The 277,606-nt window shown below is 49.8% G+C and overlaps 13 protein-coding genes, 5 long non-coding RNA genes, 2 other non-coding genes and 2 pseudogenes across 49 annotated transcripts; 10 read left to right on the plus strand and 12 right to left on the minus strand.

The window, feature by feature from the left end:
* Window positions 1–1,117: 1,117 nt before the first annotated feature.
* BAZ1B (bromodomain adjacent to zinc finger domain 1B) lies at window positions 1,118–57,422 on the minus strand. Of its 2 annotated transcripts, XM_086374524.1 has the most exons (19): window positions 56,970–57,422; window positions 46,306–46,422; window positions 43,806–43,950; window positions 40,124–40,325; window positions 36,804–36,925; window positions 34,619–34,816; window positions 24,855–26,556; window positions 22,831–22,969; window positions 22,207–22,340; window positions 20,479–20,584; window positions 19,662–19,760; window positions 18,524–18,701; window positions 16,479–16,661; window positions 10,202–10,349; window positions 9,021–9,168; window positions 7,111–7,223; window positions 4,737–4,882; window positions 3,498–3,601; window positions 1,118–3,243 (listed from the first exon to the last, which is right to left on the minus strand). In XM_086374524.1, exons 1-19 carry the CDS (start codon window positions 57,074–57,076, stop codon window positions 2,886–2,888), a joined length of 4,449 nt encoding a protein of 1,482 aa, XP_086230650.1. In that variant the 5' UTR covers window positions 57,077–57,422; the 3' UTR covers window positions 1,118–2,885. The 2 variants fall into 2 exon arrangements, with proteins under 2 accessions (XP_086230650.1, XP_086230651.1); XM_086374525.1 differs by lacking the exons at window positions 46,306–46,422; window positions 56,970–57,422 and adding an exon at window positions 45,198–45,327.
* On the plus strand, window positions 30,377–31,066 carry LOC147344973 (large ribosomal subunit protein eL42-like; annotated as a pseudogene). The gene has a single exon (XR_015154423.1). The product of XR_015154423.1 is annotated as a large ribosomal subunit protein eL42-like (transcript).
* On the minus strand, window positions 47,729–48,951 carry LOC147344974 (uncharacterized). 2 transcript variants are annotated; one of them, XR_015154424.1, is made up of 2 exons: window positions 48,816–48,951; window positions 47,729–47,761 (listed from the first exon to the last, which is right to left on the minus strand). It is a non-coding gene; the product is annotated as an uncharacterized LOC147344974 (long non-coding RNA). The 2 variants fall into 2 exon arrangements; XR_015154425.1 differs by lacking the exon at window positions 48,816–48,951 and adding an exon at window positions 48,190–48,327.
* A 3,894-nt stretch (window positions 57,423–61,316) lies between the features above and the next one.
* BCL7B (BAF chromatin remodeling complex subunit BCL7B) lies at window positions 61,317–79,169 on the minus strand. 3 transcript variants are annotated; one of them, XM_086374529.1, is made up of 7 exons: window positions 78,960–79,169; window positions 75,796–75,871; window positions 66,148–66,243; window positions 65,832–65,928; window positions 63,483–63,653; window positions 62,629–62,708; window positions 61,317–62,383 (listed from the first exon to the last, which is right to left on the minus strand). In XM_086374529.1, exons 1-7 carry the CDS (start codon window positions 79,049–79,051, stop codon window positions 62,291–62,293), a joined length of 705 nt encoding a protein of 234 aa, XP_086230655.1. In that variant the 5' UTR covers window positions 79,052–79,169; the 3' UTR covers window positions 61,317–62,290. The 3 variants fall into 3 exon arrangements, with proteins under 3 accessions (XP_086230655.1, XP_086230653.1, XP_086230654.1); XM_086374527.1 differs by lacking the exon at window positions 66,148–66,243; XM_086374528.1 differs by lacking the exons at window positions 66,148–66,243; window positions 78,960–79,169 and adding an exon at window positions 78,525–78,777.
* Window positions 79,170–85,814: 6,645 nt separating this feature from the next.
* On the minus strand, window positions 85,815–91,093 carry TBL2 (transducin beta like 2). 3 transcript variants are annotated; one of them, XM_086374535.1, is made up of 7 exons: window positions 90,934–91,093; window positions 89,288–89,418; window positions 88,845–89,029; window positions 88,070–88,221; window positions 87,624–87,750; window positions 87,125–87,277; window positions 85,815–86,888 (listed from the first exon to the last, which is right to left on the minus strand). In XM_086374535.1, the coding sequence occupies exons 1-7, from the start codon at window positions 91,061–91,063 to the stop codon at window positions 86,426–86,428; spliced, it is 1,341 nt and encodes a 446-aa protein (XP_086230661.1). In that variant the 5' UTR covers window positions 91,064–91,093; the 3' UTR covers window positions 85,815–86,425. The 3 variants fall into 3 exon arrangements, with proteins under 3 accessions (XP_086230661.1, XP_086230662.1, XP_086230663.1); XM_086374536.1 differs by lacking the exon at window positions 90,934–91,093 and having other exon boundaries at window positions 88,845–89,067; window positions 89,288–89,417; XM_086374537.1 differs by lacking the exons at window positions 89,288–89,418; window positions 90,934–91,093 and having other exon boundaries at window positions 88,868–89,004.
* Window positions 91,094–98,229: 7,136 nt separating this feature from the next.
* Window positions 98,230–116,725, minus strand: MLXIPL (MLX interacting protein like). Of its 5 annotated transcripts, none has more exons than XM_086374533.1 (17): window positions 116,402–116,725; window positions 112,567–112,673; window positions 108,190–108,272; window positions 107,934–108,023; window positions 107,581–107,625; window positions 106,820–107,021; window positions 106,619–106,699; window positions 103,614–103,783; window positions 101,601–102,141; window positions 101,331–101,398; window positions 101,105–101,252; window positions 100,826–100,938; window positions 100,603–100,722; window positions 100,320–100,447; window positions 100,113–100,236; window positions 99,291–99,420; window positions 98,230–99,005 (listed from the first exon to the last, which is right to left on the minus strand). In XM_086374533.1, exons 1-17 carry the CDS (start codon window positions 116,698–116,700, stop codon window positions 98,887–98,889), a joined length of 2,568 nt encoding a protein of 855 aa, XP_086230659.1. In that variant the 5' UTR covers window positions 116,701–116,725; the 3' UTR covers window positions 98,230–98,886. The 5 variants fall into 5 exon arrangements, 4 of the variants coding, with proteins under 4 accessions (XP_086230659.1, XP_086230658.1, XP_086230657.1 ...); XM_086374532.1 differs by having other exon boundaries at window positions 101,105–101,255; XR_015154426.1 differs by lacking the exon at window positions 101,105–101,252.
* Window positions 116,726–116,793: 68 nt separating this feature from the next.
* LOC147344978 (uncharacterized) lies at window positions 116,794–124,848 on the plus strand. Its single transcript, XR_015154437.1, has 3 exons — window positions 116,794–117,110; window positions 120,607–120,683; window positions 124,326–124,848. It is a non-coding gene; the product is annotated as an uncharacterized LOC147344978 (long non-coding RNA).
* Window positions 124,849–143,866: 19,018 nt separating this feature from the next.
* VPS37D (VPS37D subunit of ESCRT-I) lies at window positions 143,867–147,864 on the plus strand. Of its 2 annotated transcripts, none has more exons than XM_086374547.1 (4): window positions 143,867–144,115; window positions 145,436–145,607; window positions 146,078–146,160; window positions 146,247–147,864. In XM_086374547.1, exons 1-4 carry the CDS (start codon window positions 143,978–143,980, stop codon window positions 146,250–146,252), a joined length of 399 nt encoding a protein of 132 aa, XP_086230673.1. In that variant the 5' UTR covers window positions 143,867–143,977; the 3' UTR covers window positions 146,253–147,864. The 2 variants fall into 2 exon arrangements, with proteins under 2 accessions (XP_086230673.1, XP_086230672.1); XM_086374546.1 differs by having other exon boundaries at window positions 146,768–147,864.
* A 4,829-nt stretch (window positions 147,865–152,693) lies between these two features.
* DNAJC30 (DnaJ heat shock protein family (Hsp40) member C30) lies at window positions 152,694–155,851 on the minus strand. The gene is made up of 2 exons (XM_086374549.1): window positions 154,600–155,851; window positions 152,694–153,992 (listed from the first exon to the last, which is right to left on the minus strand). The coding sequence occupies exon 1, from the start codon at window positions 155,786–155,788 to the stop codon at window positions 155,108–155,110; it is 681 nt and encodes a 226-aa protein (XP_086230675.1). The 5' UTR covers window positions 155,789–155,851; the 3' UTR covers window positions 152,694–153,992; window positions 154,600–155,107.
* A 126-nt stretch (window positions 155,852–155,977) lies between these two features.
* On the plus strand, window positions 155,978–167,299 carry BUD23 (BUD23 rRNA methyltransferase and ribosome maturation factor). Its single transcript, XM_086374545.1, has 12 exons — window positions 155,978–156,049; window positions 156,150–156,187; window positions 157,100–157,195; window positions 157,281–157,363; window positions 157,464–157,560; window positions 160,064–160,160; window positions 161,386–161,436; window positions 162,147–162,232; window positions 162,440–162,485; window positions 162,656–162,714; window positions 166,762–166,851; window positions 167,000–167,299. The coding sequence occupies exons 1-12, from the start codon at window positions 156,002–156,004 to the stop codon at window positions 167,052–167,054; spliced, it is 846 nt and encodes a 281-aa protein (XP_086230671.1). The 5' UTR covers window positions 155,978–156,001; the 3' UTR covers window positions 167,055–167,299.
* On the plus strand, window positions 165,901–166,029 carry LOC147344982 (small Cajal body-specific RNA 20). Its single transcript, XR_015155098.1, has one exon.
* Window positions 167,300–168,360: 1,061 nt separating the features above from the next.
* STX1A (syntaxin 1A) lies at window positions 168,361–186,094 on the minus strand. Of its 14 annotated transcripts, none has more exons than XR_015154427.1 (10): window positions 186,050–186,094; window positions 177,737–177,814; window positions 177,269–177,368; window positions 174,484–174,556; window positions 173,668–173,845; window positions 173,461–173,569; window positions 173,298–173,371; window positions 172,103–172,240; window positions 170,222–170,417; window positions 168,361–169,758 (listed from the first exon to the last, which is right to left on the minus strand). XR_015154427.1 is itself a non-coding variant. In XM_086374538.1 (10 exons), the coding sequence occupies exons 1-10, from the start codon at window positions 186,077–186,079 to the stop codon at window positions 169,681–169,683; spliced, it is 969 nt and encodes a 322-aa protein (XP_086230664.1). In that variant the 5' UTR covers window positions 186,080–186,094; the 3' UTR covers window positions 168,361–169,680. The 14 variants fall into 14 exon arrangements, 4 of the variants coding, with proteins under 4 accessions (XP_086230664.1, XP_086230666.1, XP_086230665.1 ...); XR_015154432.1 differs by having other exon boundaries at window positions 173,298–173,389; XR_015154429.1 differs by having other exon boundaries at window positions 173,668–173,741; window positions 174,484–174,558.
* Window positions 182,794–183,606, plus strand: LOC147344984 (uncharacterized). The gene is made up of 2 exons (XR_015154438.1): window positions 182,794–182,943; window positions 183,474–183,606. It is a non-coding gene; the product is annotated as an uncharacterized LOC147344984 (long non-coding RNA).
* A 3,554-nt stretch (window positions 186,095–189,648) lies between the features above and the next one.
* Window positions 189,649–196,015, plus strand: LOC147344985 (BICD family-like cargo adapter 1). Its single transcript, XM_086375593.1, has 5 exons — window positions 189,649–189,729; window positions 194,852–194,962; window positions 195,269–195,363; window positions 195,604–195,724; window positions 195,810–196,015. Exons 1-5 carry the CDS (start codon window positions 189,649–189,651, stop codon window positions 195,954–195,956), a joined length of 555 nt encoding a protein of 184 aa, XP_086231719.1. The 3' UTR covers window positions 195,957–196,015.
* On the plus strand, window positions 193,050–193,129 carry TRNAQ-UUG (transfer RNA glutamine (anticodon UUG)). Its single transcript is given in 2 exon segments — window positions 193,050–193,086; window positions 193,095–193,129. It is a non-coding gene; the product is annotated as a tRNA-Gln (tRNA).
* On the minus strand, window positions 195,976–198,431 carry ABHD11 (abhydrolase domain containing 11). 2 transcript variants are annotated; one of them, XM_086374543.1, is made up of 6 exons: window positions 198,258–198,431; window positions 197,949–198,084; window positions 197,093–197,266; window positions 196,775–196,945; window positions 196,494–196,675; window positions 195,976–196,265 (listed from the first exon to the last, which is right to left on the minus strand). In XM_086374543.1, exons 1-6 carry the CDS (start codon window positions 198,371–198,373, stop codon window positions 196,133–196,135), a joined length of 912 nt encoding a protein of 303 aa, XP_086230669.1. In that variant the 5' UTR covers window positions 198,374–198,431; the 3' UTR covers window positions 195,976–196,132. The 2 variants fall into 2 exon arrangements, with proteins under 2 accessions (XP_086230669.1, XP_086230670.1); XM_086374544.1 differs by lacking the exon at window positions 197,093–197,266.
* A 4,698-nt stretch (window positions 198,432–203,129) lies between these two features.
* On the minus strand, window positions 203,130–204,001 carry LOC147344988 (uncharacterized). Its single transcript, XR_015154440.1, has 2 exons — window positions 203,884–204,001; window positions 203,130–203,474 (listed from the first exon to the last, which is right to left on the minus strand). It is a non-coding gene; the product is annotated as an uncharacterized LOC147344988 (long non-coding RNA).
* A 328-nt stretch (window positions 204,002–204,329) lies between these two features.
* Window positions 204,330–215,496, plus strand: LOC147344989 (uncharacterized). Its single transcript, XR_015154439.1, has 2 exons — window positions 204,330–205,740; window positions 209,010–215,496. It is a non-coding gene; the product is annotated as an uncharacterized LOC147344989 (long non-coding RNA).
* A 4,679-nt stretch (window positions 215,497–220,175) lies between these two features.
* Window positions 220,176–221,810, minus strand: CLDN3 (claudin 3). The gene has a single exon (XM_086374550.1). The coding sequence runs from the start codon at window positions 221,204–221,206 to the stop codon at window positions 220,547–220,549; it is 660 nt and encodes a 219-aa protein (XP_086230676.1). The 5' UTR covers window positions 221,207–221,810; the 3' UTR covers window positions 220,176–220,546.
* Window positions 221,811–250,775: 28,965 nt separating this feature from the next.
* On the plus strand, window positions 250,776–252,478 carry CLDN4 (claudin 4). The gene has a single exon (XM_086374555.1). It carries the CDS (start codon window positions 251,018–251,020, stop codon window positions 251,645–251,647), a length of 630 nt encoding a protein of 209 aa, XP_086230681.1. The 5' UTR covers window positions 250,776–251,017; the 3' UTR covers window positions 251,648–252,478.
* Window positions 252,479–253,365: 887 nt separating this feature from the next.
* Window positions 253,366–257,725, minus strand: METTL27 (methyltransferase like 27). Of its 4 annotated transcripts, XR_015154441.1 has the most exons (7): window positions 257,639–257,692; window positions 257,232–257,349; window positions 256,581–256,709; window positions 256,233–256,368; window positions 255,761–255,853; window positions 253,969–254,062; window positions 253,366–253,755 (listed from the first exon to the last, which is right to left on the minus strand). XR_015154441.1 is itself a non-coding variant. In XM_086374554.1 (6 exons), the coding sequence occupies exons 2-6, from the start codon at window positions 257,346–257,348 to the stop codon at window positions 253,493–253,495; spliced, it is 738 nt and encodes a 245-aa protein (XP_086230680.1). In that variant the 5' UTR covers window positions 257,349–257,352; window positions 257,639–257,725; the 3' UTR covers window positions 253,366–253,492. The 4 variants fall into 4 exon arrangements, 3 of the variants coding, with proteins under 3 accessions (XP_086230680.1, XP_086230677.1, XP_086230678.1); XM_086374554.1 differs by lacking the exon at window positions 253,969–254,062 and having other exon boundaries at window positions 257,232–257,352; window positions 257,639–257,725; XM_086374551.1 differs by lacking the exon at window positions 253,969–254,062 and having other exon boundaries at window positions 257,639–257,694.
* Window positions 257,726–265,014: 7,289 nt separating this feature from the next.
* LOC147344993 (cytochrome c oxidase subunit FA4 pseudogene) lies at window positions 265,015–266,236 on the minus strand (annotated as a pseudogene).
* Between the last annotated feature and the right edge of the window lie 11,370 nt (window positions 266,237–277,606).

Below are 277,606 nucleotides of genomic sequence, written 5' to 3' on the forward strand. Positions count from 1 at the left end.
CGCCAGTGTAACGGTCAGACCGGTCTTCAGGAACAAAGTTGTCTTGTCTCCATTTGCAGTCGTGAAGCCAAATCAGGCGTCTCCCCCAAGGTCATAGCCTGCTAGGGACGGATGGGCTGGGCTGGTGGACTAGGATCAGGACACAGACCCCAGATGAGGTGACGGGGCCCCAGAGGCGCTGTCCTCGTGTGGCCTAAGAAACCACCCCAGAAACAGGACTTCACAGATGCGGGTGAGCTGGGGCTGCAGGGACCACTCAGAGGTAGCACAGCTCCTCCAGAGCCTGAGGGCTGCTCAAATCCAGCCTGACCTGGGGGCAAACCACTTCCTCCCTGTGGAACTGAGACTCCCACAGCACTCAGGCCTGGCTCACTGCCCACGCTCACCATGGCCACAGAGGCAGGCAGTGGCAGAGCCCACACCCAGCGCTTAGGTCTCTCCTCAGATCTCGTCCTGTTTTTACCTTCTGCCATCCCTGGTGCAGCTGGTCAGGAACTGGTGGTCTCGCTGCTCTGTCACTGGGATCACGCAGTGGCCTTCAAACCCTGGGATTCCACGGGCAGGTTGCCAGCAGTGACCTACTCGAATCAATCAGTCTGACCAAAGACAGACTCCCAGCATAAAATATAAATGAAGGCATGAGTAAAACAAGACTGGCTACACAGTAAAACTGCTGAAGCTGAGTAGGTCGGAATTTGTCATAGTTCCGCTGTGCATGTTTCAAGTTTTCCTTGAAAACTACTGTAAAATACCCAAAGCTTCCCCAAAATTAAGTCCTGAAGGACTACAAATTCCCACAGTGAAGCCTTAAAAAATTAGTTTCTTCTAATTCCTAGAAGTTTCCAATAGAATTGGGTAGGGTGGGGTGTGAGTTTGAGATGGAGACAAAGCCAGGAGAGGCTTGAAGGCCATGGCTTCGATTACCCAGGGCACCAGAACGCTGTCCTGGAAGCAAAGAAATCCAGTAGATGGATCTGACCTGTGGTTAAAAGACCGTAAGCCAGAGGCCCTCTCCTGAAGAACAGCCTCCAAGAGCCCAAGGGAAAGCGCGCTCGGGACGTACTGCTGTCCACTAAGACCTCCAAGAGCACAAAGAAAAATTCACCAGAGTTGTCACTTCTTTATAAACACAAGTACATAATGTTTATTTGAAAGTCCAATTTATTACAAGTTTACCCTTTAATAGGGCCCTTCCTCCTTAAAGACAGTTTAAAAAACAACAAGTAACTGAGGTGTCACTGAAGTGGGAACACAGAATTCTCACTGTTAACAGAAACAGACTGGCTCTAGGGCAGGAGGCAGGGACGGTGTCGGCGCGGGGCTGTGATGCTGGAACGCCAGCGCTGGCTCCAAGCCCAGGGGAGCCCAGCCGGCAGCCCCCGGGCAAACCCCGAGGCGGCCGGGGCACGGGGCCCACACCCTGACATTTCACTTTAACAGGCTTTAGTTCTGCAAGCTGCAGTCCCCTTGGTGGACTTCTTTTCCCTTCATTTGAATCGGTCCGGAAGCGCTTAGATGCTCACGTTTTCCAAATTCAAAGTTGACAGAAAAGAAAATTAAACCCTGTTCTGCGTTTTTTATCAAAATCTGCCATAAAAGGGAAAGAAGACACAAAGGTTGGCCTACACGTGACGACTAGTGCTAGACGCGCTGCGGGAAGGGCCACAGAGCGCCCCCCCGACCCCGACACTGAGCGCTGCGACTTGGGTTCTTGGGGTCCGAGTCTGAGGCCAGAGGAGCGCGGCAGGGGCGCTGCACACGGAGGTGGCCGAAGCGGCCGCCAGGGCGGCAGAGGGACCGCCCACGAGCAGGTGGTCCCCACCGCCGGCCCCGCCAAGCCCCAGCCCACCTGCTCTAGAGAGAGGACGGGCTGAGGGAAGCGACCGGCAAAGGAAAGCAAACACGTTATCATAGAAATCGTACTGTACATGTGCCAAAGCGAGATGACAGAGATCTTTTTACAAGATGTTCTTTATACAATATCACTGCTGAAACAAGCAACCTTTAATAACTAGAAAAGTCAATTTAAAAAAAATTAAACATTTAAATTCTTCCTGCTTTTTCTTCTGCTCCCCTAAGAGCTTGTCTGGTGTGTGGGTGGGCTGGGCTCCAACACCCCTCTGCCAGACCCATCAAAGGAAAGGTTATACGCATGGTTACAAGCAGGGCTCCAGGCTCTGAGTGAAGTGCCTTAGGTTTTGTTTGAGGGGGCCAGGGGCGGGGAGAGAGCTGTCACAAAGAAGGGGAGGGGTACTCAGGAATGGCTGTAGGACATGTCCCTTTACTCTGCCAAGATCAACTCAACAGACCACAACTGTCTCCTGATGCTGGTGAACACAGAACTCTGTGGCACTCACTGATACTGCCACCTGAGAGGCAGGGCGGGCGGGCTTAAAGAAACAGGACTGTGTATAAATATAGATTTAAAAAACCGACACTACCTCCCCAGCTGGCCTGATTACCCTTCATCCTTCTACGTAATGTAGTAACCCCTCCCCTAGAGACCAGAGGGCTTGGCACTGCTGTGGTGGCCAAAGTGGGAGGGACCTTAGCAAAGAAGAAAGAAAAGGAATTGGGTTCACGAGAAAAGCCTTGGACTCCTCCTGGAAACCCTCACGAAGGGGGATTAAGGCCACCTCTCCCCACAGGATTTCTGGGCGAAGACCACCGACCCAGCAAGAGGCTCTCCAAAGTGCGCTGCTTGATTAAGGCCCATGGAGAGTTCTGGAGATGCGTGTGAGCTCGGGTGACAGGCATTCCCGGGCTCCCCCTGACCTCCTCCCGTCCACGTTTTCTCCAGCTTCCTCTCTCGCCTCCCTCCCCCCTCCCTCGCTCTCTCCCTCAAGTCCCCCCGACCTCAGCTCCCTTACCAGGGCCCTGCCTCTCTACTTCTTCTGTCTTCGTCCCCTGGACTGTCCAACGGGCTCTGGCTCACTGTCCCCCTCATCTTCAGCAAGCCGGTCGGGAAACTTCTTGCGTTTCCTACGAACATACGGGTGGCCAGGAAGGTGTTTATGCAACAGAGCCACCAGACACTGTTCCGTCTTCACCATGCAGCTCAGCACGTGGCTGCCCCGGCAGTTGTAAAGCTCAGCATTGGTAAACACTTGCTTCAAGTCAGCAAGAAACTCCTGCACAGAGCGGTAGCCCCCACAGGAACATTTGCTCTGCATTGTCTGGAAGTCCATGGGGTGGGTGATGATGTCATAGTAGTCCTCAGCCTCATCTCTGGTCACGGGCTCCCTGGGAGAAGAACCAAATGGAGAGGTCAGCGCAGCCTTGAACCAGACAGAAACCTGGTTATCAAACCACGGACATCATCAAACGTCTCACCAGAATGCCGAGCCCAGCCCACCAGCAGGCAGGCAGAGCGGGGGTGTTCACTTGTGCTCAGAGTGGACTCTGCAAGTCTGGAAGGTCACTTCCCCGCCTGCCACTAAGATATGTCCCAGGGGCTCAGCTGCAAGGCTGGCCCACTCCCCCGAGCCCAAGCGCACCTGAAGGGCCAGCTGAAGCGGTATTTCACTATCTTGTGGAGGATCTCTTCACACTTCTGCAGTTCCAGGCTTTGCCTCCGGGAGCTCCGTTTGGTCTGAAGTACCTGGAGCCAAAGAAAAAAGACACTTTATTGCAGGTCTGAGAGCAGAGTAGACAGGACAGAAGACACTTTAAAAAGTGTTTTTATATCTGCTTAAAAAAGCAAAGAGCAAAGTTTAGTTGTCTTCTTGGAACAGAGAAGATGGTCAAGATCATCTGACTCCATCCAGAGAGCGCTCTAAGCGGTGGGCATCAGCCCACCCGCCTCCTCCCTGGTGGACAGTGATCAAAACAGAGAACAGGCAGCAGTGGCCGGGTCCCAGCAGCCCTGGCGGGGCCAGCTAGAGAGGGTCACTGTCCCCAGGAAGCTAGCCGTCTGACAGCAGGTGGACCTGGGATTACAGTCATGCCGTGGATGAGTTTATACAAGCAACTGCAGAATGCCAGGTGGGTTATGGGGACCACCTGAAGTCAATTTTGTGGGGGTGGGGGTGTCTGAGGGAAGAAAAGTAAGAGTTCTCGTCCTGGCTCTCCTGAGAAGCCGCTAAGAGGCTACAAAGAAAGGGGTAGGCTGCCCCTCCACGTGGCAGGAATAGGTGTGTGCACTCAGCCAGAAGCACAGTTGAAGGGATCAGGGCCGGGCCTACAGGAAGGGCGCCCAGGGTGCCCGCTGAGCGTCCTGATGGCTTGCTTTAATGCCCCCAGCCCACCTCCGACTCCAATTTGATCTGTCAAGCTTTTTGTTCTTTAAAACTCAAGTGAAATCCAAAGCAAGACTGCTAAGATCACACTGGCTGGGGAGCAGAGGGGAGGGTGCGTCCCTCCCGTGACAACTGTCGGCAAAAGCCCCGAGTAAGCGAGGCTCCGACATTGCTGACATTCCCACCACAGAGACCCAGCCCCGCTGAGCCCCGGGAGACACATGGATACTATTTTAAAGTCCTTAACGAGTCGCAGGCTGCCCGTTAACTAGAGGAGATGTTTGCAGGCTGCAGTAGCGGAATGCCGGGCATAGCTGCTCCCGGGGGCCTGCTGCCCCGTCTGCCTACAAGCCCATCCATCTGCCTTATCAGTCTCCAAAGTGGGGGGCGGGGGAGGGAGCAAAGGGGCGGCTCCACCTGTTGCCTGGTGAATTCCTGATGCTGGAGTGGGGGTTACGAACCTGAGATGCTAGAGCGCGGAGGAAGAATGATTCTTACCAGCTCGTCCACCTCCATGTCATCTGCAGGTGGAGCTTTCGGCCGAGCCCTCCTGGCGGGATGCGGCTTCTTGCCTGGCCGTCGGCCGGGCCGTGCTGTAGGGGGGATGACACCCTGCTTGCCCCGGACAGTTTTGCGCGGTCTCACTGAAATTAAACACATGCATTCAGAGAAGAACTGAAGATGAAGGGAGCATGCCCAAGGAAAGGGTGATGTTCTGGATGAGCAGAGCGGTGACACCCTCACGTTGGCGGGGGGTGGGGCTCATGCCATCCGTTTCCTGTTCTCTGACCTCACAGGGCACATCAAGGGCAGCGGCAGCAGATGACGAATGGATGGATATCTTTCATTAACTGCCCAAGACCTTTGAAGAGTCTCTTTAGAAAGCCAGTTCCTTCGGTACATGCACCCTCTGTCCCCACCCCATCCACAGGGAATGAGGGCTGGAAGGAGTCAACTGTAAACTGACTCACTCGGGAGACAAGGCCATTTGCTGATGGGTCTGCCTGGAATTTCTTCAGCCCAAGCTCAGCCTGAGAACGCATGTATTTACATGAGAGATGGAATCTGAGTGTGGAACAGATCCTAATTCCCAGAGTTATCCTATACTCACCACCACAGTCTGCTCAGTGAAAAGCTGATACTTATGTGAAGTCTTCCTCAATGAATCCAACTTAAGGCTTTGGTTTCTAAAAAGCACAGACAGTAGTAGGCCAGGCCACTTCTACCAGAGCCCCGCCCAGGACCCCCCGAGAGAGAAGAGCAACTACAAAGGCACAGGACTGCCCGCTTCTCAGTTTACAACAGGCGCTCACCGTCAGAGTGGCCAGCGCCTCTCAACACGTCCCCGAGAAACAAAGCCCCGTCTGCGTTAGCTCGAGGCTGCTCATCTAAGCAAACACTTCCCTGGAAAATGGGGAGGGGCCCTGGACCAGAATTAAGGGCACACAGAGGCGGCGTTTGATGTTCTACTTCTAGACCAAGAGGACGCTTCACCAATCATCTTAGGTTTTCTAAGTTCTGAGACTAGGTGAGGGAGAGAGGAAGAAGCTAATGCCAAGGATGAAACACAGGATGCACGGAACAGCCAGCAGCCCAGGGCCTTGAACTGCACTAGGGAACCACATCTTTGTGCCCTAAAAGGCAGAGCAGACAAGAGGCTCTGAACCACCAAAAACTTCCTGGATCCTTTCAGTAGATGAGGTCCTAGAAACCTGGAGAGGGAACAAGTCCTTGGAAAAAGCAGTAACTTCAAAGTGGAAGGAAACCATTACTTGGAAAATAAACAAAATCAGTACATGGTTACATCCAGAATCCATTCACAGACAAGGAAGTATCCAGATCAGGACCTGGGCAGTCCTCGGCCATCTCTGTGTAACGCAGGCTCAGAGACCCCTAGTCTCCTTCCCTCAGATACCTGAAAAGTCATGCCTTGTGAACAAGAGGAGCCCTAGAGGAACGAGAGGAACACAGGTGTCCCAAACCAACCCTCTGCAGTGTTGGGGAGATGGAGATCAGGGGCACAAGCCCAGAGCCCTCGGGTTTCGGCAGCACCGATACAGTAAGGACCGGGCCTGGCACGCAAGCCTTCTCTCCCAGCGCCAAGTATGATCATGGAGGAGCTTTTTCCTCCTTCAAAAGCTCATCAGAATCTTGTAGCTGTAGTAACCTACAAAGAAAGGTATATTTTGCAGGAAAGGCTGCCTGTTAAAAGGCTAGACTGTAGGACTTAATGGTTTAACGAATAAAAATGACCAACTCTCAAAGCCTCATGAAAAATGAACGTGAGAGAATGAGTCAACAAGGTGAGGGTAAGTGACGAGACCTTTTCCCTGCTGACATCTAGTGAGAAACAGATCTGAACCTCCTAATAACTATGCCCAAACCATGGGGGGACGTCTCCTCTTTTCAGACTAGCAACTCTGCAGCCCTGCACACTACTGGGAGGAGAAAATCACTGTCACCAGAGGACAAATGCCTTCTCTCAAAGGAACACCGCACCAGAGGCCAGAGAAGGCAAGGGACAGCAGCGGCCTGGACTCCCATTGCCGCAGCCCCGCAGGAGGGGCTCGGAGCCAGCAGACCTGTCACAAACACACCTGGGCCCGGAATGCCAAGAAATCGTGGACCAAGTGGCTTGGCCACAGTCTGATGTTCTGAGACCAAGCCACCCAACCTCCTACTAGGCAGGCAGTTAACTGGCATCTTGAAAACCCATTTGAGCTACGGCAGCAGAGCCAGCCCACTGCCACAACACGGAAAATGGCACGCTGGTGGTGTTGGGCATCTCTCGCCAACCCAGGTCAGCTGAGAAGACAATGAGGTTAACTAAGAAAGGAAACCAGATACTCACGTCAGGAAACCAGATACTCACGTCGCAAACCAGCCACCTCATAATCCTCTTCCTCCTCCTCCTCCTCTTCTTCTTCCTCCTCATTGCTCTCGTCATCTTCGCTATCCTCAGAGGCAGACTCTTCAGTATAATTCCTGTGGGAGAAAATACTTGTAGAGACCATGGATCCAGGCCAAAGGGGTCCAAAGACAGGTAAAGTCCCACATAAATCATGGCAACCTTCCCCCTCTTCACAGACGAGACAGATTTCATAAGGGGAGGGAACCTGAATTGAGGCCAGGACACGAAGCAGAATGAAAACCTAAGCTTTAACCGCGTGTCTCCTCTGCCAGGCCCCAAACACGGTGGCTGAAACATGAATGGCAACAAAAAACCAAGACCCAAATGCAACCCCACCCCTGGACACACAAAACCGTTCCTTCTGTCTCACAAAAACAGCCAGATAATGTAACATTTCAGGTATAAAAGCTGTCCCCAGTGCTGGGGCGGACTGAAAGGATAAACAGCCCAGACAGGTGTTACTCCACCTGGATGCCCCCTTCCAGGAGCTGCAACAGCTTGCAGATGACCGAAACATCAAAGCACTGGTAATCCCAGCTCAGAACAGCTGGTCCAAAGCCCCACCGACTCCAAGCGGCGGCCTCCCCTCTCTAAGTGTAGCTGGAATGGAGTGAGAAATAACCGAGTAATGCTGTTAGGCAGGGCTGGGATCAAACAGCTCTGTCCTTTCAAAGAGACACCAAGCCAGAGTGCCTACATGCTGCTCTTTTACAACTTCAAATTTCAACGTGCAAAACAACGGTATTAACTTTGGCAAGTGTCAGGCGTCTCCTCTATGAGGCCCTGTGGCCGGCCTCACTTGGTGAGGGTGAAGGGCACAGCTCCACCTCTCCTCTCAGGGCAGGAACAATCCCAAGGAAGACAGCGAGCTGGGGAGAAACTGACAAAAAAGGCGAGATGCACCAGTATTCCACTTTATAGACATCAGAAGCCGAGCTGTTACACAGAGGAGAAATAATCCTAAGGATGTAATAAGCATGCTTCCAGAAAGCAGTGCAACTTTAGGTAGGCGGAAGGCAGTTGAGCCAGGCAGGAGTTCTGGGGCCAGGGAATAGGCCCTCTGGGAAGAAAACACCAGAGGCAAGGATGCCCAATAAACAGCCTGTAACAAGCACACAAGAAGGGAATAAGAGTTCATAAAATCGTAAGCTAGTGCTGTGTAAGAACAGTCTCAAAAGTTAGTCCAGGGACTTCATTCTAGAGGCAGTGGGAAGACCACGGTGTTTCAAGAGGATAGTGATATAAGCAAATCTCTGTCCTTTGTAAACCATTCTGGTATCACCACAAAGCTGGAAAGAGAAGAGGGAGGAAGATATGAGGTCGAGTTGAGAAGCCACTGGAGGAAGCCGGATGAGCGATGCAGGAGGGCCTTATGACAGCAGGAGGCTGACTTGCAGACATCTAGACACTGAATGGATAACATTTGGCAATACAGAGACAGGGGAGAGGAAGATGTCCAAGCTGACACCCAAATTCTAACCACGCCAAGGAAGGAAGAGAGTAGGTACAGGTAAGGAAAGTAATAAGTTTCATGACTTTTAGCAGCAGGTGGCTGCAGAAGTCATCAGAAATTAAGAAGTGGGCAAAGTGGAAATAAAAGACAGAGGGAGATATGTTATTTGAAAAGAAGGGATGACCAAGAAAATATAAAACATGGCTGGTAATGAAAACTAGAAATGTCCACAATGAGAAAATTAAATCAGAGCCCTTTGAGCACCACTCCCCGACCCACTGCAGTTCCTTAAATAAGGGGGTCGGCACACAAAAGATGAACTTAAAGCTCCCCAGCTCATTCGGTTTAAATAACTGAAGCTCAAGCACAACAGCTACTTATCAATTTATTTGTTTTTAAAAGAAGAAGAAATTCTCACCTGCCACGGGAGTTGCGCCTGGCAGTAGCAGGCTGGCAAGCTGGGCACTGCCACTCACCATCTGGTACTTCATAGAGGGCCGGCCTCAGACAGAACAGGTGGAAGGCTTTATTACACTCGTCACATAAGATCAGCTTGTCATCCTCACCTGCAAGGAGATAACATGTACAGCACATCGGGAGCACGGCCACAGTCAGCGACTTGTAAGAAGGAGCTGCCAGCCTCAGTCAACCCGACAGAAGACAAAACGTTCCAGTGCAGTGCGACCCCGTTTTAAAGAGCACAGTCATCTTCTGAAAGCAAATGCAGTATTAACTAGACCACAGGTGATTTAGGGTTTGGGGCTTCTAACTTACATCCCCAAATCGACTCAGGGCTAGAATAGATGGTTAACATTCACTAGGGGGCAGCAGAAACTCAAGCACCAGCAGGAGATTTCACTGCCCCCTCTTCCACTGAGAAATGAACCCCCAACAAAGTACACCTTTCTGCCCTCCTTCCTCTGCCCCGACCAGACAAATGCGTCCCGATTCATATCTATTATGGTTTGGTTCCCTTACATTTGAAAATACACCAAACCAATTTAAATGATCGTTTCCCCCTCCAACCTTCAGTTTTTAGAGCAACTAAATGATTTTAGAGAGGTCTTTTCATCCTTGGAAAGTATATCCTAACCTGTCACACCACAACTTTAGACACTGAGAAGTCAATCACTGAGGGGCTTTTAGAACATAACGGGGCTCCTAAAAGCTCCAGCATTAAACAGTCCCACATGCTTCGCTCTGCAGGATTCCAAAATATAAAGTCCAAACTTCCTTCTTCATAGCGTCCAAATACTGCCCTCTACTGGCAGCACCACAGAAGAGTAAAATTCAGATTTTAAATTTGGGTTAAACTAATTTTGCTCCTTAGAGAAAACTTAAAGCTTGGCAAGATCAACTGTTCTTATTTTATACTCAAAACTGAGGCACAAAAGGGCTGCTCTGATTTGTGGGCATTCGACTTTAAAGACCAGCATTTTATGGACTCTCAGAAGGTGAAATCTGTCTCCCCACATCTAAAAGCTGTGTGCACAGAACTCTCTAGGGAGAAAAGAACTTGGAAATGGAAGCCCAAGTGCCTAATACACTCAGATAAGCCACTCTGACTTAAATATACCTTTCTTTCTGATTTAAATATACCTTTCTTTCGACAAACTTTGCATCGAGCATTTTCAGCTGACATATCCCATTTGATACAGGCATCAAGCATCCCAAGTAGAACATGCATTCTGGAAAAAGTCTGAGCCTCGCGGATAGCTGTCTTCCATTTTTCCAGAGCAGATGCGACCTAAACAGAGACCAAAGCAGGCCGGCATTACTACAGTGACCGCAAAGGCACAGGATATGGGCCTTTCACAGCACACTGACAGAGCACACGCTGAGAGAGGGATCAGGTAAAGATACGGGAGAATCCCGAGTGTACTCACCTTCTAGGGCCCCTCCGGTCTAACCCATTTCTCTTACAGAAGAAACCAAGGCCTTAAAGGGTGCAAAAAAGTTCCAAAGGGCACACAAAGAATTTGGTGGCGGGGGGCGGGTGACTAGAGACGAGTCTCTTCTAGTGAAATCCACTTAAAAGACTCAGTGTCATTTAAAAGCAGAAACACTGTGTAAATAACGCTAGTACGCAGCAATGTCATGGAGCTAACAAAACTGTGGTCAACAAGAGTATCACTTTCTGCACCAGTATGTGCCCCGATCCCAGATACAGGGCCTAGAAATACCAGTGATATGAGTCGTTCTACAGTCCTTAAAAGTATGAAGCACAGATATGTGACATTTCTCTTGACTTGATCACCAACCTCTAACTGAAGTGACAACTGTAAAGCGCTGGAGGTTGGTCTGATTTCATTCTGGGCAGTTACTCAGCATAACCCACTGTCTCCTGACATCATCAAAAAATGGAAATTAATGTAGTATTAGCAAAAGAGTTGTGATGGAGAAAAATACAATTAAGAACTTTCAACCCTCTCAATAAAACACACATTCTGAGGCGGAACAAAAACACCATTTTAGAATAACTCATGTATTTGTACTGCTGTTTTATTAATTGAAAGGTGATTTTTTGCAGACACTTTCAAAGCACTTAGAAAGCCTAAATGATTAAATGGCATGATAGACGGCATCATTCTCAACAGTCAGACAACACAAGAACTGGACAAGGTGACGCTCAGGCAGTCCACCAGGAGCCGAGAGCCTTGTGGAGGTCATTCTGCTGTCAGTCATGACTGAACTGAAGTCAGACATGCTGGCTACTTTCACAGCCTGGCTAGCTCCAGCTGACTGACACCACCCCTGCTGGGTTTTACTGCCCTGTCCTAAGCAAAAAGGCCTATTTCAAGTAATAGTCTCCCTCCTGTAAGAAAGGCCGTATGGCCTTTACACGGAAGGCCACAGGCTTAAAACAAAGCTGCCGAGGGAAAACAACAGTTGAGCTCCACACTGCCCTGGTGTGCAGGAGGAGGGAGGGGAACAAAGGCTGTCTTCTTCTCACAGAAACCAGGAGCCTTGGGTGTAAGTTTATGAACAACCACGGTAAGTAACACAAACACACCACAAACATCTATTTAAGAGGCTGCTCAAGTTCTAGTGAAAACTGACTCATTCCTTACTCCAACTTGCAGTGCAGATATTTCAACATCTGCCTCTGAAATACAATTTCCTTCCTTCCCTTTTCAGAGTGCCTCAGCAGGATGTAAGATATACAATCACGGCTGACTCGCTGGTCTTCAACCCTAATGTAATGAGAGCTGACGTGTGGTACCAGAGAGTCTCCTACTGTAGTGAAACTGAAATCTTCTTCATTCGATGGAATATAAATTTAAGAATTTTAGGTTCAGTTCCTAAGAGTGTTATTGACAACAGCCAGGGAACAGCTAAAATGGGCTTTGGTGTCCTCTAGTGGTCAGATGGACACAAGTTATCAACATTTAAAAAACATTTCCTATAAATTATAAAATCTGAGCACCTAGCACATGTGGCCTCATTAAAACAAACACACCAAAACACTGGAAGAGACCTTGAGAATAAGCTTATTTAAACCTCATTTTAAAAACGGACTGCTACTGCTAAGTCACTTCAGTCGTGTCTGACTCTGTGCGACCCCACAGACAGCAGCCCATCAGGTTCCCCCATCCCTGGGATTCTCCAGGCAAGAACACTGGAGTGGGTTGCCATTTCCTTCTCCAATGCATGAAAGTGAAAAGTGAAAGTGAAGTCGCTCAGTCGTGTCCGACTCTTCGCAACCCCATGGACTGCAGCCTACCAGGCTCCTCCGCCCATGGGATTTTCCAGGCAAGAGTACTGGAGTGGGGTGCCACTGCCTTCTCCGAAAATAGACTAGAGATATATATTAATAAGTTCTCCCTATTAAACGTATAGTCAATGGCTCTTCACATATCTGCAGAGGTTTACAACTATCAACATAATCTTAATTTTAGAACATTTTTACCACCCAAGAAAGACTTGCCATTTCCTATCCCTACCCTAACCCACAATTCCCTATCCTATCCCACCACTTCCTCAGCCCGAGGCAACCACAATCTTCCTCTGCTTTATAGATTTAACTATTCTGACGTTTCACACAGCATGTGGCCTTTTGTGACTGGCTTCTTTAATTGAGCATGTTTTCTAGCTTCATCCATATCCCAGCATGTAACAGTACTTCATTCCACTTAAACTGCGGAGTAATACATCCATGTTGTTTATCCATTCATCAGCTGGCAAACACTTGGATTGCTTCCGCTTTTTGATTATTCTGAGTAAGACTGCTATGAATGTTTGTGCACATCTGTATGAATGTTCATTGTTTATTTTTCGTGAAAAGAAAGTTTGCCCAAGATCTCAGCAATCTGGGCCAGGTCTCCTGATCCCCCATCCGGCGCTGCTGGCATTTAAACATTAGGTCCTGTTTTATCCACTGTGTTATTCATCCAGACCAGCCTTGTCTTGAGTTTAGTTCAGTTCAGCCGCTCAGTCATATCTGACTCTTTGCGACCCCAGGGACTGCAGCATGCCAGGCTTCCATGTCCATCACCAACTCCTGGAGCTTGCTCAAACTCATGTCCAACGAGTCAGTGATGCCATCCAACCATCTCATCCTCTCTTGTCCCCTTTGCCTCCTGCCTTCAATCTTTCCTAGCATCAGGGTTTTTTCCAATGACTCAGTTCTTTGCTTCAGGAGGCCAAAGTATTGGAGTTTCAGCTTCAGCATCAGTCCTTCCAATGAACATTCAGGACTGATCTCCTTTAGGACTGACTGGTTGGATCTCCTTGCAGTCCAAGGGACTCTCAAGAGTCTTCTCCAACACCACAGTTTAAAAGCATCAATTCTTTGGCGCTCAGTTTTCTTTACAGTCCAACTCTCACATCCATTCATGACTACTGGAAAGTGCATAGCTTTGACCTAGACGGACCTTTGCTGGCATCAAAGGCCTTGTCTTCAACCAGCCTCTAATTTCAAAAACAAAAACAACTGGCACTCAACATTTTAAAGAACATCTTAGTCTCCTCCCACTGCACAAAATTCCAGTCTAGAACATTAAATAAAAACAAAAACCACATTATCCAAGACTTAAAAACAGATCAACAGCAGCTAGATAAAGGTTTTACAGTCAACACAGCGCCATCATGTCAATGCTCTGTCTTGCAGTATTGCTGGGAAGCCAGACACATTATTCTGATGAAAAAATCAAATTCTCCAACATATTTAAGCCAAGTTGGGCCCTAGTTAGAAACAGCAGAAGTGTATATAACAAAATTAAGAGGAAGCCAGCTTATGGGCAAGCCACTATTAATTCCCTTTACCTAACACTAAAAAGACAACATCATAGTTTGACAAGAATATAATGAGGCATCAGACCATATTCTTCCATAAAAGAATGTTTATAATGGAAAAACAGATAACCAGCTTGTCAAGACAAACGCATCCAAAGTAAACAGAGAGCCTAACAGAACCCAGGATTTCGCCCAACTATAAAACATCTTTCCCACTGAACGCCAGAAAATGAAATAAACATTAAATAACTGAAATAATTGACTACCACATGAAGGGATTTAAGAGATAATCTACTTTCACAAATAAGGAAACTGAAGCACAGATTAGAAACTGACATTAGCTCAATGCAACAGCCTAGTGCCAGCTGAAAAACCCTGGCCCGTGCTAAGTGGAAACCTTCAAAGCAAAGGACAGTGGAAAATTTCAGAGCTGTGGCAAGGCTGACCTTCGGTGGGGAACTGCAGGGCATAATGCCATTTTAATGGAGAACACTGTTGAACTACTTAGTCGGCACCCTAATTGATTTTCCAAGAAACTCCTCCATGTTTTCCATTTGTGTGCTGTGTGTCTGGGCCCCAAGGTTAAAAAAGTGCTCATATTTTCCTCCCCAACCAAGCTAAGAGTCGTCTCATATGACAAACTGAAAAGATGTTACTTCACTATGAGGTTGAATACTAAAAAGGAACTTAATGAGAACGCTATATAGCTACTAGTTCCCAATGAGAAGAAAATAAATAATATGAGTAAAGGAATGGCAAGGAAAGATCACATCAAGGAGGAGACTGTTCTGAATAGAACTGGGTTAAAAACGAAACCCATGAAGCATTCAGCAAGGCTGAAAGTATGCCTAATGAGAAGAGATTCAGCAAAGGAGAGTATGAGCTGTCTGATGTCTTATTTCACCTAGAGGTTACCTGGATGCTGCATTCCTGTAAGACAATGACATGTGTGTGAAAGCTGAGTCTGTGTCATGAATTAATAGTTTAAATGCTGTATTCCTGTAAGACAACGACATGTGTGTGAAAGCTGAGTCTGTGTCATGAATTAAGTTTAAAGTTTATCTAACTTAGTTCACTTTATCTAATCTTAGTTCTCTGCTCACCTCTCACCTAAAATGTTTCTTGTATCATATATCACTCTCGGTCTTAGGAAGAAACTTGGGGGCAACATGACAACTGTGTACAACTCCCAGAGGAGCTTCAGAGAGTAAACTCCTTCCATGTCAACTCAGAGGACGAAACAGGGACCAGTGGTCAGTGATGAGCAGCAACTCCAGCTCAGACTAACACTGCGCCCACCCCTCTCCACAGCCTGATTAATTTCTACTTGTTCTTTAAAATCCAGCTAACAGGTTCTCTCCTCTGGCAAGTGTTAAGTGGCCCTTGGATCCCTCACAGGCGAGCCATGGACTGGTCTTCCTCCATATTCGTCACACTACTCTAAGCATCTCTCATACAGGTCTTGAGGGCAAGGACTTCTGGCTTCTACTCATCACCAAAACCCCCAGACTATTCAAACTGACCAGCAGAGGCAAGCCAGTCCCAGCCATTATGCAGTGGAATACTTTCCCCTGTTTTCACTCTTCTCCCTCCCCTCCTCTCTCCTTGGTCAAAGAAGACAACCTTCCCTGACAGAGGAGGGTCTTTCTTTGCCCAGCGTGCACAAGTAGTTGTGTTCCCTGAACAGAACCTCCAGACAAGCTCTACAGGCCCACAGCAGCATTAATCACAATAGTCAAAAGGTGGCAGTGACTCAAGTGTTTGTTGATGGACCGATAAGCACAATGCGGTCTATACATACAATGAAATATTACTCAGTCTTACAAAAGAAGGAAATTCTGGCACATGCTACAACGCAGATTAACTTTGAAGAAGTTAAACCAGTCACAAAAGGACAAATGTTGTATGATTCCACTTACATGAGATACCTAGAGTACTCAAATCCAAAAAGAAAACGATAGCTGCCAGGGACTTGGGGAAGGATGAAGTGGGCAGCTTAGTGTGCAATGGGCAGTTTCAGTTTGGGAAGATAAAAAAAATTCTGGGGACAGATGGTGGTAATAGTTGCAGAACAATGTGAACGTACTTAATGACACAGATTACACGTAAAAATGGCAAAGTTGTTCATTATGTATATTTTACAATTAAAAAAACATTAAAAACCACCACCTTTCAAAAAAGGGCTTCCCAAATGGCTCGGTGGTAAAGAGTCCACTTGCCAATGCAGGAGACACAGAAGATATGAATTTGATCTCTGGGTCAGGAAGGTCCCCTGGAGGAGGAAACTGCTTGGGAAATCCCACGGACAGAGGAGCCTGGAAGGCTGCAGGCAATGAGGTCGCAAAGAGTCAGACATGACTGAACACACACCCAAACCCCTTTTAAAAATGGAATTTGCTTTGGTAAAGGTAAAAGGTGTGTGTGTTGGGGGTTTGGGGGTGTCTAACACAGTATCCAGCACTGTAGGCAGGGCTGTGCTCCACAGACCAGTTTGAAAACAACATTTGGAGAAAGGGATAAAGATCAGACACTGGCTCAGGGAACAGTGTTTATGCAGCTACAAGGCACAGGGTTAGATAATTTTAACAGCAGATTACATACTTCTACAGTCATAAAATGACATCTTCATTAGCTAAAATACCTTTGCTTCCTCTGCCATTTTTTTCTCTTCATCCACCTCTTCAGTCTTGGCTGAATCTTCGCTTTGGAGTTTTCTTCTCTTCTGCTTGGGAGCCATGAAGCCTTGGAGAAACTTCTTTATGACACTGGCTTGAAGGGCAATCACACATTCACCAAAATCCTTCAGTTTCTCTAGTGAAATCACCTACAGAAAACGATTTCAAGACTAGACTGAGTGAAAGGCCAAGAGAAAGATGAAAGCAGACTATCCTCAATTAAATTCAAATCAACCTAAACTGAAACTGGTCACGTAACATTAATTTAACTGGGTGCCTCAGTTAAATGGAAGGCTTATACATTTGAAAGTAGCCAGACTACTTGGATATCCCTGATGAAGGGACCCATGAGATGCTGAAACTTGCTCTACTTAAGGAAGTTACTGAGCTCATTCATTCACTCAGCAACCGAGTGCCTACTAAGTACAAATGAGTCTCAAGGCAAAGAAGAACAGAAGGAAAGTAAAAATTTACCAACCCACTAGCTTACAAACTCTAAGCCATTAATACGTTTTAGATGACGATCTCATCGAAGCCTCACATTGATTTTATGAATGGAGAAATATAAGCTAGATCACTTTGATCCAAATTATGCTCTACCTTCTCAGTCACACAACACATGCCGATTTAAAAGTACCCTTTTATAACTACGAAGAGAATCAAAAGTTGGTCCATTGGAGAAGGGACTGGCAAACCACTCCAGTCTTCTTGCCTTGAGAACCCCATGAACAGTATGAAAAGAGAAGAATGATGATAATCCAATGCTAGCAAGGTATGGGTCTGGGTTTGGCACAAAGTAGGCAACTGATAAATACTTGCTAAATAAAAAAGCAATTACAATATTTGAAACTGGCAGAATCCTTTTGGTTGAATAATTCCTATTAAAAACCAAAACAAATTTGAACAATAAATATGTTTCAATCCTATTCCCAGGGAATGTACCAAGAACTCATAACAGAGCTAATGAAAAAAAAAGTTACATATATAAGATGATATTATGATTTGCTGATTCAAATAGCAAAGAAAAAAACAGAAGCCTGACAATAAAAGATTTACCATATCAACTCCATGGCTTATTATGTACACCAAAGTGATACAAAGACTAGAAGAAATGGAAAGTTCCTATAAAGGAGGGAAAACTGGGGGGGCGGGGGGATCCCCAACTGCTCATAAAAATCATATAACTATTAACACATATAATGCATATTTAAAAATTTGAAAAGACTCACCAATATTGATGTTTGGAATTATGTGGATTTCATTATTTAAAATTAACACAAAATTAGCCTCTCAGGCTCCTCTGTCCACGAAATTCTCCAGGCAAGAATACTGGAGTGGGTAGCCATGCCCTTCTCCTTCTCCAGGAGATCTTCCCAATCCAGGGATGGAACCTGGGTCTCCTGCATTCCAGGCAGATTCTTTACCATCTGAGCCACCAGGGAAGCCCCATAGTAATAACTGATGGACAGTGTTTTCCAATCTTTTCTCCAGCTTTGATACCTAAACTTATCTAATGTGGGACACAGTGTCTCTTGAACTGGGTCACCTGTAACACTTTAGGGTCCTTCTGAGCAGTAAGTATACCTTCACTGAAATTACCTATTTAGCAGCATGAGTGTTGCCCAACACAAGATTTACTCCACTGAGGTGATGAGGTTAGAGAATGGACAAAAGCGGGATACACAAACGTTTCCTACCCTAAAGCACAGGCATCACGTGGGAATGGACAGGTTAAACAATGTTATGACTATGACTTCAGGACCAGTCTTCTTTCAACTTAACAGAAAAGCTCTTTTTTAACAAAGGTTCTGAGCCAACTATTAGATTTTTCTGGAAACCAGCAAATGATGAAAAGGGAAAAAATACTATATGTACACAGAGAACTTAGGATTCCACATGTGTCTTTCAAAATAAACATATGATCCCCAGGGTCATCTAGGGAAGCCAAGAAGAGTATCAGGGAACAATTCCAAATTAACAGACTTCAAGGGTATTTTCCTGATGGTCTTACCCGAGCTTCGAATTCTGAGGTTTCTTCCACATAACCAAGTCCTCCCTTCTGTAACCTTGTTGCAACTTCAATGAGATCACTCCGAAGAAAGTTTAAAAGCTCCTGGTTGCCATCACAGGATTTTAGACCTAAATTTGGCTTCCGGGCCAGATGAATAGAATGAATAATGTCCTGGTACCTAGAAAAGTTGAGAGAAAGGGGAGGAGGAATAAAGGAACTTAAAAAATGATCTACAGATTCCAATGACTTGAATGACATGTTTTATTTCTACAAGACTGATTTAGATCTTTTTAGCTCTGCTTTTTAACAATCTGTTTCTTACACAAATCTCAAATTTATTTTTCTTGACTCTTTAGAAACACACTGATTGTATTCTGCACATGGTAATTCCAGTATCTTGTGTGTTTCTTTACCTCTCATTCATGATACCTTATTTGTGTGGATTTTTTTAAACTTTTTTTTTTTTTACCATGAGTTTCTTAGAATTGTATCTGTGGAAATTCTTTGAGGCCTGGTTTGAAGCTGTGCTCCTCCAGAGAGAATGTTCATTTGTACACTCAATTCCCCCCACCCGTCATCCCCTGGCAACTACTAATCTATTTTCTGACTATAATTTGCCTACTGTGCATGTCTCACATAAGTGAAATCACACACTACATGCCCTTTTATGTCTGGCTTCTGTGACTAAGCATGATGTTCATCTATGTGGCAGCATATTTCAGCACTTTGCTCCTTTTAATGGTTGAATTTATGCATACACCACATTTTGTTTATTCATCCATCAGTTGATAAAATTGAGGTTGTTTTCATTTTATGGCTATTTTGGATACTGGCAGAATACTTCTGAATACCGACTGATGCGGAACAGTGTTTACAAGGCTACCTAACTCCAGTGAAGCTCTCGGCCTGGTATGTGGCACGTTAGTGAAAAACCTTGCTACCCTGTATCCACATGCTTTAATAGCCTAATTTTCCAAATAATTATGAGGTGTCAAGAAAATACCAAACAACATAAGAGGGTTACAGGCTTTTAAAATTTTACTTAAGCTTTTATGGCTAAACAACGACCCCCCCACCAAAGTATGTATAATATCTAATGCAGAAAAGAAGATGTGAAGAGCAAGATGAAAACCCTTACCTCTTCTCTAGTCTTTCTTTAAGCTGACTTTCTCTTATTCCCTGAGGGTGAAGGCAATTTAGCAACTCATCCAGTTCCTTCTGACTATCACATAAAAACCTGCAGGGGCAAAAAAAAAAGCTTGTTAACTCTGTGTGTGTGTGGGGGGGGGGGAGGGTGGAATCAAACACTATGGTGGTGGGAGTGGGAAAGCAGAATTCCAACCTTGCTCAGAAGTAGAAAAATTTACTGTTGCCATAAGACCTAATGTTAACTTTATCCCAGGACACTGGAGCCAATGTTTCTGCTAAAATGTAATGAGACAAGTGTACAAATTCACGAAGTTCACTCTTGTCCCTACCCCTTTAAAGAGTAAACTTATATCCAAAACCAAAGGTGAGCACAACCAAAGCAGCTGATGCGATCACAAAGTAGAAGGGACCCTCTCCAAAACCTAGTTCCCAGCTTAAAGCAGAACAGGCACACAGGAAGATTAATGGCTGTATTTATAATTATTTACTCTTTAATAGAGATGAAAATCCTGCTCTATTCCCAAGCAGACTAAAAGGCATTTTCAATGCTATATAAGATCTGTCCTATAATATAGTTACATTACAACAGAAAAATAAATTCTAAACCTTAAAGCAAACAAATATATTCTTATAAAAAAAAAAAATCAAGTCTGCTTTTAAAGCAATGAGCTTACATATCCAAGAAATCAGAGTCACACAAAACACTCTCAATAGTGAATAACTAACTCACTGGTGTCACTGTATCAAATATTTCCTTAACACTGAAAACGAAGAAGAAAGAGCAGCCAGATGAATGCTCACATTACCATAGATTCTGTCCTTGTTTGGGTACAGTGGTCTCGACGGCAATCTCTGCTGCTGGGCCATGGTGCATGTTCGTGCTTACATTTTTGCCTAGGTTTGCTTTCTTACCTAAAAAAAATGTACACGTTAGGCTGAACACAGCAAGTAACTCCACTCCTAGTTTTAAATCTAAGCAGTACACAGACACTGCCTATTGAATATATCCACATGTACAACAGATGTTAATTTCTCTTAAACATCTTACAGACAGCACAGTATCTGAGATAGTTGCTCTCTAGACAGCTGAACAGTTGTACAGGTCAAGGTTTAAGAGTATCACAAGTTAGAAGGGAGAGAGACGACTAAATATCTCAGAGCACATACATAATCTGCTCCTGGTACATGACACTGTTCGGCACAAAGGTATCTGTGGTGAAGTAGACACAATTGAAATATATCAACTACTACTAGTTTAGCCCTGGAAGTGGCTGCAAATGTCAAACAGGATGAACTTTTTTGTAATCCAGCTTCTGTACCCGAATATATGACATTACTAGACAGACCTAAAGCCAGTACTTGAGGCTTTACCTAATCCTACAATTGGTTCTCCTACAATTGGTTCTCCCCACTGCTCCCCTTCTCCCACTTTAACCTGCACATCTTCCCTGCAACATTAACACGTAACCTTGTTGTGTCTTTTCTATCAGGGAGTTCTGAAGAAACCCTGCCATGCTGGAACTAGACAACAGGAAGGAACAACATCCACCAGGATGCTCTAGAAGTGAAGAAATATGGATGACAACCTCCTCTCGGGAGAAACTGTAACTGTGGGACTGAATTTCTAAAAATAGCCATTAATTTTCTGAGACACATAATAAAACCACAGTCCTTCATCCCCCTGGAATCACTCTCAAGTCTGAAGATTCTCACTTCACAGTTGCTGCTCTCACCTGGATATTTACAAAGTCTGCCCAAACTAGATTTTTCTACTAAGAGCCACATTTGGACACACAACGTAATTCAACATGAAAAATGCCTTGAATTCGAAGTTTAGGGATATACATTAATTTCATTATTTAACAATTTTGTGAGTTTAAAATCTGGATTATGAGTTTCTCTAAAATGAAAGAAAACACTTTTTAAGGAGCAATTTTCATTAGGTTATTATAAAGTACAACTGGAAAGAAGCTTATGGATCATCTAATGCAATGGTTCTCAACAGAAAGCCAGGCTGCCTCTTAGGGGACATCTGGCAGTATCTTGTGGCATGTGGTTGTCACTAACAGCATCCCATGGGCAGAAGTCAGGGATGCGGCTAAACAACCTACAACGCATAAGACAACCTCCTGCTACCAAGAATTATCTGGCCCCAAACGTTAGCAACAGTGACGCTGAGAAAATCTGATCTAACCATCTGGTATTTTTAAATTTAAAAAATTTTTTCTTTTAATTTATTTCTTAGGTAAAAAAAAAGAATTACCTTAATTCCAGCCTTTGAAGTACCTACAAAGAGACTCCCAAGGAACACAGTTTGAAAACTACTTGTATAAATATAATACCCAAATATCCTAATACTCAAGTTTTACAAAGCTGGTAATCAAGTTTTCTTCCTTTTTCTAGGCATTTCACATCTTCCCACCTCACTCAAATAATTCTACCTAAGAAGATGATAAAAGAAATTTACCAAGTGAAAAAAAGTGACAAAGGAAAGACGGTCTTGAGCAGGATAAATAACTAATAGATATACATACTCCGGGGACAGTAGTCCTCATCAGGAGAGTCTGCGTGGTCTTTCCGGTGATGGCTGAATCGGTAGTCAATGCTGTCATGGACCCAGCCTTTCTCAATGAACAAACCTGGAACTTCATCTGAGAAGAGCCAGTATCTATAAATCACAACCAAATGTTAATATAATAATAAAACACCGTGAGCACAGGATAACTTCCTTGTTGAACAAGATGATTACAGAATGTCATTGAACACTGAGCAGATACAAACTCTAAAGCACAGCATACGAAAATTTGAGGAATTTGAGATTCACTTCCTATCTATAATTTTTATAACTACTAATATTTCTCTGCTTTAGGTTCCACACAATGTACGCAGTTAAAATATCTTACTATTTTTAAAGGATTATTAGGATTACATTTCTCCTACCACAATTTAAGCTTCCTATCTGTTGAGTCTTCAAGGATAAGGTCATGTCTTATCTAGATTCATAACCCTAGCAGTTGGCCCAGTAATATACAAATAAATGAGCGATGAGCAAATCTGTGTCCAACATCCACAAAAGGGGAAGCCTGTCTAATCTCAATACTAACTAGCAACACTATAACAGCCCTAAGAGATGATAAAAATTGAATCTAATAACTTACCTGTTATGGTTTCGATCTGTGCCAATTGGAGTCCTCCGCATGACTAGCTTTGCCTTGGCGATCCCTTCCTGGAACGCCTTCTCGGCAGCTGCTTTGTGCTTTCGTATTCGTTCTTCTTCAGCTTCGCGCTCTAGTTTCACTGTTGAAGGTAAAAAGAAGCAATGATTAAATTTTTTTTCTAGCGAATCTTACAAATTTAAACAAGGAGTGAAAAGTGCCTGGTATAAAGCAGATATTCATCAAACCTTCATTTCCTTCTCTTTATTCTGACCTGTTGTTAAGAAATAACATGTAAGGCAGCAATTTCTATCTGGTCCTTCTATGGTCTTTGAATTTTGGTGACGTCTCAGCCATCAACTCAGTGCAAAATCTGTTTTCTCCAAAACTTAATGTCTTATTAATTTTATAATAAATTCATTTTACTTTATTGACAACTTTAAATGTAACCTTAAAACAGTCCTCAAGTGGAATTAATTGAAACATTTTCTGACAAGACTAGCCACAGGATCCTCAAAATGATCAGGATGAATAAGACCAGAATAGTTATTTCAAAACACAAAACAGCACAGTGTATCAGTGCTGAGGAATTTAGAAAAAAAGAACTGAGAAAGCAAGAGCAGGGAAGCATTGGCAGATAATAGCAATTACTGCCTACTTATTACAATTTATCAAGTTATTCATCAAGTTAACACTGTCAAAGATGAAAAAAATTTTTAATCCATTTACTTGTGGTCATTCCTAAGTTTATTCTATCTAGATAGAAATCTCCCTCAACAAAGAAAGCAGCCCAGGAATTTTGCCTTTTAAGTTTTTCCACAACTGTCACAAACTTTGATACTATAAATAAGGTATTGCTATTTACAATGCCAGAAACCTTACTGCTCTACTGACTGTAACACCTACAATGTAGCAAGAAACTGGAAAATGCATCAGTCTAGAGATGTTACTTTAAAAAATTAAGACAAATTTCATCTATTTAAAACCAATACAGGGAAATTCCTAGGAGGTGCAGCAGTTAGGACTTGGCACTTTCACTGCTGTGGGCCCTAGGTATATACACCCATGAAAAATGAAAACATATGTTCCCACAAAAACTTGTACAGCAATGCCTATAGCCAGAAGAGTAAAACGAAACAAATGTCCATCAACTGATAAACGGAGAAACAAAATGTGGCATATCCGAATAGTGGAACAATATTTAACCATAAAAAGGAATTAAGCGTTGAAACACGCTACAACCTGAACCTTGAAACCACAGTTAAGTGAAAGAAGCCAGTCACAAGAGACCACATATCAACTCCACTGGTATGATGTAACAGAGCAGGCAAATACAGAGACACAGCCATGCGAGCGGACTGCTTAGGACTGGGCGGGATGGGATCACGGGAACTAAAGGGCATGAGGTATTTTTTTGAGGTGATGAAAGTCTTCTAAAATTGATTGTGATAAAGACTACACATATCTGTGAATATATTAAAACAATGAACTGTACAATAAACATGGATGAGATGTATAGTGTGTGAATTATTTTTTAATAAAGCTGTTTTTTTTTTAAGTTCAGACTTAACGGTGCTAGGAAGCCCCCGGGTTTTATTTCCTTACATCTTAATAAAGGAAAGATTAATATCTGAGGTGCCGACCAAACTGAGGGCTTCAAATACCTTGTCATTCAATTGTTAGAGCAATCTTGAGCATATGAGGATAAGCAACTTGCTCAAAGAACCATATAGCTAAGTCAGAGGTGGGGTGTAAACCCAGGATGGCCCATTCCCAAGTCGTACGTTGTTTCCAGCACGTCTCCTTGTGGATCTGGTCCTTCACTAGAGCCGGAAAAGATGCCACCATCACACCAATCCAAGTCAAGCTGTGCCTGTCAACCAGAATGCCTGGTTGAACACTCCAGCAAGACTCTTACTCACGGAGGAGGATCTGGGTTATCACACACAAAAATAACTGAACAGTTGTGACACATGAAGACACTACCATGACATCTTAGTGACTTCCGTCTTTCCACAAGATTTTACCTTTCATTTCTCTCTCCTGAATCTCCCGCTCCTTCTTAGCCTGAATGGCAAGCAGTCGTCTGCTCTTCACAGCACTGATCATGTCTTCAGCTTCCGTATCTACTTGGGGCTCAAACTTGACGACTTCTTTTTTCCTGTCAGCCTTGCCCAGCCCATTCTCCTCTTTTCCATTTTCTTTGTTCCGGGCTTCCATTTCTTTCCGCTTCTGCTTCTCTGCTCTCTTCTTATCATTCTCTTCCTTCAGCACAGCGAGCCTCTCCTTCCATAGCTCTGCAGACATCTGCTGCCTGGTCTCCATGTGGTCCTGCACGGAATACGTCATGAGAATCCGGTGGCAGAGGGCTGTCAAGATCTGCAGTTTCTCTTCTGATGTGAGTTCAAAAAATTCAGAGGTCTCCAGCTTTTCTAGGAACTCATCTTGGACCTCATTGTCCTCGAATGACGCAGAGTCTTTATTGTCGTCCGCATCTGAGCCCTCGCTCTCTTCCTGAACGTCAGATTTGCGCAAGCAGAGCCGAACCAGCTCTGACACAGAATGCAGGGTCAGAGGGATTTCCGACAGCTTCATTCCCAACTCACCATAGTCTTCTGCTATTTCGTCTTGTAACAAGGTCTGCAGGAGGATGACCAACACTCTATTCAAGTATAAAAAGCCACCCTTCTCTGCGCTCAAGGCTTCCATGAGGGACACGGCAGTGATGGGATACTGGGCATCTGGTAGGAGTAACCCGGAGTAACAGCTCAAGAACTCCACCACCATGGCCACGTCTCCAAAGAGTGTGTTGGGCAGCCCCTCGGGGGTATCTACCAATTTAAATGTTGGAAGGGTTTTGCCAGTTAACTCTTGGTCCTCGTACCGCTTCTGTTTCTCTAGTCTCTCGAGCATTTCTTTCTCCCTCCGCTCCTTGGCTTTCTCCTTCAACTTCTCTTTCAGCTCCTCTCGTTTCTTTTTCAGATATTCTTTGCGCTGCTCTTCAGACATAGAAGCCCACCTCTTTTTGTGCTCTAGAAGCTCGAAGCGTTTTTGAACAATACTCCGCAGTTCTTCCGGGAGACGCGCTCTGTCTTCGCTGGAGAGGAGACGAGCTGTCTTGGAGATCACGCACGACAGAGCACTCTTCTTGTCCTCCCTGTCTTTGTTTTCTTTGTAGTACGCAATGAGGTGCAGGGCGGCGGGAGGCAGGTGTTTATGAGGCTTGCTAGAGGACCTGGGGGTGCCCCCGGAATTCCGCGGGGCTCGAGTCACCTTCTGAGTGCCTTTGGCCATGTCCAACAAAGTCATCTGCTTCATTTTGGTTTTAGGGGTCTTCAGGCCCTTCTTGGGAGATTTCGAATTCCCTGTGGATTTCTGTCCGTTCAAGATGCCTTTGCCTCTGCCCTTGGCTTTCAAAGGTTTGTCACTATGCTTCCCAGACTTCTTGCCAGGTGGGCCTTTCTTAGGAATGTGAAAGTTAGCATGTAGCTTGTTGGGCGACATCATCTTCATCACTTCCTCCAGATGCTCCTCTGGAGATTTGGAATTCTTTGAGTTCTTCACTTTGAGTGGCGAGCCGTTCAAGGATTTCTTCAGGTGTACGTGACACCATAACTTAGGATTTAGTGGTGAACTGAGAGAAGAGTTGTCTGTCTTGGATTTCTTTGAGGGCTTCCTGTCTGGAGATCCAGTATTCTTCCTCTTAGTAGATGGGTTGAGAGTCATATACTAGAATTTAAGAACAGAAGCAAAATTAATTTTAAAACCTAATTTAAAGAAATACTATTTAAGCATCCTAAAGGCCCTCTTCCCATCCACTCAGGTAAAGCTACACATTCATTCTCTTAATGGACACTCCATCCCTGAGAAAACAAAGCCATCAATGTTAGCTAATATTTTATTTAGCCTTCTCCACACAAAATTCTCCACACCGAGACTTAAGAATCTATACTCCAGGATGTCCCTGGAGGTCCAGTGGTTAAGACTCCATGCTTCCACGGCAGGGACACAGGTTGGATCCCTGGTCAGGGAACTAAGATCCCACATGCCATGCCGCATGGCCAAAAAAAAAAACCTATAATATTAGGCATTTCTGGTATGAGACTACTTTCTTACATATAGATTTTGAGCCTTTCAATACTTTAAAGAAATCTGTGAACTCTTTCCCTGGAAACATAGAAAAATTATGTACACAATTTCAGAGTCCATGGGACCTAGATTAAGGACATCTGATCTGGATAATGGCAACATCTGAGAAATTTTAATATTTACTGCTCGAGACAGATTTGGATTTTTATCCTTTAAACTTCTGTTACAACTGGTGGTATTCTGTGCTTAGGATGAGAGAAAGTATACCATTTAAGTATTTTTGTTTAAATTCAGAAGCATATTTCCTTATTAAGAGTATCAGTAAGTATATTAACAACAAAACACTGTTCATAAATAGGAATCCCTCCCGATCCCTGGCTTTCGGGCTCCCCACACCTCAAGAACCCACTCCCATGAATACATTATTAACTACAAGTCTGATAAATTTTCAACCTCATACAATTCTCTCCTTGATTATCCTCTCACATCTTTCAAATTCACTCCCTTTAGCACCCAACGCCACAATCCTTCAATCCCAGCAGAACCATTAATTCATTAATCCATTAATTCTATAACATTTTTACCAATCTCACTTCTTCATCCTTTACCTAGATTAAATTCCAGTCAGCCATTCCAATCAACCCTGCATAAATCTACAGTTCCCTTGCTCTATCGTATCTAGTTGGTCCTAGCCTGCATATGTTGAGCTTAAACGTAACTAGAATAAAAGACACAAGGACAGTGTGTGGACCTACTTTAGATCTCCAACTTATTCCAATCGTACAGAATGACTTAACAGGTTAGAACCCAGTCAACCTGTCATGATACCACTGTTTCTACTTAAGTGTTTATTAAAACAAAAACACTGTTGATTTTGATGCTCTGAAAGGATATAATTACAAAGAGAAAAGCCTGGCAGTTAAAATAAACTACATGAAATAATAACCAAGCAATGAAAAAGTACCATCAATTCAAAAAAATTTTACTGTTTTAAGTGATTAGGAGAAAGACTAGATAACCCCTAGAATCCTTGATTTCTATTACCAAAAGCAGTTAAGCACACAGAAGGCACTGAGACACAGAAGAGTGTAACTTCAAGTTTCTGCCTTTAACAGACTAACTTGTAAAGAAGCAGGCTGGAGGCAGGGGAGCAGACAGACTCGGGGGAGATGAGACCACAGGCAAGGAACCACTGGAGACCATCAAGTATGAAATCAGGACCCTTGAAAAGCCAACAGCGAAACGGCTATGGTGAAGCAAGTCTCAGTGATCATACAGAACACTTATGCTCTTGTTAGAAGTAAACAAAACAGGTACAGTAAAATTTAATAAGCTGTACTATAATGCCAAATAAGATTTAAACATCAAGGATTTACGATCATCAGAGAAACAAACTCACAGACCCTAAGTCACAGAAGAGGTAGAGATACAGTCTGTAATGAACGAGTGGGCTATACTTAAGCAATCCTTCTGGCTAAATTCTCTAACTTTAAAGGCCAATCTGCCCTTTAAGAACTATAAGCAATTACAGGTTACCATCCCCCAGCAGGGTGTTTTCATTCCTTGACCAAAACTAGATGTTCTGTTCCCCAATTATCCTCAGTATGGGCTGATAAAAAGGTTTCATAGTTTATAGAATATATACACTATCTGTGACTCAGGGCACATTTTCCCCAGAGGCAAGAATTTCCCACTTCTAGTTCCCCATAACTCTTATTTCAAAATGTTAAAAACAATAAGCAAAGGTAACATGTAAGTTGTGGGCGGAATAGCAACAAAACTTCAAAAAAAACAATATTTCAGAGACCACCCTACAAATCACAGACTAAGGCCCAAAATTACCCTGGCAGGGATTAAAGATAAATACGTGCTTTCCAAAAGCACATATCCTACTTCAGCTAGACTTGGAAAATCTTTAGAGTATAGATATAACAAACTGATGCTTTTTCTAATGTGCAGGATAATAGATTATCTCTAAAGTCATTCCAAAAATTTATCACTAAAAAGGAGATGAGTATGAGACTTCATTTTTACTGTTTTTAATAGATATCTTTTAATAGGATCTATGATAATTGGACCACTTTTTAATTTACTGCTTACATGTTTATTCAAAAAGCCACTCAAGCATAAATTTCTTCTACTTAGAAGCGCTGTATTCCGCAGAAATGATTATGCAAGAAAGAGCTGGGAGGATGGCTTAGCCATGAGATGGTCCAGCAGCCCATTTTTATTTATAAGGTGTGTTTCTTTGCCAAGCCACACCGTGTGTGTGTGTGTGTGTGTGTGTGTGTATATATGTATATATATATATATTTTTTTATTTTTTTATTTTTTTCTTCTTAAAAACGAAAGAAATTAACTCACCCAACCCCCTCCCAAAAGGCCGGCTCCCCGCGTGAGCAGTCCTTCAGTAACTGGATCATCTCAGCATAGGGCATGCTGGGCAGCCACAGCCAGTGGGAGCCGGCATGGCTGGGCTCAGGGGGAATCTGAAAAAGTATAAAACCACGTATGTGCTAAGGGTCTACCCTGTCCCCCATTCAGCAAAAGTAATCTACTAGAACAGTGCAAAGAGAGGGAGAAAAGAATGGGCACCTGGATTGGCAGTATTATAGCTTTTCTGGCAAAGGCCCTTCTTAACTGATAAACAGGAAAAAATTATTTATGTCTCAGGAACATAAGAGGCTATACAATTCCATAATTGTGTCTATAATTCCACACTTGTTCCCTGTCACCTGGAACAAACCACCACCATAAATAAGGAAATCTAATAAGATAAAAATGAATAAACATATTTATAGCAGCTCATTCAGATTCTAAATTTAACTTAATAGTTAGCAGTAAGAACCCTGAATTAGAACACTTTGGCAATCTACATTCTGATTCTTATTTCACTCTTCTCATTTGCCCAAGGAACCTGTTCGGAGCTTCAAGATAACATTCACAGAGTGGGTTCCTCTTGATTTCCAGATGCTTTTACTGGCAAATGTGTGAAATGTGTTACTATAAAATAGTTTTAAGTGCTCTGAAAATCACTTTATTTTTTTAAAGTACTTCAGCTCTAGTCTCTAATTCATAACCAAACTTTATACACCAAAATTTATTCAAAGAAAAATTTTAGGACTATAAACACTTGAAATTTCAGTTATTAGAGATAAGAAATATCTTCTAAAACGTACAATAATTAAGTTTCACTAGTAATGAGACAAAATTACACCACATGCCTTCTGATATGATTCACTGAGAAGAATACAACAACAGTTCTGTGGTATTTCTAAGCATGAGGATATAAACTCAAACTGAGGAGCATTATGCAAAATAATTGACTTGAATTCTTTAAAATGTCAAGGTTTTTAAAAGACAAAGGAACTGAGATTAGGGAAGACTACAGAGACAGTTAGCAAAATCGGAGTTAAAGCTGTGGCTCACTTCTTCCCACACTGACAGCACTCTCGCAGACATGGTGACCATTCCTAAAACCAGTTGGACTTTCTGTGGTCAGTGCCAGAAGCACCAGCCCACAAAGAGACACAGTCCAAGAAGCGCAAGGAGTCTCTCTATTCTCCAGGGAAAGAAGAGTTACAACAGGAAGCAGAGTGGCTATGGTGGACAGACTAAGTCGGTTTTCCAGAGAAAGGCTAAAACCGTAAAGAAGATTTTGCAGAGGCTTGAATGCACTGAGCCCAACTGCAGATCTAAGAGAATGCTGGCTATTAAGATACATGCATGTTGAGCTGGGAGGACGTAAGAAGAGAAAGATCCAAAGTGATTCAGTTCTAAGCTTCTTATTTTGTTTTATTATGAAGATGATAAAATCTTGAGATTATGGCCATTTAAAAGAAAAAACTCTAGATCAGATAACAGTATTGCTTTGATGCTAATTTCTTGATTTTGGTAATTGTACTATAGTTATTAATAGAAAATATACTTGTCTTTAAGGAAACACATATCCAAGTATTTTGCAAAATGGCGTCCTATCTTATAACCTACTACAAACGGCTCAGAAAAAAATGTGTGTGAAGACAAAAAAAAAAATGTGGTAAATATTAACATTCAAGGAATCTACTTGAGGAATACACAGAAATTCTTTGTAGTATATGTCACTTTTTCCGCATGAAATTATTTCAAAATAAAATACTTTGTAAATGTATTAAGAATCATATTAAACCAGGCTTCCCTGTCCATCACCAACTCCCGGAATTCACTCATACACACGTCCATCGAATTGGTGATGCCATCCAGCCATCTCATCCTCTGTCTCCCTTCTCCTCCTGCCCCCAATCCCTCCCAGCATCAGAGTCTTTTCCAATGAGTCAACTCTTCGCATGAGGTGGCCAAAGTACTGGAGTTTCAGCTTCAGCATCATTCCTTCCAAAGAACACCCAGGGCTGATCTCCTTCAGAATGGACTGGTTGGATCTCCTTGCAGTCCAAGGGACTCTCAAGAGTCTTCTCCAACACCACAGTTCAAAAGCATCAATTCTTTAGCGCTCAGCTTTCTTCACAGTCCAACTCTCACATCCATACATGACCACTGGAAAAACCATAGCCTTGACTAGACGGACCTTTGTTGGCAAAGTAATGTCTCTGCTTTTCAATATGCTATCTAGGTTGGTCATAACTTTCCTTCCAAGGAGTAAGTGTCTTTTAATTTCATGGCTGCAGTCACCATTTGCAGTGATTTTGGAGCCCAAAAAAATAAAGTCTGACACTGTTTCCACTGTTTCCCCATCTATTTCCCATGAAGTGATGGGGCTGGATGCCATGATCTTCATTTTCTGAATGTTGAGCTTTAAGCCAACTTTTTCACTCTCCTCTTTCACTTTCATCAAGAGGCTTTTTAGTTCCTCTTCACTTTCTGCTATAAGGGTGGTGTCATCTGCATATCTGAGGTTATTGACATTTCTCCCGGCAATCTTGATTCCAGCTTGTGCTTCTTCCAGCCCAGCGTTTCTCATGATGTACTTTGCATAGAAGTTAAACAAGCAGGGTAACAATATACAGCCTTGACGTACTCCTTTTCCTATTTGAAACCAGTCTGTTGTTCCACGTCCAGTTCTAACTGTTGTTTCCTGACCTGCATACAAACTTCTCAAGAGGCAAGTCAGGTGGTCTGATATTCCCATCTCTTTCAGAATTTTCCACAGTTTATTGTGATCCACACAGTCAAAGGCTTTGGCATAGTCAACAAAGCAGAAATAGATGTTTTTCTGGAACTCTCTTGCTTTTTCCATGATCCAGCGGATGTTGGCAATTTGATCTCTGGTTCTTCTGCCTTTTCTAAAACCAGCTTGAACATCAGGAAGTTCACGGTTCACATATTGCTAAAGCCTGGCTTGGAGAATTTTGAGCATTACTTTACTAGCGTGCGAGATGAGTGCAATTGTGCGGTAGTTTGAGCATTCTTTGGCATTGCCTTTCTTTGGGATTGGAATGAAAACTGACCTTTTGCAGTCCTGTGGCCACTGCTGAGTGTTCCAAATTTGCTGGCATATTGAGTGCAGCACTTTCACAGCTTCATCTTTCAGGATTTGAAATAGCTCAACTGGAATTCCATCACCTCCACTAGCTTTGTTCGTAGTGATGCTTTCTAAGGCCCACTTGACTGCACATTCCAGGATGTCTGGCTCTAGGTGAGTGATCACACCATCGTGATTATCTTGGTCATGAAGACCTTTTTTGTACAGTTCTAAGGTTTACAAGACCACAAACACATGCCTATCACCATATCAGGCTCTGCTCAGATAACACTAAAAAATTCTACTTTTCTAAATAATTTTTCTCTCTCCCACTTAAGCTCTCCCCGCCAGTCCTTTCCTAACACTATTACTCACAACTTGCTTCCTCTCTCCAGACCTCATCTCTCTCTACAGTAGTTGTATTCAGCAGCCTCCCAAAACACTAAATTCTACTAAACCAAAGACAAAAAAATTTTTAACCTATTGCTTTTGGTTCTGATTTTAATGTGTTACTGAAGCAAGCACAAACCCATTGCCTTTGGGGACAGGCAGATCACAAGTGATCAACTTTAATTCTCCATGAATTATTTTAAATTTCCTTTGTATCAGGAAAGAATCCAAAGTACTCTTTCATGGTCTACTTATCTGTGCCTTAAGTATATTCTGTCTTGGCTGTGATGCCAAAAAGTTTTTTAAGACAGCTGATTTTATAAAAAGGAAAAAGAAACATACATAAACTCAAAAAAGAAGGATCAGTGAAATATCAAATAATATTGGGGAATAAGAAATTACTCTTTAGAGATGCAAAATACATAATAAGATAAGTATACGCTCTTAATTTGTAGACTGGTTATCTTACATGACTCCCCATTTCTCTAAGTAGAATCACTGTCTTCTTACGGCAGTTGTCTAAACAAGCTTGTACTCCCTAGTCTCCATCTGAATTACAGCCAAATTTCATTAAGTTAATATTTTAAGCCCTCATTAGAAAATTTCAGAATAGCCAGTTTCTTCAGAAATTGCTTTTCAACAGATAAATTCCTGGAATTCTAAGTCTCTGGCTCCTACAATAAGTGTGGATCAGTTTTTTTGTTCTAATAAAACCCAGAGACCTTTTATGTTATTCATATTATTTGAATCACTAAGCTAAAATACATAAAATACAACTGTAAAATTTTAAAAGGAAAATATTTAAGGACTTAAAAGATTCAAGAGTCTTAAAACTCATTTACAGATGATTTTATATAGAATTCTTTATCTTTGCTTGATCATGCTGGCCTAGAATAAGAAAACATGGTAATGCTAAACCATGGTTGGAGGTCTTTTCCAAGGTTTGAAAAAATATATATATTTCTCAATATACTTTTGCTAGCGATATCAACATAAGATGATTGACATAATTTAGTTCATGACTCACTTGTAAGATATCCTTAGTTTTTCATAATTGTAAGGAAGATATAAAAAGAGAAATCCTGAATTCTGACTTAGTTTTAATGCACCAGCAGCCCTCTCCTGATCACTTTCTGGCCCAGAGATCAAGATGAAATATCAGTATGTAAATAAGTAATTTTTATCAACAAAAGGAAATAAATACCCTCAAAACCCACATTTAAAAAATATTACTGAAGAAACCCTGAGATGGAAAAGGCAATAAGAAATCCAAGGCCAATGTCTTAGCTTCTGTCGTTTACTTTCTGCTGGTTCTAATTAGACTAGTCTCAGTTTTCCCATCTGGAAAGTAAGATTAATACAGATATACCATATAACTTCATCAGAATATTGTGAAAACCCAGTGAGATAAATAAAGGGAAAAAAAAAACAGAGGGGAATGTTAGATTTTCTACTAATTCTTTTCAAAGATGTTAGTATATTTGACCTTATCTGACAATACAAATATCAGCTTTCATTTTTAGCAATCAATTTTCAAAATATTTTCAACACCATACCTCATTCCAAGAAAGATCTGAGACAAAAAAGCACATGCATGTAATGTTTCTTTGTTTTAATTATGCAATCACAGTAAAAATAAGTCACATTAGAAGAGGAGATATTCAATGCAACCTCTCTCCTACCAACCCCATTATCACCACCTATATGAAACAGATACATGTGAAAAAATTTTGAATTCATTATTTAAAATTAGAGTTTAAAATCTACTGTAAATCTAATCCTATTGGAGCCATCAGAAAAAATAAATTCATTTAACAGTGTCCTATCCTTCTGTCCAAAATTAAGGTGCCTTACCTTGTATGGATCAAGCAGAAAGTCACTGAATTTGCTAGGCAGGGAGTATTTCTTCACTAATTCATCTTCTACCACCCAAGGCGCATTTTCACCAGTACCAGCCCGTAACGCATTGTGCCGTATAAAGTATCGAAGTATCTCCTTATTTGGTGGGCGTTCTGTACGAATCAAGCTGTCTGCTGGCACATTACTGATGATCTAGATTAACAAAGAAAAATAACTCATTACTGGGGTCAAAAGCAATTTACCAATGAGAACAAAGATCTATACTTTCTCCAGAGAACTCCTAATTCCACCTATACAATAGGGTTATCACCTTTTTCAGAGACAGAAGGTTAATATATCTCAATTTGTCAACATGTATCAAAGTCTGAAAAATGCGTCTATCCATTGCCCACAGTTCCTCTTATTAAGAACTTAGAAATAAATGGAGAGTCATCATCAACTGCTTACAAAAGGCAGGGGGTGGGGAGGAAGGGAAAATACATAAAGGTATATCCATAAAGGACTCATGTTTCAAATTAAAATATCCACATAGACACTATGCAGACAACGGGGCAAAGAGTTTCTCAACCAGGACAGTTATAGAATCATCCAGGGTGCTATTACAATGCAAATGCTTGGGCCTCATCCCAAAGCTACTGAATCAGAAGAATTTGTGGTGGTGAAGTCTGGAAATCTGCATTTTTAATAAACTCCCTTGGTGACTATCATACGTACTTAACAACCTGAGAATACTGTTTTGGAAGAAAATTTAATGATACTCATACAGTAAATGAAAAAAGCAAGTTACAAAATATTATATACAGAATAGTCCCATTTTTGAGAGTCATTTAAAGACTAACCACCCATTAACCACATCTATATTCACCAATGATCATCTCTAAGTATGGGATCAGAGATATCTTTTTTCTTATTTGTATTTTCTATTTTTCTATAAAACCATATTTCACAGTAAACCATACTTACTACATGTAAACCAAACTATTTACAATCATTAATCAGAAAACAAACGTTAATTAGGGAAGTGATTGAGACTTGCTAGCAATGTTTTAACAACCCACCTTGCTGAATGGGACATAAAACATTTAGTAAAATAAATTGTATTTAACACCCAATTTTAAAATATAAAGAAATCCTGATAATGCAATTAAGTCTTCAGATCACTATCTATAAAACAAACGATTCAAAATGAAATAAGACTTGTCAACTTTTTGACGTGGGGAAAAGAAACAACACTCTAAAAGAGGCTTTCTCAGGCCTCAGCTCCTTCTTCTATTAAAAAAACCAGTGTATAGCTGCCTTCCACACCTAGCTGCCCCAAAACTTTCTAATAAGATTTTATATGTACAGAAATACCAGTACCTGAAAGCCACATGCCATGTTTCATGAAATCTAAGATGTTATTAATGAAAGAAAGACACATTATGCACCACAAAGAAAAAAATTATTGCCAACTGATATTAAGATACATCCTGATTCCAAAAGATACAAACGGCTATATATAAAATAGGTAAAGTCCTAATGTATAGCACAGGAAATTGTATTAAGTATCTTTTAATAAACTACAATGAAAAAGAATATACATATATATATGTGTAACTGAATCACTCTGCTGTACACCAGAAACTAACACAACACTGTAAATCAACTATACTTCCATTAAAAAAAAAAGGATACATCCTGATTCTGGGCATGTAAAAATATGGAAATTGAACATCTCAGCATCAGTACTACATAGTACTAAGTTACTTAAACGGTATTTACCATTTTAGATGATTAGCTCCACAGATTCCTTGTAAAAGCACTGGTTAGAGTTAACTCAGTTTTTGAGCTTATTTTATTACAAATAGCTCTACTTTTAATTGGGAAGAGCTATTTCCTCAGAAGTCCAAAACCACTGGAAACAGATTATTATTTTTTTCAGACAACTGACTTTGAAGCTCAAACGCAAATTACTCTTACACTCTAATAATTCCTATTAGAAAGGAAAAAGCATGTGCTCTCCTAGGAAAGAAAATTCAATTTAACTTAAAGTCATAATTACGAAGACCAGAAAACCACTCAGAATTTGTTGTAGAAACAAATTCATTCACACAGCACATCTATGAGCAAACTAGCTCTTGGGCCCTTCCTCACACAGCATTCACTCTGTGTAAGAGGCTCAATACAAAGCGCCACTAACCTTGTCCTCATCCTGCAGCTTCACATCGTACTTGTGGGGCAGAAACTTTGGAGGAGCCCATTTCCTCTCTCCTTTTTTTAATGAAGTAGGAAGTTTTCGTGGAGATCTGCGTGCTCTGTCATCTAGTCAAATAAACAGAAAATTAGTGGAAAAAAAAAGTAATTCTTTTAATTCTGCCCATTCATTCATTAACAATAACTTTACCAAACACGTACTCTGCAACCAGGCACCGAGTGATGGGACCCAAACATAAACTGTAAAGCCTTTACCTCAACTAGCTAAAGTCTATGGGAGAAGTCAGTAATAATTACAAGGAGGAAAATACTATAATAGAGGTTGGTATAGGAAATTACTACAGGGAGAAAAATACTCAAAAAGAGAGAAGTATGAATTTAGCCTGGAAGATAGGCAGAGAAGACCTAGAAAGAACATGACCTGTTCAGAGACTACAAATAATGAGATACGAGTGAATATGATCTACATTATAATTTTTTTTAAACAAATCAGATTACAGGACTTCCCTGGTGGTCCAGTGGTTAAGATTCCAGGGGGCACAGGTTCAATCCCTGGTCAGGAAGCTAAGATCCCACATGCCACCTAGTATGGCCAAAAAAAAAGAAATTAGCCTAAAGAGGTAAGTAGAGGTTTATAAATTATAATGAACCTTGCACAACACTTAAATAGATTGGAATTTGTCTTACGGGCATAGGGAAACAAAGGATTTTTGATCTAACTAACCAGATGTACATTTTGGAAAGAGAACTAATGTGAAAAATTAAGAAGAGGAAAAAGACACTTTCAGCAGTCAGAAAATGAATAAAATGGGAAGGTGAGACTGAAGACAGGAAATCAGAAGATATAATCGTAAACATCTGAATTTATGTATCAGGAATGGTGAAGCAATCAGCTGAGACGACAGACCTGGAAACCAACTAGATGTGGGAGATGCTAAAGGCTTCCCAGTGTTCTGCCTTAGAAACCAAGCAGATGTGTTGAAAAATGAAAAGGAGACAGAACAAAATCATATGAAAACAAACAAAATCTAAAGGACAGCAGTGGGGAGAGGAAGCAAACAGAAAAATGGTGGGAGAAAGAGGAGACCCTGATATTAAATAAACTAAAAATGAGAGTGACCAGCAGTGTAAAATATGAAAGTAAATAAAGCACACTAAGAAGCAAGCAGTGGATCTGGCCGTCAGGGGTCACCTAAAACCCGACTAGGGACAGTTTCAGGAGTAAAGAAGCACGAGTTAATTAACACGTGAGGATAAACTCATGGTCCAAAAGCGGCGACAACACTCTCAAGAACTTTGGCTTGAGTGAGTCAGTCAGAAAGAGAACAGGGTCCAGGAAAAGGACGTTTTGCTTTTGGGAAATGGGACTTCATTTATAAGTTGAGAATAACCATTCAAGAGCACTGCAGTGCAGAATAATAAAGTTAACCCAATCCTGAGAAAGCAGGAAGGAATGGAATTCAGAGCAGGTATTGTGACCAAGAGGAAGGACAGTTCTTTTCTGATAGAGGAACACAGAAATTCGTAACAGTGAGGTTAAGAATACAAAGCTGAAAAGTTCCTGCCTAATACATTTCCCCCCATAAAGTAGAAGGAAGACTACCTTGTAAGAAAACATTTTGAATACTGGAATTTGTCTATCATATTTCTGTGGAAATGCAAAACATTCAGAGTACATTGTAACATTCTTTGGCCCGCCTACTTCGGCCACCTGATGTGAAGAACTGACTCATCTGAAAAGACCCTGATGCTGCGAAAGATTGAGGGCAGGAGGAGAAGGGGACGACAGGATGAGATGGCTGGATGGCATCACCGACTCAATGGACATGAGTTTGGGTAAACTCCGGGAGTTGGCGATGGACAGGGAGGCCTGGCATGCTGCAGTCCATGGGGTCGCAAAGAGTCAGACACGACCAAGCGACTGAACTGAACTGAGCCCGCCTACCATTCTTTCCAAAGACTAGCAATAACATTATATCCCAAAACTGAAACCTAAACTAAGGCATGTAACATCCTAAAAAAGAAGCCAAAGTCTAAAACTAGGAGTTCCTAAGTACACAATGCTTAAGGAATAAAGCTAACAGCTGTAACACATTAGTGGTATTCTGATGATCTGATTCTGTGATCTTTTATTTTTGGCCTAGCTTGGAGGGATCTCAGTTCCCCCGATCAGGGATCAAACCACTGCCTCCTGTGGTGGAAGCACAGAGTCCTAACCATTGGACCATCAGGGAAGTCCCTTTCAATGATCTGATTCTAGTAGTGTTAGAGGACGTATCATCAGTCAACACTTAACCAAAACACTTTTCAACCTCAAGTCTTGGGTATGTAAATAAAACTTCAGTATCAAAAAGAAGGAAAAGAGAAACTGAAAAACACTGATATCAGCATTAATAATACAGAGTGAAAAAATTGAAGCATCAACAACTGAGGTGGACTCATTACAACAGTCTCAGAAGTTTCCTTGGGACAAGAAAAGGACACCCCTTTAAAACCATCTGCACACGCCCAAAACATAAGGAGACACAAAACAGAATGGAAGCATACAGCATATGCTCTAATAAAATGCTCTAATTCAAACTTCATAAGTTACATAATGAGGTAAAATGTGATCCTCTGACAGTCAAGAGGAAGAAGCTCAACATACTCAAACCCTGTCAGTACTCATATATAGAAGAAATCTATTCCAGTTAAATTCCTAACTGACACAGATTTTTTTAAAAGGGGGGAGGAAAACCTCAGAGGATAAATAATTTTCCCAATGTGTAATGTCTCAATTCTTCAACTTTCAAAACATTATGTTAGGTCTCCAGGTCCCTACTTTTAGACACCATAGTGCTTCAGAATTCTGGCAGTTCCCATCTGAGAAGGAATGTGAGTTACAGATAACAGACAAAAGGAAGTACCTCAAAACCATTGCACTGGCTTGCAATGTGAAGAAGAAACAGGGATTAGAATTTATCCCTCCTACTCAGATCACCCCACTTCCAAGCCTATACAGATAATTCCAACTTAAAGAGAAAAAGAAGGCAAACCTTCTTTCCCATCTTGAGTAGCTTGATATGTGCACACAGATTTCTAAGCAACTAGAGGAAATGACTTCCAAATCCCTTAATTGTGAAAGGAGATTTAAATCCTGAGTGACAGTATAGGTATGTTTTCCAAAGCATAAACAAACAAAAGCACGTCTATCTAACAACAAAATTCAATTACAAACTGAGTTGCTAGAGAACTCAAAAAAGATTTGTGCATAATAAAATAAACAGAGTAGCATAGCTCAATGAGGAAAGACAGTATCATACATACTAATACTCTCTCTCCTTCCTTCTTCTTCTTTCCCAACTGCCTCCTTCTTCTGATGGTCCTGAGCAATTTGGCTAGAATTCTCTTTGTCGCTTGAGGGAGAGTCACAGGAGCCATCAGATTTCTTCTCAGTGGCTTCTTCATCTACTTTCTCCAAAGGATGAATCTTAACAATCCTCACTTTGAGCATTTTTTCCTTCCCAACCTATAAGAAAAGATAGGAGAGAGTCAAAGATAATAATTAAGAACTATAAACCTAAAGGTAACGGTGATACGCATTCCACATCACCTGACCAAAAAAGTACACAAAAACTCTAAAGGAGCCAAGTACAGTGATTTTTTTTCCAACCTTATTTCCCAGACCTCTAGTTTGAAATAGGACATCTTAAAAAAATAAAATGATCACCATCTAGTTCATAATTCATGTACCAACGTATTAAGGCCAAACCGTAACTACTATACAAACCTGATACGTGTAAATAAAGTTCAAGAATTTCCATTTTCTAAAAAAATAAATTACATACGGATATCCAATTATTCCAGAACCATTTATTGAAGACTATCTTTTCTTCACTTTAATTACCTTTCCACCTCTATCAAAACTCAGCAGACTGTATGTGTGTGTGCCCACGCACGCATGCGTGTGCATATGTGTCTATTTCTGGATGCTGTTCTGTCCCACTGATATATCTGCCTATAATTATACCAAATTATACCATCTTAATAAGGTTCAAAACCAGAGAGCATCAGGATTCTACTTTTGCTGTTCTTTTTCAAAGTTGTTCTGGCTAGATTCTTTGCATTACAATCACTCTGAAATTTTTTATCCAATCTGACAATCTCTATCTTTTAATTGAAGCTTTAAAATATTTATCTCTGGAGAAGGAAATGGCCACCCACTTCAGTATTCCTGCCTGGAAAATCCCACGGATGGAGGAGCCTGGTGGTCTACAGCCCACTGGGTTGCAAAGAGTTGGACACGACTCAGCAACTTTCACCTTAGAACATTTATGTTACATACAATTATAGATATGGTTGGAGAAGGCAATGGCAACCCACTCCAGTACTCTTGCCTGGAAAATCCCATGGACGGAGGAACCTGGTAGGCTGCAGTCCATGGGGTCGCGAAGAGTCGGACATGACTGAGCGACTTCACTTTCACTTTTCACTTTCATGCATTGGAGAAGGAAATGGCAACCCACTCCAGTGTTCTTGCCTGGAAAATCCCAGGGACAGCAGAGCCTGGTGGGCTGCTGTCTATAGGTTCGCACAGAGTCGGACACAACTGAAGCGATTTAGCAGCAGTAGCAGCAGCATAGATATGGTTACATATTTTCTATTTAGTTTCATCAAAACTAAAAATGTCTGCTCTTCTAAAGACACTGTTAAGTAAATCAAAATACAAGTCCTAGATTGGAACAAAAAAAGCATATATATAGCAAAGGATTTGTATCCAGAAAATACAAATAAGTCTCACAACTTAAAAACAAGAAAATAATCCAATTTAAATTAAATTTTAATTTTAAAATGGAGGAAGATTTGAACAGACATTTCACCAAAGGAAACACAAATAAAAGGTAACAACAAGCAGAAAAGGTGCTCAACATTATCAGTTACTAAAAGAGAAAATACTCAAGAATAAAAACCCTAGTCAAAGGGCATATTGTATTCAATAATGCCAAAGCAGTTACCGAAATAGTTAGCAATGGATGAGCAGCTCCACAGTCTTGTCAAAACTTGGCATTATTTTAACTTTTCTTTATTCACTAATCAGATGTGTATAAAATGATCTCACTGTGGTTTCCATTTGACTTTCTGGATTCCTGATGAATATAAACGTCTTCTCATACGTTCACAGACACACCTCTCTCCCTCTTCTGGAACTCCTCCTCCTCCACCTTGCAGTATTTTCCTTTCACCACTCCAAGTCCATCTCAGTCTTCTCGACCTTGCTCTGTGCTTAAACAGGCTGATCTTAATGAACTATATCAAAGGGCTCCTTTCTCCCTAGGTTTTGAGGAGTTCAACCCATGGGGAGCATAAGCAGAAAATCACAGGGTGAAAGAAAGCTGACACCAGGGTGACACTGGCATCTCCTGACTATCAGCCTCAGCAGGCTGACTGCTTCTCGCTATACCAAAGCACTTTTCTACAATTACATCATTCTCTCCTAGTTCCAGTAACCTTCCCTTCCCCTCATTTACTTGGAGTTTAGAAGCAGTAAAGCCTCTCCACTATTGACTGCCATGAGGTACTTAACCTTTCCTTGTTGGTTTTCCTTGACTTAGATCAGACTGTGATCTGAAGTTTCTTTTTCAAACTCAATTCAATTACACCATTTGAATAATACCATCTGTTTCCTGCCAGAACACTGAATGATATAAAGTGTGTGATTAAAACCCAATGATGATTCCACAGACATTACAAATATAAAAAGTAGCTGGGAGATACAGGGAGTCAAAGTAAACTGAGGAAAGAACAAGAACTTTGGAACCAGACAAGGACTTACTGGCTACTGCTGGGTTAACCTAAGCCATCACCCTCCTCCTTTTCTCCCTCCTTCTGAGGCTTCAAAAAAAGGCAGAAAAAAAAAAGGGAGTATTCACTTTCTTAGCCCCCTTGTGGCTGAAGATGGTTATGTAAGCCATGGTATAGTCAATAACATGTAAAGATAAAAGGGAATGGGGAAGAATATGCTTCTGATAAAGATTTTCTTACTATGCTTAGACAAGCATTTGCTTGCTCTGAGTAGTCACAATTTTACAATCAAGAGGCAACGAAAATAAGGACAAAACCAAACACACCAAGAACAGAACAGAAAGGCACAAGGACAGCCTCTACACCAAACTTGGAATTGCCCGCTTCTAAGACTTATTATGTGAGATAATCAACTGTCTTCACTGGTTAAGCTGATGCTGCCCAAAACGGCTGTCCCCCAGGTGTTCATATCATCACATCCTGGAGGTGTTAGAACTGCCAACTCTCAGGTCCTACCCTAGATCCTCCATGTAAAGTCTCAGGGGACAGGGCCCAAGAATGCATATTCATAAACCCTCAAAGTAATTTTATTTAGGCTAAACTTTGAGAAGTCCTGGCCACTGTCAGTCAGCTATTTCATTACATACTAGTACACTGTATCAACCTGAACAAGCTATTTAAACATCTAAGCCTGTTTACCGCCTCAGCCTTTCTGTGCAGATTCTATAAGATATTATATAAAGCAACCAGCCCAGTATCCAGTACATATAGAACTTCAACAAATGAATCTTATTTTAAACTTTCAAAGGACTATGTAGGGATTGCTTTAGTGTTATGTAAATAGTTTACCTATGACTTTAGTAAACCCTTTAGTAATAGTAATAGTCACCCTACCTATTTACTTCAGTGATAGTTATCCTCTAGTAATGGGCTGGAAAATTAAACAAACTTATACAGAAAGAAGTCAACTCAACCACTGTTGTAGGGAAATGGAAATCTTTTGCCTTAGATTCCATAGATTTGGACTAAAAATAGCTGAGTCTTTTACATAGTTCTAAAACTTAGTGATTAAAATACTTAAATGTTTAAAAATATATTTGATACTATTACGTAAAGGGGACTTCAATATTACTCACAAAGAAATAATGTTGTCATCTGGTTAGTGAATCAAATCACATTAAAAAAATAAGTAAAAACAGGCGCTCACCTCAAAGTCACACTCTTCTCCCACTGCGTATTTGGTCATGATCTCCAACCAAGCAGTATCCACTAGCTTCTCTAAGGAGGCTGTGTTATGGTGAACCATTTCCAGGACAAGTTTCTCATACCAGGCAGGGAACTCCTCCTTCAAACTAAACAAACAAGTCATCAGTTTCCAAGAAAATGCGGAAAAGACTATCCAGAGAGTTATTCGGGTCAACTGAAAAAGTCCTTTAGCACATACAGGCAAGGCACTGGAAAATACAAAGATTATTCATAGAAGTAAATATAAACACCTCACCCTGTCCTCTGCAGCCAGGCACAGACTATCCTTCAAGTGTCACCTTCTTCACTAAATCTCGTGGAGTTTTCCCCAGCAACTCTAAGTTAGTCTTGCTAACCTCTGAATTCCCACTGTACTTTATTTCTTTGTGTGAAGGAGAGCAATTTATTTTCATCAATTCTCTGATCTGTTCCTAACAGCTGTCCACCTGATTGTCTTTGGGTTATCCAGGTACATCATCATATTACAAGCAACAATAACTGATCTCCCCCTTACTACTCTTTATTTTCTTTATTTGCTATAGGTTAATGGTTATCATCTGTCATTCGAAGAGAACTTTTATACACCCAAAAACACATCCAGAAGGTAGCATTATCTTTATTTTGTAAACAGCAAATTGTACATGTTTTTACAGTACAAACGATTGTGCCTAGGCACTGTGATGAATTTTAGCATAAATCAAACATGACACCTGCCCTCTAGTTTACAGGCTACTATAGGTGTCAGCAACAGCCTATGAGCCAACTCCACCCTGCTACCAGTACTTTTTTTGGTAAATAAAATTTTATTGGCACCTAGTCACTCCCATTCATTTATGGTATTATCAATAGCTCTTTTCACTGTACAACATCAAAGTTGAATAGTTGAGACAGAGACCATATGGCCCACAAACCCTAAAATATATTAACTGGCACTTTACAGAAAAGGCAGGCCAACCCGGAGTCTAGTACACTAAAAAGGTATAAACATAAATAACGCTAATTCAAAACGGAACAACGTCAGTGACCCAAGCAAAGAAACAGGCACCAGGTTAACAGACTTGACTAATTATTAATCAGTGATGGAGCCATTACTAGAGCCCAGGTCTCAAGTGAAGATAGTGCTCTGTTACACAGGCAAAAGAGCAGAATGGTATTCATTACTAAACTGTATGCTCTCTGTTTATATACTATTAAGAGAAGTCAATGAGAAGTCCACAGAAAACGTTTTTACTCTGAATTTCCAAAAGGGTATTGTTTCTCTATAATAACTATAAATAGTTGTCTCACTGTATCTCACTGTTCGCTGAACCCGTGGTAGGCAAGGTGTGATGAGGGAAGCTGGAAGAAAACTTACGGAACCATAGGAACCACAGACATGTTTATTTTCTCCGGGTTGGCACAGCAGCCGTGAGGCAGCCGTTCTGACCTAGTGGACGTGGCCATAATGAAGCTGCAAGGGCTTTTCACGTGGAGCTTATATACGTTTACAGAACAAAGTGGCCTGTGCCCAAGCAGGGACCCATCGTGATGCGCATGCGCAGTGCTGTAAGTATTACTCTCAGCTGTTACAGAACCATGTATTTACAAACCGTGGGGTGAGAGCGAGAGAGCCTGACTACCACCACCTTGGCTACTTTGCGCTTTCTCTACACAGAGCATAATCTTTAAAAATTATGAATCAGGGACTTCCCTGGTGGTCCAGTGGCTAAGACTCTGAGCTCCCAGTGCAGGGGGCCCAGGTTCGATCCCTGGTCAGGGAGCTAGATCCCACATGCTACAACTAAGACCCAGAGCAGCCAAATAATAAAATTAAAAAAATAAAAAATTATGAATCCCCATACTGTACACCTGAAACATATAAAACTGCATATCAACTATATTTCATTTTCAAAAAAAAAGTAGTGTTTTATCATCCCTAGTTCCTACTTATTTTTGCAAGCATCTGTTGTCTAAATTCTGAGTATTTTCTTTGAAAGGATACCCAAATACACCCTTTGAACACACACAGAATTTTTTAAGATACCTCATTTAACCATCCCACTCAGGTAAACTATCTTCAAACTGTGTATTTATTTTCAATAGCTGCTATAAATACTGTCTTAAATTTCAAATGACCACAAAATACAGAAAATCCTTTGCTAATTCGCTGCCTCTGTATTACTTCTAGATTATATCAGCTTCCTTTGCTTAGAACCACATTCCCAGAGTATTTATAAGGGAAAAGTATACAGCAAGAATATTCAAAAGCCTGGTACATACCTAAGTTAAGTGTACGCACAACTGTATATCCCACATACTGTGTTACTCACAAAATGACAAGAGGCAAGACACCAGTACATCAATACAATGCATTCCAATTTACGCCCCATAAACTTAAATACAAATACGGTTTTGTGGTTAACAGTCCCCTTTTCCTCATCATGTGAAGACAGCGTTAGAAGGGCAGTGCTTCTCCTACTTACAGTTCAGCAACCTCCTGCTCCTCCTCCCAGGCCTCCTTGTGCGTGAGCTGACTGCTCCCGGTACTCTTACACGTCCAGATGCGCTCACTGTATCTTTCCAAGCGGGCTTCATACTCTCTGTGAGCAGTGGCTCAGGAAAACGATACTCAAGCAACAGACAGACTAATCCACAAACTACTTATCATACATGGAAAAAACCACAGTATCCTCTCTGTAATGCATAGCATAAACTGAAGTCAAGAGTTTTCAGCTGGCAAATCCAAGCAAGATGATTAACACTATTCACCCAAATTTCACTTCACAAGACTCCCACAGAACTAAGAATTATAAGAAAAGAATTAAGGCAAAATAAAACCCAAGAGATAAGGAATAAGAATCTAAGGTATGTGAAATTCACAACTCAAATGAAAGAATCAGTTCCACAGTAAGATAAAATGGCTACACCAGTTTCCCAGGCAGTTGGGAATAATAACCCTGTACACACGGTCATGATCCATTTACTAATAATCTTCCAGTCTACCTTGGAAACACTTCTTGATTCTCTTGGGTTTAAAAAATAAATACCATAAAATCCTAAAAATAATTCTGGCATAGTAGCACCCCACTCCAGTACTCTTGCCTGGAGAATCCCACGGATGGAGGAGCCTGGTGGGCTGCCGTCTATGGGGTCGCACAGAGTCGGACACGACTGAAGAGACTTAGCAGCAGCAGCAGTATGTATCCAGAGTTATGTTATCTCCAGTAACACCACGTTCACAAGTCATTTACCAGTACTTAGTCCATCTTTGTGAGGGAGAGGGAGGAAGAGATCATCCAACTAGTGCCTGTACATGGGAACTTTCCACACCACCCCAACTGGAGTTCATTATCAGCCAGCCACATTCCAATTCAAATGACAGGCAACTAATTTACTTTTATGCACAGGAGAAGATGCTATGCAGGAAAACTGACACCACAACTAGAGAATTAACTGCCAATCTCTGTACTTTCCAAGTGACAGTTTCTATATTGGTTGAAATAAAAAGTATTTAAACAGCTCCTCTTGTAATATTACTGAACAACTAAACAAATAATTCATTTTTAATATAAAGGAGATTCTTGGTCTTCTAGGGCTATTATGAGTTAAAAGAAAAATGACAGGGATAAATCCACAAATAATCCAAAACTGTAGTTTTAGTCAATAAATAAGTACCTTCTCTCACTGTATCATTCTCTGGATCTGCCAAAAACAAAACGTCTCTTTTTCCTCAGGGGGGTGATGATAATATTTAAATGATTAAACTATTAAAACAGAGTACCAGTGAAAACCAGGAGTCAGACTTCCATAGAGCCCTATGCAAATCCAATCACTGAAAATTTATAAAATCCTATGGTGAAAATGGACTAGCATGGCTTCCATAGGGACAGTAGTAAATCACCAACAAAATGGGTTTGTTTTCTGTTTCTCTATTTGCACCTGGGGAGGGGAGGTAAAATAAAAACAATCAGTAAGTGGATTTATTTAAACATTCAAAAAGCTTAATAACATTCTAATACATCATTCGTCTACACTGAAGAAATGTACTGCACCATCAGAGAGAATATGAGATTAACAAATATATCCTAAAGAGAAAGCATTACGTTTTTATTAGTTACTTTCAATAGTTGGAATAACGTGCCAAGTCCATTCTCCTCAGACTAAAACCCATATGGCCAATAGGACTGCTACCACCCAGATGCCTCAGTGATTCCTCAAATACAACTTTTTCTAAACTCTCACTACCCCTCCACTCCTGCTCAAACGTGCTCTTTAACAGATACTCCCAATCTCACTGAATGGTCCAAGTCAGAACTCAGGGACTCATCCTAACCTCTTGAGCCCCCTTACTGTAACCACTTACATACTTTTCAGTTCAGTTCTTTCTCTCCCATAACAGAGCCATTCTCCAAATCCAGCTTCTGATCCTCATTTCTCAAGCACTCATAATATTTTAAAACATTTAACTGGCCTCACTGGTAATCTTCTTCTCAGGTCCTTTGTGCTTCTCACGCTCACATCCTTTTTCTCCCCAGTCTCATTTGCTTTTAAACCCATTTCTTCTGATTTAAAAATCTCACTTGCCCTCAGGCCCCTTGAAATGCAAACATGTTACAACGGGAAAAATACTCTGACCCCCCCACAGAACTGAAAACCTCTTATCAAGATTTTATTGGGTTTTATTTTCTAAGATTTTTATTTTCAGAAGGAAAAAAAAAAGGAAACTAGTTTCAAACAATATATATTCAAATAGCAAATACTGATTGATTATGGTTTTTCAAATACAGTAATGACAGTCCCTTCTACCCTGATACAAGTCTTTCCCACCCGCCTTTGAAAATCTTTATCAGTACAGCATTCTCCTTCTGGGTGGCCTCATCCACTCCCATTAACTTCAATTACTATCTACAAATGCTAATAACTTCTATCAGCAGCTCAGTCCCCTCTCTCTGAACTCCAGGCCCATATATAGATATATACTAGCAACACATACATCTCCATTTGGAGAGCCTCAGCAATTCAACGTAAGAATGTCCAAACTAAACACTTCATGACTCCACAGTCAAAATAAACAACTGATCCTCTTCTAGGTGAAACCCCACATCTCAGACTGTGACTCAAACCCAATTACATTGCAGATGGGACTTGAACCCAGTTTCCCTGCTGAAGTCGCACACCTGGTCTCAAGACTTAATGAAGCTCAGGTTCTTTAGTATCAGCACAGAAGGAATTCAGCAAGAAGCAAAGCTATAGGCAAGAAGTAGATTTATTAACACAGAACACTTGTGAAGGATGCAAGCAGTCAGGCTCTGCCCTAAGACCTAAATGGGAAAGCAGGTTTATTTAGGGAGACACACACTCCACAGAGTGGGGCCATCTCAGAAGCTGAGAGGCCCTGAAATACGGGATGGTTAGTTTTTAATGGTTTGGGTAAATTCATAGGCAGTAGTAGGAAGATTATTCCAATTATTTTGGGGAGAGATCAGAGAGAGAGAGATCAGTCACTCAGTTGTGTCCGACTCTTTGCAACCCCACGAAACGCAGCACGCCAGGCCTCCCTGTCCATCACCAACTCCTGGAGTTCACTCAGACTCAAGTCCATCGAGTCAGTGATGCCATCCAGCCATCTCATCCTCTGTCATCCCCTTCTCCTCCTGCCCCCAATCCCTCCCAGCATCAGAGTCTTTTCCAATGAGTCAATTCTTCGCATGAGGTGGCCAAAGTACTGGAGTTTCAGCTTTAGCATCATTCCTTCCAAAGAAATCCCAAGGCTGATCTCCTTTAGAATGGACTGGTTGGATCTCCTTGCAGTCCAAGGGACTCTCAAGAGTCTTCTCCAACACCACAGTTCAAAAGCATCAATTCTTCGGCGCTCAGCCTTCTTCACAGTCCAACTCTCACATCCACACATGACCACAGGAAAAACCATAGCCTTGACTAGACGGACCTTTGTTGGCAAAGTAATGTCTCTGCTTTTGAATATGCTATCTAGGTTGGTCTTAACTTTCCTTCCAAGGAGTAAGTGTCTTTTAATTTCATGGCTGCAGTCACCATCTGCAGTGATTTTGGAGCCCAGAAAAATAAACTCTGACACTGGTTCCACTATTATATATTAATTATATATTCCACTATTATATATTAATATATTCCCCATCTATTTCGCATGAAGTGATGGGACCGGATGCCATGATCTTCGTTTTCTGAATATTGAGCTTTAAGCCAACTTTTTCACTCTCCACTTTCACCTTTATCAAGAGGCTTCTTAGTTCCTCTTTACTTTCTGCCATAAGGGTGGTGTCATCTGCATATCTGAGGTTATTGACATTTCTCCTGGCAATCTGGATTCCAGCTTGTGCTTCTTCCAGCCCAGCGTTTCTCATGATGTACTCTGCATTGAAGTTAAATAAACAGGGTGACAATATACAGCCTTGACGAACTCCTTTTCCTATTTGGAACCAGTCTGTTGTTCCACGTCCAGTTCTAACTGTTGCTTCCTGACCTGCATACAGATTTCTCAAGAGGCAGGTCAGGTGGTCTGATATTCCCATCTCTTTCAGAATTTTCCACAGTTTATTGTGATCCACACAGTCAAAGGCTTTGGCATAGTCAACAAAGCAGAAATAGATGTTTTTCTGGAACTCTCTTGCTTTTTCCATGATCCAGCGGATATTGGCAATTTGATCTCTGTTTCCTCTGCCTTTTCTAAAACCAGCTTGAACTTCAGGAAGTTCACGGTTCACATATTGCTGAAGCCTGGCTTGGAGAATTTTGAGCATTACTTTACTAGCGTGCGAGATGAGTGCAATTGTGCGGTAGTTTGAGCATTCTTTGGCATTGCCTTTCTTTGGGATTGGAATGAAAACTGACTTTTTCCAGTCCTGTGGCCACTGCTGAGTTTTCCAAATTTGCTGGCATACTGCGTACAGCACTTTCACAGTTAGTCCATTCTATTTTGGGGAAGGGGCAGGCATTTCCAAGAACTGGGCCACCACCCACTTTCTGGCCTTTTATGGCTCAGCCTCCAAAAGGTCTTGGTGCCTGTGGGAGTCATTTACCATATGCTAAAGTATTACAAAGAGTATATATAATGAGATTCAAGGTTACTGGAAGTCCAGGCTTCTGCCACCTTGGGCCTATTTGGTTCTAACCACTTTATGTCCTCAGGGGATATGTCTTTTAAGGGTTGGCCAGGGCCACCCTCTTCCAGTCTCATAGGGTCCTCTATGTCACAGTCAAAGCTAGGGTTATTCCAGTAGTCATGTATGGATGTGAGAGTTGGACTATAAAGAAAGCTGAGCGCCAAAGAATTGATGTTTTTGAACTGTGGTGTTGGAGAAGACTCTTCAGAGTCTTGGACTGCAAGGAGAGCAAACCAGTCCATTCTAAAGGAAATCAGTCCTGAATATTCATTGGAAGGACTGATGCTGAAGCAAAACTCCAATACTTTGGCCACCTGATGCGAAGAACTGACTCAATGGAAAAGACCCTGATGCTAGGAAAGACTGAAGGCAGGAGGAGAAGGGGACAAGGGAGGATGAGATGGTTGGATGACATCACCGACTCGATGGACATGAGTTTGAGCAACCTCCAGCAGTTGGTGATGGACAGGGAAGCCTGTGCTGCAGTCCACGGGGTCGCAAAGAGAGAGACACGACTGAGTGATTGAACTGAACTGATGTCACAGGACACCACTAACCAAATGATAACCAAAACATAACCTGACTCCTCCTCAATCAATCACCAAATCCTGACAAATCTACTTATTTCAGAAATTCACAAACTGTACTTCTCTCCACTTCAAGGGCTAGTGAATTTATTCAGACAGCTGTTGTCTATCTAGTGCTGAGATGACTTAATCACCGGTTTAGTTGCCACTGGTCTCGAGGCTACAGACCCATTCTTAACCATTCTCAACGCTGCACCCACAGTAATCTTCCTAATCTAAAATCCTGCTTCTTTGCTTTTCAAATTCTTTTAACAGCCTCCACTAAATTTAAGGCAAAGTCCAAATTCCTGTCTACCGCACAGCCCCATTTGTGTACCTCATCACTGCCTCTCGCTCCTACTTTCTCACTCCAGCCATATGAAGCTGATTTCTATTTCTCAAAAGCGGGAATTCCCTGGTGTCCAGCGGTCAGGACTCAGTGAGTTTCATGCAATTTGCCCAGGTTCCACAAGTGCAACGGCACAAAAAAATAAAAGGTTTTAACATTTTTTTAGTAATTATTTTTTTTTTCAAAATCAAGAACCATCAAACTCACAAGCTCTTCAAAAGATGTAGACCTCTTCTTCATCTAACTGTTTTTTTTTTTTTGCTGCGCCATCCGTCCTGTGTAGGATCTTAGTTCCCTGACCAGGGATTGAACCCATGTCCCCTTAAGTGGAAGCACAGAATCTCAACCACTGGATCTCCAGGGAAGTCCCCATCTAACTCCTAGCCATCCTTTAGATCTCAACTTAAAAATAACTTTCCCCAGGAAACATTTCCTTAACCCTAAAATGTGGCAGACAGTACTATTCTTTCCAAATATCCACTCCAATCCATAAGAGGATTTTATCAATACATCTCCACCCACTACCACGTGGCTTGAAACGCCTCCTGGGAAGAGGAAAGTACATCACCCCGCCATCACCACCTTGGGTCTGACCACATGACTTGCTTTGACAAATAGATGGAACAGAGGCCACCTCCAGGAAGAAGCTTAAAAACCCATCAGTTTCCTGTTGTTTTTTCTGCCACCAGAAAAAGATGCTGCAGATAAGGGACCGCTCCTTCAGCCTGAATCTTGGAAAATAAGAAAAACGTCTCTTTCCATTTTTTCACCCATTTTCCTTTTTTTCAAATGTGGCCACTAGAAAAAATTTAATTACATGTGGCTCACATCACATTGGGGCTTCCCTTGTAGGTCAGTTGGTAAAGAACGTGCCTATAATGCAGGAGACCCAGGTTCAATTCCCGGGTCAGGGATCCCCTGGAGAAGGAAATGGCAACCCACACCAGTATTCTTGCCTGGAGAATCCTGTGGACAGAGGAGTCTGGCCGGCTACAGTCCATGGGGTCAGAAGAGTCAGACACGACTTAGCGACCAAACACCACCACCACCACATCACACTGGACAGCTGCCAAGTCGCTTCAGTTGTGTCTGACTCTGTGTGATACCATAGACTGCAGCCCACCAGGCTCCCCCATCCCTGGATTCTCCAGGCAAGAACACTGGAGTCGGCTGCCATTGCCTTCTCCCCATAGGACAGCAGTACAATCCTAATGCTTATTATTTAGGAATGAAGTTCCTCTGACAACACAATTTTTAATTGACTAGTTATTCAAATTAGATTAATTTTAAAAGTTTAAAACTGAAATTTCTACAACAACCCCTATCATGAGGTACTTTTAAGTTTATATAATTCTTTTCTAGTTATTCATTTGACTTATGTTTTGTTTTTTTTTTTTAAAAAAAAGGAGGGGGAAAAAAAAAAGCCTATCAGAAGGATATTGAGTCAGCTGCCTCTGAATCCTATTTCAGATTTTAGGTTACCAAAATAAGTCACTCACTCTCAAATAACCCCTCAGGGCAAATGCCAATTGAAGTTTTTATGTTCCAGCCACTGCTGTACTTATAATTGCAGACAAAATGTCAAAGCAATTCTCCAAAGGTTGTGTATGCTATAAATGATAAGATATTTTCAAATCCTAGACTAACTCATTATGTATCTCTCTTTTCAAGAGTTTAAGAGGTACCTCCTTACCACCATATGCTGCTTCTTTGTTCTCTTTAGCCTTTTAAGTATGGTTTCTTTCAACAAAGTACTTGATAGCCTGAAAGGAAGCGGCCCAGAAAAGTATGGAGGTTAAATAAGTATAACTATAACCCTAGGAGTTCTAAGTGAGAAGACAAAGCAGCAACACAAGGTTCGCTTTTTAGCCTGTTTTCTCTCTTTGGACCAGCCTGTCATTAAGTTAAAAATAACTCTAATCTGGTAATAACTTGTTAAAGAAATTAAATTATGAAAATCAACATACGAGTTCAGTATTCCAACTGTCCAATAAAATCCTGTCTTGCAACTACTATTTAACCCCAGCCCTTAAAATGCTTGTCATGTTTTTCTTGGCAAATTAAGTTATTCTTACCTAGAGCCAGAATAACTGTATATTCTAACAGCTTCTCCTAATTATACCATCTAAAATTTCTCATACTGATGCTACTAAGGTTATGAATTAGTTTCTAGGCTTTAGAAACTAGAGTAGTCAAAGCAATACAAAAAAAAAATAATAATAATAATAATCTACAGCAGGCTGCCTCCAGGTTCAGTTCCTCCCTAAAATCCATCTTGACTTAAATATAGTCAATGCAGACTTCTACTGTCAAACAATCAGATCAAGAAGCGATTCTGATAAAGTTAACTTTTCCAGGTAAGATCTAGGCGCTTGCCTGTAGTAGTACTCTCCTGGGAAGCAATGTGCCATAGATTTAAAGGTACAGTACAATAATCGTCAATATACAACCCAGTCATTAAATGTGTGTGCATCATTCACAATTATCCCTGTAAGTTTAATGAAGACATACAACAATGCCTTCAAGAACACAATGCTCACAGCTTTAAGTCAATAAAATACCATACAAATTTGCTACAGAACATACATGCAATCCAAAGGGAGGAATTAGGAGAAAATTAAAGTATGAAATCCTATTAAAAACATAATTGTAACTATAAACTTAAAACTGAAAAAACCAACACTTCAAATGCAGCAGTTACCCAACCACATCCTCATTCTCCTCTATGAAATCACTAATAGCCTAATAAAAAAATATGCCAACCAGCCAACCACACAGTACAATAGTTTAAAAACCATCCTCAAAGTACTTCCACTCGTACATTCCCAAGGGAGCAAGTTCTCCCCAATAGGTTAACACAATTTATGAACTCCTTTGTTAAAAGAGTTCTAAAAACTGGTAGGGGAGATTTTAAAGATGAAGAATTTTTATTAAATACACAACATTTTAAAAGTTACACGTATCAACGTATCAGTGTTCAACTGTCATCATTAAAAGAAACACTTCATATATACCATTATATTTCAACAATGTCAGTAAATGATACGAAGAAACCTAGGCTGCCAGTTCTAAGTTAGCTATCTACAGCCATTTTTTTTCTTAAACAGAGCTCAGGTCCTATTAGACTCAGAATGTGTCTCCTCCCTATTGCAGTTTCTTATACTTCACTAGAACCAGACGTGAAAATCAACATCCAGTAATATTCGTGTGAATAACCATCAACTGCTCAAAAGACATGTGAAAAGGATATAGTATATTTCCACAAGTAGTTTTTTACTTCACTGATGTTTTGGGATGTTATTTAAAAAAAAAAAAAATTCCGGCACTTTTAGAATAATGCTGTGTTTGGGAGAGCTGGAGCACTTCTCCAAAACAATCCTCCCAAAGCCCTAATAGGACAAGAAAAACCAGATTACCACTTCAACCTCTCCCTTAAACACACTGTAACTTATACCACAGGCTTCCCCGGTGGCTCAGTGGTAAAGAGCACACTCACCAATGCAGAAGACACCAAGAGACGGGAGTTCGAACCCTGGGTGGGGAAGATCCCCTAACGAAGGAAATGGCAAACCATGCCAGTATTCTGGCTCGGGAAATCCCATGGACAGAGGAGTCAGGCGGGCTACAGTCCCTGGGGTCGCAAAGAGTCGGACACGACTGAGCCACTGAGGGCACACACACACACACACACACACACATCTTGTGCTACCAGCTGGAACAAACAGTGGATTAACATTATTAAAAGCGAAGGAATAGCATTCCATGTTCCTTTTGTGATCTACTTTCAGGCATGAGGTACCAAGAGCACTGGATTCTCCTCCTGACTCTTACCATTTACAAGCGTGTGATCTCAACTGTCTGGGCCTACCAGGCATACCCAGGCAGGGGAACCCCACCATCTCCAGGATCTAGTTCCGCTCTGAGGTACTCTGGCTGCATTTCTTCGAGAGTCTTCCTACAGCACGGACTCATTTTCCAAGTCCCTTCCTGCACCTAATATCCTCAAACTGCACTGAAAACAATCCCATAAAGCACTACATTAAAGGGAGGATCAAAGACAAATATAATCAAATGATATGGCTCACACTCGCACTTCCTTCTACACGGAAGCAAACAGACACTGCTGAGAAATCAAGTCCTTTCAAAGGGAAAGCGGTGATAAAGCTAACAGAAGCCTTCACTCTTTAAGCTTTCTGTACACTAAAGGATGCTAGATTCAAAAACCTTTTTTACGGTTAAGATTCAAAAAGGATGCATCTGGCATCCATAAAAAAAAGAGTGGTACAAGTTTAGCTAAGAGAGTTGACAATAAGCTTGACAGCAAGAAACCTTAAGCAATGATTAGGATGCCTCTCATTTAAAACATGAGCCTCGTGTTCCTACAATACAACATTAAAACTGCAAGCGTGTCTTTGAAAAACGCTGTTTAAAGATAAATACCGATATTGTACACCGTCAGAATTCCAAATCTGTGCAAGTCCGGGGATAGAAGGCATCGGCTCCTCCAAGATAACTTTTTTACTGTCTTTCCTCTAAGTCTGGAAATTCATTCTTGATTTTGATCCCGTCAGTTCATCAGCCTCCAGTCCACTCGGAAGGAGCAAAACACAAATGTCCCCGCAGAGATTGGGGCAGGGGGAGAACCCAATCGCTCCTTCTACAACCCGGATCACGAGGCCGCCCAAGTACGATTTCCAAAACTTAAGTGGAAGGTTTAATTTTAAAAGAAAAAAGCAGCAGCAAAGGAAACCCATTCATCCCCGGTACTTAGGGCCTAACGCCAACCCCCGCTGGGAGTGGGATGGAGGGTCGCTCCTCCATAACGAGGCCCGGGGACAAAGTGCGGAGCCGGGGGAAGGATGGAGGGCGCAAGGCTCGGAGGCGGCCCGAGCCCGGCCGGCCGGCCGGCCCGCCCGCGCACCCCCCCACCCCCACCCCCCACTCCAGGATCGGCGGGCCCGGGGCTCCGGCTCCGGGTGCAGGCCCGCCGGCGCCGCGCTGGCTGACAGCTGCCACCAGCGCGGGGCTACGCGGCCCACCTCGCCCCACCCCATCCCGCGGGCGGCCTGGCCGGCGCTGCTGGAAAAGGATACTCCCGGGTGCGGAAGGCCTCCTGAGTGTGCGCGATCGTGAAGAGCGGCTCTTCGCCGGGAAGCGGCTTCACCAGGGGGAAGGGCTTGCGGCCCAGGAGCGGCGCCATCGCGGCGAAGGCAGCGGGGAAGGCGGCGGCTCCTCAGTGGACCCGCGGCGCAACACTAGGCCGAGCGGCCCGGAGCGAGCGCCTGGCTCCCGGGGGTGGGGTGGGGGAGGGGAGGGGTGAGAGGGCGGCGCGAACTCGGTTCCCTCACTGCTGGCGCCGCCGCGCTAGAGCCATGGAACGGGACCCACGGGCACAGAACTCCCTCACACACTTCCGCGCCGTCCCGAAGCCTCCGGCCAACCTTCTCTACGGGTCCCCGCGTTCGGCAGTCACGACTCGTCCTCAGCTGCACCGGAGGAAATTATTGAAAAATGGCGGGAGATTCCCCTCCACCCCCCGCCCGGCCAGCGCGCACACTAACTTGCTCCCCTGTGGCGCCGGTGGCGAATGCTCCAATAGGCGGAGAACTGGTCAGCACCCAAAATCTATTGGCTCAGAGGAGCTGCCGCTCTGCGGTTGGGTCCCGCCCCCTTCCCGGGCCGCCTAGTTGGGTTGCAGCTCACTAGAGGGCAGTATGAAGAGGTGAAAGGTCACGTTATGTAAGCGCCAGTGACAGACGCGCGGGCCTCCGGCGGCGGAGTTGAAAGTGGGGAAAAACGGGGAACCGAAAGGCCGGGAATTCAGAGAGGTCAGGCCAGAAAAGCCCTCTAACATGTACTGACTCTGCGCCATCTGTCACCGAAGGCGACACCGACATCCGGGCACCACTGTCCGTGTGGTGCGCCGGAGGGGGGAGGGGGAGCGCGCGGCCAGGGGCTTTGTCTTTCCACTCGGGCTCCGCCCCCTTCTTAAAGGCACCGCGTTCGGCCACGCCCGGAGATGCGCGGGTGGGGCTCACGGAAGAACGGGTTGGCGGGAAGTAACCCGGAGACTTTATCGGCATCGGTTCTGTTGAGATTACTTGCGGTTCAGGTTGGGTCCCCGTAAAGTTAACTTCTAGACGAGAGTGGGGTATTTAGTATAATGCTTGCTTCTAGGAGTTTGCTGGAAAGGATAATATAGAAGCTTCGTTGGAAAAATATATTAAAGGACATGTCTATTAAAGATAAATTCATTCACTCATATAGTCTTTTGGGGCAACAGGGGAAGAAAATAAGACAGATACTACTGCTCTGAAAAAAATAAGAGATAATCACCGTTCTATGTGATGAATGCTTTCATAGGGTGCAGTAGGAAAACAAATAACCGTGCCTGGAGAGTGAGAACGTTTGAGCTACTCTAAGTAGACCACAGTCACTCAAAATTTGTTTGCCCATCAAGTACAGTCAGAAACACACTTTTTAATCATTCATGCCTATTAAATTGTTTGTTGTTCAATCGCTAAGTTGTATCAGACTCTTTGTGACCCCCTGGACTGCAGCACACCAGGCTCCCCTGTCCTTCACTATCTTCCAGAGTTTGCTCAGATTCATGTCTATTGAGTCGGTGATGCTACCTAATCATCTCATCCTCTGTCACCCCCTTCTCCTCCTGCCCTTAATCTTTCCCAGCATTAGGGTCTTCTCCAGTGAGTTAGCTCTTCCCATCAGAGGGCCAAAGTATTGGAGCTTCAGCATCAGTCCTTCCAATGAATATTCAAATCTGGTTTGATCTTGAAGTCCAAGGGACTCTCAAGAATCTTCTTGTTTACTACCTTGGTTCAAAAATCTGTAGTGGCCCAAGAACATGTCTTTCCAGCCTAGAGAGGAATAAACTGCTAGGTGTCCCTGAATGGCAACATGCCAGTGCCAGACCTTTTTCTCTTTTCTTCTCACCTTAAAGTGAGAAGGATCATTGCCAGTAAAAGGTAAATTCTCATTTTTCTACTGAAAAATGCACAACCTAAAAGTTGTGAATTATGTTTTATTTGGCAGACAAAACCAAGGACTTAAGCCCGGGCAACAGTATCTCAGACAGTCTGAGAGACTGCTCGCAAGAGGTAAGGGAGGAGCCAGGATACACAGGAGTTTTTGCAACCAAAGCCAGGTAGTCAGAACACGGAAAGATTACTGGGATTTTTGTTTGTTTTTTTAAAATATTTATTTGGCTGTGCTAGGTCTTAGATGCCACATGCAGGCTCTTTAGTTGTGGCCTGCAAATTCTTAGTTGAAACATGTGGAACCTAGTTCCCTGATCAGGGATCAAACCCAGGCCCCCTGCTTTGGGAGCGAAGAGTCTTAGCCACTGGACCACCAGGGAAGTCAAGAAAGATTACTGTTAATTAAAAGAAAACCAAGTATCTCAAGTTGAGGAATTTAGTGCTTTCCTATGGATGGGAAGATGCAAAAGTTCCAGCTCATTGAAATCTTTCCTTTGATATGCACCTCCACTATCTGGGGCCAGTATCCTGTGCTTTTTCATCCTGAATTTCTGGGGAGGGGTGTTGAGAGTGGACCTAGATGGCAGGCATCCTGTTTCTATCCTAAGTTCCCTTCCTTCAGCCGCTGTAAGGTGATGGCTTGATGCCTGCAACATCTTTGTTTACTGATGTGGCAGGCAACATTTTCCCCCCCATTGATCTAAGTCAGATGTCAGCTCTTTGAAGCCCCTTCAGGCCATCTAGCAGTGAAGAGAGCTTATCTCCCTTCAGTAGCCATTTCTTCTAAGAGGATTAGGAGAAACCTCAGAGGCCATGGCATTTGAGCTGATTGTGAAGAGAAGTTGCAGCTCACTAGGCAGAAAAGAGGGATGGACATCCTAGGCAGGAGCAGCAGAGCAGACGTGGTAAATTCAGGGCCTAAACACAGGGATCTCCAGCCAGATAGTATCAAGAGAGAATGGCAAAGGCAAGTTCTCGTTCTGCCACAGCATGTGAGGGTTGAATGGGAGTGACCACGTGGAAGGGAATGGCAGGAGCGGTGATGGGGCAAATGGTCAGCAAGGTCGGTGAAGACAAGTGGCCGGACTTCAGAGGCACAGACAAGGTGACTAACGGGATGGATGCTTGCAGGACTAGACACCTAATGGCAGACTACACGCAGAGTGAAAACTCCAAAAACATTGGGGGGAGAAAAACGGGGGGCCATTTTTGGTATTTCCAAAACGCACCCAGTTGCACATCAGAATGGGCACCAAAGTCATTCCAGTGCTTGTGGCCGCTGTGGACCGAACCCAGCCCTGGTGTTGGTAAAGCAGAGATGTAGTGGGAGGCTCAGGGATGGGCTCGGGCTCAGCCCCAAGAACTGGAGGTACCCTGGACAGCCATCAAGAACAGCTGGAAATCCTGCCAGAAGTGGAAACTAGAGGTGGGGCTTTAAGAATAGAGAATGTCAGCTGTAGCTACACGAAAAGGAGAGCTAAGAAGTGGCTCTCCAAATAAAGAACAGTGCTTACCTTGCAGAGATGGGAGTTATGGGTGGTGGTTTTTTTTTTCTTTCATTATGTTTTCATGTATTTTTGCAGTATGTTTTTCTATAGTGATATTTTCATTTTAAAACAGAAAATAATAAGCTTTAATGTGACTGTTGCTTGGCAGTTGTCCTCCATTTCTGACTCCAGTTTAACACTCGTCTTTCACTGATACAGACCTAAACCCTTATTAGACAGTTTCAGCTTCTGTCACTTTTTTTCATTGTGTGATGCAACTTAAGAGGATATAGTTCCCTGACCTGGGATCAAACCTAAGTCCCCTGTAGCGGAAGTCTGGAATCCTAACAACTGGATGGCAAGGGAAGTCCCTACAGTTTCAGCTTCTGGCTGGTCTTTTCCGGCCTGTCCTGTTGGTTCCTAAACCTCGGAACTTCCCAAATCCACTGTCTTTTATTATTTCCCTTCCCTCCATCACCTTGGGGGAGGGGCAAGTGGGAAGTGAGGGCTTAATGGGTACGGGTTTCTGCTTGAGGCAATGAAAACATTTGGAGCTGTATAGTGGTAATGATTGTGCATTGCTGTGAATGCACTTGGTGCCACTGAATTGTTCTTTAAAATGGTTAAAATGGTAAATTTTATGGTTGTGTATTTTACCATAATAAAAAATTAAAAGAAAAACTTAAAGAGTCAGCCACCTAAGGACCTGGAGCTGTGGGAAACACATCCCATGTACACAGGGTTGTATTCTGTGTACACCGGGGCAGAAGTATAACTCCAAGGACGTGACAACCTCAAACAGAGTCTCCAAATCATTTTCACTGAAGTCACTCTGTGGGAGTCAAGACAACTGGCAGGGCCCAGCCCACAGTGACTTCACAAGCACTCAGCCACCATCACCACCAGCCCCTGCCCCCACAACCCTCAAGAATGACACACTCAGCTGCCAACAAGACATATTTCAAATAGTTTAATTTTAAAAATATTCTATTCAGTGCTAAAATATGTCTTCACTCACCGTTGTCCATTTCCATTTTCTTAAACTTTTTTGAAACAAAAAATAAAATCACAAGGTTCGATGAAACATGCAGATTTCGAAGAAAAGGGAACTTTCTAGGAAGTCTGGGCTGAAGGAGTACTGTGGGGATGAGTACTGTCAGAACCTCAAATTCTCGCTGGGGCAGAGTCTGCGGCAGGAGAGCTGGGGACCATGGCAGGAGGCAGGGGGATACTGGAATGAAATGTCCAGGTGGAAACAGCTGCGAGTATGTGCGTGTTTGTGTGTGTTGGGGGAAGAGGGTGGCTACAGTGGGGGGACAAAGGACTGTCAGCAGCCAGAGAGCCCACGAGAGGCAGGACGGCCTCAGGAATGGGTCCAAGTGCCAGGATAGCATGAAGTCTAGGTGGGACTTTTCTGCCGTCGTGTGGAGTTAAGCCCTTCCCTTCCCTCCAGAGTCCACTCAGGCATTCTCCAACAGCAGCCTACAGGGTCCCTAGCCCTATGGGCAAGTCCATGAATCTACAGTCTCCGTTCAAGTTCAAGTAAGCCCTCGGCACGCTCTTCTCTGGAGGGTGCCTTCCCCCTCTCTTTCCTCTTGCAGAAGCACCAGCAGCTCAGTCCAGAGGCTGTGGAGCAGAGACTGCTACTGGAGGTGACAGATGATCCTGAAGCGGCTGAGGCGCCAGCCTCCTTGGGGTGCAAAGAGGACAGGAGTGCTCCTCTTCTCAGGACCAGGCAGACAAAGGTGCCAGGGACAGGAAGATGATGCTACGACCCCAGGTCCCGCGTCCGCCTTCCAGCCCAGAAGGCTGTGAGGTGCAGGCTCTGGACCCCGGTGCTCGCCCTTACCCCAGCAACACAGCACAGCCAGAACCAGAATGCAATAAATAGAGGCATGGGGCCTGGAGGTGAAGGGCGCCAGGGTGGTGCTAGCTTTCCGACGCTGTCTGCGGCACTGCAGGCTGGTCCATACAGAAGCGTTTCAGGGGAGGGGCACTTGAGTCTTCCTCTTCCTCAGCAATCTAGACGCAGCCAGAGCATGGAATGACAAGGCATCCCTCTGAAGCAGACCTCCCCTTCCACCCTAATCACAACCCCGACTGTCTCACAGATCACAGGACCTCTTCTCTACCTCCTAACCTTCTAACCAGCATCCCTTGCTGCCTCCCAACCCCCACTACATCCCTCCCATGCTAGAGAGCCAGTGAACATCAACAGAGCCCTGATATTTTCCTTAGAAACTATGAAAACCAAAGCACCTCCTTACCTGTGTCTCTAAAGGAACTGGTTCTTCCTTCGTGAGGGTCGGAGGTTCATCAGCAACTTCTGAGGCAGGCAGGGAGGGCTCTGAAAAAGCAAGTTCAGTGTAACGCAGGGCCTGCTGGGACAGGAGACCCCCCCAGGTTGGGGGAGTGTTCCTGAGAGGCGCCTTGGTGAAGGGGTATCCACTGGTTATAGAATCAACATACGTTCTAAGAAGAAATTTGCAGAATCCAGTACAGAGGGCACTAACTCCGAAGTTAGAAGGAATGAAACAAATCAGGCAGTTCCACCAGCTGTGGGATCGTGGCCAAGCAACTGAACTTTTTAAGACAACTTCCTCATGGATAAACGAAGACAACAGTTGCTATTCCATGAGGTTTTTGAAAGGAGAATCATGTTTGCTGTTTTAGTCACTAAGTTGTGTCCAAATCTTTTGTGACCCCATGGACTGTAGCCTACCAGGCTCCTCTATGGGATTTCCCAGCAAGAATACTGGAGTGGGTTGCCATTTCCTTCTCTAGGGGATCTTCCCAACCTAGGGATCGAACCCGGATCTCTTGCACTGCAGGCAGATTCTTTATTGCTGAGCCACCAGGGAAACCCAAGACTCATACCAGGCCTCAAATATGAAAAGTGCCTTCCTTGAGGAGAGCCTGGCACTCAATCGTGTTGCTGTTTCTTTCCATCATTCTGTGAAAGGGGAAAATACAACCATTTCCCAAAAGAGCCTCAAACAACGGACAAACAGCTTGAAGCTGCCAGCTCTGAGGCACCGTCTCTAACCAGTGACTCCTAAGAAAATCAAAAGCAAGAGCATGGCCCCTCCAAGACACACATCCTGGGCCAGGGAAGACTCACCTTCAAGGATCTCTTGGCCCAGCGTGGGGGGCTGGGAGTCGTCTGTGCGGAAGTCAGAGGTGTGCGCAGGGCTCAGGGACTCGCTCTGCTGGGGGCTGGGGCTCGAGTTGGTGCTGCTGTCCACCTTGAGCTGATAGACATCAGACACAGAACTCTGGTTGCTGTTTTCATCTGAAAATCAAACATGACAAAGGCAATGGCTGAGGCCGGTCACGCTCGAGGGGGACTCAGTACAGAGCCAAGGGCCTGGGGTCTCTGCAGACAGCGTGGACACAGCTGGGCACATACCGATCACAGCTGCAAACAGCCCCTGAACCAAGGGCAGACATTCCCAGGGCTTCTGCACATCGCAAATTACCAACAGAATCTAAATTGACCAATTTAAGTACATGTTATTTTATGACATATATTCTAAGCACCACCGGATGAAGCCAGAATCTTTAAGTTTATGCAACATTTATATGTCAAGGAGGTTAATATACGCATATGAGTCCCTTCTTTAGTATCCACTAATTATAGCTGGGACCTGGTATTTTCTCACAATCCAGTCAATGGAGGGACGTGGCTCTGCCTCTGAACCTTTCTCACAAGAGGTGTAGAAAATGACAGTCTGTCTGCCATTCTCAACTATCTGAAGGAGGGTGACAGGGTCTGGAGGTGGTCAGCTCAGGCCTTGCACCTGCCCAGGCTCTGCCTCACTGCCTCATGGACCACTGGATCCCACCTGGGAAGCGCTGTTGAAGGCTTAAAGTCACCACCTAACTTAAAAACTGACTCAACAATTCCTTCCTCTCCCCAACCTCCAGCAGCCAGTCACCAAATCGGACCTGTCCTACTGCTCTGATGCCACGTGTGTCCACTCCTTCCTCCCCACTGCCTCAGCTCAGGCCTGGCCTCTGGCAACAGCCATCCAGCTGCCCTCCCTTGGGTCTCAGCCTCCCCGCCGCAGACCTCACACCACTGCCAGGGTGAACTTTCTAAACCCTTCTGTGGTTCCTGCTGCCCACTAGAGGGCCCTATCACATCCTAAACACTGCTCTCGAATCTCCAGGTTCATTGCCTGCCGTTCTCCATACGTATCCTTGGCTCCAGCCAGGTCGGACCCAAACCTAAGAGCAGCTACCAGCACCGTGTCTGGTATGACGTGCTCCTTCCCATCTTCCTGAAAAGCCCCGATGCCTGCCAACCGGCAGCTCAGGCATCCTCTCCTCTGCAGAGCCCTGGGTCCCAGGCTCCCTTGGGTGGGCACGACCACCCCCTCTCAGGCTCCCGCCACTTGCTGTGCACACCTGCATTTACTATGTTACACAGTGGTCTCCCTCCGTTACACCCGGTGCAGGCAGGCTCTGTGGCTCACGGGTCCTTGAGTCTCCAGCACAGTACACAGGACCTGGCACCCAGCAGGAGCGCACTAAAGGTTCAGGGCATGAAAAGGGTGAGACGGTGGCCAAGCTGAAGAAGTGGAGCCTCCCATGTCTCCCGGAGCTTTATGCTGTGGAGACAGCTCACGCAGCTGGAGGACTGTCCCCCTGTAGTCTCTTCTGTACCATGCCAACCGTGGGGTAGGGGCGGTTAGGGCAGAGGGAAGGAGGGGATACCTGGCTGTTCCCAGTCTAGCTCCAAAGAGAAAACTGTAAGCCTTTTCTAGTCTTCATCCTGCAATGACCACTATCTTCTACACTAAAATGGAAGTAGCATTTTATTACACAAAATAATAGAGTTCTGTCACTTCTCAGCTTAGGTAGATACTTTTCTCCTCCAAGTATCAGTTGCCTTAAATCGGGACGATGGTAACTGCCTGGTTTATAACCCAGGCTGATGCAAATGTAAAAAGGAGACACTGCAGTGATAGTGTTCCTAAGCAGGAACTGCCACACAGGTAGAAAAGGTCGCGCTCTCAGTGCAGTGCTGACTCAGGCCGGACGTCTACCGAAGACTGGCTTAGGAGGCGGAGCTTGGCCTAACTGTAGACAGACAGACAGACGCCCCAGCCTGGGGGTGGAAGGGGGAGGCGCCCCTCTGAAGCGCTCTCATCAAATGCACAGTCTAAAGAACAGAGCTTCTGATCCAGAAAACCAGGACCTACCACCGGTCCTCACTTACGAGTGACTAACTTTAGACGTGGCGCCTCGCCTCCCTGAGCCTCAGGTTCCTTAACTGGAAAGTGAGGAGACTCGTCTGTCCTGCAGGGTTACTGTGAAGTCGAAATGCAAAGACTTCTGTCAGGTGCCCAGCAAGACACCAGCAAAACCGTGGGCACTGAAATGACACAGAGGCTAGTCTTCGGATTACTGATGGGTCATCTAAATATTCATTTTCCTGCAAGAAAGACATGAGGATGCAACTCACCCTGGAATTCAAGAAGGAGAGAGGAATTGGCTGAGGCATCAGAGGGAAAGCCATTAGGTTCCCGGGCTGTGGAACTGTTCGATTTTGACTTTTCTTTCTAGAAAAGGAAAAAAAGAGGAATATGACAGAGCCAAGCAGAAGACTCACAGAAAGAGAGAAAGAAGGTGCTGAGACACCACAGAGGTCTGGATTAGGAACATGAGGAACAACGGGGGTTTTAAGACCCAAGGAATAACAGGATCTGGACAAGGTGTCCCCGGGCCTCAGTGGCTCTATCAGTAAAATGGACCCTTCCAGCGCTAATCTCATGACTCACAAGAAAAAGGCAGCTATATATATCTGCTTCCACTGGAGTTCTCTGTGGGACCCTCCTGCTTTCTGCCCTGATCAGAATGCTCTGCTCGATCCTTCCCTACATGGGTGAGAATTACAAAATACTCATTTGAGCAAAGATCCGTTTCAGGAGCACAGCTAGGGGTAAAAAGTGAAAGAAGAAAGGCCCTTTGACTGGACAAAGGAAGGAGTCACTTTATATGTGATGTGAGCAGGGACAGGACAAGGGGCCCCTCCAAGCTCTACTCCTGACCAACCCACCCCATCCACTTGGAGTGACCTCCCATGTCCACCTCTGCCTTCAGGCGGGATGCAAGTCACATGGGTGGGGGAACCACAGTGGAAGGTAAGCACTAGCTTGCAACACACCAGCCCACAGGAAAGGCAATCACCAACCCAAGCATTTGCAAATGAGAGCATCCTCACAGCTGGAATTTCAAATCTGGACAATCCCAAACTTACTAACCCATACTTCACATACTTGTCACTTTATCGTACACGCATTGTACTAGTAACACAGCTTAGTTTTTGTGAATACTCTCAATCGTAACTCGGCAATAAGTCAACTGTACATATATATGTATGTAGTCCTTCCCTTCTGTTTTATATGCAGACATAATTTTAGCGCAATTACACTTTACCATTTAACTACAGAGGCTACCTAAACATGATTTTTACTGGCTGCATAATATTCCCGGTATCATACTCACTCAATCACTACTCAACTAGTGGACATTTAGCTTTACCTTATTTAGGACTGTGTTTGTTTAGTACTAGTAGAAATAAATCTACAATGCTTAACTTTTATTTTTCCTGGATTATTGGCGAAATTCACACCAAAAAAAAAAAATTCTTCTAGATCAGAAAGTATAAACATATTTCTCTTAAAATACCCTGTGCCTCCCTACTCTCTACTAGAAGGCTGGCAATACATTTGGAGTATGAGCGTCACAGCACCCATGCCAACTTTTGGTCTTACTGTTATTTTTCCCTGATCTCTCCTTAGTTCAACGACTCTGTGCTCAGATTCTGTGCTCACGTAAAATATGCATTCACTGTAAGAAATTCTGAAAATACAGGAAAAGAGATGAAAATCACCTGCACAACCAGAGATGCCCGAACATAATTGTATCGAAATGGACCATGATTCAATCTTATAACTTGCTCCCCACCCCAACTCATCATATTAAAAACATTTTTCTATGCCACTGAGTAGTCTTTCAGACCATCTTTTAAAAGGGTAACAAAGCTGTACAATATACAGGTGCACAATAACTTAATTCTTTACAGCTAAGATCTTCATTTTGCTTGCAATTTTTAAATACCACGAACAATACTGGAATACTCAACACTGCAGATGTACCTTGTACACATCACGATTACGTCCTGAGGATAAATGTCTAGAGGTAAAACTTCTAGATCAAAGGCGTAAATATTCTGAAGGCTCCCACACACACACACTCTCAGCTTTACTGAGGTATAACTGACAAATAAAACTGTACAATGTTTAAAGTATATCCTGGGGTAATTTGATATGTGTATATATTGTGAAAGGATTCCCAACATCTGGTTAATTAAGCTTTTTAAGTATACATATACGATCAACCTGTAGAAAGTTTGTCCCAGTTAATTCTCCCATCAGCAGTGTCCCACTCCCTTACATCCTTCACGTATTCTTCTCTACCAATTTGATCATTTTCGATTTTTCCTAACCTAACAGGTCTATGCTAGTACCTTTGAAGCTGGCACACTACCACAAACCAGTGGAAGGTAGATAAACCAATGGACCTCAGGGTCCAGCTCAGAAACCAATACAAACACTGTGAGAAGTCCTTCGGAGAGACAAAGGGAGCTAGGTCCTGGACAAGCAGAACCTGAAATAGCAAAGGGGGATGTCCCCCAGGTCCAGTGGTTAAGATTCTGCACTTCCTATGCAGGAGGGGCAAATCTGATCCCTGGTTGAAGAAGTGAGATCCCACATGGCACAAGTGGAAAAAAAAAGAAATAGGAAAGGGCCAGGGGCTTCCGTTTGAGCAATGGGGAAGGGGGCGTCGGCACAAGAGATCGAGCAGCCTGACCTGTGGCCTGTATGGTACTGGCATCACCAGAGCCAAGGGTAGATGAAAAACAAAGGGTGGCCCCAGAGCCCCTCTAACTTTCACCCACCGGCTTCCATGGACTTGGCAAGGATGGCTGCTCGCAGATAAAGGCAGCATGTGGAGACTGGTACTAGAGAGCTCCCTGGGAGACAGCGGAAGATGAGAGAGGGGCAAAGGGAAAGGCTGAACCCTGAGGCTAATCCCATCCCCTCAGCTATTTAGAGGAGAAAGCATGGAGCTTAGGCTCACGTTCTCCCCTCGGTTACATGCTTCTAGCCAACACAGCTCAAAGTCGAAAGGAAAAGATGAGTGCACAGAGAAAACTAACCAGACACTGGAGGAAAACAGACCCATGAAAGAATTAACAGAGCAAGCTATGCCAGGGAAAGTGCACTAACAGGACAGAAGAACTTAAATAGAATATGGCAACTCTCCTCAGAAAGACAAGGATGACACGGGAAAGTCGTTCTGAACCACTGCCAAGGATATTTGGTATGAGCAATGAAATTGTTCAAAGTAAAAATTAGGTGAATGAGTTTATAAGCAGAAATAGATAAGAGCTGAAGAAAAGATTAGTGAGCAAAAACTAGATGAAGAAGTCAGAATATACAAAGAAAGGATAAAGAGATGAAACAAACTAAAAGTTAAGAAATAAAGCTAGATGTCAACATTACAGGATATTCCATTTAGGGAGTCCCCCGGTGGCCCAGTGGTTAGTCTTTCAGGGGCCCAGTGCTTTGACCAGGGTTCAGTCCCTGGCCAGGGAACTGAGATCCCACAAGCCACACGGTGTGGCCAAAAAAAGATGAAATTCCATTCAAAACAAAGGACAGGGTAGGGACGAAAGGGTGGGGGGCAGGGGGCGATGGAGACCAGAGGTTCAGAGGAAAAATACAGAATTTTATAAGCTTTATACATTGATATGGAAAATTAGTGTAAGTCTTATTAGGTTGGAAGTTGCCAATAAAAAGATTAAAAATAGAACGCAGAACTTCCAGATCAGCAGAAGAAAATCTGTCTAGTCATCATGAGGTGAAGAGAAAAAAAGAAAAGCAAAGTGTATTATGACTGAAATCCTTGTCCATAAAAATAGAATTTTTAGGTGGTCACACTTTCCCAGCCTTTCTGGTGCCTAGACATGCCACAGTTATTATGAACACTTAGTATATACATCTTGAGGAGACTTCTGGAAAACTCCTTAAATTCATGAAAACACTATATGCCAACCCTTCCACTCTCTTACTGCCCTGAACTTGAATATGCTGAATGATGACTAGAGCTCGAACTTGGAATATAAGGTCAAACACGAACAGAGGAATGGGGAATTATTTAATGGGTACAGAGTTTTTTACCTCTGCAAGACGAAGAGTTTCAGAGATGGGTTATACAAGGTGAATGCACTCAACACTGCTGAACTGTCCACGCTGCAGAGGTTAAGACGGTAAACTTCACGACATGTAATCTTACCCCAGCAGAAACAACGTAAAATGAGTAAGGCCACTACTCCCTTAGAAGTAAACTAAAAAGAAACGGAGAGAGGGTGCCGGAAACCTGGGTCCCTGGGGACTCTTAGAACAAAATTACCACACCAGTCCGGGACTGCATACTTCTGTTTCTCTAAGAACAAAATAACGGCTTTAAACCACTGCTATTTTGAGTTTTCCCTCACGCACAGCTAAACCTAATCCTAATATGCCCAATAAGCAGAAAAATGTAAAACGGGGAAAAACAGTATTACAAGACATACCAGGCAAATACAAATCAAAAGAAGATGGGATATAAAGTGTAGTATCAGATAAAACAGAATGTGAGGTGAGAAAGAGACAAAGAAGGATATTACATACTGGTAAAAAGAGGAACAGGTCAAGATGACGTAAGAATCATAGACATACATGGATCAAAAATAGCGCTTCAAAGTACAAAGGATAACTGACTCATAGACCATGAAAGATACGAAGAGCTGACTCATTTGAAAAGACCCTGATGCTGGGAGAAATTGAGGGCAGCAAAAGGGGACGACAGATGAGATGGTTGGACGGCATCACCGACTCAATGGACATGGGTTTGGGTGGACTCTGCGAGTTGGTGATGGACAGGGAGGCCTGGCGTGCTGTGGTTCACAGGGTCGCAGAGTCGGACATGACTGAGCGACTGAACTGCACTGAGACCATGAAGAAGCAAACAAACCAACAATTTCACACACTCTTTTCAGAAACATACAGAGCAAACCATACAAAGATGGGCAAAGATACAGAAGATTTGGATAACATAACAAATCCTTCAATTGTTTAATTTCATATCGAGAGTATATATCTGTTTTAATTATAAGTGAACTGTCCACAATTCAATTACAGATCAGATCACAAAAAAAGTCCCAGTAATGCCAAAGAACAAATACCCTACCAATTCCATACAATCAGAGCACCAATTTTAAAAGGACAGCTTTCAAAAACCTCACACATCTGAAAACTAAATATCATTCTATTAAATAACCTTTGAGTTAAAGAGGAAACCAAAGAGAAACCTATGAAAATCTTACAGCTAAATGACACCATCATGATATCCTGACACTCATGTATGTCCAAATCTGTGGGAGATAACTACAGAAGTGAAATGGACTGCAAAAAAAAAAGCAAAGAAAAACAGGAAAAAGAGTGCTAAGTGTTCAACCCAAGAAGTGGAAAAAACAGAATAAAACAAAAAAAGGAAAATAACAAGGGCAAAAATTAATCAAATAGAAAAAAAAGCAAAATGAAAGAAAGATGAACAAAAATTACACGATGATTCTTTTAATAAAGGTTTTAGGACCATGTTACATGGGAAAAACAAACAACAAATGTGAAAAAGACAAAATAACTACCAAGAGGCTTTAAAGTACAAAAGGACATTATAAATGACTACACAGCAGCACAACTGAAAACCGATCAGTGCTCGGCAGCAGGGCACTGCTGGCCTTCTGGACAGGCTGACTAATTCTTCACTGCATAGGACTGACTCGTGTGTTGCCAAAAGCTTAGCATGGCTGGCCAACCAAACAGTGCCTTGCCTCATTTCTAAACACTCCTGGGGAAGTGGGTAAGGGTGAAGACTCAGCACTGTCCCCCATTAAAGAAACAATCCCCTACTTGAAATGGAAACATTTTTTGCAAAGACACAAAACAGCAAAATAAGTACAGAAAAAAGGAAAACCTAAATACATCAATCACCACGAGAGCCACTGTAATGATAATCAACACCTCTCCCGCCACCAAAGACCCAGAAAGTACTAAGGTAGGGCCTTCATTTTATGCAAGTTGTTCTAGAAATCAAAAGAGGGGAAACTAACCTAATTTGTTTCAGGATGCTGGTGTAAACAAGGTAAAGATAGCATAAGAAAAGAAAATTACAGACCAATTTACAAACCAGATGCAAATACCTCAATTATTTGTGAACTGAATGTAATATTATGAGAAAAAAAAGAAGAAAGGCATGTCCAAGTAGAATTTGTCTTAAGAATGCAATGGTTCAAACATCAGAAATTCATCATTTTAATAGATTAAAGGACGAAAGTCCCATGAACACTTAAGTAAACACAGGAAAAGCAGCTGGATTAAGTCCAAATTATCTATTCATAATTTTTAATAAGCCTCAGAAAACTAAAAAGAGGAGGGAATTTTTCATTCTGGTAAAGACTATCTTTCCAAAAACCTACAAGAGAGAAAACTCACCCTACATGAAGGCCACACTAAACGCATAGTAAATAAATCTAGCATACAAACATAACAACAAAAAAATGGAAAGCTCAAAAACAAAAGCATGTGAATACAGCACACAGGGATGACGTCACATACCAGTGGAGAAGGACAGATTATGGAGTGACCAGTATTAGGGGCAGTGGCTCATCACATGAAGGAAAATTAAAATTAGATTCTTATCTTCACCATTTTAAAAAAAAAAAAAAAACCTACACGGATTAAAGGTCTAAAAATGAAAGTTAAAATTAAAAAGCTAGCAGAAGATGCAGAAGTCCTCTATAACCAGGAAATGGAGAATAATTTTGAAACATCACCCTGGAAGTAAAAATCAGAAGGAAAAAGTTAACTTGACAGAAAAAAATTAAAGGCTATTACTGACAAAGTTATCATATGCGACATGTTAGACAAAGACAACTGCCATGTACAAAACTAATACGAGTTTCCTGTATCTATAACATAAAAGAATCAATGCAAATCAGAAAAGTAAAGACAGGAAGTCCAATATAAGAATAAGGAAAATTTAAGAAATCAGAGGGGAATTCCCTGGTGGTCCAGTGGTTAGTAGGACTCCAGGCTTTCACTGCTGAGGGCCTGAGTTTAATCCCTGGTTGGGGAACTAAGATCCCACAAAGCCACACAGCCATAAAAAAAAGAAAGAAAGAAGAAATCAGAGAAGAGGAAATCTAAATGTATAAAAAGGAAATCTGAAGAGATAAAATTATCAATCTCCCTAGTGTTCAGAGAAATATAGAGTAAACAAAGAGATACTACTTTACATCCACCAGACTAACAGGATTTAGGAATTAGGTGCTCAGTTCAGTTCAGTCGCTCAGTTGTGTCCGACTCTTTGCGACCACATGAATCGCAGCACGCCACGCTTCCCCGTCCATCACCAACTCCCAGAGTTCACTCAAACTCCCGTCCATCGAGTCGGTGATGCCATCCAGCCATCTCATCCTCTGTCGTCCCCTTCTCCTCTTGTCCCCAATCCCTCCCAGCATCAGAGTCTTTTCCAATGAGTCAACTCTTCGAATGAGGTGGCCAAAGTACTGGAGTTTCAGCTTCAGCATCATTCCTTCCAAAGAACACCCAGGACTGATCTCCTTTAGAATGGACTGGTTGGATCTCCTTGTAGTCCAAGGGACTCTCAAGAGTCTTCTCCAACACCACAGTTCAAAAGCATCAGTTCTTTGGCGCTCAGCTTTCTTCACAGTCCAACTCTCACATCCATACATGACCACTGGAAAAATCATAGCCTTGACTAGATGGACTTTTGTTGGTAAAGTAATGTCTCCGCTTTTGGATATGCTATCTAGGTTGGTCATAACTTTCCTTCCAAGGAGTAAGCGTCTTTTAATTTCATGGCTGCAATCACCATCTGCAGTGATTTTGGAACCCAAAAATTTAGGTGTTAGATGATACCAAATGTTGGTGAGGATGTGGGAAACAGGAGGTAACTATCCAGGGCAGCCATTCAGGAGAGAGATCTGGCCACATCGAGTAAAAACAATCAGGTATGGGACTTCCCTGGTGCTCCTGTGGCTTAGAATCCACACTCCTAATGCAGGGGGCCCTGGTTTCAATCCCTGATCCAGGAACTAGATCCTGCATGCTGCAATTAAGACCCAGCACAACCAAATAACTAACTAAATAAATATTTTTAAAAATCAATCATATATGGACAGCCAACAACAGAGCAATCTCACTCCTGGGCATCTAATCCAGAGAAAACCTCTCACAAGTCCTCAAGGAGAATGGATGAAGGCTGTTCACCACAGTCAACCAGGCTACCCAAGAAAGCTGGCAGCAAAACACACAGACCCGTATCTATACTTGAAACGCAACAAAGGTGGTTCTACAGAGCAAGAAGAAACGAACAGTCTCTTCAAGTGGGAGCACAAATGCATACCCACATGGAAAAATATGAAATTGGGCCCTGACTTCAAAATACACAAAAATCAACTCCAGGTATATTATAAATGGGAACAGAATAACAAGCTTGTACATTATATGGGAAAATATCTTTGTAACCTCAAAAAAGGAAAAGATTTAAGACATTTAAAAGCACTATCCAGAAAAGTACTTTATCTACATTAAAATTAAAAAAAACTTCTGCTAATCAAGCCTGCATAAACAGAGGGTGAAGACAAGCCATGGAATGGAACAAGGTACAGACAGTATTCAATCAATAAAGAATATGTGTCCACAACACAGAGAATCCCTACAAGTTGCAAGAAAGAGACCATAACCAAACAGACTTAAACTGGCACTGCCTAAAAGAGGAAATCCCAAAGGATGCTGAAAAAGTTCTCCATCTCATCAGTAATTACATCCTAAATCACCATATCAAAACCAAAATGAGCTATCTTAATACATCAAGTCCAACAATACCAACTGTTGATGAGGGTTAGGAGCCGTGAGAACTCTGGTATGTCTGCTGGGAATATACAATGGCACAATCACTTTGGCATTCCTGGTATACGTCAAAATACACATATCCTAAGACTTGGCAATTCTACTCCTAGGAATATATTCTAGGAAAACTCGCACACATGTTGACCCGTATACAAAATAAGAATGTTCACAGGAGCTTTGTTCCTGTTATCCCAAACTGGAGACAATCCAAATATCCATCTACAGGAAAATGGATATTAATAAATTATGGTACAGTACTCTAACAGAACTCCATACATCAAGGAAAAGGAACAAACAGCTCCAAAGACAACATGGATGATTCTACAAACATAACACTAGGCAAAAAAGTCAGACCCACAAAAATAGATACTTTGTGATGCTGTTTATATCAAGAAATGTGTAAACATACATGACTAAAGAAGTAGTAAGAAAAGCAAAAGGAGACTGATCTCCCCTGGAGGGGAGAAACAGGGATGATGGCAAGTTTCAGAGGCTGCTGGGGGAGTTAACAACATCTATCTTTTGACATGTGGTCTTTACAAGGGTATTAGCTTCATATTTTTTTCCCTGTATAGTACATTATGTTTTAGATACCTTTGTATGCATTTTATAGTTCAGATCTTTTAAAAACAATTAGAATAAAAAGAGGGGGAGAAATCTGGGAGTTTATCACTCAGGGAATGTATTGATAGATAAATGTGGTTACTGCACATAAGAGAATATAATGCAAGAGTAAAGATAATAATTTTATTTACAATTACAGAAACATGTTTGAGTTTTCACACAAAAAGACAAAAGAGGTTTACAGCACAATGCTATATATAGATGCAAAGTTTTGAAAATACAAATATGAAACAAAGCTGTGTATTTTTCAAGAATATACAGATGTACAAATAAAATCATGGAAGGGGAATTAGAAAGGCATATATACATACAAAACACATCTAATATGCTGCAGTGGGCAGCAAGAGTCCATAAACTTTTTCTTATGAGGCCAATAATAAATATCTTGGGCTCTGCAGGCCATTAGATGTTATGGCCTACTCAATGCTACCATTACAAGTCAAAAGCCACCACAAATAAGGAAACCAGCGGGCACAGGCGTGTTCAAATTAAACTATATGGACACCCAGGGAACAGGCCTGGGGTGTAGTTGGTCAAGCCCTGGAAAAGAGGAATGGGTTAAGAAAAGGGAATAACGGGGAGAAGGGGGAATCTAATAAAATGAGAGGCTTTGCATGGACCAATGACAGACGGGTCCCTGAAGTATTTTCAACTCAATTCTGGGGAAATATATCCCATAACAGCTAAGAGGCAATCAAAGAAAGAAAGAAAGAAAGAAGACGTTACCTTTTTGTTGTTTTGATTTTCTTCCACACTTACCTCCTTGCTGTCTGTCACAGGAACCCACTTAAATATCCTAAGGGACGTGTCACCCACAGTAACCCACTTCTTCTCCCTAAAACAAAGACACTTCTCAGAACCGATAAAATAAAACAGATTTTCTGATCAGAACTTGTGCTTTTCTACTTCTCACCAGATCATGTGGTCAACCTTAAATGCTTCATAAACTGTCAAATCCTACTTTGCTTTTCAAGGCAAAATCACCCTTTCCAGAAACACTTCACTATCGAATTCCTTTAGCCCCGAACCTTCCACCTGTCACCTCTGCTCACATGGTGTACCAAAACCATTTTTTTCCTCACAGACTACAGTAGTATGGAGTATGAGCACATTTTCAAACTCAGGTATCCATCTTGCATAACTTCTTCATCTCCCCAAAATTAATTCAATCCCACTGATTTTATAAAGTCCTATTATAAAATAGGATATATAAGGATAAAGGATATATAAGATAGTGTCCCTATCTTGGGAACTCATAGCAATGAAAGATAAGTAAAGAAATCATTGTAATATGTGAAGGCGGCAAGAAAGAAGGCTGAAAGACCAGGATATTCCATGGAAGGCAAAACTCCGTGAAACTCTGGGTACATCAGTTGCTCAGTGTGTCCGACTCTTTGTGACCCCCATGGACTGTAGCCCACTAGGCTCCTCCACCCATGGGATTCTCCAAGCAAGAATACTGGAATGGGTTGCCATTTCCTTCTCCAGGGGAATCTTCCCAACCCAGGGATCAAACCTCTGTCTCCCACATTGCAGGCGGACTCTTTTATCATCTGAGCCACCAGGGAAACTGGGTTGAAACACAATTCCAATAACCAAGGAACAGGATACGATGCTTTCAGCTAACAGAACTGAGCCTTACACTGGCTTTTGGAAGAGGTGAAGGCCAAGCGCCATGGAAAGATGGCTTTAAGATTTCATTTTACAGAAGAGGGTACTTTTGAGATAGGCCTTAAAAAAAATGAGTAGCTGTTCTCCCCTCCCCACACATACCTGGGGAGGGGAAGGCAAGTAACATTCTTGAATAAGGGTGCAGATTACGGATGGCCAGAGTTGGGGAGCCTGAAGTGTGACTTCTGAATGTTTCAAGTCCCAATGTGAGAACAGAAAAGCCAAAAAGTAACTGCTGTTACTGATGATGCTATTCAGCAAATGACATCACAAAAATATAGAGACTGTGATGTAACAGAAAGAAGAATGAACTAAAGACTTAGAAACTGGAATTAATTCCTGGACAAGCCACTCATTTATTCCTCATTTATTCAACAAGTATTGAATCTACAAGACCCTCTGCTAGGTCCTGAGCACACAGGGAACAAGATACACAGTCCTGACTCTCCCGAGCCTGCATTCCAATTGTAAACAGACACCACACAACTCATTTCAGTTAGAAACCTGATTATTAGATTTAACCACATCAAACTGCCATTTCTGCAGATAAAAAAGGCAAATATAGAGGTCTTATGGTTCAACCTAATGCCACTGTGGAAAGCTCCAAATAGGACAGGACCTGATTTAGACTGGGGCTCTTGAAAGGTTTCAGTGAGGAAGCAACTGCAGAGCAGAGCCAGGCACTAACTAGGCAAGTGGAAGGAGTGGGTAAAGGAAGGTTGCTGGGCGGAAGGAAAGGTAGTGTGGCTCCAACTGAAAGATGGCCAGCATCTTGCGAAAGAGGGCAGTTTGAGCCAGTCTAGTGAGGTATGAAGGATCATTTTTGGTCTTTATCCTAAGGACAAGAAGAGATCAATGAAGCATTATTTCCTAAGCAAAAGAGTGCTAAAAAATTCACACTTGAGAAAAATACAAAGTAACGAATGGATCAAGGAACTGGGCCAGTCCTGAAGCAGGCAGGCAGATCACAGGGAGCCGGGTACAGAGTTCTAGGTGAGACAGAGTTCCAAGTGACAGAAGATGCTTAACTGCCCTTGGCTGCAGGTGAGGAGAGAGATGGACAGAAGAGGAAGGGATGCCCAGTCCTAGGTTTCACAAAACCTAAAGCATTAGATTCGGAGGAGGAAGATCATTAACTATTTAACTAGTATTTGTGAGTCCTTAGAGATGAGGAACTTGGTCCTGTAGCAAAATGGACAAATAAACATGCAAATAAATAAAGTTCAAGGTAATGATGACCCTGTTTTCCAGGTGGCTCAGTGGTAAAGAACCCACCTGCCAAAGCAGGAGACACGGGTTCGATCCCTGGGTTGAGAAGATACCCTGGATAAGGAAATGGCAACCCACTCCAGTATTCTTGCCTGGAAAAACCCACGGACAGAGCAGCCTGGCGGGCTATATGGGGTCGCAAAGAATAGGACATTACTTAGCGACTAAAGAGTAACAACAATGACTCTAAAGGGAGCGGAGGGTGAAGGGCAGGAGGTCTTGGAGAAGGCTTCCTGGAGGGAGCTAACACCTACCCGGCTTTAAAGTTATTAGTAAAGTAAAAGTTATCGGTAGCAATCAGCTAGAGAAAAGTACTCAAGAAGTTGGCGCAAACACTGGAACTCCTGGTACAAAACAGGCGGTCAACCTGCGCCTGCAATGAACATGACAGGAGCCGTTTCCAAACAAGGGGGAGATCCTGACTCTTCTAACAGCTCCCAGGTCACCAAGAGAAAATGCCTATCCAGCTCGCGCGCGTGAGCCCATATTAGGAGAAAGACAGGAATTTTTATTCTAATGACTCCCTAGCCCCGTGGCAGGTGGCTTGCCTTAAAGTTCTCATCTAACCCAGACGCCTTAATACGCAGAGTGCTCAGTCTGGCCAACGGGAACCCCTCAGAGATTGTTGGTTAGTATACAGGACAGTTCAGAACGCAAAAGGTTCCTCAGGCATGCCCGCGCGGACCCGCAGCTAAACAAACCCCTCAGACCCGGCGTCGCCGGAAGCCGGCAGATCCCCGCCCGCGCCGCGCTGCCGGGGGAGCAGGTGGGCGGGCCCGCGGGCCGGGAAGCCCTCTGATTGGTCGTGGCCGGCGCGCCCTCTGACCTCACGCCGACGCGAGCGGCTCCCTCCTCCCGCCTTCTCCGCTCCCCCCTCCCCCAAGCGCCTGCCGGTGGGCTCCCACCCCGCCCGCCACTTCGCCGCTGCTCTGGACCTGGGCCGGCGGCCTCCCCCACCAGCACCCTTGGGCCTGGCCCCTCACCATTTCCGCACTTTCTCGATGGCTGCCATCACCTTCTTGATGTCATCCTTGGCCCGGCTGCGGGTCTCGGCCCGGACCGACCGGCCCGACATGGCGGCGGCGGGAACGGCGGGGGCCGGGGCACTGCTCCCAAGACACCGAGAATCGCGCGCCTCACGCGCCGCCGCCCGCCCGGCGCAGCAGCGTCACCGCAGCCGTCGCCCCCTCCGTGCGCGCGTGCGCGAGAAGTGCGCGCACCCGCCCTCCCTTTGGGGCTCGAGGCATCAGCGCGCCTGCGCGCTCCGCCCCAGGTGCCCCACCCTGGGCGTCCCACCCCACAGGCCCCACCCTGGGAATCTGAGAGTCCACTGGGCTCCCAAGCGGGCCAGGGTCTGCGGGCCAGCTGGCAGCACGTGTTATGTGCAGGGTGAGGTGCGAGGCGCTGCCAGTGGGGTCTCTGGCTCTTTCCCAGGACAACATCTTAATTTTCTGGCCAGGCTGCCACCATAATCTATATTTTATGGACTGACACCAATGTTACCGAGGTTCTACACTATCCTGTACTGCTATCCTGTTTGGGGCCCTCGCTCCCCAGATACACCAATGTGCTCCAACTATAGAGAATTTCACACCTTCAGTATGCCTTCCAACGTTTGCGCACCTCTGTTCTCACCTGGAATTCTCTTATCTCTTCTTGATGACCACTTACTCTTCCAACATTCAGTTAGAATTCCAACAAGACTTCCCCCTGAAATCCTGAGGTGCCACTTTGTCCATACTTGACACTCTACATCAATGTCTCATTTGATTCAGCAATCGTTGATTAAATGATGCCTGCACTGTGCAAGTTGGCATGCAAAGTGCTGAGGACAAAATTGGGTTTTGCTTTCAAAGAGCTTCCAGTTGAGCAGACCATGCAGACCAGAAAACAAGCATTTCAAATGCCATTTTATAAATGCTAGGTTAAAGGGAAGTACTGTACAAGGTGCTATGACAACCCTGATCTAGATGAAGAGTGTCCAGAGGCATCTGGGAAAAAAATGACCTTGAAGTTTAATTTTGAGAATACAGTAGATGCAATTGCTCTAAGTCCTCACTGTGTCCACAGACGCTGTAGATGCTCAATAGATGTTTGGGTGAATATTCAGTCTTCATTGCAGCTCCCTGTCTTCCCCTGTCATCCCAGGCATTCATGCTTTCGGTATGCAGAGAGGGCCCTGAAGCAACCACTTCAAGAAACAGAAAGGAAGCAGCTGACAGTTTGCAGTGCTTGGTAGTGGCCACTTCTTTGACCTCTAGAGAAACTTCCTTCTGTGTACCCAGAGAACTGTCTCACTAACCCCGAACTTGACATAGTGTCTATGACTGTTCCCCCTCTGTCATCCACCAATATCATGGCTCAATAAGCACATATCATCTTGCTGATGAGGAGCCCAGGAATAGTGTCTGCCCATCTGAGGAATGAAAGAGCTGAACTAGTATGTGGAGGGAAGGATGGGTCTGCTAATAGTGGGATCAAAGGTGGCACGTTTCTCAAAGCCATTGATTAAAAAAACCGAACCAAAGAGCTATCTTGAGTATCTGCTACATGCCCTACAGCGGTGGACACTGTGGGTGACGCAAGGATGAGAAAAACACACTCCCTGCCTTTTAGGTGAGGATAAGGAAAGCAACAGGAAAAGAAAACTCAAGGCAGAGCATGCTAAGTGTTGTGACAGAGGCCAGCTCTCTAGAATTCTCTGGTTCTCTTCTTAGGGCCCCCTGGTCTAGGCACACAGCCCCAGGAAGTTCTCTCTCACCCTGTCCAAGTCCTGGCCAGCTCCCCCTCTGAGGTTTCTCGTCTATAGCTTCTCTGCTCCACAGCCCACTGCTCCTCCCAGCAGCATTGGCCTCCTGCGCCCCTCTCTCCTCCAGCCCATCCTGTCAGTCGCCACCTTCCTCGGGCCTTCCCCACTGTGAAGACCCAGCGATTCTCCTGATTCCCGCTCACATCTGTCCACCTAGCCCTACATTCCCCACCTACCTCCCATCGAAGCTCTGTGTAAGAGAGTGGTCAAAATGAGCAACTGCCAACTATTCCCCGAAGCCTGCACAAATGCCCTCTGTTGACATACTTCTCTTTAAAAAAGTCTCCCCTTAGGACTTCCCTGGCAGTCCAGTGGTTAAGACTGAGTTTCCAATGCAGGGGATGTGGGTCCGATCACTGGTTGGGGAACTAAGATCCCTCATGCCATGTGGAGTGGCCATTAAAAAAAGAAAGAAAAATTCTGATACATACCTGGCTGAATGTTCAGGAACTCACAATAAAATACTGTTTTTCATTTCTGATGTGTTAAGAAGAGTTTAGCTTAGTGAACTTGAAACTGCAGGGAAAAGATGAAGTGTGGTCAACAGAATGATTAACAGTGTCAGATGTGGGCAAGACGACTCCTCCAGAGGGACCCATCCTGGCCCTGCCCTGCCATGCCCCTTCCACGAGGCACAGTTGAAAGACCAGGGAGATGTGACCACCTGGTGCAAACGGCTGCCATCCCATCCACCAGACCCTGGACTCCTTGTCCAAACAGATGCAAGCCTGATTCAAGGGCTTGTACGAGCCTTTCCCCTGGGTCCATCCTCACAGAGGTGGCACTGCCACGGCGCACAACCTGAGGCCTGAGTGGTTGTTGGCCAAGGGGCGGGTGTTTGTCTCGCAGGGATATGATGGCATATGAGGTGTGGGCTGGGGTGTTCCTCGAAATGTGGAAAAGAACCCGGTGGGAAAAGGAGAGCAGCCTTGATCATGGGACGGCCACCTCTGCCAACACACTGCGGCACAGACCTGAGTCTGAGAGTTCTAAATTTGAGCGTGGCCTTTCAGGATGCTGCATCAAGGTAGGAGGGCAGCACATACTGGAGCTCACCTTACTTTATAACAGGTAGTAACACTTGGACAGCATGTGGCTCTCCATCTGTATTCTTGTCTCTGGCTGTACACACGTTGGTTAAAGGAATGTATTTTATTGTGTGAATGTATTTATTGTGAGTTCCTGCTAAAGCGCTTCAGTCGTGTCCGACTCTGTGCAACCCCATAGATGGCAGCCCACCAGGCTCCCCCGTCCCTGGGATCCTCCAGGCAAGAACACTGGAGTGGGTTGCCATTTCCTTCTCCTATGCATGAAAGTGAAAAGCGAAAGTGAAGTTGCTCAGTCGTGTCCGACTCTTCGAGACCCCATGGACTGCAGCCTACCAGGCTCCTCCGTCCATGGGATTTTCCAGGCAACAGTACTGGAGTGGGGTACCATCACCTTCTCTGTGTGAGTTCCTAGATAGGCCTAAACGCAAAGATCTGGGCAAGCCTTTTATTGGTTATGTGTGTTGGGCAATTAGACTCCCTAATAATGCTGATGTCAAGGCTCTCTCCGTTGCAAGAGTATCCCAATTCAAATTGACAATCATACACAGGACTTTCTTGGCTCTTAGTAACTTGGTGTCCAGTGGTGGCAACCTCAGGTGTGTCTGGATCCAGCAGCTGAAACAAGCATCCTCAGCCTGCAGTCTCTTTGGCTGCTTTCCTGTTGGCTTCATTCTTGGGCAGGACTACACAGTTAACAACTTTACATTCTACTTACTAAGCAATTCTAGCAGAAAACTAAACATATTTTCACTTTTTTCTAAAGTCCAGCAAAGTCCAGGAGTTTGCTGATTGGTTATATGCCTACCATCCTTGCCTGGAGAATTTCATGGAGAGGAGCCTGGCGTGCTGCAGTCCATGGGGTCACAAAGAGTTGGACATGACTGAGCGACTAACACTTTCACCTTTCATGGAGGGTCAAGGCCTATCCTCTAAAAATTGTAAAGATTCGGGGAGGTGGTAGTTCACCAGGTAAACATTAAGATAGGGTTGTTTCCTGAGGCAGAAACAATAGTGAGATGGTAGGGATTGAAGGCTTAGCACTGAATGTGGGCCACTATTAACGTGAACAAGAAAATGCAAACACACTCAGACTGTGTCTGCTGAACAGAGAGCAGCTAGAGAGCACACTCTCCTACTGCCCTGAACTCTGGGATCAGAATTGGAAGCTTGAAGCAAGCAAGCTTCACACAGTCACAGTCTCACAAGGCGTCCCCAGGTTTGTGTTTATGAATCATGCTTTCAGTGTCTACGGCTAATTCTGCAGTGCCAACCTGTGTCATCAGTGGGTCTCAGTCTCAAGAGCTGTGTGCTGAAACCAAGTCATGCTCACCTGGAAGACTCCCATTTCTGGAATTTTGTAGAGAACATGAATCCCAAATCACTAAGTTTCTAGACACATGGCCAATTGGGGGCACTGCTGGGTCTATAGCATACCATCACTGATAACTCAACACAACAGTGTGTGTTTCCTACTTACCTGCTGTAATCTCCAATTATAAAACATCTTTTAAAGACAAGTCTTATTACCTTAATTGAAATTGATGAAGACTATCAACAGACCTTCAGATGTGCACTTTTGCGCTTTAAGTATTTTTATTTTTAATGACTGATAAAAATAATCTATATACCATTTTTTAAAATTTCCCCAAATTTTTATTCTGAAAACTTTCAAACCCACATAAATTGAAATAGTAATATTAAAGTATTAACACTGCCTTCACACACAAGGATTTTTTATCAAAAAAACATAGTGGCCTCTGGGCTACATGAATATCCAGGTAACTTTCGCCATGCTGACAAGGAAGCAGCCTCATCTTTACTGAGAGGAGCTGTTTTCTGTCCCCGGGACATCTCTGTAATGACTCTTCTATAGTGTTTTCATTCATTTTATTAGAAATTCATAGCCCTGGCAAGGCATGAAGGGCCAGATTTATTTCCATTTTACAGATGAGGAAACAAACTCAGAGAGGTGAAGTGATGTGTCTGTTCAACAAGTGCCCCAGCTGAAACTGGAACCAAAGACTTCTGACTTCAGTAACTCAACATCCTGCGATCACTGCCCCTCCTGGATATGCAATCAGAGCAAAGCCAGAGCCAAGCAGGAATGCAAAGTGTCTTAGTCTCATTCTTCTGACAACCAGAAAGCGAAGCTTCACCAGGACCCAGGTGCACAGTATTATCAGTCAGAAGTCTATTCTTAGGAACGTCAAACTGCAGTGCAGAGAGGGTACTGACATTTCTGTTAGCTGCCTGGTTCGAATTCAACACTTATTGAGCGCTTACTCTATTCCAGGCAGTGTGTGTGGGACATGGAGCAAATCTGACAAGGATTCCTGTCACATTCCAGTGGCTTAATGAGCAACCCAAAAGCTGCCAATGAGAGACTGCTGGGCTGCATCCTGCCATTAGTGTTTTGTTTGGTTCCTACAGTGCTTAACATTTTTCTTTTTATAATAAATTGCCAACTTCTAGCTTCTCTGAAATGGGCAACTTCTACTGGATTCCAGAATATTAAGTCACAGCCACACCTGCCCCTGACCCAGGACAAAGGTCCTCTAGAGATGACTTCAGTTCCCACCTTTTCCTACTGTCTTTCACCCAGACAACTGTGGCCCAACTCACCTACTTCTATTACCCACCTGACACCCCTGAAGCCAACAAATATCCAAACAAAATAATTTCAGATAGCATTAAGTAATGCAAACTAAAATATAATGAGCTAATGTGATATGACTGGTGGAAAGGGCTACTTCAGATTGAGTGGTCAGGGAGGGTCTCTAAAGTGTAACTGAAACTGAGAACTGAATTATGACAAGCATGGCAAGTCTGCCAAGAGAAGGGAAAAAAAGGCTTCTAAGCAGAGGGAAGAACAGAGGCACAAGTCCCCTTTGAAGCTGGAAATAACTTGGCTTGGTTGGAGGAGTGGCAGGGCTGGGAGTGGTAACAAGATCACAGGAGGAAGAACCCAGGTTTCACAGGGCCTTGTATGCCACAGTGAGAATCTTGGATTTCATTCCGAGTGTGAGGAGGAGTCTTGGGAGGGTTTCTAACTTGGGAATGATGTGATCTGCTTTACATTTTTCAGAGATCACTCTGCTATGTAGAAGAGTGACTTAACGAGGCAAGCCAGGAAGCAGGAAGGCCAATGAGGAAGCTACATTATAGTGGCCCTGTAGGTGACAGTGGCTAGGACCAGGATGGTATCAGAAGAGATGGAGAGGAGTAACAGATTCAGCATTTACTGCCATGTAACCCAAAGAATTTTCTGGTGGAGTGGATGGTAATCGTGTAGTAGGGCAGAGGGGGCGTAGAAAAGGGAGTAACTGAGGAAAACTCCAATGCTGTGATTTGTTCACATGTTTATATGAGTTGGGGGTGATTAGGGGAGGTCCAAGTTTTAGGGAGAGGGAAGAATTTATTTTGGATAAATTTTGCTGAGGCTCAAGTCTGCCTAGATTCCTCATTTCCCTTACCTCTCCCATCCAAGCAGTCCTCAAAGTCCAAAAATGTGAACTTCTAAATACCCAATCTATTCAATCTATCCCTTCAACGCCACTGCCTCTGTCCTGATTCAGTCCTCTCTCTTGCCTTGACTTTTACCACAGCCTTCTCCAGCTGTGAATAAACTAACAAAAATCACTTCACAGACTTGTGTACCTTTCGTCCACCAGCCATCTTCGATGGCAGAAATCATGTCTTATTCATATTTATCTCCAGTGTCCGTGCTGCACTGGGCACAGAATAGGCCAGCAAATGTTGGATGACCTGAAAAGAGGTTCTCCTCAAACAGGATATAACCTCCTGGAAGAGAAGAGCCCTACCTTGGGATTCTGTGATTCCTCCACCCAACTTAAAGCAGAAGCAGATATGAAATGTACCATCAATCAAATCCCAGAAGCTTAGCTTTCCCAAGAGATTCAAACTGCCCTGTTTGAGTCCCAGTTTTACTCAGTAGTTAATAAATGATATTCGACAACAGATAACAGATTATGACTCTTTTCCATTTTTCTTTCAAATCTAGGAAGGTCAAAAGATAATTATTCTCCATTTGACAAGTAAGAAAACTGAGGCACAGAATGAAATCCCGTAATTCTGGATGAAGTTAGGCGCTTTGCCTGGGTTAAGATCAGCCTTTCCCTGAGCCACTCCCCAGTTCTGGAATAGGAAGGAATCTCAGTCTCCCACCCCTGCAAGACTGCTGTTTAGCACTCAGGTCTTCCCTGGGTTTTGCCTCCTTTGGATAGCAGGGTGTGTTGTCCCAAGGTCAAAGACCATGTGCTCCCTCTCTTCTAATTACCACTCTCCTCCGTGCCTAGTGAAGAGAGACTCCACCCCTTGGGCCCAGGAAAAAGAAAAGCACCTTGGTCATTAGCCTGGGAGGTTGTTAAGTGGGCCAGGAATCATCACCAGCAAGAAGAGAGAGAGATCTGAGTAGGCCAGAATAGTTTCAGTGGGGAAAAGGAGAGAGAAGCTGCCATTAGGAAAATCAGGACACTCCTTTCAAAAGGCTTCCACTGGGGGAGAACCAGGCAAACGGCAGCAGTGGAGACAAGAGCAGGTCAGATCCTTCCTACTGTCCCTCCTCCCACAGTTATTTCTTCAAGGCCCCCAGGTTCTTCAGGGCCTCCTGGGCCTGCGTCAGCTGCTGCTGAAGCCTCTGGCGGGTGCTTTCGTTGGAGGCTCGCTTCAGGAGGGCCTGCATTTCCTCCACCACTGCCCGGTAGCCAGGCGTGTTGTGGAAGAGCCGCACTGCTCGGTCCCCACAGGATGCCAGAAGCCGGCCAGTGATGTCAAAGGACAAGTCACTGATACACTCCCCGTGGACCTGCTCGAAGCTCTCCTCCTTCTCACCCCGCCGGGTGTTGTAGAGATGAATACTGCTGCCGCTGGCCAAGGCCAAGACCTGGGCGTCAGGGGAGAGCGCCAGGCGGCACGGCACGGTGCTCGCTTCTTCAAAGCGGCCTGTCCTCAGCAAGTAGGGGTCCTGCTGCTTCTTGTATTCCACGTCTGTGTCCCACAGTTTCCACGTGCCGTCCTTGGAGACAGAGGCCATCCTGCAGCATGGAAAGTCAGGGCTCTAGCCTCACACACCCTGGAGGGGAGGGCGCTGGGACGCCACTTGGGACGCTAGCTGGGAAGCCAACTCCACTGCTATGTCTACTTTCTGCTGAGGGCCAGAAATCCCCCCACTGCACAGCTGCTGCACAGAATGGCTGGAGGCTCCTGGTTGCCAAGAGGGGCTGGGAGTCTTGGTAAGAAACTGGTAAGAACTCAGAGAGGATTCACTCACCTCCGGGAGTCATTGGAGAAAGCAAAGAAGTGCACGGCTGCAGAGTGGCCCTTCAGTTCAAAGGCTCGCACAACCTCCTGGAAGTCCCCTTTCTTCCCAAAGCAGACTTCCCAAACTTTTACATCTGGGGTGAAGCCACACGAGGCTACAAACCTGCCAGACAACCCAGGCTGCTTTAAAACTTAATTTTAAGGGCAGCTTTTTCTGCAGATCCACTAAACTCCTGAGAGAGTTCATAATCGTGCATCTAATAACACTGTCTTTTAAAAGTGCTTTTATACATGACCTCAGTTCATCCTCACAGCTATAAGATACACAGTACCCCTGCCCCAACTTTTTATATGCTTTAAATAAGTAGAAACTAAGGCCTTGAATCTAGATATCCTGATTCCACATGCCTGCTCCTTCTGCTACTTGAAGCTGGCTCTCTACTCTCTCCACCCTAGCCCCCAGCTCCAATCTCAGCCCACATCCAATGCCAGAGTGCCCTCTTCCTTACCTGCTACAAGGGGATATAGCAGCATATGTATTGTTCATGTGGTTGGTGTTGATGGTGGACAGCACCTGGCCTTTCAGATTCCAAATGAGGACGGTCGTGTCACTGGAAGCAGTCATGATGAACTTCCCTGGAGGTGAGGGGGCGTAACACGAGCTGAGGTCAATGACCTGATCAACTGACTTATGAAGGCCTCTGCTGCCCTTCATATCATGCTCCCCTCCCGCACCAAGGGTCGCCACAGATAAGGATATGACTGAAGACTGGCGATTACCTGCCTCTCCTAGGGACTTGCTGTGGCTCCCAGGAACTCCAGGGGAGCCCAAACAAGGTCCCTTTTGTCACACCAGAACTGAGCATACCTCTCAGGCTGCATTCACTTATTCAATGAATATAACAGTCCATTCCCTCTTGCCTGGGCCAAGCTCCATCCTCTGAATGCCTCTCACCTGTGTCAGCGATGCCAATGTTGACAATGGGTGCCTTGTGCTTTTTAGGAAAGTCCTCCGGGGTGGCCGTGAAAGTATAGCCTCCATCGTCTCGTTTCATCATCTTGAAGACACGGAGGGTGTCTCCATTAGCGAGCCAGACGATGAATGCTCTAGAAACGAGGAGCAGACAAGTCTCTCACTCCTTCAGACACAGAGACCTGTGTGTGTGAGGCCCTACGCTAGGCAGGCTTTAAGGAGAATCAAGATTTCCCTTCAGGACCTATAGTCCAGCCTCATAACCCTTAATTCAGAATCTCTTAAAACTCCTTAGAAGGTTAGGACTCTCAGTTCTGGCTCCTTTAGCTTCTCTCTAGGGTTTAGAAAACCATGAGAGCTTCCAAGACTAATCTGGAAATCAGTCAGGCTTTGGTACTTCCCAAATAGGAACAGATTTTCCCTACTCTACTTCCTTGTTGCTGCTGCTGCTGCTAACTGTGACATCAGTCATGTCCGACTCTTCGTGACCCCATGGACTGTAGCCTACCAGGCTCCTCCGTCCATGGGATTTCCCAGGCAAGAGTACTGGAGTGGGTTGCCATTGCTACTTCCTTGTTAGGTAGCTGCATAACCCTCCAGGGAGCCTCAGACAGTGTTCAAGCTGTCTGGATGTTCCCTTCTGCCACCACAAGGAAGACCCTGGGTCCCCCCCTCAGTATCCCAAACCAGGTGTGGGAAGGACCTAGGCCTGGGTCAGGGCTTCTGCAGGCACACCTGGGGCTCCATCCTGTCCCACCTGCAGTCAGGGCTGAAGCGCACCAGGATGGCATGGTCCAGTTCCACGTTGGCTCTCATGCTGCGGTGCTCCCGCTGCAGGAAGTCCTTGGTGCTCCAGATGCGGACGGTACGGTCGTCTGCACAGGTAGCCAGGTACTTGCCATTGCTGCTGAAGTCCATGCAAGTTATGTTCCCACTGTGGCTCTAGGGCAAGGGCAGCAGCAGGTATGAACAGGAACCCCCTGGGCAAATGTGGAAACCCGTGCAACCATGACTCAGGGACCCTGTTGCTTAGATCAACAGCAAACTCCTGATGGGACGTCAGGAGGAGATGGGACAGGGCGTCTCCCCTGATCTGGGTCAGAGGCAGAGGAGTCTGTAACATGCACAGAATCCTACAAAGGAGAAGTCTGCGGGGCCATGAGTCTTTATATATACATGCTGTGCTGGGTACCCGTGTACCTTCAGTGCTGCAGCCAGAAGGCGGTGGGTGAAGTTGTGTTGCTGAGGCTTCTCCTTGCGAATCCGCTGTTGCAGTTTCTGCTTCTTGGATTTCAAGGACTTGTCAGGTGGACATCCGTTTGCCTTTTGGCCTATAAGGAAGGGCCAGGTCAACCATCCATTTACTCGCTCAGTCATCACTCAGTGACCACCGATGACTGGCCAGGCATTGAGTGGAGATGACCCTGTCCTCGAGAAGAGAGAGGAATACAGGGGAAAAAAACAGAAGCTTTGGAATCAGAGCTGGGTATGGACTATGTCTCTATCACTGAGTGATCCTGGGGAGGCTGCTTGCTATTAGCATATGTAACATAATCATACAGCACCCCACTGCACATTAGAGAAGGCACCCTCTCTGGGCAGGCACAGCTCAGTGGGTTCACAAAAAGGCCAGTGGGGAGCAGATTCTTAACCAGACCTCTGTAAGTGAGGGATAATGTGCACTACAGAAGCTGCTGGCGCTGGTCTCAGGTTAAGTTACTTAATTGCTCTGGGCCTTGGCTTTTCTAAAAGAAAAGTTGAGAACTGGGTGAGATGATATATACAAAATGACAAGCACAGTACCCAGAACAAGCACGAAAAAAGGCTCAGAGGGAATCCCAGAGAGAACCGGGCAATGAGAGGTAGTCACCATGTGCTGAGCACGTCCCCTGTGCTGAAAAGGGTGCCAGTCATTTTTGTATAAAATAGCTAATTTAATTGAGAATCAGGACAGGTGCAAAGTGGGCATGTGTCAGATCACTACAGATGCTCCTCAATTCCTACAGGAAGAAAACTCCGGAGGCCACAGTTACAAGGGCAGATCTGCCCTCTGCTTGCCTCTCCAGCCTTGTCTAACAAGCCCACTTCTCTCCTCACACATTACAGTCAAACCAAACACTGTTTCAGGACTCCTTGGCTTCCTGCACGTTGCTATTGCCAGGAGTATTCTCCTTCTCTTGGTCGTCCTGGCAAATCCTTACACATGGATCCTTGAAGACCCCTTCTTCAGGGTTCTTTACTTGACCCCCGCCCACCACCGACAAAAGCGGGGCTGACCACTCCCACCCGTGGGAGTACTACTACAGAGCTAGTACTAGTATTCTGATACTGATCTTTCTATGAAACCCACGACACTGTATTTTTCACTTACATTTTCGGATGTTCTTTTACCCGACAATGGACTCCCCAAAGGAAAAGACCCCAAAGCCTACAGGAGGTAGTAGGTATTCAATAAATGCTGTATGTCGGTAGACCAGAGCGTTCACAAATGGATGTCTCTGTCCCTTCCTCCTCGTTTTCATAAAATAACGAACAAGGAGCGCGCGCAAGAGTTTCCGAGCGGCCTCTCAGCTGTGCTCCGAGGGAAGGCGGCTTGGTCTCGGCCACGCAGAGAGCGCACTGCCGCGCGGGACCCAGGTTCTAACAGATCGTCCCAAAGGGGCGCGATGGGCCGGGCAAGGCGGCCCCTACTCTCGGGAAGGGAAACTTATGTCATAAGAGGAGAAACTGAGGCGGGGAGGGCAGGTCACTGACACCCCCACAAGCCCGAACGGTGCGTCGGACCCCCGAGAAGGCCGGGGAGCGAGGTCTCGCGGGTCGCCCCTACCCGTCCCCGCCACACTCACCGGCGGACCGGCCGCTCGTCTCCTCCTCCGCGCGCAGCCACCCCCGCGCTACCGCAGCCGTCGCCACGAGGGCCAGCAGCCCGAGCAACAGCGACAGCCCCATCAGCTCCGGCATCTGCGGGAGCTCCATGTCCGCAGGACCACTGCCACCTCAGCCTCTGGCCTGGCGGACGCCTGCACGTCTCCGCGAGGCCGCGCACGCACGCGGGGCGGGGCCCGGCCGTTGGCGCGTCCCGAGGGGCGTGGCCTGGTCGTTGGTGCGTCTCCAGGGGCGGGGCCATGATCATTGGGCCCCCGGAAGGGCGGGGCCTGGCCATTGAGGCTATGTGGTCGCGGAAGCGTTTCGGGGCGAGTAATGTAGTGCATGTAGTCCAGGCTCAGGCCTTCCCTTGACTACTTTACTGATAATCGTTAGTAAAGGCATTATTCCAGCCGTCATCACACTGGATCCTTTCAAGGAGGCAAGGGTCCAAATTTTACTCCCGTTCAACAGGTGGGAAAGTCTTAGCATTGGGAAATTCAGATGAATATTTACTGTTAATGAAGAAGGGAAAGGGTAGTTCTGGAATTAGTGGGTGGCACAGCCTCAGCAAAGACGTGAGCAGGAGGATGCTGTGCGGAGGCAGGGTATGAGTAAAATAAAACGCCGGTAAGGGAATTCCCTGGCAGGCCAGTTAACCACTGGAAAGACTTCACATTTCCATCGCAGGGGTCATGGGTTGGATCCCTGGTCTGGTAACTAAGATCTGGCAAACCAGGCGGTGCAGGCAAGAAAAAAAAAAGTAGCAGGTGAAATTGGAAGCTTCCCAAGTGGCTCAGTGGTAAAGAATCTGCCTACCAATGCAGGAGATGCAGGTTTGATCCCTGGGTCGGTAAGATCCCCTGGAGAAGGAAATGGCAATCCACTTCAGTATTCTTGCCTGGGAAATCCCAAGGACAGAGGAGTCTGGTGGGCTACAGTCTGTGGGGTCGCAAAAGAGTCGGACACAACTCGGCAATTAAACAACAAGATTGGAAAGGTGTTTGAGGGCCTTGAGTGCTAGTTCATCCCAGCAAACAGTAGCCTCTGCTAGTCATTTCAGGGTGAAATAGATCAAAATTGGTATCTTGGAGATTCTATGGGTGGACTAGTGTGTGCCAAGACCAAACAAAGATAGAAGGAAAGCCAAGAGGTGGTTGCAAGAGTCCAAGACGGAGGTGATAAGAGCCTGGACTCGGGGGTGGCCGAGTCCACCTTCCTTCAGGAAGGAAGGAAGCTGAAAAGATTTTAATTTGGCTGTTCCATGTCTTATTTGCAGCATGGGGGATCTTTAATTGCACCATGTGGGATCTAATTCCCTGACCAGGGATCGAACCCAGGCCCCCTTCATTAGGAGTGTGGAATCTTAGCCACTGGACCACCAGGGAAGTCCCTGGAAATATTTTTAACAACACACTTTCAATTTTGAAGTATAGATTCAAAAGGAGTTGGGAAAAAAAAAAAAACAGGAAAGTCCATGGACTCTTCCCCCAGTTTCCCCCAATGGCAACATAACTATAGTGCAATATCAAAAACCAGGAAGTTGGCAGAATTTAGTCACACACACACACAAAAAGATATTCTGAAAGACTAATGATAGGCCAGACCCACTTAGCTGTAGAGGGAATGTTCCCAGAAACAAACGTGCTCCATGGGCCTCCCAGCCCCGCAACCCAAAACAAGTGGAAGTACCAGAGTCAGGGCTGCCACATTCAAACGTTTCCCTGGCCACCAGGGAGCCTCTCCTGGCAGTGTGGGCCCTCAGGCTCTAGAAGGACCCTCCGAGCACAGAGGCTGCTGCAGAGACTAGAGGACAGACAGACTCACCCACAACCTCGGGTGAGGAAACAGATCCACTCAGAGAGCAAATGAAGTGGCCTCATTTCCTTCCCTTTTGTCCTTGGTGAGGGGAGAAGGGGAGACTGGCATTGACTCAGCTATGGGCAGTGGGGTGGGGAGGGCCAGAAGGGGGTTGTCCAGAGCATTCTGGGGCCTTTCCTCCTTAATTTGCTGTTTAGAACTGAAGGCCCAGTCCTGAACCACTTTCTCCACCACCTAGAGACAACTCGGTTCTTTTAAGAATTTCATTCACCAAGCATTTTGCCGATGACATTTGTTGATCCGGGAGCTTGCATTTCTTTGAATCTTCTCACATTCCCATCCCACAGATTAGGGGACTGATGCTCTAAGAGATGCTCACTAAGTGATTTTTCCAGAGGTGACAAAGATGAAGAGTGAACCTGGGGACACATGCAGGTCTATGACACTAATATATCAGTGTGGGGGACAAGGAGAAGCAGGAATAGGGCTCTGGTTCAGCTGAGAGTACAGGATTCTTTGACATCATGAACTCAGTTGATCCTTTAAGACAGATGATGCTATGAAATAATTTTAACCAGACCCCCCAAAAAACCCTAGGCTCTGGTCAAGTAACTTACCCCACATCAACAAGGAAGCCAGGAATCAAACCCAGAGTCCAACTAGGGTCTGCTACAGTCTGAGATCCTTATCCATCTGACCTTGCCATGGGGCTGTGGTAATGGCCTTGTTTTTACCCCCAAGTGTCCTACAGCCCAACTGGAATCCAAAACCAACCCTCAGAAGGACAACTGGTGGCACAAAGCAGAACGGGGGAAAACTGGGCAGATCAGGGAGGGGGAGATGGGTTCAGAAGGGCAGTGAAATTCAGCTGTACCTTTAAGGGTGGGCATTTAGAACAGGTGAAACAGGATAAAACGGAATTCTAGGAGGGAAAGTAAGGCATGAGCAAAGGTACGGCTGGAGGGGTAGCGGAGTCAGTCACAGGGCACCTTGAACATCTGCTAGAAACCTGGTCTCATCAGAGGCGAGCAAGAGCCAGAGAAGCAACGGAAGCCCAACTTCATTTTGCAATTGAAGATCCACCTGGCCTTGCTTGGTGCCTCCCTCCCTACCCCTGGCCTCTCTGTCAGGTAAAACGATACACTTCCTCATCGTTTAAGTAGCGGTTCTCAATGTGTGGGCCCTGGACCAGCATCATTAGAAAATGCAGATTCTTAGACTTCACCCCCCATCTGCTAACTCAGACACTCCAGAGGTGGGGGCCCAGCAAGCTGTTTATTTTTTAATACTTATTTTTGTTTTTTATTTAGCTGTGCTGGATCTTAGTCACCATATATGGGATCTTTTTTGCTGTGGCATGTGGGATCTAGTTCCCCGACCAGGAATCAAACCCAGAACCAAACCCCCTGCATTGGGACTGTGGGGTCTTTGCCACTGGATCACAAGTCAAGGCTCAGAAATCTGTATTTTAACAACTTGTTAGGTGATTCTGATGCCCACTGAAGTGTAAGAACCAACGATTTAAATTAACTTGAACCCCAGATGTAGGTTATTTGCAGCTCACAGACTCTATTACAGTGATTCTTAACCTTGAACATATACTGGAATCACTTAAAAAAAAAATGCTTATGTCTCCTTCCCACAGCCAGGTATTCTGATATAATTGGCCTGGACTAGACCTGCTCAAGAAGGTTTTGAAAAGGCCCAACTTATTAAGATGTACATTTAAGCTGGCGTTCTAGCTGCAAGGGATACCAGAGACTAATGCAGGAGTCCACGTGTAAAAGTAATGTTTGTCAGACCAGGGCCGTGGCCATGGCCACGAGATACTTACAAGATCAACTAGTGACGAGGGAAGGGGGCAGGGTACAACCATTAAAAAGATGACATAGCCACTGAGGATACAACAAAAACTGGTTAGAACCAACTAGACTCAAGATGGCAGAAGATTTAACCAACTTCCAGCGGACCTGGAGCCTCACAATACAGCTCACTCATTGAGATAGGTTAGCATATGCTACATGACAGACTCACTCAAGCCATGAAGTGGGCGGGGTAGTCCAATTCCTGGAAGTCTCCACCCCTTCCCCCAAAACAGCTGGAGTAACCCTCCCACTCGTTGGCTTGTGGAATTATGCAGCCCACAAAAAACTAACCACCCCAGATTTGGGGGAGCTCTCATTTTCCCACTTACCCCCGCCCTGAGGCCGCTCTCACCTTCTGAGACAGACCAGGCAGACTGCATGCTGCCTAGGGAATGTGTGCGTGTGTGCGTGCTCAGTCGCTGAGTCGTGTCCAACCCTATCCCGTGGACTGTAGCCCACCAGGCTTCTCTGTCCATGGGATTTTTCAGGGAAGAATACTGGAGTGGGTTGCCATCTTCTACTCCAGATGGAATGTGTACCTCTCTCAGTAAACCTACTTTCACTTTACCGGGGCCGCTCTTGAATTCTTTCCCGCGCAAAGCCAAGGACACTCACTTGGGGGTCTGACCCAGAGGCTCACCCAAGCCTGGGACATGACCGTCTCCTTGTGCCCCATTTTCCTGCAGCAAACTGGCCAGACCTTGGTAACACACCAGAGGGCAGTGGGGACTGGGGAAGAGCTGAAGACAACTGTTTTCCGAGGGCACAAGTGTCTGGATAGTGGTGCCCTTCCTGGGCTTGGGGAGCATGGAAAGGTTCAGGTTAGAGGGTGAAGACTGTGAACTGTAGTCTTGGGAATGCTGAGCTGTTTTGGCTCCTTCAAGGTTAACGGAGCTGTGGTACATTCGGGGAGGGGGAGGTTAGGGTGTGGCTCTGAGAGAGGGCAGCACAGATTCAGGAGAGGAAGCCCTCAGCTGAGAGGCTGGAGGCAATGGCAGGGCCTGGAGCTTCCCATAGCGTGAGAAGGGAAGTGGGCTGAGGAAGGGACCGGGGGTGAAGCTGGGGGAAAAGGCTCCCACAGCAGGATCTGGAAGTCACTGCCAGCGGGGAGGAAGGAGAGCCTGGATTTGCAGGAAAAGAGTGATTCAAAAAGGAGGTCCAGGGGACTTCCCTGCTGGTCCAGGGGTTAAGAGTCTATGCTGCCAATGCAGGAGGCCCAAGTTCAATCCTTGGTCAGGGAACTAGATCTCACATGCCGCAACTAGAGATTCCACGTGTGGCAACTAAGACCCAGCGTAGCCAAATAAAGTAAAAAAAAAATTTTTTTTTTTTTTAAAGAAAGAGGTCCAAAGGCCCCGGGAGCACTGCAGAGTGGTTGTTGGATTTGGCAGTGAGGGAGCCAAGTGACCTTGGAAAGAGCAGAGTCAGGGCAGGGGTGAGGCTGGGGTGGAAGTGGGGAGGGAGGAGGAGCCCAAAGGCAGGGGCTGGAGGCAAGTGGGAGGGGAGGAGGGGGAGAAGGCAGGTGTAGACTCTCTTAAGGGAAGGTGGCATCTAGAGGGGGACACAGGGTCAAGGGGATGTCCTCTGGGGACCTTTCTGGCAGGATGAGTGAGTGAAAGCAGCAGAGCAGAAACTCCCAGGAATTGACCTTTCTGAGAGCCTATAAGCCTCTGTCTGCAGCAGCAAATAGCACCTAAAGGCTGGGTACCTCTGTCACCTGCTGTGGTAGTGCTGTGCTTAGTCACTCAGTCATGTCCAGCTCTGTGACCCATGGACTGTAACCCACCAGGCTCCCGTGCCCATGGGATCTCCAAGCCAGAATACTGGAGTGGGTAGCCTTCTCCAGGGGATCTTCCCAACCCAGGGATCAAACCCAGGTCTCCCACATTGCAGTTGGATTCTTTATGGTCTAAGCCACCAGGGAAGCCCAAGAATACTGGAGTGGGTAGCCTTTCCCTTCTCCAGGGCATCTTCCTGACACAGGAATTGAACCGGGGTCTCCTGCGTTGCAGGTGGATTCTTTACCAACTGAGCTAGCAGGGAAGCTCTACCTGCACAGTAAAAAGTGGCTAAAAGTAAGACAGCCTGGGTGAGCAGCTCGCGAACTATGAGAACTTGGGCTAGCTAATTTCTCTACGCCTCAAATTTTCGGTTGTAAAGTGGGGACCATAGTAGATAGTAATCATTATGACAACTCTTCCATCAGATTTACGCCAGGGACTGTGGTAAGTATGTATATTTACTCTGCAGTCCTCACTGCAGGCATACTGAGGTAGGTGAGATGAGAATTAAATGAGCGCATATACATAAAGCGCTTAGAATCATGCTTGGAACTCGATGAACGGTGTAGCTAGCCCTGTTATTGTTATTATTATTCTACATAAATGTCAAAGCCCCCGGAAAACTGTCTCCTGTTTCTAGCCAGCAAACATCTCTGGATGGCCTGAGGACATGCGAGGATTCAGGCTTGAATGATAGTTCTCAGCAGAGAGCAGTACAGCTGTGAACATACTCCTCAGAGCCAAGGCCACTGTCTGGTCCATAGTGGGCCCTCAGGAAATTTTTTTTTTTTTTTTAATTTACTGGGCTGCAATGAGTCTTAGTTGTGGCATGCAGGATCTTTTAGTTCTGGCATGTGGGATCCAGCTCCCTGACCAGGGATTGAACCTGGGGCCCCTGCACTGGGAGCATCCAGTCTTAGCCACTGGACCACTAGGCAAGTACCAAAATACTTGTTAAATGGGTCAATGAAAGGAAACTCCCTGGTAGTCCAGGGGTTAGGACTCCATGCTTTCACTGCAGGGGGCGTGGCTTCAATCCCTGGTCGGGGGACTAAAAGACGGCTCAAGGTACGTGGCGTGGCTAAAAAAAAAAGGATCAATGAAAGGCTTGAAGTATTGGGGCCATTTACCCCAACTGCCCATCTGCAGCATCAGTTCCTGCTAAGACATCCAGACCCGGCGACCACCCACCCTCTGCTTGCATTATCTCACATGGTGGGGTGGTCACGACCCCCCAAGGCACCTTTCTCCTTCTGGACGGTTCCGACGGACGGCCCTGTCGCTTCCACCCCGTGGTCCCGGCCCTGCCCTCCTCTTGCGTGGCAGGTGCCGAGCCTCTCTGAACCTGCCCGGGACCACAGAGGGAGGATCTCCAGGCTAAGTGCTGAGTCACTCAGTCGTGTCTGACTCCGTGACCCTGTGGACTGTAGCCCGCCAGGCTCCTCTGTCCATGGGATTTCCCTGGCAAGAATACTGGAGTGGGTTGCTGTGCCCTCCTCCAGGGGAATCTTCCCGACCCAGGGATCGAACCCGAGTTTCTTAAGCCGCCTGCCTTGGCAGGAGGGTTCTTTACCACTAGTGCCACCTGGGAAGCGTCTCCCTACTGCCACCCTTTACTCCCTGCAGCCTATTCTCAACTCTCCACCAGAGGGATCCCATTAAGGTCCCTCTGATCTTGTCCCACCCTTCAAAGCCCTCCAGGGGCTTCCAGCTCAGAGGACAAGCCTAGGTCCCCTCGTGGCCAGCGAGGCCCTCTACAAGGCCACAACCATTCTCTCTCCATCCCAGAACGAGACACACTGACAGTCCCTGACACTTTCTGTTTTTATTGATCAAGAATTCTTTACAAAATACACATACACACACGTACACACACACACACACACACACACACAAACACACACACACACCAGATACCTGCCCTGGTTTGGTCACCCCCCTGCCCACTCTCTCCTGGGATCAGACTTTCCTGGCTTCATCCGGGGACATCACCCTGTGGCCTCTTCCCCTACCAGCGGAGGAGCACAGAGAAGGAACTTCCTTTGTTTCCCTGATTAGAAACACAGGCTGGGGCCCCACCTGTGGGGGAGCAGGTGGGAGTGACAAGGAAGCATCACCCCCTTCCCTCTTTCAAACTCCATGAGTTGCCAGGTTAGTCTCCCAAGCACCACAGCTGCTAAGGCTTTGAGATCCTCTTCCATTCGAAGCTTCCCCATCCCCATGTTGCAGACTGAAAACTGGAGGTCCAAAGAGGGAGGAAGAGCCCCTCTTACCCGCCCCTGCAACCCCCCACCCCCACCACCCACGCCCAGATCACAGCATTAGTTGCTATAGTAGAACAGGGACTGGAACACGGTTCTTCCCAGCTTCCGGGAGATGAGAAGGAACCCTGCTTGACAGCCAGGACTCGGGGCAGGAGGGAAAGTAGCCCCAGGGTAGCTGAGTGAGCAGCAGGGTCTGTCCAGCACTATAAAGATTTGCCAAGGGTGCCCTCTGTGACTGCCCGTGTGGCTTGCTCGGGTATACAGTCTGGATCCGTCAGGATGCTGGTGGATGTACTCAGCTGACGTAGGGAGTTCAGAACAGCTGGGAAAAGAGAGAGAGAGGGAGAGACACTTTCGGGGGTCAGGGGTCAATCTACACTTGGATGCTAAAGACAAAAGGATCAGGGGAGGAACTAGTTAGCAAGACTGTCAGTCAGCCCCTCCTAGGAGCTCTGTCTGCGGGTGTCCTAGTGGTCCACCCCGGAGCGTGGTGGGGGATGGACAAAAGTCTAGGCTATACTGAGGGCAGGCTGGACTGCGGTCTGAGCAGGGTGGGCCCCCCGCCCCCTGCTCTGAGGCTTGGACACTCTGCTGGGCAGGCACATACTTGGTCGGAGAGCAGGCAGGGAGCAATACTGGTCCAGCCAGGCCAGGGAGGTCTGGCGGAGGCTCTGCAGGCTTGCTGTAGACACCATCCCATTGAAGGACTCAAACAGGGGCCGGATGAGAATGCTGAACTGGAGCCAGGTCAAGGAGCAGGCCTGGCCTCTGGCTGGTACCCTCACCCACTTCACATGGAGCCCTGATCTCCAACCACTGTCCAGCCTTGAACCCCAAGGACCCCTACTGAAGCCGCCCTTCCGTCTGCCGAGGTCCTCCCGCAGCTCTCTGCTCCCTCCGCCAGCTCCCCCATGGCCTTCCCTGGGCTAGCCACCATCCGTGGGCTTCCTGCTCTGGCTCAGTCAAGGGCTTGACCAGGTAAGGGAGTGAGAGATTTGAAGTCTTCCTGAGGGTCCACCCCAGTCATCTAACTCAGAGTCTGGGCCTTCCCTGGTGGCTCAGATGGTAAAGAATGTGTCTGCCATACAGGAGACCTGGGTTCAAGCCCTGGGTGGGGAAGATCTCCTGGAGAAGGGAATGGCTACCCTCTTCAGTACTGGGTTCTCCCAAACTGCCCCTAGGACCTTCTGAGGGCAGGGCTGTGGTCCTCTCACCCAGTGGCTCCTCTTCAGTTTCCCTCCACTCCCAGCCCATCACCAGGCAATGCTGCTGGCCAAGGTGCCAGGGGGCTGGCAGGAGAGGGTAGAACTGGAGCCTCTTCCTCCAGGAGCAGCCCTGAGACCCTGCCTGGCCTGGGGAGCAGGGACTGCATCAGGTACAGCTTGATCTGGCTGCAGCACACACCGGACTGCTGGCCCAGTAAGGATACTACCCAGAACTTCCAGTTGTGCAGCGTGCGGGTCCGGACATAGTCATCGAACATGTCTCGCATTTGGTCGAACCGCTGGTGTGTGATGGGCACCCCGGTAGCAGGCAGCTGCTGCTGGCACAGGCTGGGGGCACGGGGTGGGTCAGGGCGGGGAGTCAGGCAGCAGGCCCCCTGCTGGCCCTGCACACCCTCCCTGCCCCCACCTACTTAATGGCGGCATTGAGCTCCTCGATCTGGTCCCGGAGCTGCTGGGCCTCCTCCTGCTTGGCCGCGCGCTCCTGCTGCAGCATGGCAATGTACTCAGCCGTCTTCTGCAGCGTGGTGGCCTTGCTCATCTACGGCGGCACCAACCAGGGTGGCCTTGGGTACTGGGGCCCCGGGGTGAGGCACTGGGCGGGGCGGAGGCCAGTGGGTGTGTGGAGGGCCTGGGGGTTTGGCCTTGGGTGGGTGGGTGGGGGTCCGCGTGCGGCTGGGGGGCCTGGGCACTCACCTTGAGGTTGGGCTGGGTGCTGAGTGTGCTCACCAGCCCGTGCAGCGTGTCAAAGCCCAGCTTGATGTTGAAACGCCTCTTCTGCTCCGCAGAGATGTGTGTGATGCGCCGGTTTTCTGTCTGGCGGTTGGGGGAGAGGCAAGAGAGCCGGCGTGAGCCTGGGAGGGAGCACGGGAGGGCCTGGGGTAGAGCAAACAGACCTTAGGGAAAGAACGGGTGCCACCTTGCTGTCTGGACGGCCCCGGCTCAGCATGGGTTGTGGGGGAGAGATACAGATGCTCAGGGCCCCCGGGCCCGGCAGTGAGGTCAGCTCCGCAGACAGCCGCCGCTCACCACCTGTGCCGGGGACAGATGGACTCACAGACAGACCCACACAGGGCAGAGAGTCCTGTGGCCCTGTCCCTCTTATCCTGGCCCCAGATGTCGTCCCCTACATCCCCCTTCCCCTCCTTCCATCCCGCAGACCGCCCCCCCACCACCAGCTCCTTCAACCCCTCTTTACCGCTGGGCGCTGGGGGCGAGAGCCGCTCCACTTTGGGGACAATCAGGGGCCTGGGAGGGGCCGGGGTGGCCGAGCCCGGAGGCAGTCGGGGTGGTGTGGGGGCCGGGGTCGGGGGAAAGAAGGTGCAGGGGAACTCGGGGAGAGTGTCCTGCTGAGGTGGAGAAGGGCAGAGAGTCGGGGTGAAGGCCTGGGGTGCAGCCCCACCTCCCAGTGCCCGCTGTCTTACCGGTGACCCTGGGGGCCGGAGGAGAGCGCTGGACACAAGCGGTGGCTCCAGGGCTTGCTCAGGCTTGGCTGTGCACAGACAGCATGCTGGGGGCCCCATCCATCATCTCCCAGGCCCCACCCCTCCCTTCCTAATAGCCCACACCCCTTTCGGGTTCAGGGTTAAGGACCCAGGACCTCTGGCTGAGCCAGCCCCTCACCCCCCACCCTCTAATCCCACAGGCTCTCGGTGTCCGCACTGGGTCCCCATCTCGCCGGTGGCCCCACTCACCGGCTGTCAGCAGCTGCGTGAGGCAGGGGTTGTTGCTCCCGGCAGTGGCAGTGGGGCTGGCAGTGGCAGGGGCCACGGCGGGGGCGCCGGGCTTCCGCCCTCTGGGGGACGGGGCAGGGGGCTTGCCTCTGGGCCGCGTGCCTTGGGGTACCGGGAAGTGAGGCCCAAATGGGGTCTCCGAATAGCCGGAGGGTAGCAGGTCTATGGGGAAGGGGGCGGGGCCTGGGCCAGGCTGCGGGGTGGGTGGGAAGGCCGTGGGAGCAGACAGCCCGGACACTCCCGGGGCAGGAGGGACGGCAGGGAAAGCGAACCTGGGCGAGAAGAGGGGCTCTTCTTGCAGCAGAGCAGGCGGCGGGGCCATGGGAGGGAAGGGGGGCGGGGGACAGGGCTCCAAGCCCAGCCCCTTCGCAGGGCTAGGGTACTGGAGGAGGGGTGGGGGTGCAGGAGTGGGTGGGAGCTTGGGCTTGGGGTCTTCAGGAAGGAGGAAATCAGAGTTCAGGTAGGTGCTGGAGTCCAGGGAGCCAGGGCAGCTGCTCCGAGCCTGGTTGGGGGACAAAGAGCAGGGGAGAGAGCTGGCCTTTTGGGGGGCCTCCCAGGAAGCCTCCTGCCTGGCTGAGCTCTGGATTGGGCACTGTGGGAGTTGAATAGTCCTTGGCCTCAGACACACACATCAGGGACATTACAATCTAATGAGGGGAAAGAGTAGGGCGCATTTATACACAAATTTAAGCACGAGAAAGAGCATCAATCTTTCTGCCTGCTCATTCATGCACTAAATTATTTATCAGTCCATCCACCAACCCATCCATCCATCCACCTATTTATTCTCTCATCTATGAGCTAGCTTGTCCACCTATATTTCCACCAGCCCTCCAGGTACTAACCCATTCACCAATCCATACAACCACCTATACTTCCCTCCATCTATCCACCAGCTACATATCCATCCACCAGCCCATTTATTGATCCACCATGTACCACGTGGTTGTCGCTCAGTCGTGTCCAACTCTTTGCAACCCCGTGGACAGTAAACCCACCAGGCTCCTCTGTCCACGGGATTCTCCAGGAAAGAATACTAGAGTGGGTGGCCATTCCCTCCTCCAGGGGATCTTCCCTTCCCAGGGAATGAAGCTGGGTCTCCTGCATTGCAGGTGGATTCTTTACCATCTGAACCGCCAGAGAAGCCCTTTATTGATCCACGAAACTACTTATTCATTTACAAATCCATCCACCAGCACATCCACCCAACCAACCACTCACCTAGCTATATATACACCAACTGTACAAGCATCTACCCCCATCTACAACCCAGCGATCTATTCTCCAACACACCCACCCATTCACAGACTCATCCATTCACCGACTTGTTCAATCACTGGGCAACCATCTTTGCCTGCTGTGAATGTGCTTATGAACGGTGCTCAGGACGGGAAGACGCAATGTAGCCAGTGTGAGGATGTGGTGAGTGAAGCAGAGCGCTTCCAGCAAGGAGCCCACCATCTAGTCCAGTAGACAGACCTCCAAACAACAAACCAGGACAGTGCCGGGAAAGTCTGATGATGGAGGAAAAAGGCAGCTACCCTAGCATTGGGGGGGGGGGGGCGGGGGGCAGCACCGGATTTGGGCCTGGAGGTCCTGAGCCAAACTGACAAGAGTCATAGCTTCCTAAAGGCATGTGCCCAGCTTCCGTCTCCATGAGTTCACGCTTCTCCTCATATCCGGCATACCGTCTACTGGTCTCTTCTGCTCAAACCTGACTCATTCACCAAGCCCAGGACTGCCCCCTCTTCTAGGAAGCCCTCCAACAAGCAGCCCAGCCCCATGCTCCTCTGTCCTCAGCCTCCCCCCCTTAACCATCTTGTCAGCCCTGCTTCACGAGGGTCTTTCCTCCCCAGCTGAACCATGCCTCCATTCTCTCTTGATGGACCAAGAACATACCCAGGAAGTACCCTGAAGGCCTCCTGGGCATGGGCAGGTGAGCTGGGCAGGGTGGGGTGAGGCGGGTGAGCTCACCTGCAGGCGGTTATGCCCTGAGAGGTGGGTCATGCCCGAGCAGGCAGGGGGCACCTCCGAGCCCAGGATCCCACTGCCGAGGACGGGGTCAGCCATGGGCCCGAAGCCGTGGGGCTCTGGGAAGTTTGACGGTGTAGGCGTCTGTGGGGGGCGGTAGTTGGTGAAGAAATCTGGAATTCAGACGCACAGGGTGGCAGCCGTCAGGGCTAAGGCCGTGGCTGGAAGCAGCGGGCTGGCCCTGTCCCCGGGCTGGGTTGGCGGTGGGGTGGGGGCTGGCAAGAGAAGGGGGCCTTCCAGGGGAGATTGTGAAACTGGGAGAGTTTCTGTCTCACTCAGGGGAAGCAGCGGCTGAGGCTTGAGTGGGATGGGCCTGAGTGGGAGACAGCTGGGGAAGGGCGTGGGGGTGTCAGCAGGACCCCAGGAAGCAGCCCTCCCACCGAGCCCCCAAACTGGTCCCCAAACTGAGGACCCCATTCCACACCCCCAGACCTGGGAGCCCCAGGCCTTGTCTGCGCCTGCTGGGGACACAGAAAGTGTATTGGGGGAAGAGGGGGTGATTACAGAGTGCCAGGGAGAGAGAGGGCGAGGTCCCAAGGGGAGGAGGTCTACGATGGGGAAGGGCATCATCAGGGTGTCAGGAGGTCACGGAGTGAGTCGGGGGAGAGAGAGGTCAGAAGGGCAGTGGGTCTGGGACAAGTTGGGTCTGTTGGAAGATCAGTGGGTAGGGCTCCAAGGGTGGAGGCCAGGAGTCGGGGGTGAGAGGCCTACAGGGGTCTGAGCAGGGTCAGAGGAGGGGCTCAGAGTGGGGGCAGGGGTGAGGGGGCGCCAGAAGGCCTGAAAGAGCTGGCGGGGTGGGGGAGAGGCAGATTGTTGGAGGTGGGGGTTGTGTAAGCCCCAGGCTATTCTGGTTTTGGGAAGCAGCTGTCCGCGGCCTAACCACATCCCGGGCCTGGTCGCCGCCTGCCCACCCGCTCCCTTCCGGGCACCTTTCTCTGACCCTGAGCAGCCTTCTGTCTGCACCAGCTCCCAAGGCCTCCTGGTCTGGTCAGAGGCGACCCCACTGGCCCCAGCCACCCCGGCCAAGACAGCCGGTCAGGCTTTCTCCCAGGGGCCCCTTGAAGGAAACCCAGGAGTGGGATAAGCCAGCATCAAGCTGCGAGCCCAATGGGGTCTTATTTGTGCGTCTTACTGGACGGTGGGGCCCAGGTGTTGCTGGGCGGCTGGTTCCGCCTGTGTCCGTCTCACGTAGCGTCTGCCTGTCTGCCTCCTGCCGTTGGTTGCTCTGTCTGAGCCTGTGTGTACCTGCCCTGGTGTGACTTGGCATGTACATGTCTGCCCCATGCTCGTGTCTGTGTTTGGCTGCGTGTCTTTCTCAGCCACGAGATCAGGATTCTCCAGCCTCCCTTCAGCAGAAAGACTAGGAGGTGGAGGGTGAACGCCCACAGACCCCGCACCCCCAGGCCCACGGGGACCACGGGGATGCTCAGGGTCTCAGAGCAGCTCCCCCTCACAGCTGCCACCCACTCCCCAGAATCAGGCGGGGCTTACAGACCAGCAAGCTTAGCCCGGCCCGAGTCACCAGGGTCCCCTGGGCATAGCCGGTCCCCACCCTACCTAGGTTGGCAGAAGTCACTTCCTAGCCCCAAGCCACCCAGGGAGCCCTCCCTGGCCTGTTCCCCTCCACTGACCTGCCATCCCCCAGCTGAGCGCCACCCCCCACACCCCCCACCAAGCCCCTTCCCTCCAGAGAGTTATGGCTCCCTTCCTGGGTTTCCTCTCAAGTGAGGAGCTCTTGGGGGTCAGAGCGGCAGCTCTGAAGGCCCTGGTGCTCTAGACGCTCCCTGTATGACCCAGGCCCCCTATGGCAGGTCACCCCAGCTAGACCCCACTCCCGCAGCCACCCTGCACTTCCTAATCCGACGCTCAGATTTTTGCCCAGAGCCCCGGGGTGGGGGCCGCTGGGCTCCTACCTGTGGCAGGAGTCTGTGGGCCCCGATGGGGCCACTGCCCTCCCAGGCGGGTCTGCTCCCAGGGCACTGCCATCAACACGGCTGCAGTCCCTGCAGTGCCCCCCCACCCCGCCCCCAGGCAGGGGTGGGGGTGGTTCCTCATTCCCTCGTCCCCGCCCCATGGGCCTCCACCTCTCAACTGACAGGCCGAGGACCCCGCCAGTCAGGAAAGAGTGGAGCGGTCACCAAAGCCAAGCCTTTATGCCAGGAACCCCTTTTGTGTCCCCAAGGCCTCGGCTGAAACAGGTTGGGCCCCAGAGTCCCCTAAGCGTGTGACCATTGGGAGCAGTCTCCAAGGCCGAAAGCTGAGTGAAGAAAGCAAAGTGGGAAGAAAGCTGCTGTGAAGACCAAGAGACATTTGTCCACGTGTGCTGTACAGGCGGGATGTCTCTGGAGGGACACGAGATACCAGTGCCCGGTGGCCCTGGGGCTCAGGAGAGGGAGGTAGGGCAAAGGGCTACTTTAAAGAATGCTTTATAAGATAAGATTCCTGGGATTAAAAAAAAAAAATTACATAGGAGGAGAGAAGTGGGTGAGCTCTAGATGAAAGAATGGCCAAGAGTTGATAAATGTTGATGTTGGTGAGGGTTCCATGGGGATTCTCTCTCCCTACCTGTGTGGATGCTTGAAATGTTCTTTAATAAATAGTTCTTAAAAATGAGTTATATAAATACGAATAAACAGGCTCAAACAAAGGAGAGGGATCAAAGCCCTTCTCTCCCTTGAGAGAGTCCATGCTTTCCTGTGAACTCCGCAGAGCTTGTGGCTTCAATGGACCTGATCCCCTGTCCCCCGCCAGGTACCCTGATCTCACAGGAGGCTACTCTGGCTGTATCCCAAGGCCCAGACAAAGGGAGACCAGGAAGATCCCTCAGAAATCACCCAGATCATCTACCCTTTCAGAGGGGCCTGGGACCAGCCTGAAGTCTCAGTCATACTGGGGCCTTCCTACCACTGATCTGTGGCCGCCCACCCAGGGGGCGGGGCCTGGCCCACCTGAGATCTCCATGAAGTCATCCAGGCTGGGCTGCAGCGGTGTCAGGTCTGGCTGGATCATGTCAGCATTGCCCACGTAGGCTGGAAGGGGGCAGGGGTGATGTCAGGAGCATTGGGCAGGGTGGAGGTACCCATGCCTGGTCATCTGCCCCTGGCTGCCTGGATCCCTTCAGGCCTCCCTTCCCTGGTGCAGGCCCTCACCATCCTCGGGGGGCAGCTGCAGGGGTGTGGGGGTGGGCTGCGTCATGGTGAAGAGTGTGTCAGAGATGTCAGACAGAAAGCAATTGAGATCCAGAAGCTGGCGCCCGCCGGGCTCCTCCTCTGGGCCCCCCAGCAGCACGGGTACCACGCTGGTGAAGAGCTGCTCGCACCATCGCTCTGGTGGCTGCCACCCCACTTCCGCCTGGGGAGACAGAGCCGTCAGCAGCCCCAGGAGACCCCACCACCACCACCCCATTCCTTACAGGCCTGGAGACCCAGGGCTCTCCTACTGCCCCTGGGTCTTCCGGGTCGCCCCCTGCCTGAGGGGAGGGGGTGATCAGCCATCTAGACAGGCTGCTCTACTCTCCTCTCCTCTCTCTGGTGGACTCAAATTTGCTGCCTGAAAGGCTAGGGTCACCGCACTGGCCTCTGACAACTCTCCCCAGGAGAAGACTGAGACGGGCTTGCCAAAAAGCTAAGGGTCCCCTCCTGCCTCCTGCATTTTCCCCTACCTGGGACCCCGGTTCTTACAGCCCTCTGTTCTCCCATGCCTCCCCACCACTTTGCTTAGTCAACCAGAAGTCTTGGGGTCTTCCCACTACTGCGCTCCAAGGCTGCCCTCCCACGGGAAGAAGAGGTCGATTCACCAACCACAGGACAGCAGCGACGCCCACTCCCCTGCCCTCCCTCCCGCATCCCACTGCCACTGCCTAGCCCACCCAAGGGCAACCGTCCATCCTCTGGGTCCAGGGAGCACCCACCTGCTTTGGGGCAAGGAGATCCCCTTCCCGACTGGACTTACGGAGCTGCGGGAACACACAGAGGGGGACACTGAACCCTCTGCCCCCATCCATCCCTCCCGGCCAAGGCCTCCCCTACTCTCGGGCTCCCCCCCAGATACACCAGATCCCTCGCGGCCCCTCAGGAGCTCTTTGGCGGTAAGGAGGCTGCGAGGAGGTCCTGTGGCCACGCGGTGGCACTGTCGGCCTGGGTCTTAGTGGAGGGCCGGTGGGAGGTGGGTGGTGCAGGGTGTGTGGGAGGAGGGCGTTCCCCCAGGGCTCTTGCAAGCGACGCGGTGGCAAGGGAAAGGGTCTTCCCCGCCGCGCCCACTGACCCGCTTCTTGTAGTAGATGCGCCACTTGTGGTACTCGCGCATCACCACCTCGATGCGCCGCTTCCAGTAATTTCCCTCCAAGACGACGGCCTGGGGAGGGCCGGGAAGGGGCCTCAGTGCGGGGGTAGCACTGACCCCACCCTCACCCCAGTCTCCCTCTGGCCCAGTCCCCTCCCGCTCAGCACGAGGAGTGATGGGCAGGAGGGGGCCCGGTTTGGCAGGGCGGCAGGTGATTGGTCCAGTTGGTCTCGGCTACCTGCGGTTTCCGGTGCTCATCAGCCTCAGGCCCCTGCAGGGGGGTCACGAAGCCACACACGGGGCTCTTCCTCCGCTCCACATCTGAGAGAAGGGGGCCAGGTCAGGGGTGCCCAGCTCCCTCATCTGCCACACTATGAAATCCTGCCAGGCCTTCCATGCTCAGATTAAGTGCCACCTCCTCCAGGAAGGCTTCCAGGCTGCTCTGGCCCTCCCAGATCTCCCTTTTCTATGAGACCCTGTGACACAAACTTCCCACGCGCCATCTGCTCCTTTGGGAGCTTAGGAGGTGTGCAGGCAATGCTTGCTGAGTGGGAACTGTGGAGCCACAGGGAATGAATTGTCCAGAGAAGGTCTTGGTCAGGCTGGCTGGCTAAAGGTCCAGAGCCTTGGTCCCTGCCTCAAGGTGCCCATTCCCATCTCAGAGAACCATCCCTGCTCCACTTCAGGCCATCTGCCTGAGCCCTTTCTCCGCCTCCTCCTCTCCCATCCCTGTCTCCAGCCTTGATCTCTCCCCAAGCTCCTATTTGGCCAATAAACAAGTGCCAGGCTCTCCTTTACCTCTCAAACCTTCCCTTTGGCTTTCCTCCCAAACTCTGGAAGAGCTGTCACTCGCCACCTCCACTTCCACGCCTCCCAGTGGCATGGGCACTCCTATACCCCAGCATCTGTTCCCACACTCACCCCGCTGACCCTGCTCCTGAACTCAAGGCTCTGGCCCTCCCCAGCCCCATGCTCCTTGACCTTGGCTTCAGGGCAACCCCCTCCTCCTCCCCAGGCCCCAGGAGACTTCCCTCTGTTCTCCTGTCTCCCTGACCACTTTTCACTGGCCCTGCTGCCAGCCCCACCCCAACCTCTGACATCCTGCTCCTTTGCAGCTTCAGACTCATCTTCCAGCTGCCTGGGGGAACCTCCACTAGACTGTCTCAAAACATCCCTCTCAGATGTTTGGGGACTTCCCTGCCAAGCCAGAGCCTCCTCTGGACTGCCCACCTGGCCTCCCAGTGACCCAACCTCCCATCACCTCCCAGCGTCCCCATCTAATCCATGGACTGACCCTCTCAGCCTCAAGGATGTGTGACATTGCTTCCACCATCCCCTCCCCTCCATATGCTCTCTGTCACCCCCTGGTCTGGTGTCATTTCTCACCTAGGCCTCCCTGACTCCAGCCTCACCCTCTCCAGTTCACCCTCCTCTGTGGCCAGGTCAGTTCTTCCTACCTCACTGGCAGTACAGGCCTAAAAGCCTCCATGGTTCCCTGAACCTCCTAGATAAAGTCCACGCCCCCTAGCCTGACTCCCAAGCCCCTGTGACTGGCCCCGCTGCTTCTCCTGCCTTTCTATCTCCTTCACAGGCCCCACCTGGAAGCCAGACACCCACCCCACCCCCTGCCCCAGCAGCCCTGTGGTTTTATTCTATGCAGAATGCCTTTCCCTTCCCTCCTTTGCTTCATCTACCCACATCTATGCCCCCATCAGGACAGCTCAGGACACTCTCTCTTCTGGGAAGCCTTTCTTCATCTGAAACAACCCCTCGGTCCCACCTGCCTCACTCTCCGCCCTGCCTCGGCCATCTCTCTGCATGCTGGCCTCTCTGCTGGGAGTGAAAGCAGGGGCAGTGCCCTTTAGCCCCAAATCCTTGCATCTGGCACAGAACTTGGCAAACAGCAGGCCTTTAGAACCCTGGAACCCGCTCCCCCCCCCGACCCCACCCCATGATGAAGTGACTTTTCCTGGCAATCTTAACAAAGAGGACTTCTGGGGTGTCCGTGGGGCCCATCCTGCTTCAACCCACAGCCAGCTTCCTCTGACACAGAGGAGGGGGCGCCACCTGACCAGGGAATTTCTTGGGAACATCAGCATCATTTACAAAGTTCTGTCCTAAAGGACATTCTCCAAGACTATCCCTGTGGGAGTGGGGATGGGAGTTGTCCCAGTTGCTAAGCACGGCTTGAACAGAAAGCAAAGGGAGGGCCCTTGGTTGTGTGAACTCCCGGGGATGAGAGCAAGGAGGATCTCAGGGTCTCTGCTCCTGGCTTCATCGTTGAGGATATGAGCCAGGAAAGATCGGGCTTGTCCAGGGTCCAAAGAGAGTCAGTGCTGAGCAGGCCTTGTCAGGCTCTGCCCTCCCCAACCCGGTGACCCTGTGCTCTGGATGGAAGGGCAGGGATCGTGTGACTTCCTAGGGCTGGGGCATGCTTTACCTAACAATGGTAAATTCATCGGTTCGTGCGGCCTCCTAGCCCCTTGCACCTGTGCTGGGACAAGGGACCCATGGAGGAATCAGGGATGAACCTCCCAGCTTATGGGGAGAGACAAGGAAAGCACACACATCACAAGAGCTAAAGCAGGGTGGCAGGTCTGCCCAGGAGAGGCCCTGGGAGCTCAGAGGTAATACGACGATTTATGGAAAAAGGATTTTGTGGAAAAAGAAGGGAGCTCAGAGGCCCAGAGCCTGCCTAAAGGAGGCAGGTGTGAAGGGGAGGAGCCAGGCAGCCCCCCAGCAAACCCACTCCTCCACGTTTCCTGAAGCCCACTTTCAAACCTTCCGGGCTCAGGAAGGAGGAGTCCTGATACTGGGTTTCAGGCCTGCTGTGTGCTGTGGTTATTATCACAATAATAGTAATCAATCCCAGCATTCACCTGAAGGGAGCCCTTGTGTGTGTCAGGCCCTGTGAGGTGACACAGATCATCTGTCTTGCTGAAAACCCACAGCAAGCCCGAGCAAGAGGGTGTATTATGATTCCCACTGTACAGATGAGCAAGCTCCAGCTGGGGGAGGCGAGGGCCTTGCCCAAGGTCCCAGAGCTAGGACGTGCGAGAACTTGACTCAACTGCCCTGACTCGGAACTCGGGGTCCTTCCATCAGATTGTGCCATAGTCTGAGTGAGGACCCCTGGCTGGCGTCAGAAATTCCTTCTGCAGAGAGAGAAGGGTTTGCATCCCATCCTGCTTTGGAGGGAAAGCCTAGAGGGGGCAACCTCAGGATGGCATGGGGTGGTGAGGGAAGTTAGAGACTCCTTCTCCCCCTAGCCCACCAGCTTCCTGGTTTGGGCAGGGCCTGTCCTGAACATTCTCACTGGAAGCCAGTCAGCTGGGAGCAGTGGAAGGGGCATTGGGCTGAACTGGAGAGCCCTGAACTCACAGCCAGTCATAGCTCTGCTCCTTTTATGCTCCGTCACCCCGAACACGTCAGTATTCATGCCTGGAGAATCCCCATGGACAGAGGAGCCTGGTGGGCTACAGTCCATGGGGTGGCAAAGAGTCGGACACGACTGAGCAACTAAGCACCTACACCCTGAACAAGTCACTCGCCTTCTGGGCCTCACCTGCTCATCCATAAAATGGGGGTAATAATAACCTGTCTCCCAAGGTTGCTTGGAAGCCTTAAGTAAGATGATTTATGAACCTGCCAGGCACATAAGGCAAATAGAAACCAAAAAACAAAACAAAACAAAAAAAAAACCACTCCTTTTCTCTGCTTGAATGGAACCCAGTGGGGCCAGTACAGAGAATACATGGGTGAGCCCTTGTGGGCTGTGTGTTCCCAGCTCAGCACAGCCTTCGATCCTGCAGGAGGACCTTACTGAGCTGGACAAGGTCCAGCACGGGATTGACCGGCCTCTCAGCCTCTGCTGCCCTGCCATCGGGGATGGGTGAATTTTGCATCCCCAAATGAATGACCATGACCTCCTCAAGGGTACATCAGGTTCAACCATCATTTATTAAGCTCCAGCTTTGTGCCAGGCCTGTTCATACCTGTGACCCCCATGCCAGCCATGAAAGTTAGGACTCTTGGCCTCCTTTTATAGATGAGGAAATGGGTTCAGAGAGGTCAGACAACTTGCCTGCAGTCACACAGCCAGCAAGGGCCAGAGATTGGGTGGGAAACCAGCCCTGGGTGACTCTGAAACCAGAGTCCCTTCCACTCGACCACGTGGCCTCTCTGGGCTCCCTCCCCTCAAATCTCGATGGCAGAGGGGGCACCTAAGGACCTCACGGGATAGCTGGTGGAGACCCACCAGGATCTGAGTTTCCCCTTTGCGATTGGCCCAGATAGTGCTGAACGCTTCTTTCCACCCTGGCATTTGAGGTGCCTGACTACACTAATGGGGTGCAGAATGGGCTTTCAACTGTTCCCCCATCTCAGCCCACTTTAGGACTTCTAAGGGGTGACTCCTGCTGTGCCCAGCTTCACAGTGGGGAGCACCCTTCGGGACAGACATGTCCCCTGTGACCCTCTGAGTTTAGAAGCTGTCGAGGGGTACTGATGCTGGGGACCCCAGTCTCCCCCGAGGTGCTCTGCTGGAGCCGGTGTTGAGGGTGCCCAGGGCAGCCCCCGCGTCAGCCCTCCTGCCGGGCCCGTGGTGCCCACTCACACTGGATGTACCAGGCCCTCCAGATGGCGTTGTTGAGGCGGATCTTGTCCCGGCACAGCAGCTTGAGGCCTTTGAAATTCTTCCACTTGGGAGAAACCAGCTTGCCACTGTCAGAGGGAGAGGGCTGGGTCAGGGTGCAGGTGTGGAAAGTTGAAGGGGGTGGTGGGCTCCACTCTCTTCCTGGGCCCTGGGGCACTCATCTATGGTGGGCCATGTGAGGGACCACCCCCAAATCCTGCCCCTCACTCTTACCTGCCTGAAATGACTACCTTTAAAATATTATCCCAGGCCCCACTCCAGGCCTCTGTGATCCTCTGGCGAGACCTGCTGAGACCTGTTTCTGAGCTCAGTCCTTGGAATGACAACGTCTGTCCATTTCTTACTGAAGAAAACTGAGGGTCAGGAAGTAAAGGGGATGTGCCCAAGGACACGTGGTGGAATCTCACTCAGGCCCTGTGTTTTTTTTCTCCATCCATCTCACTGGCCCCCTGAGCCCCCGGGGGGTGGGTAGGGTTTGTCTGAGTACAGAGGGAACGGGTTCACCACAGGCGACCTCCAGGCAGCCAGCCACTGCCTTTTCGCTGCCTGTCTGGTGTCTGCCCAGCCCAAAACCCCCGCATGGCAACCTGGACTGAGCTGGAAGGTACTGTTTCCCAGAGTATGCGCAACATGACCGCCACCAGGGCCCAAAGGAAGGCAGCTAGGATGGTGGAGTGATGGGCCGGGGCTGAGACCGTGACCCTGACCCAGGTAGTCAATCAAATCCACAGGATGGACTGGGCTCCACCAGGTGAGGGGCTTGACTCTCAGGGTCCTGATGGTCGCAGGCCAAGTCTGCCACCCCCAAGGAGCAGGCCTAGGAGGTCAAGATGTTCAGGGTCTTAGGACCCCTGCTGGTCCCTCCCTCTTCCCTTTTCCCTCCTTCCTCATGGTTCACCAGCTAGGGTAATATATGAGTCCCCTCTGGCCCACCTTCTCTTGCTCACATGGAAGGCTGAGGCCCCAAGGCTTAGTCTTCCAGAAGACCGGGCCTGCCCTCTCTGGGGGCCTCTCTGGCAGGCTGGCTCCTACAGCCCCTTGAGTACCTGAGTCACTGGGTCCCCTCTGCTCTCTGGTCTCCCAGCTCCTGTGTTTGCTTTGGGGTGGGGTGGGGGGACCGCTACCCCAGGGCACAACAGGCCTCATTACCCAAATAGGGTACATGGCCCAAGCACCCAGCCCTCTGACTGCCCACCCCCATCCCTCCTAAGTTAGGTAAACACCATCTGTCCAGTAGGGAGACAGACAGAGGGGGCACTCTGATACCTCCTGGGCCAGCTTCTTTTGTGGCACCTGGGGGGGTATTCCTGAGTTTGTGGCCCCAGCCTGTATCCCAGCAACCTCCCAGCCCACTCTGATCACCCAGTGCCCGCCCCCATCCCCCACCTGCCTCCCTCCCTCTGCCACTTCCCCACTGAGGTTGTAGTGTCTGTGGCCAGGCAGGGCTCGGGGAGGTGAGACAGTGACATCCAAGCCCAGGAGGAAAGGATTTGGCTGGGAGGGGAGGAGAGGGGCCCAGCCTGGAGCAAAGAGCCTGTGGCCAGAGTTCAAAGGATTTTTTATGACCAATAGAAATTCTGGGAATTTAGGGAATGAGAAGACGAAAATGCAGAACTCCACCCCTCACCCCACGTGTGTACCTTGCAGAAATTCCTTTAGAGTTTTCCCTGATAACGTCCTGTTTGTTCTCACTCATCCCTGAGGCCATTCTTTCCTTAGCCAGCCAGCTCTGACCATGAACAGGTATTTTCTCAGAACTTTCAGAACTTGCCTCCCTGAGACTGCCACCCACAGAACCGTGCAACACGGGGCTCCTGCCCATGAGAGCGAGCCTCTCTCTGCCCACACGGCCCTGCTGAGGGTGAGAGCTGACCAGACGTCCTCAGGCTGTCCCTCGGGGTCAAACTGACCAGTTCCACCCAGCACCCCTGGCCCCCCCTGCCTTGCTGTCCCTCGCCATCTATTTTCTCTCTTGGGACACCCCAGCTTCGTCACTGCTCTCCCCTCCAAGGAACCCCTATAATTAGAAGTCTTTACGGGCTAAAAACACTGTCCATGTCTGACTCTCAGTTTTTCCCTCTGCCAAATGGGAGAATTCAAGAGTCCTCTGGTACTGAGCCACTCCCATCCCTACCCCTTAGGCCCCCACTCAGGGCCAGCCACAGAGATGGAATATTCTTGGTGTTTAGGGAGAAAGCCCAAATCTCCCTACCCCAGCTTCCCCTAACTAGGGTCACAACAGTGTCATCAGCCTCCTAGTGGGGGTGGTTCTGGGAGTGGACTCTGTCCCCTGCCTGGCCTTCTCCCCTGAATCTCCCCTTTGGGTTACCCATGGTCTGTGATGGTGGGGGGTGGGCCTGAGCCAGCCCAGGCAGAGCAGTGTGTGGTATAAAGCAAGAAGCATAAGTTGGGAATGGGTGGGAAAAGGGGACCCTGGAGGACCCTGGGAGCAGGTGCTCCCCCTGGCTGGACCCCACATCCGGTGTCCCGTGACCTTAGATGCCCTGTCCCCTGAAGTCCCGTGATGTCCGAGGAGGGGAGGGAGGAATGGGATGGGAATTTGAACTTTCCACACAGGTCTTGCTCTCTGGGCGATCAGATTGCAACATGACCTGGGCCCGAGGCCAGAGCGTGTGGGCCAAGGTTACAAAGCGTCCAGCCAATGGGGTCCAGGCTGGGCGCCGCAGCAGGGGGTGGGCAACACTCCCCCGTAATCCCCACCCCTGCTCCCCGGCTCCCAGTCAGTGCCGTCTCTAGCCAGCAGTTCTCAGAAGAGGAGGAGGCGCCGTAGAGGAAGAGGAATATTTGCACAGAGAAAAGATCAAGGCCGGCCGATCCCCCTTTCTCTCCTACGGGTTTTCGGTTGATAATTTATCCTGGTCCCTCCGCTCCGGGGAACTTTGCTCCGGGGCACCGAGCCAGGACCCTGGTTCGCGCCCTCCCTTGGGACACAGGCGTGGAACTGGGGCCGGGCGCGGCCGGCGTGCTCTGCGACGCGCCGAGCAGGGGTCCTAGGCAATATTAGGCGCAGAACCTCGCGCGGCGACTCGGGGAGGCGATCCCAGACACCCCCCTCCCAGACCCCGGTTCCCCGGGACCAGCCCTGCGCAGCCTGTATCACCCCATGCCGGACCCCGCTGGGAAACTGCGAGGGAGCGCCTCCTGGGTCCGCCCCAGGCACTCTCTTCCCGCCACCCTCGACCCAGGAGGTTAAGAACAGGTTAATTGTCCCGCAGTCGAGGGGTGCAGGGTGGACGTGAGACTGGGTTTCAATCGACGTTGGCTATGAACTGGGACAACCAAGGCGCGAGGAGTATCGCGCGGGTGCAAGAAGAGTCGGCCAGGGCAGGGGCTTCTGTATTGGGAGCAGAAGGCTGCAGGTGGTCGGGTGGAGTGACCCCCGGGGTGAACGGTGGGCATGTTAGGACCGCCTAGGGTCCTGGGAGTGCGAGGGATGCCCTGTTGGCATTCTTTGGGGGCGGAGGGGTCAGGACTAGGAGAGAGGGGCCGGAGCGGGGCCTCCGGAGGTCGAGGCGGAGGGCAGGAGGTCCCTGCCCTACGGAGGGAGTCTTGGTGGAGAGAAATGGGAACCCGGGAGGGATGCAAGTCGGGGGGCCAAGTGGAAAGGGCGGGATCAGAGACACTCCGGGGTGGAGGAGAAGAAGGGATCCAGGATGTGGCCCGAGTCTCTGAGAACAGCCGGACCAAGGCTTGGGGCCGAGTGGGTTGGCCGGGAGCCCCAGAGCGAGGTCCCGCCGTGGAGGGCCGAGGCTGTCGGCCCCGGAGCCGCCCTCACCTGTAGGCCAGGCTCATGCACTCGAACAGGCGGGTGAGTGTGGGGTCGATGCTGCGCGGCCCGAAGTCGGCGTGCCCCAGGGACCCTTCCTGGTCGCGCCGCCGGGTCAGTGAGTCGCTGTGCGGCGACGACACCATGAAGTGACCGCTGTGGATGACCTGCGAGCGAAGCAGCCCACCCGCGCTGCGCCGGGTATTCGGGTCCTCCGAGTCTGTGTCTGAGTCCGAATCCGGGCTGGGGACGACCCGCGGGCCTTGCAAGCCCGCGACCAGACCCGCCAGCGCCCCGGCCATGGTCATCGCCGCCGCCGCCTAGCCTGGGCTCGGGTCAGCAGCAGGCTCAACCCGTGTGGCCAGACCGGCTCATTAGCATATGCCCGCCCGCCGCTTGTTAGCATAGCCCCGCCCTCCAGCCGCGATAGGTCGCTGGAGGGGGCGGGGCCTCGGGGCGCGCGGGAGCAGACGGGGCGGGCTTATATTAACAGTCAATGCGCCAGGTGTGAGGACGCCGGGTCAGAGCTCCCGCAGGTCTAGAGTTTGGTCAGGAGGGGGTCTCTTATCTCCTCTCCCGTCCTTCCTTATGTTATGACCACCTGGAGTCCTGGTGGAACCGCCCCTACGTCACCAAAAGGGCTCTCAAGAAGAGTCGTTCACGCCTGAGCCAGAAAGTCGTCGGTGCCAGGGATCCCTGCTCCCCGGTTCGCCCTCCCGTGAGTCCTCTCATCTAACTCACCCCCTGCCCTCTCTGACCTCCCGGCTCATATTCACTCCCTCTCCGTGCTTCACACAGCTGAAAGCACCAAGTGTTGCGTGGCCTGACCCACAGGAAAGTCCGGATACCTCCAGTTATCATTGTAACCATCACTGCACCTGCCCAGAGGTCCTGAGTGGTTTACCCGAGTGTGAATCCTGCCTGGACACGCGGGGTCCGTACCAGTGGTGAAGGGGAAAGGAGAGCCGTGGTCACCCTCCCCTGAACACCCCCTAGGCAGCCCATCGGTCTGGGCCCCCTCCTCTCACAGACCCTGTGGTCCAGCTTGTGTTCTCGTTTCTGAAGGCCCTGTTCTCACCCAGAAGAGACAAACTAGGCCGTTTGGTCTGAGGCATTTCACACCTGTCACCTCACTGGCTCCTCTAACAACCTTCAGGGTGGGTTCTTACCCCACATCAGAGGGGCCACCAGAATCCACAGGCAAGGAAACACCCAGGGCCATCTCTGCTGGCAGTGGTGGCGAGGCAGTCGGTGAGGGCTGGAGGCAAATTTTAACCTCCCTTGACTTTGCGGAGGGTGTGGTCTATGTTAAGTCACAGGCAGACCAAGGGAGGATGTGGTCAGTTGGGGGCTGAAGGCTTGGACAAGGCTCCCCACACACTTTCTTCCAGCCCATGGCAGGGTCACACAGCTCCCTGAGCAAATGGCAGTGCCCTGAGGGCCACTGGGAGCGCTTCAGGTGCTGAAATGGTTACCCAGGCTGGTCACAGGCCAGCCCTTCCACCCACCACGTCCCCTGGACAGGTTCCCTCTGTCCCTGCCAGTCACCACATGTTCCCAGGAGCCCCAGCGACTCTGCACCACTTCCTCCCTGCTGCTCTCTGCAGGAAGTGGATTCTCCCTGCCCACCTCTCCCAAATTCTGGGGAGGTGGGTCCTCACGTGCCCACCTCAGCCTGCCCTCCTCTGGAGAGAGGGCCATCTCTAAATGGTCCTTTTGGAATCCTTGGCTCAGTGAATTATCCTTCATGTGCCTGTCTGACTTCTCCTCTGGCCTCTGGGCCCTGAGGCGAAACTGTGTCCTGGAGTATCTGAACCCCCACACTGGGCACCCAGGGACTTGGGGGACACACTGTGGGGCTAGGGGTGGGAAGCAGGGCCTCCTCTCCCTTGGAGCCTCCTCGCTTCAGGTGGTGATTTAGTCGCTCAGTCATGTCCAACTCTTTGTGACGCTATGGACTGTAGCCCACCAGGCTCCTCTGTCCATGGGATTCTCCAGGCAAGAATACCGGAGTGGGTTGCCATTTCCTTCTCCAGGGGATCTTCCCAACCCAGGGATCAAACCTGGGTCTCCTGTATTGCAGGCAGATTCTTTACTGACTGAGCTAAAACAGACATCTGAATTGATCCTTCTCTGCCACTAATTCCATGAATGACCCTGGGCAAGTCTGTGTCTTACGGAGAATCTGTCTGTAAAATGTGCTCAGTGTATTGCTCATTCACTTCAATCGTGTCCGACTCCTTGTGACCCCATTGACTATAGCCTGCCAGGCTCCTCAGTCCATGGGATTCTCCAGGCAAGAATACTGGAGTGAGTTGCCATGCATGAAACTCACTAGGGGATCTAGAGAGGAGGGGATCTCCCCTCCTCTAGGGGATCTTCCCAACCCAGAGATCGAACCTGGGTCTCCTGTGTCTTCTGCATTGCAGGATAGCAGGGACTTAGAACCAAGAGTGTTTCAAGTTCCAGGACCCTAAGACAGGGGATCCCCTGGAGAAGGGAAAGGCTACCCACTCCAGTATTCTGGCCCAGAGAATCCATGGACTGTGTAGTCCATGGGGTTGCAGAGCTGGATACGACTGAGTGACTTTCACTTTCTTTACTCATTGAGCCACCTGGAATGGGGAAGTTGAATTCAGTGATGTCTTAGGGTCCTGCAACTTGAACCACTCTTGGTTCTAAGTCCCTGCTATCACCATTCCAGCTCACACTCCCATGCTCCTCCAACCTCCTGTCCCAGGAGAAAATCTAAGAGTAGTGTTCTGTGCCTCAAAAGACTTTCCCCTGGGGGCTTCCCTGGTGGGCTAGTAGTTAAGACTCCATGCTGCCACTGCAGTTCAATCCCTGGTCAGGGAACTAAGATCCTCCATGCTACACAGCATAGCCCAGAAAAGAAGCTTTCTTCTGAGCTAGTTCTCACTAAGGTGGGTTATCTCCTTTACTTCATGCCTCTCTCTTTGCCTAGACATTAGTTGGCTCTCCACAGGCATCTGTACCCCATCTCTGTCTTCCTGAGGCCTGAACACCGAAAATATAATCTCTCTGCACATAATTCAAAACAAAACAACACTGCAGGAAATAAAAGGAAGTCCACAATAAACGAGACCCTACTTGATAGCATGGAGAGCTATATTCATTATCTTGTAATAACCTGTATCAGAAAGGAATCTGAAAAAGAATATATGTGCGTATGTATATGTATATTTTATTGTTGTTTAGTTGCTAAGTCCTGTCCGATTCTTTTGCAACCCCATGGACTGTAGCCCACCAGGCTTCTCTCCATGGGATCTCCCATGCAGAATACTGGAATGGGTTGCCATTTCCTTCTCCAGGGGATCTTCCCGACCCAGGGATCGAACCCAAACCTCTTGCACTGGCAGGGAGATTCTTTACTTCTAAGCCACCTCGGAAGCCCGTGTGTGTGTGTGTGTGTGTGTGTGTGTGTGTAACTCAATCACTATGCTGTACACCTAACAATCTAATACAAACTGTAAATCAACTATGCTTCAAGTAAAAAACCAAAAACCAACTTGACTCCCAAAATACAAAACAGTTGCCCAAATGAATTTTGGAAAAAAAATTTTTTTAATTCATTTATTTGAATTTAAAAAATGTAGTCCACAAATTCTTTCTCCCATGATGACATCTTCAATTTTAAAAAATGCGTGTATCAATTACTAAAACTTAAAAAGTGTTCTAATGCCTTAACCTTGCTGAGGCCTTGGATATATGCCTCATTCACCTTGTCTAGTCTCCTCCAACCTATCTGTTGACTGTTTAAAAGGAGTTTTCTTTTTGGCTGTGTCACGTGGCTTGTGGGATCTTAGTTCCAGACCAGGGACTGAACCCGCACCCTCGGCAGTGAAAGCTCAGAGTACTAACCACCGGACTGCCAGGGGAGTCCCTGTGTCCAACACTTTTGAAACATCATCTCCAACCTACTGAAGTTAGGTGTCACTACGTTCATTTTACAGTTGAAGAGACAGGCTTGGAGAGGGGAAGCAGTCGCTCAAGGTCCCCAGCGGAGAAAAGACAGAGCTAGATCTGACTCGAGAAGTCCAGGTTCCTTCACCTGTGAGGCTGCCACCCAAAGCTCACCCATCCCAGAAGTGCCACTCTGGCGTCTTCCCCAAGTTACCACAACTCTTGTTCAGCTGCAACTGCAGTTTCATTCGGCCCTGGGTTCACATGCATGTGCCTCTCTTTCCCACTAGATGGCAGCGTCTCTGAAAGCAAGACTCATCTCACTCTCCACGGACCATATTCTTCTCCAGTGCAAACGTGGAAATGGGTATTTGCTGAATGAATGAGTTTATATCTATCTAGACTAAATGTGCTCTCCCTATCTATCCATCCATCCATCCATCCACATCCACACACATAGATAATATTTATTAAGTGCACATTATGAGCCTGTCCAGCCTGGCGTGCTGCGATTCATGGGGTCGCAAAGAGTTGGACACGACTGAGTGACTAAACTGAACTGAACTGAACTGATGAGCCTGTCCCAGCGCTAAGTAGTTCGCTTAGTTAAAAAACATAAAAAGGCAAAGATCTGGCACTTTTATTTATTTATTTTTAGCCACACCTCGAGGTGGGATCGTAGTTCCCTGACCAGGGATCAAACCCATACCACCCGCATCGGAAGTATGGAATCTTAACCACTGGACCAACAGGGAGGTCCCTGGCACTTTTAATATCTATAGGGTAGGAAAATGGAAAATGACTACTTCAGGTACAGGGTTTAGCTCTAGGTGTTGAAAATATTCCAGAATTAGACAGTGGTGATATTTGCACAACTTTATAAATATACTAAGAGCCAGTGAAAAAGGGTACATGCGTGAGTGCTAAGTCTCTTCAGTTGTGTCCGACTCTTAGTGACCCCATGGACCGTAGCCTGCCAGGCTCCTCTGGCAATGGATACTCTAGGCAAGAACACTGGAGTGGGTTGCCATGCCCTCCTCCAGGAGGAGGTCTTCCTGACTCAAGGATTGAACCCGAGTCTCATGTCTCCTGCGTTGGCACTAGCTGATCACTGCATGGCCTGCATCACTAGCTGACTCCTGCACTGGTCACTGCATGGCCACGAGCACACCTGGGAAGCCCCGATGAGTGTATTATATTTCAGGAAAAAAAATTAGGTACTTTAATATATTTAATTTATATTTAAATATATTTAATATATTATTTAACTGACTGGTAATCTGCTCGACTGTGTGCGTGTGTGAGTGTGTTCGTATTTTCATTGCCATTTTACAGAAGGGGAAACTCAGGCTCTGGAAAGGGAAGTGATTCAGAGGTTGTTACGAGAATTAACCATAAATAGCTAATGTTTATGGAGCCTAAACTGCTTGGTCTAGGGTATCTTTCTAACAGTCCCATGACTTTCAACTCATTTTGTAGACAAGAAAAACAGGCTTTGCTGAAGGTCACGAGTAAAAAGAATGGGATTCAATCCCAGGCAATCTGATGGGGGAAGCCTGACTCCCAAATACCCAATTTCTCAAATGAAAAGGACTAACAGGGACTTCCCTGGTGGTCTACGCTCCCAATGCAGGGGGCCCAGGTCTGGTCCCTGGTCAGGGATCCCACGTGCGGTAACTAAGAGTTTGCATGCTGCAGCTGAAAGATCTCACATGCTGAAATGAGGATCGAAGATCCCACGTGCTGCAACTAAGACCCGGTGCAGACAAATAAATAAATAATTTTTAAAAAGACAAGCAATTGTTGGTGAGGATGCAGTGTGTGCAGAACCTCCTCCTCTGCCACCACCGCTGTGACTTGGCACAATCGTTTTGGAAAACTATTAGTCAGTATCCACCAGAGCTGAACATCCGTGTACCTTATGACCCAGCAGTTCCACAGATATGTGCACATATGTGCACCAGAAGACATGTACAAGACTATTCAGAACAGCATTAGCCTTATTAGCTTGGTACTGGAAACAATGCAAATGTTTATCAACGGGCGAATGCATAAATATATCTCAGCGCAGACACATGACAGAGTCTTAACACAGCAAAGAGATGAACACTCTACTACCAAATGCAACCATATGGATGAATCTCACTGACAACATGCTGAGCAAAAGCAGCCTGACGTGGAAGTGTGGATGCTGTAAGGCTTCGTTTATATAAAGCTCCAAAACAGGCTGGTCTTCCCAGGTGGCACTAGTGGTAAAGAACCCGCCTGCCAATGCAGGAGACGTAAGAGATGCAGGTTCCCTGGGTCAGAAAGATCTCCTGGAGGAGGACATGGCAACCCACTCCAGTATTCTTGCCTGGAGAATCCCCGAGGGGCCTGGCAGGCTACAGTCCATAGGGTCGCAGAGTCAGACACAACTGACTCAGCAGACTTAGCATGCACTTACCAAAAGAGGCTAATCCCTGGTGTTAGGCTGTGGTTTAGCCTTGGGGTCACTAGAGGGGATCAAGAAGGGGCCACTAACATTTTGTCTCTTTATCTGGGCTCAGGAAACGTGCGTGTTCATTGTGAGTATTCACTGAACTGGACACTTATGAACAGTTTTTATATGGATGTTGAACTTACAAGTTTTTGAAAAGAGAGACTAAGGGACTTACCTGGAGGTCTAGTAGTTAAGACTCTGTGCTCCCAATACAGGGGGCCCGGATTTGATCCCTGGTCAGGGAACTAGATCCTGCATGATGCAACTAGGATCCTGGCGTGGCCACAAAAATTTTAAACAGACAGAGAGAGCTTAAGTTTGCATGTGCAGCCTCATGGAAGCCTGCCTGGCCTGGGAATGGACTGGGCATCTAGGTAGTGGCAGGAGGAGGAATCACTGAGTGAGTTGAGGGAATAGAGGATGGAGAGGTAGGTGAGAGAAAGAGGAGTCTTAGCTGGGTCTCTAACCGGTGGCAAGTTGGAAAGTCATTTCCCCTATCTGGGTCTCAGTTTCTGTATCTGAAAAATGGGTGAGCAAGTCACGAAGGGAAAATTGATAAATATGATAAATATTCCATCAAAGTGAGGAAGTTGGACTGAATGATTTTTCATATCAGAAGCACTCAATTGTTCTGTCAAAAAATATGAGTCTCAGACTTCCCTGGTGGTCCCGTGGTTAAGAACCTGCCTTCAGGAGATGCAGGTTCAATCCTTGGCCAGGGAACTAAGATACTACATGGGGCAACTAAGTCTGTGTGCTGCAACTAAGACCCAATGCAGTCAAACGAATAAATCTTAAAAAAAAAAAAAAAAAAAATATATATATATATATATATATATGTATGAGTCTCATGGTAGGAGGAATGAAAAAAGTCACTTCCCTTGGCAAAAATACACTTCTTGCTTACAGAATTTCTGCTTCTGTATTTACAGTTAGTGATATTACAAGTAAGGTCATATTATTATACTTTAAAAAAATTTTATTTGGCTGTGCCAGGTCTTAGTTGCAGCATGTGGGATCTAGTTCCCCGCCCAGGTATAGAACCCCTGTGTTGGGAGCACAGAGTCTTAGCTACTGGATGGCCAGGCAAGGCCCACTAGTACAGCTGGATGGTAGAGAGGAGAGGAACGCAGCCCCTAGTAGGGCAGGGAGCGGGTGGCTGGTGTGCAGGGCCAGCTGGGGGAGAGCGGGGAGGAAAACAGCGGCCTGTGGCAGGATCGGGGGGAAGGGGTTATCCGCCTAGAAATTTTCTTTTTCTTTTTGGCTGCACCTTGAAGCTTGTGGGATCTTAGTTCCCCAACCAGGGACTGAACCCAGGTCCTCGGCAGTGGGAGCTTGGAGTCCTAATCACTGGCTGGCCAGGGAATTCCCTGCCCAGAAACTTCTTTATCCAGCACTGTGGCTGCTTCCTTGGCAGCCAGAGAACACTGTTCCAGGCCAGGAGGAGGCAGGAATGCCATGGGCCAGATTACAAGCTTTTCCCCTCTTCCGCTGGCAGACCAATAACATGGGATTCTATTTTTGCAGGACCATTTGGCAAAATCTACTACATCAAAAATGTTGGTACTCTTTGACCCAACAAGTTCAACTGTAGGAATCTGTCCTATGAAATATCTCCATAAGTGTGCAAAGATGTACAAAGACGTTCCGGGCAGCACTGCTTATAATACTGAGAAACCAGAGAATGGATGAATAAATTCTGATAAATCTCTACCATGAAATACTATGTAGCTGTTAACAACCTCATGTGTAAAACAGGGATAATAATAGGATCCGTCTCTCATAGTTTTCATGAGGATTTAGTGAATTAATACCTGTAAAATGCTTCCATAGTAATGCTAGCTGTAGAAATAAGGAAAGATGCAATGTTGATTAAAAAAGAAATGAGAAATGTGATCCCATTTGAGTAAATTAACAACAGTAAACACACATTAAAAAAGAAGAAAAGTCTGGACATACAAGTATCATATGATGACACTGGTGGTCTTTAGTGGAGGGTAGGGTAATGGAGACATTTATTTTGTAAATCTCAATAAATTTTTAAGTAATACCTGTGTATTGCTTTTGAAACCAGCGGGGGGGGCGGAATCCTCCAAAACAGTAAAGGAAACAAGAGGAGATAGTGGACTAGAAGATGGCATGAGAGGGACTTCCTTGGTGAACCAGTGGCTAAGACTCTGGGCTTCCAGTACAGGGGGCCTGGGTTTGATCCTTGGTCAGGGAACTAGATGCCACAACTAAAATCCTGCATGCTGTCAAATAAATACTAAAATATAAAATATATATGGCATGAGAAACCCCCTCCCCTCTTCTTGAGGACCCGGAAGTCCAGAGATCAAAGCCACCCAAACAGGCTCCCTGGGGAATTAAGGGCCCGGGTTTGATCCCTGATTGGGGAATTAGGATCCCACAAGCTTCGAGGCATGACCCTTCAAAAAAAGAAAAGGCTCACTGTTTTGGCTGATCAGATACTGCGGGGTGCAGCTTCCCACACAGCTTGTCTGACACTTTATTCTCATTCTGGACCCCATGGGGACATCTTCTCTTTAGGGCACAAGGACGGGAGGTTGGCTCATGGGGGAGGCTGGGCCATCTTACACAAGCCGTTTGCCCTCTCTGGGCCTCAGCTGCCCTCCTTGCAACATGAGCAGAAGCAGCCCAGCCTCTTGGTATGTTGTGAACAGCTAGGGGAGCAGAATGTGCCACTGGCATCAGAGCAGAGTGAGGGAGGGGGGCCAGCCCGGAGCTGCTGCTTCACCAAGAAGAGCCGCTATGCCAAGAGTCTGTAAAAATGCCGACGGCTGCCATTTGTCAGTGGGCAGTTTGTACTCACAACACTGCTGACACCAAATGCGCGATGTCTTCTCCAGTTCTCCAATACCAGCTGGGTGTCCTCCAATTCAATTCAGCTCTGACATTGTCTACCCGGAGTTAGTGTCAGATCCCACAAGTTAAGGGCTCGGTCCCGCAAGCCTGCCTTCGCTTCAGACACGGAAGTACTGACCGACTGGCTATAAACAGGGGGATCCTTCACCCCTGACTGAGGTTCCATCATTTGTTAGAAAGGCTCACAGGACTCAGGAAAGCTCTTATATTTTGCGGTTCTTCGTAAAGGAGAGAACTCAGGAGACGTGAATGGAAGAGACGCATAGGGCAAAGTATGGGGGCAGGGGGTATGCGGAGCTTCTATGCCCCCGCCTGGTGCACCACTCCCTGCAGTACCCCAACCCAGAAGCTCTCTGAACTCCTTCATTTAGAGATTTTTATGGAGGTTTCATTTCATAAGCACGATTGATTAAATTGCATAACCCTGGGGACTTGCTGGCACTCCAGTGGCTAAGACTCCAAGCTCCCAATGCAGGAACCCTGGGTTTGACCCCTGGTCGGGGAACTAGATCCCCACAGGAACTAGACTAAAGATCCTGTGTGCCACAACTAAGACTTGGGTGCAGCCAAATAAATAAGTAGAAATGAAAATAAAAACAAATCATTAGCTCTTGATGGTTGAACTCAATCTCCAGCCCCTGTCCCCCCACCACAACCCTGGAGCTGAAATTCCAACTCTCTAACCATGCCTTGATCTTCCTACTGACCAGCTCAAAACTGTCTAGGGGCCACTAGTCATCTATTAGCATACAAAAGACTCTGAAGTTTCCAGGGGTTTTAGGTGCTGTGTGCTAGAAACTCGGAGACAAAAACCAGGTATATCTGTTTCCCAGTGGACCACAACCAGGCCTCCCAGTGGCTTGCCAGGCTCTGAACACTGGGTCTCCTGTCTAAGCAACACTCAGCCACGTGTCACCTGGGGCTGATGGCCCCCAGTTTATGGAGCACGCCTGGCTTGGAGTTGTTTGTTTACATGTGTTAGAGAGAGTAGGACGGTTGTTCCAGGTCGTACAGTTAATGAGCAGTGTCACCTGGATTTGAACCCGGTGTGTCCGATGCCAGAGTCCCAGTGTGTCTTTCCACTGGGCTGCTTGGAGGCACTGAGGGCTGATCTGACCTCCTGAAAACATCAAGTAGCAGAAGACGCACATACCAGGGTGGAAGGGGCAGCCGGCACACAGTAGGCGCTTTGTGAATACTTGCTGAGTCAACAAAGGATTGGCAAGTCCTTCTCCCCACACTCTCCAGGGTTCAGGGTGTCATCAGCTGCAGAAGACTCATATCCATGATCTAGAAGATTGTAGGTCAGCGAGGGCCACAGACCTCGTGTTACTCAGAGGGAGAGTGGGGATTGGTTGGGCTCAGGGGCTGTCTCAGACCACTGGCATGGTGCATCAGTGACCATGCCAGGCCTCTTCCCCGCCAGCTCTGGAACCTTCATGCTGCATCACTGGAGTCTCACAAGAGCAGGCTGGGAGAAGTAGAATGGGGACAATTCCACAGAGGAGGAAAGAGAGAGCTGGAAAGCAGGTGTGCAAACTCCTTCTTTGTACATTTCTGGCCACCTGTGTGTACCAAGTTGAAGTCTTGGTGTGGCCCAGGGTCAGTCCCTGGAGAGTAGAAAGGGGGGTACCTTGGAGGGGTGGAATCACCGTCAAGGCCGAGACCTTCCTGGCCCCTCAGATCCTTGCCTGGCTGGGAAACATTAGGGCCAGAGGATGCCCAGCCCGTCTGGGGCTCCCTGGCCCAGAGCTGTGGACGGTGGTGCCCAAGCTGCGCCTGATCTGTGACTTTGGGCCCCGCTCTGAGTGCGATCCCTGTATAAGGAGCGAGTGCTTTGAGCACTGGTTTCTCATCTTTAAAATGGGTGTGGCAGGACGTCCCTGGTGGGCCAGTGGTTAGGACTCTGGGCTTCCAATGCAAGGGATGGAGATTCAACCCCTGGTCAGGGAATTGAGATCTCATGTGCCGTGTAGCCAGGTTGATAAAATAAAAATAAAATGGGTGTGTGATATGATGTTATATTTAACCTTAGGGGGTTGTTATGAGGATCAAATGAAGTGAGTGACAGCCAGTGGTCGGCACTGATAAGTGTGGTTTCCTTCTTCGTTCCCTCTCTGCCTCTCCCACCCCTGCCCTTTCTTTTTTCCTTCCTTCCTAGCCAACACCTCTGGGCATGGTGTTAAAGAACTAGGTGCTCCAGGACACAGAGAACAACCTCCACCAGGGGACCTGGGGATGGAAAAAGCCTTGTCAGACCAGCTGTGGACGGGTGACAGACAGCTCAGCCCTGCCCAGAATCCCCAGGCCCCTCCAGTGCTGGGGAGCTCTGGGAGTCACACCAGCTATGGCCCCTCACCAGCTCCATCAGGGCTTCAGGCCCCTGGACTGACATAGAAAGGGTGTCCCAGGGAGGCACATTTTTCACCCAGAGTCTTACAGCCAATGGGGTCCCTCAGCAGCTGACCATTACCTGCCCACCCACCTGCCAGCTGACCACCAGGGCCAGCCAAGGGGATGCATCGCCTACTTATTGGTGCCAGGCCCTGCTGGAGGAATGCCCTGTTCCTTCCTGCTGGGGTCGGCCAGGGTCCCCTATGCAAGGTCAGCTCGTGTGCATACGAAGTCGCTTCAGTCGTGTCTGATTCTTTGCGACCCCATGGACTGTAGCCCACCAGGGTCCTCTGTCCTTGGGATTCTCCAGGCAAGAATACTGGAGTGGATTGCCATGCCCTCTTCCAGGAGATCTTCCTGACCCAGGGATCAAACCCACAGTCTTCTTCATCTCCTGCACTGGCAGGTGGGTTCTTTACCACTAGCACCACCTAGGAAGCCCTAAGGTCAGCTCAGAAAGGAGAGACAATAGGAGCTGCCTCCTGTCCCTGTATCTCAGGAGGAGGAAAGACAGATGGGGAAATGGATGGGGTGGGCACAGGCCATGAGGACACCTACGAGCACCCATGAACACACCCCTTCTAGTGTGCTGCGTTTTGAATACAGAACACACACACACTCACGTTGCCCAGCAGTCCGGGTAAGAATGCTTAGACCCAGGTTATAGATGAGCAGAGTCATCTATAGATGAGCAGAGAGGACAGGGTCACCTGGAGAAAAGTCAGAGGCAGCAGGGGGAATAGAAACTTTGGAATTAGGCTGCCTGAGTTTGAATCCCAGCCCTGCCTGACTTTAAGCCAGTGCCTTGACTTTTCTGAGCCTCTGTTTCCTCATCGGTAAAGTGGATAGAATACCCTTTCCATCTCAGGTTATTAGAAAGAAAGAAACAGCGACAGAAAAGCCCCACACAGTGCCCAGCACACAGTAGGTGCATGCCTGTCACACAGTAGGTGTACAAGAAATTTTGGTTCCTGCCCCGACTCCCAGCTCCCTTGAGTCTCCTTCCTCTGCTTCACATCCGAGCCCAAATCTCTTCCTCAGCCCTGATCAAGGAGTGAGAATTGACCTAAAGATGGCTTCTGCCAGCCTGACAGCTCCAAAACCTGTTTTTGCCCACCACAGGGCCAGCAGCAGGGTCAAGGGCAGCCTCAGAAGGAGGACCCTGGGAGGGGAGTCTGAGTGTTTTTGCAAGTGAGGTCATGGAGCCTCCAAAAAGCCGCCCCTCCCACTTCCATTTGCCGGTGCTTATTACCATCCACCTCAGTTTACAAAAGTCACGTGCACCCGTATCAGACAGTTTCATTCACAGCATTCCAGGACCCCAGGTGGGGCCCTGACCCCAGCTCCCAGCAGCCCTCTCACCTAGGCCCAGGTTGAGTCCTGATCCCCGCCCGAGCCCTGAGCCCAGGTCTCAGATAGACTGTGTCCTTACAAGGGTAATACATTGGTCACCTGATACAAAGAACTGACTCATTGGGAAAGACCCTGACGCTGGGAAAGATTGAAGGCAGGAGGAGAAGGAGACGGCGGAGATGGTTGGATGGCATCACCGACTCAATGGACACGAGTTTGAGCAAGCTCCGGGAGTTGGTGATGGACAGGGAGGCCTGGCGTGCTGAAGTTCAGGGGGTCGCAAAGAGTCGGACACAACTGAGTGGCTGAACTGACTTAGGGGATAAGGGGGGGGTGTGGAGGGGCACAGTCAGAAGAGTCACCTTCACAAAAGAGGGAACTCCTGGCTGCCATATCTCAGAGCTCCTCAGTGGGATTCTCCCTCTCCTCCAGGAGCCGTCCCTGCCCTGAGGCTGAGGCGCTGAGCCTCCCTAGGGTGGGCCTGAGCCCACTGCTCAGGTTCCCAGACCTGAGAGTCCCAGCCCCCTCTTCTGAGGATCTGAGCAGGTGTTGAGAGGATCTGGGTAAGATAGAGGCAGGGGCTAGATCCTTGGCCCCGTCTGCCACCTGATTCAGCTGAGCCTCCAACATCATCCCCCTTGGCAAGGACCAGACCCACCTGGCTTGGAGGGGGCTGCCCGGTCCTCTGAAGCGGCCCCAATTTATTCTGTCCCTGTTTCTATACCATTGGCCCAGGAACAAGCCTCCCTAAGTCCCAAGAGGGAGAGCCAGGCCCAGAAAAAGGAGGTAACGTGCCCAAGGTCACACAGCCAGCCACAGACAAGAGACCAGGCCTGACTCTGGCTTCCTGACCCTGCAGGTGGACTCAGCAGACCTGGAATGGGGGCAGGGTGGCTGGGGAGCCGGTGGGAAGCTCCTTCCCATGTCGGTAGGAGCCAGCATGGGTGCCTTGCACCACTTGCCTGGCTCCTGCCTGTTGGCTAGAAGCCCGGTGTCTGGGAATCCACACGGCTTCTCCCTGTCCAGCCAGGAGAAGTCTGGGTCCTTGTCCCTGACCCACCAGCCCACCTGGAACCAGCTTCTCTACAGGCACCCACACCTGCCCAGGGCAGGGGGCGACAATAGGGAGGAAGGTCCTTCCTCTTGCTTCCTGGCCCACACTCAGCTCCCTGGAGAGTCCCCTGGGCACCTGACCTCTCCCCTCATCCTCACCCCTGGCCCGAGATTCAGTCCCACCCAGCTGGTGGGACTGAGACAGCGGGGAGCCTGGGAAGCAGGATGAATTCTTCTCCGATTCTTGATCTCGAGCCTTCTCTAGGGTATGAAATTGCCTCCTTCTCGAGGCAGCTGAACTTCAGGGAGGCAGGCAGGTTCGCGAGACTATTAACCCCTAATGCTCGGCAGAGCCATAGGAGCGCCCCTCCCTCTTTGACAGGTGGGGAGACTAAGGTCCGCGTGAGCGAGGCTCCACTCCCCTCGGGCTAAGCACCTGTCCCCCCCTGCCCCTCCATACCCCTTACTTGGATTCCGCGCTATCTGCGGGCGGGGTGGCGCCCAGCCAGGGCCACCGGGTCTCCCCGGGCGGCGTCGGGGGCGCACGCGGGATGCTCGGGGCCGCGGCCGCTGCCTCTCGGTGTCTTCTCTACGCCGGCGGCAGAGGGCTCTGTGCACTGCGCTGCGTCGCCGGCCGGGCTTTTAGCAGTGGGTGTGGACTCTGGCACTGCCGGGGCCCCCGCCCTCCCCGCCTGCTTGGGATGTCCTTTGCCCCTTGATCCGGTGCCTCCTTCTCTCCTTAGCACGTGGGTGGCAGCCGCTCACCCAGCTGGCGGGCCGTGGGGCAGCCGTGGCCCGGGCTATGGGCTCAGGCGCCTGCCACTCCCCGTCTGCGACCCGCTCGTGCCTGATCACCTTTAACCACCCCCACCCCACCCCACACACCCCCTCCCCCAGCTCCGCGGGGGCTTGGTGCCCGGCGCCCAAATCTAGGGCTGGGTTGGAGAGAGGAGGAGCCACAGGTGTGGAGCCAGGCCCAGGTGGGCAAAGGCAGCGCCTGGGAGGCCGCAGTTACACTCTGAGCCCCAGCCCCTCTTAGCTGTCTTGAGTTCCCATCAGGCTATCTGAGCACCATTCATTCCCCTGGAAGCCAGCTCCATGCGGTGCTGGGTTCCGACCACCTCCGTCTCTGATTTCCCTTCACCCTTAGGATCCCCACTCCCATTCCTCCAGAGCAGCCCTCCCCTTCTCACACCCCGACCCCTTACTTCCCTAACCTCCTCCTCCACAGCCTCTACCTCCTTAAGCTCCAGTTCCTCCTGGAACCTCTTTCTGACATCTTTTCCCGCTGGGTCCCTGTGTCTTTCTATGACCCTGCCCTCTCCCGGAACCACTCCCCACCTTCTATGCTCATCCTTGAGGCTCTGTCCTCCTCCCTGAACCCCACCACTTTCCTGAATCCCCTTCCCTCATCCCCCCTTGCCTCCTAGGGCCCACTGATCTCCCCTTGTGTGACCTCCCTTTCTGGGTCCCTACATTCCTCCTGATTTTTAGCATTCATTCCACAAACACCCTGGACACTCACAGGGTAGCAGCCCAGAGAGACGACAGGGACAGGCCAAAAAGTATTCATAAATAAGAAATATTTTTTAAGTTCGAGTATGTCTCATGCACTATTTAGGGTATGTGTGTGCTTGCATGCTAAGTCACTTCAGTCGTGTCTGACTCTGTGTGACTCTATGGACTGTAGCCCGCCAGTCTCCTCTGTCTATGGGATTCTCCAGGCAAGAACTGGAGTGGGTTGCCACGCTCTCCCCCAGGGGATCCTTCCCCTCCCAGGGATTGAACCCGCGTCTCTTATGTCTACTTGCATTGGTGGGCAGATTCTTTACCACTAGCGCCACCTGGGAAGCCCTCTTTCAAAGCTAGTGGAGGTGATGGAATTCCGGTTGAGCTATTTAAAATCCTGAAAGATGATGCTGTGAAAGTGCTGCACTCAATATGCCAGCAAAGTTGGAACACTCAGCAGTGGCCACAGGACTGGAAAAGGTCAGTTTTCATTCCAATCCCAAAGAAAGGCAATGCCAAAGAATGCTCAAACGACCGCACAATTGCACTCATCTCACATGCTAGTAAAGTGATGCTCAAAATTCTCCAAGCCAGGCTTCAGCAATATGTGAACTGTGAACTTCCTGATGTTCAAGCTGGTTTTAGAAAAGGCAGAGGAACCAGAGATCAAATTGCCAACATCTCTGGATCATGGAAAAAGCAAGAGACTTCCAGAAAAACATCTATTTCTGCTTTATTGACTATGCCAAAGCCTTTGACTGTGTGGATCACAATAAAGTGTGGAAAATTCTGAAAGAGATGGGAATACCAGACCACCTGACCTGCCTCTTGAGAAATCTGTATGCAGGTCAGGAAGCAACAGTTAGAACTGGACATGGAACAACAGACTGGTTCCAAATAGGAAAAGGAGTATGTCAAGGCTGTATATTGTCACCCTGCTTATTTAACTTCTATGCAGAGTACATCATGAGAAACGCTGGGCTGGAAGAAGCACAAGCTGGAATCAAGATTGCCAGGAGAAATGTCAATAACCTCAGATATGCAGATGACACCACCCTCATGGCAGAAAGTGAAGAGGAACTAAAAAGCCTCTTGATGAAAGTGAAAGTGGAAAGTGAAAGAGTTGGCTTAAAGCTCAACATTCAGAAAACGAAGATCATGGCATCCGGTCCCATCACTTCAGGGGAAATAGATGGGGAAACAGTGGAAACAGTGTCAGACTTTTTTTGGGGGGGCTCCAAAATCACTGCAAATGGTGACTGCAGCCATGAAATTAAAAGACGCTTACTCCTTGGAAGGAAAGTTATGACCAACCTAGATAGCATATTGAAAAGCAGAGACATTACTTTGCCAACAAAGGTCCGTCTAGTCAAGGCTGTGGTTTTTCCAGTGGTCATGTATGGATGTGAGAGTTGGACTGTGAAGAAGGCTGAGCGCCGAAGAATTGATGCTTTTGAACTGTGGTGTTGGAGAAGACTCTTGAGAGTCCCTTGGACTGCAAGGAGATCCAACCAGTCCATTGTGAAGGAGATCAGCCCTGGGATTTCTTTGGAGGGAATGATGCTAAAGCTGAAACTCCAGTACTTTGGCCACCTCATGCGAAGAGTTGACTCATTGGAAAAGACTGTGATGCTGGGAGGGATTGGGGGCAGGAGGAAGAGGGGACGACAGAGGATGAGATGGCTGGATGACATCACTGACTCGATGGATGTGAGTCTGGGTAAACTCTGGGAGTTGGTGATGGACAGAGAGGCCTGGCGTGCTGTGATTCACGGGGTCGCAAAGAGTCAGACACGACTGAGCGACTGAACTGAACTGAACTGTCTAACAAGAGGGAGCATGGATGAGTCTTTAATGACTCTGGCACAGGTCAAGCTGGGATCGGGGCTGGGATAGAGTGGGCTGGGAAGGAAGGATGGATTCTGCCTGTGCAGGAGGAGGTATGTGCTGAGCCAAAAGGATGGGTCTGTTCTTCAATAGCTTTAGGATAAGGCATTGAGAGGAAGGCATTCTGGGTGGTGGGACATCTAGGGCAAAAGCAGGAGAGGTGCAGAGATGCAATGTGAGACTGAGGAATGGTCAAGAGTCTGGCATGACTGGAAGAGGATCTAGAGGTTGAGTATGAGATGGGCAAAAGGAAAAAGGAAAAAAGAGGAACACAGGCATTAGACAACGTAATGTAGTCTCCATCTGGGAGAGGATAGGGAGCTGTAAGTTTCCATCAAAGGCAAGACTGGTCAGATTTGCTAGAACTAGAGGGAGGCAGTGGAGGGCCAGAAAGGGGTGGGGAGCTCAGCCCAGGAGTGGTCAGTCCGCCTGAGCTGGGCCAGGACCACACAACCGTCTTGGGGAGGTGGGTGGAGGATTTACCCAGCAGAAGGGACTGACTGTCACTTGACCAAAGTTCTTGGGCCTCATTCAAGATTCTAGATTCAGCCCCAGAACAGATTCTTTGTTAACAAAACGATACACTTGTAAATGTCAGGAGAACTGGCTAAAGAGGGGACTTCCCTGGTGGTCCAGTGGTTAAGAATCCACCTTGCAATGTGGGGACTGGGTTCAATCTCTGGTTGGGGAACTAAGATCCCACACGCACACGGGGATAAAAAAGGTGACGGAGGAGTGATAATCCCAAATTGAGGGGTGTGAGCAAGCAAGGTAGGAACACCCAAATGTAAGGTTTTGGTGAGGTTCCAGTTCTGGGGTTAAGTGGTAGATTCACTGGTGCTCATTATAGATGAATAAATCCACCAATAAATGAAATAAATGCAGGCCAAGTAGACACCAAAGAAAAGAGTGTATCAAAAAATAAGAATTACTATTAATCTATTTCTGTGTACCTGCCTGGGTGTTCTTTGGAAGGAATTATGCTAAAGCTGAAACTCCAGTACTTTGGCCACCTCATGCGAAGAGTTGACTCATTGGAAAAGACTCTGATGCTGGGAGGGATTGGGGGCAGGAGGAGAAGGGGATGACAGAGGATGAGATGGCTGGATGGCATCACCGACTCGATGGATGTGAGTTTGAGTGAACTCCGGGAGTTGGTGATGGACAGGGAGGCCTGGCGTGCTGCGATTCATGGGGTCGCAAAGAGTCAGACATGACTGAGCGACTGAACTGAACTGAACTGAGGTCCGGATTTTATTTTATTGCCTTTTCTTTTTTTAATATAAATTTATTTTAATTGGAGGCTAATTAAATTAGCCAATACTGTATTGGTTTTGCCATACATTGACATGAATCCACCACAGGTGTACATGTGTTCCCCATCCTGAACCCCCCTCCCAACTCCCTCCCCATCCCATCCCTCTGGGTCATCCCAGTGCACCAGCCCCGAGCACCCTGTATCATGCATCGAACCTGGACTGGTGATTTGTTTCACATATGATAATATACATGTTTCAATGCCATTCTCCCAAATCATCCCACCCTTGCCCTCTCCCACAGAGTCCAAAAGACTGTTCTATACATCTGTGTCTCTTTTGCTGTCTCGCATACAGGGTTGTCGTTACCATCTTTCTAAATTCCATATATATGCGTTAGTATACTGTATTGGTGTTTTTCTTTCTGGCTTACTTCACTCTGTATAATAGGCTCCAGTTTCATCCACCTCATTAGAACTGATTCAAATGTATTCTTTTTAATAGCTGAGTAATACTCCATTGTGTACATGTACCACAGCTTTCTTATCCATTCATCTGCTGATGGGCATCTAGGTTGCTTCCATGTCCTGGCTATTATAAACAGTGCTGCAATGAACATTGGGGTACATGTGTCTCTTTCAATTCTGGTTTCCTCGGTGTGTATGCCCAGCAGTGGGATTGCTGGGTCATATGGCAGTTCTATTTCCAGTTTTTTAAGGAATCTCCACACTGTTCTCCATAGTGGCTGTACTAGTTTGCATTCCCACCAACAGTGTAAGAGGGTTCCCTTTTCTCCACACCCTCTCCAGCATTTATTGCTTGTATACTTTTGGATAGCAGCCATTCTGACTGGCATGAAATGGTGTGAGGTCTGGATTTTAAAAGAGGATGTGTATGTATCTGTTCTAGAATAACTGGATGTCCACATGCAAAAGTATGAAGTCAGACCCCTAACTCCCACCATATACAAAGATTAGTTCAAAATGGACCAATGACCTAAATGGAAGAGCTAAAAACTATAAAACCTTAGAAGAAAACATAATGGTGAATTTTTATGATCTAGAGTTATAAAATGATTTCTTAGATATGATGCCAAAGCACAAAGCAGCGGAAGAAAAAAATAAATAGGACTTCATCAAACTTTTTGTAAAAACTTGTGTGCATCAAAGGGCCCCATCAAGAAAGTGAAAAGACAACCTACAGAATGGGAAAAATTATAAACCATATCCCTGATGAAGGACTAGTGTCCAGAATATATAAAGAACTCTTACAAACTCAATAATAAAGAGACAAATATGGGCAAAGGATCAGAGTAGACATTTCTGTAAAGCAGATATTAAAAACAACAAATCGCATAAGAAAAGATGGTGAACATCATGAGTCATCAGAGAAATGCAAATCAAAATCATGAGACAACACTTCATACCCACTAGGAGAATTATAATTTAAAGAAAGATAGACAATAACAAGTGTTGGTGAAGGAACTGGAACCTTCTTTAAAATGATTAAAATGGTAAATTTTGTGTCATGCACGTACCACCAAAAAGTCAAAAGGAATTGAGCTCAGCTGGTAAAGAATCCGACTGCAATGCAGGAGACTCCAGTTCAATTCCTGGGTCAGGAAGATCCCCTGGAGAAGGGAAAGGCTACCCACTCCAGTATTCTGGCCTGGAGAATTCCAGGGACTGTATAGTCCATGGGATCGCAGAGTTGGACACGACTGAGCGACTTTCACTTTCACTTTTTCTCAAGAATGAATCTTAAAAACATTCTGTTTTTAAAGAAGTTGGCCACGAAAGACCACATATTAAAGAATTCCGTTAATGTGAAATGTCCAGAGCAGGCAAGTAGGTTAGTTGTCTGGGGCTGGTGGTGGGAGTGGGGGTTTGGAGGAACTGGGGAATCACTGTTAATGAGTAGAGAGTTTTGGTTTGTTTTTGTTGTTTCGCCTTGTGGGATCTGAATTCCCTGCCCAGAGATCGAACCCATACCCCCTGCAGTGGAAGCATGGAGTCATAACCTTTGAACCACCAGGGAATTCCAGGTACAGTTTCTTTTAGGGGTGATGAAAATGTTCTAAAATTGTGCCAATGGATTCACAATTTTGTGAATATACCAAAACCCATAGAATTGTACAATTTAAGTTGTTGACTTGTGTGGTATGTATCTCAATAAAGCTGCTTTTTTTTTTTTAAGGGGGTAATGATTGAATCCTTGGAGAATAATGAATTTAAAGACTGAACCAGGGAGCAGAACCCCAAGAATAAAGTGTCCCCTTTCTTCCGGCAGCCCCTGGGAATCCCTGGCAGAGAGTAGGTGCTCCATAAGTTAAATCGAAGGAATTGTTTCTAGAAAGAGGAACCCATTGCAGCTGCTGTTTCTGGAGCACGACCAAGTGGCAGGCATTGTGTTAGATACATAGCAAGTCACTGAATCCTTCAACCATCCACTTCAGAGATGGTATCATTGAGACTCTGGGAATTAAGGAATTTGCTCTTGGTCACATAGGAAGCGGCAGAGCTCAGAAAGGGACCCAGGCTGACTTCAAGCTGTCTGACTTCAAAGCTAAGGTCTAAAAATATACCCTTAAAATTATTGGGTGAGCATGTGTGCTCAGTCATTTAGGCATATCCGACTCTTTGCGACCCCATGGACTATATAGCCCACCAGGCTCCACTGTCCATGGGATTTTCCAGGCAAGAGTACTGGAGTGGGTTGCTATTCCCTCTCCAGGGGATCTGACCCAGGGATCAAACCTGTGTCTCCTGCATCTCCTGCATTGGCAGGTGAATTCTTTTACCTCTGAACCACCAATTTTGTATAAAAATTTTCAGTTCAGTTCATTCAGTTCAGTCGCCCAGTCGTGTCCGACTCTTTGCAACCCCATGAATCGCAGCACGCCAGGCCTCCCTGTCCATCACCAACTCCCAGAGTTCACCCAGACTCACGTCCATCGAGTCAGTGATGCCATCCAGCCATCTCATCCTCTGTCGTCCCCTTCTCCTCCTGCCCCCAATCCCTCCCAGCATCAGAGTCTTTTCCAATGAGTCAACTCTTCGCATGAGGTGGCCAAAGTACTGGAGTTTCAGCTTTAGCATCATTCCCTCCAAAGAAATCCCAGGGTTGATCTCCTTCACAATGGACTGGTTGGATCTCCTTGCAGTCCAAGGGACTCTCAAGAGTCTTCTCCAACACCACAGTTCAAAAGCATCAATTCTTCGGCGCTCAGCCTTCTTGACAGTCCAACTCTCACATCCATACATGACCACTGGAAAAACCACAGCCTTGACTAGACGGACCTTTGTTGGCAAAGTAATGTCTCTGCTTTTCAATATGCTATCTAGGTTGGTCATAACTTTCCTTCCAAGGAGTAAGCGTCTTTTAATTTCATGGCTGCAGTCACCATTTGCAGTGATTTTGGAGCCCCCCAAAAAAAGTCTGACACTGTTTCCACTGTTTCCCCATCTATTTCCCATGAAGTGATGGGACAGGATGCCATGATCTTCGTTTTCTGAATGTTGAGCTTTAAGCCAACTCTTTCACTCTCCACTTTCACTTTCATCAAGAGGCTTTTTAGTTCCTCTTCACTTTCTGCCATAAGGGTGGTGTCATCTGCATATCTGAGGTTATTGACATTTCTCCTGGCAATCTTGATTCCAGCTTGTGCTTCTTCCAGCCCAGCGTTTCTCATGATGTACTCTGCATAGAAGTTAAATAAGCAGGGTGACAATATACAGCCTTGACGTACTCCTTTTCCTATTTGGAACCAGTCTGTTGTTCCATGTCCAGTTCTAACTGTTGCTTCCTGACCTGCATACAGATTTCTCAAGAGGCAGGTCAGGTGGTCTGGTATTCCCATCTCTTTCAGAATTTTCCACACTTTATTGTGATCCACACAGTCAAAGGCTTTGGCATAGTCAATAAAGCAGAAATAGATGTTTTTCTGGAAGTCTCTTGCTTTTTCCATGATCCAGCGGATGTTGGCAATTTGATCTCTGGTTCCTCTGCCTTTTCTAAAACCAGCTTGAACATCAGGAAGTTCACAGTTCACATATTGCTGAAGCCTGGCTTGGAGAATTTTGAGCATTACTTTACTAGCGTGTGAGATGAGTGCAAGTGTGCGGTCATTTGAGCATTCTTTGGCATTGCCTTTCTTTGGGATTGGAATGAAAACTGACCTTTCCAGTCCTGTGGCCACTGCTGCGTTTTACAGATTTGCTGCCATATTGAGCGCAGCACTTATCCCAAAGTATTCACCTGTGTGTACCTACACTCAGCCTAAGAAACTGAACTATCTCTTTAATTCTAATTTAAAAAAAAATCTTTTGGGATCTTAGTTCCCTACCAGGGGTTGAACCCATACCGCCTGCATTGGCAGAATGGAGTCTTAACCACTGGACTGCCAGGGAAATCCCTGAACTATCTCTTAATGCCATTGAAGTCCCCTCTGTTGCCTTCTCAATTCCATCCTCTGCCAGACTGCCACACTGCTGAATTTGGTTATTTATTGTTCCCGTACTTTGTACATATCTCCAAGCAATATGAAGTATGGCTCTGCATGTTTCTAAATTTTACATAAACATTATTATACTGAGTGTACTCTTCTGAGACTGCTGCCTTTATTTGAGGTATTGTTTGTGAGATTTAGCCAGATTGACATGTGTAGCTGCAACGTGCCCATTTCTGTGTGTAGTATGAAGTCTTCTGTTGCCCTGGACATTTGGGCTGTTTCTAGTTTCTTGTTATTACAAGTAGAGTCACTGCAAACATTCCTGTTCTTGTCTTCCAGTCCAAGGCAGTGAATGTTCCAAGAAGTCTGTATTAGCTGCTTATTGCTACTATAACAAATTGCCAAACAACACAGATAATTTATTTATTCATTATTTGTTTGGCTGCCCTGGGTCTTAGCTGCAGAATGTGCGATCTCGAATCTTCGTCTCGGCATGCAGGAAGTAAGTTGCGGCATGTGAACTCTTAGTTGTGGCATGTGGGATATAGTTCCTTGACCAGGGATTGAACCCAAGTCCCCTGCATTGGGAGCACAGAGTCCCAGCCGCTGGACCCAACAACACAGACAGAATCTCTTACAGTTCTGGATGTCAGGAGTCTGTGATAGATGTCCCTGGACTGAAGTTAGGATACTGGCAGGGGCGCACCCCCTCTAGCATGTCTCGGGGAGAACCCACTTCCTTGCGTTTTCCAGTTTCTAGAGGCTGCTTGATTGTGGCTTCTTTCTCCGTCTTCAAAGCCAGCAACGTACTGCCTTCAAGTTTCTCACTGACTCCAGCACTCCAATTTTATTGTTGTGTCTTCTCTGATTCTGACCCTCCTGCCTCTCCCTTCTAAGAACCCCTGTGACTACAATGGGCGCACCTGGGTGATCCAGCATACTCTCTGCATCACAAGATCGTTGATTTAATCACAGCTGCAAAGTTCTTTTCACCATGGAAGGTGACATATCCACAGGTCTCAGGGATGAGTACGTGGCCAACTTTGGGGTCTATTACTCTGTCCACTGCACATTGAATGTTCTTTACGAGTTTGTCAAATTGCTCTCCAGTGAACTGATTCTCTCTCCCACTAGCAGCATGTAAGCATTCCTGTCACTCCCCAACCTCACCAACACTTGATATTACCTGACTTTTTAATTTTTGCCAACTTGACACTTGTGAAATGTCTGGATTCTGACTGCTATATGCTCAGGAAAGAGATGGTGGTCGATGGTGTTGAATGTGAGAAAGAAGGGCTCTGGAACTCAGAAGCGGTCTGTGACCTTGGCTAGAGCAGGGTCCTTGAAGTGGTGGTGGGGTGAAGTCAGAGTCAGTCAAGGAATAAGGGGAGGTATAAGGAAATGGGGGCTTCCCAGGTGGCTCAGTGGTAAAGAATCCACCTGCCAATGCAGGAGGCATGGCTTCGGTCCCTAGATGGGAAAGATCCCCTGGAGTAGGAAGTAGCAACCCACTCCAGTATTCTTGCCTGGAGAATTCCATGGACAGAGGAGCTTGGCGGGATACAATTCATGGGGTTGCAAAGGGTTGGACACAGCTGAGCGCACACACATGCTGATGAGGAAACGAATGCACGGAGTGCAGGGTGTAGATGGCATGTTGGTTGGCTTGGACTGTCACAACAAAACACCACACACTGGGTGGCTTAAACAAAAGATGCCTATCTCATAATTCTGGAGGCTGGGAAGCCCGAGATTAAGGTGCCAGCAGATTTGGCTTCTGGTAAGGGTTCTTTTCCTGATTCGTGGATGGTGGCCTTCTAACTGTGACCCCATATGGTGGAGAGAGAAAAAACTTTGGTCTCTTTTCCTCTTCTTAGAAGGACACTAATCCCATCATGGGAACCCACTTTCATGACCTCATCTACTTACCTCCCAAAACCCCACCTCCAAATATCATCACATTGGAGGCTAGGATTTCAAAATACCAACTGGGGGGCGGGGTACTCAGTTCATACAGAGGGAAATGGCAACCCACTCCAGTATTCTTGCCTGGGAAATCCCATGGACAGAGGAGCCTGGCAGACTACAGTCCATGGGGTCGCACAGAGTTGGACATGACTGAGCACACACTCAGTTCATAATCGGGTACTTTTTAAAATACTGGGTGGGGGTGAAAGGGACGTATCAGTCTAAAGGCAGAAATTAAACATGAAAGAGACAGAGAAAGAGAGACATATGAACTTCCTTGGTGATCCAGTGGCTTAGACTTCACACTCCCAATGCAGGGGGCCTGGGCTTCGATCCCTGGCCAGGAAACTTGGACCCCACATGCCATGACTAAGAGTTCGCATACCGCAACTGAAAGATTGCACATCCTGCGTGCCACATCTAAGACCAGCGAAGCTTAATAAATATTTTGTAAACATATTAACTAAAAAAAGAATCCGTTCTGCTATGCAGGGTACACAGGTCGGATCCTGGGTCCAGGGCGCCCCAACTACTGAGCCTTCATGCAACAACTAGAGTCTTTGCACTGCAATGAAAGACGGTTCATGTGGCAACAAAGATTCTGCCTGTTGCAACTAAGACCTGATGCAGCCAACTAAATAAGTAAATAAATAATTTTTTTTAAAAGAGAGAGAGAGACATAACTAACCACAGTAGGGGGGAAGGCTCTCAGAGGAGGCAAGGTGAAGGTGAGACCCATAGCAAGGGTACTTCGTTAACTTTGGAATGAGGGGAGGTTTCTCTTCCTGGAGGCGAGAGGGAAGGAAAGGCATTGGGGTGGGTGTAGAATAAAGAGGGGTTGGTGATGAAGAGGGACAAGCTGAGGGAAGAGCTCCCATCAGATCTCACCAAGGCCTCTTAGAGTGAAGAAAGATTGGAGGAGGGGGGCCAAAGGTGGGCCAGACAGGAGGGAATGTCTAGGAGGCCCCTGGAAGAACGGCGGAAATAGTGGGTCTGGAGGAGACACAGCAGAACCAAGGAGCTCATAAACTGGGACCTGTGGCAGGGCTCTTGATAATATCCAGGATCCTGATGGAGGGACAGCAGGGACTGTGGGGCACACAACGCCGCCTGGGGAGGTAAAGAGGGTTTCCTGGAGGTGGTGATGTTCCAACTGAGTCTGGAGAAGGAAAACCAAATTTCAGTTACCATAAAAATGTGGAGGAAGGGGACTTCCCTGGTGGTCCAGTGGCTAAGACTCTGCACTCCCAATGCAGGGGGTTTAGGCTCAATCCCTGGTTGGGGAACTAGCTCCCACATGACGCAACAAAAAAAGATCCCACATGTGGCAAGTAAGAACCAACACAGCCAAATAAATAAAAATAAATGTTTTGAAAAATGTGGGCAAAGCGTTGCCTTCACAATGCATCAGCAAGCTTGTCCTGCCCCATTCCATCAGTTCTGTCTCTTTCTCAGACATCTCCAGCACACCCTCTGTCCTCTAGCTGGATTGAGGACCTGCATATACAGAAGAACTGAGATTGTCTGTCTTTCACCTAGAACGTGATTTTGGGTAGGTGACATCATCTCTGAGAATCTGTATCCTCATCTCTGAAATAACAGTAATTCATATCAGGTATTCATTTAACTACAGGTAAGAGACTCTACAGGCTTCCCTGGTGGCTCAGTGGTCAAGAATCCACCTGCCAAAGCAAGAGGCGAGGGTTTGATCCCTGGGTTGGGAAGATCCCTTGGAGAAGGGAATGGCAACCCACTCCAGTATTCTTGCCTGAGAAATCCCATGGACAGAAGAGCCTGGCGGGCTACAGTCCATGGCTTCGCCAATGAGTCCGACATGACTTAGCGACTAAACCAAGGAACTCAACATTCACTGCCTCTTTTCCTCACTTTGTGTATCATCGCCCCATTTTGTAGAAGGGAAAACTGAGGCTGGGGGAGGTGAATGACTTATCCAAGTCATCAGCAGGTCAGGAGCTTCTGGAGCCTGGCCAAATTCAGAAAATCGTTCGAATTCAAGGGGTAAATGTGAAACAGCCTTGCAACCTGTAAACGCCTGGGGTAGGAGAGTCCGTGCCTGGAGGCGTGGTGACTGAAGGCCGAGAGAAGGGGAGCGGAGAGAGGCGGCCCTAGAGATCCAGACGGCGGAAGGATGATGGGTTGCCAGGATATCCGCGGGTGCGGGAGGCGCGCCGCCACCGGGGTGGGAAGGGGTGCGGCCCGCCCCCTCCGCGCCCCACCCCCAGCCTCCACGCCGCGGCCCCTTTAAGAGCGGGCGGGGCGCCCTCTGGCGGCGGAGCGCCGCGCGCCGCCGGAGATCGAGCCCGAGCCGGATCCCGGAGCCGGAGCCGGAGCGGAGCGGAGCCGGGGCGGAGCGGGCCGAGCGGGCCGAGCCAGCAGCCGAGCTGGGGGCGCGGGCGGGCGGCATGTACCGGGCCCGGGCGGCGCGGGCGGGGCCGGAGCCCGGCAGCCCGGGGCGCTTTGGGATCCTCAGCACCGGGCAGCTCCGGGATCTGCTTCAGGATGAGCCCAAGCTGGACCGGATCGTGCGGCTCAGCAGGAAGGTAGCACGGGGGGCGCGGGCGGGGGGCGCGGGGGACGGGCCGCGGCCTGTCGGACCTGCCGACCGACCGAAGGGCCGCGCTGGCCGGGCCGCGGGGCCGCCGGAGCCTGGCACGTACGAGTGGGCCCGGCGGAGCCGCCCCCGGGGGAGGGGGCGCCCGGAGCTGGCCTGGGGCGGGTGGGGCGCGCCGGAGACCCAGGGAGGCGCCCGTGCACCCCAGGGATGGCCGCGAGGCGTGTCCTACGGCGGATGCTCCAGGGAGGTGTGTTCCGGGGGGCGGCTGTGTTGTGGGGGGCCCTGGCTCGCACACCCACGTTCTGTAGGGCCAGAAAGGGGAGGCGCCTTCAATAGGGAGAACTAGGGGCCTGTTTGACACCTGGGGGCACCGTTGGGAGGGTGTCCGTATGCCGGGGGTGGAAGAAGGGGCTTTGTGTTTTCCGTTGGGGAGGGGTACTGAAAGCTGAGGTGTGTGTTCCATAGGCCACCATGAGAGAAAGTTGTATATTTCACAGGAGATAGGCCCGGGCTGGTTGTCTGTGGGGGGCGGAAAGGGAAAGTGTACATTGGAGGGAGGCAGGCGGGAGGGCCATGTGCATCCTATAGGGGACAGATGGAGGGTAGTGCGTTCTCCAGGGGCAGGGAGGGGAGGCTTGGCCCGCCTAGTAACAGAAGGAAAAAGCCTTCTCCAGGGCCAGGAAAGAAAGGGGTCTGCTTTCTGCAAGAGAAGGAGAGCTGGGAGCAGGTGCTAGCGGATCGGGGAGGAAAAGGGGGTGTGTATTCCTTGGGGTGTGGGGATTCCACTGGAGGGCAGACGAGGAGTGCGAGGAGGGGTGTGTGTGTGTGAGGGGGTGCCAGACAGGGACAGGGTGAACACCTCACTCTGGAGAGTCAGAGCAGGGGATGGGGAGTGTTTTCGGAGCAAACACCTGAAGAGGAAGCAGACAAAGGCCTGGAATGAGAGGGAAGCTGCCCATGCATGGAAAATGGGACAGAGGAGGGAGGGGGGCTCCTCGGGGACCTGAGCAGACATATTAATTGAAAAATTAAAAATTAACTAACATTTGTAGAGACCTTCGTAGTTTTCCTCACTTCAGTCTCCCAACAACCCTATAAGGGAGACGTTTTTAGCTCACTTTGTGGACTAGGAAACCGAGGCAAAGTGGGGTCTGGGCTCTCCCAGCGCCTCCACCTGTTGGCTCGCCATCCTGAGGTTGGGGCGCCTTTGGCTTGGCCTGTGGGCACTGCCGCCTGGGTGGGGGGGGCGGTCGGCGGCTGTGGGGAGAGTCCCTGAATGGGCCTCTGGGCTCTTCCCCGCCGGCAGTTCCAAGGCCTGCAGCTGGAGCGCGAGGCGTGCCTGGCTTCCAACTACGCGCTAGCCAAGGAGAATCTGGCGTTACGTCCCCGCCTAGAGATGGGCCGCACTGCCCTGGCCATCAAGTACCAGGAGCTCCGGGAGGTGGCCGAGAGCTGTGCAGACAAGCTGCAGCGACTGGGTGAGGGATGGCGGGGAGAACTGCCCGGGGTGGGGGTGGGGGGTGCCTGGGAATTGCCAGGCTCTGAAGGTTGGGAACTTGGGCACACCTCGGCAAGCTTGCAGGGGTGCTACTCCTGGGAAATTCCCAAGTTGGGAAAGTGAGCAGTTGGTGAGTATAGCTGGGTTGGAGAGACCAGAATGGGTCCCTGGGAGAAGAGGGGACCCGCTGCCCAAGGGCCTGGGGTGCTCTAGGAGACAGCCTCTGCTTCCTCTTTCGCACCAGGACGGGGTGTGGGGGGCACACAAACTGATGCTGTGGGGCGTTGTCCAGGTGAGGAAACTGAGGCCCCAGAGAGGGGAGGGGAAGCGTAGAGGCACACACGGGTCAGGGAGAGAGTCAGCAGTGGGCCCTGGGGCTCCGGCCTGTCTGTCCAGGGTGACAGGCCCTGAGGGCAGGGGCTATTCACTGCGTCCCTCTGCGGCCCTCAGAGGAGAGCATGCACCGCTGGAGCCCCCACTGCGCGCTGGGCTGGCTGCAGGCTGAGCTGGAAGAAGCTGAGCAGGAGGCTGAGGTGAGAGGAGGGGGCAGCTGGGCCTGGGGACCCGGAGGGGGAACCCAACCTATCATCGTCCCCTCCCCTTGATTCTTACATTGCAGGCGTGAGAGCCCCTCTTCCAGGAAGCCTGCCCTGAGTGCCTGGCCCCCAGGAGGGCCTGCTGAATTGCTGTCCGCCCTGGACACAAGGCCCACCGTCCCCACCTGTGACTTTCCCCCGGCTTCCTGTGACCATCTCCGGCAGCTTAGGCTGGGGCTACAGAGGAGCCGGGGCAGTCAGTCGTCCCAGAACAGTGGGAGGGAGCACAGTGCTCAGGGTGTGGAGGGGTGGAGGTGGAGGGCCCTGGCCTGGAGGAGATGGACACCCGTCCCCTTCACATGTGTCCCCATCCCTGGACCCCCTCGTCCCTGCCCCGGCAGGTCTGGTGATCGTGATCAAGGCTTGAGAGGAGAGGACTTGGTCCACAGTCACTCAGCAAGGGGCAGGCGAGGCTGGAACTCAGTGCCCCATCCCAGACCGGGGCGGTGGGGTCCATTGGAAGGGATTCAGGATGGGGGAGAGAGGACCAGCCCTGAGTCTTCGGTCATGGTCCTCCTAAACTGTCCCATCCCTCCTGTCCCAGGAGCAGATGGAGCAGCTGCTGCTGGGAGAGCAGAGCCTGGAGGCTTTCCTGCCCGCCTTCCAAAGAGGCCGGGCCCTGGCCCACCTGAGGCGCACCCAAGCGGAGAAGCTGCAGGAGCTGCTGCGGCGCCGGGAGCGGTCTGGCCAGCCAGCCCCTACGGCTGCCGCGGAGCCCCCCAAATCCTTCCCCGCTGCCGCAGTCCTGCCCACCGGGGCCGCCCGGGGGCCACCGGCAGTGCCCCGGAGCCTGCCCCCCTTGGACTCCCGCCCAGTGCCCCCACTGAAGGGCTCCCCCGGGTGCCCCCTGGGCCCAGCCCCTCTGCTGAGCCCTCGGCCCTCGCAGCCAGAGCCCCCCCACCGGTAGGATCCAGGGTATGGCCCCCCCATGGGGGGCCCAGACAAACTTGATGCGTGGCTCCTCCTCCTCCCCCACTGCCTGGGTGGGGGGAGGGGCAGGCCCCTCCCCCTGGCCCTAGGCAGGCCCTGGCCCTGGAGGCTGAGCTGGGGAGGAGGGTCCACTGGGAGATGCCCAGAGAGAGGGCTGGGGGTGGGGTGGGCAGGGTCTGATGCCTCTGGCGCTGAGGAACCTCTGCCTTTTTTTTCTCCCCGGCTGGGGCCTCCCGGGTGATGGGCCAGCCCCAGTGCAAGAACTTGACTCGAAGGGGCCTGGGAAGTTGCCCGCCTCCTTCAAGGGGCCCTGCCTAGGGGGCCCTAGCGCCCCTGCCCCTCCGCTGGGCTCGCACAATGCCACGGCTGACCGGAGTGTTTTCCATCATGTCCTGAGCCTACCTTTCCCCCAGTGCTGGGGTCCACCACCTAGGAGCCAGGGGGTCAGGCCCCAGTGGCAGGGGCAGGGACACCATGGCCATGGGGCTACCACTACCTGCCCCACTCAGGCTCCAGACCATGGGGCGAGGTAGGCCAGGGGCTTCTGACCTGCAGGGGTGAGAGTGGGCCATCCCCTGGAAAGACCATTCTGTATTTTTCTGTCCCGTCTCCTTAGAATGGAACCTTTTTGAGGGCAGGTCCTTGTCTTTGTATGTTCTGTCCCCAGCCCCGCCTCCCAGGGGCCGTCAATAAATGTGATGATGAAGATGACCATGCTGCCCGACTCCTCTCTGACCCCTCACCCGGCCTCTCAGCTACTGCAGCCTCATCTCAGGTCCTGAGCTGCCTACTCTTGAGAGGCCCTCCTTTCCTCTCTGCGCATGCAAAGCCCAGCTGTCCTTCGGGTCCAGCACTGTTTCCGCCTCTTTCATGAAACCTTCTCTGATTGCCAACCCCAGAGAGTCTTTTCCTAGCTCTGCACTTCCCAGCCCTGCTGGACAGAAGCACACGCTGCGTCCCAGTTCTCAAGGGCCACACCGCTGTGCACCCTCCTCTCCTCGGTGCCCTGTAGGCCCCATCAGGATGGCCCTGCTCCTTCTCTGGCCTGTCAAATGACCGCGCCCACTGGGTGATGGAGGGGCTCCCCGAAGGCTGAGGCTGTCTGTCTTCAGCTTGGCTGATGACGGTGGGACAAGACGACGGGAGAGTAGGAGCATGTCTTGGATCCGCTTAGGTCAAGTTTGATGAGACGAAGTTTGGCAGGGAGTCAAGGAAGATCCTCTCAGTGAGAGGAGTCAGAGTGCTGTAGAAGCTACTGTGACCTCGGTCCACGTTAGTAGGGAAGTAACCATCTAGACCGAGGCGAGTGCTGGGTTGGCACTACTTCTTACTGAAGTTTTAAACTCTAAGGGAACCCCACAGCAGCAGCACCTTTGATACAGTGAGTGTTAGTTGCACAGTTGTGCCTGACCTTTGCAACCCCATGGACTGTAGCCCGATAGGCATCTCTGTCCATGGGATTCTCCAGGCAAGAATACTGGAGTGGGTTGCCATGCCCTCCTCCAGGGAATCTTCCCGACTCAGGATTGAACCCAGGTCTCCTGCCTTACAGGCAGATTCTTTACCCCTGAGCCACCTGGGAAGCCCGCCTTTGGAGTAACAATAAAGAGAAAAAAAGGACTGGGACTGAGTCCCCTGAGGAACAGTTGAGGGATCTGTTTGGCATACAGGTAGGTGATGGCTGCCCTTTGAGTCTAAAGGGCTGCTTCACATAGAGCCAGAGGTCAGAGTCAAGACCAGTGGGTGGAGACCACAGGGAGCCAGATTTTGGCTCAGGATGAGGCTCTAGAGCCATGGCTGCTACTAGAGGTAGGTGGTCCCCGTTCCTAAAGCTGTCTGAGCAGCACCTGAGTGACTGCTTGATGGGATCTTGTTTTTTAATAATTTTGTTTTTGGGTTTTTTTTCCCTTGGCTACACGGTGCAGCTCCTGGAATCTTAGTTCCCTGACCATGGACTGAAACCAGGTGCCCAGCAGTGGAAGTGTACAGTCCTAACCACTGGACTGCCAGGGAATTCCTCTGATGGGATCTTTAGAAACGTAGGCAATAGTTAAGAGGGACTGGCCCATTTGAGCTTCTGACAGCCCGTCAAGTCCAGTCAGATCCCTCCCAGCGGGGGCAAAGCACTGCCAGTGCCCGCTCAAGAGGCTCCACCCCACGGCGGCCTCGGCGCTCCTGCTCCTCCCTGCTAGCACTTGAGCTGCTGGAGGTGAGGGACGCCAAGATGACACCTAGTGCCTGCCTGAGACAGCAGACAGAAGACTGAGCAGCCTTGGAAGAACTTCTGCATTCTCAGCAGGGCCTGGTGCAAGCTGGGCCCCTCTCACCCTGGCCTCCCATTCCTGGTCCCTGCTTCCAGGGTGTTTTTCCAGGTTTGTAACCACAGGAAGAAGGGCTAAGGATGGGGATGCCGGAGCCTACCTCCACTACTGTGAGCTGGGCAGAGGCTAATGTCCACAGTCTGGTTCAGCCTCCCCTCCCCGAGGCAGGTCAGAGGAAGAAATGACCAGGCAAGGGCGGGACCAGAAAGGAAGAGCGTTACCATGGGACCCAGGTGGGGGCCCTCAAAAGGGCTTCCACACCCCTCCCCTTCCCCAAAGAGCTCAGTTTTAGAGGGCACAGGGAGTGACGCCCCTCAGGATTCAGCTCCAGCATGAAAAAGACCAAAGACCTGAGGGAGGTGGGTACAGATGCCGCCAGAGTGCCTGGCCCTAGTTCTGGGCCACAGGAAAGGCTTAGAGTTGGATGGTTAATAAGCTTTATTAGCCTCTCTGCTTGAAGGAAAATGGAATGTTCTGGAAAGTTCCAAGCAGTCTGGGCTCTCCTGCCAGATCACTTCTGTAACTGTCTAGGTTCTGGGGTACCAGGGAATGTTCTTGGCTATCATCCTCTGTGAGAGAGAATAAACTTGAGGGGCTACATCAAGGGGCCCATGAGAAAAGTTCTATTACAGACCACTGGTGCGTTTACAAACCAAACCCCCCAGATCGCCCCAGTAACAAAACTCCCACCCCTTTTTGATAAACACGTGTTCCTGCCCCTCAGAAGTCTGTTATGTGCATCTCCTTGCTTGGAAATCACTAGCTTCTGTGTCCTTTCTTAAGTCTCCTGCTTCATCTTCCAAATATGAAACACTACACGTAACTTCGTGTCTGTGTGCGCGCGAATCAAGGCTCACTGAGCTAAGCAGGCCTGAACCACAGTGAGCTCAAATCTCTACCCCTGAATCGTGTGGTCACTGCAAAGCCATGGCTAAGAAACTGCCCTTGACCTCCAAGGCTAGAGAGAATCCAGTGGTTTCAGAGAGACCAAGTAGGACTAGCTGAGGGTTTATCCCAATTTATACAAGGATTTTACATGAAAGACCAAGTGCAGGAATGGCATTATTGTACCAAGGGACCTCTGGCTTTGTCTGGGACCCTGCCCCTGCCACAGGCCTCTCGAGAGATTCTTCCTGTTCCACAGAAAGTAAGATTTACACTCTGCCTCCCAAAGTGTGAGCTCTTACAACGACACAGGAGGTTATCTGGGGATCTGCGACCTCAAATGCCTGGAGGGGCCAGGAAGGTCACAGTGCCCAGCAGCACCATTTCCACAAAGCACATCCGCCCCTATTTTCCTGGAAATGTGAGACCCCTTTTGTCTGTCTATTTTCCCTCTTTATAGACATGGGATACAGAGAGAGATTTCTTTACTAACAGCGAAATGGTTTCAAGTGTGTGCATTATGGCTTCTGACACATCCCTTTGCTGGTCAGAGTGCAGCAGCCTGGGGAGGAAGGACTTTGTCTACAAGGCAGACCTGACAGCTCTTCCCACGCGGTCATGCGGGTATGGGAGGAAGCTTAATGGCGGCATTTTCTCATTTTTTGGAGCGAAGTCAGAAAGCTAGATTTTTATGCAGTCTCCCAAGTTCTTAATGTTTGCTAAAGTTAAGACACCGTGCTAGCCACAGCCAAACACTACGTGCAGGTTGGCTGTGGCCTGTGAACCACGAATCTGGGTCAGTCCTTGGTTCTCCTAAAACAGGCCTTCTTTGGTCTAGCGGCAGCCCCTCCCAGGACCAAGGGTGTGAATGCTGAAGGGACAAAGGCCGAATGGGAGGGCTGACCTCCCTCAATAGTAGCGCCCAGGCCCCAGGTTGAGACAGCCTTAAGAGACACTGGTAAGATGGCTAGATCCATTGATACTATAATCTTACAACAGACGGGGAAGCGGCGCCTCTGGGGGATGAGAGCACTGAGCACCCCCGCATACACAAGTTTATGAGGCCCAGACTCAGGTCTTGCTATCATCCTAAAACCAACAGACGGATCCTCGGCTGCTTTGCTCAAACCCCATGGCCACCAGGGCTCCAGAGGCTGGCTGAGAGCCAGGCCGCTGAAGGCAGGTGAGGCGGGCCTTCTACAGTCCTGCTCAGAGGCAGGTGATAATGTGACCACATTCATCACAGGGCAGAGGAACGGACGGGGCAAAGGCCATGAGAGAGTGCTGAACTCAGAGAACTGAAGTAACCCTGCCACTTACCGGCTTCCCTTCTCAGCCTCTCTTCATGGGACCTGATGACCTTCCAGGAAGCCCAAAGGCCCGAGACAAGACCCCTCCTCCTCGCCATTTTCCCAAAAGTGGGTGTGGTGGCCACTCACTTGGGCTCCACCCTTGGTGTCTCAGCTTCAGGCTGTGGCTATAAGGGATGGAGATATACACATGGTCAGTGATGACCAACGGGCAACTCGCTGGCCTAAGATAGGCTATTCTTCTTTATCTTGGCTGAACCATTACAGAGGGTAAGGTGCACCCAGAGAAAGAAATGCCAGAACTTCAGAAGGAAGCAAGAAATCTTACTCCTTTAGCACTGTGAAGTGTAAAGGATCTTTTCACCCAGCAATTAAAAAAAAAAAGGACAATGGAGGGGAAAAGTTTGGCTCAGGAGGAATAAAGTCCTGATTAAGCCCAAAGGCAGTATCACAACTGCCTAGACATACACACCTTTGATTCCTGTCTTCTCGTTCACGTCTCTCCATTCAGGATCTGTGCATGCTTCTCACTGGGCCTGGTACTGAACTACACCCCCACCCACCCCAATGAGCGCAGCCTGGAGCAAGCTGGACCCCTCTTGTCCCAGTCTCTCTTCCTCAGTCCAAACTTCTACTTTTTAGCTTGTGACCAAAAGGAAAAAAGGGACTAAAGCTGACCATGTCTCAGGAACACGGGAGCAGCCCCTGAAAGGCAGGGGCTAATGTCCATGGCCTGGTTCACCCTCTCCTCCCAAGGGCAGATAAGAAACTGAGAATGGACAGATGCGGGTGGTGGTGGGGAGAGAAATGATGTAACAGGAACCAGTGTGGGAGGGTACTTCAGAAAGCCTCCCACACACCTCCTTGCCCACGATGAGCCCAGACTGTTTGAGGGATGGTAGGGAGTGGTGTCTCTGAGTTCAGCTCTGGCCTAAAAAAACCCCAACAGGCAAGACAGCACTAGAGAGAATAAAGGGGGGCGGAGTGGGGCGCCTAGTTCTAGGCCTAAGAAGAGGCTTAGAGGTGGATGGTTAATAAATTTTATTGACTGCCCTGTTTGGAGTTGCATGGAATGTTCCAGAGGTTTCACAGAGTCTGGACCCATCACCCCAAACCTTCTGGAATTTTCTATTCACCTCCACGTTCTGGGGCCCCTAGGGAATATTTTTGGCTGTGATCTTCACCAAGAGAAAACAAACTTGAGAGGTATATGTCACAGCCAATGAGAAAGGCCCTGGATATCACAGACCATTAATGCTTTTACAAACAAAACCCCAAAGAACCCCAACCCCATTTGATGGAAATTTGGATGAAATCTTGCCTCACAGACTGTTCAATGGCACCCCACTCCAGCACTCTTGCCTGGAAAATCCCATGGACAGAGGAGCCTGGTAGGTTGCAGTCCATGGGGTCTCGAAGAGTCAGACACGACTGAGTGACTTCACTTTCACTTTTCACTTCCATGCACTGGAGAAGGAAATGGCAACCCACTCCAGTGTTCTTGCCAGGGACGGGGAACCCTGGTGGGCTGCCGTCTATGGGGTCTCACAGAGTCGGACATGACTGAAGCAACTTAGCAGCAGCAGCAGCAGCACAGACTGTTCAGTCCCAACTCTTTGGTTGAGAATTACCAGTCTCTGTACCTTTCACTAAGCTTCACTTCCTGTTGTCTGTGCTTTGAAAGAACAGACTTTCCCCACCTGTTTTCCAAATATGAAACATAATAACATTAAATGTTCTTTTTAAAAGTACACATGCCCCTCCCTTCAAACCAAGGCTTGCTGAGCCCAGCAGGTCTGAACCAGAGTGAGCTTAAAGCCTTACCACTGAGTTACATGGGTCACTGCAAAGCCATGCTGAAGAACTTGCGCCCAACCTCCAAGGCTAGAGAAAAGACCCAAGTTGAACCACCTATGGGTTTATACCCAAATTACACAAGAATTGCACACACAAGACTGAGTGCAGGAATTGGTGTTAATATAGCAAAGCACCTCTGGCCTCGTTTAGAAGCTAGACTTAGGTCCTGACTCTTGTAGTAGGTCTTCTGCACAAGTTTTCCTATCCCATGGCTTTCTGCTCAACAGCGCATACATACTTGAGTTCCTACTGCCTCACAGCTAATCCACACCCCGTGTGCAGAGATTCAGGGTTAAGAGGGCTGGATTACAACAGCTCTAGCAAGTGATCACCCACTTGTTTAGCACCAGTTAGGAACAGAGGAGGGGAAAAAACGGGGGGAGGGGACTTCTCTGGGGATGCAGTGGTTGAGACAGGAGCATAGGTTCGATCCATGGCTGGGGAACTAAGATCCCACATGCCTGAGCTGTGCAGCCATAAAAAGAAAAAAAGGCCTCAGTTAGCTCTGAATAAGGAAGTGCATTTCTACATGTCCCTCCTCTCCCTCAATAATCTTGTTTACTCAAACTCCCCCAGTTCCCACAGCCTCAAGTAGCCATGTTTCAAGGACTTGGCTTGTGGGGCCTGTGATAAGCGCTACCAGCAGAATGGGAGGCTGGGCCACTCTCACGCAACTCTTACCTCCGCTTTTGTTGCTCTGTTTCTAGGAGGGGAGGAACTGCACAGTTAGCAATGAGGCTGGCTGGTCAAGGAATGACCAGGTGCCAGGCACAGTGTCCCAAGGATAAATCTGGCTCTACCGACATCAATATTTTAATCACTGAGCCTACTAGAACATGGATAATCAAGTATGACAGATCTCGAAAGAGCAAACAATTTGCTCCCCTGCCATCATGCCCACAGATGAATTTTCTGCAAGGTCATATATTCGACAAGTATGGGCACAGGAAGACTCATGACCTTGCTTTCTTTCCCACTCCCAGAGGCCACCAACAGAAGGCCAAGTGGGATCTGACTACCCAAGAATGGCCAAGTTCCCACGGATTACAACTTTATCCTACATCAGGTCTCACCTGTGGCTTGGGGAACTCACAGAAAGGCAAGTTTCGTAAGACCCCAGATTTTTTCGTTTGGACAGCCACGATTGGTCACATTGCACGTTTCAAGGTTACTCAGGAGCCCCACGCTACACGCACGGGGCAGGAGCAGACGAGTCTTGCTTGGAGCTTTACAAGAAAGCCAGAGCAAATGTTCCAGAAGTTGACAACATCTGGAAGCAGGCACCCCAGGGCCTCCAGAAAACCCCTCACTCTCAGGCTTTCAGGACTCTTCATTAGGGGCCTGTTTTCTCGAGCATCGAAAAGCCTCCTTTTCTGGAGCGGGGCGGGGGTAGGGACGTGCAGGTCAATGGCTAAGTTGGACAGGTGGGCAACAGAACGGGGAGAGCAGTTCCTTCGGGCCCCAGCAGAGGTAGACAATGGGAGGCAAGGGGTTCAAGAAGACACGCAGGGCCATTTTCTTGGGGGTGGGGTGGGGCGGGGGGGTGTTGGCTGGGGGCTGCTCCCCTGCCCTCCACTCCGATTAAATACGAGAGCTCACGATGAGGAAGACGGTGAGCAGAACGAGGACGAAAGCCAAGTCTCGGGTCTCGTCCCAGCCTAAGCCCTTCTTGGCCCGGTCCTCCTGCATCTTGCGGAAGGCCTCCCGGCGCGCCCTCAGGCGCCGTTCGCGTTCTAGCTGCTCACCGTAGTGCGCCTGGTAGAAGGCGTCAAAGTCGAACATGGTGCGCTTGGCTCCCGGAGAGGCCGGACCGCGGCCGTGGGCCCGAGGGCCGGGCGGAGGGGTACGAGGCGTCTCGGGGTCAGCGGCGGGAGTCTTGGAAGGCCTGACACCCGGACCGCGCAGGTCCTCGTCGCTCAGCAGGCCGCGGTCATACTTGCGACGCAAGGTGGTACTGCCCAGCACCACGTAAGCCTGGGAGATGCGCGTGAAGCGCTCGGCAGCCTCAGCGCTCCCCGAGTTGCGGTCCGGGTGGTAGAGGAAGCTCTGCCGGTAGTAAGCTGCCTTGATTTGCGCCTGCGTGGCCGTGGAGGGGACGCCGAGCAGATCATAGAGCGCCGTGCGAGAGTACGGGCCGTCGCTCCGGGTATAAGTCCTCGCTTCTGGGCCCAGGCCCGATCTCGGGTTTTGGGGAACCCCCCGGGGCTGCCACAATCTCCACAGTAACAGTTGCGACCACTTCAGATCGCGCCGGGCTGCCATCTTGAGTGAATCTGGCGGGCAGTGCAAGATAAACTGGCCAATGGGAGACGTGCGTTTTTCGCAGCCGGTCGGCCCTGTAGCCAATCGAGTAAAAGAGAAGGCGGGGAGAAGGGGGGGGGTGGAGCATGCGTGTTACGGGGCGGGCGCCCGGCCGATGACATAAAAACCGGGCTCCGGAGCCACTCGCACGAGTTCTGCTGTTGAGGCGTGGTGATGGCTTTTCGCGGGCGGAGACCTGAGCTCCGCGGGCCCCCGGAGCTGGTGAGGGCTGTGACCACCCCCGCCCCTCTCTTTTCTCCTAGGGCGTCCGTGTCTTGATATCTTACCCGACTCCCCCCCAACCTTTTTCTCGTTCTTGCAGTATTACGACAAGAATGAAGCCCGGAAATACGTGCGCAAGTAAGGGAAGCCTGGATGTTGCTGGGTATCGGGGGTCGGGAACCGGCAAGTTGCCCTGAATGCGGAGGTGCTTGGAAAGCACGCAGAATTTGGGGGTGGCGGAAGGAAGAAACTTGAATTGATCCATTGTTGACACCGTCAAAGTCAACTCTTCAGTAAACCAAATTCTCTGGGTCTCGGTAATCTTAGAATTAGGAAGGGAGTGATCATACCTGCTTTGTTTAAGGTGACAGCTTATTTCAAGCATGTGAAGAATTAGGTAGGACGGAGTGGTGATGTGTAAACTATCAGTGCTGTCTGTAGGGGGGAGAAATAATACCCGTAGAATGTTTACTGTATGTCTCTAAAGAAAATGAAATGTTTATTAATTTTTTTATGTTACATATTAAAATGATATTTTGAGCATATTGGATTAAGTAAAGTATAATATTGAGTATACTGGGTTAGGTTAAGGACTACTACAGTTAACTCTATGTATTTAGTTTCTTTTTAAATAGGGACTCAAGAATGTCCTGAGTGGCTTGTGTTGTATTTCTCATGGAGAGCACTGTTATAATTTTTACTGTGCATTGTTGACCCTTCTACATGGGAGTAGCTACAGTGGATAATTCTTCTAGAAAACATGTTTTTAAGTAAGAGGATGTCAGAGCTTGGTAGAGTTGAAAATACCAAATGATGCGTTATGAGGTAAATGATTTGTTCCCTTCATAGTAGCTCTGCAGCTGGTACAGTTTAATCTGTGTCACAGTAGAATAACACGTATTACATGGTCTTTGGGGGTTACTTTTAAATAGTCATCGTGCAGTTTATTGGCTGGGAAAGAGTACCTCAGGATGATTGTTTCCTTTGACTTTTCTTGGTCTGGGTGAGGTTTTAGCCCAGAACCCCTTTACCACGTTCTTGTGTTTTTAGCTCACGGATGATTGACGTCCAAATCAAGATGACTGGACGGGCACTGGAGCTTCTTTGTGTGCCCGAGGACAAGCCGTGTTACGTGTTGGATATTGGGTGAGATCCTGGGGCCCAGTTCAGACAGTCCAGGTGAGGGGATGTCCTTGGTCCTCACACTGTTGAGTCTCTGATTGTCTTCCAGCTGCGGTACTGGCCTGAGCGGTGATTACCTCTCAGATGAGGGGCACTACTGGGTGGGCATTGACATCAGCCCTGCCATGCTGGGTAAGTATGCCCTGTTTAGCACTGGGGTGGACACCCTTCCATGAGTTTGGAGTGGTGATGCAGATTGTCCTGATTCCTAACCCACTCTTTTCCAATGTAGATGAGGCCTTGGACCGTGAGACGCAGGGAGATGTGATTCTGGGGGACATGGGTCAGGGCATTCCCTTCAAACCGGGCACCTTTGATGCTTGTATCAGGTAAGGGTCTTCATTTCCTGCTTTTAGTCCTGCAGGTCAGTGCTTCCCAAAGCAGAGTTGTACAGAATACATAAATATACACATTCCCCAGGATTCTCAGGTCTGTTAGATCGGAGCAAGGCCCCCCAGATGAGTCTTTTTTGTGTTACAAAACTACTCCTATGCTTAACTTGTCCTGCTGGGTTTAGGTACCATGGTGTATAGATTTCTCTGCTTTGTGTGTGAGGGCTTCTAAGATGGCTCTGGGAGCCATCTTGTGGGCCCCAGCAGCCATCTTGTGGGCCCCAGCCTCCATCTTGTTGACTTCTTTTCAAGGAGTTTTATAGTGGAGAGTGGCCCTCAGGCTCCAGTCTTTTCAGTGGCTTGGGAGTCTTTTCTGAGGAGTCAGGGTCAGGCTTTGAGTGTGTTGTACATAGTACTTCGATAACATATTTTAGAACATTGGGCCCACAAGATGGCTGCTGGGACCCACAAGATAGTTCCCAGAGGCTCAGAAGCCCCCACCCTGCTACACGCACAAAGCAGAAAAATCTATATACCCTGGTGCCTGAACCTGGCAGGACAAGTTAATCATAGGAGTAGTTTTGTAACACAAAAGAGAGGACTTTGGGGGTCTTGTTCTAATTACTGTTAGAAACATGAAGTTGTTCTTTGTCTTCTGTGGTAAGCTCTGTGGAGTATTTGGTTTAGTGTTTTGTTGCTGGGGTGGAAGTAGGGGCTAGGAGAGGATGTCAAAGCTGAATCATTATCTGGGAGGCGAAGACCTTCCTATGATAATAGATTGAGCTGTAGGGCTACACAGTAAGAACCTGGATGAGGAGTACAAATCTACATTCAAATGTTTTTTTAGGGTAAGTGATTAACATATATGTGGAAACAAGATTGGAGGAGAAAAAACGTTTCAAAGATAGCAACCGTGTTTTAGTAATGATCAGGTGAGATGTTCTAAGCTGCAGAGAGTCAAAGACCAGCAATATGATCTTGGGTGTTTCAGCAGTAAGCAGTCATTTTTAGTTTGTTTTTAAAAGGAGAAGGTGGTTTGGCCAGCATTTTTGTCTCAACATTTGTTACATGTAAGAAATTGTACTACATGCTATGGAGTTTATGGAAATAAAATTCCGTGTTTTTAAGACTCTCCATAGTTTTTTTGGTGCTATAAGGTGTGGACCAGGGGATTTCCCTGGTAGTCCAATGGTTTAGACTCTGCACTTGCTCTGCAGGGGTTGCAGGTTCGATCCATGGTCGGGGAACTAAGATCCCACATGATGTGCGTTGTGGCTGAAAAATGAAAGATGTATACCAAGTTATTAAACATGAGCCCCAGGGTGAGGTGTACACTAGGAAGTCTGGGGACCCACCAGAGTTATGAAGAGAAATAAGAGCACAGGAAAACTTTGAGCAGGAGGGGCCGGGGCTGGGCCTTGAAGGCTGGAAGGGATTTGGAGAGCCAAGGGAGAGGGTTTCAGAGTGAAGAAGCAGTGTGAACACAGGCATAGAAGTGAGTGGGAAAAAGGCATCTCATTGATGTAGCGATGAATGAGAAATTCCCTGGAAGCTGAGATCATGTGGGTTTGGTTCCTAGAAAGCTTTTTACTCCATCCTAAGAAGTTGGGTCTTTATTCAGTAGTTGTTGATGGAGCACTGGTGAGTGATGAGACTTGGTCTGTGTTATAGGAACATTACTTAAGGGAGAAGATGCAAGAGAAAAGTTCGGTTGTTGAAGCAATCGAAGTGATAATAAATGCTGACCCAGGAGAGTGGTGGAAGGACGTAAAAGCTGGGAGAGGCAGTTGGGCACACCAACTGGGTTTGGGGTTCTGTGTTATGTGTGTGCTCAGCAGTGAGGAGGGGAATACTGGAAAAGAGGGCATATTCGTTGCTTGAAGTTTTACTTCTTTAAATATTTATTTGCTGCGTTGGGTCTTAGTTGCGGCATGCAGGATATTTACCTGTGACTCGCAGGCTTAGTTGCCCTGTGGCATATGGAACCTTAGTTCCTGGAACAGGGATTGAACCCACTTCCCCTGCACTGGCGGGCAGATTCTTAACCACTGCACCTCCAGGGAAATCCCTGCTTGAAGTTTTAAATCTGGGGATCGTGGAGACCCCTAGCAGGTAGAGTTGAAGGAAATGATTTAGGAGGAGAGTGAATGGCTTTGTGGAAGCCGGAAGCATATTTCTTTTGAATGGAGGAAGGGTATGAAGGGGTAGGTGGCAGGGAGAGCCTTGACCTGCTGAGTGATGCTGAACCAAACTTGAGATGCGTGAGAAAGTTTGAGGATGTGTTTCCTTGGACTGGCAGCAAGGAAACCTTTCATGCTCACCTTCTGGAGGCCCTGTTTGGTCCAGTGTTGTAAGATAATGATCCGAGGTGCTTGTGCCAACAGAGTTGTGGGCAGGAGGGTTTCATCTGGAGACTAAGGAATGTGGCATTGGTCACAAAGAGGCAGGGGTGGGCCGTGCATGTCGCTCCCTTTCCTGATGTGGTCTCTTCCTCTTGCAGCATTTCTGCAGTGCAGTGGCTCTGTAATGCTAACAAGAAGTCTGATATTCCTGCCAAGCGCCTGTACTGCTTCTTCTCTTCTCTTTACTCTGTTCTGGTGAGTTACGAGATCTCCCTGTCCCTCCCTCGTCCTGCAGATAGCGTGATGAGGCAGAGGCACCCCATGGGAAGGACACAGAATGGCAGGACCTTACTGTGGCTAATGCTGTCCCAGTGGACAGCCTTAAAAGAAGGGGGTGGGGTGGGGACCCGACACGCCAGTGAAATGCAAAGACACTGATGACCGAATCTGAGACTGATCACAACTGCTGTGTCTATGCTGCTGAATTTTAATCCTACGTTGGCTTGGGGGCCTGGACTCCCCAGATCAAGGACAGGGATGGCATATCGAGGCCACACACAACACTTTCCAGAGCTCACATCCTCCAGCTCCCACCTTCCTTCCCCCTCCCACCAGTGCTCAGAGAGGAGAGCAGGGTGGCTATTTACTAGTGAGAGAACCTCTTATTAGCTTTATCTTATCTTTAGAAATGATGGCATTGATTTCCATTGTTTACTAGGATTAGATTAGAGTGAGATTCTAAGTCCTAAAAATCTGTTGGTTCTTTTTTTTTTTGGATCCAAGTGTTTGCTTTCTTTTATCAAAAATTTGGCTGTGCCAGGTCTCAGTTGCAGCACCCAGGGTCTTTGGGCTTAGTTGCAGCATGTGGGATTTATTAATAGTTTCCAGACCAGGGATGGAAGCTGGGCCCCCTGCATTGGGGGCAGAGTCTTAGTCACCAGACCACTGGGGAGGTCCCAGATCCAGGTGTTTCTTGGTGCTCTTAAGTCACCTTCCTTCACCCCTGACTCTTCTAGAGTGGGTTTGGGCAGATAGCTTACTAGTCTTGTGCATTATGTAGTCTTTTCTCTGCTCAGGCTCTGGGGTTAATCCTGAAGTTCTGAGGGCCTCGGTGTTTACTTTTCCCTCTGCTGAAATGTTCTCCTCTCAGACATTTCCATAGCCACCTCCATCCTGTAGTCAGGCCTCTGCTCCAGTGTCCCTTAGAGAGAGGCCTGAAAGTAAGCTGGATAGTTTCTGTCACTTACCATCCCTTGTTCTAAGTTATTTATCTTTTTGGCACTTAATCTGCTGTGGATTAGCTGCCTGAGCTGCAGACATTGGGGACTGTCTCTTTTGTTCATGGCTCTTTCCCACCTCCAAGAACAGTATCCCTTGCACACAGTGGGAACTCAACAAGTATTTTGTGAAGAAGAAAAGGGGAAGCATCTGGGTCTGGACCCCACGGATTATTTGAGAGACCACCACGTTTCTGTTGCAGGTGCGTGGAGGCCGAGCTGTCCTGCAGTTGTACCCTGAGAATTCAGAGCAGGTAAGCCCCTTGGCTAGTCGGGGTGCATGCAGGTAGGGGGAGCCCAGAACAGGTCCAACTGTCCTGCTTCTCACTCTCCTGTCCTTCTGCTGTTGGGAAGTGACAGGACAAGCCACCTTAGGCTGCTCGGTGGGAAGGGAGGAGCTGAGAGTGGTCCTCCTCGCCGGCCATTTTATGGCCTAAGGAGGGAGGGGTACCTGGGGCAGGTGGGGGATAGGGTGTTTGTCTCCTCTTGACAGACCCTCTGGTATTACTGATGTCCATAACTGAAGAAATAATGGGGGTGGGGGAGGGGATGTTAACAGTTGTATGCTGTGGAGTGTGATGCACGAGCAGAGGCAGGTCAGAGGTACCAACTCCGATGGACAAATATCGAGCTGTCCCTGAATGAGTCTGGCTCTCAGCTGGTGATCATTCATTGCCGGAGATTTAAGTGGGGAGGTGGGTCCCTGGGGTAGAAAGTGAGAAAAACGGGGCAGGGGGTGGTGGTTGGTGGTTCTGTGATCCCCGAGGGAGGTGTCTGCCATGGCTGGCTCCAGCCTGCACCTTCCCTGCATGGTTTTTGGGGACTCAGAATTGGGAACAGTCAATAAAGACCTTCAGTTCTCCCAGGCGAGGTCCGTCCTGGGACCAGATGAGGGCCCGGGGGATGAGCAGAGAGCTGCTGTTAGCCGGCTGCCCTGCCTGACTCCCTGCCGTTCTCTCCCCAGTTGGAGCTGATCACCACCCAGGCCACCAGGGCCGGCTTCACTGGCGGTGTGGTGGTGGACTACCCCAACAGTGCCAAAGCCAAGAAGTGAGTGCCGGGGGTCAGGGTGCGCCCGTGCAGCAGGAGAGAGGGTGGCGGGCTGGCCCTCACAGGCCAGTGACTACCAGAGCAGTGCTGGCTTGGGTCACTGGGGCCCCGGTGTGTGCATCTGTTCGTGGCGGGGTGGGGTAAGGGTTTCACTTGTCCCTTAAGGCTTTCCGAGCCCAGCCCTCACTCTTCGTTTTCTCATTTCAGGTTCTACCTGTGTTTGTTTTCTGGACCTTCAACCTCTCTACCAGAGGTGAGGGCCCTTGAGTTTGTAGGCCCATCTGTCTGGGGTTCCCTTCCTGTGGGGTTAGGCCGTGGACCTGCTGGAAGGACTCACAGGCCTGGGTGCCAGGCCTTCGGGATGGAGCGGGCGGGGAGGTTGAGAGATCTCCATGTCACCAGAAAGCACCTTGGTCTCTGCAGGGCCTGAGCGAAGATACCGAGGAGGAGAAGCCTGCCGAGTCCACGTTCACGGCTGATAGGTGAGAGGCGCCAACTCGGGGCAGATGGTCGCCGTCCCCAGGTTCAGGCAGCAAGACTCTTCCATGTCTCTGCTTTCGCCAAGTCTCTCAGGGTCTGATGTGGCAGTGACAGCAAGGTGGAGAAGGGACTGGGCAACCCTTTGGGATGGCGTTTGCACCTGCCTCTGGCTGAGAGAGTAGAGCCCTGCTGGACGTCCATGGGCAGCAGGTGGCCCCCTCCTTCCCAGGCTGCCTCTGTCCCCTGGATCCCAGGCCCCCTCCCTGTGGCTCCTGCAGCTCCCTGTCCCCCTGCATCCTCGTCTTCACCCTCTCGAGTCATGGCTCTCAGCACGTGGCAGTGCTGCGCAGTTTATCCCGACTTTAAAAAAGATCCTCCCTTATTCCTGTAACGGCTCCTGACTGCCACTGCATATCCACCCCTGCTTATTGGCTCCCACTGCGGCAGAACTCCTCGCACTGGCCCCCTGCCTTTCTCAGTCCTCTCCTGGCTCAGGCTTGTCTCATCGCAAATTGCTCTTGCCACCACAAGCCTGTCTTAGCAAACCCATGAGCCTTTGTCCCTTCTCCATCTTCATTGTAACTTGCTTGGTAAGTAGGAGCTAAGGCAGCCAATTGCTCCCTTAACGCTTTCTTCACTTGGCTTCCTACCTACCTCCCTGGCTGGTCCTTCTCCATTCACTGTGCAGCTCCGCCTGGACCCCCTTTCTCTCCGTGCTGCTGCCTTAAACACCAGCTCCAGGTTGAGAACATCACGTGTATAGCACTGGTCTCAATCCCACCTCTGATTTCCAAACCACCCGCCCTCCTGAATGTCCAGACCTGGACTTCCCACAGGCCTCCAGAGCAAAACAGAGCCCTTGGTTTCACCCCCAAACTTCCTTCCTCCATCCTGCCTGTTGTCTACCCTTCCTGCCTGCCTTACATCTCACATCCAGTCAGTCCACCCCTTTCCCCCATACCTATGTGGTCTCCATCCCCACTGCCCCAGTTTCTGAAAGCTGCGTCCCTGGTCTCCCCTGGCCGTGCAGCCAGACAGATCCTTCTCTTTTGCTTTTTAAAAGTGTACATCATATCTTGCGATTTTCCTGTTCAGTATCTTCCGTTGAGTTCTTAGTTTTACTTCCGTAACACTGTTCACAGCTCTGAATCAGAAATACCTGATTACATGGCATTATTTCTACCCCCAACTACAGTGAAAACTCGGTGGGGACTTGTATACCTGACACCAGAAGAATGTGTTGTTAGCGAAAGGTGTTTAGTATTTGTTGAAGGAGAAATGATTATGAAGAGTAAAGAAGGAGGTTATTTCTTCATTCTGATTAGAGTGAAAGGTCTTCAGACTTTAAGACATCAAAGAGGAAAAATAGGCGGAGTAAGGATGAGTTAGAAAGGCCCAGAGATGATGAAAAATCATGAGTCCAGTCCTCGTATCTGCCACGCACTGATGCCTCCTGACCCCTTGGCCCTTCAGGCTCATCTCCCTTAGTTTCCTCAGCCCATTCCCCATGGGGACTTGGGGGCGCTCTCCTTGCTGTTTCTCCTCCAAGGTACCCAGCACTTGCTCCCAGCAAGCGGTCCCATCTCCTGCTTCACAGGGAAATTCAAGTGGTTTAACTCCCTCCGTCCACCTTAGGCTCCCTCTTGTCCTCACAGCGGTGTCTACAGACAACATGTCCTAGCTGTAAACTTAGGTAAGTTGTGGGACCTTCAGCAGCCGTTTCTCATCTCTCATTTAAAAATCTGGCGAGGGGGACTGTGCCCCCGGCTCAGGCAGCATGTTGAGGAGTCGAGGGCATGTCTGTGCAGGACTTGGCGCGGTGCCTGGCTCAGACCCTGTCTCCCTACAGACTCTTCCCCTTGAAATCCTCCGATTTGGGAAGGGTGGGGAGGAGGCTGTGGGCTGATGGGGCTTTGCTCCAGGTGCTGTCACTTTGGTCTGATCACATTTGAGCCTCTTAGAAATATTGTTTTGGCCAAAAAGTTCATTGAGGTTTTTCCATAACATCTTGCAGAAGTGAAAATTTTGGCCAATCCAATACATAGATAAATTAAGAAAAGGTATTCTAAACCTTTGCCAACTCATTTCTAATTTCCTCCCCCCACCCCATCAACTTTGCTTGACCGATGTATTCCTCACCCCTCGCCACCCGGCCTCCGCCCTGCCACTCATCACCTGCGCGCTCCGTAGGCGCCGTCCCCTCTGGCCTTTGCCTGTGGACACCACTTACCTCTTCCTGTGGTCTGCACCGCTCGCCGTCCTTGCTGCCCCTGTGACTCTCCTGATGACTCTTTCCCATCGACCCTCCTGCAGCTCACATCTTGCCCCCATTTGCTGTGCTACCCCGGAGCTTGTCCTTCCTTACGAACTCCTGGGGTTCAGTCCTGCATCTTTAGCTGCTTCCTGCTTTGCATCTAATACACTGGACTCCTGCCCCCTCACTCTGAGCCTGTTAACTTTCTTCTGTGAACTGTTGTCTCTACACCCTAAAGTCTAGAGTATGTCATTCCTTTGGTCTAAGGTCTTGCTGCTTCCTGGAGAGAGGGCACGCTCCTTACTGGTGTTCACAGCTCCATGAACTGGTTCAGACAAGTGGGAATCTGAGTTGTTTTTTTTTTTAATCTGACTTTTATTACTGGGTTAGAACAGATGAGACGTAGCAGCAGGAAGATTGTGTCACGCAGTCTGGCTTGGAGTAGACTTCCAAGGATGACTCGATCCTCAGCGGACTCTCAGATTCTCCCTGGGACCCTCCCCTTCTTATACCCGTCGCTCTAGGCACCAAGACTCTTCTACTCCCTAACCTTCCCCTTCAGTCAACTCAGAGCCTCGCTTTCATGTATTGCTTCCTGTCTGGACTCTGCCCCATCTCCTGCATGAAGAAATACTTACAGCGGCTTAAGCTCGGTGGCGTACTCGTTGCCCACCTCACTCCCTCAGCTGCTCCTGGCCTCTCTGCACTCGGCCAGGTGTGGGTGGTCGCTGCCCCTGCCCAGCCGTGGACTCTTCACGGGCAGGGCTGGTTCGTACCCGCTGTAGAACACCCACGGGCTGGGCCCACCCAGGTACCTCGAGACGGTTGCTCACATGGCAGACAGCCTCCGTGGCGTGTCATCGCTGAAAACAGTTTCATTCCGGCTGCCAGGTGGGGAATGTGCCTTGAGGACTCGGCCTCTGCCCTTTCTCAGGGCCTCTCTCCCGTAGAGCTGAAGAGAAGAGTTCTCCTCAGCCGGGACTGGAGCCCAAGATGAACTCTTGAGGGTTGTTTTCGGGGCTGCTGTGAGCTGGGCAGCCGTGTTTTCCTACCTCGGACATTCACAGTTGCTGGAAGCCCCAGCTTGCTTTGGCTAGGCCGTGTTTTTGGAATGTCTTTGTCTGGCTGTGCTGGGTCCTGCTGGGTCTCCCTTGCTGCAGCAGCAGGGCCTACTCTCTAGTAGTGGTGCAAAGGCCTCTCATTGTGGTGGTTTCTCTTGTTGCGGAGGGCGGGCTCAGTAGTTGTGGCACCATGGCATGTGGGATCTTCCCAGACCAGGGATCGAACTTGTGTGGACGGCCAGGCCGATTTTTAACAATTGGATCACCAGGGAAGCCCTGGGGTCTTTTTTTTAAAGTTAGTTTTATTTTTGGCCATGCTGCACAACATGTGGAATCTTAGTTCCCTGGCCATGGGGATCGAACCCACGTCCCCTGCAGGGGAAGTGAGGATTCTTAACCCCTGGACCGCCAGGAGAGTCCCTCCTTGGATAGGCTCTTATGAGCTGATCCTGGCCCCAAAGTAATTTGGCCCCTGCCTGCCCCGCAGGCACTTGTATGTAGGCCTAACACACGGTTCCCAATCTTGAGGATACTTGCAAATGAGGGGGACCCTCACCTCCTGCTGAATAGCTGCTCTGGCCCCAGCAGGTGTCACCAGGAAGGGGCTGTCCAGAATGGGGACCACAGAGGCCGCCTGCCTGGCAGGGGGACTTGCCACATTTCTCTGCCCGGCTACACCTGGGTGCCAGCTTAGGCTGCTCTGTCCCCTTCCTGACAGCTGTGTCCCCATACAGGATCCCGTACAGGATAGCAAGACGGGGTGTGGTGAGGAAGAGCCGAGAATGGGTCCTGGAGAAGAAGGCACGCCGCCGCCGGCAGGGCAAGTGAGTGCTGGAGGGGTTGGGTTCTGGGCTGAAGGGGGGCTTGGCCACCCAGGGCCTGGGACTGTCTTGCCTCCAGGGTCCCAGGGGTTCATAGTTCACTTTGCTGAGCCTGTTTTGTCCTTCCCTCCCCTGTTCTCTCTTGGCACAGGGAGGTCTGCCCTGACACCCAGTACACCGGCCGCAAGCGCAAGCCTCGCTTCTGAGCAGGTGACTGCGTCCACGGGGACCCCCCGGGCAGAAGCTGTGCAATCCAGCACAGATGCTTGCCTCTGCAGAGTTCTCTCTATTGAAGTGCCTACTTCAGCTGCTGACAAAACGCGTTTTTCTTAGAAGAAGTTTTAGAAAAAGTTCGAAAAAGTTTTAATGTTCTAAAAGCATTTTCTTCACTTAAAAAAAAAAAATTTTAAGAGCTTCTTTGTTCTGAAAGCAATAAACCACTTTCTGTGGAGCCCTGGCTCTGGCATTTTTCCCTCCCTGACAAATTTCAGAAGTTCTTCTGTTGTTGGTGGGGCTTTATTCCCAGGTGTGAGTTAGGTTTAAAGAACTTAAACGTGTGAAAGCTTTATTCTAACCTACAAGGAACAAGGTAGATTCCTTTAACTTCAGTTCAGTTGCTCAGTCGTGTCTAACTTCTTTGTGACCCCATGAATCGCAGCACGCCAGGCCTCCCTGTCCATCACCAACTCCCGGAGTTACCCAGACTCAGGTCCATCGAGTTGGTGATGCCATCCAGCCATCTCATCCTCTGTCGTCCCCTTCTCCTCCTGCCCCCAATCCCTCTCAGCATCAGAGTTTTTTCCAATAAGTCAGCTCTTCACATGAGGTGGCCAAAGTACTGGAGTTTCAGCTTTAGCATCGTTCCTTCCACAAAGAACACCCAGGGCTGATCTCCTTCAGAATGGACCGGTTGGATCTCCTTGCAGTCCAAGGAACTCTCAAGAGTCTTCTCCAATACCACAGTTCAAAAGCATCAATCCTTTAAGAGTGCTTATATGTTAACTTTGGTAAGACTGTATTTTGTTTTACATCATCAGGCAAAGTTGGGAAGCAAGGGCAGGGTGACGTGTATCCGTGGTACCCTGGGCCTGAGGCCACTGCCCAGTCATGGTTTCCCAGTGGCCTGGGCTGACTTTGACCCTGAGCTGCTGCCTCAGGTGTTGACGGGCCAGCACTGGGCTCTTGCAGGTCTGTCTGCTCTCCAGTCACTGGTGGTCAGAGGTTCTGCCATGGGGTTGGCTGGGGACTGTCTAGTGGACTGGAGGGGATGCAGTGGTGGTTTGTGATTCCTGGTAAAGTGTGAAGAGGGGGTCCGTCTGGGCCCACGGTACAGAACAGGCAACAAGCTGGAGCTGGGAGGTTCAAGCTGCTGGGGGGCCGGCGAGAAGGCCTGGAGGTTGCAGGCGGAGGGAGGCGGCTGGGATCCTTGGCCTCCTGAGCCCCGTGGTGCCACTCAAGTTCACCCCCAAGATCTAAGGCCGTGACACTAAGAAAGCTGGAGCAGAGGCGTGGTACAGATACAAATGTTTATTCTACATAAAAACTTCACAAAATGGGCAGCTGGTTGTACCAAGACCTTTGGTGAGGGGTGGGGGTGGGGTGGGGAGTCGCTGTTCAAGAAGGCAACACGGACAGTGGTCACAGTCACTGGGCAGGAGCGAAGCGGAGGGCGGGTGGGGCACAGGCCTGGCCCCGGCCCTCGCTGCATGCGCACGCATGCACACTCCTTGCCTGTCGACGAGGAAGAGGGCTTCTGGGCAGGGAGCACGTTTCAGACTTGAGAAGTCCCGGGCCGGTGGGGAGGAGGGAGGTGCCCCCTCCCTGGCTGAATACTGCATCTGAGACATCCAACACCCACGTGGTGGGGATGGGGGGCAGGCAGCAAGGGTGGGACAAGATTGCAGGCCTGAAGTGACACTGACTTCTCGAGCACAGGAGAGCCGGGACCACTGTCCCACACATGCAACACACAATGGCTTGAGGACCCAACCCGGGGAGAGCTGATGGCCCGGGCATGGGCTTCGCCAGTGCAGAGGCCCGACTAGGGCCTGCCCTGCTGCCCTAGCTCCAAGGGCAGGAGACCAGGCCCCCGGTCAGCCTCTTCCAGAATGTTCCCTGGGGTCAGCTATAGCCCTCTGGGGGCTGGAGGAACTAGGGAAGGAGGGAGGCTGAGGCAGCCGAAGACCTGTTGGGACTCTGCCCCCAGGTAGGGGAGGAAGCCGGGTCTTGACTCGGCCAGAAGCCACCCGGCCACGGCCCCTGGCAGTGATCGGCTGTTAGAGGCTTAGAGCTGGGCTGTCTCTTAGGGCCACCCCTCCCCTAAACCAAAAAGCAGCACCATGTGGCCAGCTGGTCCCCAGCCCTCAGAAGGGGGTGCCCATTCAGGGGGACAGCTGGAGAGGACACAGGACGGGGCAGGTAGGCTGGTCAAGAAGAGGCAAGGTTGGGGTCCAGAGAGAGCCTTGATCCAGAAGGGGGCAGACCCTGGGATGGAGTGGAACTACTGAAGGTTGGGGGACAGGAGCATGGCTAACTACCCTGGGGCAGCCCTCCTCGATCAGAAGGGCCTGGGCCTGAGTCTCCCTTGCTGGCCCGTCCCCACCCGGCTGGCTCTTTCCCAGCCTGGCTCCCCTCTGCCTCTTCGGTACAGACGCACACTGTCACAAGATCATGCACACGACGGCTCAGGGCGGGGTGGGAGTGGGGGTCCCTGTGGCAGAGAAAGGAGCAGTCTGGGGCGGCGGGGAGAGGGCTCCGAGCCAGAGGCGGGGCAGCAGCCAGGGGTCTCCTGGGGGTGGACCGTCCAGAGCAGAGTGGCAGGCAGGGTGGTTTCTATCCGAAGATGCCCCCAAAGGTGGAGGCGATCACGATGCCCAGAACCACACAGCAGATGACGATCATGATCTTCTTCTGCATGGGGAGACACAGAGAAGCCTCAGAGAGCATGGAAGAGGGTGCCGGGAGGGAGGCTGAGCCTCCTCTGAGCAGAGCTTTGAGGGGTGGGGGGCCGCTGGGGAGCGGGCTCTGGTCAGGGCTGAGGGTTGGAGAGTTTGGGGGACTGGATGAGAAAGAAAGTGATGGCCCGGAGTATGTCTGGGTGGGATTTTAATGGGGTGCTGAAGGTCTGGGACTCCGGTATTCTTGCCTGAGAAATCCCATGGACAGAGGAGCCTGGTGAGCTGCAAGTCCACGGGGTCACAGAGTTGGACATGACTTAGCAACTAGACAACAACAAGGCCTGGGAGAGCCAGGTGGAGGCTCTGGTCGGAGCTGAGGGCCGAGGGGAGGCAAACGGGGAGGGACTTGTGATGCCTGAGGGCGGGGGACTCTGGGTACGTGAGGATGTGGGCTCCGGCAGGACGGGACTACTCACCCGGCGAGCCTTGCTCTGGTACTTGACGGCCTTCTTGGTGTCAGACACGGCCCTCTCCACGTAGTCCACTGAATGTTCCACGTTGTACTCAATCCTGTCAATCATCTCCCCCTGCAGGGCCAGGGGCACCCCAGCTCCAGAGGGGCCCCCTCCAGGCGGCGAGGGGGCCCGAGGAGGGATTTTGGGAAGACAGCGCCTGGGGTTAGAGAAAAGGGGAAGGTGAGGAGGAGGGGGGTCCAGGCACCCCGAGCAGCTCCCCAAAATGCAGCCATCCAGGGGCGGGAACTGGCCATGCAGCCTCAGCCAAGGGGGAGGGGACCATGCAGAGGACACTTGTCTGGGGCTCTGACCCCAGGGCCAAACAGAGGACAGCGCCAGGCAGAGCAAGGCGGGGGCGAGAGTGGTGGTGGGCGGGAGTCTGGCCATGGTGAGCCCTCCCCAGGCATGATGGTTCCATCCAGTCCTGACAGCTTTTGATGCCCCCGCCCAGTCCCACAGCCCTCGTGGGCCTGGTAGGAGCCCTCAGAGGCCACTCGACCATGCAGCTGACCGCTCTCTCCAACTCCACGGCCCCCACTGGTGGTCACAGCACCTCTCACCCCAATGGAAGCAGCAGCTTCCTAAGGTCTCCCTGCTTCCCCACATGGACCACGTCCCTCCCACACTAAGATCCTCCAACTAGAAAGGACTCCAGGGCCCAGCACCGCCTGCCAGGACCCCCGTCCCCCCCGTCTCCATCATTTCCAACTCTCCCTGGGCTCTAACTGCCCGGAACGCCTTTCTGCTTTTCGGGGAAGTCAGGCTTTTGCTGGTCCTGATCAGAACTGTGGTGTTCCTGGTCCCTCTACTTGGGCCAGCTCTTTGCTCTTCCCCTGGGGAGTCTTTGGAGTTCAAATGCCACCTCCTCAGAAAGGGCCTTCCCTGACCATCCCGTCCAGTGGTCACTGCAGTGACTGTCACTCCAAGCGTGGCCCAGGGACTAGTAGCATCGGGATCACCCTTGAACTTTAAAGACATACAAATGTATGAATCCCTACCCCCAAGTGAACCCTAAAGGAAATCAACCCTGAATATTCATTGGAAGGACTGATGCTGAAGTTGAAGCTCCATAACTCTGGCCAGCCCTTGCAAAGAGCTGACGCACTGGAGAAGACCCTGACGCTGGGAAAAATTGAAGGCAGGAGGAGAAAGGGGTGACAGAGGATGAGATAGTTGGATGGCATCACTGACTCAACGGACGTGAATTTGAGCAAACTCTGGGAGACGCTGAAGGACAGGGGAGCCTGGTGTGCTGCAGTCCACGGAGTCACAAAGAGTTGGACATGACTGAGCAACTGAACAACAAACCCCCACCTGCGAATCTCTGGGAACAGGGGCCAGCACAGGGAAATGTAGAACAAGGGCTGTGAGTGTGGCTCTTGATCACTTTCAAGGCTGAGAACCACTGCTGTCAGGCTGCCGCCCTCTAACACCCAGTGCGGGTAGAGACCACGCCACTCGTCATTCACTGATGCTGCCCTATTGCCCAACAGACATCCGCTCTGGGAAGCAGGCCCTCCGTGGTCTTGCTCGTTGCTATTCCTCTGACTCCTAGAAAAATGCCCTTCCACGTGCCCACGTGACAAACAGCTGGTGAATGAGACAGGACAAGGCCGAGTGAAGGTGGGCAGGGCCATGCAGGGCCTGGGGTCCTGGAGAGCCAAGCAGAGCCATGCAGAGAGGATCCTTCAGGTGGGCAGTTGCAACCGCACGCAGCGAGTTACCTGAAGACTGGGTCCCTCCCAGGCGGGGGCAGCGTGGCGGGCAGAAAGGGGAGGGTTAGTGCAGCCCTGGGTGCTGCTAGGGGTGGGGTGTCGTGGCGGGGGGGGCCCGGGCACCCACCTGGCTCTCCACGAGCATGGCCATGTCCATGAACATGTCGTGCAGCTCCCGGATGCTGTTCTCCAGCTTGATGATCTCGCTGTGGCGTGTCTCAATCTCACTCAGGGCCTGCTTCGAGATGCTGGAGTCCATGATGATCTAGGGGGTGCGAGCCGTGGGCTGGGACCCGGGGACCCATCGAAGGGGGAGGGGTGGGGGCCAGGGCAGCAAGAGGCCAAGGGCAGAGGCCACCGGGATGGGCAGTGGCCTGAGCAGAATGTTCTGGAAGCAGGGCCTGCTGGTGGCTTTGTCCTTAGCCACAGCCCTCCCCCCACTTTCTGTTAGGCTCCCACCATTGTTGTTTAGTCACTAAGTATGGTCTGAATCTTTTGCAACCCCATGGACTGTAGCCCACCAGGTTCCTCTGCCCATGGGATTTCCCAGGCAAGAATATTGGAGTGGGTTGCCATTTCCTCCTCCAGGGGGATCTTCTCGACCCAGGGATCGAACCCAAGTCTCCTGCACTGGCAGGCAGGTTTTTTACCACTGAGCCACCATCGAAGCCCAGGCTCTTACCAGCTGTTACCAGATTTCTCTGAGACCTGATTTCCTACCAGTAGGTTCCTACCTGTAACGTGGGTTAATAACAGTCCCCACCTGCATCTGCACACCTTTAACAGCCGAGTGGTAGTTCTCACCACCGGTGCTGTAGGAGCCCAAAATGACTGCGCGAAGGACCCAAGCCTTGAATGGCCTTTTTCCTGAAACCTCTCCTCCTGTTCTTCCTCCCACCCTGAATGTAGCTGATCCCTCCTCCTAAAATCACATGTCCACACTGCATCCCTTACCTGTATGCCACCTCCTTCAGGAAGCTCCCCTGCTTGGCAGCACATGGAGCTTCACTTGAATATAGAGAGGCCGAGGGCACCGTGTCCTCCCAGGTGGGAAGGGTCCTCAGGATGGTGGAAGGAGCCCCCTAGCTGGTGGCAAGTGAGCACAGGGCACAAGAAGCTGGCCCGACTGGGAGGAAGCAGGAGACGGGTCTTACTTCCACCTTTGGCACTAAAGTGGGACCTCTGCTTGTCCCTTGCCCTCTCCGGGACTCAGCCTTCTCTTCTCTAAAACCTGCCTCACCCGGTGATGGTGTCCAAACACTGCCCAGACATAGCACTTCGCACACACACCCGGGACTCCGGTGGGAGGGGGCCACACTTACCCCGGAGGCAAAGATGGCGGGGTTCCCACTCTCCAGCATGTCCTCCAGCTCCTCGCTGGTCGTGGTCCGGCCGGCTGCGATCAGGGGTCAAACTGAGCCAGGCCCTTCGCCAGAGTGGTCAGCGGCAGTCTGGCCCCGCCCCGCCCCCGCCCCTTCAACTTACTGATCTCCAGCTGCCTCTGGATGCGGCCCTTGCAGCGCTCGCGGTAGTCAGACTGCGTGGCGTTGTACTCGGACATCACCTCCACGAACTTCCGGGACAGTGTGGAGTGCTGGGGTCCCGAGACGGGGGTATAGGTGTCAGGCCCAGCCCATCGGGGCCCCAGAGCCTCCGGCGCCCGGCTACTCGCCCCGAAGACCCCTCCCATACCTGTGTCTTACGGATCCTCAGGTCTGCGGAGGAGCGGTTCAGGCCTTCCTCCTGCTCGATGCTCTGCTCGATGCCTGGGGAACAGCCGGCTGCTGATAACCTGCCCCGTTCGCCGCTCCCTCGCGGCCCACACACCCGGGATCGGGTTCGGAACCTCCCCTGGAGGGACTCGTGTTGTCTGTTGAGTGGGGTCACACAGGAAGCAGAGGAAGGGGCCGCGCCACGCACTGATGCAGGAGGGGCCGGCAAAGGCTATTCCAGGCAAGATGTGTGGGTGTGTGCATGTACACTCACCTGTGAGGCCCCAGGCACACGCTAAGCTGTGTATCTGTAAGTGTGTGAGTGTGAGCATCCACTATGTGCTAAGCCTGGTGGGGCAGGCCCACCCCGTCCTGATTATGAAGGTTGTACGGAACACCGGCTGGGGCATGCCATGGGGGCGGGGCAGGTGGCCACAACCACAGGGCACAGACATGACCCTGGCATTCCGCGGGGCATGTATACCTGTGCTCCCAGGAGTGCATGGGGCTCCTGCGTGGGATCAGGCAGTACCAGCCACTCCTCTAACACTCTAGCCTAAGTGGGGGACAGTGTCCAGAGTGTCCCCGGCAACATCCTGAGGCCCAGCCCAGTGCCTGGCACAAACAGGTCTCGCCAGGTAGCTGCTGAGTGAATGGCACATGGTGGTACCCTCACAAGGACAGCAAGGAAGACCCAGTGTACCCCTCTGAGTCAGTGAAACCCCCTGGGCAGTGTGGGGGAAGCAGGCCCGGAGTGCCCCCCACACCCCAGCCGAGGCCTGGAGCCCAGACTCACTCTTTAACTTGGAGCGGACTTTGTTTGCAGTCTTCTTTATGTCGGACATGAGTTCCTCCAGCTCCTCCTTTGTCTCTAGGGAGGTAGAAAGGGTGGGGTAGACACCCTGGGCTCCCCTGTGGAGGGCCGAGGAGGCGCTCCAGGCAGACCCTGGGTCTCCTTGTCCCCTGGCTAAGGCCCTGCCTGTTCTCCCATCCTGGGCTGGCCCACGCCAGCTGCAGCCTCACCCCTTCTTGCGCTGTCTTCCAAGGAGCCTCCCTTCCTCCTTGGCTGGCTTACCCCCCCACCCCCTGTAGATAACAGATGGGTCTAAATTTAAGGCAGAAATAATTGTGGAGCAGCTGGCGATGCTGGAGTTGGCACTGGGGAACATTTAGCTGATACTTGCCAGAGTCGAGGGTGGGGGGAGCGGGCTCACCTAGCGCTACCTGGTGGCTCAGGAAGGGCTGACGGGCCAAGGGCCAAGGAGGCAGAAGGCAGACCCATCGAGCACCCTGGCCAGGGCAGACCTGTTCTACTCACAAAGCCCTGCTCCCCAGGTCTGAGCTCAGCGAAGGCCAACTGCTGAGGGCCAGGTAGGTGGGTGGCACCTGGCCTGGGTGGGAGCTGAGAGAAGTGCTGGAGAGAGGGGGCTCCTGGGGTACGGTTGGCTCTGGAGGTGGCATGCGGCTGGGCCTAAGAGAGGGTGGAGCTGGGGGAGGGCAGTGGCATAGTTTCTGGCCCTTGTTCCAGCCGGTACCATCTCCCTAAACCTGGCAGAGGCCATAGGAGTGCCCAGCTTGCCCTGCTCCCGGGGAGGGTCCACTGGCAAAGTGGGGCAAGAAGGCTCTTCCCGCTGGGGAGCTGGGTGGAGCTCAGCCTCAGGGTACCCCCGGACTCCACCCTGGAGAAACCCGGACTGAACGCCTGGATTCAACCTTTCACGCCCACCCTGTGCGTGCTTCTGGGGCTGGGGCTTCTCCCCTGGGGGGACTCAGGAGGGGCACTGACAGTGGCCAATTAAGTGTGGGCAGGGCACTTCCCAATTGGCATGTGAGTGAGGTGGAGTGGGGGGCTTCCAGGAGCGGGGGTGCGTGCGCCTTATTCGCAGGAACAAAGGAAAACTCGGTTACCAGCTGCTCTGATGTCTCAGCCTCTTTTGCTCAGACCCAAAATAGCCCAGCCTGGATGGCAGTCCCTAGAGAAGGCAGAGCAAGCCTTGGCCTGGGAAAGCCCCCCACTTCCTGCCAACTTTCCTTGTGATGCCTTGGCGACCCTGCTCCGCCTCTGCCCCAGAACCCTTCTTGGGGAGCCCCTCCCCGCTTGGGAAGTGCCAGGTCCTGACTGCTCAGCTCACAGGTGGCAAATTCTGAAGTGGTCACTGCTGATATCCGATGAAGGCAACACAACACAGCTAAGGTTGGGGAGCAGAGCAACTCTGGCTCCCCATCCTCCCCCTCCCCCCGCCTGCTCCATCTTCCGGCAGGTGAGAGGCCAAATCCAGCTCTTTACAGTCTCACCCCACAGTCAGCCCTCCTCCTGAGCCTCACCAGGAGTGACCCACCAGGGACATGCGCTGACCCAGATACATGTGGGCATGCAGACAAACCATGTCACGTGACGCCGTCCCTGACACACCTCTAGGTGGGGCGGGAGGGGAGCCAGGACGACCTGAGGACCACACTGGAGGTATGCCCTGCTCTGGGGGGGTCCCTGTCTCCTCTCCAGCCCTTCCCGGTTCAGTCTCCCCGGCTCCCAGTTGACTCGTTCTGCCTTCCAAGGGCCTGGCGCTGGGCTTGGTTGGTGTGGCACTGGGCTCAGGTCCAAACATACTTTGGGGCCGTGGAGAGATTTATTCTGGGTGCTTGAGGATGCCTGTGGGCCTGGGGTTGAGAGGCCACGGATAGAGAGGCAGTGCTGGAACTGAGAACAGAATCAAGCCTTGGGTGCCTGGGTAGGGGGCTATGGGCCCTAGGCCCTTCCTCCTGAACACCTGGGCAGCAGCTGGACCCTGCCCCGTGCTCTGTCCTGGGGCCTTCCAAAGGAGCTGGAGAAGGGAGAGGGGAGGTGAGCGAGCTTCGAGAACAGGCAGGCGGCAAACACACCCAATCTGATGAGTCCAGGCGGCTGGCCTGAGCCCTGGCCCATCACTGCCTCCCTGGGCTGAAGGTGAACCCCTTCTAGGGGAAGGGATCCCAGGCCAGCATGCTGTCAGCCTGGCCTATTATTACTGTAGTAGTAATCAGTGCCTCACAGGTCAGGGGGACCTGCCCAGGGACAGAGTAAAACAGACACACACATGTTCCCTGTTCAGGGGGAGAGGTGACTTCCTGGAGCCCTGAGAATGCCTGGCTCCGAGGCACCAATGGCCGAGTGCCAGGGCCGCCAGCTTTTTCCGGAAACTCTGCCTGCTTGGCCGGCTTGCCCTCCCACAGCGCTGATGCCTCAGAGCAGCCATCTGCTCCCCAGGGGAGGCGACGGAAAGGGAGGGGCTGGGCTGGGACGCCTCCTATTGATCACAGGCAGCTCCTCCCTCCATCCCTCCCTCCCAGAATCCAGGGCTGTCCTAGAAAGCAGCCAAGTTACCTGGGGATGGCGGGGCCGCCCCTCCCACCAGGCATCCCACGGTGATTAAGGGCACTGAACCGCCCCTCAACCCAGGCCTGGGACAGCCTGTGTTTCCTGACCCTCCCCAACCTGGCCAGGCCCCTCAGACGGCCAGCAAGGCAGGGCGTTCCTTCCCTGGCTGCAGCGTCTTTCTGGAGGCCTGCGGACGGCCCCCAACCCCGCACACCCACACACTCACTCTCGTCAGGGTTGGGGGAGGCCAGGATGGCGCTGTGTTTCCGCTTCACCTCCTCCACATTCTCCGAGATCTTGTCAATGAAGCCGCGGATCTCTTCCACCTGTGGGCCGAGGTCAGGTGCTCTGGGGGCGGAAATCCAGGGAGGGGCCTTCTGGGGCCCAGAGTAGGGCCGGAGGAGGTCAGGGCCAGGCCGGGCAAGGTTCCGGTGTGTGTGTGTGGTGAGGGGGGTGGGTAGTGCTGATCCAAGGATTCTTCTAGATTGGGGTGGGGGTGGGAAGGAGTGGGCAATCCCCACTTTTGCTCCCCGCTGAGCCTGTCTATTTACCCTCAAAATGGGCTCACTACTTGGTGCCTGTGGGCTGCTGAGCTCAGGCGCGGGTATGTAAGCGCCCCAGGCCGGCTGAGAGGTGAGACATGGCCGCCCCAGGTCTGCCGGTGTTTGGGGAGAGGCGGGGGTGCGGCTCCCACCTGCTCGAAGAACTCATCCATGAAGCGGTCTCGGTCCACGGTGACAGTGACGTCGTCATCATCGTCGCTGTCCTTGGCCTGCAGGGGGGTGGACACACAAGCGCCCCTGTGGTAGGACCACTGGGTCCCATGGGTCCTGGGAGCCCAAGCTGCCCAGGATCCCCCTATAGCAGGGTCTTCGGTTGGAGCTCCGAGGCCCGGCCATCCTTGTCTGTCCCCTTGGCAGGGACAAGGCCTGGCTGTGCCCTCAGCTCCCAGCCTCAGTGAGACCTGCAACATCCCTGGGGTTGTTCAGTCGTGTCCGACTCTGTGACCCCATGAACTGCAGCCCACCAGGCTCCTCTGTCCATGGAATTCTGCAGGCAAGAATACTGGAGTGGGTTGCCATTCCCTTCTGCAAAGCATCTTCCTGACCCAGGGATCGAACCTGAGTCTCCCACATTGCAAGCAGATTCTTTTACCTACTGAGCCACCAGAGAAGCCCCTAGGCCTAGGCACCACCAACACCTCCCTGCTAAAAACTAGGATGGCTCAGATACAGGTCATGCCCACAGCACCCAAGCTGGTCTGATAGCTACTGCCCATGGAGAGCTCTGGGAACCTCCAGGCCTGCTCCCTCAGACTGCCTGGAGACCTCTCTTGTTAGTCTTTTTTTTTTCTAAATATTTATTTACCTATTTGGTTGTGCCGGGTCTTAGTTTTGGCACAGGGACCTTCGATCTTCATTGCAACGTGAGGGATTTTTAGTTGTGGCATGTAGGATCTAGAACCCTGAGCAGGGATGGAACCCAGGTCCCCTGCATTGGGAGCATGGAGTCTTAGCCACTGGACTATCAGGAAGTCCCTCTCCCTGTTAGTTTTGGCATTGACATTGATCCTTTCTCCTTCCAGGCACAGAGTTGGGCCTGGCAGGCACCAGAGGCCAGTCATGTTGTTATTTGGCTCGGGGCCTGCCTTGGGTCTCAGCCGCAGGTGTCGGCTCGGCCCCTCCGCCCCAGGAGCCGCCACACAAAAGCCAGCCCATCACAGGGTTGGAGGTAATTACATCTCTGACTTCCCAGCATGCCGGCCACGCTCATTACTGTCCGTCTCACACCTGGAGTTAGCCAGGGTTGGCTCGCTCTGCAGGCAAGGCCAAGGCCCCTCACAGCCAAGGCCAGGCTACTCAGGGTGGGACGGGCACCTGGGATTCTCGGGCTGGGTCCTGCCCCCTCATCCTCAGTGCCCCACGGGGAGGAGGCACTGGCCCTCGGCCTGATGCTCTCTTGTGAGGATGCGAGCAGGCAGAGGGGGAGGAGAGGGGGTGCTGGGGCCCCGCCACCTCCAAAGGGACTGGGTTCTGTGCCCAGACAGACACCGACGGGCTGAGGGACTTCCCGCGGGGTCTGTCTGCTCCTCTATGAAATGGGGACAGCGATGCTCTGCTGGGGGAGGGCGGGCCCACGAGTGATGGGGAACCGTAGCACGTTCTGCAAAGGACTGGGGCTCTTGGGGTCCCACCACCCCACCCAAGTGGGGCCAACCAAGAGAAGGGGCTGGTTGGGAGCTTTATGGAGGCGGCCCCTCTCATCAAGAGATCACACCTCCTCCCCCAGCAGCTAAAATAAGTCCTCGCTCCCACAAGTGCCTGTGGCTGCCACCAGGTGGTCCCCATCCCCCACCAAGCCCACCCTTAGCCACAGAGAATCTAGAAGCCGAGCTGGAGGAGGAGCACTCCCTAGGGAAACCAAGGCAGGGTGCGATGGGGGCACCCAGGGCCCCCTCCACAGCAGCTGGCCAGCTTGGGAGGTGTCCTTGGGAGCTCCTGCCATTCAGCATCCTGGCCTCTCTGTCCTTCCGGTACCCAGAGGATAGGGGTGAGCGGAAAGAGGTGGAAGGAGAATTTTCCAGCTCCATTCCCTCTGGGAGTAATGACCAGCTGGAGCCCAAGACAAGTCACCAGAAATGAGACTCATCTCTGAGTCACCAGAGACGAGAGTCACGGCCAGGGGCTCCAGGGCTGGTGCCCCCCACCCTCTGGGCCTCAGCTTGCCCACCTGCAAAATGGACTTGTCTTCTCCAGGCATCCAGCCAGGTCTGACCTGCTCCCTGCACGGCCTCCGTGCACAGAGGCTGGATTCGGGTAGTTTCTCCAACAGAAGGATAGCAGGGAGATGCCACATCCTCCTCCACGCTCTCCATCAATTAGGTGGCGCTAGCAGTAAGAGTCAGACACAACTGAGCGACTTCTCTTTCACTTTTCATTTTCATGCATTGGAGAAGGAAATGGCAACCCACTCCAGTGTTCTTGCCTGGAGAATCCCAGGGACAGAGGAACCCGCAGGCTACAGTCCATGGGGTCGCAGAGAGTCGGACACAACTGAGCATGCACACACGCACACATATACATTAGGGCCTGACCTCACAGCCTGCGTCAAACCAACCGTGGCTCTGAGCAAAACCGGGAGTGGATGCTCCCAGGGCATCCCTTCCAAGTGCTACAACTTCTTCCTCCTCAGGCTCTTTTCACTCTCACCCCTCCACCCACCTCCACTTTATCTCACTGCTCCAGTCTGAAATCTGATCCCAGCGCACCCCACCTATAACCATCCACTCCTAGAATCTGCCCACTGTCCTCCCTGCGGTCCCCAGGCGGCTCCCGCTGCCTGCAGTGCTGATTCCATGAAACCGACATTCCCTTCTTCATTAGGTGCCACCTCTTTCGGAAGCCTTCCTCATCTCCCCAGGGATGGGATCTCGCTCCTCTCATTCCCCACACCCTATTCACATCCCTACTGGAGCCACTGCAACACACTCTCAAGCCCTGGGAGACCTGAAAAGCCACCTTGGCCACAGCTTCTAGTCTCAGCTTTCACACCTCCAGTGGTGGAGAGCTCACTAGCTCCCCCAGGCTCTTCTGTCTATCTGGGGCAGCCCCAACTGTTAGAAAGCCCTTCCCTTTCCTCCAAGCTGGCCCCAGGCCATAAAGAACCTGTTGGTGCCCTCTCCCTGGGCTGGCCCCGCCAGAAATCTGAGGGTAGCATCTGCATCCTCCCTGTTTTTTTTTTCTCAAGTTGACCAAGTTCCCTCTGCTTCAGATCCTTCCCAGAGGCCTTAAGTTGAAGCCCCTGCCCCAGATCTGTTCCACTTAGTCTCTGTCTTCTCCAGCAGGACAAGATAGAAACTGAATCTGCTGCTGACTGTGGTCTGAGCAGGGCCAAAGGTCTGACCCACCACCTCCCTCTTTCTACAAAGTCGACCTCTGTTAATGCAGCCAGAGATCACAGAAGCCAAGGAAGAAGCCCTTCCCCTCCCTGTTTACTTGGTTGGCTTTTGGGCTCAAATGAAGGATCTTCATTTGTTCTGACCCTTGTCCCAGTCTGTGAGAATCTGATGGTTTATGCCTTTGTTGCCCCCTCCTACTTTATCCCCATCTATGCCAAGGCCCTGATTGATTAGGGCCCCAGCTCCCTTGGGAACCGGCCAACCCTCTCAAAGTGGCAGTCACAGCTCCAGAAAGACGGCTGGACTAGAGTTGGGACTGGAGAGGCTGTGGTGCGGAGGCAGCAGCTGCAGTCGTGAGGCAGTTACAAGCTCCGAGGTACAACCGTCTTCCGGACAAACTCCCCCAGACATCACATGGGCACCTTGCCAACCACCTGGCCAGAACTAAGTTCCACTTTTTCCTCCTGAGCCCCCGTTCTTAAAGAGTCTCCGAAGCCAGAAACTGGGGGGCATCCACACTCTTCCTCCTCCTCTCATATCCAACCAACATCCAGTTGGTCCTGGTGTTTGTTTTTTGATCCTGGTGTTTTTAATTCGTGGCTTCCCAGGTGGCTCAGTGATAAAGAATCTGCCTGCCAGTGCAGGAGATGTGGGTTTGATCCCTGGTTTGGGAAGATCTCCTGGAGGAGGAAATGGCAACCCATTCCAGCATTCTTGCTTGGAAGATCCCATGGACAGAGGAGCCTGGTGGGCTATAGTCCATGGGGTCACAAAGAGTCGGACATGTATGAGCATGCACGCACATTTTTAATTATCTTTCAGGGGTTCTCAACCTTGGTCCAGCAACAGAGCCCCTTGGGGGTAGGGTGTTTTTGTTTGTTTGTTTGTTTGTTTGTTTTAAAAAAAAAACTTCCAGACCAAATGAGAATCTATGGGGGTGGCGCGGTGAAGTTGTTTTTTTTCCTTAAAGCCCCTCAGGATTGGGAACCATTGGCCTGGTCTCTGGCCAGCTGGCTATCTTGACTCTGGTCTCATCGCCTCCAGCCTGAGCAATCAGAAAAGGAAGTCAGGGTGGGTGTGAGCACTGCCCCCACCACAGGGACCTGTTGAGACAGGGGAGGGGACCCCACTAGAAGCCCCCGCTGCGCAGCCCTGATGGTCTCTCTAGGCAGAGGCACCAGGACTCCACGATCCCTTCCTGGAAATAAGAGTGTGATTCCTCCAAGAGGTGCGGAGGCCAGGCAGTCTCCAGGCCTGTCCCGGGAGATGGCGGCTGGCCAGCAGGCAGGGTTGATTCATTGCTGCTGGAGCAGGAGTTGCTGTTGTCTGTCTCGAGGGCTATTTTCTTTTCCCCCTTCTTTTTAATGACTAATCAAAGCCTATCTCACTAAAGCAGAGAGGCCCAGAGCTGAGTCAGGGGTGTGCCAGAGACTGAGATAGGTTTCTAGAAAGAAAGGACTCTCTCTGACCCCTTCCTCTTTTCCCCACCCTGCAACCACCCCCCCACCCGCCCCCCAGATCACCTCTGCCAGTCTACCCCTTAGCAGGGCCCCAGCACAACTCAGGGAAGCAGCTTCAGGGTGTGGGGAGGGGCTGGGCTCTGCCTCCCTCCAGGTGCTGTGTGACCTGAGATAAACTCCTGGCCCTTTCTGGACCTCAGTTTTCCACTCTGTAGAATACGAAGTTGCACTAGATAGTCCCTGGACACCATCTGCACCTCAGATGGACATGTGCCCAAATTCATTATTAATTTTTTTTTTTTTTTTAAGAAATCCCAAGAAGGTGATGGGAAGGAAGGAAGGGCCCCTAGCCTGGGTCTATTCTTACATCCCCCCCTTTCTTCTGCTCTGCAGGGTGAAGCCGGCCGGCTCCATTATGCAGACAAATGAGCACGGAGAGGTTAAGGCACCCACCTGCCTGTTCTTGCTCCGAGACCTTCAGTCCCTTCAGAAGTCGGCAGAGGGGGCACTGGGCTTCACCACTCAGGCCTGCCTGCTGCCCCAGTGAGCGAGGGGGGACCCTGGGTGTCAGACCCAGGCATCGCCAGCCCCTCTGCTGTTTCTCACACGGGTCCCTTCTTTTGGCTCACCCTCCCTCCCTCCTCCCAGTCAAATCCAGCTCCTCCCCCCGGCGATCTCAGACCTCCTGTTCCAGGAAGGTTCCTGCTCTGACTGCCCCCCCCTGCTCCCTCCTCTCTCTGGCTTCTGGCTCCTGCACAGGCCCCCGCTGTGTCACATGGCCCAGGAGGTACAGAAACAGAGTTCTGTGCCCAGGGAGGGGTGTCAGCTCTGAGCAGTCCTGGGAAAGAAAACCGGGGAGGCCTTAGAACTGGGGGACGGAGGTGGCTGCTGGCCAGGCTGGGGCTGCCTGGGGACACCTGTCCCCAAAGTCCCCCTGGTTTTATACATTCTGGTCGCACACGTCCGCACCCGTCTCCTTGGGCTCCAGGTTGCCCTTTTGATCTCCGAGGGCTGTTGGACGCTTTCAGGCCCCCACACTGGCCCTGGATGACCCCTTCCTTCTCTCTCTGCAGGAGAGGATCAGCCCCCGTGAGAGATGAGGAGGGCTGGAGAAGGCTGGAGGGCTGGGCCCGGCCTGCAGCGCGGAGGAAACATGCCAGCTCCTTCCCCAAGTGTGACTTTTATAAATAAGCTCCCTTCTCTTGCTTTCCTTCTTCCAAATGTGGTGGCGTGGGGTGAGGAAGGAGGAGGAGGGGGGAGGGAGGGGGAGGGAGGGTGGGGATGGTGCAAGCAGCTGTCCCAAGCACCACCCTCTGTCCAGCCCAGCCAGCACTGGCCCTCTCGGTTCCTTGGGGATTCTGGTTCCTGGGGTTCAAGGTCTCCCTCAGATATAGAATTGGAGTCAGGAGACCCGTGACTGCTTGCCCTAAGAAGCTGGATTCTCAGTTTTCCTTTACCTACTTCCTAGATGGGAATCTGTGCAGCCCAAAGGAAGACTTGTGGGAATGGCCGCCCCCCCTAGACTAACGGTTGCACCCCACTCAGTGTGGGCTTCTGCCAGCTGATCCTCAAGGGTGCTAGCAGCCCCTAAGGGACAGGGCCACCCAGCCACGGGTACGGCAGCCTGCGTGGGCAGTGAATGCCTGGAGTGGGGGAACGTCTGGAGAGGAAGCCTCAGATTACTTTAGAGAAGCCAGGCCTCATCACCTAAGGACCAGTCTGGCTAGCGTGTGTGCGTGTGTATATGTGCTGGGCTCGGGGAGGGATTCACCAGAGCAAAGACCTAGCTTCAAGCTCCTACAGTCCAATGTCTCTTAGCCCTTAGGTCTCAGCCGCATCTAAGTCTGACTGTTTTCAGGCCTAGGTAAAGCCCCTTCATCCCACCTGATCTGCCAGGCTAGCCACATCTCTCTCTCTCATGCCTCTGTCTTCCCTTCAGTGAAGGGGATGAAGGGGATGAAGGTGATGAGTCAGAAGACGTCAGATGTCAAGGGCTCTGTTCCCCCTGAGCACTGGTTCCCACAGACACTCTGGTCTGACCCACCAGGCACCCAAACACCAGGAAATGCACTACACGCCCTTCATCCCCAAGATAACAATGCTCCTTCTGATTCAACTGCGCACAGGAAACTTGAGGGCAACCGCAAGCCTGGCAGGGGAAGTGTTTATAGACACCATATTCGACATGAGGGACCATCTTCTTCCTTTGAAACCTCCAGGGGTTTACCCTGAGGTGGGGGGTGCTGGGGGTGGGTGCTGGGCACTCAGCCAGGAATAATACAGGTCTAATGGGAGAGTGGGGCTGGCAGCCACAGCAAGGGGGTGATGGAGGCAGGAGAGCACAAGTGCCAGCCCCAGGCTGCCCAGGAGACAAGACTGGTACGATGGGGGAGAGCCAGGCACAAGTGCAGGGAAGCTGTGTGCAGAGAGGACCAGCCATGGGATCACAAGCCCAAAGGATACTTGGGACTTTCCATATAAGGGGTCCAGGTCTCTGGCTCTAAGCTGGGTAGCAGGGGAAGGGTTCTAGGGAGACTCTGCCCCACCCCCCACCCCCGCAAGAGATCAGCAGGGTGGTCAGCCAGGGCCTCAGAGGAGCCTCAACCTGGTCTAGAGCCCTGATGTCCGGGTTCCCCGCAGGCAGGCTTCACTTCCTTCTGTGCACGGTCCCGGCCGCGTAGCCCCTCCCAAGATTGCCATCTTTAAGGGCAGAGGTGCTAACACCCTGGTTAAGAGCAGAGGCCAGGGGAGAGGGGCTTTGATGATAAGGAGCAGGCAGCAGGGATCTCTGTCTGGGCTGGCAGAGGGCGGACTCTGACTCGAAACCTTTGCGCATCCTTCTGCTCCCCCCACTGGAACCACGCCCCAGAAGCCACACCCCAGTGGCCTCCGAAACACAGGTGGAAAAAAATAGGTTCAAGTCGGAATACGATCTGGAAAACCAGGAAGGGTCTGGAAACGCCGGCTCCCGGCTGCCCGGAAGCCAAGAAGAGGGAAAGACAGCGGGCCTGACCCCTCCCGGATCGGGGAGGGCAGCAGCTGCCGATCACCACCGGCTGGGGAGCCACAGGTGATGGGAGCTACAGGTGACGGAAGGTGATGGGGGCGGCGGCCGTCCCGCGAGACAGCGCCAGCCCGAGAAGCCCGGCCCCACCCGACCGGCCAGGTTCCGCAGAGCGCCCTGCAGCCGGGCTCTGGACAGGGGACCGCCCCCGGCCGTTCCCTTCGCACAGGTCCCGCCGTCGGTCTAAACCAGAGGGAGGGCAGGAGGGTCAGTGAGGAGGCACAGCGGGGAGACAAGGGTCGGGACCTGCTCCGCCGGGCGACGGGGAGGCCAAGCTTCGGTCCCGCCACCGATATTCCAGAATATCCCTCCGAAAACAAGGGGGGCGCCGAAAAGTTTATCTAGGACCCCAGGTTCCAGCCGCCAGCCCGCGGGCCATCGGAGCCGAGCTCACGCGAGCTCGTGACCCCAGTGGGTCCGAGGGGCGGGACCCGGGGCGGTCGGGGTCCCCGGCTTGGCACCGCTCGCTCCCGCCCTGGCCGGGGACGCAGGGGCGACCGCCCCAGGGGCCGCTAGAGCCGCTCGGGAAGCGGACCGGGCGCTGGGCGCCGGCGGCCAGCGGCGCCGCGCAGGGGTCGGACTCACCGTGCGGAGCTCCTGGGTTCGGTCCTTCATGCTCCCGGGAGTGGCAGCGGCGCCGGCTGCAGCCCGGTGAGCCCCGCATGCGCGGCGGCCGCCCCGCGGCTGCGCAGCGCCAGCCCGGCCCCGCCCCGGCCCCCGGGACCCCGGCCCAGCCCCCAGCCCGGCCCCGCCCCGCGCCTGCTCCGCCCCGGTGGGTCCCAGCCGAGAGCCCAGCTCTGGGGCTCTTGATACCCGGGCTCCTACCCCATCCCGCTTAAGGTGCTCCGAAGGGGCTGAAGGGTCACAGACCCCGGGACCTCGTTCCCTTGCGTTCCCAACGTCCGTTCGACCCCGCCCGGAGGTCCCATCCCAATCCTCCCTCGACTCAACCGCTCAGCATCCCTCCTTCTGGACATAGACAGTGTTTTTGGATCTTCACCTCCAGAGCTCCTCACATCTCTGCTAGAGGCCAGACACCACCTCCCTCCTTAATTTTATTGCCTTGGGGTCTGCAGCATCACCCCACTCCACAAACCTCCAGAGTTCCAGCCTTTGTGCCTCCCACCCCTTCGGCCTTCCCCCCAGTATCTCATTCAGACTCAGGCTCAGGAGGATTTCCTCTTTCCCCAGGATTTCTCGGTTCACAGTCTGATGCTGAGTGACCACCTCCTTTAGTTTCTACTCTCAGCAAGATTGCAGGAACCCCTCCATTTGGGGGGAAGGAGATCTAGGTTATTGCCTCATCTCGTTCTCCTTCCCCTGTATTCCCAACCCTGCATCCCAGCCCCGAGCCTGAGAGCTTATTTCCTGTCTAGAAGCTGAGGGTAGCTAAGCAGGGGCCCAGCTCCACTGGACTAATGGGAAGATCTTCGCAGCGCTGGAGAGGGATGGTGGCTGGGGGTTAGTCAGTAGCAGATGCTCCTTTCCGGGTTCCTGCCAGCCTCTTGTTGAGCAACAGCCACTTGCACACCCCCAGCTGCCCCCTCCGTGCCCTGGCCCAGACGCTCTTGACCTGGAGCCAAGCATTCCCCCTTCCCCTCCCCGGGGGCTGCCAAAGGTGTTGCTCTGGAGTTGAGCCAGCCCCCTGCTGCACAGTGTGTCAGAGCCTGGCACTTCTCCCAGACTGTGGGCTCAGGTTAGCTGCCTGGCAGACGGGCTGGAGGCACTGTTCCAGCCATCCCTCCTTCCCTGGAAAGTCCGGCCCAAGGCTAGCTCAGATGTAGCCTGGCCTGAGAGACAGCCACACCCCTTCCACTTGTCCAGACCTCAATCTTGAGTAACCCACACAGCAAGTGCTGGTGGTGCCCTGTTTGACAGATGCAAGACCGGGACTCATCTACTAGGGGGCTTGCCCAGGGTTCCAGGGGACAGGTGGCAGGGAGAGTGCTGATTCCTGGTCCAGAGTGCTTTCCTGTGTGCAGGGTGACTCAGTGGGGTGAGTCATGGGTGCAGCCCCGGAGCTCGTTGTCTGGCCCTGTGGGGGAGAGGACAGGAAGGGGAGACACAGCTCCTGCCCTCAGAGAGTCCTGGTACCATGTCAAGCATCCCTTATTGAGATGCATATTAAATGGTAGCGTGAAAAATTAATAAAGAATGAATGTGTGCCCTTCACCTTAAACTACCTTTCTGATACAGGTCTTACGCTCATTCATTCATTCATCAAACATTAGCTGGGAATGCATGTTCTGGGGCCACTGTTCTGCTCTTAAGGTGCTCCTGGGTTGTGGGAGGGACATGATTTCAGTGTGTAAGGGATTCAGGGTGGCTTCCCAGAGACAGTGATGTTCAAGCTGGATGTTGAAGGAGTGGTGTGCAGCAGGCAGTGCTGCAGGCTTTCTGGACAGAAGGAGCATGCCCAGACACTGGGGGTGGGAGTGGGGAGCAACCAGAGAACCTCAGGAACCTGCTGTGATGCTCAGGCACAGGGGTAAGCGTGGGTGGGAGATAACACCAGTGAGAGAGGCCTTGAATGTTAAACTTCATCATGCAGACAAGGTTGGAAGGCAATCAAAGGTCCAACTTTCACTCCCTTAATCAAAAAGTATTCATTGAGCATATACTGTGCTCTGCTAAGTTGCTTCAGTCGTGTCCAACTCTTTCCAACCCTATGGACTGAAGCCCGCTGGGCACCTCTGTCCGTGGGATTCTCCAGGCAAGAATACTGGAGTGGGTTGCCATGCCCTCCTCCAGGGGATCTTCTCTAGCCAAGGATCAAACCTGTGTCTTTTAACATCTCCTGCATTGACAGGTAGATTCTTTACCACTAGCGCCATCTGGGAAGCCCTGAGCGACTGACACTGTCACTGAGCATCTACTATGTACTGGTTATTCTAGATGTTGGACACGTGACAGACAAAAGTCCTTGTGCTCATGGGGTTCTGGGAGAGGAAAGAGATGATAAATAAACAACATATATAATGGTGATAATAAGTTATGGAGAAGATAAAGTAGGACAGAAGGGTTAGGGTGCTGGCTTTGAGGGAGGGAGCCACATCGATCTCTGGGGGAAGAGCATTCTGGCGAGGAAGCATCAGGTGCAATGGCCAGGAGCAGGGAGTATGCCTGGCATATGAGAGAGACAGTAAGGAGGTGAGGATGCCTGGAACGTGGTAGGTGAGGAAGAGCTCCAAGGAGGTGGTATCAGAGTAGATGGAGGGGCCTTGAAAGGGACTGTGTCCCTTGACTTTGCCTCTGAGAGGGATGGGAGCCCCCAGAGGGTTTTGAGCAGAGGACCTGATCCATCTTGGACTTCAGCAGGATCACTCTGATTGCTGGGTGGAGAATGGATGGAAGAGGACATAGGAGGAAGCAGGGATGTATTTAGGAAGTGATTGCTATTGTGTGTGTGGCTGGGACAAAGGTGATGGCAGTGGTGGTGATGAGAAGTGGTCACATCCTGGAAACATTTTTAAAAATTTATTTAGCTTTACTTATTGGCTGCATCTTGTGGCTTGTGGGACTTAAGATCCCTGACCAGGAATTGAAACCAGGCTATGGTAGTGAAAGGGTTGAGTCCTAACCACTGGACCTCCAGGGAATTCCCCTGGATACTTTTTTTTTTGCCTGCACCACGAAGCTTGTGGGATCTTAGTATTTATCCTGACTACAGCACTTATTGTACTGTTTGGATATAGTGTGTGTTAGGTGTCTGTCCCCTCTTTGGATGGGGACACCTAAAGGAAAGGAGGGGCTTCCCAGGGGGTGCTAGTGGTAAAGAACCTGCCTGCCAATGCAGGAGATATGAGACTCGGGTTTGATCCCTGGGTTGGAAAGATCCGCTGGAGGAGGGTATGGCAACCCACTCCAGGATTCTTGCCTGGAGAATCCCATGGACAGAGGAGCCTGGTCGGCTACAGTCCGTGGGGTCACAAAGAGTGGGACACGACTGTGCAATTCAGCAGCACAAGGGAAGGAACTGGGTCAGGCTCCTGTTGATTCCCCAGGAATGGCACAGAAAGTGTGTTTGCGGAGTAAGCGATAAACATTGGCACGTGTGGATGAACTGTGTTCCTGTAAAGGAGCAGGGACAGGTTGGGCATCTGGAAGCCCTCTAAGCCCAGGCACAGTTTGGGGTTTCCATTTTACAGGCTGGGAGGGAGCAGGTGGCGGTCCTTGCCCACCAGATGGCTGATATTGGCAACTGCTGCCACCTGCTGGGCAAAGCCGGTGTTGCCTCGGCCATGCCCTTGCCTTGGAGCACCTGTGTGCCCAGGTTGGGATGAAGACAATCATCACCTGTCCTCCAGACTGGTGGGAGAGACACCCTGACCATGACAAGACAATGATGGGGAAGTCTAGGGGCTGTTGGGGTCAGGAGGAGGAATGGAGGCAGTTTATATAGGATTTGGGAGCAGAACTGTCCTTGGGGCCAACTTGTGGGGGCTGCAGAGCAGGAAGAGGCAGCTGACCCAGGCTCCATGGCTGGGGGAAGTGTGTGTGTGTGTGTGTGTGTGTGTGTGGTCAATATTCTCCATTGTGGCTTTTCTGCTGCTTTCTGGCAGGATTTCTCCTTCTTTCTCCTCTCCTGGGTAGTCTGGCCCCGGCCCATTGTTGTACAAAGTGCTGGCCATTGTGTAAGCCTCACCCTTACTGTGACCCTATCAGGGACGCCCTCCTTAGTTTCAATTCACAGACGAGACGATGAGGCTCAGAGAGGTAAACGCACAGCAGGCATTGAGGGTTAGGTGACATGGTTTCTAAGCCACCTAGCCCTTGCAACCCAAGCTGTTTTGACCACCAAGCCTGGCCCTGCCCAGCAGGCAGCTCTCCTTCTTCTTCCAAGCTCCAGACTCCCAGCCCACCGTCAACCTGTAACCATCTTCCAGTTCAGTCTTGAGGCTTGGGCTCAGCCATGCTGGGGGTGCAGTGGAGGAGGGAGACTCAGGGAGTAGGCAGCTGGGGAAGGAGTCTCACTGCTCAGCACGTGATACTGGAGGTAGGGTGGGTGATGGAATTGACAATATGCTTGAATACATTGCCCTCCTTTTCCCAACAAGATATTTTTAAAAAAGGAATTTGGCCCACTATTCTAATTAAAACATTTAGGGATGCAGATGAAACACGTAACTCCCTGGTTATGATATTTAGTGAAAACATTTCATATTTAAAGTTATTTTTTTTCAAATTGTAAGATTTTAAAGCACATATTTTTAAGAATAACTTTATTTCAAAGGCAATTCTTTTCCATGCTCACGGTTTGTGAAAGTTGATTTAAACCCTTCACTTGCATTTGTGCTGCTCATTGGCATCTGCCATGAGCCATACCCAGCCCCTCGTTTGACTTCCCCCATACAGTTTTCTCGAATGTATCATCTTCACTTGTGTGTGGAAATACAGACCTTTTGAATTCATAAATGATGCTGTTGCTGGAAAAATTATTATTCAAGTCATGAGAATGGCTATTTTTCATCTAAGTGATAGGTTAATATTTGCAGTTTCCCTAGGGCCCATGGACGGAGGAGCCTGGTGGGCTGCAGTCCATGGGGTCTCGAAGAGTTGGACACAACTGAGCGACTTCACTTTCACTTTTCACTTTCATGCATTGGAGAAGGAAATGGCAACCCACTCCAGTGTTCTTGCCTGGAGAATCCCAGGGACAGAGGAGCCTAGTGGGCTGCTGTCTATGGGGTCGCACTGAGTCGGACACGACTGAAGTGACTTAGCAGCAGCAGCAGGGTAGCACAGAATTACATAAACTAGCAGTCTCCTAGTCTTTTCTTATTCTCCTTCTCTTTCTTCACAGAACTTCTTACCATCTGGTGTACTTTTTTGTTTATCATCTGTCTCCCTTCACTAGAACGTGAGCTCGGGAGGCCAGGGAACTTTGTCTGTCTTCCTGCTTTCCATCACCGGGAAACAGCCTGAAGCAATAGTAGGTGCTCAGTAAATACCTGTGGAATGAATGAATATAAGGCTCTTAGAGGGCCTTCCCTGGTGGTCCAGTGGTTAGGTCTTGTCTTCCAGTGCAGTGGGCGTGGGTTTTATCCCTGGTTAGGGAACTAAGATCCCACATATAGTGAAGCACTACCTCCCCCCCCGACCCCGGAAAAAAAATCTCTTAGAAATGTCTGATAGCCCAATGGCAGCCAGGGCCATGTATGCAGATAGGATTGGGGTGGGGTGAGAAGGAAGCTCTGCTGGGCCCAACCCCTTGAAAGGAGGGCATTTAAGTCAGGGGCAGCCTGTTGTCTCAGGGGATTACCTATATATAGGATTAGCTACATACATTGAACAAATTACAAGAATGTATTGAAGACAACTGGGGAAAAGGGAGTAAAAATCTGGAAAGGGGGAAAGCTATGATGAACCCAGTGCCACTGGACTGGAACGTAATGTCTGAATGACCACTATCTTTCAATACATGGAAGTTGTATTTGTTTGGGTTTTTGGAGAACCAAAACCAATATGATAAATATAGAGAAAGAAATTTTATTATGAGGAATTGACTCATGCCATTATGGAGGCTGAGAAGTCTCACAGTCTGCTGTCTGCAAGCTGGAGACTTGGAAAGCGGGGTGCTGGAGTTCCAGACTGAGAAAATAGGCCTGAGAAGGGGCAGTGCCCTGGTGGTGCAAGTACCAGCCCAAGGGCAGGAGAAGACCAAGATCTCAGCTCAACAGGCTGGAAGAGAGAATTTAGACTTTCCTCTGGCTTTTTGTTCTATTCAGGCCCTCAATGGGTTGGATGATTCCTGTCCATCTTGGGGAGGGCCACCGTTTTATTCAGGCCACCAAGTCAAATGCTAATCTCTTCTGGAAACACCCTCACTGACACACCCGGAAGTAATGTTTAACCAGATAACTGGGCATCCAGTGACTCAGTCCTAAGTTGACACACAAAATTAACTCTCACACAGATGAAGGAACAGAGGTATAAATGTGCATGTTTATGTGTGTATGGAGAATGTGAGTCTACTGAGTGGGCCTGGCAGGAGACGTTACCTTAACTGCATTGAGCACAACTAACACCCACATCTTGGTTTCTAAATACTATTCACCACCAAAAAGAAATAGGTATTCTTGCCAAAATGGATAATTCTAGGGCTGGGGGCAGGGGAAAATAAGGTGAACCTGGAATATCTTCTTGAGCCAGAAAGAATGGAAGATTCCAAAGAAGGATGTGACACATTAAAATGAAGAGGTCAGTAAGGGGTACCCACTGACCAGTTCTGGACAATATGAGCATCAAAATAAATGATAAGAATGTGTTATAGCCTACTGAATATATTAGAATATCACAAGTCCACCTGACATAAGTAAAATGAATAAATGGGGTGAAGTAAAAGTTCTTCTTTATATTAATAATAGAAGGCCAACTAATAAATGCGGAAGAAATTATTAAACTGGAAAACTCCATTTGCAAGCCATTGTATTAATTCAGACAAGATACATCAATGGATGCTGAAACCTATGATCATAAAATACCTCATTTTCTCAATACTAATTATGATCAAATGATCAATATTACCAGCACCACCAGTCATGGTTCCAAATGATACTGGATGTAAGAACACAGCATCGGGAATTCCCTGGTGGTCCAGTGGTTAGGACTTGGCACTTTGGCGCTTTCACTGCCATGGCTTGGGTTCAATCCCCGTTCAGGGAACTAAGATCCCACAGGCTCCGCGGTGCAGCAAAACAAAAAAACCCACAGCATCTTTTTTTTGTGATATTTCTGCCCAAAATGTGTAACAGTTGTTTAAATGTGCGGGAGGAACGAACAAACCCATATCAAAGAACAGGCCAGTCTACAAAATAACTTCCCTGTAATCTTCAAACACGCCAAGGTCAAAATTCAAAGAAAGGTTGCAAAGTTGTTCTAGATTGAGGGAGAGAGATGTGACAACTGGGAGCAATGTTTTACACTAGATTTTTTTTTTTTTTTTTTTACCCTAAAAGGAATTTTTTTTGGGGGGGGACATTACAGTTTGAAATTGTTTCAAAGAAAAAAGTTAAAATAAACATCATGAATTTTAGCCTGGCATGAATGTTAGCCCTTCTGGCTGACTCCGGCTGGCCTTCAGGACTCATTTTCAGACAAGCTCCTGTGGAATCCCCATGACTGGATGTGAGGGCCCTCTGTGCTCCCCCTGTCCCTGGGCTCTCTAACACCCTTCTCTGATAATACCCAGAGTTCCGAGAGCAGGGGTCCTGTCTGGATCATGACAGAGTAGCCTCCTCCGGAAATACACTGAATGCAAACTTCCACAAAAGGGGTGTTTAGGGGTACAGCTCAGTTCTACCTCTTCACTGGGGTTCAGTCAAAGAAACTGGGATGTCTGGCTGTTGGAGGTGCACCTGGCTGAGTGGGACCCACGGACCACCAGGAGTCATGTCTGCAGGGAGCTTCCTAGTGGGGACCTTGGAAGAAGGATATACTGTTTAGAGCAGGACCGAGGGTCTAATGTCCAAGGTGGACATGTGCTGCAGAGGTCTCTCAAAGGGGAAGCCCTTTTATATCTTTGATGTCACCTGGGCACTCAGCGGTTGCAGCTAGGAAGGTGTGGGATACTGAGATTCCGAGACCTCCCCATCCCCACCCACGCTCCAGGATCAGAATGTGGGGAGTATTCAGGGGATAATGAGCAATAATGTAGGAATACTGGAGGATATTTCTAGGGAGGATGGATGTTCAAGATGTTAGAATTTTTTTTTTTTGCTATGCAACTTGTGGGATTTTAGTTCTCTGACAAGAGATTGAACCTAAGCCCCTGGCAGTGAGAGCATGGAGCCCTAACCACTAGACTGCCTGGGAATCCCCAAATGGGAACTGTTTTTGCTAAGATGTTAGGAGAAATTTGCCTAGTTAGACCTATTTCCCTTCTGGTTCTGGTTATATGGATGATGCCGTTCATTCAGGGTTCCAGGATGCCAGCTCTGCAGGATAGGGGGGTGGGGCACCAGTCTCAGCACTGGAGCCAGCTGGGCTCTGTCCCTCCTTTCTCATCTGGCTTCCCAGGTGGCTCAGTGGTGAAGAATCTGCCTGTCAATGAAGGAGCTGCAGGAGACGTGGGTTTGATCCCCGGATCAGGAAGATCCCCTGGAGGAGGAAATGGCAACCCACTCCATTATTCTTCCCTGGAGAATCCCATGGACAGAGGAGCCTGGGTGCTGCAGTCCACAGGGTCACAGAGTCTGACAGGACTTAAGTCACTGAGCACAGGCTCTCACGCTCCTTTCTCATTTCCTGATATGAGTGGAGCGCCCCCTTGAGGTGCAGGGCACGAATGACTGGGCAAGGAAGGGGCTGAGAAAACTGGGTCTGGCCAGAGGGTTCCAGGAGGGGAGACAAGGGCACGGCCAGCCGGCCGGGGGTGGGGCCTGACAGGGAGTGCCCGGACAGGAAGCAAGGGCAAAGGGCCATGTCCTCCGCCTGCCCCACCCCGCTGACAAGAGTCCCAGTCGCCAGGCCACCCTCTCAGTCTGGGGCCCTCGAGGGGTAAGTTGTCCTTCGGAAGCCACTTCGCCCCTTTCGTGGGGATCGGATAAGAATGCCTTTCCTCCCTGGGGGTCCAAACACCCAGCCCCTCTGCTCCCTGTTAGGTGGAAAGAGGGGGGCCACACCTACTATCCCCTCAGCAGGAAGCAGAGACTAGGGCACTGGCGGGCAGGTGCAAAGTGTCTCAGACCCTTCCCCTCCTGACATCGGCATCAGGATCAAGGTCAGGGCAGAAGGGCCACGTGGGGCACCTCATCCAGGCAAGACCCAGAAACCCCTGTTCCCTCCTCTGTTGCCCGACTGCAGAGCCAGGAATCCCAAGCAGCTGGAGCACTGGGGGACACCCAGACAGAGCCTTCGCTGGACCAGGTCCTCCGGGAGCGAGATGACGCTATCGCCAAGTGAGAGGCAGCTGCTTGCGGGGGTTGGGAGGGCGGTGGATGGCTCCCCATCGAGGCTCTGTCCTGCCAGGAGGGGAAGCGGGGAAGCGGGGAAGTCGGGCATTCCTGGGAGGAAAGCTGCATAGATACTTGTACGAATACTGTCCCAAGGCAGGGGGCTGTGGCCACACTGGTCCACCCCCAGGGCCCAGAATCATGTCTGCAGGGCCTGAGCCTCAGGCTGCTCTCTGCCCCCATCAGGAAGCGGGCCGTGGAGGCTGAGCTGGACACCTGCAGAGCCAAGCTGCGTGCTGTGGAGGCCCAACTGCTGGAAGTTCTGGAGGAGAAGCTGAGACTGAGGCAGGAGGTGGAGGCCTGGGAGGTAAGGTGGGTGTGCCGGCCGGGCCTGGGAGGCAGGGCCAGACAAGCACAGGCCTGGCCCCTGACCCTGCTCTCCTGGCCCCCAGGAGGACATGCAATGGCTGGTGAGGCAGCAGGTTGAGAGTCAGCTGCAGAGAGAGTCCCGGGGCGCTCCGGGAGCCCCCGCGGACCCTGGAACTGCCAGGACCCCCTGGATCCGATTCCCCCTGAGTCGGTGGGGACGCTGGCGGTGAGAAAGCTCAGCCCAAGACCTTGGGAGGAGTGTCTTTATTCATTAAAGTTTGAGGTCTGACCCCTTCTGAATCCTCATGCCCTTGGAGTGCCCACCTGAGTGCTTCTGTACAGAAACAAGGAGCAGGATACAGAGCCTTGACGCCTGGGGTTTCACGTCCCCTCTGGCCAGCAACCCTTAGGCCAGGAAGCTTTGGACTGCCGCCATGAAGTCCTGTGGGCGGTCGCTATGGACCCAGTGGCCAGCGTTCGGCACAGTCTGCATCTGGGCCCGAGGAAACAGCCGCCTAATCTCAGGGTAGTGGCTGGGACTGAACACCAGAGAGAAGGCAGCCGAGAAGGGATGACAGGAGGAAAGTGGAGAGAGAAGGAGGGACACAGAGGCCAAGCGGGGAAAGAGGGAGAACCACGTGAGTCTATGTGCCCAGTGGTGTTTCCGGTTTTCAGGCACCCCTTACCCACACCCCAGCCCTCCCCAAGGCAGGCTGAGGGGCTGGGTAAGTCGGGTATGCCCGTCCCTACCACCCAGCCTGGCTTACAGCAGGAATTGAGAGTTTCCACCCCGGAGGAAGAGGGTTGGCCCAGAGTAGGTTTCTTGTCGTGCGGGGAAGTCCAAGATCTTGTCCAAGTGCTGGGCCAAGGCGTCCAAGTTCAGCCTCCACACGAAGCGCCCGTCCACCTCCACCAGGTTGGTGAGCAGCAACTGCCGAATGCTCGCGCTCTGTGGGGGTCCCGCAGTTGCGGGGTGGGAGGTTCTGTGTGAGGCCTGGGGCTGCCACTCTTCCTCTGCCCACACCACGCAGGGGCTTGCGTGCATTACCTGGATAACAGAGCGGAGCCTTTCATCGGCCAGTTTTCGGGCGCCGGAAAGGGACGCCTCATTCGCCATGTCCACGGCCCTCATGGCTGCAATGTAGTTTGGAAAGTTCGAGCTGGATGTGGTTTCCACTTGGCTGATGTCCACGGCAATCAGGCGCTCCACCAGCTCTGGCTGCGGGAGAGAAGCAGACTGGGTACCTTAGGGCAGGTTCCTGGATCTGGAACTCGGCCATCCAAGGCTCGCTGGAGTTCCAGGCTGCCTGCTGAGCGCTCAGGGTCGACAACAGATAGGAGGAAGCCCTGGAGAGAGACGGCTCACCCTCTGAAGTGCCAGCAGCATGGCGGTCCTGCCTCCCATGCTGTGGCCAATGAGGACGCAGGGCACCAGGCCCAGGTGGGGTAGGAGGTCTTGCAGATCCTTGCTCATGGCCTCGTAGCTCATGTCTGGGCTGTGGGAGCTCTCACCATGGTTCCGAGCATCCACTGTCAGCACCTGGGGAAGCGGGAGGTGGGGAGCAGCGCTAGCATCCAGTCAGGGCAGAGCCAAAAGCCTGGCAGATCTGCAGGCTGAGGGAGGTGGAGAGCCCGGGGTGGGGGAGATCCAGAAGGGGGAAAGGGCCCGGATGGTGAGAAGACCCCCGTTCTCAGACCTTGGTGGCCCAGATGAAGAACCGGAGCCACTGTGCCAGAAGGCCCAAGGAGTGTGACCACATCTCCAGACATTTGGCCTAGCTGGCTGGCAGCTACAGAGAAAGCAGACAGCAAGAACTGGCAACAGCTGGAGCACAGCAGGGCGGGCAGCTGCAGGAGGTGGAAAGCCCGTCATCCCCTGGTGAACAAGCAGGGTCTGGCCCCCTTAGCGGGCAGGATGTTGGTGCCTAGGTATCTGAGAGCAGAGGCTAAGTCAGGGTGGATCACACAGACGGAGATCTATAATACGAATGAAGGACTGGGTGGGTGAAAGCACCAGGGAATGAATGGGGTTCGTCGTGGGCCTGGGTCTGCCCTGGGGCCTCCAACCTCAGAAGGTCAATCTCTTCTTTGATTTCTTATCAGAGAGACCCGCCGCTCCCAAGCGCTAGGGACAGAGAAGCTGGCCACACCTCGGCCTCCTCTAGGGCCCCGCCCACCCAGACCCCACCTCCCTCAGGGCCCCGCCGACTCCAGAAGCTCACCCTCCGGCCTGTCTGCTGAGCCAGGGCCTTGGCGACGAAGTTGAAGTTGGTTTTGCTGCCGAAGAGCCCATGCAGAAAGACAAGGGCGGGGCTAGCTGCCTCGCCGTCCAGAAGCTTGTAGGAAAGCCGCACCGGTCTGGCGGGAGGAACGAGGGTGGGAGAAGTGTCTGAGCCAGCAGGGGAAGCGAGTGGCCTGGGAGAGGGAGGGCCCAAGCGGAGGAAGCGGAGCCAACTGGGACAAACTCGGGGGGCGGGGGGTCGCGGGGGGAGGAGAGAGGGACGGCCTCCCAGCGGACGCCCTTGACTGACCTCGGCTCGGTGCCGCCTTGACTGCTGCTGGGTGCTATAGGCAGTCTGGAGAAGCTCGAATTGGAGAGGCCGATCCCCCTATAGGGGGCCGTCCAAGCACGCGTCCAGCGGAGCATCTCCAGGATCTGCTACCCGGCGCGCACCTCGTGCTGTCCCCTTGGCTCCGCCTCGCTCAGGGCCTCGCCCAATTCCGGCCGGAGCTCCGGCTTCTCCCCGCCCCCTAGCGCGGAGCGCCCCGCCTTCGCTCACGTCTCCTTACGTAATCCCGGAAACATGTCTCTCTTCTAGGCTCCGCCCCTTTCGCCCGTACGTAACCCTGCGGGTGCCACGCCCACAGGCGAGAGCCCCGCCCCTCGCCACGCTCCGGGCGGAGCCACCCAACACCCTGACCCCGCCACGCTGAGCTCCCTCTCGGCTCCTCCCAAGTGGAGAACCTATGCCGGGAATCAGAGCTTTCGTTTTGGAGTCTGGTCTCGGTCGCTCAGGATGTAGTCACGGGGTTTGGGCTTGAACTCTGGTCGCGGGGCAGATCCTTGGCAATCCGCTGAAGTCCGGCCTGGCCCTGCTGCGGCCTGCTCCTCTGCCCTCTAGCGCCGGCTTGGGTAGATGCGGTATTTTCTGTGCGGCGGGCGGCGGCCGGAGTGGCTCCCCTCGCCGAGACGCCAGCTTGGAGGCGCCGTGCTCCACTGCCGCGGGCCCAGGCAGGCCGGAAGGAGCAGAACAACTCTCACTAATCTTGAAGTCGACTCTAGAAGGAGCTCGGAGAGACTCTGGAGGTCGTCTCCAACCTTCCCGCCTCCCCGCCCTTTACAGATGGGGAAACCGAGGCAAATAACTTTTACAAGCAGTAGAACCGGAATCTCTGGTCTTCGAGTCAAGGTGGGAGGCCAGTTGTTTGTACTAGAGAGGGCATTTGCTTAGTGCACTGAGCTGTATTGGGTTCAGCTGTGCTCACCACGCCCCCCATTTATCAGCAGAGAAATAATAAATAATCCTCCCACCCGCTCAGCACATCGTGCAGGGATGTCACCCCCTTTTTGGAACCCTGACGGGCTGCCATGTTCTCTTCTTTGTCTGGGCTAATGTGGCAGTGGCGACGTCTCAGGTCTCAGCTGGCTTCCGCAGCAGTAGAGCCTTCAGCAGTTACAAGAGTAGCTGCTCTTTCTAAGGCATTCTTCTGCTCAGAAACCATCAGGGGAGGGACTTCCTTGGTGGGCCAGTGGCTAAGACTGTGCTCCCAATGCAGAGGCCTGGGTTTGACACCTGGTTAGGGAACATGCTGCAACAAAGATTCTGCATGGGCTTCCCTGGTGGCTCAGTGGTGGAGAATCTCTGCCTGCGATGCAATAGATGCCAGTCTTATCCCTGGTCTGGGAAGATCCCACATTTTACGGAGTAACTGGTCCCCTGCGCTGTAACTATTGAGCCTGTGTCCTAGAGCCCAGGAGCTGCAACAAGAGAAGCCACCACAATGAGAAGCCCTTGAATTGCAACAAAGTGTAGCCCCCCACTCGCTGCAACTAGAGAAAAGCCCGTGCAACAACGAAGACCCAGCACAGCCAAAAACAAGCAAATGAAATTATATATATATATATATATGATCCTGCATGCTGAAACGAGGATTAAAGATCCTGCATGCTAAGACCAAAGACAGCCAAACAAATAAAATAGCTTATCTGTTTAAAAACAAACAAACATCAAGGGGAATTCCCTGGTGGTCCAGTGGTTAGGACTCTGCGTTCTCACTGGTGAGGGTCCTGAGTCAATTTCTGTTGGGGAACTAAGATCCTATAAGGCATGTGGTGCAGACCAACCAGGCACCCCTAAAGACTACACTACACACCTCCCTTCAGGTCCTTACCCTGAAGGAGGAAACAGACAGAACAGGCTCCATCTTGAAAGCAGGACTTCATCTTGGGCCGGGCTGTGGACTTTGAGCTCTACGCCCAGTATCTATGGAAATGACATACCAACTGGAAAACCAGGCACCCCGGATGGAAGAACCCCAGGGCTCATACCTAGACTCTCCATTGCCTAAAAGAATACCCTAATTATCTGTGTAACCAAATAGAATCATAAGTTCTATTATGCTTATTGGGGTATGACCACAGGCCTATTGATAATTGTCCACTGTTAACTACCCAGACTTAAGGCATATGAATCGTGGGTTAACTTTGTATCTTTCTCTTCCTTTGTTCAGACTAGTTTCAGGGAATTTGGGGACGTGGGTTTGGGCACGTACACTTAGGGTATATAAGGTTTTCACAAAAACTGGTTGGGGTCCTTGGCTAAGAGGAGACTCTGCCTTGGGCCCGCCGGTGTAATAAACTTCACTCCACTATCTGCATTGTCCTTCTGAGTGAGTTTGTTTCCTGGAACCCGTGGCTACAAAAACCCCTGCTACTTCCCACTGGGGAGCTGTGTTGTTCTTCAGTCACTCAGTCTTGTCTGACTCTGCGACCCTGTGGACTGCAGCACACCAGGCTTCTCTGTCCTTCACCATCTCCCGGAACTTGCTCAAACTCATGTCCATTGGGTTGGTGATGCCGTCCAACCATCTCGTCCTCTGTCATCCCCTTCTCCTGCTTTCAGTGCTGTGCCACCATCCAAATAGCCAGTTGGCCATCCTCCACATCTTTTAAGGTCCAGGATAACTGCCACCTTTTTCTCAAACCTCTCCAGATTTACCCAGTTGAAACTAATCTCTTCCACCCCATGTTCTCAAAGCATTTGTCAAGAGTCCGACCTTCTATATGTCCACCATAGGCTGGATGTTCCTGGAAGCCCCTGGTCATGTTTTGTTCATCTGGTGCAAAGAGCAATAGTAATTTTACTTAATGATCATGGAGAGAGTCAGGCACCAGCTGAGGCTTAGGTGTCAGTTCAGCTGGTGGCTGGGTCACTCCTTCAAGGACATGGTACCTGGGCCAGCCAGGGTTACACTGGCTTCTCCCCTACCTCCTTAGGACAAGCCTGATGGAGTCAGTACAGTTACAAGCATCCTAATTACATGGCATCATCAATGCCTTGCCTAATAAAGTGGCCCCCATCTTGAGCCAGCTGGTGATAGGCCGGTGTTTTGTTCTAATCTGGGGAGGGCTCTGAGGTCATTGGGGACTCTAAACACACCAGGTGGTGTAATCATTTGTTGCCAGCATAGTCATTAGGGGAGTGAGGAAAACATCTGAGCACTGGAGAGGGGGTTGGCCTAAGGTCTGGGAGGGGTCCTTGGAGGAGAATGGGCAGGATGTTTTTCTAGAATTGGTGGGTAAATGGGAAGGGGGTTGACGTCATGTTAGTGATTCAGAAGCGTAACATTTCAAAGGTGGTTTCAAGTGAGTCCCCACCCCACCTCAGCCTGCTGTCTAACTGGGTAACCTGAACCTGGCCCTCAGCCCTTGACCATCTGCCTCCGGCTGGAGCCCTGGGTCTAGGGGCAGAAGCAGTCTTGAGATGTTTCTGAGTTCTGGGCCCCAGCTGTATCACGTGGCTGGTTAGGGCCTGGCTGGCTGGCAAGCAGAAAAACCAGTTGGCTTGAGGTTTTCACTTGAACACTCCAGAAAAAGCTGTGGGGCCAGGAGAGGGGTTTTCGCTACCTTGGAGGGACTCTGATGATGGGGTGTTGGGGAGGGGTCCACCTGAGGGCTGCCCACCCCTCCCTTCCAGCATGTCAGGAATGGGCCAGTGGACTCGCTGGCGGTTGGTGAGGGTCTCCCTCTTGGGGAAAGTGGCAAGCCCCTGATATACTGAGGCTGATGAAAGGGAAGAAGCGGGGTACAGAACGAGGATGCTCTATGTCTGCGATGGCTTTCCACTTCCGCATCTCTGTTCCAGTGGTCCAACCTCCCTGGGAAGGGGGAGGGTGTTAGCACCCTCATTTTACTGCTGAGAGAACGGAGACGCGGGGGGTGAAGTGACCCAGCTGCAGTCACACAGTCCCCGCTTGGCCCAGCCCGAAGTCCTTCCCGGGTTGTGACTCCCAGTCAGTGCTCCGGGGATTTCGTCACCACCCATCTGGCTGGGGACGGAGAGCCAGGAGGGTGGGGCCTGCAGCGGCAGGGACACTGAGGTGTTGAATGGGTTAAGACAGGGAGGCGGCGGGTGTCCCTTAACCGCACCTGGCCCAGTATCGGTCACGTGGCCGGGGTTTCACCTGCCCCGCTGAGCAGGGACAATCAAGCTGCTTGTTTTGCGATTGATCACCATGGTGACAGGAGTGTGCCTGGGGAGGTCACCAGGGCAAATTCCTGCCCCCCCCACAACTGCCCCATAGGGTAGGGGTGTCAGTCAGTCAGGCTGGGGTCGCTGAGGCTCCTGAGAGACCCCTTACGGTTTCCCCTGGGTCTGCCCCAGTGAGTGGCCCCGCTCACCCTGTGACACCCGTCTGGCCTCTTCCCACAACACTCCCCATCCTCAACCCAGCTTCTCTCTTCCTAGATTTTGAGCCCCAGGGTATTAAATTGCCAAGACTTTGTCTTGTTTAATCCACACAGGAGCAGTAGTAATCCCCTGTGCCTCCGCCCCACCACACACACACTCAGGGAACACTTTGAGAACGTTTGCTCCTGCCTGCCTTCATTCAACAATCGACAGATATTCCTGGAGCCTCTCGCCTTTATAGACACAGGCACCGTTCTGGAGATGGGGCAGCGGGGTGGGGGCTCGGGGGCGGGGGGCGGGGTTTCCTCAGTGGCTCAGGCAGTCAAAAAACATCTGCCTGCAATGCAGGAGAACAGGGTTTGATCCCTGGGCTGGGAAGATCCCCTGGAGAAGGGCATGGCAACCCATTCCAGTATTCTGGCCTGGAGAATTCCACGGACAGAGGAGCCTGGCGGGTTACAGTCCGTGGGGTCACAAACAGCTGGACACGACTGAGCATCTAACACCTTTCTGAAGACAGCCAGTGAACTGAACAACAGACTAATGAGCCACACCACAGTGGATGTGTGTTAGTGAGAGCTTCCCTGGTGGCTCCGTGATAAAGAACCCACCTGCAATGCAGGAGACCCGGGTTCAATCCCAGGGTCGGGAAGATCCCCTGAAGAAGGAAATGGCAACCCACTCCAGCATTCCGGCCTGGGAAATCCTGTGGACAGAGGAGCCTGGCCGACTACAGTCCATGGGATCGCAGAGTTGGACAGGACTGAGCGACTGACACCCACCCCTGGTTTGTTATTTCTTTTCTTTGGAGCAGATGGCGAGGAGACTCCTGGGGACCTGTGCAGAGGAAAGAGACTGCACGTTATCATCCTCCAGTCCTGCTGTCCAGAACACCTCTGGGGACACTTTCTGCCACCTCCAGGCCTGACCTGTGAGTCCTCCCCTCTAAGCTTCCCGCCGGCCCCCAGCTCCTCGTCTCCTGCTTTCACCTACTGGCTCCTTGCTCCAGAACCCCCGACAGGCCCTGCTCCAGAACCCCCGACAGGCCCTGCTAACTTTTGTCAACATTTTTCCTACCTCACGTGCACACTGTACTCCCAGTAACAGCCTCATCACACACACAGATTCTTAAAGTAGGTCGAGTGAGGACACCTCCTCTTTTGAGGGTGGAGGAGTCTGTGTTTTGAAATCAGCAGCCTACACTCCCCTACACTCCCCTTGAGAAACAACAGCCAGCATAACGCACATGAGCCTCCTCTGCCTGCATTTTGGAGCTTTCATTTCATTTTGGAGCCTTCTGTGCCAGGCACTGCAGATGCAGGGGAGAACTCCGATCCACTCACACACCTGACGGTGGGGAAGACATGAACGGATGTGTGATCACACGCCCAGTAAATATGCAAAGGAGAGGGAGCGCATCAAACCGAAAAATGTGACTGGCCCTGCAGAAGTAACGCTTGGATGGAGATAAGAAGGAGTGGGACTCAGTCAGGACTGCTCAAAGGACTCAGTAACTTCGGTGAGGAGGTTACAGTAGAGGAGGATGTTCCAGAAGTGGGGACTCCATGTGCAATGGCAAAGCCGTCCTGTTTCTCAAGATTGAATCAGGACTCATTTCTGATGCCTCCTTCCTTACCTCCCCCACCCCGAAGCAGTCCCTCACCTACTTCTGCTGATTTTTATCTCCCAGATATCTCTGAGATCCATTGGCTTCTGTCCATCTCCAGAGCCCCATCACTCCCCTCCATCACTGTCACCTTCTCACTGGACTTGTCCATTTCAGTCTCCATAGTCATTTCCCTACACAGTAGGAAGCTTGATCTCTCCAAACACATATTTCTGTGTTAATCCAGTTTTTTTCCCCCTATTTTTTTGTGCTCTGGGTTCTGTGTTCAATGCTCCTGGGGATACATATGGCAAATGTTCAGTTGCCCAGTGGTGTCTGACTCTTTGTGACCCCATGGACCACAGCACACCAGGCTTCTCTATCCTTCACCATCTCCCGGAATTTGCTCAAACTTATGTGCATTGAGTCAGTGATGCCATCCAACCATCTCATCCTCTGTTGCCCCCTTCTCCTGCTCCTTTCAATCTTTCCCAGCATCAGGGTCTCGGAATAATAGAAAAGCTGGTCTCTGTGTTTCAAAAGCTGAAGTCCAGAGGGGAAGAAGATGCCTCAGTAGTGTTAACTATCTTGGCCAAGAATGCCAAGGGGGGTCTGCCACTTACCTCTTAGCAGGGTCCCCAGAAAGAAGTGGCTCAGGGGTTTACTAGGCAGGCAAGACCATAGGCAGCTTGCAAAATCATTCTCAGCTCTGACCCCAAAGCAGACACAGTGCAAACCACAGGACCAAAAGGGTCGGGGGGACAAGATGGTGATGTTTTAGCAGGGATCACTGTTGCCTGAGGTCTGGATACTGTCCAGCCTGGCCGCCCTCCCAGCCTCCTCCCTCATCTACCCGCTTCTCCACATGTGTGTGCTTGCTAAGTAGCTTCAGTCATGGCCAACTGTTTGTGATCCCATGAACTATAGCCCACCAGGCTCCTCTATCCATGGGATTCTTCAGGCAAGAATACTGGAGTGGGTTGCCATGCCCTCTGCCAGGGGATCTTCCCAATCGAGGGATTGAAACTGCATCTCTTATGTCTGCTGCATTGGCAGGCAGGTTCTTTACCACTAGGGCCACCTGGGAAGCCCCCCGCCCCGCCGTCTGCCATACCCCCAGCAAATTTGACCCTGCTGAATATCCTGGAATTGTAGTCCAGCCTCAGAAAGATTGAAGTCCATCCTCTTTCTAACTGCCTCAGCAGAATGGAGCATCAAGGAAATAACATTATTGCACTGCTCAGTTTATGGACTGACTTTCATAATTGCCACAATGCCATATACACTGATTTCCTTTATGAATCAACAATCCAATAATTCATTCCACAAATATTTACCAAGCACCTGCAGTTACCAAATATGAATTTTAGAGCCAGGGATGTGGCAATTACGTGGCCCTCTTCCTCAAGGAACACAAAAAGGCAACCCCTGCTGCCAACCTATCTACTCTCAAGTGGCGAAGACAGGCCATCAACAAAGAAACAAGCAAATAAATTTGTAAGTACAAATTGTGTTAAGTTCAGTGGGCAGGGTGCTGTGTTCAGTAGTAACAGGGGTAGAGGATATTAAGTAGGGTGATAAGGAAAGTTCTCAGGTAAGATGAAGTTTGGAGGATAAGAAGGAGGCAGTCATACAAACATCAGGGAAAAGTGTTTTAGGCAGTGGGAATAGTATGTGCAAAGGCCCTGAGGTACATAAGACTGTATCTTGTTAGAAGAACAGAGAAGAAGGCAGAGGAAGCTCAGGCAGAGAAAACAAGAGGAGAAAGGCATATAGGAGGTAGGCTAGGGTGGGTCCATGTACGGGTCCATTATTAAAGAGAAATGAGAGCCAGTAAGGGTTTAAGTTTCAGAGAAGGCAATGGCACCCCACTCCAGTACTCTTGCCTGGAAAATCCCATGGACGGAGGAGCCTGGTGGGCTGCAGTCCATGGGGTCACTAAGAGTCGGACACAACTGAGCAACTTAACTTTCACTTTCCACTTTCATGCATTGGAGAAGGAAATGGCAACCCACTCCAGTGTTCTTGCCTGGAGAATCCCAGGGACGGGGGAGCCTGGTGGGCTGCCGACTATGGGGTCACACAGAGTCGGACACGACTGAAGTGGTGTAGCAAGGGTTTAAGTAGGCATCCCTGGTGGCTCAGTAGTAGTACCATTCCAGTATTATTGCCATGGACAGAGAAACCTGGCAGGCTACAATCCATGGGGGGCACAAAAGAGTTGGACACAACTCAGCCACTAAACAACAACAAGGGTTTAAGCAGGGAGAGACATATTTTCCATTTTCTTTTATTTTACTTGTTTTTTAAGACTGTGCCCTGCAGTATGCGGGATCTTAGTTCTCCAGCCAAGGATGGAACCTGTGCCCCCTGCGTTAGGAGCACAAAGTCTTAACTACTGGGCTGCCAGAGACTCCCCTGGATGAAGAATTAGATGGGGAAAAAAAAAAAGAATTTAGATGGGTAGAGAGGAAGATGGTACAAAGGAAAAGGAAGAGATCAAGGACAACCCCGTTTCTGAGGGTAGTTGTGTCATTTATAGAGATGAGGAAGGCTGGAGAGGAATTTTTTTCTTTTCTTCCCTCTGTTGCTGCTGCTAAGTCGCTTCAGTCGTGTCCGACTCTGTGCGACCCCACAGATGGCAGCCCACCAGGCTCCCCCGTCCCTGGGATTCTCCAGGCAAGAACACTGGAGTGGGTTGCCATTTCCTTTTTCCCTCTAAAGCGTACCAATAGTAAGGGAGAATCCAGAGTTCCACTTGAGGTATGTTAAGTTTTCGAAGCCCGTGAGATACCATGATAGTTAGTATTTACTGAGTTTAACATGCCAAGCACTGTTCCCACTGCTACATATTCATTGACTCATTTACCCCTCATAATGACAGTGAGAGGGTATGTGTATTATTTAGCCCCTCCTTTAACAGCTGAGAGAACTGAGCCGCAGAGGGGTTAATTAATCACCCATGGTCACACAGCTTGGAAACTGCAGGGCCAGGATCCAAACCCAAATGGTTGGGCCCAAGGGCCACACTGTTAACCACTGCCCTCCACTGTCGTCGAGGCATTCGGGACACAGGCGATGCAGGCAGTGGGGGGCTTGGAGGAGAGGTGTCGGGGCTGGAGGGTGTTAAAGGCGAGGGAATGGGAGAGACACTCAAAGGGGATGATGGTGCACTGGAGGAAGAGAAGAGGACTGAAGACAGAGGATCCTGGGAAGACGACAAGGAAGGGATAAGGACGGGATGTGTAGAGGGAGGAGGAAGGCGAGGCTGGTGTCACAAAGGCCAAGACAGGGGAGAGTTCAGAAGGGGAGAGCGAGCAATCAGCCGTGTCAAAAGTTGCTGAGAGCATTTAGAGTACACTCTGGATAGAAAAGTTAAGTGACCGTTGGCCGTGGCAACCTGGAGGCCTCTGGGACCTTGCCAGGAGCAGCTTGGAGTGGAGAAAAAAAGGGTGGGGGCAGGAGCAGACAGGAGTGGCCGAGGGGCAAGTGGGGAGGAAGCAAAAGCAGGGGTGAGATACCGCTTGACATGAACAGAGAAATGGGCGGCATCTCTTTGGAGACGTGAAGGCAAGGAGACTTTTATTTTTTAAGATGGGAGATATTCAATCATGTTTATATGTTGATGTGAAGGATATAGTAGAGAGCGGGTGGAGTTTGACAATGCAAGAGAAAGAAGGTATTTCAGAGGGAGATTTTTTTTTTTCTGTCTACCTTTTAAAATTTTTATTTTTAAAATTAAAAAAATTTTAATTTATTTTTATTATTTATTTATTTAATTTACTTTGTAGGATCTAACTTTTAAAATTCTGGTAAATTTTATTTTGGCTGTGCTGCATGGCTTTCGAGATCTTAGTTCCCTGACCAGGGATCGAACCCAGGCCCATGGCAGTGAAAACCATTGGACCACCAGGGAATTCCCTGGCTCTACCTGTAAAAAAAAAAACACCTTTTTATAATGGAAAATTTTAAAGCATACCTGAAGGGAGATAGGATCACCATCACCCAGTTTCAACAATTGTGATGAATTCAACAATTCAACAACTCAAAGCCAATCTTGTTTCATTTGTCCCCATGTATCTCCTGTCTCATCTCCACATTATTTTGAAGTAAATATCACACATTATACTATTTCATCTGTAAATAGTTCTAATGTTTCTCTAAAAGCTAAGGACTTTTCTGTTTTTTAAACATAAACCACTGTATCATTTACATCAGGGATCCCCAACTGCTAGGCCATGATGGACCAGTATCAGCCTGCGGTCTGTTAGCCACCTGGCCATACAGCAGGAGGTAAACGGCTGGCCAGAAAGCGAAGTTTCATCTGTATTTACAGCTGAGCTCTCCTTCCTTAATGCGCTTGAATCATCCTGAAACCATCCCCTCACCTGTCCATGGAAAAATTGTCTTCCACGAAACTGGCCCCTGGTGCCCAAAAGGTTGGGGATGACTGATTTACATGCTTTGTGTTAGTCCCTCAGTCATGTCCAACTCTTTGTGACCCCATGGACTATAGCCTGCCAGCCTGCCCTGTCCATGGAATTCTCCAGGCAAAAATACTGGAGTGGGTTGCCATTCCCTCTCCAGGAGATCTTCCAGGGATCGAACTCAGGTCTCCTGCATTGGAGGTAGATTCTTTACTGTCTGAGCCATCAGGAACAGTGACTTATATACTTTAAAGAGTAATAATTTCTTAATGTTATCAATTATCCATTCAATGTTCACTTTTCTAATTGTCTCACAAATGCCATACTTTATTTTAACAGGTTGAATCTGGAATCAGTTGAGACCCACATCCGTGGTTGGTTGATAAGTCTTTTGTTCTTTTTTGATCTACTGGTCCCTACACCTCATTTTCTTTTTTTAAAGTTTTTTATTGATGAAGAATCCATTTGTCTGATAGAGTTCTCCGCATCTGAATTTTGCTGACTGTATTCTGTGTATGTATGTGTTCCTCTCTCTTTTGCATGTGCTGTAAATTTGTCTTCTGATCAAGAAATTGACAAGATTTAGAGTTCATTTAGGAGAAGGCAATGGCACCCCACTCCAGTACTCTTGCCTGGAAACTCCCATGGATGGAGGAGCCTGGTAGGCTGCAGTCCATGGAGTCGCTAAGAGTCAGACATGACTGAGCAACTTCACTTTCACTTTTCACTTTCATGCATTGGAGAAGGAAATGGCAATCCACTCCAGTGTTCTTGCCTGGAGAATCCCAGGGATGGGGGAGCCTGGTGGGCTGCCATCTATGGGGTCGCACAGAGTTGGACACGACTGAAGCGACTTAGCAGCAGCAGCAGCATAGTTCATTTATTTATGATTTTTATTTTTCTTCAAGACTATTTAACAAGAGATGTTGAACTTGATTCTTCTTTTATGGCAGCCAAGTCATACTAGTTAGGACACCTTTGGCTGGAAACCCCAGGTCAAACCAGCTTAACCAATGAGAAAACCCACATCTCCCACAACCAGAGATCTAGAGGAACTTGAGAGCCCCAAAGAGGAGGCAGTTACTGGATAGAAAATGTTTCCAGGGCTCCAAGTTCCTCCTCTCCAGATAGAGGTCCTCCTCATTGGTCTCAATCCTCAGGCTTGTTCTCTTTGGGGTTCAAGTTGGTGATAGAATTTGATGTCACCACCTGCCTGAAGAACATCTGGGGAAGGAGGGGAGTGACTTCTTTCTTAGGCAAGTGGAGGCTGCCTGCTGCCTGGCAACAGACCTTCCCTTCTGTCTGATAGGCTGCAACTGTCACATGCCCACTCTGAGCTAATAACCATGGAAGGAAGAGACCAACAGCCACCGGCTTAGGCTAATCAGGAGTTATCATTGAAGCTGGAGGTGGGGGTGTATTCCAGTTATCTAAAAATGTATAAGATGAATATCCTATATCCTTGGACACTGAGTATTTCTGAACAATGTTACTTAGAAGTGGAATTGCTAGATCTCAGACTTTTTATATTTATAAGGTCTTTATTTTTTATAGAAGTGGTCAAATTGCCCTCCAAAAAATCAGTTATTGTATCAATATATATATACTGCACCAACTAGGGAAAAGGAAAACAAGAGTCAGAGGAGTGCAGTGGTTAATAACTTGGGTTCTAGCAAATCAGATACCTGTGTTCAAAGCCCAGCACCTCTGTGTGATATCTGTGTGAAGTCTGGACAACTAGTGTAACTTCTCTGTGCCTCAGTTTTCCTATCTGTAAAATGGGGATGGTGCTAATAATGCCACTATTCAGACACTTGCTCTTAGACATTGTTAGTTATTATTCTATCATATGGGATATCATCAAAGTGCAGGTTACTGTCCCCAAATCCATTTTCTACTCTTGTCTGTGTTTCTGGGAGGTTCACCTTTGCAGGATGTATTAGCCTTGCCTTCTGGCTTCTGAAGGTGAGAAGAGAGAGAGGTGCTGGCCTATTCTTTTCCCCTGCTGCTCCCTGGTTTGCTGTGGTTCCAGCAGAGGGTGTGCCCTCCTACAGCCGTGGCTACTGTCTGGTAACCCTATTTCCCACAGCTCCATGTTTCAACCTGGCTCCTGTAACTCAGCTTCCTCCCATTGCTTCTTTAGGCTTACGGGTGATAAAGGGTCCCCACTATTGTTAGTTTCTTGATACCTCAATATTCTTTACTAAATTCCCTAGCTCTACCCATGCCTCTCTATACATAGTCCCTCCATAAAGTCTCATTAAAACACAGCATGTGAGACTTTCCTGGTGGTCCAGTGGTTAAGAATCCACCTTGCAATGCAGAGGACTCGACTCCGATCCCTGGTCGAGGAACTAAGATTCCACATGCCACAGAGCAATGCAGCTGGCGCACGGCAACGACTGAGCCTTTGTGCTGCAACTATGAAGCCCACAGGCCTAGAGACCTTGCTCTGCAACGAGAAGCCACTGCAGTGAGAAGCTCACACACCACAACTGGAGAGTAGCCCTCCCTCGCTGCAGCCAGAGAAAGCCTGAGCGCAGCGAGGAAGACCCAGTGCAGCCAGAAATAAATGCAAAATAAACAAAAATTAAAAACAAAAACATAACAGGGAAAAATTGATTTCACTTAGAGAATTTAGAGAAATAACACTAAATAGGGAAGTTGTGCATCTTTTCATACCTTTATTAGGATAAATAGTTACTTTTATAGTTGCTTCTTTTCCTTTGCAGATTATTCTTTTGGATTGCTATACTTTCTCTTATTGTTTTGCAGCAACGCTTTTTTACTCTAATGAAAAGTTTTTAAAATTAGAGGATAATTTCTTTACAATATCGTGATGGTTTTTGCCATGTATCAACATGAATCGACGTTAGGGATACGTATGTCCCCTCCCTCTTGAACCCCCCCAACTCCCTCCCCGTCCCACCCTTCTAGGCTGTCACAGAGCACTGACTTTGGGAGGAACTCTTCATATTAGATATTTTAAGCATTTTTTTCTGTTACATATGATGTAAACGTTTCTCCCTGTTTCTTGCTTATCATTGACATTTGTTGATTTTTCTCTGCTACATAATTTTTTATTGTGGGAAAAATACCACACAATGTAAAATATACCACCTTCAATTCAGTTCAGTTCAGTTGCTCGTCTTATCTGACTCTTTGCGACCACGTGGACTGCAGCATGCCAGGCTTCCCTTGTCCATCATCAACTCCCGGAGTTTGCTCAAACTCATGTCCATCGAGTCTGTGATGCCATCCAACCATCTCATCCACTATTGCCCCTTCTCCTTCTGCCCTCAAGCTTTCCCAGCATCAGGTCAGTTCTTTGCATCAGGTGGCCAAAGTATTGGAGTTTCAGCTTCAGCATCAGTCCTTCCAATAAACATTCAGGACTGACTTCCTTTAGGGTTAACTGGTTTGATCTCCTTGCAGTCCAAGGGACTCTCAGGGGTCTTCTCCAACACCACAGTTCAAAAGCATCAATATACCACCTTAATCATGGGGTATAGCTCAGTCATTTTAAATAAATCTATATTAGTGTGAAACATATATTCAGAACCTTTTCACCTGAAAATCTGAAACTATAATCATTAAAGGACAACACCCCTTTTCCTCCTCTTCCTGCCCTTGGGAGCTATCATTCTACTTTCAAATTTATCATTGAATTTGACTATTCTATGTATTTCATATAAGTGGAATCATACAGTATTTGTCTTTTCATGGCTGGATTATTTCAATGTAGCACATGTCCTCAAGGCTCATCCATGTGATAGCATGTGTCAAAATTTTCCTCAAAATATTCAGTTAAGGCTGAATAATATTTCATTTTACGTTTATACCACATTTTGCTTGTCCATTCATTCATAGGTGGACAATTGCATTCCATCTCTTGACTATTGTGAATAGTACAGTGAACATAGGTGTGCAAATATCTGTTCAAAACCCTGCTTTCAACTCTTTGGGGTATATACCCAGAAGTGGCATTATTGGGTCTTATGGTAGCTCGATTTAAAATTTCTTACTCCCACACTGTTTTCCCCAGTAGCTGTGCCATGTTCCATTCCCACCAACAGGTCATAGAAGTTCCAGTTTCTCCATATGCTTGCCAACAGTTGTTATTTTGTTGGCTTTTTTTTTTTCTTCAAGTTTTAGGAATTCTCTATATAATCTGGATATTAATCATATATCAGATATATGATTTGCAAATATATTGCAAATCCATCCTGTGGATTGCTTTTTCATTCTGTCCACAGTGCGTTTTGATGCATGAAATTTAAATTTTCATCAAGTCAAATTTGACTATTCTTTTCTTTTGCTGCCTGTGCCTTTGATGTCACATTCAAGAAACTGTCACCAAATCCAATGATGCAAAGTTTTGCCCCACATTCCTCAAAAAGTTTTATTGTTTTACCTTTTGTGTTTACGTCTTTGACCTAGCGTGAGTTAGTTTTTGTATATGGCGTTAGGCAAGGGTCCAACTTCATCCTTTCGCTTGTGGTGATCCAGGTGAAAAAATTGTTCTTTCCTTGTTGAGTGTTCTTGGCATCCTTATTGAAACTCATTTGAGATTTTTGTGCGTATGTGAGAGAGTTTATTTCTGAGTTCTCTCTTCTATTTCATTTGTCTCTATGTCTGTCTTTATGCTGCTACCACACTGATCTGATTACTCTAACTTTGTAATATTTTCAAATCCAGAAGTGCAGACCCTTCAACTTTGTTCTTCTTTTTGGCTATTCAGTTCCCTTGAGAGTCCATATGAATTTCAGGATGAACTTTTCTATTTCTGTAAAAAAAAAAAAAAAAATGGGATTTTTCATTGTATTGAAACTGTAGATCACTGGGTGACATGGATCTCTGAGCAATTATAAGTCTTTCAATGCATAAACATGGGATGTCTTTCCATCTATTTGTGCTTAATTTCTTTCAGTAGTTTTTTGTGTACAACTCTTTCACCTCCTGGCTTAGGCTTTATTTCTAAGACTTTTATTCATTTTGATGCTATTGTAAGTGGCATTGTTTTCTTAACTTCCTTTTCGGTTTATTTATTTTATATTTTTTATGCACTCAAATCTTATCATCTTTTCTTTCACTTTTGGGGTTTGTGTCTTGCTTAGGGAGGCCTTCCTCAGTTTGATATTATAAGAACACTCTGCATTGCCTTCTAGTTCATTCCTAGTTTGTTTCGTTGTGTTAAACCCTTAATCCATCCAGATTTTCAGTGAATTGCCAACTCCCTGGTGATGATTAGAACGTGGACAGAAGGCAAGGTGGAAGGATAGGGACCGCAAAACGTGTTGGGACGTCCCTGGAGGTCCAGTGGTTAAGACCTCGCACTTCCGTTGCAAGGGGCATGGGCTCGATTCCTGCACACTGCACACTGCACACTGCACACTGAGACCCTGCACACTGCTGCACTGTGTTCGAGCCCTGCACCCCGCACAGCGAAAAGTTACTGTAGAGGCTGGAGGCGAGAGGGAGGGAGGAGGAGCAATAAAGGGGCAAAGGATTAAAAGGTACAAACTGCTAAGTGTGAAATAAGCTCCAAGGCTATGTCGTGCAACACGGGAAATATAGTCAATACTTCATAGTAATTACAAATGGAGTACAACCTTTAAAAATTGTGAATCACTATATTGTACACCTGTAACTTATGTAACATTACTGTGCATCAGCTGTACTTCAATAAAAGGAAAAAATGTGGGGGCTGGAACAACTCCAGGGGCTCCATTGTTGGGTCTGGGAAGGAGGCAGTGAAGGGCCTGGGATACAATACCAGCCAGAGAAATTTGGCTGGAATTGTCACTCCATGTCCCTATTCAATCTTTTCTCTTACTGACTTCCATACAAATTTTCAACTTCAGCCAGGTCGGCCTTTTGATCAACTCCTGACTTCTGGCCTGACTCTATGCCTTTGTCCAGTCTGTGATTCCTGCCTGGAAAACCTTTTCCTCTTAGCTCTGCCCATCTAAGGCAGATATGTTCAATTAAAGTGATAAAAGTATCTTTAACATGTAAAAGTGAAAGTTTTGCCGTTCCATATAAATATAATAAATATATCAAATGAAAAGCAGGCAAAGGCTATATCAAAGCAAGTCATAAAAAGAAATAGTCAGTCTATGTATCAGGCAGTCGATTCAGGTCTGCTTTGTAACCCAATTTGTATTTGTCAAGTTCCTACTTCATAAAGGAACTCTCCTTTGTACTTTACGAAGAATGCAAGGATAAGCAAGACTATTTCCATGATCAATAAATTTTACAATCTAGAAAAGAGATAGGACAGTACACAGATTGACCATAATTGACAAGAGAGAAAAGAAGTCTTGAAAAAGGAGTCCAAGAAGAGAGAGATTACGCAGAGTTCAGTTAGAAAAATTAATAAAGGGACTTTCCTGGTGGTCCAGTGGTTAAGAATCTGCCTGCCAATGCAGGCGGACGTGGGTTTGATCCCTGGTATGGGAAGATCCTACCTGCTGCCAGGCAACTAAGCCCACACACCGCAACTGCTGGGCCTGTGTGCCCTGGAGCCCAGGCTCTGAAACAAGAGAAGCCACGTCAGTCAGAAGCCCGCATACCGCAACTGGAGAGAAACTCCTGCTCGCTGCAACTAGAGAAAGCCTGCACTCAGCAACTATGACCCAGTGCAGCCAAAAATGAATAAATAAAAATTTGAAAAAGAGGGGATATATATAAACATAGATCTGTTCACTTTGCTGTACAGCAGAAACCAACATAGCACCCAATAAGATGTCAATAAATACACTCCAATATGCATGAATATAAATTAATAAGAAGTAATAAAAATTGATAATAATTAATAAAATTACTGGACTGTGTTAGTCACTTACTCAGTCATGTCCAACTCTTTGCAACCCCATGAACTGTAGCCCGCCAGGATCCTCTGCTCATGAAATTCTCCAGGCAAGAATACTGGAGTGGATTGCCATTCCCTTCTCCAGAAGAACTTCCCAACCCAGGGACTGAACCCTAGTCTCCTGCCTTGCAGGCAGATTCTTTACCATTAGAGCTACAGGGAAGTCTCCTCCATCAATGCAGGTAAGTAGTTTTGATTAGAACATTGTCTGGATCTAACAAAAACTCCATTAATGTTAAAAAAAAAAAAATAACAGGGGAGGATTGAGAGTATCAAGAGGGATTCTAGAGATGGAAGACCCTCTTGAGACTGTTACAGAAAGATGGTGACAGCCTGGTTGGAGTCCCGGCAGTGCAACTAGGGAAGACGGAAGTAATAACAGACGTAATTGACAGGAGGCGGCAGGGCCTGCAGCCCTGGGGGTCTCCTTGTGTAAGGCCTGCCTTGCAGAGTTCTTAAGGGGATCAAACAGAAGAGGGGCAACATCCGCCTCTTTTACAGAGGAGGGTGAGAGCTGGCCAGTGACTCGCCCAAGGTCCCTCAGCGGGCACCAGGGCCAATGCCCTCACTCTCTGTACCTGCTCTGCAGTGCATACTTGGCAAGGATGACCTTTCATGAAGCCCTGGCAGGGCAGGGAGAAGGAAGGTACTGTCTGTTCCTCCAGGCCTGCCACAGACCTTGAGGGAACCACAATAAATGCTGTGTTTGTTTGATAAAGCACTTGGCTTTTGGTCTCAGTAGGAGGAAGAGCTAGAACAGGTGTGGCGAGCCCAGGGCAGCCTGCAGCACAGGTGGAGGGTGGGGTGGGACAGAGCCCCAGGGCCTGGCAGGGGGCTCCAGGGGCCGTGGATTTTGAAGAAATCCAAGGACTTTCTCACGAACCAACCATCTCTCTCATGTTCCCAGACTCCTGCCTGGCAGAATACACCAAGATCTTTTTTTTTTTCCTCACCAAAATCGTAAGGATACCGGCTCACACTAATTGAGGTCTTACTGCGTGCTTAGCTTTGTGGCAGGTGCTTTTCACGCACACAGACATGCCATCATTCCATAAATGGGTGCTGACTACACTGGGTGCTGCAGACAGAGGGAAATTTGGGACAGTGTCCCTGAGCTTGGGAGATGACCTTCTGTAGAGGACATTTCAGAAGAAACAGAACAACAATATAGTGTCGTATGTGCTGTGATGGGGTGAAACTAGACCGCATGGGAATCTAGAGGATGGCTGAGCTAATCCTCAACACAGCATACCCATTTTGCAGATGAGGAAGCTGAGGCTCAGAGAGTGAACTGCCCTACTTACCTGGTCAGTTTGGTTCTGACATTTTTTCTTCTTTAAAAAAAATTTTTTTTAATTTTATTATTGGAATATAATTGCTTTATAATGTAGTGTTAGTTTCTGCTGTATGACAAAGTGGATCAGCTATATGTATACATATATCCCCTCCCTCTCAAGCCTCCCTCCCACTCCTCCCATCCCACCCTTCTATGTCTTGACTAATTTTCTTCTTCAGGAGATGATACGGATAAAAATGGGGATGGAAAAGACAAGTTAGAGGCGGGCCTCAACCCCTATGTTGAAACGATGGGGAAACTGAGACCCAGGAGGGAAGGGAGTTGCGCAGAAAAGGAGTGGATCCCAGGAAAAGGAGTGGATCCCACCTGACTCCCAGTCCAGTCACGCCAGATGGCTTTCTCTTCTCTAGTGGTCTCAAGATTTCCTGGGACCTCCTCACGTGGGACCCTTCCCAACTTGTGGTTTGCATGCTGCACACTCTAACCTGTTTAGACTGGAAATTCCAGAAAGAATAAGAAGAGGTTGAGTTAGGACAGATCCAGAAGTCAGGCAAGGACGTGTGTGCGTGTTGGGGTGGGAAAGGTACCTCACTCCCCACCAGGGGAGCCCAGCCTTGGGGAGAGACTAGGGAGCCAGGGGAAGATCTGATGGGGTCCGTCTGCCTTCTCTGCCCAGCTCGGGGGTGCTGGGACGGACCATCGGGGGCTGGTTCGGCAGCTGGGAGCCCTTGGGTCCAGGCTTCCCTCTTGAAGCCAGTGGTAAGTGAATAACCTCACTCCTGCCTGCGGGGCCCTCTGGGATGGAGAGCCACCCGGTGCCCTTCAGTTCTGGCTCGGGGCAACCTGACTCCCTGGTGCCCCTGGCCAGAGACCGTGAGGGTTCAGATGTAAATCCCTTGGCTCCTTCTGCCTACACCCCCAAATCCCATCCAGAGAGGCCCAGAGAGCATGTCTGCTCAGTTCCTCCTGCCCCTCTACTACTAAGCCTCCTTCCTGTCTGACCCTTTCCCCCACAAAGCCCCCTCCCCTTCACTGACCCTCTTCTCTGGGTCCCTTCCCTCTCATTGAGCTCCCTTCCCTCCCTTCCCCCCCAACCTAACCCCCTTCCCCAGAGGCCTCCCCATGAGCCCCTCCCCTCTTGCTAAGTCTATCCCTCTCTGAGCCCAGGTCCAATTCCTCCAGCTCTTCCTGGGATCCGTCTCCATCACCCGCTCCCCACCTTCATATTCACAGCCCTCTCCCTCTTTCCTTTCCCCAGGCCAGAGGAATGGTTCCCAAAGAGGCCTGGGTTGGAGAGAGAGTAATGCCAACCCCAAGCCTTTTCCAGGAATCTCCTAAGAATGAACACTCTAAAGCCAGGGTGCTCTTACTGTTTACAGTAACCTATTTCCTCTTCTTCTGGTAATAAAGCACAGTGACTTGTCAGTTGTTGCTTAATGAGAGGAGAATATTTTGGACCAATGTAAAGCATTCCGGGAGTTGGTGATGGACAGGGAGGCCTGGAGTGCTGTGGTTCATGGGGTCGCAAAGAGTTGGACAGGACTGAGCAACTGAACTGAACTGAACTGAAAGCCTTCTACTGAAAAATCTGCCTGCTCCTGGGGCCTTTTGCTTTCTGCTTTGCTGCAGGTCAAGAAGTTCAAGATACAATAACTTTGAAATAACTGCGAGCCTCCACAATCCCAAATACCTGTCCTGGGATAAATAACTGTCCTTGCTCTTTTGCAAGTTGCTCTCCTGGCCTGGAAGCCGCAAACCTCTAGGACGCATGGCCTACATGGTCTGTTTCTGCTTCTCATCTCCCACCCATCTGTCTGTTCACTGTGTCCGCTGTCAGGCCTCTTGCCAAGGCCACCAGTGACCAGCTCGGTGCTCTGAATTCTCAGGCTTCTTGCCTGACGACTTCCGCAGCCTCCGACACCATTGCCAATGCCCGCCTTCTTGAAACTCTTTTTTTTTCCTCTTTGGTTTCTAGACTGACCTCATCTACTTCCCTGGTTTCGGTTGCCATATGTATTCTAACAACAGCAGGTTTACCACTCCTGAGTTCCAGATCTCTATATATGCCCTGTCTCTTCCTGGACGTCTGTGCCTGGAGGTCCCACAGGCTGGCCAAACTCTGTTCACTCACAGCTAAGCCCATCAACTGCCCCCAGCAACCTGGTCCTATTTTGGTAAATGGTACCACCATTCAATCACTGACCTAAGGCAAAAAATTTGGGTTAACCCAGCTATTTCCGCTGTCTCTCCCCACATACCCAAATGGTTCTCCAGCCTGGCTCTGGCTCATCCTGCCTCTTTCACAGCACTCCCTGCCACCCTCCCCATCAGGCCTGGTCCCCCATCCCCCCATCCCTACTTTATTTCTGGGCTGCATCATCTCCTGTGATGACAGCTGCACAGCCTCTAAGATGGTCTCCTGCCTTCATCCCTCTACCTGAGTGCCAGTTCCGCAGGCCAGCTGGAGAGGTTATTCTAGAGCATAAATCTGATCAGGTACCTCCCTTCCATGATTCCGGTAACAATCCAGTACAATCCAGGGTCTGTAATTCTGCACACAAGACTCCCTGTGACTTGGCCTCTCCAGGGCCCAGGGCCCCATCGCCACTTCCTCCCTCACCTTGCTATCTACCCAGCCAGGTGAAATCCCACTTTCCTGGCTCTGGACACTGGGCCCCTTTCCCACTGCCTGAACCTCCTACACCTTCTCTGAGACACAAGTGCTTCCAGCCTTGTTTACCTTAAGCATTAGAGTGTCACCAGAGAGTTCTGAGTATCCCTTCCCCCCACCTACCCTTTCCTTCCCTCAAGAGTTTCAGGGAAAAAAATGAGGCCCCTCTCTCTTCTCTCCTCCTGGGGACACAATTCTACCCAGTTTCCTTTGGCGGTGTGTTTTACCAGAACAATAGATCTTTTTGTTCTCCTTTCCCAAATATGAAATCATAGCATTGAATGTGCTCTTTAACACGCCGCAGGGCGATTCAGGCATTGGGGAGCGCTTTGGAGGGCCGGTGTCTCAGGCGTAAGCCTGGAGAAGGGGGTCCCTGACATCTCCCCACCTCCTCCATGCCCGGAAGTGCACCTGCCCGCCCCTCCGGAGTGGGCCTTCCTTGTCTGAATCCCCAGTGAATAGGCCAAAGGACCAGCTAGCTAGTGAGTACCCAGCTCAGTTTACAACTTATTGAAACTCTCTAAGCTTCATCCCGCAGCCGGAGCGCAGAATTCAGCCAGGGCAAATCCTTGGGGGTCGCACGCGGGGCGGGGGGTTGGGATGGGGAAGTTTTGGAAGTAGGTGGAGGCCTGTCCGCGCTCAGGGCAAGGAGGCGCCAGCAACTGCAAAACGAAAGATTTTTATTGAAAAATATCGTGGCCCCTTTTCAAAGCTGCGGGTCCCTGCGCAAAGAGAACTTTGTGGCCACAGTCCGACCGGGCGGGCAAGTAGAGGTGGTCACCCCAGTTCCGCGCACCAGAGGGGCAAGGTTTCAAAGGTTCGTGCCGGCAGGCCCCTGGGCTCCACAATCCCGCTCCCCGGGCCGAGGAGGGCTAGCAGCTGGGGAAGGGGGCGCCGGGCGGGCCCCTCCCAGTCCAGTGAGGGAGCAAACTGGCATCTGGGGGGCGGGGGCTGGACTCCGATGCAAGGCTGCACGCAGGACTGGTGGGCGCGCCAGCTTGTGGGAGTGGTCGGGGCTTCCCGCGGTCGCCCCATCAGACGTAGTCCTTGCGGTCGTAGGCCGTGCCGGTGCTAGTGACGGGCCCGGTGGAGCGCGGCGCCGAGTAGACGATCTTGGTCCGCGCGTAGTTGTCGCGCGGCGGGCAGGAGCAGCAGAGCAGCGCGCCCCCCAGCAGCTGCAGCGCGGACGCCGCCCAGCCCACGTACAGGGCGGCGCCCATCTCGCGCTTCTGAGCCTCGGGCACCAAGGGGTTGTAAAAGTCCCGGATGATGGTGTTGGCCGACCAGGACACCGGCACGAGGGTCAGCAGGGCGGCCAGCAGGAAGAGCACGCCCGCCACGATGGTGATCTTGGCCTTGGCCGTGTCGTCCTGCACGCAGTTGGTGCACTGGGCGCCCACGAGCGCCACGAGGAGCCCGAAGACGGCCAGTAGGATGGCGATGACGATGAGGGCGCGGGCCGCCTGCAGGTCCTGCGGCAGCGCCAGCAGTGAGTCGTACACCTTGCACTGCATCTGGCCGGTGCTCTGCACCACGCAGTTCATCCACAGTCCCTCCCAGGTGATCTGCGCCGTGATGATGCTGCTGCCGATGAAGGCCGTCACGCGCCACATGGGCAGCGCGCAGCACACGATGGTGCACAGCCAGCCCAGCACGGCCAGCGAGGTGCCCGCGATCTCCAGGCCCATGGACATGGCTGCCGCGCCAAAGCCGGCTCTGCCGGGCGGCTCCACGTGCGGGACGACGAGGGTCCGGGGCCGCTGGGGCCTGGGCAGGAGCCGCGGTGCAGCCGATGGACTGACGCCCCGCTTGACGGACGGACGGACGGACGGACACAAGGGCGGCGCGCGCTAACGGCTCCGCTCTCCCGGCTGGCGCAGCGGCTGCGCCTGCACCTGCCCGTGGTTTTGTAGGCGGGCGGCTGCGACTGGGCTGGCCCCTAGGAAGGGGCCGGTTAGTCTTCGATCCCGGCCCAGCGCTCCGGCGGGGGCGGGAGGGGCGGAGCCGCGCTCTCCCAGGCCTGGGGACAGTGACGTGGCCCCTCTTCTCCTTTCACTAAAGCGCCCCGGGAGGAAGCACTTGGCCAGGAGTGGCTCAAGGCGCCAGGGTGCGGGCTGCCGAGAGGGCGGGGCCGAGATCTGCGCCCCAGCCCCTCGCTCCTGCCCACCCCACCCTCGCCCCAGAGCTCGGAAAGGAATTCTCCGGGGGATGGGGTGAAAAGGACAACCTGCTTGACACTCCACCACTCTACCCGCAGCAAGGAGGAGTGGGGAGGGGGGCGCTGCTAGCGGCCGGGGATCCGCGGGGAAGGGGCGGGCAGTGTGGGCGTGGCCAGCCCGCTGTGGGCGTGGCCCAGCTGTTTACCAGAGTGGGCGGCTGTCCCCGGAGCTGCTCACCTGCTCCTGGTCCCCCTGGCCTCTGGGCAGCGCTCCTCCCTGCGCGCGCTCTCGGCCTGATCCAGGCCCCTGGGACTGCCAGTCCTGGTCGTCTGGACTCAGAAGCGGGGGACAGCCCGCAAAGGCGCCCTGAAGACACCCCTGAGCCAGTGCTGAACTCAGATTCTCTAGCCCTTCCTCAGTTCCCAGGTCTTCACCCTCACGGTGTCCCTGGATCTCTTTCGCTGAGCTGGCCTCGCCTCCTAGAAACACCGCACCCGCACCCTCCTCCCACAGAGCCCGGGTCCTAACCCCGGGGGAGTCAGTACCCACGTTATTGAAACGATGGTGAAAGACCTTTGATCCCGGCAAAGGTGGGAAGTCAGAGACATTATCTCTAAGGGCCTTGCTCCCACACCTGAGCTATCCCTCACCTTGCTCTCTGCCCTACAGAGGTGACCTGGGAGATTCTGTCCCTCACTTCCCCTCTCCTCAGGGCCCCCACCCTTGCCGTGTCCACTACAGGGATCATGTAGAGACCACATGGCCCATTCTTTCCACCTTTCAGCTTTTTGCTCCCAGCCAGGCCTTCCCCTGACCACACTATTTAAAATCACAGCCGGGAATTCCCTGGCTGTCCAGTGGTTAGGGCTCCATGCTTTCACGGCCATGGCCAGGGTTCAACCCCTGGTTAGCACAAGGTAAGGATCCCCCAAGCTAGGATCCCACAAGATTCCCCGAGGGCCATGTGGCCAAAAAAGAAATAGATAAAAATTTAAAATCACAGCTATTCACCCCACAATGTCCTGTCCCCATTTTTATACTTTACATTCCTTTTAGCATTTCACACTGCCTGTTATTTGCTTTCTGCTCTGGTATGTCAGCTCCATTGGGACATGCAGAATGCCCCCAACCAGGCAAGGGTTTCTGATGGTTTTATTCACTGCCAATGTCTCCAGTGTCTGAAACCATGTTAGGTCCTGAAGACAAAGTTGATGTAGTGACTTTTAAAAAATTTTTTTACTTATTTGGCTGCGTGCACAGAATCTTCTTTTCAGCAGGGTAACTCTTAGCTGGGGCATGAGGACTCTAGTTCCACAACCAGGGATTGAACCCTGGGCCTCCTGCACTGGGAGTACAGAGTCTTAGTCACTGAACCACCAGGAAAGTCCCTGATCTAGTGACTTGAATGGAGGATAAGCATCACTTTCTTGCCTTCCTGCAACCTTGTCTGCCCCGGGGGTGCCCCCTCCTCCTGGCATGAATGCCTGGTAATGGGATATTACCCTGTTACCTGCCTTTGGAATCTAGTCGGAAACTTGGGCACTTTGAGGTGAGAGGAGGGACCTCATGGAATCGGCCCTAGGGGTTTTCCTGCTTTGTCGCATCTCTCAAATTATAGGCTTGCATCCTGTGTCCTCTCTGTGAATGTCCTAGCCCTGGGGTGAGGTAAACAGGGTCAAGGCCCATGGAAACCAGGGTCCTACTTCTTGCAGGAGCAAAGGTCTTGGGCTGGGCCAGCTGGGGCTGGGCTGGGCAGGGCTGGGAGTGCCTGGCCAGAGGGCCCAGCTGGTGCTGGGTGTGGGTTGCCCTGGAGGAAGTTCTTGAAGTCCAGTGAAGTGCTGGTTATTGGGCTGACTTTGAGGCAGAGGAGTGGCCATGGGGGCCTGAGACCAGATGCTTTTGTCTCGAGAGTGGGCTTCTTACTCTTTGTGCTGTGAGCTCTATCTCTTGCTACCTGCGAGGCCAAGGAAAGTCACACCCCCGCTCCTCACCTCAATTTCTTCTTCTGCAAAATGAGGAAACTGATGTCTACATGATCTACCTCACAGCGCTGTGATGAGTACAGAGGCAACGTGAGCATATTGCAAATTAAAAAACAACAAGGGCTGGACAGGCCAGTGTGCAGAGAAACTGTGTGAAGGTGTGGGGTTTAGATGGATGGACCTGAATTGGAGTCCGCCTCCACTCTCACCAGTCCTGTGACCTTGAGCAAGTCCTCTCCCACCTGGAGCCTCAGTTTCTTCATCTGTGAAGAGGGGTTTATTCTGAGTTGCTTGGGTTTGGGGTACAGGCAGGAAGAGGTGCCTTGTTCCTGAGTGAGGTGGACCTACTAGGTTGGGCTGGGAAGAGATGAGGCCAGAAGGACAGAAAGTTTCATGCCCAGGGGCCAAACTTCAGGAACTCTGCAAGTAAGACTTTGGCTCTGGGCAAATAGCTTCAATCAGCTTTTTGCTTAATATCGTCCATGGTCCTTACAACTCAGTAATAAAAAACAAATAGCCCAATTAAAAAAAAAATACAGTCAAAGGATCTGCATAGACATTCAGAATAGACAAGGAAGATATCCAAATAGCCAAGGTGCACGTGAAAAGTTGTCGGACACCAGTAGTCATCAGGGAAACACAAATCAAAACCACGAAGAGATACCACTTCACACCTACAAGGATGGCTAGAATCAAAAACACGATAACAAGTGTCACAGAGACTGTAGAGAAACTACAACTCTCCGACAAAGCTGATGGCATTGTTCAATGCTACAGCTGCTTTTGAGAACAGTCTGGCAATTCCTCAAAAGGCAGAGTCACCACTTGTTGTTTAGTCGCTAAGTCGTGTCCAACTTCTTTGCGACCCCATGGACCGTAATCCGCTAGGCTCCTCTGTCCATGGGATTTCCCAGGCAAGAATACTGGACTGGGTTGCCATTTCCTTCTCCAGGGGATCTTCCCAACCAGGGATCGAACCTGCATCTCTTGCATTGGCAGGCAGATTCTTTACCACTGAGCCATCAGGGAAGCCCCCTGGCAGAGTTATACTGTATGACCCAGCAATTCCATGATTAGATATTTACCCTAATAATGAGAAATGGAAGATACAAAGAGAAATAAAGAACATATCAAGAAGAAATAAAGAGAAATGGAAACATGTGTTTACCAAAGAATTCACACACGGGATTCCCTGGTGGTCCAGTGGTTAAGAATCCGCCTGCCAGTGCAGGGGACATGGGTTTGATCCCTGGTCCAAGAAGATCCCACATGGTGCAGGACAGCTAAGCCTGGGTGCACCACGCTACTGAAACCTGGGTGACTAGAGCTTTGCAACAAGAGAAGCACCTGCAATGGGAGGCCTGTGCACCCCAACAAAGAGTAAGCCCACACCGCTCACCACAACTAGAGAAAGCCCACACACAGCAACGAAGACCCTGTGTAGCCAAAAATAAAATAAATAAATTATAAAAAGCAAAACCAAAAGGACTTGTGCACTAATGTTCAGAACAACATTCCTAACAGCCTCAAAGCAGAAACGTCCTAAATGTCGGTTGGTGAATGAATAAACAAAAAGGAGTATGTCTATACAATGGGATATGATTCAGTCACAGAAAGGAATAAAGTTCTGTTCTGTGGCAAAATGTGGATGAACCTTCAAGACATTATGGTAAGTGTGTTGCAAGGAATGGTGTGTATTATGTGAGTTCATTCATAAAAATGATCCAGAGTAGGAAAATCTATTTGAGATAGAAAGTAGATCCAATGGTGCTGGGGTGGGGCATTGGAGGAAATGGAGATTGATTGCTAATGGGTACAGTGAGAATATCCACTCCAGTATTCTTTTTAGGGTGATGAAAATGTTCTACAATTGATTATGCTGATGGTTGCATAGCTCTGGGAAGATACTAAAAAACCATTAAATAAATTGTGAAATGGTCTATAAATCATATCAACAAAGCTATTAAAATAAAAACCACTATGGTGCTTGGGCTCCAAAATCACTGCAGATGGTGACTGCAGCCATGAAATTAAAAGACACTTGCTCCTTGGAAGAAAAACTATGACCAACCTAGACAGCATATTAAAAAGCAGAGACATTATTTTGCCAACAAAGGTCTGTTTAGTCAAAGCTATAGTTTATTTAAATAGTCATGTATGGATGTGAAAGTTGGACTGTAAAGAAAGCTGAGCGCCGAAAAATTGATGGTTTTGAACTGTGGTGTTGGAGAAGACTCTTGAGTTCCTTGGACTGCAAGGAGATCAAACCAGTCAGTCCTAAAGGAAATCAGTCCTGAAACTCCATTGGAAGCTGAAACTCCAATACTTAGGCCACTTTTGGTGAAGAACTGACTCATAGGAAAAGACCCTGATGCTGGGAAAGGTTGAAAGCAGGAGGAGAAGGGGATGACAGAGGACGAGATGGTTGGATGGCATCACCAACTCAATGGACATGAGTTTGAGCAAGCTCCGGGGGTTGGTGATGGACATGGAAGCCTGGCATGCTGCAGTCCATGGGGTTGCAAAGAGTCGGACACAACTGAACAACTGACCTGAACTGAACTGATGGTGCTTGGGGCCCACAATATTTGTTGGTGTGGTGTGTGTGACCCCAGAAGGTGGGAATGAGGATGGGATGAAGCTGTCTTTGTATGGAGAGCTATGACTATGGGTAGTGCGGGAGTGCTGTTGAGAGGAGGGTAAGGCTTGGGGGCTCCAACGCAGTGCTTGTCTCTCCCTTCTGTTCCTGAGCCTCTTGTCCAGAAACAGCACCTTGACCCAAGATGACACTGATGCTCCAAAATCCCTCCAGTTAGTGCCCAGTGACCATTGGAAGGAGAGCACTGAGGCTGTCTTGATCTAGGAGAAATTCTTGTAGGAGGAGGTTGGGCAGGAGTTGGTGGAGAAGACTTTGCTTGGTGAAGGTGACCAGGTGTGCTGGAGTGAAGTGTGTGTGTGTGTGTGTGTGACTCCAAGAAGCAAATGCTAGAAAAAGAGGAACTGAAAGAAGAGTTTCCACAGCTAGGAGATTAACCTGTTCCCCCACCCAGTGTCCACCCCCCAGAAGTAGCCATCAGGGCCCCAGGGCCTGCCGCTCCCATACTGTGGCCGTGGCACCCTCCCCATCCCCCACCCCCCCAGCGCACTCAGTCTGGGCTCCTCCTCTGCCCAGTGGGCACTCTGTACTGAATTATACCATTGGCTTTCTTGGTTCTCTAGCTTGCAGATGGCAGACTGTGGGACTTCTTGGCTCCTATAGCTGCCCAAGCCAATTCCTCTAATAAATCCTCTTTTACATATTGTGGCTCAGATGGTAAAGAATATGCCTGCAATGCAGGATACACGGGTTCAATCCTTGTGTCGGGAAGATCCCCTGGAGAAGGAAATAGCCACCCACTCCAGTATTCTTGCCTGGGAAATCCCATGGACAGAGGAGACTGGTGGGCTACAGTCCATGGAGTCCCAAAAGAGTCGGACGTGACTTAGCAACTAAACAACAATAACAAGTATATTCTATTAGTGAAACTCTACTATTGTGGTAGAATTCTTTAACTGACACAGAGGCACACCTTCTTTTATTGCACTTCACACTACAGTGTGCTTTCTTAAGTTGAAGGTTTGTGGCAACCTGGACTGAACAAGGCTATTGGTGCTGTTTTTCCAACAGTATTTGCTCACTTGGTGTTTCTGTGTCATATTTTGGTGAAATATTTCAAACCTTTTCATTATTATTATGTTATGATGATCTGTAATCAGTGATCTTTGAAGTTACTATTGCAAAAAGATTATGACTTGTGAGGCTCATGAAGGTTAGCCTTTTTAAGCAATGAAGTATTTTTATTTTAAAAAACTTTTTGCCGCACCTCAAGACATGTGGGATCTTAGTTCCCCAACCAGGGATTAAACCTATGCCCCCCGCAGTTGAAGCAGAGTCTTAAGCACTGGGCTGCCAGGGAATTTCCAGCAATGAGGTGTTTTAATTTTTTTAATTTATTTTTTAAATTAAGGTATATACACTGTTTCTTGGGCTTCCCAGGTGGCACTAATGGTAAAGAACTTGGCTGCCAATGCAGGAGACGTAAGAGATGTGGGTTTGATCCCGGGGTCAGGAAGATGCCCTGGAGGAGGGTATGGCAACCCACTCTAGTATTCTTACCTGCAGATCCCATGGACAGAGGAGCTTGGTTACAGTCCATGGAGTCCCAAAGAGTTGGACACGACTGAAGCAACTTAGCAAGCACACACGTTTTTTTAGACATAATGCTATTACACAATTAACGAATACAGTGTAGTGTAAGCATAGGGGCTTCCCAGGAGGCGCCAGTAAAGAATCCATGTGACAGTGCAAGAGATGTAAGAGACTCAGTTTCGAGCCCTGGGTCCGGAAGATCCCCTGGAGGAGGAAATGGCACACCACTCCAGTACTCTTGCCGGGAAAATCTCATGGACAGAGGTCCATGGGGTCGGAAAAAGTCAGACCTGATTGATCATCTGAGCACTATATAGTATAAACGTAACTTTTATAGGTGCCAGGAAACTGAAAAATGTGAGTGACTCACTTTATTGCTGTATTCGCTTTATTGGGGAGTCTGGAACCAAAACTGCAATTTCTCTGAAGGATGCCTATATTTAGACTCTTTACATTTAAGGTAAATATTGCCATGTTAAAGCTTGGTCTAATATGTTCACTGCAGCTTTATTTACATTAGCCAAGATACAGAAACAACCTATGGTGTATATATACAATGGAATGTTAGCCATTAAAAAGAACAAAATCTTGCCATTTGAGACAAGATGGTTAGATCTAGAGGGTATTATGCTAAGTTAAATAAGTCAGAGAAAGACAAATACTGTATGATTTCATGTATGTGTGGAATCTAAAAAATGAAACAAGTGAACTCACATAACAGAACAGAAACAGTTATAAATACTGAGAACAAACAGGTGGTGGCAGCGGGGAGGAGGTTGGGGGAAGGAAAGAAATAGGTGAGGAAGATTATGAGGTACAAACTTTCGATTGCAAAAGGAATGAGTCATGCGTGTGAAATGTACAGTGTGAGGAACAGCAGTCAATAACTTTGTAATATCTTTATATGGTGATATATCCTAACTAGACTTATTATAGTAGTCATTTCGCAATGTATCGAACCAGGGTATTGTGTAACAGAAACTAATACAGTATTATAGGTCAATTATATTTAAAAAACAAACTCATAGAAAAGGAGATCAGATTTGTGGTTATCAGGGCAGGAGCCGGCAGGGGGAATTGAAGGAAAGCAGTCGTAGCTCAGCTGGTAAAGAATCTGGCTGCAATGCAAGAGACATGGGTTCGATTCCTGTGTTGGGAAGATCCCTTGGAGAAGGAAAGGGCAGCCCACTCCAGTATCCTTGCCTGGAGAATCCCATGGACAGAGGAGCCTGGCGGGCCCCATCCATGGGGTCACAAGAGTCGGACACGACTAGGCGACTAAACCACCAAACCACCACAGTCAAAAGCACAAATTTCCAGCTTTAAGATAAATTAATACTAGGGATGTAAATTACATAATAAATATAATGAATATTGCTATGTGTTATATATGAAAGTTGTTAAGAGAGTAAATCCTAGGAGTTCTCAACACAAGGAAAAAAATTATTCTCTATGTCTTTAATTTTGTGTCTGTATGAGATGATGGACATTCACTAAACTTACTGTGATAATCATTTCACAATGTATGTAAGTCAAGGTTTTCCTGGCGGCTCAGATGGTAAAGAATTTGCCTGCAATGTGGGAGACCAGGGTTCGATCCCTGGGCAAGGAAGATCCCTTGGAGAAGAAAAGGACAACCCACTCCTTTGGACAGAGGAGCCTGGCGGACTACAATCCATGGGGTCACAAAGAGTCAGACTAGACTGTGTGACTGAGCACACATATACACATATAAGTCAGACCATTATGCTGTACACCTTAAACTTACACAGTGCCAACATCAACCATATCTCAATAAAACTGGGAGAAAAAAACCGAAAAAAAAAAAAAAGCTGCGGCCCTCGCCATGCACCACTAGGAGTTTTAGGGCGGCCAGCTGGATGGTGACCACGACGAGGGCACCAGGTGCCCTTGGGTCCAGAGGTCCCGAGCTGCTCTACCTTCCCTCCACCTTTCAATCTTCTTATGCCTGTTTTATGTATAAAGTCCAGGGGTTTTGGCTGTACTTGGCAGAAGGAATAGGGCCACGTATGTCTATTTCATCTTGTCAAGAGTGAAAGTTCCTGGGACTTCCCTGGTGGTCTAGTGGTTAGGAATCTGCTTTGCAATACAGAGGACATGAGTTCAACCCCTGGTCAGGGGACTAAGATCCCACATGCCTTGGAGCAACTAAACCCATATGCTGCAACTCCTAAGTGTCACAACTAGAGAGTCCATGAGCCACAACTAAAGATTCCGTGTGATGCAATGAAGACCTGATGCAGCCAAATAAATAAATAAATATTTTTAAAAAGGAGTGTAAGTTCCCCAACTGTTGTCTTTTTTTTTTTTTGCCTCACCATACAGGATCTTAGTTCCCCGACCGAGGATCGAACCCATGCCCCCTGCAATGGAAGCGCAGAGTCCTAGTCACTGGACTGCCAGGGAACTTCCCCCCCAACCGATTTTCTTTCACTTGGTTCTCTGTACACTTATTCATTACCTGCTCGGCTCCTGTAACCACTTGAGTTTAAGACCCCTAAGTTGGCCTTTGTAGTTCAGTGTTTTGGCCTTGGGTCTCCTACTGGCGACCAGAATGAGAAAAAGGAAAAGAAAAAGAAACCGCAGGGAAGCTCAGTTGGGATAGGCTGGGGCTGGGGGCACTGCAGGAGAGAGGGCTGGGAGACCCCGGCCCCCAGCCCCTGCATGGTGCTCGTCCTCCCCCTCACTAAGCCTCCCTTCCGGGAACGGAGGGTAAAGGGCTCCGTTGACTTTTAAGTTTATTTAAGCCTTGGGGATCTTATCATATCTGGATCCTAACAGCACAAAGTTAAACAAAGCAGCTTCTGAGGCCCAAGGAAAGAGTGGTTGATTTAAGATAGGGCTCTATCAGAGGTTATTCAACCCTTAGTGCCTCCCGCCTTATCGCTGACAGGGGCCATGATCCCCAGCCAGGGCAGTCCCCTGGCATTCTGTGCTCCGGCTAAGCTCCAGCCCCAAGGGGAGTCTTCTGGGAAAGGAGCTCAAATAACTTTGTCAGTTGATGAGCAGCCCTGTCGGGGCCAGGCAGCCTCTTTATCCGCCAGCCTGCTCAATGCGCTTATAATGACAGCAGCCACTGTGGTAGAGAGGTAGGGGGTGGGAGGACATGCAGGGTTTTCTCTCACCAAGGCTGATCCCAGTGCCCATCGGCTGCAAAGCAACACCGATCCTGAATCCAATATGGTGCCATCCTTCCTTAGGGGCCAGCCAACCCAATGTGACCCCCGTCACTCCAGACCCCTTCTGTGGTGAGGACGTTGGCCATTTGTCCATACACTCATTGATGCTTTCTTGGGATCTGGATTTGTTTTACTTGAGCATCATGCTTCTGCCAGTACCACCATTCTTGAACTTATTCACGCCTCATATGCTGTTCTTGTGAATCTTGCAATATTGCTTCTGACCTAGAAGCTGCCATACAGCAAAAGAAGTACAGGGAGATGTCCCTGCTTTCATCATGATCCCCACCATCTAGAAGCATCTGGCTTTGCAGGATGCAAGGATGAAATGACCCTTTGAAGACAGCTGCGGTCCACCTGGGAAACAAAAGCGTGGGAGGTTGGACTGCCATCTCAAAAATGCCCTTATACGGTGCCTTTTCTCCTGTAGACAGAACATATGTGCATTGGGACTTCCTCCTCTCCTGGTCTGCTAAAGAGGATTCAGTAATTGCACCAAGTTTCCCCTCACCCCTCCCATCTTACTGATTGTAAGGAGAAAGGGTTGCTTGCTGGGAGAAAGGCATTGTAGATACATATAATAAAGGGTTGAGATGGACAGAGGAAGAACAGAACTTTTTAGACTAGGAATGAAAGAAAGGTTTGGGAGGGCAACTTCCAGAAGATCTGCTGAGGACCAACAGAGGGGTGTGGGGTGTGAGAGGAAAGGAAGGTATTTTTCACCTGTATTGTGGTCGACCACATATTTCAATACCTTTGATATCTTTCAAAAGGCAAGGGTGGGGAAGGGAATAGGGAGTGAAAGTGTTAATCACTCAGTCGTGTCCAACTCTTTGAGACCCTGTGGACTGTAGCCCTCCAGGCTCCTCTGTCCATGGGATTCTCCCGGCAAGAATACTGGAGTGGGTAGCCACTCCTTTCTCCAGAGGATCTTCCGGACCCAGGGATAGAACCTGGGTCTCCTGCATTACAGGAGGATTCTTTACTGTCTGAGCCACCAGGGAAGCCCCAGGGGGGAGTGAGTAGGGGGTTCCTATGTACTTCTAGTTCAGGCTGTATAAATGTGACACTGAGCCTAGACTGCTTTAGGATCTAGGATCTCAGTGCTATTTGAGGATCTTGGAACTGAGGGGCAAAAATGGGGGAGGCATCACCCTGAGGTACAACAATGACCACTGTCAAGAGTTTTGTTTCCTGAACTCTGCTGAAGGGAGGATGCTCTCCTGGGGGGTTGCATGATAACAGGCCCACTACAGTGAAAGGGAGGGGGTCTCCTGACCATTTGGGGTTCCTTGGGCCCCTACAAGAACAGGCAAAGGAGGATCGCTGCAATGGCTGAGACAATCGACTCTGACCACAGAGGGTAAGTGAAATCGCAGTTAAGAGATGGGAGCATGGGCAATTGTGTAGAGCTCAGGGACCCTCCTGGGTGTCTGCGTGTTGCCATCACCAGTGGTAAGTTGTTCAAAGAAGACCACTGCCACCCCAGGCAGGACCACCAAGTACAGGTCATCTCTGTGGGAGAAGAACGCTGGCCCAGCTGAGGAGCTGCCAAAGTCGAACTGTGGAGTGAAGGAGGGAAGGTACAGCCTGGGATCGGCTACAGAAACCAAGATGGCATCCCACCGTCTTGCAGCTAGCCTGCAAAATTGCCCTCCTCCCTTGGAATATATTTTTTAAAATTATAAGGGGAGTTCCTTGGTGGTCTCGTGAGGACTTGGTACTTTCACTGCCATGGCTCAGGTTCAGTCCCTGGTTGGGGAACTGAGATCCCGCAAGCTGCAAAGCACAGCCAAAAAAAAAGAAGACACACCACCAAACACACTGGTAAGTACAAAGAAGAACATAAGAGATACCCACGGGGCCCCACCACTCAGATTTAGCAAGTCGTTACATTCTTATTTGGAGAAGGAAATGGCAACCCACTCTAGTACTCTTGCCTGGAGAATCCCATGGAGGGAGGAGCCTGGTAGGCTACAGTCCATGGGGTCGCAAAGAGTCGGACACGACTGAGCGACTTCACTTTCACTTTTCACTTTACATTCTTATTCTTATTTATTTATTTATTTTTTCCCCCACCACATGGCATGTGGGATCTTCATTCCCTGACCAGGAATCAAACCTGTGTCCCTAGCATTGGAAGCACGGAGTCTTAACCACTGGCCCACCTAGGAATTCCCACAAGTCATTACGTTCTGCCAGAAACCCTTTGCACCTCTTCCCTATGCCACTCACTTCTCTCCTTCGGGGTAATAATATCCTGAAGTTGACATGGCATCTTCCTGTTCAGTTTTACGTAGTTTTCTACTTGGGTATATATTCATTCACAATATATAGAACTACCTGTGTATTAAACATTCTTACATGGGCAATCTTACATTGTACACCTCTATCCAAGGAATTCTCCAGGCAAGAATACTGGAGTGGGCAACTGTTCCCTTCTCCAGGGGATCTTCCCTAACTAGGGATCGAACCTGGGTCTTCCACATTGCAGGCAGATTCTTTACCATCTGAGCCATCAGGGAAGCCCTATATTGTACACAGAATTTGACAATTTGCTTTATTCAATGGTGTTATGGCTTTGAAATGTACACAAGAAGCTCCAGTTCATTCAATGTAACTGCTGTGTGGTATTTCATGTCTGTGAGAATGTCACGGTTTCCATTCATTCTCCTCTTGGTGAGCACTTGGATTATTTCTGTTTTGCTATTTCAAACATGTGACATACATCCTTGTAAATGCCTCCAGGTGCCTATGTATGAGTTTCTCTAGAAGTGGAATTTCTGGATTGTAGGGTTTAGGCACCTTCCACCTCACCAGGTGTTGCGAAATGATTCTAGAGAATATTGCCTGTTAGTCTTAGACACTCCCTTCAGCACAGAGTTTCTATTGCTACACATCTCTGCTAAAACTTGGTAGCATTCAGATTTTTGTTTTCTCTCATTCTGTGGGTGTCAAGTGGCATCTCCTTATTGTTTTAATTTGCATTTCTTTTTTTTAATTTGCATTTCTTTTTTTTTTAAATTTGCATTTCTTTATTCATGACACTGAGCCTCTTTAATTTGTTCATTGTTTATCTCAGCATTGTCATCTATGAGCTACTCACTGATGGAATTTGCCTAGTTTTCTGTTGGAATGTTTTCCCCTTTTCTTATTGATGTGTTGAATCTGTTTATATGCTCTCAGCATCAGTTGATTGTTGCCTGTGTGTGTTAGTCGCTCAGTCGTGTCTTACTCTGCTACCCCATGGACTGTAGCCTGCCAGGCTTCTCTGTCCATGGGATTCTCCAAGCAAGAATACTGGAGTGGGTTGCCATTTCCTCTTCCAGGGCATCTTCCTGATCCAGGGATCGAACCCAGGTCTCCTGCATTGCAGACAGATTCTTTACCATCTGAGCCACTGGGGAAGTCCTGATTGTTGGCTATATGGCAGTAAATATCTTCTCCTGGACTACAGCTTATCTCTTACCATGTTTAGGTTATCTATTGTTTCTTTTTTGAGGCATAAAATACATTTAGCGAGGTCCTTAAAATGCACAAATCTTAAAAGTACAACTTGAAATTTTTACACTTGCACATATTATGTGCCCACCACCCAAATCAAGATATAGAACATTTCCATAACCCCAGAGGGTTTCCTTAAGTCCCATCCCCCTTCTCCCCAGAGGTGGCCATTTTCCTTTTCCCTTTAAATTAAAAAAAAAAGACATTTATTATTATTTTTAAATTAAATTAGTTTATTTATCTGGCTGTGCCCCGTGGCATGTGGGATCTTAGTTCCGCCACCAGGGATCAACTCTGCACTTCCTGCAGTAGAAGCACAGAGTCTTAACCACTGGACCACCAGGGAAGTCCTGTGACCAGAGGTAGCCACTTCCAAACTCCTGTCACCATGGATCACTTCTGCTTCTTTTTGACCTTTGTAGAAGTGGAATCACAGTGCGTACGCTTCTGTATCTGGTTTCACTCAGTATAATGTGTGTGAGGTCCACTCATGTTGTGTGTGTGTATTCTTTTTCATTGTTGTATACCATTCCGTTGTGTGACTCTGTCACAGTTCCTATCCATTCTTGTGAGCATTTGGATGGTTTCTAATGGTTTTTCTGTTACATACAAGATGTGGCACACGCCCTTGTCCTCCAGGTACACATACCTGAGAGTTTCTCTAGAAGTAAAAATGTTGGGTCATAAGGTGTATGCATCAACCACGCTACCAGATATTGTGAAATGATTCTCTAAAATTGTCCCAGCCAACTCTTTCTTAAGCATGTTGGAAAGTTTCTGATGTACACATCTCTACCCACACTGGGTAATACTTTCATTCTTCTGTGGATGAGAAATGTAATTGTAATTTGCCTTTAGAAGTAAACTAAACATCTACATGAGAAGAAAACTGTAAAACTTTCAGAAGAACATAGAGACTATCTCTATTTCTTGGGGCTGGAAAGCATTTCTAAATATGATACAAAAGTATATTAAATAATTGATAAGTTCGAGTACATTTTAAAAACTGGTGTGATAAAGGACAATAAAAATTAAAAAAAATAAGCTAGGTAATTTGCCATTGTAATTTGCCTTTCTCTGATTGTTAGTGAAGTTGAACACTTTTATGTAGTCATTGGTCATTCCGGTTTCTTCTGTATATTGCCAATTCATAGCCTTGGTCTATCTTTCTAATAGGTTGTCTTTTCTTTATAGATTAATAGAAATTTCTTACATATTCTGATTACTAACCACTTGTTGGCTATACAGATTTGATATGACTTATTTTTTAAAATAGATATTTATTTCGTATTAATTTTTGCATGCAAAGTCTTTTTTGTGGCATGTGAGGCGCTTGAGCTATGGCATGGGGGATCTAATTCCTGACCAGGTGTCAAATCCAGGCATTGGGAGTATGAATCTTAGCCACTGGTCCACCAGGGAAGTGGTGCCTAGCTTATTTGTAAAAAAAAAAAAAAAAAATTATTGTCTTTTATCATGCCAATTTTTTTCTTTTTTACATACTTTTGTATCTTGTTTAGAAACACTTTCCAGCCCCAAGAAATAGAGATAGCTCCTGTTTTCATCTAAAATTTTTATAGTTTTCTTCTCATGTAGATGTTTAGTTTATTTCTAATATCTACATTGTTGTTATTGTTGAGTCCCTAAGTCACATCCGGTTCTTTTGCAACCCCATGGACTGTAGCCTGCAAGGCTCCTCTGTCCATGAGATTTTCCAGGCAAGAATACTGGAGTGGGTTGCTATTTCCAACTCTGAGGGATCTTCCTGACCCAGGGAGAGAACCCGCATCTCCTGCATTGGTAGGTGGATTCTTTACCACTGAGCCACGAGGGAAGCCCATATATCTACAAGGAGACCTTTTTGAGAAGAGACAGGCCCTGCCGTGGGATGTCTCAGTCTGAGGCAGATAATCACACATACTGGGAGCAGATGTCACACCAAGGAACAAATATGGCCCCTGTACTCAGGTGCTGGGGATTCCAGGGGTGATTGGAGAGGTAATTTTGCAGCTGGCTCTTTTACATGGACACCTGTGCTGAGATACCGCAATTACGTGTGTTTTCTGAGATGGAGCCTAAGGCCAGGAAAACGATTAGGTGCAGGAGGCACCTAAGGAGGCAGTGAGGACAGGGGTGGTGGCATCTTAGAATCTTGTGATACTTGGCCCTGGGCCAGTTAAAACCCGCTCTGTCCTTTCTCTTCTCAGCAGCAAGGTTGGGGTCCCCCGCTACCCTCGTTCGGCATCCCCTCCACCTCAGCCTCCCTCATGAGCCTCTTAAACTGGCCAGCTGAAAAACCAAATTGGTTCAGGGCCAGCGGGTCAGACTCACCCACCCCTGGGGCCGGCTGAGTCTGTGAGCTGGTCCTCAGGCACTGGGGGCTGTGTTTGGCTGTGAGTGGTGGAGGTGGGCTGGGCCCTGGAGGCTCTGGGGGTTGCCGCCGGTGGGGTGGGGGGTGTATTCATCTCTGAGTGGGGAGGTTTGGGTTTGGGTTTAGCCCGCGGGTGTGTGTCTGGGTGGGTTTGTTTGTGTTTGTGTTTGTGTGAGAAGGTGTTTGTATTTGTGTGTTTCTCTCCCAGGGTGTCCACAGTTCCGGGCAGGGTCTGTCCCTCCCTGTGAGTGATGGCGACGGCAGGAGACCTGAGGTAAGAGTGGCCGGGGTGGGGTGGAGCCGTGTCCTCGAGGCCTGGCCTGGTTGGCTGCTTTGGGGGTAATTCCCAGGCTCTGGGGTGTCATGAGCCTGGGAGGGAGGCATGAGTCACTCCTCCCCTCCCACTGCCCTAGAGAAACTTCTTCCCTGTCCCCGGGGCCAGGTTTCGCCAGAAGCCATAAAGAGGCCCTGCGTAAGCCTCTTCCGTTTTCAGGTAGGTGGCTGAAACCCAGCCCGGGAGCTGCCTCGGAGCTGAAACGAGGGCGCCGCCCAGATGGGATCCAGCAGCCTGGACCCACCCTTCAGGCCCTCCCGGGTCTTTTCTGTGTCCTGAAAGTTCTGTCCGATTCCGGTAGGCCCGCCGCTCACTGAGCCCTCCCCTCACCGAGCCCCTCCCCTCATTGAGCCCCCTCCCCTCACTGAATCCCTCCCCTCACCGAGCCCCTCCCCTCATTTAGTCCCGTCCCCTCAGAGGCCCTCCCCTCACTGAGGCTCCCCTCTCTCACGAAGCCTCCTCCCCTCTCTGAGCCCCCTCCCCTCACTGAGGCCCCTCCCCTCACGAGGACCCCTCCCCTCACGAAACCTCCTCCCCTCACTGAGCGCCCTCCCCTCAAGAGGATCCCTTCCCTCACTGAGCCCCCCCTCCCCTCACTGAGGCCCTCCCCTCACTGAGCCCCCTCCCCTCACTGAGGCCCCTCTCCTCAAGAGGACCCCTTCCCTCACGAAGCCCCCTCCCCTCACTGAGCCTCCTCCCCTCACTGAGCCCCCTCCCCTCACAGAACCCCTCCACTCACGAGGACCTCTCCCCTCCCCTCCCCTCGCTGAGCCCTTCCCCTCACGAGGACCCCTGCCCTCACGAGGACCCCTCTCCGAGTCCACTCTGCGCCTCGTCTCTTCATCAAGCTCTTTTTCCCTGGGGGTCCACGGGCGTAATCGGGGGCGGGCGGGGCTCAGAGCAGCGATGGGTTGCGCCTGTGCCAGCTTGTCTTCCGTCTGGCTGGCTCTCCAACGCATCACGAACATGAGGGCCAGTGTTCCCGCCATCTTCCCAGGCCCAGGGCCTGGATGGGGAGGAGGGCAGACCAGGGGGCTGTGGCTGCCATCACCCCGGGGGGCTCCTGGACAGCCCCTGCCTCCCCTCCCCTTCTTTCTCTCTCCTCGCACAGGCACACGTTCACCTGCCTACCCGTCCTCCCCACACATACCACCCTCCTCCGTGGAGGGCTCGGGAGGAGCCCCCCTCCTCACTCCTGGGCCCCTGGTTCTCGGGTAGGTCGGAGCCCTTAGTCTAGGCACCCCTGCCCCTTCGGACCCGACAGACCCCCGCGGGGTACCTGGGCTTTCCCCGGGGACTTAGAGGCGGGCTGCAGTAACGCCCGACTCCACTGGGGGGCCCTCCTCTGCTGCTGGGGCCACAGCCGTCCATCAGGTATGGACGGTTGGACCTCACAGTCCTGCCCTGGATGGCCGCCTCCCCGGCCTCTGCCTCAGGGCCTCGGCCACACTGGCTGTGCCCTCCGCAGACACCCAAGGGCGTCCACCTCAGGCCTGTCCAGCTGGGCCCTCCCTGGGAAAGATGGGCCTCTGCCATGCATATAGCACTGATCAGCTTTTATCATCAGAGTGAAAAAAATCTGTAAACCCTAATGGCTCACCATTGAGCCCTTTCCCTTCTCTGAACCCCAACTTAGGGGTACCTTGCGCAGCCTCATCAGTTTTCTAATGGCCACAGCTCTTTATTCCTTCACCTTCTTTTCTGTGCATGTAGATTCAGGCGTGTCTGACTCATTGGGATCATATGGACAGTAGCCTGCCAGGCTCCTCTGTCCATGGGATTCTCCAGGCCAGAATACTGGAGTGAGTTGCCATACCCTCCTCCAGGAGATCTTCCTGACCCAGGGATCAAACCTGGGTCTTTCACATCTCCTGCATTAGCAGGTGGCTTCTTTACCACTAGTGCCACCTGGGAAGCTTACTTTGGCAGCGGGGATTTTTGAAATTCCCATCCACAGGTGGAGTATGCCTCAGAGGCTGCAGTGGCCACAAGCAAAGACATGGGGGTGACACCTGAGAGGGCCACACGTGGCGACGGACACACAGCCATTGTGTCCCCCTCCACCTCACTACCCTCTTCTGGCATGCGGCACCACGACCAGGGCCTCTGTCTCCTGGCTGGGCATCCCAGCTCATTCTGGACAGGGGGTCGGGGGAGGGGATGTTGCCTAGGACAGGCAACCTGAATTTCCACTATCCTGCTAGGTCCCCCCACTCTTTACCCCAGCCCTGCACCATCTGACCACTCCTGCGTGTCCACAGCGGGACTGGCAACCCTTGAAGACAGGGCCTGACAGTTTCTGAGTTTCTCTCCAGCTCCAGCAAGCTGGAGTTCAGTCACATCTCGAAAACAAACAAATTTGAGCATCTTAATGCTTTTTGCAGTGGTTACACACACTGCTGGGTTCAAATCCCGCCTCCACGAGCTGTGTGACCTGGTGGAAGTCACTTTAAATGCTCTAAGCTTTGGTTTCTACATTAGTAGACTGGGACGGTATCCCCCTCCCTCCCCTTTTTCAATGTTTATTTTTCAAAGAAAAACAGCAGCAGCCAATTGGAAACCTGTGTATTCTTCAATTCCAGTTTTGTTTAATTTAGAAATGACTTACTGATCCACTGTTTTAAACGCTCCTCTTTCCTCTTTAAATATTTATCTTTTACTTGTGTTGAATTCTTCAAAGGAGATTGTTTCAGTATATATCTCCAGGTCCTTGCTTTGCTACTTTAACCAAATACATAAAGAAAAATAAAAATGCAAAACGCAATTCCATCATGCACTTGTGCACGTTAAGGGCTCCAATCATCAAAAATAGAAAAGAGGGGACTTCTCTGGTGGTTCAGAGGCTAAGACTCTGCACCCCCAATGCAGGGGGACCTGGGTTCCATATCTAATCAGGGAACTAGATCCTACGTGCTGTAACTAAGAGCTCACATGCTGCAACTAAAGATCCCACGTGCTGCAACTAAGACACAGAATAACCAAATAAATAAAAGCAAAATATTTTTAAAAAATAGACAAAGGAAAACTTTTTGGAACAGCCAGTTAAGTGAATTAAAAAAAAGACTCACATGAATTTGGCTTCGTTGGGGCAGAAATCCATTCCTATTATCCATCTCATCACAGGGTTGTGCAGGGTAACAGAGGTTTTGTGGGGCCTTCCTGGCACCTGATAGACATTTGACAAGTGATCATTATTATTTTGGGAGAAGCTCTACTGATAAATTGGGTTGGCCAAAAAGTTCAATTTGGTTTTAAGTAAAAATAAAAGACATATTTTGGGGGACTTCCCTGGTGGTGTGGTGGCTAAGACTCTGAGCTCCCAGTGCAGGGGGCCTGGATTCAATCCCTGGTCGAGGAACTATATCCCACGTGCCTCAACTGAGACTTGGTGCAGCCAAATAAATAAACAATACATATTAAAAAAAAAAGACATAATTTTCATTTTTACCAAGAGCTTTACTGAGCAATATAAAACTGTGGTGCTAGAGAAGACTCTTGAGAGTCCCTTGGACAGCAAGGAGATCAGACCAGTCAGTTCTAAAGGAAATCTACCTTGAATATTCATTGGAAAGACTGATGCTGAGGTTGAAGCTCCAATACTTTGGCCACCTGATGGGAAGAGCCAACTCACTGGAAAAGACCCTGATGTTGGGAAAGATTGAAGGCAAGAGGAGAAGGAGGTGACAGACAATGAGATGGCTGGATGGCATCACTGACTCGATGGACATGAGTTTGAGCAAACTCCGGGAGATACTGAAGGACAGGAAAACTTGACGGAAAAGAGTCAGACACAACTTAGCAAGTGAGCGACAACAGTTCACTAACTGAACGAACATTTTGGCCAACCCAATAAGTCACATACTCTACAATCCAATCATTTCCAGTGTGTAACAAAATGGTTTTTAGTCTATTCAGAGTTAGGCAACCATAACCACAGTCAGTTTTAGAACATTTTCATCATACCTAAGAGCAGCCCCATACCCTCTATGACCCTACCCCACGTCCTCTCCAGCCCTAAGTCACTCATCTATTTGCTGTCTCTGTAGATTTGCCTGTTCTAGATGTTTCATGGAAACAGAATCATGCACTATGTGACCTTTCTCGCTGACACTTGCATTTAGCGTGTTTTCAAGGTTCATTCATGTTGTAGCATATATCAGTACTTCATTCCTTTTTATGGCTGAAAAATAATTTCAATGAATGAATATTGCCCACTTGGTTGATCAGCTCATCCTCTGATGGCCACTTGGGCTGTTTCCTCTTTGGCTATTGGAATCGTGCTGCTGTGAACATTCAGGTAGCTATTATTATTAATAATATAGATACTAGTATATAATACATTATCAACATATTGTATTATTATTAATATATTGTGTTATTATTAATAATATATTAATTAATAAGATAATGAGGCCTGAGCTCTCCAGACTGTCCAGAGCACATAGAAGGGAAAGAGCCGGGGGGGTGTCATTTTGTACCAGATTTATCCCAGAGGGAGGTCCCGGGCCACAGAGTTACATGGGATGGGGGGGTCACCTCCCCATCAGCAGGGAAGCCTGGTGTGTACAGATATGATTCAGGATATGAATGCGGAGTAGGCTGGGCCAGACTTTAGTACAGGGGAAGGATTGTTGGTGCCTGGGTTAGACTTCTGTGGGTGAGTTGGGGTTGGGAGCAAGTGGGTATGGAGGGTGAAGCCTGTAGGAGGCCAGCGAGGAGGATGAGGAAACAATGGCTGGTGTGAGTGTGTGTGAGTGATTATTGCCACATCAGTTCGCCTTTGCTCTCTCCCCTTCCCCATTCCCAGCAGCAATAGGTCAGGCTTGGGACTGGGGTGGGGTGAAAAAAGAGTCAAGGTCCCCCTGAGCTTGACCTTGAGGGAAAGGCCAAGGTTAAGAAGAGCTGGGAGTTGGTGTTCTGGACTGGGGACAGGAGGAATGGATGTGGGAGAGACTCCTCCATTGGGACGAAATGACTATGGGGTGTGGGTGACTTGAGAGTGTGCCCTGTCAGGTGTCAGAGGAAGTTCCTACTGTGTGCTCCTACTGTGCATCCGCCACTGTTCACAGGATTCACCTTTTAGTTGACAACTGTAGGGTTCCTGGCCAGTGATTTCTGATGCCTGGGTGTGGCCGGGAGGTTACCGAGCCCTAGGCCCTGAAGGGGCCACCCACACTGGAGCTTGGAGGTTTCCAGGGCAATCAGGGCTTGGCCTTGACTTATGATTCAAGAAAGTATTTCTCTCAATGTCCTGGGATGTTGAGTTTCCCTGATCAGAGATGGAGCTGCAGGAAGATCTGAGGTTGAGGACATTTGCTTCATATTGAAGAAATGTTAGCCAGCCTGGCAAAGAGCTGGAATGAGGTCGGTTAAAAGAAAATAAACACACGGGACCCTTGGTGTACACCCGCGTGTGGTGGGGCAGCTTCATGCCGATGTGTGTGGTCTGAGTGGGCCCTGGGGGTGGACGGCTGTGGGGAGATGCTGAGGGGCAGTGACATGAAGCCAGTGGCAGCTGGCCAGGCCCCCAGGCACCTGCAGTCCCTCAGCATCATCGGAGGGAGGCAGGGAGTGGACAGGCAGAGAAGGAAGGGTGGGACCAAGGGCCTTGCGTGAGCTCTCAGGCCCATGACAGAAGCTCAAACCATGCAGCTTAAGCCCTGCTATAAAGCACCTTGAAAAGGAAAAAAAGTTCAAACTAACCACAAGCGTGGCTGCTCCCAGCTGATGGGGCAGGTCGGGGCCGGCTGCACCCTTCCCCAGGGCTAGACTGATCCAGAACTGGGAGCCAGCAGAGAATGAGGGCTGGGCCAGAGGGTATACCTGGCAGTGGCACAAAGATCTGCCTGATGAACTAGGCCCCAAGCGGGCCAGGGGTCAGGACCTGTGGGTGGTGTCTCCCCCATCCATGCCTGGAGGCACTCGGACAGGAGGAAGTCTGGAGGGGCCCGAAGGCCAGGCCTGGGAGACTTCTCGCCAGGAGGAGAGTGCAATTAATATGATCTCTGAGTCACCTGGGGTTGGGGTGCCCCTCGTGATCCTTAGACTTCTGGTTTGGTCCCTGGCTTGTCACCACTGACTCACTGGCTACCTACCTGGGAGTAGTACCCTGGCTGGCCTACTGGTTTCTCTCTTCCTCTCAGTGTGTCATGGAAGCAGAGATAGCTTTTCTGTAAGGCGGAGTCATCAGGTGTAAGCTGCCCAGGCTGCTGGGAGGGAAAACGTGCTAGGTTCCAGGGTCCTCTGGGTTCTCCATGGAGTTCTCATTTCATGTTCCAGAGGTCTCCACTGGAGGGATGAGGAGGAGGTGAGTCAAGGTGAACCCAGCCCCTGGCTCTGTCCACTGGAGAGCTCAGTCTGTCTTGACCTGGGGCCAGCAGGGCTGCTGTGGGGTCAAGATGTCCCATAATGTCCTAAGGCTCCATCCATGTGTCTTCTCATCCAGTTAAGAAGTCACAGCTAGCTGGGCCTGCCCTTGACTGCCCATGACTCCCCTGGGCCTCCAAGCTTTGAGCTGGGTACTAGTGGTTTTTCCTGATGTGCCCAACGTGCCTTCCAGACTCCACAAGCCCCCCAAAAGGCCCCCCAGTCTCCCTGACCCTCTTTTTAGAGAACTCTCTCCTTTCCATACACTTCCATGCTTTTACTCGCCTTTCACAGCTCTCCTCTCCCCTCTCCCTCCTCCAGGAAGTCTGCCTTAGGCCTCAAGATGCTGCTGCCTGTGGCTCTTCCAGAGACCATAGAGTGGCTTCTCTGGGCTAGGGAATTGTCTGTGTAGATCAGGGGGGTCTCAAGGTCAGCTGTCATTCATTTGCTCAGTTGTGTCCAATTCTGTGAGCCCATAGACTGCAGCACACCAGGCTTCCCTGTCCTTCACCATCTCCCAGAGTTTGCTCAAATTCATATCCATTGACCTCAGGGTCAGGCACCAGCTCAGTTCCCCACTGTTCTCAATATTTTTGTGCCCCTGGAATGTCACCTGAGTTCTCCAAGCCTTAGTTTTCTCATCTCTGAAATGCCCTGCATGGTTTTGTAGTGAGATACGATAACTTGCGGAGAAGGCAATGGCACCCCACTCCAGTACTCTTGCCTAGAAAATCCCGTGGACGGAGGAGCCTGGTGGGCTGCAGTCCATGCGGTCCTAAGAGTCGGACACGACTGAGCAACTTCACTTTCACTTTTCACTTTCATGCATTGGAGGAAATGGCAACCCACTCCAGTGTTCTTGCCTGGAGAATTCCAGGGACCGGGGAGCCTGGTGGGCTGCTGTCTATGGGGTCGCACAGAGTCGGACACGACTCAAGCGACTTAGCAGCAGCAGCAGCAGCAGCAGCACAATAACTTGTCATAATACTAAGGCACGTAGCCCACTCCCTGGCCCAACTCTTGCTGACCAGTGGGAAGAGAGACCTGGTTGGAAGGAGGATTCTCTGGCTGGGGGGTCGAGGCGGGGAAGGTATGGACTGGGCAGGACTGATCCCTCCAAAGGGTTATTGGGTCCTCAGGGATCCCCTGGCCTTTAGGTCCTCTTCTTCCTCTGCCTATGGAAAACAGAAATCTTACAACCAGGAGACAGGGGTTGCTCTGAAGTGAGGTAGGGGGAGCAGGAGGGAGGGATGGGTTGGGGTAGGGGGGAAGGAGTTTTCCTGTCCCTGCGATGGACCCCTCTGAGAAGTAGGGGACAGCTTGTGAAGAGCAGACAGCAGGGTGGGATGGTGGGGATGGCTGCAGTCTTGCATAAATACAGGCTCTTTAAAACTGCCAGGCAGAAGCTCGACTCAGGAGGACTAATTTAATGGAAAGTAATTAAAAACCGCTGGCTCAGTGGTAAAAAATCCACCTGCCAGGGCAGGAGATGCAGGAGGGGCAGGTTACATCCCTGGGTGGGGAAGATTCCCTGGAGGAGGAAATGGCAACCTATTGCAGTATTCTTGCCTGGGGAATCCCATGGACAGAGGAGCCTGGCGGGCGACAGTCCATGGCGTCGAAAAACAATTAAAAACTCATTTTCACCCATCTTTCAGTCTCCTCCCCTTCACAGAACCCTTCCCCCGCATCTGAGCCCCTCTCTCTCACCAAGCCCATTCAGAGCATCTGCAACCCCTACTCAGCCCCGCCTGGCCTGCGTGCGCTCTCTCTTTCTCTCTGAACCCATCTCCACCCCAACCCCATCCCTCATCCTTCCATCCTGTCACGGGAAGTGCTGGCCTTGCCTGGACTATGGGACTGTAACCAGCAGCAAGGTCTTGCTCCTCCTCCTTGGAGATGCCACCCCACCCCCCGCCTTCTCCCTCCATACACGTGGGGCCCAGCCTGGGGGCAGCACTGGCTCAGCCAGTCCAGCCAGGCTGGGCAGCTGGGCCTCTTGTGCAACCAGGCCTGTCATTACCCTTTCCTGGGCCAACTGGGGAGGAGGGCCACCAGTGTGGGCTGTCAGGCCGCAGGCGGAAGGGCTACCCGCTCAACCGAGGGCCTGGCCTCCACTTCTGAGCCCAGAGCCCGTGGCTTTCTAGGGCCTGGGCTGGACCCTCCAGACCCTTGTCAGGGCAGCCAGAAGAATCTCAGTGGACTAAGTGGGCCTTGATTCCCTGTTTTCACGGAGCCTCCCAGTCTCAGAGGGAGATGCTGTCGTCCTCCTTGCCTGGATGAGAAAATTGGCTGAGCGAGTTTGAATCTATTGCCCAGTATCACAGAATCGGTAGTGACAGAGCTGGGACTCAACTGAAGGATGGTTGGGGTCGTCTTAGATGAGAGCCATGAAGACACCACATTCTGCTCCAGATTTCGGAAGTACCAGCTGGGGACCCAGCCCTCCCAGCCAGCGCTGGGTCTTGCCTGCTGAAATCTCCATCGTTGCTAGAGCCATCAAGAGGTGGCCAGCGCACATCGGCCCGGGTTTGGATGTGAACACCCGTTTACTGAAAGCATCTAGGAGATCCTGCTTCTGGGACAATCCAGGGAGATGGCTCACAAGTGACTCAGTGACACAATCTTTACACTCGCAGGGAATTAGGACGCCCCTTTGCAGATTATTTACTGAAACTTAAACAAATTTTTAACTTAATGACATTGTCTGTGGTTAAAAAACAACAGGATCTTAACTTGTGTCCGTGGGCAGAGAAGTTAATGAACTCCTGCAAAAACAAGTCATTTAGAAACAACTTTCGGCTAGACTAATTTTTCAGCTGAGAGTGAAACTGCTTCTTTTTTTCTTCAAAAAAGCCATTTGGTTTTATACTGATCAAAACGTTATGTCTGGGGAAGAATAAACTTTTTTTTTTTCTTGGCTGCACTGCACAGCATGTGGGATCTTAGTTCCCTCACCAGGGATGGAAACTGCACCCCTTGCATTTGAAGCGTGCAATCTTTAACCACTGGATCACTAGGGAAGTCACAAGAAGAATGATTTTAAGCTGACACTGACTTACTGGCTTTGGAGTTCCAGGTCCCAAAAGATGAGTGAAGGGGCCGAGACCTGGGTCTGCTCAACCCTCAGAGGTTCTTCTGGGTGCCTGGCAGGGGTCTGGTGGACCCGCACAGACCAGGGAGGGACAAAGAAAGTTCAGAAGGTAGCAGAGCACCTCAGGGTTGGATGAGACACTTTATCTGTCCCTTTCCCAGGGACACTCAGGGAGCTGGGCACGAGCACTGTGCGTGTGTGTGTGTGTGTGTGTGTGTGTGTGCTGTGATCAAAGACTTGGCTGAGCCCCTGGGGCCCTGGGGACCCTGGTCTGAGAAGTCCTAGTGGAACCAGAGCTGAGGGGCTGTTGGTTTGGGACATAAACTTGGCTCTTTCCTCTTCAAGCTTTTCAGCTCACAAAGGATTTTCATATCCTCATCTTATTTCACATCTGGGAGAGGTGCTAACGCCTTCAGTTTTCAAAGAGAGGTGATGCTCAGATGTGGAGCTGGCTTCCCCCGAGGTCACAGGGCTGGTGAGAGGTTATGGGCAGGGATGGGTGAGATGATCTGGTTGGGAAAGAGGGTTATCATAGATTTAAAAAACCAGCATGTGGTGGCTCAGTGGTAAAGAACCCATCTGCCAAGGCAGGAGACGTGGGTTTGATCCCTGGGTTAGGAAGATCCCCTTGAGAAAGAAATGGCCACCCACTCCAGTATTCTTGCCTGGAAAATCCCATGGACAGAGGAGCCTGGTGGGCTACAGTGCATGGGGTCACAAAAGAGTTGGACACAACTTAGCACTTAGAAAAGTGTAAGACACAATTCTATTGGCATAAAATTAGTGTCTGTTGGGAGAAAGAAAAAGATGTAAGTGCTAACTCTGCCCTCCCAGCCTCAAAAGCAAAAGTGATGAATGGCAGACACATTATTAAAGTGTCACAGTGAAAGGTTGTCTAAGCTGTTGGGAGGACCAGGCTTGGGGAGCCGGAGTGGGTGTAGCAGAAGTGTTCTGGCTTTACTGGTGTTTTTCCTTTTCCTGGGAGGGGCCCAGCCAGTGTCTCCTGGCATAAATGAAGCATCAACAAATAGCTCTCCAGCTCCACTCATGTGCAGAGGGTTCATGGCTCCCCCAGGACCGGTTCCTAATTCTCTTTCATACCTGGGCACCTCCAGCTCTGCCTGAGCTCCCCCACAGAGCCCCCCTACCCACCCCCACACCTCCCCCCTTAGCTTGTCCTCTGGGGCTCTCCTGCAGCTGTCCACCCCTCTAGCTCTCAGCCCCTCCCCCATCTCTGATGTGCTTGGCTGAGCTGGGAAGGACAGCTTCTTAGTCATTTCTGTTGGGCCACACGTAGAAGGTTCTAGGGCCTGAGTGCTTCCCCACCCCTACTCCTGCTTCTCCAAGTGCCAGCTGACGGTGTCCCAGAACGAGAGCCGGAAGTTGGCAGGGGCTGTCGTGGAGTGAATGAAGGCCTGGCCATCTGGCCAATTCACTCCTGTAGGCAGAAACCTTACAGAAGGGCTGGGATGACCGGCCCGCCCCATGTTGGGCAAGCTCTCCCCCTCCCCAGCCCTCTCTAGGCCTCAGTTTACCCGTCTGTGCAGAGGCAGTAAGAGTCTTTGCCTGGCTCACTGATGGGCAGGCTGTGATGAGGTCATCCCAGAGAAGCACTTATCCTGCATCTCAAAGGGTAGTTATCTCTGTTGCTCAGTCCACAGCCTGTGTGCGTGCCGTTCCTCAAAGCCTTGTAAGGAAAACGCCAGGAAGGCGTGGTCCTGGCAGAAACCATCCCTGTTTGTGTTGCTGTGTGTGCTTGGGAGTGAGGCCGGGGGAGGGGAACCGGAATAATGCCTCCTGCCTTACTGAGCACCCAGTATGTGTCAAACTGGGCACTGAGCTCTGAGGTTGAATATCCTCAGGAGCCCCCAGCATCGTCCAGCCCCAGGCTTGACGCCCTGGGGCGGAGGCTTTGTGTCTAATCTGACCCAGACACAGTTCTTTGAGCTTCCTGAAAGAGAGCTTGCGTGACTTGGGTGGAAGCCTTCTGTGAGCTATCTGAAGCGTGCTGATGGCCGGTGGAGCCCCCAGCCTTGTAGGGGAGACCGAAGTGTTTACAGTCAACCATAGTACAGGACTTCAGCTTCTCCATCAAGCTAGGTGATGCCCGCCAGCCCTGTGGTTCCACGGGCCATCAGCACACTTCAGATAGCTCACAGAAGGCTTCCACCCAAATCACGCAAGCTCTCTTTCAGGAAGCTCAAGGAACACTGTCTGGGTTGGATTATACACCCAGCTGCCCCAGGGCGTCAGGCATGGGGCTGGATGATGCTGGGGGCTCGGGGACTAATGGGAGCCCTGGCCCCTGGGATGAGCTCCCCAGCATGTGGAGCTCTGCAGCACGTGGATCACGTAGGGTGCCCTTGATCCAGTCAGGATGAGCCTGGCCACTCTCTCTCACCTCCATAATGGCTGCTTCTTTAGGTTCCCAAAGTCCTCGGCCCTGAATCAGGCCCTTCCTGGTCCTCTGCCTGCTTTCATCTTCATTCTGTCTCCAGAGACTCCCCCTTCTTTTTTTTTTTTTTAATTTATTTTTGTATGTGGGCCATTTAAAAAGTCTTTGTTGAATTCATTACAATACTGCTTCTGTTTTATGTTTTGGTTTTTTGGCCCAGGAGGCATGTAGGGTCTTAGCTCCCTGACCAGGGATCGAACCAGCATCCCCTGCGTTGGGAAGGGAAGTCTTACCCACCGGATCACCGGAGAAGTCCCCCAGAAAGCCGCTCAGCCTGCATCCCCTGCCTCTGTTCACAGCCCAGGGCTCCGCGGTGCCCGAGGCAGACATTCCTGGCTCTTTCGCTCTGGCCCCTCCCCCACTCCCCCTGTCTCTGGTCAGACTGGATTCCTCTGAATCCGTCTGGCTCCCAGAACTGGCTGCATTTCCCCACCTTGGGCACCTTTGTCCTCGCTGTTCCCTCTCTCTGTTCTCCTTCCCCTAGTCTGGCTGCCTTGCCCAACTCCAGGGGGACCCCTCCATGGAGATTTCTGTCCTCAGAGTCCTCTGCTGCACAACCCAAGAATTCAGTGCCGCCTGGAGTTGAGCCAGGCAGCTCCTCCTCCCAATCAGGCCCCCTCCCTGGCAACCCCATCTCCAACTCCATCTGATTTAACCCTCCCCTTCGAAGTCTCGTGGGACTTTGCTCCCGCTCTGGCTTTATCGGAGGACCGCTCTGTGTATCTTCACTAAGTAAACACCTGTTTGTTGGGCTGAAGTCCCCACAGTCTGACCCATGGCTTTCTCTTGCTGACTTCCCCCACCACCTAGTTCTGGCCAAGCCAACTTAGCTCCAGCAGCAACTGGCTGAAACTTCTCAGCTTGGGGGTCCGGGAGTGGGGTGGAGCAGGCTTCCTTCTCTCTTTGGCCAAAAAGGTGTCTCCTCCAACACCCATCCTCCGCAGGGCTGGGAAGCCAGGTGATGGTGGGGAGAGAGGAGGAGGGCAGGTGAGGGACCCAGGAGTCCCGGCGCCCCCCAGCCCCTTGCTCCTTAAAACTGGACCTCACCAGGCCAATGTCCAGACCTCAGGTGAGGATGGTGGCTGGTGAGACTCTTAGCTATTAATAATTATCAGGCCAGTGATGAAGCTGATACAGACTCTGCCAACAGTAATCAAGGTGGGGCTGCTCTTTGGCATTTCCAGGACTCTATCCTCAGACCCTCTCCCTGAAGGTGGTCACACAATCCCCCACTCCCACCCCGTCCATCCATCGAAGCCTGGAATGAGGGAGCTCTGGGACGTGGGGATCCTTCTCTTCAGGTCCCCAACCCAGCTGGGCCTGACTCCTCCTCTGGCCCCTCAGGGATGTCCAGGTGCTTGGAGGCTGTGACTCAGTGTCTGTCTCCTGGGTGACCTCAACAGGGGCCTGGGGGCAGGGGGAAAGGGCAGTTTCCTCTGAGACTGGATCGTGACTCAGGGGCCCAGGGCTGGGACCTGAAAGTCCCTTTGTTGGCAGGCTCAGGAATCTAGAGGAACTGGTCAGGGGGCGGCTCCAGGGACTGAAAGCCCTCCCTCGGCCTCCGCCCCTCCCGCGGAGCACCATATAACCGCTCCAGTTTTGAGCCCGCGAGCTTGTGGCAGCTGTTGGCAGGAAGGGAACTGATCGGGTCACATTCGCTGGGTTTGTGCCTCTCTCGGGAGAGACGCCTGAAGCGGCTCCAACTGGCTTTGTCCCCGAACTCCCTCCCGGTGTAAGGCCTTGCTGCGAAGTAGCCGTCCGCGGCTCTTGGACTCCTACAGCCTCCAGAGCCGGATCCTCAGCGCCTTTTCAGGTCCTAGACGCGCTTCGCCTCTTCGCCGACGCTGAGCCATGGCTTCCATGGGGCTGCAGGTGATGGGCATCGCGCTGGCCGTGCTGGGCTGGCTGGGCGCCATCCTGAGCTGCGCGCTGCCCATGTGGCGCGTGACGGCCTTCATCGGCAGCAACATCGTCACGTCGCAGACCATCTGGGAGGGCCTATGGATGAACTGCGTGGTGCAGAGCACCGGCCAGATGCAGTGCAAGGTGTACGACTCGCTGCTGGCGCTGCCGCAGGACCTGCAGGCGGCCCGTGCCCTCATCGTCATCTGTATCATCCTGGCCGTGTTTGGCGTGCTGTTGTCGGTGGTGGGCGGCAAGTGCACCAACTGCGTGGATGATGAGAGCTCCAAGGCCAAGATCATGATCGTGGCCGGCGTGGTGTTCCTGCTGGCCGGCCTGCTGGTGATGGTGCCCGTGTCCTGGACGGCTAACAACGTCATCCGCGACTTCTACAACCCCCTGGTGGCCTCGGGCCAGAAGCGGGAGATGGGGGCCTCGCTCTACGTGGGCTGGGCCGCCGCTGGCTTGCTGATCCTTGGGGGGGCCCTGCTCTGCTTCAACTGCCCGCCCCGCAACGACAAGCCCTACTCGGCTAAGTACTCCGCCGCCCGCTCCGCCCCAGCCAGCAACTACGTCTAAGGCACTACTGTTGACTCTTTTTAATTTTTTTTCCTTTCATCTTTGTTTCTCCCTGGACTGAGCTCACTGCAATCTGTGACCCTAGGCAGATGGCCCGGCCATGGGCAGCAGGGGACCGGGTTAGCAGCCCCCAGAGCCTCCTAGCTCTCTCGGACACTTTCTCAATGCCACCTCCAACACCAGCAAGGAGGAATGGAAAGAGACTCCTGGGCCACCCTCCTCTGAATGGCTGTGGACACAGGGGGCTGGCTCCTGCTGGCCAGGACAGTTCAGCCTTGACTTTGCTTGGGCTCTGCCTCTGAGAGGGTGCTCAGTGGACCATGGGGCCCACGTTGACCACCGTCCCCCTTCTTCCATCCTTCCTGCTCCACTCTGCCAGCATTCTCTGGCTGGGCCAGTGAGCACTCAGGCTGGGTCTTGCCCACGGAAACCTGGGGTCATGAGAATGGCCGCCTTGCTCACCTACCTGCCCTTGGAGCTTAGTTGCACAGAGTGGACGGACAGGTTTAGAGGGGAGGGGTGGAGGTGCTACAAACTGGTTTGGGTAGTGGTGGGGGAGGAGGCCACAGAGGTGGCCCAAGCTGCCTGCACCCCTCCAGCCCCCGACCGTGGCCCCCAGCCCCTTGATCCTGGCCACCTCTGGATCCTCCGCCCCTGCCAAGGTCATTGGCAGCCTGGAGAGGGCAGAAGGAATACTCTTTCTCTGGCCCTCATCCCAGGAAGTCCTGGGGCTTTCCCCTGCCTCCTACGTGGTTTCTGTTTTGTAATTTAAGCTATTTGTCACGGTAATTGCTATTATTTTCTACAATAAATGGGACCTGTGCACAGGAATTCTCTGTATTGATCTGATTTCAGTTGTGGACATGGGGTGGAGGGGCGGGGTTGGAGGCCTGGGCAGGGGGTTGGTAAGGGGCAGGACCCCCGTGGAGTGGCTGGGATGGGAAGACTTAACAAAACTGATATTGGGGAACTGTGAGGCATGGAAACTGGCCCTGACCTTTGTAGCCACCTTGCTCAAGCCCTCTGTTTGTCAGTGTAAAGCCCAGGATCCTCGTGAAGTGCTGGGGACCCTAGAAGGGAGGACACAGGAGAACAGCCAGCCCTGGGGGATGGGCCACCTGCCCTCTCCCACTTTTGTTCCAGGTTTGTCTGGGCTGCCAGGCTGGTCAGCTCACCCTCCAGATCCTTTCTCCCAGCCTGTGCTCAGGCTGTCCCTGCCCTCAGCCTGGAATGTCTTTTTTCCCTCCTCCACCCTCTGAACCCTGTTAGTCCTGAAGGCCCGGCTCCCCGCCTCCTCCTCCATGAAGCCTTCCTGTGGCTCCTGTATGGAGGAGTTATCATCGGCCCTGGGCACATCCCCACCAGTGCTGGTGCTGACTAGTCACCCAGGCCCTTTCACCTGCCCGGCTCTGGGGCAGCCTCCAAGCTACGCCCTGAGATCCTCCACTCTGCATTCCAATCCCTTTAGAGATGAGGAAACCGAACCCAGGACACGTGAAAGTATTCGGCCAGATGTGTGAGCATGGGTTCCTGGTCTGTGGGTTAGAGGGAGGGGGCCCTCCACGCTGGGAGGAGTCACGGAGTCGCATCTGTGGCCCTGCATGCCAAGGCCCAGGGACAGCCAGGGGTGGGGGCCTCTTTGTCCTGTTTCTTCCCTCTGTCTCCCACTGAGACAGACGTCACTCTGGCGGGGGGTGAGAAAAACCACAGCGCCAGAATTCTGATGCCCACTTTGGGTCTCATTTAATAGGCACAGCTCTCCTGGGGGCAGGGGTGACTCACTGGCTTCATTTTACAGGCAAAGCAGAGGGTGAGGCCACAGGAGGGTTAAAGGCCAGCTGGGGGCTAGGCACCGGGCCTCCCTCCCTCAGCCTGGGCTGCCGCCTGCTTCCGGTACAGGTAGATGATACCGGAGATGAAGCCGTCACTGTCGGAGGTGCCAGGCCTCACCTCGAGCTCGGACGTGGCCAGTTCCCACTGGTCTACAGGCCGGGCCACCAGGCGTTCCCATGCCCCGGCCTGCTCCAGCCTGTCCAGGGTAGCCTCCAGGGCCTCTTTGTATCGCAGGTTAGATGGGTTGGTCCTGGTGGTCAGACACACCAGCCCACCTGGGGAGGAGTGGGAGAGGAGCAGGTGAGTGGGGGGAGGGCGGGAGCCAGGGACAGGGAAGTTTGTCCCCTTCCCACTCGCATCCTCACAGGCAGAAGTCCTCCCAGCTTTGAACCCAGGCCGGCTGTTTTCCATCTCCAAGCCTCTGGGGCCCACTGCCCCCTCCCCCAGGCATACCTTCTGCTCCCCCAGCTTGATGGCCTCCTATGTACCTTTCAAGGCTCAAGGATCCTTTCCGCTGGGAATTCTTGGCTGAATCCCCTTGACAGAGGGGGCTACCTTCTCACTGCTCACCCAGTCTGTCTGCTGGAGGGTATGGTTGTGTCTGAACACTCATGGGCTTTGGACCTAGAGCAAGTCCCTTCACCTCTTGGCGCCTCAGTTTCCCAGCTTACAAAGCGAGGAAGGTTACCCTGTCTCACAGGAAGGCCAGCACATTCAATAAGCACTGGCTGAATGAATGAGTGACCTCGTCCCTCCAGGTCTTCTCTAGGCACCTACTGTATGCCCAGCACGGGCTCAGATATACTCAGGAGAGACAGGGGTCTGGAAGGCTTCCTGGAGGAGGAGGTAAGGAGAAGCAGGGTGCTACTGGTGGAGAGGGGGCTTTGTAGAGGAAAGGCTCTGAAGCAGAAGAGCCTGTGACCTGTGGGCAGGCAGATTGGCCAGCTAAGGGGTCTGGCAAGCCCAGGCTGGGCAAGGTGGCCTGGTCTCCTTACTGATACAGGTGATGGAAGTTTCCTGTCCCCCTGAGCCTGATCACTACCTCTCTCTCTGACCCCAACACAATGTCCTTGCATCTGTCAGCCTCTGTGGTTCCCTGAGGGTGAAGCCTGCCCGGACCTGCCCTGATTTAACCACAGCCCCTGCTGGGCCCTGCGGGCAGGAGTAGATGAGGTTTTGCTGGGATAGGGCACCTTCGGGCTTCCAGATGCTGTGCTTCAGCCAGGTCTTAACCACAGAATCCTCATACTTCATCACTCTCCTTTCTGCCTGGGACTTTGCTTAGACTGTGCGCCTGCGTGTCACCGCCCCCCGCCCCCATCACCCATGCCAGAAGTGGGAGATGCCTCTCTTCCCTGAATTCTAGGAGGACTGAACACCCACATTCCTGGGGCCTACCTCCAGCCTGGTGTTTTTCCCCTGGCCCCTTCCCAGGGTGTGTGGGGTGCGTGTGTACCTTCTCTCCAGTCCAGAGGCTCCCATGGGGTAAGGCACACAGTAGGAACACAGTAACCACAATCCCTAGCTGCACACCAGCCCCGTGTGTGGAGTTTATAGAAAAGTGCTTATATCTGTCGCTCCATTTCACAGATAAGAGAACTGAGGCCTTCAAAGTGAAAGAGACTCTTCTAATGGCTGGCTCTGAGTTAGTGGGGAAGCTGGAAGATGAGGGAACTGAACTGAGCCCCTACTATGTGCCAGGATTGAAATACAGGCCTTATAGACCCTGAGTGAGCAAGTGAAAATCATTCAGTCGTGTCCAGCTTGTTGCGATTCCACGGACTATAGCCTGCCAGGCTCCTCTGTCCGTGGAATTCTCCAGGCAAGAATACTGGAGTAGGTAGTTAGTTATTCCCTTCTCCAGGGGATCTTCCTGATCCAGGGATCGAACCCAGGTCTCCCACATTGCAGGCAGATTCTTTACTGTCTGAGCCACCAGGGAAGCCCTGATAGACACTACTTCACCCAATTCTCACTGCAACGCTTGTGGGGAAGGGACTGTGGCATTCTGCTTATTGGTGAAGATGCAGAGGCCAAAAAGGAGTGGAGCTGTTTCTGGTTTCCCAAAGGCTGAGAGGCAAGATGACCACCTGGGTCTGTTGATGGTGGCAGCTGAGGCCGAGGCTGGGCTGGAAGCTGGTGGCTGAGATGCTAGGCTGTGTGACCCCAGGCACAACGCCACCACACACCTCGCTTGGCCTGAGGGGTTCTGAGGCTTGTGTCTGTGCGTGTGGAGAAGGGAAGGTGTGCGTGGGTGTGGTTGGATGGGCTGCTTCTCACCTGGCTTGGTAACTCGCAGGAGCTCAGGTATCGCGCTGCAGGGCACCTGGCCATCACTGAGGGCACCCACCATCAGCACCGCGTCAAAGGTCCCTGTGTGGGCGTGCGGACATGATGTGGTGGTTTGGCTTCAGTGTGGCCTCAGACCACCCTGGAGGATGGTGTTCATGGTGGGCACTGGGGAGGGACCAGGCCTGCTGCTAGGGTCTGCAGGACCATGATCCCTTGGGCCATATGGCAGCTGTGGCTCAGTCCTGGACTGAGATAAGGTCATGGGATGGAGGTTTCAGAGGAAGCATCTCAATGCGAAATTGTCCCTCAATGAGAGATTGAGGGGCTCGGTGTGGGAGGGGACTTGGGGAGGGCTAGGCAAGGGGGATGGCGTCTTGGCAAAAGGAAGGGGCTCTGTCAGCTGTCAGGTGGGCTAGGTCAGAGGGTGGGCCTTGGGCTGTCAAGGGGGGAGGGTAAGTACCTTCAGCGCTGGGTAGTGGCTCCTGGCCCAGGATGCAGAGGTTGAGGCACTGGTAGAGGCCGCGGGCCCGGGCCTGATCCAACATCCCTGGGCTTCCATCCACCCCATGCAGCTGGTGGAAGCCCCGAGCCTGCAGCTGGGGTGGGGGAACCCACTCACAGTTCACACCTGCCACCTCCCAGGTGGGTCCCCACACGTTGAGGAGGACAGTGGGCCCCATGGTGGATGTGGCCCCAGTGTCTGGAAACAGTGAGTCTGAGCAGGCAAGTGGGGATCTGGGGCTGGGGTAGTAGGAATTTTCAGCAAGTAGGGGCTGATGGGAGGGAAGGGGGTCTGGGGTGGCCTCACCTCTGCAGCCACAAGGCCAGTACCACAGGCCGCGTCCAGGATCAGGGCAGCGTGGTGTGGACCTGGAAGGGCTTGCATGAGGCAGTCAACTGCGAGACGGGGAGCACGGTACTGCAGGGCAGCCACATCCTGGGGACAGAATGCTGAGCCAACCACCACCCCATGCTCCAGCATTTAGGGGCCCTTCTTGTGGGGTAGAGTCAACCAAGCCAAGCTGTATGTGTGTGCTGGGGGCCCAGGATCTGGTGGAACTACAGTGAGGGGAGACGCAGGTGTGAGGTGCCTTTCTCTCCCAGTGGGCCCTTTCTGTGGGCCTTGGCATCGCTGTCTGCTTAATTCATTGTGATCGCTCACAGCACCTCGTCCAGGCAGCTCCTCTGCCTGGACTCCTGTACCTGGGTGAGGAGGTCTTGGCTCCTGGTCTCTAGGGGCTGCCAATCTGGAAGAGGATCAGAGGGCAGGGCCACCGTGGTTGGGCTGAAGAGGAGTTGGATGGAGAGCAGACAGGGCTGGAGGTTGCACCCAGATCTTACTTCACTCTCACATTCATCTCCCTGGGATGATTCTAGGCTTACTATTCCGGCTTTACAGACAGGAAAACTGAGGCCAGGTGAGCGGAGGAGAGCAGAGGTGAGGACATGGCCGATTTACCTGGTCATAGTTCGGAGCCCATTGGTCATAGAAGTGAAGCTTGTGGGCCAGGTCAGTGATGCCATGCGAAGCCCCAACCAGCGCACGCACCTCGGGCAGGCTCCTGCCCTCCGCCATCCTGCTGTGGGGACATGGCCCACCTAAAGCTCTAACCCCCTCCCACTCTCGTGCGGAGCAGAGGAGGCTGTCAGGATGCCTCTGCCCGGGGAACAATGCAATCCCATTTCACAGGAAGGAACACTAAGCACAGAGAGGGCGAGGCTGGACACCTGGGGGCTCAGGGCTGCGGAAGGGGTGTTTCCCGCGGTGGGGGGCAGGGGGAGGACCTGCCCTCGTCTCCCAATCGGCCTTGGTGAGAGGGATTCCAGGGTAGAAGGGCCCTTAAGACGTAGGTGGTCAGAACTCACCGCCAATCTGACCCGCCAGGGAGGTGGGTGGGCTCCGGAACGCTGGGCGGGGCCTGTACTGCGAGCCTGGCCCCGCCCCCATCACCCTCAATGATTGGTTTTCCGCTGAGAGAAAATGCCCAATCAGAGCAAAGCGCTGGCAACCCGTCCCTCCACCACCAGCCAATGAGTTCAAAGTTCTTGGGAACGCCTTCAGCCTGGAAAGATTCCAGAATCTTCAGAGACACTTTGAAAGGTATCCCGGTGGAGGTGTATTTCTTTTTCCTCCCGGCTCCTGACGTCCTTTATGCTTCCCCAAAGCCTCAGCTTTTAGGCAGTAGGAGCCTTAGAATTCCGGCGGGACAAAGAGGGACGTAGGATCAGCCTTCAGTTTTAGAATAGTCACCAAGATCCATGCGAGGCTGTCCAGTAGAACGGATGATGGCTTTGTTTTATAATACACGCTGTTCAAATGGCTGTTGAGCACTTGAAGTGCGTCTAGTGCTGCTGAAACCAAACAACTCAGATTGGGACTCGAACCCAGTTGTGCTTCAGATGGGACATGAACCCACAATCTCTGGCTATGGAGCAGGCTCCAAGCACCAGAGAAGAGTGGGTCTGTAGATGGAGGAATCTGGGCCCTAGATTGTGTGGGGCAGTGTCCTCTCTACCAACCTGCATTGCATTGTAACATGAACGACAAAAAAACTTTCATATTGTTAAGCCACTGAGATTTTAGAATTTGTCTACTACAGTAACTATTGTGTATGTGTTATATATGAAAGAAATGGCAACCCACTCCAGTATTCTTGCCTGGGAAATCCCATGGACAGAGAAGCCTGGCAAGCTACAGTCCAAGGGGTCACAGGAGTTGGACACGACGTAGTGACTAAACAACAACAGTAATATCACATGCTCTTTTTCGTATTCTTTTTCATGATAGTTCACCAAAGGATATTGAATATAGTTCCCTGTGCTATACAGTAAGACCTTGTTGTTTATCCATTCTATAGATAATAGATTGTAGCTGCAAATCCCAACCTCTCCCTTGGCAACCACTGGTCGGTTCTGTATGTCTGTTTCTGTTTTGTAGATAAATTCATCGATGTCATATTTTAGATTCCACATACAAGTGATATCCTATGGTATTTGCCTTTCCCTGATGAAACAGGGGGGAAAGGGCCAGGGCACAACTTTTAAAAGGATGACATAGCCGTTGAGGGTATGACAAACTGGTTAGAACCCACTAGGTCCAAGATGGCAGAAGATTCAACTTCCAGCAGACCCTGAGCCTCGTTACAAGCTCATTGTAATTCACTGTTGTTGTTCAGTCGTGTCTGACTCTTTGTGACCCCATGGACTGCAGCACATCAGGCTTTCCTATCCTTCACCATCTCCCGGAGTTTGCTCAAACTCATGTCCATTGAGTCGGTGATGCCATGCAACCATCTCATTCTCAAACCCAGTCGTGCCTCACAGGGGACATGAACCCAGCTGTGCTTCAGATGGGACATGAACCCACAATGAACTGTGTAATTCATTATGTATGTGTGAAGTAGCTCAGTCGTGTCCGACTCTTTGTGACCCTGTGGATTGTAGCCTACCAGGCTCCTCCCTCCATGGGATTCTCCAGGCAAGAATACTGGAGTGGGTTGCCATTTCCTTCTCCAGGGGATCTTCCCAACCTAGGAATGGAACCTGGGTCTCCCGCATTGTAGGCAGATGCTTTAACCTCTGAGCGACTATCATAGACTATATGACACACCCATCGGTGAGATGACAGGTCTGACTGAGGCTGACCATAAAAGGCCAAAAATGGACAGTCGCCCGATTCCTGGAAATCTCCTCCCCTTATCCAAAATAGTTGGAATAATCTTCCCACTCATTAGCCTATGAAGTTACCTAGCCCATAAAAACTAATCACCCCATGTATCAGGGCCTCTTGCCTTCTGAAATGGCCAACACTCTCTGGAGTGTGTTTCTGTCTAAATTTGTTAATTTTTTTCGGGAATAGTGCTTAGTTGTCTTTAACTTGATTGGAAACAGTTCTGTTAGACTGTGACAGCTGCTGTATCTGTGCATTAAAAAAACATCAAAGCTGGTGAATTTTTGTGTAGCCATTTTAATATTGAAGATGGAAAAAAAAAGCCATGTTTTCTTCATAAAATGCTATATTATTTCAAGAAAGGTAAAAATACAATTGAAATGCAAAAAAAAAAAAAAAGATTTATGCAGTGTATGGAGAAGATGTGACCGATCAAACGTGTCAAAAGTGATTGTGAAGTTTCATGTTAGAGACTTTTTTGTTGGGTGGTGCTCCACAGTCAGGTAGACGGGTTTAAGTTAATAGCAATCAATTGAGACCTTGAGAACAATCAACATTATACCATGCGGGAGATAGCCTACATACTCAAAATATCCAAATTAAGCTTTGAAAATCATTTGTACCAGCTTGGTTATGTTAATCACTTTGATGTTTGGGTTTCACATAACTTATTTGAAAAATATTTTCTTGACCATATTTCCACATGTGATTCTCTACTGAAATGTAATGAAAACCTTCTGTTTTTAAAGCAAATTATGATGGGCAATGAAAAGTGAATACTGTATAATAATGTGGATGGAAGAGATTGTGGGGCAAGTGAAATGAATCACCACCAACCATACCAAAGCCAGGTCTTCATTCAAAGAAGGGGATGTTGTATATATGTTGGGATAGGAAGGGAGTTCCTTCTGGAAAAATCAAGTGATTACTTTCAACAAGTACTGCTCTCAGACCAATTGAAAGCAGTGAAAAACATCCAGAATTAGTCAATAGAAAACACATAATGTTCCAATAGGATAAGGCAAGACCACATGTTTCTTTGATGATCAGGCAAAGACTGTTACATTTTGGCTAGTAAGTTCTGATTCATCTGCTGTATTTGCCAAACATTGCACCTTTGGATGTCCATTTATTTTAGTCTTTACAAATTATCTGAAAAAAATTTTTAAGTCTTTATTGAATTTTTTACAATATTGTTTCTGTTTTATATTGTTTTGTTTTTTTTTTTTTGGTCATGAGACATGTAGGATCTTGGCTCCTCAGCTAGGGATCGAACCCGAAGCCCCTACACTGGAAGGCAAAGTCTTAACCACTGGACCACCAGGGAAGTCCCTACAAAATTCTGTTAATGGAGAAATTTTCAATTCCCTGGAAAACTGTAAGAGGCACCTGGAACAGTTTTTTTTTTTTTTTGCTCAAAAAGATAAAAAAATTTTGGGAAGATGAAATGATGAAGTTGTCTGAAAAATGGCAGAAGGTAGTGGAACAAAATGGTGACTATATTGTTCAATAAAGCTCTTGGTGAGAACAAAAAATATGTCATTTATTTTTATTTAAAAAATAGAAGGTACTTTTTGGTCAGCTCAATAAATTCACTTCTTACCTATCACTTTGTTTCTCCCTGAATTCTTTCTGCAATTTGACATAAAGAACCTGAGCTTTATTAGGTCCTGAGACCAGGAGCGTGAACTCAACTAAGAGACAATGGTTTCTGGCTGAGTTTGAGTCCTGGGATGTGGGTTTAAACCCGAATCTGAGGTGCATGGTTTTATTAAGACTCAGAAAGAAGCTTTGGGACTGCGCTGGTGGTGCAGTGGTTAAGACATCATGCTTCCACAGCAGGAACACAGATTTGATCTCTGGTTGGGAAACTAAGATCTCACATGCCTCTTGGTGTGGCAAAAAAAGAAACTTTGACCTTCCCCCTAACTGCCTAAAATATTTAGATAGAGCTATGGCCATAGGTATCTGCAAAGAATGTGAGCTAGGTGTGGTGGGGGGAAATTCCAGGAAGTGCCTGGAGATCAGAGTCCTCTCTCTGCCCCATTATCTCTGCTTGGCCCAGCAAAGCTTTTGTTTACCAAACATGTACTTTTCTGTCGATACCAATGGCCTTCTTCCTTTTTTCTTAACATGTTTGTTTATTTGGCTGTGTTGGGTCTTTGCAGCACTTGGGATCTTTACGTAGCACACTCTTTTTGTAGATCTTTCTGTCGTGGTACACAGGCTGTCGCTCATAGGCTTAATTGCCCCTCAGCATGGGGGATCTTCGTTTCCCAACCAGGGATGGAACCCGAGTCCTCCGCATTGGGAAGCAGATTCTTAATCACTGGACCACTTAATCACTGGGCCAAGAAAGTCCTGCATTCTTCCTTTTTGACGTTCCAGACCCCTACCCCAACATCCTCCTTTATCTTTAGCTGACGAGAGTATTTAAAGTGAGTGTTTCAGCCATTTTGTTGAGTTACTCAGTTTTCCCGGGGTCTCTTCCATGTATGTAGTTGTTAGTCCCTCAGTTGTGTCTGACTCTTTGTGACCCCATGGACTGTAGCCCACAAGCCTCTGTCCATGGGATTTCCCAGGCAAGAAAACTGGAGTGGGTTGCCATTTCCTTCTCTAGGGGATCCTCCCCACCCAGGAATCGAACTCACGTCTCCTGCACTGGGAGACAGATTCTTTACCACTGGAGCCACCAATATATGTTATTAAACTTCTGTTTGATTTTCTCTTGTTAATCTCATGTCAATTTAAATCTTAGGTCAGCCAGGAGAACCTGGAAGCGTAGATGAAAATTTCTTCCTCCCCTGAAAGAGTTCCCCTGCTGAGTTTATGATTAACCTCTATCCAAAACGTTGTTCTCTTTCTTGTCTCATACCCGCTCCCCTCAGGATTGAGGAGTACCAAAGAAAAGGGGGGAATGAAACCCTCCTGAGTGCAAAAGCCTCTCTGTGTTGCCAGGTTCCTGTTTACAGAAAATGGCTTTAGTCTCCTAGGGCTGCCCTGAGTTCCAAAGAGCAGGCACAAGCATTACTAACTAGGGAAGTGAGGGAACGTGAAACAAAGGAAAAGCAGTTAAGTGAGAAAATAATGACAATAATTCAGCTATAAAACAGACTCCTAGTTCCTCTTTAAGGAACATACGTAACCATCTGACACATATCTTGGAGCTGTTCTGCAGGAACTAAGGCCCCCACCCAGGTGGAGGATGGTGACTCCATGCTGAGACCAAAAGGAAGATCGCAGATTCGTCAGTTGGAAACGGGGAGGTTGAGGATGGAGCTTGATGACATTCCTGGAACACCACCTCACCAACCAATCAGAAGAAAGTCATGCACTCTGCAGCCCTCTCCCCAAGTGTTGCCTTTAAGGACCCTTCCCTGAAAGCTATAAGGGAGTCTGGGTCTTTTGAGCACAAGCTGCCCATTCTTGGTGGGCTCTACAATAAACGCTATACTTTCCTTCCCCACGACCCTGTGTCAGTACCTTGACTTTGCTTCATGTGGGCCAGCAAACCCAAGTTTGGTTTGGTAACACCCTGACACCAGTCTTCCCTGGGGGCTCAGTCGGTAAAGAGGCTGCCCCCAATGTGGAAGACCCGGGTCCAACCCCTGAGTCAGAAAGATCCCCTGGAGAAGGAGATGGCAACCCACTTCAATATTCTTGCCTGGAGAATTCCATGGACAAAGGAGCCTGGTGGGCTGCAGTCCATGGGGTCACAAAGAGTCGGACATGACTGAATGACTAACGCTTTCACTGACATTAGCCAAGATCCCAACCCGACCTATCTTAGCCTAGACCTGTATCAAGAACATGTGAACCCGCTGCAAATAATAGACCCCTGAGTGGCTCGGCTGGTAAAGAATCTGCCTGCAATGCAGGAGACCTGGGTTTGATCCCTGGGTTGGGAAGATCCCCCTGGAGAAGGGTACGGCTCTAGTATTCTGGCCTGGTGAATCCCACGGACTACATACAGTCCATGGGGTTGCAAAGAGTCGGACACAACTGAGTGAGTTTCACTTCCCTTCACTTCACTTGTGTACGTGTGGCTTCAACAGAGAGGGATTTACAGGTCTCAGACAGGAAGCATGGTCTGGGGCTCAGTCACATCATCAGGGACCCTGGCTTTTGTCCCCTTCTCTCTCCGCTTCCTTTTGTATGGAGGCCTTTGTCCTCATGTCTGTGGCAGCGACTATACCTCCCAATAGGACAAAGGGGAAAGGGCACAGAGCCAGGCCAGCTGAGTTTATTCTGTCACCAAAGCTTTATTAGAAGCCCCACCCCATGACTTCTGCATCCTCCTATTGGCCAGAATGGGTCACATGACCACCCCTGAATCATCACTGAGTCGGCGGGAGGTGGGGCGGAGATGGCGGCTAGCTCAACCAGATGACACCCGGGCCCCATCTCTGCAGCCTCATGTGCCATTTCAGCCCATAAATATTTATTGTTTACCTTCTGTTTGCCAGGTCCTGGGCAGGACACTGGAGGCAGTCACAGAGATGAGTCAGATGTAGCCCCCACTCCACCCTGTTCTGGTGGTGGTGGTGAGGGTGGGGTGTCTTCTGTCCCAGCCTCTGGTCACCCACCCCCTGCATGTCCAGGACCACTGCTTTGACTGGGAGTGGATGGGCGCTCTGATGAATGTCACTGTGGGGAGTGACCCTCACGTAAGGTGGCTGGCTCCGATAAAGGCAGCTCAGTTAGACCAGCAGAGGGTGGCCTTGGGTTGTTCTAGGAGAAGCCCTGGTTGGAGGGGAGGGTCCCTGGTGGGGCTGTTTGTCCCATCTGCCTGTGTAGCCCCTCAGTGGTGTCCTGCTCACCAGCCTGCACAATTTGTGGGTACCTATATCTAAGACTCCTGCTGAAACAAGAGACTTGCCATATAAGATGTTGTGTGTGGGGGTGCTGGTGGTCTCTGGACACCACTGTGCTCCCCCCACCCAGGCATGGCCCCAGGCCTCATGGACTTCTCCCCCCGTAACCCACTCTATTCTTTCCCCTGTTCTAGCCTAGGGTGGGGAGACCTTTTCTCTGACAACACATTTTTATCTCCTTTGATCGTTCCATCTCAAGTTTCTAGAACCTTTGCCCAAAACGATCTTTCCCGGGGCCATGGACACCACTGGAGGAAAGGGTCACATAACAGAAAAACAGTCTGGGGGTGAGGAGGGGGTGGTAATGATCTCTGGTGGCCTGGGCCCGCAGTGGCTGGAAGCAGGGTTTCTGGTTCCTGGCCAGAGACTGAAATCCCGCTGCGGCAGTGAGAGTGCGGAATCCTGGCCACCAGGGCCCGGTGGTCATGACAAGGCCCGTCAGCTGTGCAGAAATGAATTTCCACAAGAAATGGAAAGCAGTGAAACAACTGAAGTGTTTATTAGGAGGAGAAAGGGTACGTGTGGATAGACACACGGGTGTTTATCAGAGAGTTGTGCCCTCATGGTAGTTTGACTCACTTTTTTTTTTTAAGTTTCAGACTATCTATTAATCAGTACACCAGCATGCTTTCATGCATTTAGACGGGAAATATTTCCTGGTTAAGTGGAAAATTGTGCAGATGTCTTCTGGAAGACCTTCATTCTAGCAGCTTTATAGTGAAACGTTTCATATAGGAGTCTGGACCTTCTTTCTTCAGTTTGCTATAATCTACATTCACAGAGTAGAACTTGTACTGACCATTAGGACCCAGTTTGTTCCAGCGGTCATTGTTGTTCAGTAGCTCAGTCACGTCCGATTCTTTGTGACCCCATGGACTGCAGCAAGCCAGGCTTCCCTGTCCTTCACCAACTCCTGGAGTTTGCACAAACTCATGTCCACTGAGTCCGAGATGCCATCCAACCATCTCATCCTGTATTTTCCCCTTGTCCTCCTGCTCTCAATCTTTCCCAGCATTAGAGTCTTTTCCATTGAGTCAGTTCTTCGCATCAGGTGGCCAAAGTATTGGAGCTTCAGCTTCAGCATTAGTCCTTCCAATGAATATTCAGGTTGCTTTCCTTTAGGATGAACTGATTTGATCTCCTTGCTGTCCGAGGGACTCTCGAGAGTCTTCTCCAGCACCACAGTTTGCAAGCATTAATTCTTCAGTGCTCAGCCTTCTTTGGGCTTCCCTAAGAGCACTTTCATGCACTGGAGAAGGAAATGGCAACCCACTCCAGTGTTCTTGCCTGGAGAATCCCAAGAACGGGGGAGCCTGGTGGGCTGCTGTCTATGGGGTCACACAGAGTCAAACACGACTGAAGTGACTTAGCAGCAGCAGCAGCAAGAGCTCAGTTGGTAAAGAATCCACCTGAAATGCAGGTTCAATTCCTGGGTCGGGAAGATCCACTGGAGAAGGGATAGGCTATCCACTCCAGTATTCTTGGGCTTCCCTTGTGGCTCAGCTGGTAAAGAATCCGCCTGCAGTGTGGGAAACCTGGGTTCCATCCCTGGGTTGGGAAGATCCCCTGGAGAAGAGAACGGATACCCACTCCAGTATTCTGGCCTGGAGAATTCCATGGACTGTATAATTCATGGGGTCGCAAAGAGTCGCACATGACTGAGCAACTTTCACTTCAGCCTTCTTTATGGTCCAACTCTCACACTCATACATGACTACTGGAAAAACCATAACTTTGACTAGGTGTACCAGGGTTCCAGTTTGTTCTAGGGTTCTGGATTATTCTTCCTGATGTCACAGGATTGAACAAGGCCAAGTGCAAGACATACAGTGCTGCTCCAGTACCTCCTGCTCCAATAAATAGGAAGAAGGGGATCAAGCTAGGATGCTTCTTGGCCTGACTGACGGTCCGGCAGATCATGGTTGCAAAAGAGGCCTCGGGTCCAAACAGAGAAAAAAATCTAACCCACAAGGCCAGGGATTAAAGTTTCTACCTGAATCATTTTTTTAAAAAATTATTTTTAATTGAAAGATAATTGCTTTACAGTATTGTGTTGGTTTCAACATCAACATGAATCAACCATAGGTTTACCCATATCCCCTCCCACTTGAACCTCCCTCCCATCTCCCTCTCCATCTCACCAGTCTAGGCTGGGACTGAGCCCCAGTTTGTTCCCTGAGTCATGCAACAAATTCTCATTGGCTGTCTATTTCACATATGGTAATATGTGAACCGTGAACTGCCTGATGTTCAAGCTGGTTTTAGAAAAGCAGAGGAACCAGAGATCAAATTGCCAACATCCGCTGGATCATGGAAAAAGCAAGAGAGTTCCAGAAAAACATCTATTTCTGCTTTACTGACTATGCCAAAGCCTTTGACTGCGTGGATCACAATAAACCGTGGAAAATTCTGAAAGAGATGGGAATACCAGACCACCTGACCTGCCTCTTGAGAAACCTATATGCAGGTCAGGAAGCAACAGTTAGAACTGCACATGGAACAACAGACTGGTTCCAAATAGGAAAAGGAGTACGTCAAGGCTGTATTTTATCACCCTGCTTATTTAACCTATATGCAGAGTACATCATGAGAAACGCTGGGCTGGAAGAAACACAAGCTGGAATCAAGATTGCCTGGAGAAATATCAATAACCTCAGATATGCAGATGACACCACCCTTATGGCAGAAAGTGAAGAGGAACTAAAAAGCCTCTTGATGAAAGTGAAAGAGGAGAGTGAAAAAGTTGGCTTAAAGCTCAACATTCAGAAAACGAAGATCATGGCATCCGGTCCCATCACTTCATGGGAAATAGATGGGGAAACAGTGGAAACAGTGTCAGACTTTATTTTTGGGGGCTCCAAAATCACTGCAGATGGTGACTGCAGCCATGAAATTAAAAGATGCTTACTCCTTGGAAGAAAAGTTATGACCAACCTAGATAGCATATTGAAAAGCAGAGACATTACTTTGCCAACAAAGGTCCGTCTAGTCAAGGCTATGGTTTTTCCTGTGGTCATGTATGGATGTGAGAGTTGGACTGTGAAGAAGGCTGAGTACCGAAGAATTGATGCTTTTGAACTGTGGTGTTGGAGAAGACTCTTGAGAGTCCCTTGGACTGCAAGGAGGTCCAACCAGTCCATTCTGAAGGAGATCAGCCCTGGGATTTCTTTGGAAGGAATGATGTTGAAGCTGAAACTCCAGTACTTTGGCCACCTCATGCGAAGAGTTGACTCATTGGAAAAGACTCTGATGCTGGGAGGGATTGGGGGCAGGAGGAGAAGGGGACGACAGAGGATGAGATGTCTGGATGGCATCACTGACTCGATGGACATGAGTCTCAGTGAACTCCGGGAGTTGGTGATGGACAGGGAGGCCTGGCGTGCTGCGATTCATGGGGTCACAGAGAGTCGGACATGACTAAGCGACTGAACTGAACTGAACTGAATGTGTGTTGCCATGTTACTCTCTCCATACATCCCACCCTCTCCTTCCTGCCCCTCAGCCGTGTCCATAAGTCTGTTCTTTATGTCTGTGTGTCCATTACTGCTCTTCCAACAGGTTCCTCAGCACCATCTTTCTAGATTCCATATATATGTGCTAGTATACAATATTTGTCTTTCTATTTCTGACTTACTTCACTCTGTATAGTAGGCTCTAGGTTCATCCACCTCATTAGGACTGGCTCAAATTCCGCCCGAATTACTTTTGGGGGCGTTTCTTCTGGGTTTCCCTTGGCCAGTCATTTTGCTTTGCCAGGTTGGAGTTGGGTGATGGACAGGGAGGCCTGGCGTGCTGCAATTCACGGGGTTGCAAAGAGTTGGACACAACTGAGCGACTGAACTGAAGGCTGTATTTGGTGTATATCTCAGGGTCCTTCTACGTGTGCATGCACATCTCTTAGTCAAGATGGATTCTAGCAAAGAGCCTCACGGGTAGGTTGACATCACTTACTATGGGGTGGTGCCCCCTCCCTTTTTGACCTTCAAGGAGCCTTTCTGCGCATGTGTAGTTAGGAAGGTCTCCTTGACCTCGAGAATGAGAAATATGTGGTCTCTGTGTCTTATCTGGGCAAGGCTCAGCTCTTCTCTGGCTCCTGCTATCTCGGATCATCTGTCCACAGGGCACAGCTGACCAGCCTGGGGTCCACGTAGCTCCTGCCTCAGTAACAGCAGCTGCTCATCTTTCAAAGCTATCGTCAGATCTCAGATGTACAAGCCACAGGTCAGGGGTTGCTGGTGGTGGAGGAGAGAGGCCAGAGTCATCTGTAGCCAGAGGGAGTGGGCCAGGGTGAGGGTGCGATGAAGCAAGACCTGGAGATGAGCTCTAGGGGAAAAGCCACTACTTTTCGGGGGTCAGGCATGTGAGGCCGGGTATGCACATGCGTGAACATATGGAGGTCAGTTGGGATGGTGCTTTTTTTTTTTGCTTTCTCATCAATTTCATTGGTAAAATTCACACACTGCCAGTTGGATGCTTTCTAGTCTATTCCAATCTACATAAGCATCAGCACAGTTAATTTAAGACCGTGCTCATCACCCAAACGGAAGCCCCAACCCTGCGAGCAGTCAGTCCCCAACTCCAGCTGGGATGTTTCTGAATGCAACTATCAGAACCACAAACCTGCCCGGGGTGGCGTAAGCAGTGGGTTGCCATTTCCTCTGACAGGAAGTCCAGTGGTTAGCAAAACCAAAGCACAGCTGATTTCTCCCAGGATTCAAAATCCATTCTCTGGTTTGCTGGTTCGTCCTGTGCCTTTGCTCTGGGAGCCCCTTCTGGTCCCGAGACAGTGACAGCAGCTCAGGCAGTCGTGTGTCCTCACAGACAAAACCCCAAGGTGGGTGGGCTACAGATGACCTTGTCTCCTGGTCTCTCTCTTGTCCTTTGGGGGAAGATGTTTTCCCAGAAACCCCAGAGACCGGGAAAGCAAAGTCTGGTACTTCCAGGCTGGGTTGTGGGAGGCAAGCAGGGTCTCCAGGGAGGAGGGAGGGGGAATGGCTGTTGGTCCAAGCTGCGGGGCCCGCTTCTTGATGTGGCATTGGCGGGTGGAGCAGCTGCTGCGTGCAGAACCCAGGCCAAGGTGAGCAAGGTTACCAGGCTGAAGACTTGGTTTCTAACCTTGAATGAGTTGCAGGGAGTTACAGTGTCAGATCTGCGTTTGACAAAGATGGTGAGAGTGGGGACTTCCCTGGTGGTCCAGTGGCGAAGACTCTGTGCTCCCAAGACAGGGGTCCCCGGGTTCGATCCCTGGTCAGGGAACTAGATCCTACATGCCCAAGCCGAAACTAAGAGTTCCCGTGCTGCAAGTAAAGATCTTGCATACCTCAACTAAGACCTGTTTCAGTCTAAAATAAAGATAGTGAGAGTGGACATGGTGACTGCGAGGTCCGAGGCTGTTGCTATTATTTACTCGAGAGCTGGAATCTGAACAGCGTCAGGGACTGCCGTGGGGATTATAGGTTGTGGAGTTCGGACAATGAGGGGAGAGGAACATTCCTTCTCTGGTGCGTTCTCCTTCCTGAGAAGCTGCTTCTTCCGGTCTCCTTTCCTGCTGCCTCCTCCTCTCCTCTCGTCCACCTGTAACAGGAGGGCTGCCCCGGGCTTGTCCTGGGCCCTCTTTCTCCTCTATCAACACCCACATCGTAGGTGGTCTCTGTCATCCAGTCTCGTAGGTATAAATGCTATTTATACGCCATATCAAATTGCCAGCATCCGCTGGATCATCGAAAAAGCAAGAGAGTTCCAGAAAAATATCTAATTCTGCTTTATTGACTATGCCAAAGGCTTTGACTGTGTGGATCACAATAAACTGTGGAAAATTCTGAAAGAGATGGGAATACCAGACCACCTGACCTGCCTCTTGAGAAACCTATATGCAGGTCAGGAAGCAACAGTTAGAACTGCACATGGAACAACAGACTGGTTCCAAATAGGAAAAGGAGTACGTCAAGGCTGTATATTGTCACCCTGCTTATTTAACTTATATGCAGAGTACATCATGAGAAATGCTGGGCTGGAGGAAGCACAAGCTGGAATCAAGATTGCCTGGAGAAATATCAATAACCTCAGATATGCAGATGACACCACCCTTATGGAAGAAAGTGAGGAGGAACTAAAAAGCCTCTTGATGAAAGTGAAAGAGGAGAGTGAAAAAGTTGGCTTAAAGCTCAACATTCAGAAAACGAAGATCATGGCATCCAGTCCCATCACTTCATAGGAAATACATGGGGAAACAGTGGACACAGTGTCAGACTTTATTTTTTTGGGCTCCAAAATCACTGCAGATGGTGACTGCAGCCATGAAATTAAAAGACGCTTACTCCTTGGAAGGAAAGTTATGACCAACCTAGATAGCATATTCAAAAGCAGAGACATTACTTTGCCGACCAAGGTCCGTCTAGTCAAGGCTATGGTTTTTCCTGTGGTCATGTATGGATGTGAGAGTTGGACTGTGAAGAAGGCTGAGCGCCGAAGAATTGATGCTTTTGAACTGTGGTGTTGGAGGAGTCTTGAGAGTCCCTTGGACTGCAAGGAGATCCAACTAGTCCACTCTGAAGGAGATCAGCTCTGGGATTTCTTTGGAAGGAATGATGCTAAAGCTGAAACTCCAGTACTTTGGCTACCTCATGCGAAGAGTTGACTCATTGGAAAAGACTCTGATGCTGGGAGGGATTGGGGGCAGGAGGAGAAGGGGACAACAGAGGATGAGATGGCTGGATGGCATCACGGACTCGATGGACGTGAGTCTGGGTGAACTCCAGGAGTTGGTGATGGACAGGGATGGCCTGGCCTGTTGCAATTCACGGGGTCGCAGAGAGTCGGACACGACTGAGCGACTGAACTGAACTGACCTGAATACGCCATATGTGCGTGCTAAGTCTCCTCAGTCGTTTTCCAACTATTTACGACCTCATGGACTGTAGTGTGCCTCTGTCCATAGAGTTCTCCAAGCAGGAATATCGGAGTGGGTTGTCACGCCCTCCTCCAGGGGATCTTCCCGACCCCGGGATCGAACCCGCAGCTCTGTGTCTCCTGCATTGGCGGGCGGGTTCTTTACCACTAGAACCACCTGGGAAGCCCCCATGACTCCCAAATGGGTGACTGGCTCTGACTCTTGCCTGAACTCTGGACTTGTGTGCCTGACCTCTCCCTTCGGAGGCCACAGGCCTCTCCTGGGCCTCCTCCTCCCAAACCCCTCCCATCTTCACTGACGCCGGAACCACTAGGCATGCAAAGACTCAGCCCAAATTTTCTCTCATCCCACATTTCGTCTGTGGGCAAAGCCTGTGTCTGTTCTACTCCTCCCTGGCCCCTCCCACCTTCCCCAGACCCCTTTGGCGACCTCTAAACTGGCCTCCCTGCCTCCCCATTGTCCCCATACCCAGTCCTTTTCCCTCACAGCCAGAGGTCATAATTATTTTTAACTTCTTACGGGAAATTTCAAACACACACAAAAGAAGAGATTAAGACAATAACCTTATGTGTTTACCACTCAGTTTCAATCGTCAATAAAATATGCCCAACCAGAACGATGTCTTTATAGTATAAGTTTGGTGAATTTCCCCTTCTGCTTAACCTCAACTCAGATTCCTTACCAACCTCATCCTTAACCTTTTTCTTCCTCACTCCGGCATCCTGGCCTCTGCTGATCCTGAAACATGGTATGGTGACCTCAGGGCCTTTGCACTGCTGGGTTTTCCTTTTTTTTTTTTTTTGGCCTGATCGCTCTTCTTTCAGATCTTTGCTCGCCTGGCTTGTTCTCAACCTCAAGGTATCCACCATTTGGAGTGAATAAATGTTAGTGTTTTGTCAATATGGCTTCTGAATATTTAAAAATAGAAAAAGAGGAATGCATTGCAGGTGAAGCAGAAGTTCCCTCTGAGTCTCACCCTCCTCCATCTGCTGCTCTAGGGAACCAGCTGCCATCACGAGTGGGCAGGGATCTTCTAGGTCTTTCTTTGGCCAGAACATGCAGCATGTGGGATCCTAGTTCCTCAACCAGGGAATGAACCTGGGCTCTGTGCTTCCAAGGCCTTGGAAGCACAGAGCGTAACCCCTGGACCACCAGGGAAGTCCCTAGGTCTTATTTCTTTAAAAAATATTTTCACTCTACTTGTGTCCAGAACAGCATATAATACTGCTTAATGGGTTTGAAAAAATTATACACATGCTATCATTTCACAGCTATCACTCTGTAACTTTCCCCTCTCACGTGACACGGTGTTTTCCAGACCTGTCCATGCTGACGCATATAGATCACATTCATTTTAACCACTGCTTAGTCATCCCTGAGCCCGATATACCCAGTATATTTATTCATTTTCCTAGTGATGGAAAAAATGCTGCCACACGCAGTCTCACACGTGCTTTTTCATTCACAGATGCATGCTTCTGGAAGGAGTGCCTGTCAGGCTGGGGTGTGCAACCCTTGAGGGGGTGGTAAAAACAATCCAGCCGGTTGTGAAACAGGATGGAGAGAAAACAAAGGCGTGGTGAGGGTAATTGCTGTTTTGGAAACTTGCATTTCAGTTTCCCGTGTCTGAGTAGTGGGCGGTTTTGTACAGGACCCTTCTCGCCACTCTCAGAGTCTGAAAAACCAACAGAGAGCTGTGGGCTCAGAGATGGGCAGAGGCCAATGCTCTGGTCGCCCCGTGAACTCATCCGAGCCCCGTGTAGCGTCAGACTTTCTTGGTTTTTCCAAATGAGATAGTATCTCATTGTGGTTTTAATTTTGCATCTCCCTTGCTTACTAGCAAAGTCGAACATCTGTTCCTACATTCTTGGCTCTTTGGTTTTTTTTTCCTCCTGTGACTTGCCTTTGCCTAGGTGTTCTACCGAGTCACTTGATTTTATCTTACTGATGGGTAGGCGTTCCTTAGATATTCTGTGAATTCTGGCTACTTGTCCTTGGACTGTTTCACGGGTTGCACACATTTCTTCCAGGCTGTCACTACCTTTTGCTTTGCTCCAGCTCTCTCTACACCAGACCCAGCAACAAGACGTTTATCAGTGACTTGGGCCAGGCCGTGGGGAGGCATGGGCAGAAGCCATACGGCCAGTGGCTGGTGGCTGCACACCTTCTTTCAACAATATGGCTTAAATGATCAAGTGAAGGGGCAGTGAGGAACATTTTTCTTTCTTTTAATAAAAATTGTATACTTGTTTTTCTTTTTGCTGAGTCGCATGGCTTGCAGGATCTCAGTTCACCAGGAACTGAACCCCAGGCCAGGGCAGTGAAAGCACCCAGTCCTAATCACTAGCCAGCCAGGGAGCGCCCCACATTGTACACACTTAATGTTTGCAGGTCGGTGTTTTCGTCCTACATACACATTGTGAAACAATTGCCGCAGTCCGGCTAAACAACGTTTCTGTCACCTCTACAGCCAGCGTGTGTTGAGAAGATGTAATTAAACCTAGCCCCTTAGCAAGTTTCAAGCACACAGGGCAGCCTTGTCAGCTGTCATCGCTGTGCTGCAGGTTAGATCTTTAAACCTTACTCATCTTGTATAACTGAGACTTTGTACCCTTTGATACTGGAGTGGGTTGTCACTTCCTCCAACCCCAGCCTCTGGCCACCATCTTTACCCTTTCTAAGAGTTCAGCTTTGTTAGATTCTACATGGAACTGAGGTCACGTGGTCTTTCTCTTTCTGTGTCTTGCTTATTTCTCTTAGAGTAGTGTCCTCCAGCTCCATCCACGTGGTCACATCTCACACGTGGGAATGTAAATTGGTGCGGCCATTCCGGAACACAGGATGGAGGTTCCTCAGAAAATTAAACTTAGAACTAACTTAGGATCCAGAAATCCCACTCTGGGTACGGCTGCAAAGGAATCAGAATCAGGATTGTGAAGAGACCCATCTATACCCCCAAGTTCACTGCAGTGTTATTCACAGTAGAAATGGAAACACACTAAATGTCCTTTGATGAGTGTGTGTTTAGTCGCTTCAGTGGTGTCTGACTCTTTGCCACCCTATGGACTGTAGCCCACCAGGCTCTTCTGTCCATGGGATTTTCCCAGCAAGAATACTGGAGTGGGTTTTCACACCTTCCTCCAGGGACTCTTCCTGACCCAGGAAACGAACCCACGTCTCCTCTGTCCCCTGCATTGGCAGGTGGCTCTTTACCACTGAGTCACCCGGGGAAGCCCCCTTTTGATGGACAGAAGGAGCAAGTAGGGAGAGGAGTTGCTGAGGAAGTGGGTGTGGGAAGATCCCAGAGAGAAGTCCAGGAGAGCCGGCAGAAAACAAGACTGTGAAACACATTGGTTCTGCATAAATTAATAAGTGAGTGAGTGAAAATTATATTTTCCATTGTTGTTTTTGTACCATGCAGTGTGACTTTACAATCTGTTGTAGGCATTGATGTGCTTTTTTTCCCCATTTATCCAAACTTTTTTTGGGTGGTGGTGCTTAATGTTTTTCAACAATGGGATGGTTGCACAACTTCATATCCTTTTAAAGAACTCTTTCTAAAGCATTTTCATTCGTGCTTGTGTGCAGTAAAGTTTCTGCATTATTATTAAAGTAGCAATGACCCTTTTCAATATGGTCGTTTTCTTTTTTTTAAATTTTACAATCTAGTCCTGGGCTCCAAGTGCTTGCTTGAAAGTGGTTTGATTGCAGTGAATATTTCCACATATTGGTTTACAAATTAACAAGACGTGTGCCCTCAGGAGGTGATTTCTTTGTAGAAATCTGTACATATTTGAAAGCAACCTGTAGCTTATTTTGTTTTTTAAAAATTCCTTGCATTCCTTCTCACCTGTGGACGCTGACTTCACTCACTCATGAGCTCCCAAGCATTGGTGCATGGCCAGGTACCGGGCAAAGCATTTCACAGACATTATTTCATCGGCTCCTCCCCAAGGCCTCACCTGGCAGATTCTATATATAAACTATGTACCAGCTTTACAGATAAAGAGACCTGGGGCGGGAGCTTAGATTTATGATCAAGTGGTAGAGGTCAGTTCAGTTGCAAGTCTGTCCTCTGATTCCAAAAACCTTTTCCCTTAGTCAGGATAGGTTCTTCAGCTTTCATCAATTTTTAATGATGATTTTTGCATTTTCAATCAAGCCATTTTTAGAAAGTAAAAAAAAAAAAAAAAAGCAAGTCACAGTAAGTTTGAAGGCATATTTATCAGTTTTTGCCTTCTTCTGAGGGGGAAAAAATGAAGATTTGAAATAAAGTGAGGTTTTCATATTGGAATGAGGAAGAAAGACTATTTGTCCCCAACATTTCTCAGCGGTTTCGCCTCCAGCAACTCAGGCAGGATGGGACCTGCACCGGGCGAGCTCCTCGGGATGACGTAAGGTTGTTGTCGCAGGCTGAGAAGGGACAAAATCAGCCACAGAAAACTTTCCATCAATTTGCGCAGCGCTCTCAGGTGCGTTGGGCCCCTGCGCGCCAGGTGTTTGCTGCCCCCTTGCGGTCTTGCCGCCGTCCTGCACCCTCAGGGAGAGCACCTGGGAGGCCTTGGGACTGGGAGGGAGGTGACGCTTCCTGCCTCTCTCGGCCTGAGTCCTGGGCTGAGGAGGCGAATCTCGACGAAGAGGGATCAGGCCCGGGGAATGGCGCCCCCTGGCGTTTGACAATGCAGCGGTCACTAATAATTGCCTTAGGCCACTTGGTCCTTCCTCTGAGGAAGGGGAGATGTGATCTAACATCACTTAGCACACTTAGCATGGCCTTGAACCTAGGTGTTAGGCGGGGAAGAGAAAGGAGGGGAGGGCTCCCTGCTGCAGGATCCAAGGTGGGGCGGGGGCGGGCTTCTGCAGCAGCTCCTCTGCTCCTATTCCAGCCTGGCAAGTGGGGATAGCTGAGGCCATTACTCATTCATTCATTTATAAATTCAACAAATACCGGGTTGGCCAAAAACTTGGTTTGGGTTTTCCTGTGGCGTGTGCGTGCATGCGAGCTCAGTCGACTCTTCCCGACCCCATGGACTGTAGCTCACCAGGCTTCTCTGTCCATGGGATTCTCCAGGCAAGATTACTGGAGTGGGTTGCTATTTGCTTCTCCAGGTGGTCTTCCCAACCCAGGGATCAAATCCACAGCTCCCACATTGTTAGATGGATTCTTTACCACGGAGCCACCAAGGAAGCCCACATTTGAAGATCTAATTGGCTTTATTAAACAACTCATGAGTAGGGTAGCATCCCATCAAGCAATCAGAAAGGTGCTCTGAGGAGCTGTACAAAATGGAAGGTTTTTATAGACAGAAGGGGGTGGGACATGGAAGTAGACACAGTGGATGAGCTCAATTCAGTCACTTTGTCCTGTCCGACTCCTTGCAACCCCATGGACTGCAGCATGACAGGCTTCCCTGTCCATCACCAACTCCCAGAGCTTACTCAAACTCATGTCCATCGAGTCGGTGATGCCATCCAACCATCTCATGCTGTCGTCCCCTTCTCCTCCTGCCTTCAATCTTGTCCAGCATCAGGGTCTTTTCCAATGAGGCAGCTCTTCGCATCAGGTGGCCAAAGTATTGGAACTTCAGCTTCAACATCAGTCCTTCCAATGAATATTCAGGGTTGGTTTCCTTTAGGACTGACTGGTTTGATCTCCTTGGAGTCCAAGGGACTAGTTAGGCAGGGTTATCTTCCCTTAGGGGAAGTCAGGGAATCTTAGGCAGATTTCCTTACTAGTGCTCACCAAGTAATTCCAGACTGATTGGTTTAAAACACCACTCTTGAGAAAGGCTGAAATTATAATCGTTGTTGCTTTTTAGTTGCTAAGTCATGTCTGACTCTTTGTGACCCCATGGACTGCAGCACACCAGGCTCCTCTGTCTTCCACTATCTCCTGGAGTTTGCTTAAATTCATGTCCATCGAGTCAGTGATGTCATCAGGCTAGGTAGTAAGTCTTGGTGGCGCTTAGCATAAGTGACTTCATTTTGGACCTGTTGTTTCTTTTCAACAATTCCACTTTGATCAAACCCTCAGCCTAACTGAGAAATGGGATCAGAATTTAAGGCATCAGCACCACTCACCTCCTGCCCTGTAGTGCTCACCGTTTTTGCTACTGTTGCTTTGTTGCTGAATCTGTGTGCTATCCACAGTTCACCACTCCAGGCTCACCATTTTTCAGTCAATCATTTGCTTTGTTCCTCTTCTGAGGTCCAGTCTTAGGGGGATTTGCTTGGTGACTAGAGGCTGTGAATATACATTTAAAGCTTTAGAGAGAATATGCAATGTACCAGGGATATTATTTTAACTACAAGTGGGATAATTCCCAGTGTTAAGAGTGCACTTGGGAGCCATGGGTCTCCAAGACCCAAACCACTCAACA

This window comes from Bos grunniens, chromosome 25 (genome assembly GCF_055505025.1).
Source record: "Bos grunniens cultivar Pamir isolate PY7600 chromosome 25, Bosgru_T2T1.0, whole genome shotgun sequence".
NCBI classification, from domain to species: domain Eukaryota; kingdom Metazoa; phylum Chordata; class Mammalia; order Artiodactyla; family Bovidae; genus Bos; species Bos grunniens.

Bases quoted from the DNA above. Each gene is read 5' to 3' on its own strand.
- BAZ1B (XM_086374524.1), bottom strand. From the start codon at position 57,076: ATGGCGCCGCTCCTGGGCCGCAAGCCCTTCCCCCTGGTGAAGCCGCTT. The intron at 19,761-20,478 runs GTAATGTGAGCA...TTGCCCCTGCAG, and splicing joins AAACAAGGACAGAATCTATG to GTTTTTATGTGATAGTCAGA. The intron at 10,350-16,478 runs GTATTTTAGCTA...GTCTCTGTTTAG, and splicing joins AAATGGCAGAGGAAGCAAAG to GTCGCATCTGCTCTGGAAAA.
- BCL7B (XM_086374529.1), bottom strand. From the start codon at position 79,051: ATGTCGGGCCGGTCGGTCCGGGCCGAGACCCGCAGCCGGGCCAAGGAT. The intron at 65,929-66,147 runs GTGAGTCATGAG...TTCCTTTTCTAG, and splicing joins TATATAGCTGCCTTTTTCTT to AAAGAAAAGTCAAAATCGAA. The intron at 62,384-62,628 runs GTAAGGAGGTGC...GGCTGCGTCTAG, and splicing joins CAGTTCCTTTAGAGACACAG to ATTGCTGAGGAAGAGGAAGA.
- TBL2 (XM_086374535.1), bottom strand. From the start codon at position 91,063: ATGGAGCTCCCGCAGATGCCGGAGCTGATGGGGCTGTCGCTGTTGCTC. The intron at 89,419-90,933 runs GTGAGTGTGGCG...CCTTCCTTATAG, and splicing joins GACGAGCGGCCGGTCCGCCG to GCCAAAAGGCAAACGGATGT. The intron at 87,278-87,623 runs GTAAGGAAGAGG...GTTGTCTGGCAG, and splicing joins GCTATATCCCCTTGTAGCAG to GTTTGTAGCCTCGTGTGGCT.
- MLXIPL (XM_086374531.1), bottom strand. From the start codon at position 116,700: ATGACCATGGCCGGGGCGCTGGCGGGTCTGGTCGCGGGCTTGCAAGGC. The intron at 108,273-112,566 runs GTGAGTGGGCAC...CCCTTCTCTCAG, and splicing joins GAGGGCCTGGTACATCCAGT to ATGTGGAGCGGAGGAAGAGC. The intron at 108,024-108,189 runs GTAGCCGAGACC...GGCCCTCCCCAG, and splicing joins ATGAGCACCGGAAACCGCAG to GCCGTCGTCTTGGAGGGAAA.
- VPS37D (XM_086374546.1), top strand. From the start codon at position 143,978: ATGTACCGGGCCCGGGCGGCGCGGGCGGGGCCGGAGCCCGGCAGCCCG. The intron at 144,116-145,435 runs GTAGCACGGGGG...CCCCGCCGGCAG, and splicing joins TCGTGCGGCTCAGCAGGAAG to TTCCAAGGCCTGCAGCTGGA. The intron at 146,161-146,767 runs GTGAGAGGAGGG...CTCCTGTCCCAG, and splicing joins AAGCTGAGCAGGAGGCTGAG to GAGCAGATGGAGCAGCTGCT.
- DNAJC30 (XM_086374549.1), bottom strand. From the start codon at position 155,788: ATGGCAGCCCGGCGCGATCTGAAGTGGTCGCAACTGTTACTGTGGAGA.
- BUD23 (XM_086374545.1), top strand. From the start codon at position 156,002: ATGGCTTTTCGCGGGCGGAGACCTGAGCTCCGCGGGCCCCCGGAGCTG. The intron at 157,196-157,280 runs GTGAGATCCTGG...ATTGTCTTCCAG, and splicing joins TGTTACGTGTTGGATATTGG to CTGCGGTACTGGCCTGAGCG. The intron at 160,161-161,385 runs GTGAGTTACGAG...TTTCTGTTGCAG, and splicing joins CTTCTCTTTACTCTGTTCTG to GTGCGTGGAGGCCGAGCTGT.
- STX1A (XM_086374538.1), bottom strand. From the start codon at position 186,079: ATGAAGGACCGAACCCAGGAGCTCCGCACG. The intron at 174,557-177,268 runs GTGAGTGTGTGG...ACCTCCCTAGAG, and splicing joins CTCCCCCAACCCTGACGAGA to ACAAAGGAGGAGCTGGAGGA. The intron at 173,372-173,460 runs GTAAGTTGAAGG...CCCTGATCGCAG, and splicing joins CCAGAGGCAGCTGGAGATCA to CCGGCCGGACCACGACCAGC.
- LOC147344985 (XM_086375593.1), top strand. From the start codon at position 189,649: ATGGCTGATATTGGCAACTGCTGCCACCTGCTGGGCAAAGCCGGTGTT. The intron at 189,730-194,851 runs GTGCCCAGGTTG...GGGGCCTGACAG, and splicing joins CCTTGCCTTGGAGCACCTGT to GGAGTGCCCGGACAGGAAGC. The intron at 195,364-195,603 runs GTGAGAGGCAGC...TGCCCCCATCAG, and splicing joins CGAGATGACGCTATCGCCAA to GAAGCGGGCCGTGGAGGCTG.
- ABHD11 (XM_086374543.1), bottom strand. From the start codon at position 198,373: ATGCTCCGCTGGACGCGTGCTTGGACGGCCCCCTATAGGGGGATCGGC. The intron at 198,085-198,257 runs GTCAGTCAAGGG...TCCTCCCGCCAG, and splicing joins CAAGGCGGCACCGAGCCGAG to ACCGGTGCGGCTTTCCTACA. The intron at 196,266-196,493 runs GTAAGCCAGGCT...TCTGGTGTTCAG, and splicing joins GGAAACTCTCAATTCCTGCT to TCCCAGCCACTACCCTGAGA.
- CLDN3 (XM_086374550.1), bottom strand. From the start codon at position 221,206: ATGTCCATGGGCCTGGAGATCGCGGGCACCTCGCTGGCCGTGCTGGGC.
- CLDN4 (XM_086374555.1), top strand. From the start codon at position 251,018: ATGGCTTCCATGGGGCTGCAGGTGATGGGCATCGCGCTGGCCGTGCTG.
- METTL27 (XM_086374554.1), bottom strand. From the start codon at position 257,348: ATGGCGGAGGGCAGGAGCCTGCCCGAGGTGCGTGCGCTGGTTGGGGCT. The intron at 256,710-257,231 runs GTAAATCGGCCA...TTCTGTCCCCAG, and splicing joins GGGCTCCGAACTATGACCAG to GATGTGGCTGCCCTGCAGTA. The intron at 256,369-256,580 runs GTGAGGCCACCC...CCCCCACCCCAG, and splicing joins CTGGCCTTGTGGCTGCAGAG to CTGCAGGCTCGGGGCTTCCA.